This window comes from Lampetra planeri, chromosome 8, assembly GCF_965212315.1.
Source record: "Lampetra planeri chromosome 8, kcLamPlan1.2.h2, whole genome shotgun sequence".
Classification (NCBI taxonomy): domain Eukaryota; kingdom Metazoa; phylum Chordata; class Hyperoartia; order Petromyzontiformes; family Petromyzontidae; genus Lampetra; species Lampetra planeri.
The window spans coordinates 13,079,533-13,300,049 of record NC_136114.1 but is presented as its reverse complement, the minus strand read 5'-3'; the positions used below and the strand labels follow the sequence as shown (position 1 = coordinate 13,300,049).

General features: G+C 43.4%; 3 protein-coding genes across 14 annotated transcripts; 1 reads left to right on the top strand and 2 right to left on the bottom strand.

Annotated features, from left to right (window-relative positions):
* Positions 1-25,902: 25,902 nt before the first annotated feature.
* Positions 25,903-129,301, bottom strand: AMBRA1 (autophagy and beclin 1 regulator 1). Of its 5 annotated transcripts, none has more exons than XM_078597100.1 (21): positions 128,938-129,301; positions 123,094-123,538; positions 120,438-120,496; positions 118,998-119,181; positions 117,908-118,080; positions 116,544-116,610; positions 109,702-111,538; positions 108,917-109,217; positions 104,838-104,960; positions 96,391-96,555; positions 89,762-89,845; positions 83,754-83,854; positions 58,940-59,050; positions 56,816-57,004; positions 53,029-53,183; positions 46,685-46,824; positions 43,481-43,585; positions 41,639-41,802; positions 34,357-34,665; positions 31,188-31,465; positions 30,711-30,859 (listed from the first exon to the last, which is right to left on the bottom strand). In XM_078597100.1, exons 2-21 carry the CDS (start codon positions 123,226-123,228, stop codon positions 30,845-30,847), a joined length of 4,695 nt encoding a protein of 1,564 aa, XP_078453226.1. In that variant the 5' UTR covers positions 123,229-123,538; positions 128,938-129,301; the 3' UTR covers positions 30,711-30,844. The 5 variants fall into 5 exon arrangements, with proteins under 5 accessions (XP_078453223.1, XP_078453224.1, XP_078453225.1 ...); XM_078597101.1 differs by having other exon boundaries at positions 31,269-31,465; XM_078597097.1 differs by having other exon boundaries at positions 25,903-31,465; positions 128,938-129,300.
* Positions 129,302-137,158: 7,857 nt separating this feature from the next.
* On the top strand, positions 137,159-175,889 carry ARHGAP8 (Rho GTPase activating protein 8). Of its 3 annotated transcripts, none has more exons than XM_078597095.1 (13): positions 137,159-137,531; positions 145,615-145,875; positions 149,895-150,008; positions 151,441-151,528; positions 152,941-153,072; positions 154,102-154,188; positions 154,458-154,556; positions 156,677-156,802; positions 159,962-160,035; positions 160,146-160,223; positions 160,929-161,063; positions 163,504-163,607; positions 165,404-175,889. In XM_078597095.1, the coding sequence occupies exons 2-13, from the start codon at positions 145,764-145,766 to the stop codon at positions 165,659-165,661; spliced, it is 1,407 nt and encodes a 468-aa protein (XP_078453221.1). In that variant the 5' UTR covers positions 137,159-137,531; positions 145,615-145,763; the 3' UTR covers positions 165,662-175,889. The 3 variants fall into 3 exon arrangements, with proteins under 3 accessions (XP_078453221.1, XP_078453220.1, XP_078453222.1); XM_078597094.1 differs by having other exon boundaries at positions 145,574-145,875; XM_078597096.1 differs by having other exon boundaries at positions 137,162-137,531; positions 145,574-145,875; positions 165,431-175,889.
* Positions 171,686-219,248, bottom strand: LOC144720368 (PHD finger protein 21A-like). 6 transcript variants are annotated; one of them, XM_078597087.1, is made up of 16 exons: positions 218,978-219,248; positions 218,618-218,679; positions 216,850-216,882; positions 216,326-216,391; positions 193,301-193,363; positions 190,686-190,940; positions 186,882-186,974; positions 186,238-186,645; positions 185,661-185,738; positions 184,673-184,724; positions 181,513-181,592; positions 180,654-180,714; positions 179,064-179,242; positions 177,628-177,859; positions 177,108-177,211; positions 171,686-176,807 (listed from the first exon to the last, which is right to left on the bottom strand). In XM_078597087.1, exons 2-16 carry the CDS (start codon positions 218,669-218,671, stop codon positions 176,448-176,450), a joined length of 2,118 nt encoding a protein of 705 aa, XP_078453213.1. In that variant the 5' UTR covers positions 218,672-218,679; positions 218,978-219,248; the 3' UTR covers positions 171,686-176,447. The 6 variants fall into 6 exon arrangements, with proteins under 6 accessions (XP_078453213.1, XP_078453217.1, XP_078453214.1 ...); XM_078597091.1 differs by lacking the exon at positions 218,618-218,679 and having other exon boundaries at positions 218,978-219,246; XM_078597088.1 differs by lacking the exon at positions 218,978-219,248 and having other exon boundaries at positions 186,882-186,971; positions 218,618-218,964.
* Between the last annotated feature and the right edge of the window lie 1,269 nt (positions 219,249-220,517).

Below are 220,517 nucleotides of genomic sequence, written 5' to 3'. Positions count from 1 at the left end.
AGTTTGGCCTATTATGCTGGATATGACGTTAAAGGTTACAGATTTTTACTGTTTTTGGCTAAACAAAGTTGACATACTAACCCATGTAATTTTTTGCAACGAAAAAAATCCCAATATTATATATTTATTTGCAATGAAAAGTGATTTCTTGCATTGCATTGGCCTATTATGCTATATATGATGTAACATTTCCACAATGTTTTTAGCTAAAAAAAACATACTAACCCATGTAATTTTTCGCTAAAAATTTTTATAGTCTTATTTTCAATGATAAGTAAATTCCTGCATTGCATTTTGGCCTATTATGCTGTATATAACATAAAAAGTGTGACTTCACATTTTTTTCACGTAGAAAAATCGTTATCGACATTTTTGGCATTAAATGGCCAATTTTTCATAGCTTTCTTTTTCAATTCAAGTGTAATTCCTGAATTTCATTTTAGCCTATAATGTTTTATATGACGTAAAAAGTGTGAGTTTGAAAACAACAAATTACGTGCAAAAATCGACATACCTATGTAATTTTTCGCAAAAAGTACTATTTTTATAGCTTTATTTTTCAATGAAAAGTGGATTCCTGCATTGCATTTTGGTCTATTATGCTGTATATAACATGAAAAGTGTGAGTTTAAAAAAAGTGTTCACGTGGAAAAATCGACATACTAACCTATGTCATTTTTTGCTGAAAATGGCCCCTTTTTTATAGCTTTATATTTCAATGAAATGTGAATTCCTGCATTGGGTTTTCGCTTATTATGCTGTATATGACGTAAAAACTGTAAAAATAAAATAAAAATGCTCATGTGGAAAAAAGGACAGACTAACCCACGTAAGTTTTTTGCAAAAAATATACCAATTTTATGGCTTTATCTTTCAATTAAAAGTGGATTCCTCCGTTGCATTTTGGCCTATTATGCTGTATTTGACCTAAAGTGTTCCTATTTTTTATCATGGAAAATTCCACATACTAACCTATGTTTTGGCTGAAAATTACAATTCTTTCGCTGAAAATCGCCATTTCTTTGCTTTATTTTTCCATTAAAGGTGAATTCCTGCATTGGTTTGTCGCTTATTATGCTGTACATGACATGAAAAGTGTGTAACTTCGCAATTTTTTTCCATGGCATAATCGACATACTAACCCTTGTAATTTTTCGCTAAAATGTTTTACATTTTTATAGTCTTATTTTCAATGAAAAGTAAATTCCTATATTGCATTTTGGCCAATTATGCTGTATATAACATAAAAAGTGTGACTTTTCACAATTTTTTCACGTAGAAAAATCGTTATTGGCATTAAATGGCCAATTTTTCATAGCTTTATTTTTCAATTCAAGTGTAATTCCTGCATTACATTTTAGCCTATAATGTTTTATATGACGTAAAAAGTGTGAGTTTGAAAGCAAAAAATAATGTGCAAAAATCGACATACATACCTATGTAATTTTTCGCAAAAAGTACTATTTTTTATAGCTTTATTTTTCAATGAAAAGTGGATTCCTGCATTGCATTTTGGTCTATTATGCTGTATATAACATAAAAAGTGTGAGTTTAAAAAAAGTGTTCACGTAGAAAAATCGACATACTAACCTATGTCATTTTTTGCTGAAAATGGCCCCTTTTTTATAGCTTCATTTTTCAATTAAGTGTAATTCCTGCATTACATTTTAGCCTATAATGTTTCATTTGACGTAAAAAGTGTGAGTTTGAAAAAAAATGAACGTGCAAAAATCGACATACTTATGTAATTTTTCGCAAAAAATAACATTTTTTATAGCTTTATTTATCAATGAAAAGTGGATTCCTGCATTGCATTTTGGCCTATTATGCTGTATATAACATAAAATGTGTGAGTTAAAAAAAAATGTTCACGTGGAAAAATCGACATACTAACCTATGTCATTTTTTGCAGAAAATGGCCCATTTTTTATAGCTTCATTTTTCAATGAAATGTGAATTCCTGCATTGGGTTTTCGCTTATTATGCTGTATATGACGTAAAAACTGTAAAAAATAAATAAAAATGTTCACGTGGAAAAATGGACAGACTAACCCATGTAAGTTTTTTGCAAAAAAATACCAATTTCATGGCTTTATTTTTCAATAAAGAGTGGATTCCTCCGTTGCATTTTGGCCTATTGTGCTGTATTGGACCTAAAGTGTGAAATGTCCCTATTTGTTATCATAGAAAATTCCACATACTAACCTATGTTTTCGCTGAAAATTACAATTCTTGCGCTGAACATCGCCATTTCTTTGCTTTATTTTTCTATTAAAGGTGAATTCCTGCATTGGTTTGTCGCTTATTATGCTGTACATGACATGAAAAGTGTGAAACTTCGCAATTTTTTCCATGGAATAATCGACATACTAACCCTTGTAATTTTTCCCTAAAAAATTACATTTTTATAGTCTTATTTTCAATGAAAAGTAAATTCCTGCATTGCATTTTGGCCTATTATGCTGCATATAACATAAAAAGTGTGACTTTCCCCAATTCTTTTATGTAGAAAAATCGACATTGACATTTTTGGCATTAAATGGGCAATTTTTTATAGCTTTATTTTTCAATTAAAGTGTAATTCCTGCATTACATTTTAGCCTATAATGTTGTATATGATGTAAAAAGTGTGAGTTTGAAAAAAAAATGAACGTGGAAAAATTGACATACCCCTGTAATTTTTCGCAAAAATTACTATTTTTAAATCCTTTATATTAAGTTCGCTTGCTTGCTTGCGTGCTTGCTTGCTTGCTTACGACCGTGCAAATCTTTCGGTCGTTTTTTAACCCACTTCCCGTGATCCAATCGAGCTGACATTTTCCACACAGACTCGTTGTGCGAGACAATTACTGTTCGTGAAAAAAAAATTCCCAAAATTGTACACTTTTTAGGCAAAATTTTTTTATTTCACATATATTCAAATATAACTCATTCACAGTATAAGAGCCCAGAGCGTAACCGCTCCACAGGCAGTGGCGGAGTAGCGCAGTTGGTAGCGCCCTCGCTTCCCATGCCAAAGGTCGCGGGATCGATCCCCGCGTCCTCCACAGGTGAATATATTTTTAAATCCTTTATATTAAGTTCACTTGCTTGCTTAGGACCGTGCAAATCTTTCGCTCGTTTTTTAACCCACTTCCCGTGATCCAATCGAGCTGACATTTTCCACACAGACTCGTTGTGTGTGACAATTAATTTTCGTGAAAAAAATTCCCAAAATTTTACACTATTTAGGGAAAACAAATTAAATATTTAATTACCAATTGCTTAATACTGGCAGACAATCATCTGACCCATAGGTGGTAGCCATCTCAAGCCAGAGGACGAGAAGACTCTAGCCGCCACGCATATAAAGGATTTATAGTGAAAAACTTAGTTTTTACGGGTTTACTTGTTATAGCTTTATTTTCAATGAAAAGTGGATTCCTGCATTGCATTTTGGCCTATTATGCTGTATATAACATAAAAAGTGTGAGTAAAAAAAAATGTTCACGTCGAAAAATCGACATACTAACCTATGTCATTTTTTGCTGAAAATGGCCCATTTTTTATAGCTTCATTTTTCAATGAAATGTGAATTCCTGCATTGGGTTTTCGCTTATTATGCTGTATATGACGTAAAAACTGTAAAAATTAAATAAAAATGTTCACGTGGAAAAATGGACAGACTAACTCATGTAAGTTTTTTGCAAAAAAATACCAATTTTATGGATTTAATTTTTCAATAAAGAGTGGATTCCTCCGTTGCATTTTGGCCTATTGTGCTGTATTGGACCTAAAGTGTGAAATGTCCCTATTTGTTATCATAGAAAATTCCACATACTAACCTATGTTTTCGCTGAAAATTACAATTCTTTCGCTGAAAATCGCCATTTCTTTGCTTTATTTTTCCATTAAAGGTGAATTCCTGCATTGGTTTGTCGCTTATTATGCTGTACATGACATGAAAAGTGTGAAACTTCGCAATTTTTTCCATGGAATAATCGACATACTAACCCTTGTAATTTTTCCCAAAAAAATTACATTTTTATTGTCTTATTTTCAATGAAAAGTAAATTCCTGCATTGCATTTTGGCCTATTATGCTGTATATAACATAAAAAGTGTGACTTTTCACAATTTTTTCACGTAGAAAAATCGGCATTGACATTTTTGGCATTAAATGGCCAATTTTTTATAGCTTTATTTTTAAATTAAAGTGTAATTCCTGCATTACATTTTAGCCTATAATGTTTTATATGACGTAAAAAATTGTGAGTTTGAAAAAAAATGAACGTGGAAAAATTGACATACCTATGTAATTTTTCGAAAAAATAAAAAAATTATAGCTTTATTTTTCAATGAAAAGTGGATTCCTGCATTGCATTTTGGTCTATTATGCTGTATATAACATAAAAAGTGTGAGTTAAAAAAAAATGTTCACGTGGAAAAATCGACATACTAACCTGTCATTTTTTGCTGAAAATGGCCCATTTTTTATAGCTTTATTTTTCAATGAAACGTGAATTTCTGCATTGGGTTTTCGCTTATTATGCTGTACATGACGGTAAAACTGTAAAAATAAAATAAAAATGCTCATGTGGAAAAAAGGACAGACTAACCCACGTAAGTTTTTTGCAAAAAATATACCAATTTTATGGCTTTATCTTTCAATTAAAAGTGGATTCCTCCGTTGCATTTTGGCCTATTATGCTGTATTTGACCTAAAGTGTTCCTATTTTTTATCATGGAAAATTCCACATACTAACCTATGTTTTCGCTGAAAATTACAATTCTTGCGCTGAACATCGCCATTTCTTTGCTTTATTTTTCTATTAAAGGTGAATTCCTGCATTGGTTTGTCGCTTATTATGCTGTACATGATATGAAAAGTGTGAAACTTCGCAATTTTTTTCAATGGAATAATCGACATACTAACCCTTGTAATTTTTCCCTAAAAAATTACATTTTTATAGTCTTATTTTCAATGAAAAGTAAATTCCTGCATTGCATTTTGGCCTATTATGCTGCATATAACATAAAAAGTGTGACTTTTCCCAATTCTTTTATGTAGAAAAATCGGCATTGACATTTTTGGCATTAAATGGCCAATTTTTTATAGCTTTATTTTTCAATTAAAGTGTAATTCCTGCATTACATTTTAGCGTATAATGTTGTATATGATGTAAAAAGTGTGAGTTTGAAAAAAAAATGAACGTGGAAAAATTGACATACCCCTGTAATTTTTCGCAAAAATTACTATTTTTAAATCCTTTATATTAAGTTCGCTTGCTTGCTTGCGTGCTTGCTTGCTTGCTTACGACCGTGCAAATCTTTCGGTCGTTTTTTAACCCACTTCCCGTGATCCAATCGAGCTGACATTTTCCACACAGACTCGTTGTGCGAGACAATTACTGTTCGTGAAAAAAAAATTCCCAAAATTTTACACTTTTTAGGCAAAATTTTTTTATTTCACATATATTCAAATATAACTCATTCACAGTATAAGAGCCCAGAGCGTAACCGCTCCACAGGCAGTGGCGGGGTAGCGCAGTTCGTAGCGCCCTCGCTTCCCATGCCAAAGGTCGCGGGATCGATCCCCGCGTCCTCCACAGGTGAATATATTTTTAAATCCTTTATATTAAGTTCACTTGCTTGCTTAGGACCGTGCAAATCTTTCGCTCGTTTTTTAACCCACTTCCCGTGATCCAATCGAGCTGACATTTTCCACACAGACTCGTTGTGTGTGACAATTAATTTTCGTGAAAAAAATTCCCAAAATTTTACACTATTTAGGGAAAACAAATTAAATATTTAATTACCAATTGCTTAATACTGGCAGACAATCATCTGACCCATAGGTGGCAGCCATCTCAAGCCAGAGGACGAGAAGACTCTAGCCGCCACGCATATAAAGGATTTATAGTGAAAAACTTAGTTTTTACAGGTTTACTTGTTATAGCTTTATTTTCAATGAAAAGTGGATTCCTGCATTGCATTTTGGCCTATTATGCTGTATATAACATAAAAAGTGTGAGTAAAAAAAAATGTTCACGTCGAAAAATCGACATACTAACCTATGTCATTTTTTGCTGAAAATGGCCCATTTTTTATAGCTTTATTTTTCAATGAAATGTGAATTCCTGCATTGGGTTTTCGCTTATTATGCTGTATATGACGTAAAAACTGTAAAAATTAAATAAAAATGTTCACGTGGAAAAATGGACAGACTAACCCATGTAAGTTTTTTGCAAAAAAATACCAATTTTATGGATTTAATTTTTCAATAAAGAGTGGATTCCTCCGTTGCATTTTGGCCTATTGTGCTGTATTTGACCTAAAGTGTGAAATGTCCCTATTTTTTATCATGGAAAATTCCACATACTATGTTTTGGCTGAAAATTACAATTCTTTCGCTGAAAATCGCCATTTCTTTGCTTTATTTTTCCATTAAAGGTGAATTCCTGCATTGGTTTGTCGCTTATTATGCTGTACATGACATGAAAAGTGTGTAACTTCGCAAATTTTTTCCATGGCATAATCGACATACTAACCCTTGTAATTTTTCGCTAAAATGTTTTACATTTTTATAGTCTTATTTTCAATGAAAAGTAAATTCCTATATTGCATTTTGGCCAATTGTGCTGTATATAACATAAAAAGTGTGACTTTTCACAATTTTTTCACGTAGAAAAATCGTTATTGGCATTAAATGGCCAATTTTTCATAGCTTTATTTTTCAATTCAAGTGTAATTCCTGCATTACATTTTAGCCTATAATGTTTTATATGACGTAAAAAGTGTGAGTTTGAAAGCAAAAAATAATGTGCAAAAATCGACATACCTATGTAATTTTTCGCAAAAAGTACTATTTTTTATAGCTTTATTTTTCAATGAAAAGTGGATTCCTGCATTGCATTTTGGTCTATTATGCTGTATATAACATAAAAAGTGTGAGTTTAAAAAAAGTGTTCACGTAGAAAAATCGACATACTAACCTATGTCATTTTTTGCTGAAAATGGCCCCTTTTTTATAGCTTCATTTTTCAATTAAGTGTAATTCCTGCATTACATTTTAGCCTATAATGTTTCATTTGACGTAAAAAGTGTGAGTTTGAAAAAAAAATGAACGTGCAAAAATCGACATACTTATGTAATTTTTCGCAAAAATTAACATTTTTTATAGCTTTATTTATCAATGAAAAGTGGATTCCTGCATTGCATTTTGGCCTATTATGCTGTATATAACATAAAATGTGTGAGTTAAAAAAAAATGTTCACGTGGAAAAATCGACATACTAACCTATGTCATTTTTTGCTGAAAATGGCCCATTTTTTATAGCTTTATTTTTCAATGAAACGTGAATTTCTGCATTGGGTTTTCGCTTATTATGCTGTATATGACGTAAAAACTGTAAAAAATAAATAAAAATGTTCACGTGGAAAAATGGACAGACTAACCCATGTACGTTTTTTGCAAAAAAATACCAATTTCATGGCTTTATTTTTCAATAAAGAGTGGATTCCTCCGTTGCATTTTGGCCTATTGTGCTGTATTGGACCTAAAGTGTGAAATGTCCCTATTTGTTATCATAGAAAATTCCACATACTAACCTATGTTTTCGCTGAAAATTACAATTCTTTCGCTGAAAATCGCCATTTCTTTGCTTTATTTTTCCATTAAAGGTGAATTCCTGCATTGGTTTGTCGCTTATTATGCTGTACATGACATGAAAAGTGTGTAACTTCGCAAATTTTTTCCATGGCATAATCGACATACTAACCCTTGTAATTTTTCGCTAAAATGTTTTACATTTTTATAGTCTTATTTTCAATGAAAAGTAAATTCCTATATTGCATTTTGGCCAATTATGCTGTATATAACATAAAAAGTGTGACTTTTCACAATTTTTTCACGTAGAAAAATCGTTATTGACATTATTGGCATTAAATGGCCAATTTTTCATAGCTTTATTTTTCAATTCAAGTGTAATTCCTGCATTACATTTTAGCCTATAATGTTTTATATGACGTAAAAAGTGTGAGTTTGAAAGCAAAAATTTACGTGCAAAAATCGACATACCTATGTAATTTTTCGCTAAAAGTACTATTTTTTATAGCTTTATTTTTCAATGAAAAGTGGATTCCTGCATTGCATTTTGGTCTATTATGCTGTATATAACATAAAAAGTGTGAGTTTAAAAAAAGTGTTCACGTAGAAAAATCGACATACTAACCTATGTCATTTTTTGCTGAAAATGGCCCCTTTTTTATTGCTTCATTTTTCAATTAAGTGTAATTCCTGCATTACATTTTAGCCTATAATGTTTCATTTGACGTAAAAAGTGTGAGTTTGAAAAAAAAATGAACGTGCAAAAATCGACATACTTATGTAATTTTTCGCAAAAATTAACATTTTTTATAGCTTTATTTATCAATGAAAAGTGGATTCCTGCATTGCATTTTGGCCTATTATGCTGTATATAACATAAAATGTGTGAGTTAAAAAAAAATGTTCACGTGGAAAAATCGACATACTAACCTGTCATTTTTTGCTGAAAATAGCCCATTTTTTATAGCTTCATTTTTCAATGAAATGTGAATTCCTGCATTGGGTTTTCGCTTATTATGCTGTATATGACGTAAAAACTGTAAAAATAAAATAAAAATGTTCACGTGGAAAAAAGGACAGACTAACCCACGTAAGTTTTTTGCAAAAAATATACCAATTTTATTGCTTTATTTTTCAATAAAAAGTGGATTGCCTCCGTTGCATTTTGACCTTTTATGCTGTATTTGACCTAAAGTGTTCCTATTTTTTATCATGGAAAATTCCACATACTAACCTATGTTTTCGCTGAAAATTACAATTCTTGCACTGAACATCGCCATTTCTTTGCTTTATTTTTCTATTAAAGGTGAATTCCTGCATTGGTTTGTCGCTTATTATGCTGTACATGACATGAAAAGTGTGAAACTTCGCAATTTTTTTCAATGGAATAATCGACATACTAACCCTTGTAATTTTTCCCTAAAAATTTACATTTTTATAGTCTTATTTTCAATGAAAAGTAAATTCCTGCATTGCATTTTGGCCTATTATGCTGCATATAACATAAAAAGTGTGACTTTTCCCAATTCTTTTATCTAGAAAAATCGGCATTGACATTTTTGGCATTAAATGGCCAATTTTTTATAGCTTTATTTTTCAATTAAAGTGTAATTCCTGCATTACATTTTAGCCTATAATGTTGTATATGATGTAAAAAGTGTGAGTTTGAAAAAAAAATGAACGTGGAAAAATTGACATACCTCTGTAATTTTTCGCAAAAATTACTATTTTTAAATCGTTTATATTAAGTTCGCTTGCTTGCTTGCGTGCTTGCTTGCGTGCTTGCTTGCTTGCTTACGACCGTGCAAATCTTTCGGTCGTTTTTAAAACCCACTTCCCGTGATCCAATCGAGCTGACATTTTCCACACAGACTCGTTGTGCGAGACAATTACTGTTCGTGAAAAAAAAATTCCCAAAATGTTACACTTTTAGGCAAAAAATTTTTATTTTACATATATTCAAATAGAACTCATTCACAGTATAAGAGCCCAGAGCGTAACCCCTCCACAGGCCGTGGCGGAGTAGCGCAGTTGGTAGCGCCCTCGCTTCCCATGCCAAAGGTCGCGGGATCGATCCCTGCGTCCTCCACAGGCGAATATATTTTTAAATCTTTTATATTAAGTTCACTTGCTTGCTTAGGACCGTGCAAATCTTTCGCTCGTTTTTTAACCCACTTCCCGTGATCCAATCGAGCTGACATTTTCCACACAGACTCGTTGTGTGTGACAATTAATTTTCGTGAAAAAAATTCCCAAAATTTTACACTATTTAGGGAAAACAAATTAAATATTTAATTACCAATTGCTTAATACTGGTAGACAATCATCTGACCCATAGGTGGCAGCCATCTCAAGCCAGAGGACGAGAAGACTCTAGCCGCCACGCATATAAAGGATTTATAGTGAAAAACTTAGTTTTTACGGGTTTACTTGTCATAGCTTTATTTTCAATGAAAAGTGGATTCCTGCATTGCATTTTGGCCTATTATGCTGTATATAACATAAAAAGTGTGAGTAAAAAAAAATGTTCACGTCGAAAAATCGACATACTAACCTATGTCATTTTTTGCTGAAAATGGCCCATTTTTTATAGCTTTATTTTTCAATGAAATGTGAATTCCTGCATTGGGTTTTCGCTTATTATGCTGTATATGACGTAAAAACTGTAAAAATTAAGTAAAAATGTTTACGTGGAAAAATGGACAGACTAACCCATGTAAGTTTTTTGCAAAAAAATACCAATTTTATGGATTTAATTTTTCAATAAAGAGTGGATTCCTCCGTTGCATTTTGGCCTATTGTGCTGTATTTGACCTAAAGTGTGAAATGTCCTTATTTTTTATCATGGAAAATTCCACATACTAATCTATGTTTTGGCTGAAAATTACAATTCTTTCGCTGAAAATCGCCATTTCTTTGCTTTATTTTTCCATTAAAGGTGAATTCCTGCATTGGTTTGTCGCTTATTATGCTGTACATGACATGAAAAGTGTGTAACTTCCCAAATTTTTTCCACGGCATAATCGACATACTAACCCTTGTAATTTTTCGCTAAAATGTTTTACATTTTTATAGTCTTATTTTCAATGAAAAGTAAATTCCTATATTGCATTTTGGCCAATTATGCTGTATATAACATAAAAAGTGTGACTTTTCACAATTTTTTCACGTAGAAAAATCGTTATTGACATTATTGGCATTAAATGGCCAATTTTTCATAGCTTTATTTTTCAATTCAAGTGTAATTCCTGCATTACATTTTAGCCTATAATGTTTTATATGACGTAAAAAGTGTGAGTTTGAAAGCAAAAAATTATGTGCAATAATCGACATACCTATGTAATTTTTCGCAAAAAGTACTATTTTTTATAGCTTTATTTTTCAATGAAAAGTGGATTCCTGCATTGCATTTTGGTCTATTATGCTGTATATAACATAAAAAGTGTGAGTTTAAAAAAAGTGTTCACGTAGAAAAATCGACATACTAACCTATGTCATTTTTTTGCTGAAAATGGCCCCTTTTTATAGCTTCATTTTTCAATTAAGTGTAATTCCTGCATTACATTTTAGCCTATAATGTTTCATTTGACGTAAAAAGTGTGAGCTTGAAAAAAAAGTGAACGTGCAAAAATCGACATACTTATGTAATTTTTCGCAAAAATTAACATTTTTTATAGCTTTATTTATCAATGAAAAGTGGATTCCTGCATTGCATTTTGGCCTATTATGCTGTATATAACATAAAAAGTGTGAGAAAAAAAAAATGTTCACGTCGAAAAATCGACATACTAACCTATGTCATTTTTTGCTGAAAATGGCCCATTTTTTATAGCTTTATTTTTCAATGAAATGTGAATTCCTGCATTGGGTTTTCGCTTATTATGCTGTATATGACGTAAAAACTGTAAAAAATAACTAAAAATGTTCACGTGGAAAAATGGACAGACTAACCCATGTAAGTTTTTTGCAAAAAAATACCAATTTCATGGCTTTATTTTTCAATAAAGAGTGGATTCCTCCGTTGCATTTTGGCCTATTGTGCTGTATTGGACCTAAAGTGTGAAATGTCCCTATTTGTTATCATAGAAAATTCCACATACTAACCTATGTTTTCGCTGAAAATTACAATTCTTTCGCTGAAAATCGCCATTTCTTTGCTTTATTTTTCCATTAAAGGTGAATTCCTGCATTGGTTTGTCGCTTATTATGCTGTACATGACATGAAAAGTGTGTAACTTCGCAAATTTTTTCCATGGCATAATCGACATACTAACCCTTGTAATTTTTCGCTAAAATGTTTTACATTTTTATAGTCTTATTTTCAATGAAAAGTAAATTCCTATATTGCATTTTGGCCAATTATGCTGTATATAACATAAAAAGTGTGACTTTTCACAATTTTTTCACGTAGAAAAATCGTTATTGACATTATTGGCATTAAATGGCCAATTTTTCATAGCTTTATTTTTCAATTCAAGTGTAATTCCTGCATTACATTTTAGCCTATAATGTTTTATATGACGTAAAAAGTGTGAGTTTGAAAGCAAAAAATTAAGTGCAAAAATCGACATACCTATGTAATTTTTCGCATAAAGTACTATTTTTTATAGCTTTATTTTTCAATGAAAAGTGGATTCCTGCATTGCATTTTGGTCTATAATGCTGTATATAACATAAAAAGTGTGAATTTAAAAAAAGTGTTCACGTAGAAAAATCGACATACTAACCTATGTCATTTTTTGCTGAAAATGGCCCCTTTTTTATAGCTTCATTTTTCAATTAAGTGTAATTCCTGCATTACATTTTAGCCTATAATGTTTCATTTGACGTAAAAAGTGTGAGTTTGAAAAAAAAATGAACGTGCAAAAATCGACATACTTATGTAATTTTTCGCAAAAATTAACATTTTTTATAGCTTTATTTATCAATGAAAAGTGGATTCCTGCATTGCATTTTGGCCTATTATGCTGTATATAACATAAAATGTGTGAGTTAAAAAAAAATGTTCACGTGGAAAAATCGACATACTAACCTATGTCATTTTTTGCTGAAAATGGCCCATTTTTTATAGCTTCATTTTTCAATGAAATGTGAATTCCTGCATTGGGTTTTCGCTTATTATGCTGTATATGACGTAAAAACTGTAAAAAATAAATAAAAATGTTCACGTGGAAAAATGGGCAGACTAACCCATGTACGTTTTTTGCAAAAAAATACCAATTTCATGGCTTTATTTTTCAATAAAGAGTGGATTCCTCCGTTGCATTTTGGCCTATTGTGCTGTATTGGACCTAAAGTGTGAAATGTCCCTATTTGTTATCATAGAAAATTCCACATACTAACCTATGTTTTCGCTGAAAATTACAATTCTTTCGCTGAAAATCGCCATTTCTTTGCTTTATTTTTCCATTAAAGGTGAATTCCTGCATTGGTTTGTCGCTTATTATGCTGTACATGACATGAAAAGTGTGTAACTTCGCAAATTTTTTCCATGGCATAATCGACATACTAACCCTTGTAATTTTTCGCTAAAATGTTTTACATTTTTATAGTCTTATTTTCAATGAAAAGTAAATTCCTATATTGCATTTTGGCCAATTATGCTGTATATAACATAAAAAGTGTGACTTTTCACAATTTTTTCACGTAGAAAAATCGTTATTGACATTATTGGCATTAAATGGCCAATTTTTCATAGCTTTATTTTTCAATTCAAGTGTAATTCCTGCATTACATTTTAGCCTATAATGTTTTATATGACGTAAAAAGTGTGAGTTTGAAAGCAAAAAATTACGTGCAAAAATCGACATACCTATGTAATTTTTCGCAAAAAGTACTATTTTTTATAGCTTTATTTTTCAATGAAAAGTGGATTCATGCATTGCATTTTGGTCTATTATGCTGTATATAACATAAAAAGTGTGAGTTTAAAAAAAGTGTTCACGTAGAAAAATCGACATACTAACCTATGTCATTTTTTGCTGAAAATGGCCCCTTTTTTATTGCTTCATTTTTCAATTAAGTGTAATTCCTGCATTACATTTTAGCCTATGTTTCATTTGACGTAAAAAGTGTGAGTTTGAAAAAAAAAATGAACGTGCAAAAATCGACATACTTATGTAATTTTTCGCAAAAATTAACATTTTTTATAGCTTTATTTATCAATGAAAAGTGGATTCCTGCATTGCATTTTGGCCTATTATGCTGTATATAACATAAAATGTGTGAGTTAAAAAAAAATGTTCACGTGGAAAAATCGACATACTAACCTATGTCATTTTTTGCTGAAAATAGCCCATTTTTTATAGCTTCATTTTTCAATGAAATGTGAATTCCTGCATTGGGTTTTCGCTTATTATGCTGTATATGACGTAAAAACTGTAAAAATAAAATAAAAATGTTCACGTGGAAAAAAGGACAGACTAACCCACGTAAGTTTTTTGCAAAAAATATACCAATTTTATTGCTTTATTTTTCAATAAAAAGTGGATTCCTCCGTTGCATTTTGACCTATTATGCTGTATTTGACCTAAAGTGTTCCTATTTTTTATCATGGAAAATTCCACATACTAACCTATGTTTTCGCTGAAAATTACAATTCTTGCACTGAACATCGCCATTTCTTTGCTTTATTTTGCTATTAAAGGTGAATTCCTGCATTGGTTTGTCGCTTATTATGCTGTACATGACATGAAAAGTGTGAAACTTCGCAATTTTTTTCAATGGAATAATCGACATACTAACCCTTGTAATTTTTCCCTAAGAAATTACATTTTTATAGTCTTATTTTCAATGAAAAGTAAATTCCTGCATTGCATTTTGGCCTATTATGCTGCATATAACATAAAAAGTGTGACTTTTCCCAATTCTTTTATCTAGAAAAATCGGCATTGACATTTTTGGCATTAAATGGCCAATTTTTTATAGCTTTATTTTTCAATTAAAGTGTAATTCCTGCATTACATTTTAGCCTATAATGTTGTATATGATGTAAAAAGTGTGAGTTTGAAAAAAAAATGAACGTGGAAAAATTGACATACCTCTGTAATTTTTCGCAAAAATTACTATTTTTAAATCGTTTATATTAAGTTCGCTTGCTTGCTTGCTTGCGTGCTTGCTTGCGTGCTTGCTTGCTTGCTTACGACCGTGCAAATCTTTCGGTCGTTTTTAAAACCCACTTCCCGTGATCCAATCGAGCTGACATTTTCCACACAGACTCGTTGTGCGAGACAATTACTGTTCGTGAAAAAAAAATTCCAAAAATGTTACACTTTTAGGCAAATTTTTTTTATTTTACATATATTCAAATAGAACTCATTCACAGTATAAGAGCCCAGAGCGTAACCCCTCCACAGGCCGTGGCGGAGTAGCGCAGTTGGTAGCGCCCTCGCTTCCCATGCCAAAGGTCGCGGGATCGATCCCTGCGTCCTCCACAGGCGAATATATTTTTAAATCCTTTATATTAAGTTCACTTGCTTGCTTAGGACCGTGCAAATCTTTCGCTCGTTTTTTAACCCACTTCCCGTGATTCAATCGAGCTGACATTTTCCACACAGACTCGTTGTGTGTGACAATTAATTTTCGTGAAAAAAATTCCCAAAATTTTACACTATTTAGGGAAAACAAATTAAATATTTAATTACCAATTGCTTAATACTGGTAGACAATCATCTGACCCATAGGTGGCAGCCATCTCAAGCCAGAGGACGAGAAGACTCTAGCCGCCACGCATATAAAGGATTTATAGTGAAAAACTTAGTTTTTACGGGTTTACTTGTTATAGCTTTATTTTCAATGAAAAGTGGATTCCTGCATTGCATTTTGGCCTATTATGCTGTATATAACATAAAAAGTGTGAGTAAAAAAAAATGTTCACGTCGAAAAATCGACATACTAACCTATGTCATTTTTTGCTGAAAATGGCCCATTTTTTATAGCTTTATTTTTCAATGAAATGTGAATTCCTGCATTGGGTTTTCGCTTATTATGCTGTATATGACGTAAAAACTGTAAAAATTAAATAAAAATGTTTACGTGGAAAAATGGACAGACTAACCCATGTAAGTTTTTTGCAAAAAAATACCAATTTTATGGATTAAATTTTTCAATAAAGAGTGGATTCCTCCGTTGCATTTTGGCCTATTGTGCTGTATTTGACCTAAAGTGTGAAATGTCCTTATTTTTTATCATGGAAAATTCCACATACTAATCTATGTTTTGGCTGAAAATTACAATTCTTTCGCTGAAAATCGCCATTTCTTTGCTTTATTTTTCCATTAAAGGTGAATTCCTGCATTGGTTTGTCGCTTATTATGCTGTACATGACATGAAAAGTGTGTAACTTCGCAAATTTTTTCCATGGCATAATCGACATACTAACCCTTGTAATTTTTCGCTAAAATGTTTTACATTTTTATAGTCTTATTTTCAATGAAAAGTAAATTCCTGTATTGCATTTTGGCCAATTATGCTGTATATAACATAAAAAGTGTGACTTTTCACAATTTTTTCACGTAGAAAAATCGTTATTGACATTATTGGCATTAAATGGACAATTTTTCATAGCTTTATTTTTCAATTCAAGTGTAATTCCTGCATTACATTTTAGCCTATAATGTTTTATATGACGTAGAAAGTGTGAGTTTGAAAGCAAAAAATTACGTGCAAAAATCGACATACCTATGTAATTTTTCGCAAAAATTACTATTTTTTATAGCTTTATTTTTCAATCAAAAGTGGATTCCTGCATTGCATCTTTGCCTATTATGCTGTATATAACATAAAAAAGTGTGAGTTTAAAAAAAATGTTCACGTAGAAAAATCGACATACTAACCTATGTCATTTTTTGCTGAAAATGGCCCCTTTTTTATAGCTTCATTTTTCAATTAAAGTGTAATTCCTTCATTACATTTTAGCCTATAATGTTTCATTTGACGTAAAAAGTGTAAGTTTGAAAAAAAAATGAACGTGCAAAAATCGACATACTTACGTAATTTTTCGCAAAAATTAACATTTTTTATAGCTTTATTTACCAATGAAAAGTGGATTCCTGCATTGCATTTTGGCCTATTATGCTGTATATAACATAAAATGTGTGAGTTAAAAAAAATGTTCACGTGGAAAAATCGACATACTAACCTATGTCGTTTTTTGCTGAAAATGGCCCATTTTTTATAGCTTCATTTTTCAATGAAATGTGAATTCCTGCATTGGGTTTTCGCTTATTATGCTGTATATGACGTAAAAACTGTAAAAATAAAATTAAAATGTTCACGTGGAAAAATGGACAGACTAACCCATGTAAGTTTTTTGCAAAAAAATACCAATTTCATGGCTTTATTTTTCAATAAAGAGTGGATTCCTCCGTTGCATTTTGGCCTATTGTGCTGTATTTGACCTAAAGTGTGAAATGTCCCTATTTGTTATCATAGAAAATTCCACATACTAACCTATGTTTTCGCTGAAAATTACAATTCTTTCGCTGAAAATCGCAATTTCTTTGCTTTATTTTTCCATTAAAGGTGAATTCCTGCATTGGTTTGTCGCTTATTATGCTGTACATGACATGAAAAGTGTGAAACTTCGCAATTTTTTCAATGGAATAATCGACATACTAACCCTTGTAATTTTTCCCAAAAAAATTACATTCTTATAGTCTTATTTTCAATGAAAAGTAAATTCCTGCATTGCATTTGGGCCTATTATGCTGTATATAACATAAAAAGTGTGACTTTTCACACTTTTTTCACGTAGAAAAATCGTTATTGACATTTTTGGCATTAAATGGCCAATTTTTTTGAGCTTCATTTTTCAATTAAAGTACAATTCCTGCATTACATTTTAGCCTATAATGTTTCATTTGACGTAAAAAGTGTGAGTTTGAAAAAAAATGAACGTGCAAAAATCGACATACCTATGTAATTTTTCGCAAAAATTAACATTTTTTATAGCTTTATTTTTCAATCAAAAGTGGATTCCTGCATTGCATTTTGGCCTATTATGCTGTATATAACATAAAAAGTGTGAGTTAAAAAAAAATGTTCACGTGGAAAAATCGACATACTAACCTATGTAATTTTTTGCTGAAAATGGCCCATTTTTTATAGCTTCATTTTTCAATGAAATGTGAATTCCTGCATTGGGTTTTCGCTTATTATGCTGTATATGACGTAAAAACTGTAAAAATAAAATAAAAATGTTCACGTGGAAAAATGGACAGACTAACCCACGTAAGTTTTTTGCAAAAAAATACCAATTTTTATGGCTTCATTTTTCAATAAAGAGTGGATTCCTCCGTTGCATTTTGGCCTATTATGCTGTATTTGACCTAAAGTGTGAAATGTCCCTTTTTATCATGGAAAATTCCACATACTAACCTATGTCTTCGCTGAAAATTACAATTCTTTCGCTGAAAGTCGCCATTTCTTTGCTTTCTTTTTCCATTAAAGGTGAATTCCTGCATTGGTTTGTCGCTTATTATGCTGTACCACCAGTGACGATTGTTTGAACCGGTCCTTGGCCTCCCATAGGTCGACTCAGCCTCAAACTAGTAACTGTTGTGGTGTGAACATCCGCCACTGGGGAGACAAAGGCGGCCGGGTGTGGTTAATCCAAGTCCCGGGTAATACCGACAAAAAACCTAAGAATATGAATCATTGCAGTCACGAAAGCTTCAAATCTAGAATTAATAGCTAGTGCTGTATATAACATAAAAAGTGTGACCTAATTTTTTTTTATTTTTCGCGAAAAAATGCCCATTTTTATAGCTTCATTTTCAATGAAAAGTTAATTCCTGCATGGCATTTTGGCCTATTATGCTGTACATGAAGTAAAAATGTAAAATTTTCACTATGCTTTCACCTGAAAAAATCCACATACTAATCTAAGTAATTTTTCGCTGGAAATGGCCTTTTTTTTTGCTTTCTTTTTCCATTAAAAGTTAATTCCTGCATTGATTTTTCGCTTATTATGCTTCTTCTGACATGAAAAGTGGGAATTTTCATGATTTTCTTTGACCTGAGAAAATCAACGGAATTTTTGCTACAAATGGACATTTTTTTAATAGCTTCATTCTTCAATAAAAAGTGACTTCCAGCATTGCCTTTTGGCTTATTATGCTTTACAGTACACGATTACTACAATTATTCTGACCAGCGGAGTGGCCTTGTGCTGTCAAATAAAATCTAATCTTAGATATCCTCAATATATGCTCATTGGCGATGGGTCATAGGAATCCATGGGCTATGGGTGAATTTTCGAAAAGGTTTCCTCTTTAAAGTGACAGATGGGAATTCAGAGACGATTGGAACCAAGCAAAAATAACATCATACTTTGTTGTAATTCCCCCCCTGCCCACCCCACATTTTACCACGTTTGTGCCATTGGCGTCATGTTGTCACGAGACGAAGACCGATTTCGGATCTCTGAAAGAGCAGTACAGCCCCTTTCTTATTGGAGAACGGCCCGTGGAGACGGATATTGCTGAACTGCGTCTGAGATCTGATCCAATCATACAGGAGAGGGCAGCACCTCGCACTCACTGCATATGAAGGTAGCTTCACCGCATGAGAGTCAAAGTCGGAATTTCAGCTCGTCAACCCAAATTAAGTGTAGAACCAAATGTTGCGTGATGAGGTTTATTTTGCAATGGTGGCCGGGCTGAGACTATAAATGCATTCCACTTGAGAAACTAGATTCGAACCCAGGATCTCAACAGTGCCAGCTCAGCCGCTCTGACCATTGAACCACCAGCTGGCCCACCTCGAGATATTTTCTTATTGACATGTACAGAAGACAATGCACCGCTGCCTAATCATTGTAATTTTTTTACGCATTTATTCACAGACAAATTGGCACTTTCCGAAACTCCCAACGTACATTTATATGGCACGCATGCCACCACAAATCCTGCAACATATATTTATATGGCACACATGCCATGACTAAGCCTATTACGACTATGAAGGACGCAGGTAATTATGAGGCCCACAGCAAACAACACATCATCAATGACTCAATGGTCGTGAGCAGGAAACCGCTGTGAGCTTGTGATCAATAATTACCCGGGGGGGGGGGGGGGGTTATTCATCTTTTCTTGTTTACGGCTTCGAAATAATGTCTCTTGCACCAATTAAGTCTCCAAAGCACACGTGTTGGTGGTGGCAGGTGACTGTCATACAAAGCAAGCACGGCAAGCACATGTACAGTAGTGTATAGTGCACGGCAATCACATGTCCTTGTATAGTCGTGTATATTAGTGTATAGTGCACAGTAAGCACATGTCCTTGTAGTGAAGGGTTAGGTAGGAGGGATCATAGGGTCGTAGGATGTATGTGTTGGACTTCTTTTGCACCGTACGTAGCCAGCCGTGCTAATCCGAGGACTGAGTGGTTGTGACGGCTGTCCCTCTGAATTTGGTCTCCTGAGTTCAATTCCCGGCCAGAGTTAAGTAACATCGGTGGCAGATGATATTTGCATGCGTAGTGAACCGCCCCCTTAAACTAACCTGGACTGACCAGCGTGGTGAAGATGGTCCATAAAACCCCCATGACCGATATGGCGTTGGGAGCCCTTCATACAGCAGTGGATTGACAAAGGTGGTGTGCATTATAATTGTAAATTACAGACAAGGCCTAAATTACAGGCGGTAAGTGGCAACCGCAGTGGTGGGTGTCCAGTCGACTTTGGTCACTGCGAAATATCCAAACGGTCAGCAATTAAAAAATCAAAGTAACCATGATCTCGTCTGAGTCCATCGCACCAGACATGCTGATGAGACACTGGATGTCGAAACCGGTCCAAGAGCAGGCTCGTATTTTAATTAATGCTATTGAAATGATGCACTCCTAGAACGTCGTGAGACTGGTTTTGTTTTGTATGCGGAGAGACAGATGTGCGAAGGAGAGATATTGTCTGCTCAAATACTTTGTTCGTAAGAAAACAAGAAAGGTGACTGTAGCAGTTATGCATCCAAAGTTGCAAATATCGTAACGCGGGGCACTGCTCTGTAACGCTATGCCGCCTCACACTTGCATGACGCATGCACGGCAGAGCTCTTGCGGTCCGTGTTCACATTTTTCTAAACATTCCTTAAAATAGGCACTGCTGGTAGGGGGCACTCGGGTTAGATATCTTCACAACTTTTGGACAGGGGGAAGCAATTCATATGCTCTGCCCCCGCAATTAATCCCCCCCCGCCCACTCGGCCCACTTGACATGACCGCCCATGGCTTTAATTGCCTCCCAACCTCGAAATTGTCCCCCTGGTGCCTGGTAGAGACGGGGGGGGTTAGGATGGGCGATGACGTTTTAGGGCCCACGCGGGCGCCGGTAGCGCGGCCGGATTTGCGTGTCGGTCCGCGTTCTGCCGCGATCGAGGAGCGTGGACCCCGAGCGCCGTTTGCCGAATGACTGAGCGAGCGGCAGTGGCTCAAACGCCTGCTGCGATGAGTCCGGCGTGGACAACGTGGCCGGCCGCACACCTTGAGTGCGATTGCGAAGGCGTTAAAGACGAGCGGTGCGGTTGGCCCAACTTCAGGTCGATTTCGCCGTCTCGCTGAAAACTGTCACCGAGCGAGCCCCTTTGCGCGCACACGCAGCGCTGTCATTACCCCGACGTCAATATTACTCCACAATGTGGATAATTAAGTCGAGGGGCCGTCAATGGAGAATGTATTTTATTTTTTATTATTAATGCCTGCCACTTAGCCCGTCGCGCTAAATGCCTCTCTGCGTGCGGGGCACGTTGCGTATACTTGACGCTGGTCACCGTAACACAATTGAGGTTAGGTACAAAAGGGGTGTTTCATTATTCTGTTCCCAATCATCGTCGCGAACAATTGATGCGTATGCGATAGGAGGGCTAATGGGTCTGGACTTCTTCAAGTCAGCTTTGTCTACATTTTTCAATCGGAGAATGATATCGGCGTCGGTTCACGATTGAGGTATTGGATTTCTGTGTAAAAAAAATAATAAACGGTTCCGTGAGTTGTGTTACAACGGCTGCACCCGGGTCTCCGATGATTCCCACGATGGTTGGTCATGTTGGGAAGGGTAAGGTGATACGTTGTTTACAAAAGATATTCGCACGAGGTTAAATACATTTCAGCACGAAACCGTTAATGGGGAAAAAATAGTGGCAGCCATGCACACATTCTTAAAGCACAAGCCACTGTGTAAATGTAAAAACAAAAAAAGGTCACTTGAATGATTGTGCAGGAACAGTGATGTGAAAAATAGTTTGTGCAGGAGGCTGATGGGTTGTGTAAGATATACTTTATGTTTCTATTATGTGGAGAGACAGACACATGCAGACGTTTTTTGTCCCCTTCATGTTTTTATTTTATTTATATTGTTACCGTACTTTTGGGCAATATTAACTTTAATGTTGAAGAGGTTACTCAATAACAAATGACATTCGTTGGACTAACAATACATTTTAAAACGAGAAACAAATGAACTTGGTGACATCTTAACCACTTTCATTTTGGTGAATGATTTTTTCCCTTTCAAGCTATTATTTTCGAAAGTAATTCATACGCAACTAGTCTATGCAGTGCGTATTCTTATACAACAACAACAAGCGCCATTCGCCACAAAGTGGCGGTGACATCACCACGACGCTTTTGCCAGGCTATGTGCACGTTGAGGCCACGTGAAGTGTCGAACGCGCGCTGGTACGAGGACACGGGGCAGACCCAGGTGTCACGGGTCGACTGACTGAGATGACTGGCTGATGCACCACCTGTGCCCCCTACTGTGCCAACTTGCTGTGCTTTAGCCACCCGGCGCTCCGTTCGTTGTTGTAAGCGTCGCTCCTCCGCCCTCCGCTATTGTTGGAGGGCGACTGCCTCCAACTGCCCAGCAGCGTCCTTCACGAGCCTCCTCCACAGAGGCCGATCTTGACACCGCTGGTACCAGTCATCGGCACATCCACTCAGCTCCACGTCCTCCTGTACCACATCACTCCATCTCTTCTCTAGCCCGTGACGTGCCCGTTTAGCCCCTTCGATCCGGCCAAACAAAAGCTGTTTATGCATGCGGTGGCTGGGTATGCGGGCTACATGACCCAGCCAACGCAGCCTTGCCTGCCAGAGGAGCTCACCGATGGGACTTTGTCCAGATCTTTCAAGGATTTGTGAGTCTGAGATTGGATCACTGTTCTTTCCCCTAATGATGGCAATAGGTGTGGCGCTGCAGGTACATTTTTTCATGGAGTTAGAGCGATTTGGGATTGCGGGCCATTGAGCCAGACCATCTCCTCAGCAACCCGCGACCACCACCCATCCTTGCAGCGCCTCACGGCTCTCCGAACCTCTTATACACACACACGCACACACACCTATTTTGCACAGCGCGCGCGATAAGATAAACACTTGGCACCGGGCATTGTTTAAGAAAATGTGGCCCGCGAAACTTTGTTCAGCCGGGCAAATTTGACAGCGAGACTATTCTCATGTAAATCAAGGATCGAGGAAGCAACTCTGCCTTCTCGGGAGCCGGAGTCTGTTTGCGGACTCTCCATGTCCCGGTGGCGCAAACGTCATCACAACTCCCGCGGAGGAACCCCTGCCTCGGGCAGGAGCGGGCCAAACTCATCTTCGGCGCGGCCGCCTTTGTCTTCCTTTCCGTCTTTGGGCCACCTCCACACGTGCTGCCCCCCCACCCCCCCCCCCCCCCTCCCGGCGCTTATAGATGCTTTTTCACCGAAAGACATCACGGCGATAACACTTCGCTCGCTACTCCTGACGCGGTTATCTGGCTTGACCACTTGAATGTGAAATTGTAGTTCTTCCTCTGCATCTACATCAGCAGCCGCATGAAAGAAGAAGACTGTTTACGCAGCTGAACGTGGAATTATTCACCCGCCCCTTCCCTTGTGACTGCTGATTGTCGCAATTCAGGATCAAGATTTGAAGGTGCAATTTTTTTTAAAATCATTGTTATAACCTGTATATATTTTCTTTCCTTTATAAATTGTGTTCTTAAATATATGGCATTGTCGTTATTGCGACGAGTGAAGAAATATCGACGCGTGTGCGCTCCGGTTGCCTGGGTGAAAAGTGGCCCATGCCCTTGCCCAATCCCAGTCAGCTGGCTCCAAAACGCAATAAACGAATCGTGATTCAAGCTTTAAATCTTAGTGGGGTTTTTTTTTACAATGCGGTGAATTTAGTGGCCTCTAGTGGCTAGGGCGGTCACGTGAAACCCAATATCTGGCCAGCAATGGAAGAGGCCAAAACACCCTCCCTAGGGTCGCTCTCCAGAGCTCCTTTCTTGTGAAGAACGCTTCCATCAAGCAGTGATGTCATCAAGCAATTGCCTCGGCTGCACATTTAGCTTTGTATACGAATAAAAAAGCATGCACGCTTTCTATATACGCATCTCGAGTGGGGAAAAAAGCAATTTTCTTAATCGATAAACGGACGCATCGTTAAACCCGGAGTTGCCACACAAACTGCTGTTGCATAACATTCGCAAAAGCATTGACTGGGTCACACGTCGAGTTGCAGCAGTCGGTGGGAGCCCGTGCCTGGGTCGTGGTATTATGAAATGTCATGGCATACAGCTCTTTTTATAATATAAATTTGTTGTCATGGTAAACAATAATAAAGCAAGGTGGCAATGCAGGCGTGTGGAAGGTGCATTAAATCTGAGCTCTGCTGGCGAGAGGAAGTCGCTGTGGTAATTGAAACGGGTATTTCAAACGCCTTGCCCTGGTGTTGTGGCCTTCTATTCTGTCCTTCCCGATGGCAATATGTTCAGGAGCTCAATACCAATGTCGAGATCTGCTTGCCACGAATAGGGCTTCAGGAGAGAGTCCGTAGAGTTTATTTCTTCTATTTCTCCATCGAAAGGGCACAAGAATACAGTGGGTTTAGACGTGGATTCATAGTTTTTGAGTTGCATTGCCACACAATCGCACTGATGAAGGGGAGACGTTTGCGCATCGGGCCTGTTGATGTTCTAATGCAATTGATGGTTGCACCAGCGTCCTTGAGGAATGTCAAAGCCAGGAGGTGCGTTCTTTGGATGCCCGCGTTCCTCCACTCTTGTGATATAATGAATAGGTTAACCCCTAAATGCCACCAAAATACACCCACATGAAATACCGTATTGCCCGGATTATAATGACGCTTTTGAAGTATAAAAAAAATACGCACAACAAAGTTGTGCTCGGTGAAAAGTCGCAGAAATATGGTCAAGCACGAACATCTACTAAATTAGGGGACGCTCCTTTAAAATGAGGGGAAAAAAGTGCAACTTTAATGGACGTCTGCTCCATCGCTCCACGCTGACGAAATCACCTCTCGTGCAGGTGGCAGGTTGCATTTTTAAATCCTTTATATTAAGTTCGCTTGCTTGCTTAGGACCGTGCAAATCTTTCGGTCGTTTTTTAACCCACTTCCCGTGATCCAATCGAGCTGACATTTTCCACACAGACTCGTTGTGCGTGACAATTAATGTTCGTGAAAAAATTTTCCTAAATTTTACACTTTTTAGGACAAAAATATTATATTTAATTACCAATTGCTTAATGGTGCAATGCAATCATCTGACCCATAGGTGGCAGCCATCTCAAGCCAGAGGACGAGAGGACTCTAGCCGCCACGCATATAAAGGATTTATAGTGAAAAACTTTGTTTTTACTGGTTATACTTATTACATCGCCGGGCTGGGCTACGAGAGACGGCAAATGGCGTGAGGCCTTCATTTACCAGCGTATTGATCATGCCGAATAATGATATTTCCGTGCCAAAAAAAGACCAACTTTTTTTGCCTTTTAAAAATACAATTTAAGAAAAAACTATCAGTATCCATTTGAGGGAAACTATATTAGATCAATGTAAACATTTCAGTCTGAAATAGTACGCACTGCTGTTTAAGAGGGAAAGTGGCTTACATTTTCCAAGCTTAAAACATTGAAGACGTGTGAATAAATCGAAAAAATGTCTCTACAATGAATCTGAAAGTTGAATTTGTTGACCGCTGAGCTACCATAGGCTCGGCGGTAGCACATTTGCGGCTTGTTGCAGAGGTTCAAGATTCAAATTCGGCGGCCACACCCCGATTAAATACCACGGCTACATTAGCCATACAAAATACTCCGCTGTCCATGACGTTAGAAAATCTCGCGGTGTCATTTGCCAGAGTAGGCTGTGGGTTTGACAGCGTCGTAGGACAAACAATTTAAAATTGCCCGCAAACGACTCGATTGGGATTGGACCCTCCTGAAAAAGACAGGAGCCTCCGATGAGGCTTCCCGGGATAAAGAGGCATTAGAAAACGATCATGAAAGAAAACAATTCCAACACTCTTTTTCGGCCAGTCGTACAGCGCCATTTATTCAAATCATAAAACGATTGGGTTAACGAAACACAGCCATCGTGATATATGTTGCATATACATAATTTGTACACAATGTACATTACAAAACCAGCTCTCAGGTGGTTGTTAGACGTTATGTACATAGCTTAGCACTCACATTTAGGAAAACCAATGTTTTACATTTGCAGGTGAATAAACGAAATCCAGAGCCAAATTTTTTCAGAGAAACAAACATTTTTTTTTACCAGACTTGTGCAAAGCATGCCGGGACACAAATATACATTGCTGAGAGAGAAAAAAGCAGACTTTTTTCCCCAAGTCAGTAATTTCAAGTGTTGAAAAATAACTCTAGTCTCGCCGAGCTGACTACAAGCATAATGTGAACTCCCCCCCCCCCCCTCCATTACGAGCGTGGCAGTCTTTATTAAGGGACAATTTTAAACACGTCCACTTGTCAAGCCTCCCTTATTGTCCTATCGAAGATTGTGTTCCTCTTGTGAGACAACAGGGCCAGAGGCTCTCACCGCGGGCTGCCTTGGACCCACAAAACAAAGATTTGCCGATCACACGTGATTATGGAAAGAAAATTTCCAGGATTTATGATGCAGTTGAGCTACGGTGGCCCCAAATCAACAACCGGCCTCGAAGAAAGTTGTTTTCCCAACTTCTTTGGCCACAATTAAGCCCGAGTATAACTACATGACCATGTGGGCTTTGTCTGGTAGGATGGTGATAGTTTAGTTGTATTTGCATGTGTTTGCGTAATTTCTTTACCCTTACTTTGCACTATTATGTTTTAGTACTGTTGTTACATTCTTACCCACCCCTACTGGACATGTGAACAAGAGCTTTATAGCTCATCGGATTCCTCCAGTATAAATATTCTGATGTAAAGTACACCAGTGATGCGAAACTAATTTAATTTCTTTTACCCCCTCGTGTAACTGAGCATCGCACAGTTAAACACACTCCTGGCCATGTTCATTGGGGTTCTTATGCACAAAGTAATTTTTTTGTAATTTTTAAGGAGTGTTGCTGATTCTGACAATCTCTAACGAAAAATGGGCTCAGGCAGGAGAAGGGTTGATGGCCGACGGTTATAAATAACAATCAACAATGGAAGGCAGTCAACGAGTGGAAAGCGTCCCGGCAGACACCCACCGAGGAGATGAAATGATGAAATCACCTCGTGGGCAGTAGTCAAGTGGACAACTAACATACTCTTAGTTTTTCGGTAAAGTCACGTAGGTAAAAAAATTTAATTAAAATTACTTTCATTTCATTTACCGAAAAAACTAAGAGTATGAATCCTTGCAGTCACGAAAGCTTCAAATCTAGAATAGACTACTAACATCGCTGGATTGTACGAGATAGTGGTGGCTTGGGGTGGCTTTCATGTGGCAGTGGATCGAACATGGCTGGTGATGATGATGATGCACCTACGTCTCCTTCACCTGAACCTCTGTGTGCCTCAAACAGACGACCGTCTGGTCCACTCCCGATGGCACAAGTAGGCCTGTGTGAGGCACAAGAGAAATGTCATTCTTTCTTGGCTGAATGTCGTTGCTCATCTTAGATGACAGCAATTGCAAAAAAATTACATAGACGTAGGAATAATTGTAACTTTGCAATTTTGTGGAACTTAACGGCTTTTCAATTTGTTTCAGCCCGATTTAAAGACAGGAAGCGTTGCTTTGATACCATCACATAGATCGTGACGCAAGTTTGAAAGTGAACTGCACTCGCTTTCACTGTTATTAGCCTTTGCATTTCACGGTGGAATATTGTTTTTTCTACGCGCGCACAAAATGTGAAATGTATCCTCTCCGTTTTAAAGTCCAGTAGAAATGCACATATAAAAAGAACGGTGAGCAAAAGGCCATAAGTGCTTTCTGTGGAACGTGCCACAGTCTTGAGGGTCCGGTGTTTCATAAAGAAGTCTGCACACGATAAATGCAAGACTCAATGTACAACCTTTCGCGTCAAAAAGCATCGCGTGCAAATCAACTCATTCCGTGAGTGAACCTGTCACGACCACAACAGATTTGCATGACGGTCCGATAAAAAAAAACGCTTCCAACATTCATCGTGAAGACCGCCGCAGTCAAAACGTTGCCATGAACAAAGCGGCAATCGGAAGATGTTATTCACACTTTAAAACATTTGAGTAAGACACTTAAGCCTCGTGTTAACTTTCAGTTAGAAGTCTCTCTTGATTTGTATAATCCTCACGTATCACATGGTAAGTGCATTTATATGATTAATTTTGAGCGAATTCACATTCTTTTTTTACAATTTTAACCAAGGTATTTCAACCAACTTCACCTTGACAACAAGCGTCTGGGTTCTGATAGCTCTACCGATTTGATGGTAAACTTGCCATGTGTCGAAAGCACTGGTCTGAGGTGATCATGCTGTCATGTAGAGGCTTTGGCTTATTTTTCACAGGTAACGTCCCAAAGCCACAGCTTGCTTTAGCCAAGATAAGGCCTGCAATAATTCACTCACTCTCTCCCGAGAGATCCAATGAATTGGCATGTGTCTGGATCGAGATTCGATTCAGGAATTGAAGAATTTGTATGCTTTGTAATCGATAAGAGGTTCACCAATTATTTTGTGGGGTAGTGGTTCATGCTGAACCACCACACTCGCCGCATATGGCCATGCTCTTATACATGCAGCCAACAACATTCAAAGCCGAGCATCGGTCAGCAGTGGTTTTTAATCTGTGATAAAAACAGGAAGATGCCAAGTATAAGATAACTGACGGGCCCCGATTCTATCAAGTTTCACAAAGCCTCAAATGTATTGCTTTTGTGGATCGTGGGAGTGAAGACACACAGACACAGCACACCCGTCAACTCCCGACACCCAGCTATAGGGCCATGCATTCGCATGCCGGTCACGGAAGTTAACGTGAACAAAACTTTTGAGTTTAACGGCGTTTTATTCGTTGCATTTGTGAAACCGCACAAGCCACCACAAATCTACTGAAACGTAATGCTGTAACCACAAAGTACTGTAAACAAGTGCCATTCGAGTTTTGTTTACATCTGAAACCAGGGTCAAACATCCAGCTCGCTTTACTTGATAACCAAACGTATACGACGATTAATTTCCACGAGTAATGCTTACAGAAAGTATCATGTGCAAGAAACATTATTTGTTGCATGTAGGCGGTAATAAAATTAACTTTCAAAAACGATTTGAAAAATTAGTAAACGTGGCGCACTTTTCCACGTTGAAAATTCAGCATCGGCCATAATTTACCCACTGCGGGGATGAAGGCCTCGCTCAACCCTATCATGGACTCAAACACAAGAGCGACGATCCACCCTTTCTGATGAACACAACGAGAGAACGTTGCCACACAACCCGTAAAAAGAATCTCCTCCGGCTTGAATCAACTCACGTTTGTACTTTGATGGGTTAGTGGAAAAGAACAAAAAACACACTCGCAGATATGAAACAGTCGATGCAGTGGAGCAGAGCGGGGGGGCTTGGGAGCGCTCCAAAATTACAAACACGCATTTGACCGTTTGCGCCACTACGCTTGCGCATGTACCTGTTCGGTGGCTGACACGGGCAATATTAAATGCCTCCCTCTCACCCCCTTTAAATATTAACAGCGAAAGACGAAGGCTCTTTGTACATCGCGGGTGCATCGAGCGACAAGGTGGCAGTGAAGTGCAAACGTAACATTCACAGAACTTGCTGCTGCCCTCGCTTCGGTCAATAAATGGAAGAGACTTTGCGCATCATTAAATTATATTTGCACTGTATCGTAATATGGACAATACAATACTGTTTGCTAATGAAACACAGTGAAAGCACAAACTAAAAACAATAAAAATTGTCAGTAAAACAAAACCAGTGTTGGTTGTATTGTGTAAGGAAATCATCCCTACCAGCCTTAGGATATGCCAAGGCGAGAGGCACAACAAACCATCAGTCAGACAGGTCCATAGCGGCGTTTCTGTTTGAAATGAGACCTTAAATGTACTTGTTTTCAGAATGCCCTTTAACCCGCAATTTTTCGAAACTATTGCCGGAATCAAAAAATTCCGCTTTGACGCCACATTCATTTATTCAACCTCAACATCACATCGCTTCACCATTTTTACTTGTGCACGTCTGGGTGGGCGGTGCGCCGTTGGTTAGCCTCGCATTCCTGCCGGAAGAGAAGCTGGCTTTTCAGGCCTCACCATTCCGAATACTGACTGAAGTACATGTCCTCGATGTGTCCGTCTATATCATCCGCGTGCCCATCGTCGTCGTCGTCGTCGTCATCGTCATTGTCGTCATCGCCGCTCTCCGTGCCCGCAGCGTCCACCACGTTTATGGCCGGAGACTCCTGTTCGAGCGAGGAGAGCACGAAGCCCAGGCTCTCCCTGAGCGACGCCTGGCCGCCGCCAGCCTCTGAGCCGGCCGTGTCCGCGTCGCTGAACCCCAGCCACTCGTCCGAGAGAGAGAAGTTGCTCTGCAGATCCGGCGGAAGTCGATCGCGGAAACCTGCTTCGGACGTCGCAGCTGCGGCCGGTGGTGGTTGCGGCGTCAGCGCCAGCAGCACCCTGTTGCTCTGCAACGAGCCGGATCTCTCGCCCGAGTCCGTGCCCACAGCGACGGACGAGCCGGCCGCAGCCTCTTCCCTTTCTTCTTCGTCGTCGTCGTCATCGTCGTCGTCGCTTGTGGACTGGCCGATCACCTGTGGCGATCCGTCTTCGGAAGATGCGATGAGGTAGGGTGGGGGGGAGCTGGGAGGGTTTCCCATCTCCATCCCCAACGCGAGGGCATCGTACAGGCTTCCCGAGCCGACGCTCTCCGCTCTGGACGGCTCCTCGTCTGCTCGCAACGAAAGAATGAGCCGGGCTTCGACCGAGGCACCGTCGGACTGCTGGCTGCTGGACTGTGCAGCGAGGGCGGCCAGGCTCAAGTTGTCCGTCTCTGTCACAGTGATGGGAAAATGAAGCCCCGTGTCATTTTGGGGCAAAGCGATCGAGTGAAAGGCTTCCGCTTCCCTTACAGCATCAGTACGAGTCTCAATCACGCCGGCGGCGCTGGCTGGAAGCGCGGCTAACAAACTGCTTGGGGGATCCGCGTCAAAAACGGCCGCGACGGACGAACCGGAGTCGGTCCGTGCGGCGGCAGCAACGGCAGCGAGGGCGGAACGCAAGTCTGTGGCGTGCGGGGTCGGCATCGCAGCGACGTGGCCCACCGTCTCCCCGTCGGCGCCCGTGCTCGTCTGGGAGCTCGCGTTAATGACGTGGCTCACCACGATCTCGTTACCGAAGCCACCCATGGAAGCCATGGTGGTGACCCGGCCACGTGTCACCACAGCCGTCATGCCGCCCACCGTCAGTCTGTGGCATATCGCAGTGGCGTCCTCTCGGCCGGCACCAAGGCCGGCGTCCGACGGGGGACCGGAGCCGACGGCCACGGAGGGGGGCGCAATCGTCCCGTGATCGGAGTCGGTCTGCGACACGGAATCCGAGAGGCCAGCGGAGCCCAGCGCTTGCCCAGCTGCACGCAGGATGCCCTCGGTGCTCGAACCTAAAAATAAACGGGAGAGAAAAAAATATTGTAAAGCAGCATCCACAAATGTGTAAAATGTTTGGTCCATAATGAGCTCTCAGCTGAATCATTACTTTCATAATTCAATTAATTAATGGCTTAATGGGTTTCCGGCTTGATTTCCACTGTTTTTCTACGTGCACCACCAGGCAGTGTGCGGTATCATTCGAGACTGCTGCTCGGCATCATTAAAAGCACGAACGCAGTTGAGAAAGGTGGGTATGGCGCATTGCAGGTGTCATTTAATACGAGCCGAAGCAATGGTCGACAGCGGCTTGCTAGAGACGAGCACGCAGAGTGCCCCTGTGCTGCGTGATGGCCACGGTGCTAAGCTGCATGCAGTGACCCTTTTTAATGGGACACTGTGGCTTTTCCCGAAATAGCACTAACCTTTTGTAAGCTCCACACTCACAGCCAAGCAAGAAACCACTGCATTCTGTTCGCCGTATTTAATTAAACAAGACAATAAGCATTCACCACTTCATCTCTAGATAGAGAAACAAATAACATTGTCCGTGTCACTTTCAGTTTTATTTATCAAATTTCAGCAACGTATCTCGAGCGGAAATAAAAATTCCGCTAAAACTACGACAAAAAAAACGCTCCACAATATTTCAGAAAACATTACTTACTTCCATATCCGCAGGCTTCTCATAAAAAAAGGACTCGTTTCGTCACACAAGTACACGGACCGCAATTTAAAAGCATGTTCATTCAAACTTGACTGCATTGTAACTGTGTCGGGTTCCCTTTTAATAAGTACCACAAAGAGCAGACACATCAATACACAATGTCAGCGCTCTGGGCTAGCACGCTGGCACAAGCACTGGAGTCTGATGGGAAGCGGGGAATTGGGGGGGGGGCGATGGGGGGAGGTAGAGAGCGACACAGCTCTTGCGAAGTGGGTAATGAAAAGTCACACCTCTCATGTGCCCTAAACTTTTGCGAAGCTGACCGGCTGACCCAAATTGTCAAGCTGCTGTTGGCTACACCCAGGCGCCGTTGCTTTTGTTAAAGTCTGCGCAGTTAATGGAACACAACACAGCAGGAAAAAGCACTTCTACAACCCAAGCCACACAAGGACTGCTATGAAGATTTTTGTTTTACGCGTGAACAAGATTTCCTCTCCCGCTGCAGGCCGAGTTTCTTGTGCAGTTAAGTAAGCTGGGATTAGAGGTGGCTCCGAGGTCATGAAGTCCAACTTAATTAAGAGGCGCATTCTGTGAGCAAGGTCTAAAAACACACAACCGGGTTTCACTCGGCTTGCTGCGTGCACGACGCTGCGCTTGCGTGAAGACACGAGCGGATGCTCAACGCGTGTCAGCGAGCCGTAAATCCCCATTATTGTACCTCGGTGACAGCAGGGCATTAAAGTGAGTTTACTTTAAAACGCCTTTAAATAACAATAAATTCGTATTTTGTATTAAAATTCATGGGGTACGAATAATACGCTGTCATGGAAACCCACACAGGATGCCTTGAAGTACGCGCCTGCATGAATGCAAGAAGAGGCTCCAGTGGTGGTGATTCATGGAGGCTGCTTAAACCGTTATTAATATTGATGGCAAGGACATTGATTTCCTTTTGAGCAGCACAAAAGCAAAACGTCTCGCAAAACCAAAGAAACGGTCTAATCGTTATCGGGAGCATTTTGAAAAACACTTAGTGGAAACACTCACGTTGTGGCTAAAAATACACTCGAGAAGACAGGGATTTAGTCTTGTTTGCATTTCACTGATAACTATGAGCAAAACACAAAATAGATGGGGGTTTTTTCCTCGATCAACATGTCAAACCACGTTTTTCATTGAGAGCACATCTAGACCCTTTTGATACACTAAGACGGTGATATTAATAAGTACGCTGATAGGATTGTCAAAATATTAGGCTAACAAAAAGACAGATTGTATGGCACACAAGTAGAATTGAAAGCTTTAATTGCAAACAAGTACACTGTGGTCAACAAGCATTGCTAATGTTCAATTGTTAAAGGTATTCAATATAGTTTTTCTAATTTCTCCATGGCGCTATCTAAAGTATATTTGAACAATGGTAAAACATGGCAATTTCATTGATAATAGCGTGGTCTTCATCAGGCTAAGCATCAAATCACTTCACAAATCAATGTTTAGTGCCACATTCCAACGGTGCACTATGGGTGTCACAAAAAACGCACTTGGAAAGGCCGAACCATGGTTCAGCGACGGAGCAGAACTGTTGGGCAAACAAGAGCTGCCAATTAAGGTGGCAGTGAACGTGGTGCTTAATTGTACAAAAAGGAACAGTTTCCACTCCTGGGTTCCACAGGTATCACACGATGGCCAAAAGGTCAAGGGGTCCCATGCCACGAGAAGGGGGGGGGGGCGCAGGGGGCTCATGAAAGTACCTAGAGGAAAAACTATTTCAATGATGGTTACGTGGTTGAAAGGAGCGATACGCCAGTCGGCAGTTCAGAACGGTGGTGAAATTATGAACGCACAGTAATTGCCTTCGAAGTTAACACATTGGGCACAGTGGCTTCATTAGATCTGCACATTACAACTGGGTATCTGGCAAATGACCCCAAGTGAAAGTTTCAAGTAGTCTGGGCACAAACGATTTTAAAAGTCGTCAAGGAGGCATTGTTCAGTGGGGGGAGCACAGTTATAGCTGTTTAACACGTCGGCTTTAGCGACCAATATTATCCCAAATTAAGGGTTTTTTTGAGATCGCGTGAGCATAAATGTGTCGTTAAACCCGCCACCGGCAGACACAGCCAATTCGTCAGGTTTGTCACGCAAACAAAACGTGCCAATTAGTTAACGACTTCAGCACACCGGTGTGTTGCAGAGTAAACCCACGACATTCTACCTGCCAGCGGCGTTACAGACCTGCATCACTTGCAGCGGAAGGCTGCGGCGGTGGGGAATCGCTGCCCGTGGCGCGCTCCTGCCGGTACAGCGTGCCGTAGCTGTCGATGACGTCCTGCACGGGTTCGTCCTGCCGGAGTGGAGAGGTCGCCCTCCTCGGCGGGGGCAAAAGCGCCAACGGTGCCAGGGCGCCGCCGACGTCGTCCGGGCCGCCGTCGGTTGGAGCGTTGTCCGCCCGCCGCTCGTGTTCCGCGTGTGCGCTCTCGGCCGGCGCCACGCTGGGACGCGTGGCCCGCACTCCGCTGGGGCCCGGCCTCTCTCCGTCGTCGGCTTCGCGGTCGAAAACACACACGAGAGACACGCGCAGCACAACGGGAACAGTGCTCGTGTGAGCTCATAAGTGTGATTGCGCGTGAAATCGCAAAGGTAGCATTCAAACGCTGGCCAGGATCTCTGCAAATAGTACCAACGTGTGTAATTAGTAAGCATTTTTCTGACATACAGGAACAAAGGCGAGTATAGAGGGATTCAAACTACGTCTTCGTGGACAATATAAATGGATGTGAGCATTATTAAGCGTGAAGCAGACATCAAATAAAGTGCCACGGCTCTTCGCGAGCATAAAACAACGATCAAAAGAGCAATGTCCCAGCATGTCAGACTCCCATGAATAATGGTAGATCTTTATATTGCTCAGCCTAGATATCACAGGTGACTCAAACAATCAGACAGCTATTTTATTTCTGCTTTGAGGCTTGATTACACAGGACATAAAATACATCCCCTGACTATTTAAGCATGCGTAGGGCCCCCAACAAAGCCCAAGTGTCGCAGCTCAGGAGGTGATAGGTAACGTTGTAAACACAACAAGCATGTCCTTTGCTTATAATGAGCGCGAGCTTCGTCACTTTTACCTGCAGATGCTATTTTAAGCTGACAGCGGAACCCACTTGTGACAGCCGCCTAATGAACTAGGTAAGCACACATCGTGCTACCGGAGACAAAAACCACGCATCATGTTCACCATCAGGCGCACGACTGCAGTCGTATACAACGGGGTGAAATTATGCTACGTGACAGCACAATAAAACAAAATTGTCCTCTCAGGGCAGAGACCTGAAAGCCATAATTGCTCCTGGTCACAGAAGCACGCATCCACCATAATTGTTCCTCAAACAATTTGCCGGAGGCTATTTTCCAGGGTTGTTCCTTTGAATTCATGCATGAACAGGTAACGTGTCGGGGTGACAAGCCGAGCACTCTCACGGACCGTCACGCTTGCCTCTACATCTGAATTTCAAAAGGCGACGCAGACTCAAAACAGCGCGTGCCGACTAATTGCCTGCGGACCTCAGAAGACCCCCCCCCACACGACGATCCTCACCTGCAGAACCTCCGTCTACCGCTGTCGCTTCCAAATGTACGACCCGTGATATTTACCCCATGTTGATAGAGCAACCCTTTATCAACCAAGGACTTCCAAACACAACTTACGCGTGTAAAATGGCACAAAAAATGCCAATGGAAGAAAAAAAAATCATTACCCAATGGAACTGCCAAATAAAATATTTCTCAAACCAAGTCCTGCAAACGTTTGAATCTGGCGACAAAAGAGCTGCAAGTTATTTCTGGGCCCCCTAAGTCTGAAGTGACACAATCAATTCCCTGATCTTATATCATGTACCCACATGCGCCATTTAGCCACGTGAATGCCACATGCTCACAGTGCTCCACAGTAACGACGTTCCACATTATCACTTAACAGTGTTAAAAATATAATGGGATTCTTGATAATTAGAGGCCACAAAGGATTTATAATCTGCCAAAGTTGTGAAAATGATGCACGTGCCTTCGGGAAATGAAATATGAGCTTTGGTACGTGAGGTGTATAGCCGAGTTTGAATAATAAATAGAACATATTGCAAGCAGTATTTGATTTGGCTCTGGTACAGGGGAATGGTACTTAGCAATGCATCACGTTGGTGTCTGTTATAAGCAATTACAGGCTCTAACATGAGTCTTGTTAATTCTATCACCATTTCACATTGCATATGAATTCAAATACACCGGATAGTGGGCGACACCCTGTCAGCCATCACCCAATGCATTTAAGTTCAGTGTCACACAGTGCGCACAATGTTATAATAAAATAAATATACAAAGTGCCCAAACTGATTAAATTCCTGTCTGCCATTTCTCTGCCACCACCACTGGCCTCTTGGGAGGTGCATAACTGTTTATAAAACTTAATTACAGACAATCAGGGAATCTATTGCGGTGTTCATATCAGATGCATTTTACCTCAGCTGGATTAAACACGAGTACAAACGGGGCCAAAACCCCTTCAACGTTCAAACTGCCAGCAACAGACAGCAACGTGCCACCATTCCGATCAGCACGGTCGGCTACGTACGGTGCGAAATAAGTTCAACACATATACATTCCCCGCAGCCACTGGTGAATCCCAGAATTACCAAACGGTGGAAGCAGGCAACTTGTGAGCGGGTAAGGGAAGTGCGTGGGGGGGTGGCACTGAGTGTGAGCCATGAGCACTCCAAGGCCTCCCCCCCCCACCATCTGGACAAGTTCCTGGGTCTACATAGCAAGCACAGTCTTCAATTACCCTCCGCCAAGCGTTTAGAAACATTCTGGCTCTGAGCTGACAGGGGGAATACTAATAACATTTCACTTAATTTGTTTACCGTGTAAAACAGAGCTTCATCATTCTCTAATGTTTTAATGTTACTCTTTTTCTCTTCCCTCCCAGGGAATATAGTAACGTATTCCAATTGCTGTGCCAGCATCACGCCGGAGACAAAGACGTTTCTAAATGGAAATCAGCGAGCAGTGGTTGGTTCACCGTGTCCGAATGGTCCCGGAAGATGACGTCACAGAACTATTCATGAAAAGTCACATCAGCAGGCCTAAGTGCCCAGACAAGGACACAACTTTTATATATAGGCTCTGTAAAAAGTTTGCTGCATTTCAATAAAAAAAATCAATGCTCCGAGTTGGAATAAGCCAAACTAGATCTAAACGAAAAACAACGTGATGAACCAAAAGTAATGTGATAATTTTTCATACAGCTAAGGGTGACTGACCTGAGAACATGAAAGTTGCTGCACACATCGAAATCTGGTTGTTTATTTTTGTTCATGTATTATTATCGTTCACATTATTACCTATATCTGAAGAATACGGCGAGCGCTGGAGATGAAAAGTGGCATTACCACAGACTCGGTGCAACCAGGCTCAACTAAATGTGTTTGCGCCGTACGTGCATCCGTTGCAGTAAAATAACGACGCATGGGAGAGCGCCCATTGAACGACCTCACCCAAAAGCAGCCGTGAACTAAACGCCATGTTATGCAAGCTATTTGACTGTCCATCACAAATGACAACGCTTTAAGTATTTTTTTTTTCTCAAATGCCAAAGCTCAGCCAGAACGTGGCATATTTAGGGCACTCCATTTCATCCGCGGCTCAGACCCGCAGTAGTGGTATGATGAATGGATGGTGGCGCCTTTCAAGGGGTATATTATTTAAATATCCCCTCTAAACCAACACGCGTTAATGAAGGTACACAATGTACCTTGTAAAACTATCTAGGAACTGAACGTCGTGTGTATGCATCTGTATTCAACGTGACGAATAAAACACCTCCAGGCTGATGCATGGATGATCACTTTGCGTGATCGTTAATTAATAATTCACACGTAATATCAGCCTGACAATAGCACTGCTGAGATGCCGACTCCTTATAAGGCAATAAGGCTGAGAATTCAACAGTTGCGCCTCACACTAGGAAAGCCATAGCAAGCAGCCTTAATGCGACACATTGAATGCAGTGCAAAATTAAACAAGATACAAACTGTCAGCATGCCCTATATAGCCTAAAAAAAGGCTGTTAGGAGGAAATACCGTTAGTGAGCACCTATAAAGGGCAGAACGGAGCATGAGTTGGTGGTGGCTTTAGCACCATGACCGGTGCCTTTGTGTCCCCAGTGCTGATGTAAAAGCACACTACCAGATACTCGTTCAAGGCCGAGTCGACCTAGAGGAGAGCGCAGAAGTTCAAATATTCGCAAATGTTGTCCATGAGCGGCAATTGAATTCAAACCGCTGGGTTCATAGCACCATGCCGTAACCACTATTCTACCGTAACCACTACACCACCGCTCGCCCCAAGATGTAACGCAAACATACACACTCATCCTATACTAAGCCCTGAGTTAAATCCACCGGGCAACCAAAAACGATTGAATGTGGTTGGGGCTATCGCTGTGCCCGCACCTGCTGCGGCCGTGCTCACGAAACACGCGCCAGTAAAAAATCAATACAGGTCACTGGAATCAACACGGCAGCAGAGTCCGAGGATGTTTGAGCATCCCAACATGCCGAGACGAAGCAAACAGCTGTGTTTTCATCCTGGCAGAATGCCAACAATGCAGTTGCGAGGCCAATGTTCGATGCACTCTTTATATTTTCTTTCCCAACCCAATTTGCGGTAATGCATGACCTGTGCACTGCTCGTCTCAATGCTTGTTATTTCTTCTTAACGGCGCATGGTCCCATGATTCTAAGACGCCGGCTGTGAGGGGTGAAGGGGGGGGGGCGTGCGTTGTTTCCAAGGAAACTTAACAAACTGCAGTGGTTCTTTGCTTCCCGGCAGCCAATGAGAATGGGGCAATGTGTGCGCCTTAGAGTGAAGGGTAAAAAGGAAAAGCAGACACTGCCACATAATGGAAGGCGATGATAATCACGTGAATAATAAGCCAATAAAACCCAGGGGAAAATGTAAATAAAATATCTATGCTAATAATTATTCAATGACTGCCACGCAAATGGACGGTAAGATGTGGCACCAGGCGCTCAGAGGCCCCCTGCTAAAGCTGCAAAATCAAAGGGAGAGGGGCGAGAGATGGGGAGAGAAAGAGATTATGGGAAAGGAGCAAAGGGCAAGCCAATCTCAGCAGGATTAGGGGAAAAAAAATCTAGTGGGATCCCTCTCCATTAACATCACTTACAGTCTCCAGCGCACTACCCACAACCCCAAACCCGCTGCCCCGTCCCCCGCAGCACAGCAACGCATATAAATTGAACCCGTCATTCACCAACACACGACTAGGGGTTTCGTTTAGCTGCACTAACGCTCGTCCACACGTAAACAAGGAAATAAACAATAAAAACAACCCCCCCCCCCCCCCGCATTTGCTCGTACGGGTACACGGCATTAAAACGCACGCACGGGGGGGGGGGGGGCTGTCAAAGTTGGCGAATTCTGAAACTTTGCACGGCGTTGTTTTCGCACAATTCCAAATATTATTCGTTTTGCAAATAATGCTCAGCGGATGCGCAAATAAACAGCATGATCAACAAAGCTTGGTCGTACAAACTCACAAAAGCGAGCTAAATGAAAGAAGCATGCAATTTAAATTGACGGTGGTCACCCTCATAACAATAATGCACTGATGACACGGGGGGGGGGGGGGGGGAGTACAAGTGAAGTCGACTCGGCTCATTACCGCATTTTAATCAGTACGCAATAATAACACAAGCCGCAGACATTTGAAAGGGCTAGACCCCAACTCCTTTCATTTTCAGTTGCTGAAAACAGGCTCATTTATTTTCAACGTAAATTAAAAGAAAGTGCGTTGATTTTTAATTGAAGGAGTGCTACTTCCCCGTACTTTCATCACAACGGCTAGGGTGTTGTGCCAGTGACGGTTTGTTTTTCCATCACATCATTTCTAAGATAATATTTTTGACAGATCTAACTAAAAGGGGCTAACTTGAAAGAGAGGAACTAGGGTATTTCATCACAACTATCAGCAAAGTGGCGTTCTATACCATACGCAGTGCACGTGTATTTGCGTCTGCTCAGTTCACCGTGTCAAATTCACAGAATAATTCAGGAGCTGCGCTCTTGTAATTTACCAATTTGTGTTCCACAATGTCATTTTGTTAATTGGTTTTGTTTACCCTGCATGTAGCCAGCAATACTAATGAGTGTGAAACACCCTATGTACTTCGTATAATGATTTTCAAATAATTCAAGTGGAACATGTTTAATCACCCAAGAATTATATTCTGCCCGGTTATCATAATTGTATTTTCATTAGTATATGCGACTTTCGCAGGTAAGTCAGATCTAATTATTTTATTACCATGATATTCTAACCCTATTATAATTATAGATGCTTCTGCTGTGCATATAAATGAAGTTTTTGTCTCTTGCATGAAGGGCTGCTGAGACAATTGACCAATAGCGGCACAATTAATTGTGTGAAAGTGCACATTGCACGATATTACTTGCCAAATTAAAACAATCATCCACAAAATACTCAATTGAGATCACACATAGCAATCATTGCCTGCTACTGGCAGACAAATGCCCGTTTGGAGGCCAAGCGCCGAGTCACCGTGTGCCTACAAGGACAGCTGCAACTTGGAGGGTGCCCTTTCAAATGTTTGAGAGAAGATGTGATATGAAGTGCTTCGAGACATGTCGCACAATATACGATAGGGTTGACATGAAGGGTCAAACAATGCATCGATGCATGGATTCGCCAATATCCATTGTTATGCTCACGATATTACCCATCAAATATTACGCTTTCAGAATAATTATCCAAGCATATGCTTTACAATACAATCATGTGACTACTGCAGCCACCAGAGGCCACCATGTTAAACACACTAGGACAAAAAATACAGTATTCTAATGGAATCACGACTCCAAATCGTAGCAATTCATAGAATTGTGTGGGTGACAAGAATCGTTACAAGCCTAGTTGATGGCAAGTGTTTTAAGCGTGCCACGTTTTCATAAAACAATTAACCAGCAACCAAAACAGAAAACAAGCAATCTGCATAAAGTACTTAAATTATGCCTACGATGTTTTCTCAAATCAAACCTAAATGAAGATGCCAAGCAGCTTCGCCCGATTAAGTTAAGGTCCTGGTCATCATCATCATCTAGGATGAATCCACTACTGGATGAAGGCCTCCACAAGCCGTCGGCATCTCTCACCATCCTGCCATGTAACAATCCCATTGAGCACCTGCACACGAGCCGATTTTTGGCTCCATCTCTTCAAGAAGAAGTCCTATTTCCTTATGTCCACAAAGTAATTCCTAACGTCGCTTTGCCCTACATCTGACTGTACCGTCCGCCATGGTTCGTGATATTGAGAGTCTCGGTAAAAATATACAACGGCGCCGATTAATGGACAACTCTGCAAGTGCCGAGAGGCGTTGTATCTCGTCGGCACACACGCACATGCGTGCCTGCCTGGCGTACCGTGCTCGGCGTCGGTCTGTGTGCTGGCGCTGAGGAAGTGGCGCTGCGTCTGCGTTCCCTGAGTGGTCACGGACCAAGAGCCTGGTCCGCGTGGCTGCAGCCCGATGGCGCTCATGAGCGCCAACTCGCGGTCGGGCCTGAACGCATCTGACCTCGGCGCAGACCTGTGGCGCACACACACACACAACATACACACGGCACCGAATCAGACGTGGCAACCGCTACGCGACGGCTCGCTCAATAGCTCACCGAGACTCGTTGAAGCTTATAGGAAATGGATAAACGTTACATGCCGATGTGTGAAAATCGACGTGTCAGTATTTAAAAAAAGCTGCATGTGATGTAGAGAGCGCTTCTTAATCGGCGCGGTTCACACCAAATATCTGGACCGTGGTCTCTCAAACTTCCAGGCCTCGCGATCCACCATGGTCTGCCATTCAAATACAGATTAACTCCATAATTGATTTGATTATTGGTTAGGCCACGTAATGATCTGGCCAAATTTAAGTCGTTAAGACCCTCCGCCACCCAACATAACAACACATTATTGTTTCAACACACGCACCCCAAAGCATCCAACAAAAAATATTCTCACAACAAAATTAGTCAAATAGACACAAGACGTTTTGTTTTGAACTACTTCAACCATCTTCAGGACAAGATCCAGGAAGGCAGAATAACTACATCACCTGACCCTGGCTTCCGCAATAGTTGTCCTGACGTCAAGGAACAAAAGATAATTACATGGCCCAACCCAAAAATGTCATTAGAAATCGTAATATTGGCTTCTAAAAAACTAAATGTTAAGTTCATAGGTTAAGCCCTTACACACCGCACGCCTCATTATTGATAAACAACGCCATGCCAAGTAGAGGGCACTTTTTAATTAGTGTGCTCTCTAAGTCACCTGAGAAGCGCACACACAATCTCAATACAATTTGAACGAGCTCTGCACGTCACCTGTAACGCACATGCACGTGCAAGATCTCAATCTTAATTTGATCGAGCTTTCCTGAAGCTCCCCCATTCCACGCACGCGACCCCTCAATCTTGATTTAAAGCAGCGCTCGTATTCGTTTCCGCAAAATGTGTTTCGCGATTAAATACTCAACCAAAAACCAATTCACTCATATACTAGATATTTAACTTTGGATGTATGTCTTCGGGTGTCCTATACAGGCATTATGAAGCTTTGTTCACACAAAAATAAGACTTTAAGATTAGATCAATCACGTCTTACATTACTGTGAACGCTGCACATCAAAAAAATCCTGACACCATCGGATGGATTACCAAAATGGAGACAGTTGTAATGTTTTGTCAGTTGCTTTTCAAATGCCACACAAAAGGAGAAATGTGAAGTCAATACCATAGAGTATAAAAAAGTGACTGTAGTAACGTCACTAGAGTACACTATAATGGCACACATGATCACGATTTTAATGTTAGATTTCTTGTTTCAGGCCGTCCATGATACATAGCCTCCATAAAGCTAAGTGTTAGTTTGGCCAGCATATTTCTTTATTGCAGCCTCTACATATTCTATGCTGCCATAACTTTCTGTAGGCCGGTTTTCATCCCTTATTCATTTTAAAATAAACCTCACAAAGTGATGTTATTTATTCCGCTTGATATAACAAGCGCCCAGAAAGCTCCGACTGAATGCAAAAAAATGAGTTTTCTTTTAAGCCATCAATCTTGCAAATCGAGGCGTTCATGTTATCCTCGGCCGTTGTGCTGAGGAGCGAGTAATGTCGGACGTGAGATGCGTTCAGTGCCAAAGAGCCAACGGGATGGTAACATGTCGCGGCGATCATAACGACGACGGTGATGGGTGCTCACCCAGGGCGCACAGGCTCTCGACGGCTCTGCAACGAGTCCACGGCCTCTGACAGCGTGTAAAGATTGTCCCAGCCCACGTCGCTAGTCAGGCTTGGGTCCACTCCACTGGGGTGGGGCGGGGGAGGTAGGGACAACCGGCAACGCACAATTGCAAACGAAGGCACACGGCACAGTCACAAAGTGCAGATTCGCATCATATACAACCTGCAGTGCAACACGGGATACGCCACACACGCTCCACGCACAACCACAAGACAAAACAAATAATGATGTGTGGCCAGGAGAAGTGTAAATCATATGCGGCACGTTACCGTTCATACATAAAACACTACGTTGATGTTATGCTCGCAACAGGCAGCGCGTAACACACAGCAGACAGCCACACAAATCACCATGTGCCGCGCAGCACTTACAACCAAATAAATTACCCTTCGGCGTAGCCCAAACTTTCCTTTAAAAATGACAGAGAAAATTATTTAAATGTCTGCAACAGGTAATTAATTGAATAAGGGTTACTTTTTTTTCCTTTTTGGATTGCAAACAAAAGCTAAAAGCATTCTCCCCATACAAAGTTCAGAGGTCAAACCACCGCATGCCCCTAATGGAGTTGAAGTATGTCAGGCTCGTGCTGGACGCTAAACAAAAACGCAAACAAAGAACGCACATTTCACTTGGCCAATTACAAGCCTTCTAACTAAATGCACACATTAGAGGCAATCAAAACACTCGACAGAATTTTTTTGCCGGTAACACACCGCCACGCGCCAAACCGCTGTGAAATTTGTTGTTCACCGTTTTACCCACTGCAATTAGCTGCTCTGTATTGTTTCATACCTATGAACATTATTGCCTTTATAAAAACAGTGAAACTCCTGTTATACATGTTGGTGGGATGGAGCGTGGGAGAACCAATGGGACCGCATTTATTCGCTGAAATTATTCCGATTATCCACATGGTTGTCCGTATTTCATACAATTTAATCTCTCTCGTGTCCAAATGCAACTTATCTCAAGTCAGTGGACTGTGTTCATTACGGCAAACAAAGAAGCATATGTAGTATATATAAAAATTAGAAAACAAAACTGTCATATGTAGAGAAGAAGATAATGGTATTGGGATGGTCTGGAGCATGGACTTGAGGCCAACGAGTCAAGAGCACATAGTTTATGGCCTTGACTACAGTTGCCAATGTTCAAAAAGACCCATCAGGTTAAAATTAGGTTTTGCACTTAATGTGGCTAAACTTTCATCTCTTGAGAATTTTAACAATGGTTTGTTGTGCAATAAACAATCACGTTCTCTCGCTGGGTGGAATGGAAAGTTCTTCTCGCTGGTGTTGAGAACAGGGCACTTGAACAGAGAAACTTAACTTTTTGACATCTTCCCCCAAACAAATCATGTTCACAATGACAATTTGTGAAAAATCTAAACTTAGAAAAACCCATCTAGGAGAGTGTATACTGCGTGAACCATTCGACTCTTCTAGAGCATACATTCATCTTTTACTTGGAGAATGGTAAAAGTTGTGCATCCTAGGCGTTTAAATATGCAGCGTGCGACAATCTGCTCGTGCGTTCTCCATAACGACCAACGTAACACAAATCAGGTCTTGCAGGGAGAGTATCTGCAGACGACAAAGAATATATTTTAACTTTCAATTTAAAGCTTTTGTGACTGCAGTGATTCATCTTCTTGGTTCTTTCGGTAAAGTCACGTAGAAGGGAAATAATAAAATAATACAAATAAAATAAAACATAATAAAACAATTCTCACGACGTTTCGGCCACAACGCAAGCAGCCGTCCTCAGGTGAAGAACAGGTCTGTCGGAAAGACAGAAACGTCGTGAGAATTATTTTATTATGTTTTATTTTTATTATTTTATTATTTTCCTTCTACGTGACTTTACCGAATGAATCAAGAAGATCTTCTTGGTTCCAAGAAGAAGATCTTCTTGGTTCTTCTTGGTTCCAAGAAGATCTTCTTGGTTCTTTCGGTAAAGTCACGTAGAAGGGAAGTAATAAAATAATAAAAATAAAACATAATAAAATAATTCTCACGACGTTTCGGCTACAACGCAAGCAGCCGTCTTCAGGTGAAGACGGCTGCTTGCGTTGTAGCCGAAAGGTGAAGACGGCTGCTTGCGTTGTAGCCGAAAGGTGAAGACGGCTGCTTGCGTTGTAGCCGAAACGTCGTGAGAATTATTTTATTATGTTTTATTTTTATTATTTTATTACTTCCCTTCTACGTGACTTTACCGAAAGAACCAAGAAGATGAATCCCTGCAGTCACGAAAGCTTTAAATCGAAACCAAGAAGATATTTTAACTTTGTTCACCTTACGTATCCACCCCTTCCAACATTTGAAACATTTTCACGATCCAGGGTCACAATTTGATTTCAGAATTGATTCTCTTTTGTAAGCAATGCGGTGAAGAATTTAGTGCCTCTATTAGCTGTAGGAACCACGAGAATCAATTACATACAACATAGACGGATCAAAAATCATCGACTCTCACACGCATGATTTGATGCATGTATTGTGAGCATAAGAATCAATTTTCATTGACAAATCAATGCACAGTTACATGCCTACTCAGGAACCTATTTTTGCTGCTTGATGTATCTGCGTTGCTGTTTGTGCATTTTTTTTTTACTTGGGTCACCCTTGGAAGAGACTTCTTGTCTCAATGGGCTCTTAACTGGTGCAAAGGTAATCAATCAAAATGGAGTGTAGCAGACCAATGCATCTTACAAACACGAACAGCTCGATGTCCGCTTGCCTCCTGATGCCATGCGGGTTACTAGGTTTATTAGACTGTACTTTACATCGGTCCAGTGCAGGTTGGCAAAGGTGGAGAGCATACACATACAGTACAATAATAAATTCTGCTGCTCTGCCATCTGCTGTGCCAGAAGATAGCATTACAAAAGCGGGGCCACGTTCAACATATTTCCCCAAAAATGGTTTAATGATTCGGTATAAACCCTGACATATTTGGTACAGGTAAACCGACTTTCTTTCCACATGTTGACAATCGAAAATGAGCCCAAGGGACAGCAGGAGTGAGAGAGAGAGTTTGGTGGAAGGAGGAGTATTCAAGAGAGCACACTGTGAACAGGGCGAGTTGATGGGTGGGCGTACGACTGCATCGCGTTGGTGGGGTGCTATGGGTTTGGAAAGCGGCGGTGGGGGAGGGGCTTACATGGGTCGGCAAATGATGAGGTCTCCCCGGTTGGTGCCATAAGCCAGGCCCAGCCCCACATCCGGAAGCCAGCGTGCCGAGTTGATGCTCACGTAACGCCTCTGGTCGGGCGGCATCGGGTACACCACGTTGAACACCCGCTGTTGAGCAGAGAGGTGGCAGGGATTAATGATAGCGGCAGATACAAAACGACTTAAGTGCTATCGCAAGTGCAAGCCACTGTCATTTGGTATGCAAAATCTTACGTGTGATGCGACACCATTCTCAGCAAAGGCGAGATAATTAAATCACTATTCACAAGTGTCTCACACCAATGATTTAAAAACCCGCAATAATGGAGATAAACAACTGGACACTCTATGATCCATTAAACGTTTATTGTTTTTGTTATTCTGCGCCTTGTCAAGAAAATGAGCAGGAAATGACAAAGACAATTTAGCAAGGGTTCATCAAAATACTTTAACAATAAACAAGAGTGGAAGATAAAAACAATGCTGAAACACGATTATACGAAATACTACGTGTGAAGTTATCATTGTCAACAATGATGACTGCATACCAAGGAAATGGGACAAGTTGTGAATGACGTGCCAAATTTAGAACCACAAGTAAAGAGAGGCATCCACACATTACATCAACAGCTTTGAACCCACACTGCAATTCTGCACACGACAAATACAATCTTCCACACTCCTCACTATTATGCCCGATCACTTTCGATGCCTGCAACGTTTTAAACACTCCTGAGACGCACGCGGTCGACTCGTTTTTGTCGGTGGATGTGCTGAAAAGTGTCCGCGCAAGTTGATTGCTTGGCTACTTTTTCCATTTCTGCAGAGATGAAAAGGCTCCCTCTGCAAAGGGACACAGCCGGGGAAAGAGCTATCCAAGTTGCTTTAAAAATGGGGGCAGTGTGAGCTGCAATCTCGCAGGAAATGCAGCCTTAAAAGGCATCGGTCTTGTTCCTGTGAGCCAAGCATTATGGTGCCGCGTGCAGCCAGGGGTAGGATGGTAGCCAGGGGCGGTTACTTTGCAGTGTCTAAAATATTGAATGCTTCGCTTCTCCGCGCGAGTCTCTGTCGCAGGATGCGACACCCATTCATTTTGGCGTCTCTCTGTACAGTTTTTGGGTGAACGCTACATTGCCTGTACCCTTAGCCATTACTCCTCGGATCAAATATTTCTTGTTCGTTTCACAATGGAAGAGAAAGAGCATCATTTAAGCAGCCCAATTTTAAAACTAATCTGCATGAACGATGAAAATATGGAGTGTGCTATGGATACCTGTAACACTGAAGTTTTGTTTGATCTAGGTAAGATAGCTGTGTGTGGTGGCAAAAGGCCGTAGACATTAAAATGCACACTATATCATATCTCCAGATACAGCACACAAGGACACACTTGGAAATTCCCACAGGAACGTTCTCCGCATTCAGATCATAAATGATACGTGTCTATATAAGTAACCCCCCCCCCACATTCCCTGGATACCTGTTGACTTATTGAACGTATGTGGCAGGCGAAGTGAGCAGTCCCTTAGCCTATTATCCCTTTAGGAAATCAGCTCAAAATTGCATAATTACAGCAGCATGTATCCACAGCAGACACGACCGCCAGCCTCTGCGGTCCACCACGAGATGGGCATTTTATTCCCAGCACTAGAGAAAACCTACATGATGCGCGCATGTCCAGAGGGAAGTGTTGGGTGGCTGGTGGTGGGGGGTGGTTTGGCGGTATTTGTGGTGGGGGGCGGGGGTGTGGGCCTAGCCCTGCATGCCTGTCACGGCATTTAATATAATTAGAAATGAAGAGGAGCACTTCTCGCCCACACCGAAGAGTCGGCCGTCATTAGCGCCTACCATGCTGCTGCCACGCGGTAAATTTCGACGCGCGAGCACAAGCCCTCGTCCCGTGCCAAACAAGAATGGCCAACGTCTCCCCGATGTAAGCAGAACCCCTGGGCCACTTGAACTGCCGAGGCCGTAATGCCTGTTCGCTGCACATCCATCTTACAAACACCGAGCCTGCTCCAGTCAACACTTCCAAGTACAGGAAGACGGGGTCGTATTATCGCTCATAGTGTCAGCCACAAGAGGCGATAGCTTTTCTAGCAACACCAATGTCGCTAATGGCAACAATTTGTGAAATGTGTGCGGACTGGTCTCCCAACACCACCAGTGAAAATAAATTAGCAGGTTTGTTCCAAGTGACAACTTTCTTTAATTAGCTGCGCCGTGTGGAGGGTTTAGGCCACACTTTTTTGCTTGCACAACCCGACCAAAAAATGCATTATGAACTGTGACAACAATTTGGGGCCAACCGGTCTGCATCTCAATAAATGAGACGCTTTCATCACAGTAAAGGGAGACCCCCCGTTGGTGTTCATCGGTCACGGAAGACAATGATCACTGCGCCATGCGCCTCAGAAGATGACATTCTCCTCCCACTGGTGTAGAAGAAGCGGCCCTTGTATTATTGAAGCATAGGCTGTTGTGGGACAACTTTTTTACAAGAGTGTAAATATTACCAGCAGCCTCACTTGAGAATAAATATTTGTCCAGAGCGAAGAATGATTGTTTTTACTAAATTTTAAGTAAACCATGTAAAAGTATTATTATTATGCTTATTCAATCCGGGAAAGGTCTCAAAACTATTTTTCAGGAGGATCCTGCCAAGTTTGCAGGTAATTTTCCAGCAGCGGGATTTTTGGCCAATACCAGTTATACACTGTTTTTACAATGGGAGGAAACTGGAAAACCCATGCAGAACAGGGGGAGAACGTGCAAGCTCATCACAAGAAGGCGCTTGACTAGAGAATCAAACCCAGGTGCTGCTTGCTCTGAGGGACGAGTGTTATCACTGTGCGACCTTGCTGCTCTAGTGCCCTGTAATGTCTTAATGTTTTTTTTACTGGAAATTGTGTTCTCTTTATTTCTCCATATGCAACACAGTGGATTATAATTTCTTGAACACATTCCTGTGGAGGGAGCTGGTAGGAACGTTGGGTTGCTCGGTCAATGGCCAGGGTCAACGGCGGCGTGGTGTATTCCGCAAATATGGCCGACTGTGAGGGTGGGCACAAGCCGGCGTGAGTAGGTTAAACATTGAGTTTTATAAGGGCACCACGGGGTGACCAGCCCCTCCCCACTCAGCCCCACCCCTCCCACAAAGCCCCACCCTACCCACCCAGCCCCTCCTAATCCTCCCCACCCTCCCCTCCCCACCCAGCCCCACCCTCCCCACCCAGCCACCTCCCCACCCTCCCCACCCAGCCCCTCCCTCCCCACCCAGCCCCTCCCTGCATGAAGGACGGACACAATAATCCCGTGGGCTGGTGTAACCAGGAAGTTCCTACCAGTATAAGCAATTCAATTAGGCAGCGGCAACAAAAAAAGAAGCTTGTAATCAAATTTTTGCCCAAAGGGGATGAGAATTTTTGCACAAATACATTTCAAGTATCAACTAAAAAAACATTTTTATGGCAGCCAATTAGCTTTAATCACAACTTAATTTTTAATGTGGAAATTGTTTAATTTGCAAGATGATCCTGGCAAATGCATCATGCCATAAGCCATTAACATGGCAATAACCATATGAAATATACAAAGAAATAAACACATCCTTTGGCCTTAAAAGGAAAATATATAAAAGGTGACATTTGGGCCAATTGTCCCTCTCCATATAACATTTTATAACCCTTCATTATTACACTTCTTCATGAAACTTCATCTCTTATATAATTTCCTGAAAGGTAAATAATTGTGTTATTGATGAATGTGTTGAGTTTTTTCATTACGTGTGCACCACTGCCAACGCAGCATCACCAACATCGTGACATGAGATATAGCTTGGGAAAAACAACCCACTTATAAACATGCGATGAATAGAAACATTTGAAGGTCTTTCATGGTGCAGTATTACTACATTCAAGAGCGCCTAGTCTCACCCAGGAGATTTGAGGACAGCAATTACTACTAAATGCAGGAGCACAATAATTTGCGGTGCTAATGTTATTCCATCAACCTTCAGTGATAGCCAAATCAGTGTTTTCCAAAGGATATGCGAGCACATGGCAGGTGGTAATAGCCACAGAGGCATGAAGTGTGGTATTGTGAGCATGTGCTGCAGATGTTTCAGAAAGTAGTCTGGCCAGATGGTTAGATATCACACGCCCTCCCCGATAGTTGTCGACAAGTGTAGTAAAGTGATATTAACAAATCTCTTGTAGTGCATCACTTGTGAGTGTTGTTGTCACATTTTATGTGTTCGCCCTCCTGCTACACTATTGCGAGTCACAGCAGGTTTGCGGGCTGTGGAGTACATTTGGGAATAGATGCCACTCGGCACTCAAGCTGTTACAACACTGAAAAAAATTCTCGGTGTTCAATTTTCACATTCCGTACACCAACAGTAAAAAGTTGCCAATTAAGCAGCGCAAATGGCTGAGTGAAGAGGACAGCCAACCGAATTGTTCTCATCTCCAACATTATTGTGAACTTGAAGGCAAAATGAGGACATATTCCCAGCGGCAACTTCAAGAAATACCTATGAACGATAGAACCCAGTGGGCTATCCCCGTTCCACCCCCATGCGAGCTAGTTAGTCTGGCAAGTCAGGCTGCCTCAAACACGCTGCTGCTTACCTCTCTCCCACTATAACCTCCTTCTCCCTGGAGCCACCTTCCCAACAAAACAGCACCACCAACACAGCAACATGGACTCCAAAATCAGAGCTAAAATACATAAATGGAAAGAGAGGAGAGGGTAGTCTTTGTTCGGTCCGGATAATGGAAACGTGCAACTCCTCAAGTGGGCAGATATTATCCGCGCAGGCATCACGCTTCGAGCGAGTGCAAGGCGCTAATGTGATCGGCGGCGAGGGTTGCCCATGCAATTTTTCTCGCCACCTCTTTGAATGCAACGGCCGCATTTTTCCCCCAAACAATGCCATCCTCTTCAACGGCATTTACACGACGCGTGCCTGCATGCACAATCAATATTTTTTTGTTTTTTATTGCCATCGTCTCTGCAGGCCCTTCCCTCGCGCTGCATTCTCCAAGAAGCCTCGCTCTTTGCTCATTCCCATACCATGCAGGTGGCTTTCATTGAGCACATCCAAGCCCCTTAAAGCGGGTGAGATTTCCGCGGAGCGAGCACACCTGCCAATTTGGGCCCGTTTGCCGGGCGGTTTTTACAAAAAGCTGTTCAAACAATGCGAAAAGAGCATGCTTCAGCAAGGCCAATGTTATCAAAATTACGTTTTCGTGTAAAGATCATGGGGTCATGGTCGTGCCAAAACTTCAGGGACATGCACTTTAATTTTAAAATGAATGCCGCCAGGAATTCACAGACGAGAACATTTGGTACATTAAAAAAAATGAATTTTGTGACTTGCCCTTAAGTGTATACGTGCCGGTTTGCAAGCGCTGCCAGCGATAACGGTGCAATGCAGGAATTTTGTGCACATTATGTGCACGTGTTGCTTGTACATTGGAGGGCGCGTGTGCACGTGTGTGACGGAGATTTTATTGGGTGTCCGGCAGTGCGCCACAATTGTACGCAAACGTGTCGATGAAGCAAACTTTCCAATCGATGTGTGCAAACAGCGTGCGGGCACTAAAGTTTGCATAAACAAGCAGGCACCAACTGGGCTATTCACACACAGCCATACATGATCAGCCATGATCAATCCACTGCTGTACGAAGGCCTACCCAAGCAGTCACCATCTCGCGTTCCTGCAACGTAATATTGCACTTAGCACCTGCACACCAATTGCTTTAATCACTCCAATATCCCATATCAACGGTCAGATGCCGTCTCTCCTTTGGCTGTCACTCCGTCGTTAGTCTCGACCCTCTGGCGATGATCCCCCCTTGCGACATGTCCTGCCGAAGCCCATGTATACATTTAGTTTGTTGTCCTTCTCCCGCACCTTCCACAGGGTATGTTAGCATATGTTGCACTTCTTACGCACCCATTAGTATGGTGCGAAAGAAGTTCAACATACATGTAATTTTCACAACAGTCGAAACGCTGTCGTTTATCTGTAAACGCTCTCCAATGTATGCATTACTGTTTCTGTCAAAGTGCAATTCCAAGACAAAGATCCCCCGTGTAGCCTCTAACAGACTGTTGGGGCAAGTACTGTTAGCGATAACCTATGAAGGCCGGCACGGCACATGAGGGGCTGGGTGGCCAGCACCACGCCTGGACGCCTTTGTCTCCCCAGTGGCAATGTTTACACACCGCACCAGGTACTCATTTGAGGCCGAGTGCAATTCCAAGGTGGCATACACACACACAAACGGGCGCGTGTGTGCGCGTGCATATCACGTGGCACCTACCCGCATGGACACTTCTCCAGCGTGCGGCTGCTGCAGGCGGAACACTTGGGCGACCATGTGCTTGGTGGAGGGCTGCAGGAGCACCCTGCGCGAGGCGAGTCCCACCATTATGTATCGCCCCATGGGGGACAGGCTCACGGATATGGCATTGGGGCCTGGCAGGCAAACACGGGGGGTAGGAGAAACAGAAATAATTCTCAACGCATTTTGATCGCGCCGGGCTTCCCAATGGGACGACGGGACATATTACGCATTCATCAGGCTCCGCCGGGCAAACAAAACCGTCAGGAGATATGACGGGGAAACCTTTAAAAAAAAACTGAAATCCGCAACAGGCTGCCAAAATATTTAAGCGCGCGCAGTGGAAATAAGAACCAGGTAGCATACGCAGACAAAAACCATTAACGGGAGAGTCTGAGGCTGCGATACAATGACGACACCGGGGGCTAAGACCCTGGGGATTGCAACGTACGTTTACAAGGAGGAAAAATGGAAAAGAAATAGAATTTAATCACCTGGCTGTCAGTTGGTAGACAACCAGCCTTCGCAAACACTCACGTGGAGAAATAATGATTCATGTTTTACCCAGTCTAGCGACTTCTACTCATGACGGTGACGCATGCCTAAAAATAACAATGGGAAATAAACACGTATAAAGGATATAATGATCATGTATAAATTACACATTAACTTTTCAATGGTATTGTTTTTTATTTTTACCGTCTCGCACAGTGTCATGGCAATTATTTTCCTAGTGGGCAAAAGGTATGCCATATGATCTGGAGAAGGTTAAACATTATAACATTTATCCCAGAAATGTACGAAAGAATGTATATACATAATCTTGGTTCTTTCGGTAAAGTCACGTTGAAGGGAAATAATAAAATAAAAAATATAAAACAATAACATTCTCACGACGTTTCGATTGCAACACAAGCAACCATCATCAGGTGGGAAAATCTTCTTGCTGTGGTTTTCACACCTGATGATTGCTTGTGTTGCAATCGAAAAGTCCTGAGAATTTAATTGTTTTCTTTTTCTTTTTTTATTATTTCCCTTCTACGTGAAGTTACCGAAAGAACCAAGAATATGAATCGCTGCAGTCACAAAAGCTTTAAATCGAAATGTATATACACCTGCAAGCAATAAATATTTGAAGCGACCATGAATTAATAACGTCTAAAGATAAAATAATAAATTAAATTATTTAATTTATTATTTTATCTTTAGACGTGACTTAACCGAAAGAAACAAATAATAATTCCTGCAGTCACGAAAGTTCTAAAATTAAGAATGAATTAATAATTATCTTAAATAATTACTGGTAATAAAAATGTGTATGTACACGCAGTCGACCACAAGTATACTCATTGCTAACTTGGCCAAAAAGCTTGTGGTGATGACGATGGGCTGGGATGCCCGGCACATTTAGGTAGAATGCCTTTTATTTTGCTTAATTGCGCAACCTCCAAATTACGTGCCTCAACAACTCCGATTATCCTTAACCGAGGTTCGTCCCAATGACTTGCACGACCAACTTACGTAAGAACCCTCTCGTGCCGTTGTTAGCGCACCCAGGTGCGCTTACGCGATACGCATCCGTGCCAACGGAGAGCACAAGCGTAACAATAAGACACGTGCCGTATACTCCCATTTACACGCGCACAATTAACCGCACAGCGTCGCGCGCACCAGCAAAGGTGAGAGTGTTGTGTGGGGGAAAAAAAGGTTCACATGAGGTAAAAGGTAGGAGACCATTAGTGGCACCAATGTGCTATGCTGAACAGTTGCCACGGTAACACATCACACCCACATCTGCTCCCCGGATTGCAAGTGAAAATTCTGCACGCTTTAAAGTAGACTTATCACCTGTGTTTTTGTTTTAAATGTAACTTTTTTTCATTTCATCTCCAGTTAGAAGTCAGCACACGCACATAACTCATTTTACGTAATTATGCCCAAGCAAGCAACCCTGTGTTTTTTAGCTTGCGATTTTTTTTTACCCCCCTGCCTCACCCTCTATCTCTTTCACAGGAAAATTTTAATTACGCCGGAGCGATGTGGGAATGAGGGCAGGAGGGACGGAAGCAGCACCACACGCTGGCCCGAGCTTTGTTCACCGACATAATTCACCCAAGATGTCAAAAGATCCCAGCCTATAATCTGCTTCCTTAGAAATCTGCCAAATTTAGACATTTATTAAGGGGAATTTTGTTTAATTTGGATTTCTAAAAAGCACATTGCAAGGCACACCTCTGCAATTTCGCTGTCCACATTTTTGCCCGCACCATGAAATTTAACGCATTTGTCACAGGAAATTATTACTTTCGTACCTTCATATTGACCCCGCAAATGACTCAGAATTAAATGTATCCCTTAAAAGTTGACGTAACCTCGTGCATATTTTTGCCACAATCTCTAAGTATATATATAAAAAAAACGCTGCACATTCATAATATTGTGGCCTTAAAAGTGAGAATATATAGTAGGTGGCATATCAAGCAATAGGCCTTCTTGATCGCATATAAAGAAGAGACATAGCCCTGAAATGTCACCTATTATATATTTTTCTTTTCAAGGCCACGGAGTGAAATTGACGAGTGTTGAATTTTTTTGTTATATGTATCCGTGCACCACTGCCAAACGCAGCATCACCAAATAATGTCACGTAAAATATACTTTGTTTCGTATGTCGATAAAGCGCTAACTAAGAAAACGTACTTGTCCCTTGCTGGAAGAGAAGATACCCGCAACCGTCCACTTGAGGCCGAATAAGATTAGTGAATTCTGCTTCACTTTTATAAAAGCTACAAGAGGTTTGCACGGCAATCTAACATGAAATAAACGTAACAAATACCCACCCCTTCCATGCATCACAGCGTGGCCATGTCAGCACCCAAAGCTACACTGAATAGCAGCCTGGCCACAGAGAAGTGGTAGCCGCCTCTTGGCTGAAACGAATTTGTTCGCTAAAGAAAGCAAGCACACTCAGGCAATTCTAATTATTTTATAAGGATGACCACGATCTGGGGGTACAAAAATCAAAGTCGGGCATCACGCCACATCGGCAAAGTTTTTCTCTCAGGCGATTACCAACAAATTACCACGCAACGTTTATCTGATTTATTAATTCCACATTTATATTCTTGTGATTTATGATATGCCTCAAAATCCCTGAAATGTCTCAAGAGTAAATGCACATGTTTAAATTGTTATTTTATTGTTATTAAGTTCCTTGCAGATGATATAATTATATTCCTTCTCTCTTATTTAAAAACAAAAGTATTCCTTTGCCAGAGTTTTTAATGTTTAATTAGATTTGTTCCTTGGTCACTCTGAATGGAAGCTCTTTTGAAATGTACCCTATGCAGTTAAAATAGCTAGAATGCATCTTATTGTAAGGTGTTATATTTTCAATGTCTACATTATTAACCTCAATCAATCCACTGCTGGATGAAAATCTCCCCAGGCTGTCAACATCGCTTGTGTTCCTGATCTCAACGCTCCATCTCCACGGCGAACATCCCCCCTCCCTCCTTTGGCTGTCACACTATTTAATTGCAGATTCATCCATGTTGCACTTTGTTACGAGTTTTGTTATAGTATTTCAACTGTTTAGTTTACATGTGAAATGCATGACTTTGTGACCCAGCGCCACATTGAAAGCAAGACTATCAGTCTCAATGGCGACCTCGCATCGCTTCAATGAAGATGATGAACAGACGGACACATTACGCACGCCGTTTCGTCGCCTAAAAGCTGGATTGGCCAACCGGCAAATCCTCACCGAAGCGGCGCTGGTAAAGCACCTCCCCGAGGTTGTGTGGCGCCAGCGAGTAAACGTTGAGGACGCCCTCATCCGGGAAACCCCGGTGGCTGCCCGGCACGAAGGCGGCCAGGTGACGACCGTCGCCCGAGATGTCACAGCTCGCGTCGTTGTAGATCTTGCACTTGGTGACCAGAACGTTGATTTTGGCTGCCGCAGAGACAACGTTCGAGTCAGATAGAGGGAGTTCACCACAGAGTGTTGACTGACGAGGCATTTTACTTTCGCGCACATGAAACACACTTTTCATCGATGCGTGTTTCTTTTCTAGTGCCGTGATATGGCCGAGGGGGAGCAAGTTTTCCACTTTGTTGCAGAGGCTTTACGCATCGAGCCCGGTGCTCGTCCTGATTAATACTGCCAGATGAAGTGACCATATGTAAATAGACTGTCAGTTAAACTATGGAATGTTAAAGATAATAAATTTGGCATCACAGACCAAATTTCAAAAATGTGAAAATCATCTGCATATTACTTAACTGGGTAAAATCACTCACTCGTTGCCCCCTAATGGTAGACTATATGATTGGTGGAACTTAATACATTTTTGTGATAGCCTTCGACCATAAGAATTGCACAAATAACACATTTACTAAATGTTCATTATTTATCATCTACATGCTTCAAATGGCAACTGCAGTGTTCAATTATGGAACAAAAACATACAGGAGGGATATTTAAGGCACAACGTAATACCGAGGGCCATTTTCAGAAAAAATCTCATTGAAGCAATGATATTGCTATTTCTTCTACAAAGCAGTTCTCTTTATAAATTCAGAAAACATAAAACAAATATATAGGACAATGATAATTATTATAGCGGCTGTTCTGCATAAACAACTTTACTCAAAAATGCTAAAATAGAGCAAGCACTCAAGTTCCACATTTCGTCTATCAAAAGGAAAATGTGTCCAATTTTCACACGGTTGAATCAATGCATAAAAACCAAGAACTCAGCATTCATTAAACGTAAAAACATCTGAACGGTGAAGAAAAATAGCTTTAATGGCCCAGTGTTTTTCTGCCATGACAACTGTGCAATCGTTCGTCGCAAGTTGCATTTCAGCCCATTAGCGCATATCATCACGCCACTCATTACGCGAAACAGATTTGCTCTCACGGCCATCGATCTCGCCAATGTGTTGCGGCTACTCGGCCAATGAGGTATAAGCACCCAAATGGGACTGGTGCAGCATTGTGACCTGTTGACAAATGAGCCGCTGGATGACAACAGTGAGAGTATAATCTAAGAGACATCGCAACGCTCGTTTTGTATTTTTATGGCACGGGACATACAGCCGCATTGCAGTCGTAACGAACATGCTGCCGTAAGGCCAAGCGAAGCTGTACGCATGTAAGACTTCAATAAGTACTTATTGTGATCATTATACTTAAAGAGAGTTAAAAACACGTGAAGAATAGACAATGTTATCCATGTATTATGCCCAGCAGCACAATCATCAAAAACAGAATTTTGACCAATAAAATCTCTTGAATGGACATACACCCACTACTTTGTTAACTCTTACAACAAATCAAGTGTGCTCTCCAAAAAATAGGATCTCTCAGCAGATTTTCATGTACTAAATACATTTTCATAAATTTTGCTTTGATAAAACTTAAAAGGCAAACCTGTGATTACGTGCGAGGTATTTGGTACATCCACAATCTTGATCTAAACTAATTGTAAAAATTTGGAATTCTGAGCATAATATTGAATTGTGTATCTACATGTGCATGCCTAAGTGGATCCACTGCGGGCTAAGAACCCTCCACCAGTGTGGTGTAGGCAGTGGGGGTTATGATGAACCAAACTTCAGCACAATGGTCCGTTGCGGATTCGAGAATGCAGGTGGGAAAATATACTTCACGGCAAAGCAGTAAAGTACTATCATGTATTGTGCTACGCTGCCCGCCACGTAGCCTCACAGCAGACTACAACAACCTGCTGTGCACTGTGGTCACCCATCCAAGCACTATCCAGGCACAATGCTGCTTATTAAGCTCACGCGAACTGACGAGATCAGGGTGCATCCTCCTGGGTGAATGCGGTCGTTGTTGTGTCTGCTGTGAATTGGTGCTTACAATTGCTAATTTCAGGCAGGTTGTAGCTGGCAAAGTCCCACCACTGCAGGCGGTACGTGATGTCGGCAATGTTGTTAGCCACCGCTGACTGACCATCTCCCACCACAGCCCCTGCAGCAACAAAAAACAAGAAAGCATGGTAAATTTTGACAGATTCGAAATGCATCATCATCATCATAAATGCACATTCACCTTAAGTGACTGCCCGGAAAAGTGTAATTGCACATGCGTGCATTAGTATGGTAGAGAATAGACCATGAGCAATGATGAATGAGTGGCGACACCAGCAGCAAATAAGACACCCACATAGCAGAGAATTACTAGTGGAGGGAATGTGGTGTGATCCAAGAGGGAGGATCAGCAAACAACATAATTACTCTCAGAGTCATGTAAAACAAAATCAAAGAGCTGATTAGTCATACAAAAAAAAAGTTTGTCTCATGTCACATTAAGATTCATACTGTTCGACACTTCATTGATGCAGCATTGAAAACAGTCCACTTTATTGGCTTAACATCTAAATCTGCTCATCATAAAGATAAATAATATTTTAAGGTAACCACAGCAGCTCTGCATCCTAACCGATTCAGAGATGGGCAGAGGAAAATGACCACAAAGAGGACATGTTTGGCCAACATCGGGACGCGTTGATTTCAACGCACATGAGAGGGCTACCTCAGGGATTTCACTCAAGATAATGCTTACTGTACATCAACACAAACCTTTTGACCTTTCCAACGGAGGAAAGTTAAGCAAATTCAAGTGGATGTAAAAGGTCGTGTGACGGGATGAACGATTACGGCAAAAGTACAAGTATGGCCTGGAGACTGGATCTAGTGCACGGCCGGTTATGTGCACTGGTCTTATGGGGACTGGCTCGAGAGTGGAATTCCAGAAATGGGGCAGTTTCGCCCTCCCGAAAGTTGGTTGGGAATGATTGCCCTCCCACGAGATATTTTGCATATGCATCCGAGTGTAGAATTCTACCCCCCCCCCCCTCTAACAAAGGCTCTCTTGAGAACCATTTTCTCCCCACGCACCTATGCCTCGGCTCCCTCACTCTCACTAAGGATGCCTCTGTGCCACGGCATTTGTAACCGCCAGATTCTGCCAGAAGAGATAGATTAATGAGGCCCTTTTCATCACGCACGTCTCTCAACAAAGTCTCGATGCAGAGGCACTATGGTTCCATAAAATAAGATATTTTTTAATAAGAAGCCTCATTGCAGCGGACTCAAAACGCTGAATCTCGGTTAAGGATGCAATGTGCCGAGTACTGCCATCGGGACCAAATTATATAACAAAACTTTTATCAGAATTTAAGCAGCCTACGGGGCTCGACATGAAATCCTATAGTAGCCCTGTGCTATACACAGCAGTGCCCTCCTTCTCTATTCGGGTGCAAGACCAGTGCTATTGGTACTTTGGCGAATATGGAAGTGGACCTGGCACTGTAGACAACAGCCTGGGGACTGAACTCGGAGATTCCTTCACGACAATGCAAATGCAAAAAAAAACTCCCACTCAGCCATCCTTAGTCCTTACAACACAACAGTTATAATGTATCGTCGTTTCTCGATAAAACAAAGGTAAAAATCTATTAAGCAAATAATCAAGCTCATAGAACATTTCAGTGATAAATGTAAACTCCAAAATAACCAGAGGATGTGGATGCATGTTGAGACAAACTTATTCTTTATATGAAAGGGAAGGCATATCCAGAAAATGAAATTGGAATTTCTGTTGCATGCCAAATAAGCGATCATGAAATCCATATCGGTTTGATGCATCCGAGGTAATTGCACTTTTATGCGCATGACTCAAGACTTTAATGTGTATCCTTCTGAAAAGGAATTAAAATCCCATCAACAATTCAGATTATTTACAAACAGCCCGGCCATAATTCATTTTGACATTTTTAAGAGCCAATTCTAAGCTGTAATAATAAATTAAACAGATAGGCAAGGTAATTTTACAATGTTTTTTCGGTAGCAGCAGCTTTATTTGATGCAATGTTTACTATCAGCACTTACAAAAAGCAAAGGATTGCTTTACATAAGTATGCAAGCCTTCCTTTAAATACAATATACCACAACAATAAAACTAATTTCCTATATTGCTGGCCTATAATGCCTTTAATGTCAAATTTCCCCAACAAAAAAAACAATCTAAGGCGTAATAGCTCTCCCCTTGAGGAAGCGTATAGTATTCAATTTACCCCGGGGCTTTCGGATAAGGTGGTGGTATGAAGGGGGCCTGATCGTTTGTGAAGAGTCTAAGAGATGATGTTGGCTTGTGATGCCATACAGAGTAAAATATTCAGCCTTACAAAGGCAATTGGACAGGGTGGGACCCTATGGTTTATTGATGGTTATGACTGGTATAAATAGCATGCATTATATATTTTTAAAAACCCAAATACTTGCGATGGTTTTGTCCAAAACAGAAATAACAAACAATAAGCGAGAGGCACCTCTCTGCCCTTTCAATGCACTGTGAAAGATCACTTCCCGAAACGTCACTTATCATTAAATACTTTTCCTTGTAAGTGTTAATTATGAAAGTAAATATTTTTTTGCGTGCTTGTGTACCACTGCTCATGCAGGATTACCGAAAGGTTTTAAAAATAACGACAAGATGTTTTTATTGTTGCAAGAAAGCCAAATAGGTACCTAGTTTTAGAATTGATCCTTATGGCGGTACCCCAGGGTACCAAATAATACAAAATGGCCGAGGCAATTAAATAATTATATCTGGGACACTATTTTTTCGAGGGGTGTACTTCAACTCCACGACTCGGGTACCAATCAATCCGAAATCAGTGCTACTCCGCGATGTCCAAACGCAGCGAGGACGATTGCGCTGAAACCCTGAACGCTCGTATGCACCAGGTGCTCGCGTGGGATCTTGGCGATTGGGAATCCAGGCCATTATCTGCCTTTCTCAGCGCTCTCGATGAGATCGAGGACTTCAAAAGACTTTCTAATCCAACTTCATCGCGACTGGCTGGGAGAAGCACATCCTCGCGTTCATGTCGAGCGCGTCAGCATCAGCGGCGGGAGCTGCATCCTCTGCGGCAGGTGCCTCTTCGTCGGTGGCAGGCTCGTCATCTTCGGCGGCAGAAGCGGCGACATTCGTGACGGGCACATCATCGGCTTCCGGGATGGTGTCCTCACAATTGTCCAAGTCATCCAGCATCGAAAGCATTCGTCAGATGGGCAGTGTCGGTGGTTCGCAGCAGACCGTGCCTCGTCGCATTGTTCGTGAACGGTGCACTCGCAAGATGACGGCGTTGTAGCGTGTGACCGCCAAGCTGGGTCAAGAAGCAATTAACAAGATTCAGAATGATTGGGCGTCGATGGAGACCATCCAAAATGGATCGGAATGGCAGCAGTCTGAGGGGATCATTATTAACATGATCCAGTCAGGGCCATCGGAAAATGAGATTCGTTCGATCATCCCTGTCGGCGGTTCCAAAGTCAAGATGGAGGCCCAGGACTGTTGTGTCGTGTACTTTACAAGATGAATTCAGTCCATCCACATGTACTATCCCGGTCTTAGCTTGACGCACACAGCCCGAAGACATTTGCGACTGCTGCGTTCGAATCGACATCCAGCTCGAACGCAAGGATCTTCCGGATGACGAACGTCAACGCCTACTGCTGGAGAAGAACATGCATCTCGACGCCGCCATCTGCCAGCGCCGAGCGGTGGCCAAATTTGTCAAAAAGTACGTCAAACAACACGCTCCTGATCAGATTGTCCCCGACACCGTCATTCCGAAACACTACGACGACGACGACGACGCAGCCGGCGTCGACCCGAGCGGACTGCCGTCAGTGCAGGAACTGAACGGTCTTCCCACTATCCAGATTGAGGATTTTGGTGGTAGCTTCGCCATGCCGCACTACGGTCACATTCGCCCATCCGCGGATTACTTCCATTCCAACCTGATGGTCGAGAACTTCGTCCTAGCGGACAACACGAGCAGTGCCAACAACGTCATTTTCTACGACGAGTGCGCACAAGGAAAAGATGCAGACGCACTGTGCAGACGCACTGTACCACATGAAGCTGCTCACCATGAAGACGGCCCGCATGATGCCAAGCACTTTGCTCGTTATTCTCGACAACTGTGTCGGCCAAAACAAGTCGCAGCTGGTGATGATGTTTCTTTGCGATGCTCTCACTATTGTTCTACAGCAAAGTCGTTCTGCTATACTTCATACCAGGCCGATCGGGTCGTCACATCGTGTCGCAATGCGATGAATGGTAAGAACTTTTACACCCCGATGGCCATCGTGCAGGCCGTCAACGACGCGTCAACAGTATTAAGGCGATATTGGTTAATCATCGCGATTCCAAATGCCCATTCTATACGCGATTTTGAAGAAGCACTTCAAGCAGATGCCAACCCGCTACACGTTTAACTACTTTTTGAGATCGATTTAGGGCTCGTTAAGATGAGACACCTCAGCTCGACGCCCGACAGCGAGGTCGTCCACGTCCGGCTGATCAAGCAGGAGAATGTCGAACTCGTCCGTCGATCGATTCTACATGATCTGTTCGGCGACAACGTAGACACGAACGAGCAGAGGACGTTGCAATCAAACCGTTTGCCGACGACTCCTGTCGGCAGCCTGACGATGAAGAAATTGCTCTGTCTCCCAAAGAAGTACTTTTCTATTCCTCCGGAATAGCCGCTATATTACTCAGAAATCGCGAGCGAGATCAGCTCGCAGATCAACGACCCGATTCAGCAAGCAGTCCCCACCCGCTCGAACAAACGCCAGCTTGTTTCAAATGACGCGATGGTGGATTCGAACACCGCTGCGGCACCGAAGGCGAAAACCTTGGCGTCCCAAGAAGAAAACGGGCGTGGCTCCGGGGCAGAAATCGATCCTGTTCTTCTTTGCCAAACATTAGCATATAAAAATCCGTTATCGAAAAATTCAACTTTGAATAGTGCAATGTGTACAGCTCGTCGAGATGAGTCGATTGCCGCATTGCCGACCATCAAAAGACTAAAAATGACTGCATCACGGACATTATGCGAGAGCCGGGGTACTATGGGACCCTGGGGTACCCCCATTAAGTTTAATTGTTGATTGGCAATAAAGTTCTGCAGTACATTCAAAGCATACGTTTATACATAACCTTCTGAAAACATGGCACCTTTGAACAAGCACAATGTGTTCAGCAATAACAACAGCCGTGTAACTTGGTGTGATGCACCTAACTCAAGGCATTTACAGCCGATAAGCTTGCAAATTTGCCATCGGGTGTCCCAAAATTTCAATCTCCATCGCAAATGGAATTGCATTTTTATCCTTGTTTCACTCCTGGGTTTTTTGGCGTTTTCTCTCTTGGATAATGAACTCGTCAGCACAGCATGCCTGCCCTCACTTCCCTGGCTGCGGGCAAGTCTGCATCTTCGCTTCATCTAACGAAGCTTATCTGCAGGTATGTGCCACGCGACACGGCATGGGAACAAGTCTCCCGGTGTGGCATGTTCACATAAAAAAGTGACATCATCCAGGAACAGGCGAGTGACCTCAAAAGCGATGGGGGTCTGAGATTGGCTTCCAAAGACGAACTTAAGATAAATGTTCCATTATTTCACTTACGATTAGCACGGTTGGCGACGTATGGTGCGAAAGAAGTTAAAGTTATCTATCTATATAAAAGTAAAGGAAATTTGAAACCGCTTTACTGGGCTACCGTAAGGTGGTCTTTTCCTTGCCAATTCGTGTTTGATACGAATGCCAATATAAGGTATGGAATTTCAAATGTTACTTAAGATCTAATCAAAGGTAAGTATGACATTTGTTTAGCACCTATGGAGAAGAAAATGCATGTTTAATTAAGAATGCGGTTTTAGGCTGATACAATTCATAACGCAGCAGATGACTGTTTCATTTGCAGTATTAATAAAAAAATAAAATGGAACGCTAAATATATTTGGTGGCAAAAAATATGCTACAACAAATATTTACAGCGTACTTTGTTATATACATTACCTAGCTTTCAATTATTTCTGAAAAGGATCATCTAAATCTTGACTTACAAATTGAAGTGAAGGCATCATCTAATACAACCTCATCCTCATGAGCCAGGACTAATGCACTGCTGGATGAAGGCTCCCTTATGCGAGAATCTCTAAAAGAACTGCGAAATTCACGATCCATCCACGTGCTAACTGTATCGATCCTTCACCCCCCAAGATACCTGTCCGTCACAGATATGTTGACTGCCAGTCCGTTGTTAATCTTGACCACTGACCATCATCCCTTCGAGTGGAGTTATCTTCTCCAATCCCATTTATTTCATATGAACAGCATACGCTTCCAGTAGCTGGGTCTTTCAGCAGAAGCAAGACACAGCAACAGACTTTCGTATATAACAAAGCAACCAGTACATTAGATTGCTTGCCATTGCTATATGACATGACTGAAGGCAATTGTGAATGCTGCTTTGGAGAAAATGTCTAAAAGGCAAAGTCGGTGTGGGAATAGGAATACAACGTATTCACAAAAACAAACATACAATTTGCAAACTGCAATAATGCGGGACAACCATTTGTTATTGGCTAAATCACCCGAGACGCAATCACATTTCTGAATCAGTCCCGTTCCACTTATGTGCTCCTCGCGTACAAACGAAAATGACACCAGCAGCGGCATGCCAGCCTAACCGTGTCCTGAACATAACACGTTAAAGGGTTGTGCAGACCCCGACTGTTTGTTCTGCCTGCACCCAAAGTTGTCTGCAGTTGTCTATCTGTCCCGCTGCTGCCCATCAGTCGGTCACATTTACGAACATTTTGATGGCGATTTAAAACAAGAGGACCACAATGCAGTTCTACAGACGCTATTGATGGTTTTGCATAAAGCGCAAAGGCCGGGTGCTTTTTGTAGACGTTTCTGCGTGTTGTTTGAAACTCATGGCTTTCCAGCCTGAACTATCTTTTTGTGACAATGAGTCACTTTGTCACTTACAGATTTGATACAAAGTTGTGCCGTTAAAGGTGTGGCTATATTACACCAGGAGCAAGACACTGTTAAGCTGGATAGACAGGAATATTGAAATGCACGTTAATGAATAGATTGGTAGGTACGAGATAACAAATTGGAATTAAAACAGCTACACTGACATTGCACGAAGTGTATCTTAGGAGCATTAGACAAGGAGGCACACTTTCAAAGTTATTCACATCGACATTTCTAAGATTAGTTTTTAAAGTTTAACACGTAGGCTTTTTTATTGGATTGGAGAAACAAGGGCATAAATATATTTCAAAAAAAAGTATTAATCGTCTCAAATTTGCTGATGACAGTGATTATAAGCAATATAAATGTAATATAGGAAATGATGAAAACGATTAAATAAAGGAGAGAGATGAGAGCAGGTTGGAGTGCTTTTGGAAAAGTAATCTTAATAATGAAAACATTTTTTTGGTTCTTTCGGTAAAGTCACGTAGAAGGGAAGTAATGAAATAATATAAATATAAAACAATATTATTTTTTATTGTTTTATATTTATATTATTTTATTATTTCCCTTTTGCGTGACTTTACCGAAAGAACCAAGAATATGAATCCCTGCAGTCACGAAAGCTTTAAATAAAAAAAATAAAACCATTCTTTTATTATTATAATTTTACTTGTTTAACCCAGGACAGCCTCACCAAGTCTCATGACTTTTTTTGAGGACGGTCCTGCCAAGTTTTCAGTCAGGGGCAATGTTGCAATGCGAAATCCCAAATGTGTCATTTGTAGGTAGTTTTGCAGAATTGCGATATTTCGCCATTTCTAGTTACTTTGGAGTTTTTTTCCTACGTGGAAGTAATTGGAGAAATTGGGGGAAACACATGCAGAATAGTGGGACGACATAAAAACTACACGTAGAAAGACGCCCGAGTCAGAAACCGATCCTAGGGCCTTCTAGCGGTCAGGCCCAAGTGTTATCACTGCGCCACCCTGCCGCCTCAACGTGTCTAAACGTACCGTTGTGCCTAAAAAAAGGAACGTTTGTATTCAGCGTACAGACATAACTTGCTTGAATAGTATTAATCAGAAGCATGGTCAATCACATAGAACAATGACCAAAAACTAAAAAGTGTGCAAAGCGTGGAAAAGTGCACGCTTGGAATTACACTTTTAGAAAGAAAGAGGATCACACGGGTCAGAGAACATACATATAGATATAACAGGACGCGTAGCTAGAAGCAACGATGGCCGGCGGTTGAGCTTAGTGAGGGAGTGGCAGCCCAATGAGGGAACGCGCCCGAGACTGCATCCACCGTCGAGGTGGAACAATTAAAATCAGCAGGCTCAAGGTGGATTACGCGCATCGCAGATCCACAGACTCCACGATGGATGGCGATGGCTTGGGAAAGCCTTGATCCAGCAGCGGATTGATCATGGCTGATGCCTGATGATGATGATAATGCTGTGGTAGACACAGAAGATGTGTCTAAAAAAATACTTATGTAAACTTTGCGTCCTTTGGAATTCTACGATTCTCCTCCACGGGCCAAACGAACTGCTGGGACCTCATTTAAGTTTTGCAAATGTTCAAACTTTGTTGGAGCTCTCCATTAAATTTGAACAGGGGGGAATTTATCCAAATGTATCGACCTGAGGTGACCTTGTAAAACAAACGAGAGAGAGAGAGCAGAAAAGAGCGCTGTAACATTTGCAAAAGCAGGGCTTTTAATAGGATGACAGAAAAAAATGAAATACCAACATGAGCAAAGGGGGTTATGTAATTATAATTGTAATAGCAACATTATGAATAAAAATGAAAAAATAGCAAAGAATGAACACCGCTCCAGTTATTACAATTCATGACCAGGAAATTGTTAGACCATCACCTGCCGTGAGAGCGCACACCTGCACTATCCCTGCAGAGAAAAAAAAATCTGTAAAAAAAAGTTAATGTCCTATTCACCAATGCGGGCACGGAATTCTCTCCAGCGTTTAATAGTAATTGGACATCATCTTCATGGAAATGTATCGTAAAGGAACATATTTCTCAGAAATATAATCCTCATTTCTATTTTTCATATAAATTGAAGTCAAATTTTTTTTTTCACGAATGCAAACCCTAAATGCGGGACTCAGAACGCATTATATACGGGTAAAGTGCCCCAGAGCTGCGTATGTGCTAATGCGCTGATAAAAAGCAGATACGATGCGAATTCCAACATGCCTTTCATAAGAGGCAGGAATTAATCCATGTTGGTGCTTATCTAGAAACACACATTTGTCAAAGGTTAGCTCCATATCCTTCACACCCTCTTCTCTCTCAGTCCATCCTATTGCTTCAGGTCTCCAGCCCTTGGATTATAACGCCAACAAAACACCCACAGAACGGAACGAGGAAAATGAAAACTGCCTGAAAGTCAAAGTTGAAAACAGACAAAGGAAGATGCGAACTGCATTTACAGATCCTAAACCATCTCACACGACCGGTCTAACAACGAGCTCCTTGAACCACCAAAAGTTGGTAGCTGTGGTCGTAATCTCCCTCGACCTTGTCCAGTCCCCCCTTCAACATCGTGGGGATCAGCTGGCCGTGGTTTACGCCCGTCCAGTCTGTGATGTTCCGAATCCTGGTTTTTCCTTGGGCACCCTCTTACTGGTCCCCATCAATGCTGCCTTGCAGGGATGGTTATGGGGAGTTTGCTGGATCTATTGACGTGCCCAATGAACTCCAGTTTCTCTCTGTTTAATGACACATAGGTATTTGTAGAGTATTACCTCCGCATTTAAAGACCCCCCCCCTCTTTGGCTGTAATTCTGGTACTGCGTGGTCTAAGGTCTACTAGTGTTCTTATAAATTCCTGTCCAATCCCATGCTAAGGATGACTGTGCTGTTGATGCCTCGGCCAAAGAGGTTTGGTCATTCTGTTTGAGCACGGAGTTTTTTTTATTAGTTCTCAAATGCCATACACTTTGCAAACGGACAGAATGACGCATGGGTCTTTGACGCCAACTGCAACACGAGACATATTTTAGACGTTATATATACAATGCATTCAAATGTCATTATGCATTGATATGAGTTGTTCCAGGAAGAGTACATCCCATAATCACTCACGAGCCTGTGATTTCCAGACGCAATATCCTTGGAAAACATATTGAGTTGATAATAAAATAGGCACCGAGGCATATGACATTTGTGTCCTGCTAGGTCCATAAATATTGATAGACGACAGGAAATGGTTAGGAAATATGGAAGCAGCAGCTGCTCTTGGGATTGGCGGCATCTGTACATTAAGCAAACCCACACACGTACACCCACACGCATACAATCATACAAGTGTGCGCGCACGCAAAAAACAGACCGAAGTGCACGCGCGCACACACAGACCCATGTGCGCATGATTCACACAAACTTACAATCTGCCTGTGGCGTGAAAACGTCTATTACCCCTGACAGCAGCGCAAAATGCAGTGCCAACATTTTAAGCACAGTGCATATATAAATTCAGATGTAAAATAAGGTCATGTCAAGTATTTGTACATTCTACAGGATATTTATGATGGTTCACACGAATGAGAAAAGATAATTGATAAATATTATTTCACGTGAAGTATGATAAATATGATACATATTCCTATAAAAACGAAGCACACGTTTGACATGGCTTTCCCATGACCCGCACGGCAGTGTGGGAAGTGGTGGATTGACAAAAGAACTGTACGTAATCTTTACATTCGATATACACGGCCTAAAAATCTATCTCTTCAAACAGTGCGGGATAGGCAAATAAGGTGTTAAAAAGGACAACATTTAAAGGACCCTAAAAGCATGTTGGTCAGCCATTGATTCGATATTCAAGTTTAGCTTTTAACGCATAATCTAGTCATGCGGCAGCAACAGAAGAAAAAGAGACAGCCGGTGCTTGAAATACAAGAGCTCTGACGATTGGTATTCATCCAAAAACATAACACGTGGCCACGTATGAGATTTATTAGGATTTGGGCTACTTGTGTCAAAAGCTGAAGGCAATTTAAGCTCAGTGTCATTGCAGTAAGATAAAGTTTGCGTGCGTGTTGTTTTGTTTAAGAGATAAAGAATAATGGTCAGTCACAGCTCAGACGAAAATCTAAATAAAGAAACTAACCAGGGACTATTCAATCTGATTAAAAAATGATGAAATGGTACTTGTGTCTTTATAGAGCCAACTTGTAAAGCAATATCACGAAAGGACGTTTGCCGCACATGCTCCAAAAGGACTTTCATATAACAATCACCATCACAATAAAGAATGCAATGGTAGGCATAAGAAAACAAACATTCATGTTACTTTTGGCGGTGCCCTGTTTGCTGAGCCAAAACAAACGCAACTTAAACATCTAGGATCAACAGGTTCCTTTTGGCAGGAAAAAAAACCCGAATCGATTCATTGTTACCAGGCAGCACTCTCCCGCGTTATTTTTTGACAAAAGAAAGAATACAGCTACAACGAGCTGGTGCCTGCGGCAAGAACTGCGGTGCAAACGAGACACGTGGCACTTGAGAAACTTCAACCAGTCTACACAACAAAGGCTCATTCCTAACAGCGTGCTTCAGCCGCACCGAACCTCAATAATAATATCCAGGGCTTACCTTGGCTCCTCCCACCCTCAACCAGTATATATACAAGGACTGTTTTCTTGGAATTTCTCTTACTTGATACAGCTATCGTGCTGTGACGGTTCCACCTGAAGACGGAGGCTTGTGTTGCCTCCGAAACGTCGTGATTTTTATTTTTTTATTTTTAATTAATTTTACTTTTTTTTACCTACGTGACTTTACCGAAAAAAAACCTAAGAATATTTGAGAAACTGTCCGTTGATCAAGCGCTGTCAGCTAAAAAGAAAAGTTTTCTTTAGTTTAAAGCAATCAATAGCATATTTAATGTGGCTCTACACAAGGTCAGCTTGCTTGTCAATAATAATATTAAAAAGCTAAACACCTATAACATGCACCAACAATCAAGAAGATTAACAAGCTGGTATTGATACATAGCGCCTGTATTATTGATAGCGTTTACATAGCACACTTGGCAAATTTACCGTGCTTCACATTCCTCGGTATTTCAACCGTGATCCACCATCATCAGAGCCACATCCATCAGTATTGTTTCTTGTTTAAGCTTTTTTGTTTGCTCCATTAGCTTAAATGTAACATCGGTACATCGTGATAATCGGCCACTGTGTCAAACCGCTGGATAAAAGCCTCTGTATGCTGTCACCATCCCTCACCCAGCTCACTTGCCGCACATGCTCCATCACCACAGCGACCGTCCCTCTGGTGAATTGCCTCCTTTGGTCTGTTGCTCCATTAGCGGTCTTGACCATCGACCATCATCCCCTTCCGGCAATGCATCTCACCCAAGTCCACTTATTTGTCTTTAACTTAAAAGAAAATATTGAACATTTTACATAGCATCTGCATACAAGGTAAAACACGTTCCTTCGGAGTGGGCAGGTAGGAACTTGGTTGGACAGCGCATTCGTGCACGACAGACAAATATGCACGACAGACAAATAATCCCTGGTGGGGAGTGTGGAACCTGTTGTTCCTACCTGTATAAAAGATAACTTGACTTGAGGTAGCCAGCCCCTTTAACTATCAGCCCCTCCCCCTTGCTTAGGCCCCTCCCCTGACCCCCCCCCCTTCCCTTAGGCCCCTCCCCTGATCCTCCTCCCTTAGGCACCTCCCCTCTCCGTACCCGGCAGTAGGTCTCCACCAATCAGAGAGCTGTTTATATTATATATGTTTATGCACGACAGACAGACAAATAATCCCTGGTGGGCAGTGTGGAACATATTGTTCCTACCTGTATAATAAGATTCCTATGCACACGATTAAAAGTATTAAGTAACCTGGAGCTTTTTGTGGTATACATTTCACTGTCGGGTGCTCTGAAGCCCTTGATTGGGTCTGCTGCACCTCATAAAAATGCAAATTTAAACATGTAACTAAGCACATTTACACGTAAGCACAAAACATGTTTTGACAAATTCAATGCATCTGTAGAGACACACAAAGTGTTCTCTACGCTGTTGCGCCAGCCACGCTGAGTGCCGGGCATCTCCATTGGAGGACTGGCGGACACGTGACCGGGGATCCAGGAGGGGGCGTGGCCGAAGGCGGCTGCCAGGGGATAAAAGGGCAGCGCCGAGGGGACTCTGGGCTCGTTTTGGGGATCAACTGAAGAGGACTCCGCTCTTCGCCGCCGCTCTTCGTCGTCGTGCAGATTTAGCTGGGAATCGTTTTGCATCTTTGCCGACCAGATGAAGTAATATCGTGCCAGCAAGCATGAAGACTTAAAAAAAGGGAAACAAGTCAAATAAGCTGGCGTTGCAGAGCCTAATTCACCACATATGCGAACAAGTGTACAGGAGTACACAAAGCTGTCTCGCAACAACACCGGCCCATAAGCAAAGATCACAAACAGCGTGTTAACACAGGACCGACTAGACGGACGACGGAACCTAACATATACCGGCAAAACGGCCAATAACGCGAATCAGTCACTGCGTCGATGAATATCAAATACATGCACGGCAGCATCTGCTGTCTGCAAACGCTACCGAGGGGGATGCACATTCGATGCACGCATGTGTGCTACAGACCCGTTCGATAGCTAACTCACACACACAGTGAACAGTCTAGAACAGCATAGCCACACTTAACAATAGAATCCAGTGATCAGCGAGTTGTTTTATTAAACGCGTCACCTCTACAAATAGTGTTGTGTGTGCCTCAGTAATTGCACACACTACACATCTTTAGATGGCAACTTGTGTCAGTCATTCTACTCTGAGCCAATGCAGGAGGGAACGTTGTTTTTTTAGCTTCATAATTTTTTTAAGACACCGTCTCTCCAAGCAAATTTGGCGCACAATGTAACCAAATAGACAAATAATTTCAAGAGGCAGAGACATCCCCCGTGCATTTTGTCCTTCACAACCATGGCAATGAGATGTAGGCTACAACATCAAGCCAGCTGAACTGGCCTGGCCCCACACCAATTGGGTACAGATGGCGAAAAAGAAGTCAGGAGGAAATCGATGTCTAACAGACATTATTTGGCAGTGTTTAGGGCGCTTATTCTGTCAGCTAGACCAGACGCAAAGCTAGGCAATTCTCTTAGGATCAAGAGCAGACTTGCAAGTTGCGTGTAAGCATACAATATCATATTTTGCACTGCCTTCTGATAATGTGGGAACGTATTCAATAATTACAAAGACTCCAATGTATCCCACACAATATGTTTGGGAAAGTGCTGAGCAAGTACACAGCACAAGAGGGAGTGGGTTCCTAGCACAGTGCCCCTACCCACTATACTACCGCTTTGAACACATTCAATTCTCAGCACATATATGCGCATTTAAAGGCGTGAATATTTGTAACAGACCCAATGATATATGAGAGTGGGTCAAGCAGTTTTCAAGTTCTGAAAACAGAATGTGCAAAGCAAAAAAAACTCACACTTGTAAATGTATATTTTAATGCAGCGTATTCATTACATAGTAATATTCACGCAATGAGATATGTTGATACTAATCAGTGTGATTCCTCTTTTAGTGCTGTACACTCTGTTCTCACATCTTTTCACCAATTCAAAAGCCAACGGATATTTTTTTTACATTTAAAGCAGATATCTTGTACATTTTACTTAAGGCCTTGCTTGTTTGTGCCTTGGTTTCCATTGTAGTTCGAATTTTTTTGTCTGTCAATTTGCCTTTTTACGAGCTGTGATGCTCTTTGAAGAAATAACAATATTAGTGACCGACACAAATTACCCGACTTCAAAGGGCATAATGACATGTTTTTTGCATCTTTGCCGACCAGATGAAGTAATATCGTGCCTGCAAGCATTAAGACTTAAAAAAAGGGAAACAAGTCAAATAAGCTGGCGTTGCAGAGCCTTATTCACCACATATGCGAACAAGTGTACAGGAGTACACAAAGCTGTCTCGCAACAACACCGGCCCATAAGCAAAGATCACAAACAGCGTGTTAAGACTGGACCGAAAAGACGGACGACGGAACCTAACATATACCTGCAAAACGGCCAATAACGCGAATCAGTTACTGCGTCGATGAATATCAAATACATGCACGGCAGCATCTGCTATCTGCAAACGCTACCGAGGGGGATGCACATTCGATGCACTCAAAGGAAGGCATAGAAAAACACTTAAGGTTCACTCACAGTATTGCCTGGATGGTTGAAAACTACAGGGTCAGACACCCCACTAAAATAAAACAGAAAAATTGGAGAACGAAAAACATGTTATTGTTTAAAAAAATCCTCTAGACATGTCCCACCAAGCTCGACATTCATTACACGTTCTAACACTCCCTCTGTAAGCTACGGAGCCATCACATTCACAAAATTCAATCACCTGCTGAGAAGAGGGGTCCAGTGGAAATCAGTGGGGTATCTACAAATGATAAAATTATTTGGCAATGATGCGCTGCCAGTGCTGAAAAAGCTCAATTAACAAACACCCATCAAAAACACTGTCGTAAAATAAATAAATAGAAAAAATTCGCCATTTCAGGCAATGGCACCTTCTTCATTTGATGTGCTATGAAGAAGAGCCACGAACCGAAATGTTGACAAGTGTTTTGGGCATCGACTCATGGAGCACCCCTGTATATTCACACTCTACATGGCACTACACTTGAACCCCGAGCGTTCCGGCATGAGTGACTGTTATTGAGCAGTACAGCGCAGGTAAATTCTCGACAGGCTATTTCTTCAAAAGATATGTGGTCAAGCAAATACCGTACGCAGTGTACAAAACGCACAAAAAAAACAACGCCCAGCTGGGGCAAAATACAGGTAGTAGAAGCAGGCCGGGGAAAGGTGTTTGTAACTCGTATGTCAATTGCATGTTTGACACCACGCAGAGTATCTCTTTGTTACATGCGATGGAAATGCGTGCAAGTTTTGAAGGCGCATTGCGGATGATGAAACGAGACATTTTTGTGCTAAAAATAAAACACGTTCTCTGCTTCCAGGGAGCACCGGTCAACGCGCCTCTTGCAAAAATGTCTTTGCATGTTTTTCCAGCCGGACTTTTGCTTTGGAACACTCTCTCCTAAATTACTTCAGAAAACCTAATTTGCAGCAAACCTAATTTTAGACATCTGCTTCATTTTGCGGTTAATTTACTTATGATAAACTTGACAGCTTTCATTTGCACAAACCTCAGATAAGAAACAAACTCCATGTCGACCAGAAAAAAAAGACTTTTAAAAACATCCGAGAACACCACGTTTTTTTTACATGGCCAATGAAGGTTCACAAAAGTGCAGCTGGAATTCCTCCAGACAGATTAATGTGGGCATATATGTGGGCATGCATGGGGAATAGTAGCGTATTGGGTTTCGCATTGCTGCGACAAACCCGGCGTCCCAAGTTCGATTCCTGCCAACAGCTGACGTTTGTGGTGAAAATCTGAAATAGTTCTGGGCCTCCTGAAGGTCGATTCAATTGTAAGCAAGTACCTGGTTTGTCATGTATATAGCAATACTAGCGCAATAAAGGCAGCACGGTGCGATGCTGGCAAATACCAACCTCTAGCATACCATTTCACGGTTCATGCGTGGCTCGCTAACAGCGCTTGCCACAACAGCAAGACGGGAGGGAGGTATTTGTGCGCGTGTGTGGGGGTGCATGTGTGTGTGTGTCGGGTGAGCACAGGTGCCTATGCGCGTGCAAGGGGGTGTTGCGCACATGCCGGAGTTGACGCTCGCACTCCTGCGCAGAAATCTGACAGCTCTGCCGGTAATGAGACGGCAGAGCAGAAGGAATTGCAATGGGAAGGTCCGCAGGTCAAATCCTTGCCTGCCTAAATGAAGGTAGACTATTACAGTGACTGCCCAAATTATTTGAGCAGTAATGGTGGTTTGGTACAATATAGGCCAAGCACTCTCCCCTTATTTGGCTAAATATATTTCCGTGAACGCCAATTACTAAAAGACAATTGGTAAGCGAACGCAGCAGACTGAAAGTAAACACGTTACATTTAGAAAGCGCCCATAGCTTTCACCCCTGGGTTCCTGAACGTTGAGATTAATAAACAATTAGAGACAAAAACAATACAGTCAATTAGGCATCTTAAAACCACCCAATCACACACTTTAAACTATAGCAACAAAACAAGACGGCCTCAGATTTCATGTATGATCAATAATTCTCTTTCAGCAAATGGAATTGCTGCAGACTTTTTGGAAAGCCCCCTACAAAATTCTGTTTGACTGAAAGATATAAGGGAAATGAAGCCAGCGTACGATTTTAAACAGTGCTCATTTCTTCAGCACATTGCAAGCGATGTGTCCGATTCTCAAGCTCTAATGAGCTCTCGTGGCACTGATATCGGAACCACCACACGGCCCTCCCCTTGACAGCCATCAGTGGGCGTTCCGCTTCACGGAGAGTGATATTTCTCTGCCCTAATGACAAGTGTGGCATGCAGACTTGGCCAATGAACCGGCTTCTCAAATCAATAAACCTTTGTTAATCCCCACATGGCCCAAACAGCCTTCATTTATCAATGGCAACAAATATGTTAAAGGTATGAAGCCCCCCCCCCCATCTCTCTCCTCAACCCTGGCTGAGTGCACAAGACAAACAACCCTGGAGGAGCCTTGGATTTTCACCAAGAGATGGTTATGGGGGGGAGAAGTTTCAAAATGCAAATTTAGCATCAGCAGCAATGGCAGAAGACATTATTGATAAGATCATCATCTATCTTGGGAAATGTAAAATTGGTGTTTTCAGATTCAGTTACAACATTATATATTTGTGGATAAAAAGAAAGACAAAGCAGTCTCCACAGAAACGGTGTCCTTGGGGACAAATTCATGTTCTGGTAAATAAATGGAATTCCACGTAAAAATAAGAACATAGAGGTCAGGGTATCCGTCTTTTACAGAAACAAATTGCAGCCAAACTTGGCTGTTAAATGGAATTTAAATGTCAGCCTCGGCAAACCGCCCATGCGCGCCGCACCCCACTGCGCGCGCGCGCACACGCTCGCACGCCGACTCGCCACAACAAAACAAAATGAACGTCCCATATTCACGACATTACCCATTCTAACCGGCGAGTCGATGTTCCTCAATGCCATTAAACGTGCGGCTACGCGACATTCCCGAGGCGCGTGTGACACGCGAGAGGCACGCGAAAGCAGGAGCAAGGTCCGGCCCCGACAAACCCCAGGATTGGGACACGTCGCCGGGCTTGCAAAGGGCACCCCCACCCCTCCCCCGCAACCGCGCAGCCCAAGCACAGCGAGCGCCATCGATTACGGCTCGCCCTTTTACGGCTATTGATCCGCTGTTACTGGTCTTCATGAGCACGTGGAGCATCCCCACCTTACTTTCCAATTTCCCCCTTAATGCGAGTCAGCAGGCGGCATTCGGGTCACTGCTGGGCGCTCGGCACGGCGGGATAAATGGGCAAGCGAAGAGTGACTGGTGCACACGCGCACGTGCAGAGCCGCACGCGCAATCTTTGTAAAAACAAACTGAGCGCAAGCAGGTGGTTAACTTGGCAGCACTGTCTGGTTTGCACTTTAAAGGTGAAGAGTTCAATTTCAGCTTGCTCAAACACATACGGCATGACGTTTACAAAGAGATTAAGGCCACATTAGCCATGTCCAGGGTCAAGCACGCATTGAAAAGTATTCTGGCAATTGCAAAAGCTTAACCAGGTTTTGGCAATTCACAAGGGGCAAATGAATCGAAACCAAGATGTGCACTTTATTAGCATTTGGTGAGAAAAAATAAGTTGGCAAAAATGACTCATTCTTCTGGTCCTCAAAGGTCTTTGGGGCTTTGTCTTCACTGCTGACCTTAAGGGGCCAAGTGGGGTGGGCTGCTTGAACAGGCTGGGGCAAAGGGTACTCCAGAGATACAAAAATTCCCTTCGAAACAGGCGACCAGTCACATAATTTATCCACCCATCTCACAGTTCTCAAGGGAACTCATTTATTAAATGCATGTCAACCATGGCGGTATTTGTGAAAAAAACAAAGATCCCCTCACCGTTAATGATTTCACCCTCCACCAAAGTATAGCGGAAGAACAATTTCAAGATTGCGTTTGCATTACCCTATGCTGCTGGGTTCAGTGGTCTGGGAAGGGAAGCCATGGCTATGTAACCGATGTAAAATAGGTTGTGGAAGAGAGGAGCATTTTATGTCGTGCACTAATTTATAGTTTATAAGACTTGTAAATGTGGACAAGGCAAATTCAATTGGAACTGATTTAGGTTTAACATTAAATAAGCATTTTCATGTAATGCATTTTAAATTTAACAACGAGAACCACTTACATGCTGGTATCTTTTTTTCCTTCATTCCAGGATACTCGTATAAAATATGAAAACGCTTTTAAATATAAAAATTTCTGCAAATCTCTTGAGCGGCGAGAGGACATGAAAACTTTCCTCTGTAAAACGACAAATAATTTCCCGAAGCCTTACCTGCGCTAACACCAGCCACCTGCCTTGAACGGAAAAAAAAGTAAAATCTTTCATAATTAAACTCGGGTAATTCAGTGCCAGACAGTAATAGATACCCCACCCCCCCAGAACATCACGCTCCATCTTCACTATGCCCCACCACTGACGACCGCTGCAGCAGTTTGCCAAGCGGGACACTGACCCAAGCAGACACCCAAAGGACAAAGCAGATGGATGTGCCCCACACGCCACACACAGCTCTCCCACACGGCGGCAGTAAACGCAACCAACCGTACCCCACGTGCACACATTGGTTCATAATTCTTAATTGCCGTGCCAAATCCAGTGTGCACCCACAGAAAACTGTGCCGGGCGTTGGTAGAAAACACCACCCTGGCACGGCTCTCGGTAACTCCGCAGAAAAGACAGGGTTTTGAGTCTCTGTGTGTGTGTGTTTTGTGTGTGCGCAGTTGGAAGAGTAATATAAAATCTCAATAAACAAAAAATATGCGGATTGCCATGACTCAACCGCAGTAAAAAGTTGGGGAGACCCTTGACACACGGGAATTTATTTGAAAGCACATTGGAACGTTTGCTTTATAACCCACACACCTGGCTAACCCCCCTCTCTCACCTTGGGAAATGAAAGTGAATCCAACACAAGTGGCTCCGGCTCCCCAGTATGCTGATAATTATCTCTTGAGTAGAAGGCTACCCAACAAAAGACCTCGGCCTAACAAGAGCTCAAGAGTGAAGACTGTTAAAAAACAATCTACATGCATTGTTAAGAAGGCTCGAGCAATCACACACAGGTTGATAAGTTGAATAAAATATTTTAATGCTATTTTAATTTTACCAGGTAAGGCCCACTGAGCTATGTAGCTCTTTTCAGAAGTGACCTGGCTGCAATGACAGCTCAATTAATGGTTTGTTACGTGAACATTTAAAGCAGCCCAATACTCTAAAAAACATGTTTCTAAATGTGGAGGGAAGAATCCATGTGAGCAGGGGGGAGAACATCCAAACTCCAAATATACACAATTTGAGTAAACACAGAAATCATCGCCCCCATCTAGAAAATATTTGCAGAAACCTCCTAAAAAAAGTAAAGAAACTCAATGAAACTTTTCTTGGTAAAGAAGATTAGAAAAAATAATAAAGCTAACAGAATATTTATTTTAAAAATCTCTCTTCAAGAACGCAAGGAAAACTGCTTGCACAATTTATAACCCGATCCTATTGCCATATAGGCAACACAAATCAATCCAAAAATAATCTGGATGAGTTAACGGCCTCGGCGTGGTGTCTGCGAGCCAGGACTGATACAACGCAAGGACATGTGGAGTATGCCCAAACCATTTTCAATGCTGTTCAGCATTGAATGTGCTGGGGTCACCGAATGCACCGGCCCTCCGTGCTGCGATTGTCACGGTGTGACCGCCCACCATTGCCCAATGCCATCAAGTGCAAGCCTCCTCTTAAGAGGTCTGTGCAGACCCATGCCAGCACTTTTAGGTTGCCACAGCAATGGGGTCCAGGATTTCGCTGCACCACATTAGTCCCGTCGCCTCTCGCATCGCCAGCACTTTCATCCTGCCCAAAGAGGATTCTAGAGTGTACAGTGGCTGGAAAAGGGAGCCACTTAACCCAGAGATATACAGAAACACACATGTATTTTCACATAAAAAGACAAAGATTCTCCCCCGCCCCCCCCCCCCAACCTTTTTCGCAAGCAAGACTGAGGGCAAGTACTTTGAGGAAAGCACAGTCCATGGAGTGGGTAGTGGGGCCACCACAACACCCTGCCACCTTTGTCTCCAAGTGTTTACACATCGCTGCAGATATTTTAAGGCTGCGTCGACCTAGGGGAGGCCCAGGAATATTTCAGATAATCGCCACAGTTTAATGGTCGTATGCAGGAGTTGAACCCAGGTCGCTGGGTTCGTACCGCAGTGCACTAACCACGACACCACCGCTCCCCCCACTTTCACATACTCGGGCACGCAACGTGGTATTTGTGAAGCTGACTATTCTCGTGAATGCTACATCTGATTGAAAACATTATGAATTGGACGCTTCATAGCGTAGCTAAATTCCACACAGAACCATCAATGCTTGCACGCGAAACTTTCACGCTTGCTTGAGAATAGCATTAAGATCTTCAAGACGTTGCTGGAAAAGACTTCTATTATTGGCACGGTAACCATGGTTTTTAAAATAATGTTGCTTGCAAACGATCATTGCTCTTCATGGTGAATGTTATTGCAGACAAAAAAAATAACACCTGCCAGAATTTACAGCTCTTCATGTACAGTGGATGTGTATATATATATTTCATAAGTTACTGCCAATGATAATCCATGAATAAAATGCAAATTAGTAAATTATTTTCTTGTTAGCCTATTTTAGCATCTTCACTATTACGTGCTGCCCTCTTGTGTTGGTATTAACAGACAGCCCAATTTCTTGGTAATGTTTAGACTTGAACACACTGACCAAAGCTAAATTGAGAAAATATGCTCCCAAGAGAAAAAAGTCCCTATTGACAATTGCAACGATATTATTGCCACTTTTTATCTTCTTTCACTCACTCATTGGCATCTGTGATATCTTGTACATTTTGAGAGCCTATCTCAAGGGATAAAAGATTGCCAGAATGACCGTGGAAAATCTCGTCACGATGACTTTTCGGAAATAAAAACGAATTGATGGCACTTAGAACACCGACTGATACTTGGCAAATGTAAACTAATAATCCAAGGTTTCCAAAACAAAAAACACAATCTATTATTAATGAAGAACCTTTGAGGTTTCGTCGCAATAACTGAGAATTTGTCTCAAGAACTACATGAAATCCAACTTAGGTGGGGGGGGGGGGGGGGTTAGGCACAACTTCAAACAAATTTCACGCCAGTGTCATAACACGTCATCATAATATATCATCTCCATCAAAGTTTAACACACTCTTCCCAATACTTCAATGACTTTTCCAGAGAGCACAATGTCAACATTCGCCATCTTTTAAGCTGAAAAATCAAGGGGTGCGCAGTTGTGTGTCGTGCACCCTATGATCTCCATGTTGGACTACATTGGTAGGTAGCCAGCCAGAGACATATGAACAAAAAAACTGTAATTGCATAGTGACAAATGCATTTAAAGAAAAGTTGATGAAATACATTTTCCTTCAAAAGCAAAAAATATAAACCAATGCCAACCATCCAAAGCAGTGAAAAGTTGTTGTTCTATAAATGTAAAATCTTGCAAAGAAGTACATAATTATATAACACTAAACTACACACATAAATAATATTGGTGCGTACATACACGTTGTATGCAGTCGAGGATGTACATTAAAATTACAAACACTCGTGTGGAAACCACCCGAGATGGCAGCCGTAATTGATTTGTGGTCAAGCACCCATGGGGACCTGTGAAAATCATTTTTTTGAGGCCATCACACGAGATCCTGCTTGCCTCAATATCGCTGCAGCCAGAGCAATATAAACACGGTTTATTGCAAGTGCTGCAAGCCTGAACTCCCACAGAGGGCAAAAACAAACAAAAGCACCCAGCAAATGCTGAAAGATTACAATCTTTCATTTAGATACTTAAAATGCCAATAATGTCACACAGAATGCACCTGATCTCGCAACCTAAGCAGGCCTGAGCCTGGATAGTGCTTAAGATGGGCGATCACCCAGCAGCAAGCCAGGCTGCAATTGGTGGCACGGAGCTGTGCTATGTGGCAGTCAGCAGAGAGCAGTGCATTCAAATCCATTGCTATACTGTACTTCTATGCTCCTGCGGCTCAGCTCACTACCCACGCTCCAGATACATGACTATCCTTAGCAGAAGAATTCCAAATTAGAGGAAGGAAAAATATTGGTCGGTCATGACAGAGACGTTTAGTAAAGAATCTATAAGGCAGCAACTCAAAGGCAGGAAAGTGCATGAATTGTAAGTATTGATGCTCGTGTGAACGGGAGCAAACATTTCCATCTGGGCACATACGTAGAAGTATGGAGTGGAGTGTATATGTATGGGGCTCAATTACCACCAAATTAGAACAGAAATAACTTATAGCTGCCAGGAAGATGAACAAACCCACAGTTATTTGGGCACATTAAAAGATCCAACAAACCAAACCCATCCGCAACAAGGCAATATCGAAGGTACTAGAAACAGAGGGAGTGCCAAAGGAAAACTGAGTACAAAATACATTCTAGTCTGTTTACATTACAGCACAATAGTTACCTTCTATCTGTTTAATGCTTCTGTAACTTAATTTTCTAACTGTATTATGATCAGTCTAAAAATAATCTGCCCACGGCCGACTTGTGCAAGAGGAAAGGGGCCATCCATTTAATATGTACGCATGGAGGGGGGAGTTAACCCAAATGCGTCCGCTTGCGTATGGGGGGGTCTACTGACAATGTACGTAAGCATAGGAAACGGGGGGGGGGGGGGGTGAAGCCTCGATAATAATGTGTCTACATTGGCCTTCAAATGATGAGTTAGGTAGTCCGGCGGTGGACTGTTTGCTTAAACACGTTAATATTATTAATCTTTGATCATTTCTGCGTGGATTAAATACAAGCCGTTCTATAGGATTTGGGGGTGGGGGGGGTGCGTCAAGCGTACGTACGCAGGTGGGGGGGGGGGGTGTAAAAAGTACGTGTGCGTACAAGGAGGGGGGAGAGGGGTAAAATTTTGACATATTTTTGCATACGTACTAAATGGATGGCCCCAAATGTATTATTTAATAGTGATTTATGTTCGTGCGACATTTCCAATTTCCAGAGGTGTGGACTCGAGTCATGTGACTTGGACTCGAGTCAGACTCGAGTCATGAATTTGATGACTTGCGACTCGACTTGGACTTGCATAACAATGACTTTGTCCCACCTCTGCCAATTTCTCACGTGACAGTTGCGTTTGTTCCAATTTCTCATTCCTTCACTGGTGTACTTTATTTGCTTTGTATTTGTTATGTTGGTGACCAAGATCACTAAACCATATCAATACAATCCTTGGTCTTCTGAGTTCTCACCTGATTAAATAACCACCCCCCCCGACCCCCCCAGTAACTTGAAACTCGACTTGGATTCAGATCCTTGGCACTGCAGTCGGCTGCTGATCGGCAAGGCCGAGGACCGTTGGGGGGGGGGGGGGGCAAGGTGGAAGGGGAGATCGCGACCAGAGCTGCCGCCCAACACGCACAGTGGCCCCCCCCAATGACCTCGTCGTTTAAACCGGGCATGGGAGATGGATAAACGCAAGCAACATCGGGATTCTGCTGAATCTCGCTCCTGCGTAGCGGCGTCTTTACCTGCGAGCACGCGGTTGACGGAAGCGTGGGTTGCGAGGCCCGGCTGCCCCCGCTCGTGAAAGATGCCCGCGTAAGGTAAGTAGTCCGGCAACAGGAACCGCCTGCACAGCACAACACAGCAGAGACGAAACAAAGTTTTTATAGCACCTGCATTTAAAAACTCAATCCAACTCCAGGGAGAAGAGAATGGTGGGTAAAGATCATCCTGTCACAGTGGATCACATGAACTCACAGCGTCTCACCAAAAGATGTATAGCCTTTAACAGACTTTTGCGTCGAGTGATAGGTAGCGAGCACCTATGAATGCCGGCATGACACACAAAAGGGGGTGGGTGGCCAGCACCACGCTCAGCCACATTTGTCTCCCAAGTGGCGATAATAACACATCGCACAAGGTGCTCAGTTTAGGCTGAGTCGACCTAGGGGAGGCCCAGGACCAGTTTAGATATTTGTTAGTGGTGTTGGCTGTGAGCGGGAATTGAACTCGGGTCGCCAGGTTTGCAGCGCAGCACGCTAGCCACTGCGCCACCGCTCCCCATACCACACTCTATATATACATACACACACACACGATGTTTCTGTGATACTGCATTGGTCGTGGAACACAAGCAAAAATAACAAAAACATTAGTCAATAATACTACCCTAAGAGAGTGACCTCTCTGCTTTGGAGGGCCATTTCTTGAAAATGTCACCTTTTGTATTTTTGTTCCTTTTAGGACAGGGTTATTGGTGAATATGTTCGAGCTTTTTGATATTTATCATAATATGCATGCGCTACACAACCAACCGTGTCCTCTATTAATCTATAGCATATATCCATACACACACATGAAGCAGATGCCTGACGGATGCATGTTTATTCTGGGATAGTGTGCAAAGGCTTTATAAATGCCCAGAGCAAAACATTTTTAATTACGTGCAAGATTCGGCTGTTCGTGCGCCTGAAACAGGTGTTCACATTCAGAATTTGGTGAGGCCGAAAGTAACACAGCTACAGGCTCAAACCAAGCAGTTCCCTGGATTTAGTCATTGACCGAAATAATTTGCTCTAACAGATGGAACTGACTGTCCCAAGCCAGCATCACGCAATGCAGTTGCAGAAACGCTAACAGCCTCGGTGGGATACACGTAGGTGTTGATGGAGTGTTTGTCTCGACTATTAAAACGAATGTGTCATGTCTTAAGCCCGTGGTGAGGAACAAACGAGTATCCCTCTGACTCTCATGAATTACCCACACTTTGGACCGACAAACAGCCCACTAATAATCCCACTATAAAACAGGGCTTTAAATACGACGGCTAATAAAATGAACATATATATACGGACAATGAACTTTACAAGGTGACAAATAAAACAGACAACGGTTCCAATTGAACGACAAGGTTAACCTATGAAACAGTGGAAACATTTTTAAAGAGGCCGGTATGTTTGGTAAAGAGACTTAACTGTCAATAAGACAATACACTGAGGCGCTGCAAGAAGTCGATAAACCCAATGAAAGCTCGCGGCAAACCCGGCCAATCTGTAGTCGTGGAGGCCAAGTGGTTATGCACTTTCAGAGCCAACGCAGGGACGCATCAGCCCCTGCGCCTTATCGGATGTCGAGGTGTATTTACAGTCACGACACCAAGCTCAGGGGACACAGGGACTGTGAGTCAGTGCCTCCATCTCAGTTAATTTTCCCCACTCGCTGCGTAGACCTCCCGGTGCCTACTCCATCGGGGTTCACGTGCTGCTGGCACAGTGGCTGGAAGCTCACCTCCGGCAACACAAATGCACCGGTTGGAGTCCCACGCACGACGCTTCCATAGCATCTCCCGATGTGCAATAAATGTTCTTCTTGGTTCTTTCGGTAAAGTCACGTAGAATGGAAATAATAAAATAATAAAACATAATAAAATAATTCTCACGACGTTTATTATGTTTTTTTTTATTCTTTTATTTCCATTCTACGTGACTTTACCGAAAGAACCAAGAAGATGAATCCCTGCAGTCACGAAAGCTTTAAATCGAAAAGTGCAATAAATGCTTAGTCTACAGCCAAATCCCCCCACAAAATGGAAATTATACATGCTCGCTGGTGTAAATGCTAAGCACCCCGCTCTTAAAAACTGTAAGCCACTGCTGTGTTAATGCAAAGAAGTCTTTGTCTTCAGTGTCTAAATATCCCACAAGAGGGCAATGCGGTGATTATAGTTTAAAAGACGTTCAACTAAACACTCTTTATGAAAGCACTCATCACCACATAGCCTTAATAACAAAACAACGTTCCCTGGCGTTGGTGCGGTATTTGCAGTTGAACACACAAATACACACATTTCGGCTATGGGAGCGGCATCGGAAAGGTCTACCATCAACTTTGGCGACTGAAACATTGCGGACATATAAAGCAACGTTTGGCTCCTTAAAATAGTTGCGTAAAGATACGTGATGCAGCAGTTATTTTGTTATGTAAGCTTGCCAAAGAAGTTAATCAGCAGGTCTCGACATCATTGTGGGGCACTGTCCCCAGTCAAAGAGCGTGACTGAATTTTACGGCTTTCCATAAAGCATCGTGACGGTGGTGGGGGCCTGGTGATGATACGCTGGCGATTGCGGCGGGCTCCACCTCGGGCCGTTTTAACAAATGACCTGTCGGAGGTAACGTCATGCGCGGAGGCTCGCCTGTATAAATGGCAGGGCTTAATCTCTAAGGTAATCTGACAAATGCACTTCCGCCAGCTGGTCCCCTCACCTTTCTCAACAAACCCATACAACCTCCACACTGCAGTGGCACGTATAGGTGAGCGCAAAAAAAAAAACACGATCATTCAGAGCACCTTTCTCAATCCACTGCTGGATTAAGGTCTCCCCCATGCCGGGTTTTGGCAATTACGATACTTCACCACGCTCGTCAGTGTGGGTTGGTCGAGTGGGGAGCAGGGTAACAACCCACCACCGCTTCAAATATCACTTGCCACTGATATTAGCCATTGTCTGGAATCAAACTCAGGTCACAGGCTTCATAGCGTAGTGCACTAACCACCGTGCCACCACTCGCTCACTAAAAACTAAATTGTGTCTGCCTCAATGGAACTACACAAGGAACGGGAGGTGAAACGAATCACCTACCTGGCACTTCTATGAATTTCCATGACACAATTAGATTTTGTTTTTACATTGTGGCGACTGTAGTGGCCTCTAGTGGCTGGAGGGGGCACATGATCCGATTGCATACATTTATGAATCTAAAAAACATTGATTCTTCGACGTGTGGTTTAATGTTATTGTTGGCTTACGAATCGATATTAATTGATGAATTGATGCAATGTTACTTACAACCCTACTAGGAACCCACCTGGGGCTTTACAGCAGAACATCAATTGACCAATCAAAGTGCTGCCCAAATGCCAATTCCTGTTCTTGAACTGAAGCACACGCTCGTGTTTTCTTTTTGTACGCAAAGATTGCAATGGCAAAATATGATTACAGGGCCAATTCAACCCACACAATGGAGAAACCTTGCACTCACATCACACTGCAACAATTTAGCATCTCATAATAACGGCAGATTTCACAGGACACGATGCTCTCGTGATTATAGCAAAGGCACAACCACCGATCATTACCGCTCGGAACATTGAGAAATTATACAGTTGCCGACATCACACACAAAAACGGCTTTCCTCGATTTACCATATTCAGTAGTGCCTTTATCGCATCGCGGCGGCGATTAAGAATTCTCCGCACCGTTGTTTATTTATTAATATTCTAATTATCTGGCTGCATATTGAAATGTAATTAGTTTTACCACGCACGTTTTTGGGAACAATAGTCTTCCTCGGGAAGCGTTTATTTATCGTCTCACAAAATCCAATGGTCGTCTTTCACGGGGAACTAATCAGCAGCAGCATCATTGAGCATGTTACCCTTTGGCAGGACAGTGGATGTGTGTTTATTCTGGAGAAATGTGTAAAATGCTTCTCGTAAGATACACCCATGGAGAACTCCTAAACAGAAATTTGACACATCACACCTCTCCGCTCACCCCGCTGGGGAAGGGTAGTCTTAATCTTTCTTACCCCATCTCTCCCAGAGGCTAAAGCCATTTCGGCACCGTAATTAAATTAAAGCAAGAACATTTTTACTTGGTTATTGCAAAGTATGGCTCCAAAATCTCTAGCACCTGCTGTTTTTGGATCTTCTACCAAAAACAGGACGGAGGAAAAAGGCTACGCAGATCTGTTACTGTGATAGCCAACACAATGAGGAATGTTTCCTCTACAAAGGTCTGAGATTTTGGGTCTTCACAACACGCAGTTATTTATTAATTCGGTGTTTAACACAATTGTACAAGAGCTGGCTACCACAGTTTTTAAATGTACATGTTGTAGATAACTTGGAACAGCAATCTTTGTGTACCAAAACCACCAAGCCAAACATGGTTCTCAACAATATGTTGACAAAAACACATTAAAACTGGTCCCTCTTTTTTTGGCCTTTAACAGAATATTAATAGCTCCTATTATTTCTAGATTTGAAGCTTTCGTGACTGCAAGGATTCATATTCTTAGGTTTTTTCGGTAAAGTCACGTAGGTAAAACATCAAAATTAATAAAAAATAAAATAAAACAAAAATCACGACGTTTCGGAGGCAACACAAGTCTCCGGCTGTGACGGTCCCACCTGATGACGGAGACTTGTGTTGCCTCCGAAACGTCGTGATTTTTGTTTTATTTTTATTAATTTTGATGTTTTACCCACGTGACTTTACCGAAAAAACCTAAGAATATAAGCTCCTATTATGGCCAGACTAAATTATCGATTAACGATTCACCTGGAATGCACCTGAACCTGTCAGATGTCGGAAGGTAAGCAAGGTTTGAGTCTGGATATTGCAAGGATGGGCGGCCACCGTGCATAGCAGGAATGATATGCTGTCGGGCTACGTGGTGGTCAGACAGTGCAGAGAAATCCATTGTTGTACTGTACTTCTATTCCCCCTCATCTACGTTTCCCCGCATTTACCAAGCAGCATGGACCAGCGTGGCGAGTTTTGGTCAAATAACCCCCACAATCTGCATGGCTGAGAGGAGGACCTCATCCAGTAGTGGATGACACGGGGGCGTTACATGGACACATGTTTATATTTATACTCTTTGGTTCTGCCGGTAAGTCACGTAGGTAGAAATCAAACAAAATAAATCACTACACTATAATACCCTATTAACACTACTTCGGCTACCTTTGTTTTCAAAAACTTAAATAAACTCTTGCTGGTAACAGCTTCTCTTCACAAGGCAGCAGACATCTCGGCTGTCGCGATTTTCACCTGAAGACGATGGCTTGTGTTGCTATCGAAACGTCGTGATTTATTGTTTTATTTCTACCTACGTGACTTATCGAAAGAACCAAAGAGTATGGATTCCTGCAGTCACGAAAGCTTCAAATCTAGATTGTTCATATTTAGCCAATAGTTTCAATGGAGCCAGGCTCAGGACCGTTCGACTCCCATGTGCTGATGCTGATGCAGTTTTGATGGGCACTTGCGTTAGGAGCCCACATACAGGTGACGGTGATTAAAAGCACACCCCCTAAGCAGTAAATCCAGCTGTGCTTATATCCAAAGTGTGCTTGTATCATAAGTTGCCTTTCACCTTCCCTGCCCCAAACCCCATTAGTAAAATGGAATATCATAATGTGCCTATATCCAGCTTCTACTGCACATGAAATTTCACCAATGATAATGTGAACTTAGCAGTAGGAGACAGGGTGGTGGGGGAGGAGGGGTTGCACACCTTTACTTTATTATCTTTATTCAATCGTAAAATACCTTGCTCAGTAATGACATGAATGCGGGACCATCAATGTCCGTGAAGTGACCCGACTTAAAATTCCGAAAATCAAACATCAAACCTGTGAAACAAACAAGATTCAGAGCATCCTTTTCGCAGTAAACGATGGAGGGGGGCCATCGCAGGGCAATGGACGGAGCGTGACCTGGCGCGGAGGAGTTTTCGTCTCACCTGGGGGTGAAACGGCCGAGGGATGGCACAGGCAGGCGCGATCGGGGAGCAACACGCGGCCGTGATCGCTCGTTCCCGCCATCGCTAGAAGTGGGCCACACACACGGGGGAGAGGAATGGAGAGAGAGAGACGGAGGAGAACAAGGGAGATGGGTGGGGGCACACAAGGGAGAAGGGGTTGGACGATTGGGAGATGGATCGAATGGATGATGGAATTGGGGTGAAGATGGTGGGAGAACGAGGTAGGGGGGGGAGAGGGGAACCGGGTGACTGGAGAAAAACGATCCAACACGTGTGTGTGTGTGAGCGTACAGCTATCTCGACCCACAGGGGTCAGCAGAGACAAAAATTATGTCTGCAGCCAAGCTGTAAGGCCACGAGATAAAGGCCAGCCGGCACACCGCATGTAGGACGAGACTAAATTGAACATAATTAAATAACAGCAAAATAACAAATCATACCCTGACATGTGCTTGTAGTCACGAATATTTTTGCTTTACCTAAACTTTAATGGCGTTAAATAACGCCCGTGGGGTTTTTCGTCTAACGCGTGCGCTTTTCCAAAAAAAAACCAGCAGCGCACGAAACAAAACCAACGAGTGCCGTTTACAATATTACTGTGTTTTATGAAACAGGATGACAAAGAAAACAAGTGGCAGGACTGTTCACACAAACCCACCGCACCGCCTTCTGAACTGATTAGCGAGCGCACAGGCACCACCAAACAGCGCCAGAGTTGTGCCGGCTCCCACGGGGAGGACAAGGGACTACGGGGCGACCCTCCGGCACTGCCGAAACCCACCGCGCGTACCCGCTACGCTGGGATAAATCAGGGCTGTTCACTATCATCCTCCGGGGAGGCGCTGTTCTCTCAAGCACCTTATTTTTTTTTTAAACCTTCTATTTCCTAGCCACCGGCCCCAGCCTGCCTGCTGCACCCATTACTTACTACGACAGCTTCATTCTCCGAATGCGGCTCTGCCACATCAATCACGGGGGGCCTCAGCGCACAAGGCAGGAGTGCTCAACCACTCTCCATCGAGCCTCTGGCTTGGCTCCTGAAACTTAAAGAGAACCCCCAAAATGACACTGGCATATCTCTTAATGGTCGGTCACCGTACACGCCCCAAACCTGTCAATGTGGTTGGCCCAATGAAGTGCCTCCAAAACTCTACACCAAAACCATCCACTTCTCGTATGTTTGCCCTCCATTGAAAAACTAAAACTCAAGAGAAGACTCAAATTTCTCACAATCCACGAGCACTATTTAAAGATGACGGCAAGCACATCGCTAATGTGGAATGTTGTGCATAACCATCAATTCTGCTGGAAGCTATCACAAAGGACATACAATATGATTGAGTACATTTCAAAATAAGTTCTGAATGAAAACTACATTACAAAAGCAGAAGCCACAACTCAACAAAATACAGCTGAATAAACTCCATAAGCCTTCGGCTTCTGTCATTATAGGCTACGTTAAGCTGCATCAACTGCCGAGTTTCATTATACATGCTGTCTCTTGCATTCTCATAGCGCAATAAGACTTTCAATATTATAACAAAAATGCATTCAAAATTCTGCTACATTAAACACTACCTCTCCTCGTCTCGCTATTCTTGTCCACGCTATTTCTATCAAATGTCCTTCCCCTCGAATGCTAAGAAATGCATCCCAGCATACGTCAAGTTTTTTAAGGAGCCTAAAACAACATTCAAAACACCGTCAAGCCTGGCAAAGTAAAAATACAATACATAGTAGCTGTACAAGTGCACACAAAGATAGCACCGTTGGATACAAATTTATATAACATGTAGCATTAAAAAGTAGTGGTTACTTTCAGAGAGAAAGCCACGTAAAGTGACTGATGAAACAATCAAGTTCAGCCACCATCTGCCAGGTAATTACTTTCATCTATTTTGTTTTATCCATGAACAGTAGTATTAGCACTTGCCCAATACAAAATTAATGACAAGATTAAAAGATCAGCATATATTTTAATAAAGGGCCTTAAAATTCACCTGCATACATGATGGCCTGTGCGGATTTGTCAACATACGGATCATGCCACTGTTCTTGTGTACATAGCCAAGTAAATTAGATATAATTATGCATAGCAGCTTAAAAATACATGTAAAACATTTACATAGAATTACACATAAAACATGCAAAACCTATCACCAATTATAACACCTCCGTTGGCCTCAATAACGAATACAGTAGAGCATTATGCACAAAACAAACTGGTGATTCCTGCAATATTTATTCATACAAACATAAGACGCTTATGTTTTATTAAAGCAGTGCTACCCTCGATGTAATTGCAAAACTGCCCACAAACCGTCACAGCGAATGACGTCACTTGGGCCTGCTTAGCATGTAAAGCTTTGCAGGTTGACCTAAAAACAAAATGCGGCAACAAGCAAACATTGCATTTATTGACATGCATTTTACATGCATATTGGATTACCCGGCTTTGGATAATTTAAATAAGCAACAGCCCTTCACAAAAGATTTGCACAGGCATAGCCCCTTTGTCGCACAGAAGTCACAACGGCGACTCCATGAGCGATCACATCCAGTCACTGCCACCAATTTCAAAGCTGCCAAGGAGCGCAACATTTATTCGAACGTTACCACTTGGTCCGCGGAATATCAACGCGTTTATTTTTCCATTTGACGCAATCACACCGGTAGCATATGGTGGCAAGTGCACCCGGTTGGATTGGGTGACATTTAGACGCCGCCACACATTCTGTGGGATCTGGGGGCCTTGTAAATAGAAATGCAGTACACGGCGCACAGCTGCAAGCACCGTGGGGGGTCCCTATTATAGCTAATGAGTTTCCACGCAACAGGTGTGCACACGGTATAAATGGCGCACTTATTTTACGATGCCAAAAAAACTAATATAATAATAACGGCTTCTAATAATGGCTTCGCAAGATACAGAGTCCACTTGCGTACGGCAAACGGCAACTTGCTAATGGAGTAAGCAATTAATTTTCTTAAACGGGGGAATGTTTGTTGCAGTATTCCTCGCGCAAACTGTAGGGGGAAAGAAATGGATAACCGAGTCAACTATAAACAGCTTGGGCGTGAGAAACAGTGTCGACAAGAAGCCAAGACAGATGGGCACGGGGTAAGGGCGGGCGCCAGGGTGGGATAACAACGCAGAAAGATGACACGGGGACTTAAGTGAATTAAATTTTTATCGAGCTTGATGACACTTAGATAGACATGACATCGAAACTTGTCCCAAATCATATTTTTGTTAACTTGTTATCTAATTTCATAATCAACAAATACATAACCAGCCACATACATTAATATATAATGGGGGCTTTGCAAGTTAAGCTTTGGGGACACTGAGCAATGTGGCAGGAAATAGGGAGCACCTGGTACGCTAGGCCTCGCGTGAATCACTTGAGTCAATGTAAACGACCTCATGTCCCAAGGGCACTGATTGCCAGGCATTACAGTTGATTGACTATTTAGGAGCTGGGAATGATAAACTACTTTTAAAAAGTCCGTGTTTCAAGATGATATACACTTTGTTTTTGCTATGGCAGAAGTCCAAGTCGAAATAATATAGTGAACGGTCAAATAAATGTTTTTCAATGGAGACCATTTCGAGACGATTACATACTAAAGCTCCAACACAGTTTGAGGACACGATATGCTCATACTGATGGAACACACACTATATCCTCTGCACTTAAATGCTTTTCGTGCTCAGGACTTCTTCTCGTCAATTTTCAATACAAAGCAAGTCGCCTTGCCGATTGAAACGCATTAATTTAAATGTCACGTTGAATGTTTAATGCTCGCCACGAACAGGCCGGATTAATGTCACGACATCTGCACAACGGATTATAAATTAGAACAATGTGGTGCAATACCATTATTGGCATGCTGCTTTCAAAAAGCATCGCGGAAGGCAACGCGCTGTTGCTAATTGCCGGCGCAATGCCTAGATGTGAGCTGTGCCTTAGGCAGGCCAATTCATATTTTGTGCATCCTCGCGACTCCCTTGTGGCCCTTCAGGAGCTCCGTCTGCATAACCCTTCTCTACCCAAGCCGCCCGAAGGAGTGAGAGGTGATTTACTTTGAAAGACAGCAGTTTGTAATGAAGCATATGCCGGCCAAACGCATGTCCCTGTGGGCCAAACACGTTACTTTGAACAATCAATGTGCTTTTGTAACGCTACAAATTCTAACGAGGACAACTACAACAAAAGAGGAAGAACGGGGTGGGGTGGAGGGGAAAGAGTGGCATACGGGAGACAGTGTCATTTATTCACACATTATCCCTTGATTGGCATGCTCCTTAACCGCCACGGGCCTTTTGTGACTCTTACTCAAGATAAAATAGGCTGACCGGTGATATGAAAATTGCAAGCTGGTCCCTAAAGTAGATTTACAAGCAAAACAGAGGGGCTCAACGTGGCCACAGCAGATGAAGGCCTTGCAGAGCCATATTCTCTTTTTGGCTGGGATAATGGGGGTCACGCTGAGCTGTATTCAAAGTGACAGGCGAGCAAGCGAGGCTCCGTGCACCAATACAGCGCCACCAACACCTTGTTATGACTCGAGATTGTGCGCGCCGGAATAAGGCACCCAACACTGTTTGGAAAGAGAAATCCTGCACGTGCTTCTAAAGGTAAACAAAACGAGAGAGAAGCTCTCCGTTGCACACTCAGGTTTGTGTCTCGCGTTGTTCGCTCGGCGCGTCCGACGTTTCGCTCTAAGTCTCTGGAAGCTGGTTTGGGAACTGAAGCAGCTCCCGGGCTTGCCGTACAACGCATGCGGCACAACCCAAAAAACCACGTCAGAGAAGTATACAGCACGACCGTAAAAAGCTACGCACGCTGTTTAAAAATTAGGGTTGAGTTTTCTTTGTGGATGGCATCAAGAAGCCTGTTTGCATATTTAGACTAAAGGCAGGCTTACAGATTTAAGATGTAAATGTGCGAGAATGGAACCCAGCAAGAACTGGGACAATGTAAAAAAAGTAAAAATGTACAAAAGTTGTCACGAAATTTAAAAGTGCACGTCAAAACAATTTCACAAAAAGGAACCCGTTAAAATATTTTAAAATGGATATTACATAAAAGGAAACGGTGACGCAAGAAACAAAACAACAAATAACTACATCCAAAAATATACAAAAAGGAAAATAAATGTTTGAAATGAAAATCTTCAAAGAGGGACTTCAATACATCAAACGCATAACTCTTCTGCGTTCGTTTTGGAGTTATTGCACTCAGGTGGGAATGTGCTGCATTTTTCAAGAAATCAAAATGTGTATCACTTGATACAAAACTAAACGGCAATTTGAACCTATCTGCATAGGTTCATCCGTCTTGAGAAAAAAAAACGACGAAAAAAGGGATGAGTATCAGAAAACAAATTAACCTTTTTCACAGCTGCATGGGATACACATTCTGGCAATTTCGGTTTGCTTTTGTTAACTTAATTGGGTGACAAAACAGCTCCACTCCTGTTAAGATACAATTAAATAACAATTTTCAATTTGTCTTATTTATCTACCTAAGGGCATGCGGAGATTAAAAATAACACTCATTTGCAAAGATAAATCAAGGAGGATTATACAAAGGCGTACACATATTGTATTAACATTTAAATGTAGGAATTGATCATAATGCCTTTGACCAATCCCATCCTTGGAAGTTAAGCAGGACTGAACCTGGATAGTGCTTGGATAGGCAGCCACCAGGCAAAACAGATCGTTATAGGCCGTGGGACTACGTGCTGGGTGGCAGACAGCTAAAAAATTAACCCGTAAAAACAAAGTTTTTCACTATAAATCCTTTATATGCGTGGCGGCTAGAGTCCTCTCGTCCTCTGGCTTGAGATGGCTGCCACCTATGGGTCAGATGATTGTCTGCCACCATTAAGCAATTGGTAATTAAATATTTAATTTTTTTTCCCTAAACAGTGTAATATTTAGGAAAAAAAATTTCACGAAAATTAATTGTCACGCACAACGAGTCTGTGTGCAAAATGTCAGCTCGATTGGATCACGGGAAGTGGGTTAAAAAACGACCGAAAGATTTGCACGGTCGTAAGCAAGCAAGCAAGCACACAAGCAAGTGAACTTAATATAAAGGATTTAAAAAAGACATTGTTGTACTGCACACCAATATTCCTCGCCTTCACTCACCCCCACACTGGCCAGCGTGTACACCAAAAACACCCCCAGCGACATGCAGTGTTGGGGAGGCCCTCATCTAGCAGTGGATTGACAAAAATGACTGTACCGCACATGCGGAAGAGATGCAAGATGAAATTGGAGAGTTTGGAGGTCAATAAATAAATAGACAAGAAAATGGGAAAGGCCTTTGGCCAAGCAGTGGGGAGTGAAATGCTGCCAACAACAACAGCAACGGTCTATCCAGCATCGTCTTTTGCACGTTGCATTCGGCCTGAAATCACTCCCTTACCGAGTGACTCCTGATTATCTCAAATTCCCCCTTTTGTTCTGGCGTCGTGAGATGCGCTCCGAGGCACAGTATGAGCAATAAACTATGATGATGGTGGTTGCTGTCAGAGAGGAAGGGTGAAGAGAGGTGGGGGAGGGGGCGGCAAAATGTGGCGGCACTCACTCGGGTTCATCGTCGTCGTTGAGCCCCGTATGGGACACGGCTGGGGGTGCGGCGCCCCCCTCCCCGTGCCGCACGTGCTGGTAGCGCAGCACGCGCTGCCGGATGCTGTCCCTGCGCGTCAGGTGCTGGATGAGCCGCTGGGCGTAGTAGGCAGCGGGAGACAGCCTACCCATGGCAGTACCACCACCACCACCACCGTCGATGACGATCGATTAATAACACCAACAACAGTTTCAAACACGCCGAGTTGTCTTGGGAGAAATGCAACTTCACTGGATTCTATCAGAATGTCGAATTGATGGCTGACTTACATCTTCCTCCTTTGTCAATCAACTGCTTGGATTGGTTCTTTTTTAGTTACGTTCATTTTGTTGAAACCAGGTGAGAAATAAAGATGCCAGGATGGTCTCATTTTCAAGGGTGGTCTGGGTCATCAAAACAACAACAGTAAAGCCTTGGATTAAGGTTTTCCCACACCGTCACGGAGGCTGTTTGACCATACTTCGCCAAGCTGATCAGTGCACACTCGTGAAGTGAAGGGAGGGGGGGACTGGAACCAGTTAAAATCACTCGCCCCGGATATTAGCAGTGGCCAGGATACAAACTCAGGTCACCAGTTGTACAGCTCAATGCACTAACCACTGAGCCACTGATGAATTTTATAACGCCAATATAAATTTCCACTACATTCTGGATTTTTTTAAAATGCAGAGCCCAAACCACAACTTAAAATAATTGAGCATATACCATACAGCATAATGAAATCTGTTGTATCCCATATAACAATCATGTTGAGAAAATGTCAACAAATTTTGTAATACAATACTCTACTGATAGTCATACTTCAACACATGCATTATTCAGAACAACAAAGAAGCTGTAATATCAAATTAAGTGTTCCAAAAAAACTATATCCTATTCTCACTCACCTCTATTTCCTCAATTTGACACCAATACAGCTTCAATAATCATCATGGGTATACATAAGCCACTGTTTTTCCCAGTTTAATCCCCCCAAAAAAATTTATTTTACGAGCTTGTTGCATGCAATTTCTATTTTGGTAATATTTACCGAGACCCAATTTTGCAGCCCACTTTCTGGGCCGTTTCAATCACTTCCTGCGGTTCCATTTGGACATCGGTGAAAAAGAGCTTCATAGCCGAGCGAATTCATCCAGTCTAAATAAAGATTCTGATTCTGTAAATCCAAGGCAATTAATACTTTGTCCAGGCATTTTCATCCCTTTATTTCTGGAATCTGTTTTTTCTGAAAATATCTTTAAAAGTTGCTTGTGAATTGCCACAGTGAGAGCGTGCGTATCTCCTTGCTTCACTCCTCTTGTCATTTTTTTCTTCGCTAGTCTCATCACGCAACGGCAGTGTAGCTAATTCTATCTTTAGAAATGGTCTTCATAACTTCCCAATACTCTTTTTGTGATGGCCTTGGACCTGTGAGAGTTTGGTTGACTAACCAGTTTCCACTGAATAAGAGGTCTTTTTATAGACTAGAAAAGGATGATGCACAATGGTATTTGAAAATGTGTCCTTTTACCGACAACCAATTTGAGAATGAAAAGAAAAATACCACTGTGCCTCAAGAAGAAATTCTTCAATCGGCGCACATTACCCAGTATGACATGGACCAGAAAGAGACAAGGACAAAGAATTTGGAACAAATTTAAACAATGAATAGCCAAAAAGAGAAACACATGTATTAGGGAAACAAACACAAGTTATGCATTTCAAATTGACCGTTAAGAAAACAACAAGGGCTTTGGGGGGAAAAGGCAATATTGCTAGGACTGATGGACGATGAATGACACCAAAAGGTATAACTGCTGACAAAGCAGCAAACACGGCTAAGAGAATGACTGCCGTGGAGATGGAGCGACGAGATCTGCTCGTTTGCAAGAGTGACACAGACCGTGTCATAACGGGAACGCGTGGGATGACGAAGGCGTGGAGAGGCCTTCGTGCACCAATGGACAGAACTTGGGCGGATAATAAAAGAAGCTGTATCGTGTTCAGAATTTTCAAGGCGACTTATTTAGCTCTAAGGCTGTTGCGGTTATGTAACACCTGTGACACATTTGGACAGACAGACAAATATATGCAGTGAACTATGACATAATGTGGAGGGCTAAAAGCAAGAGATTCATAAATGAAAATTAAGAATTATTACATGCGTCACTGGGCATCTGCCACAATCGTCAGTCATACCCATCATCACGAGGCTCCTGGATCAAGGCCATAAGTGACGCAGGCAAAGGCATTACTTTCATCTTCACTTCTGGTTGTTGTGAATAGTGGATTGTTGTCTTAAATTGAACGCTGTTTTCTCAATTAATGTCACACACAGCTATCTTGAAATAACAAAATGAAGTCAAAATCGCTTCAAATGAAATTCAAATTTTCTCCGCTGCAATACGGAATGCAACATTGTCCCTGTTCTTTGGTTCTTTCGGTTAAGTCACGTATAAAGATAAAATAATAAATTAAATAAGAGGCCGGAAATTTTTGTACCCAAGGACAATATCTCAATTTTGGAGCTTTCGTGACTGCAGGAATTATTCTTTGGTTCTTTCGGTTAAGTCACGTATAAAGATAAAATAATAAATTAAATATTTAATTTATTACTATTTTATCTTTATACGTGACTTAACCGAAAGAACCAAAGAATAATTCCTGCAGTCACGAAAGCTCCAAAATTGAGATATTGTCCTTGGGTACAAAAATTTCCGGCCTCTTATAAAGAATATTTAGAAACAATGCTCGATTCAAAATTGCTCCTTCGGTGACAGCAAAATGGTCTCAATTGCATGCTACTGCAGTTACCAATATTTACCCGGGGTCATTTTCATATTCATGCCAAACTTTATTCGAAATAATAATTCAGTTAAATGTGGATTACTGGGATGGCTTGAATAAAATCCCCCTTGAGAAGTGGCACATTGCCCGCATGACAAAATCCAATGAACAATTACCCAACAATTTCCTTTGTGCAGTGGGTGGTTTGGGCACGAGCTCACCAGGCTTGCAGTTACGGAGATCGAACGTTGAACAGAAACATGCACTTCAAAAGTTAAACTTCGTATTTTTTTTTTATTCACCAACATTTATTATTTTCAGAATGTATGCATGTATGTTGAACTTATTTTGCACCGTACATAGCCAACCGTGCTAATTGGAAGTATGTGTTTTTGATATATATCTATTTATTTATAAGGTAAAAAATTTAAATGGAAACCAAGATTTTAGTTCAATGCAAAATGCTATTTTGAGTTGATTAGTCTTTTTGTAGATGCCCTCCTGGTTCCTTGGATGGACTTTACATGTGCCCTCTGTCCCAAAGCAGATTATATAAATTATACTATTTGCTGATGCTGCATTGGCAGTGGTGCACAAGCACAATTACCTACAACAACCGCCATACGCCACTAAGTGGTGGTGACGTCACCACGGTGCTTGTGCCAGGCTATGTGCACGTTAAAGCCACGTGAAGTGTCAAACGCCCGCTAGCAGGAGGTCACGGGACAGACCCAGGTGCAATGGGTTGACTGACTGGGATGACTGGGCGATGCACCACCTGATTCCCCTACTGTGCCAACTAGCTGTGTTTTAGCCACCCGGCGCTCTGCTTGTTGGATCTTCACAGAACATGTATGTTGAACTTCTTTCACACCGTACTTAGCCAACAGTGCTAAGTGGAGGTGCGGGGGAAGGACAACAAACTAAACACAAAAGGCAGTTCTAAAGAAATGAGTTTTCAATTTAAAATACATTCATGGACTGCAACGCACCATATACATGGCTTGTCCTAAATTTGCAAGATAATTATATTTGGAGGTGTGTTATATGTACAATGTCAAACGTGCATTGTTTTCCAGTGTTAATTCTCAAACAAATGCACGCTTGTGATAAAAGTATTTCATTAAGAAACAAAACTTGTTGTAAATCAATGCGTTCCGTCATGTTGGAGGTGACTGCGGCAAAAACTATAAATTTCCACTAAAACTACCGATTAGGTAGACCCTAAAGATGATCTAAGGGGCATGACAAAAGAGATAAAGTCACAAGCTCACTAAAGTCACATTAAGGTACATTTTATAGTTACAGTGGCATTATAACAGGGAGGAAAAAACTTGAACGCATAAAGCCAATTTTTAAGTTGAAGAACAGATAATCTCACTCGAAAAGACGTAGCCACAAAGGCAATTTGACACTTTCATATGCATGACTGCAAGCATGCTTATTTCCGCACACACATAAATGCTAAGATGGCCTCTCTAGACTTGAGCGCATATATTATTATTAAACATGTGGCATTTGAGAGTATTATCTCGCACTCATTTTTTCTTTCCCTCCCGCACCCCCCAAGTGTTCCACGGTGCAATGAATATAATCCAATTTTCCAGCCACAGGCGGCAGGGAACGTGGCAGAGAATGCAGATCTTTTTTATCGCAAACCATTAATCCCGACATCAAAGCCTGCCTAAAGAGGTCGCAGATGTTCCTATGAAAGGTTACAAGCCACAGCTTCAAAAGTGTGTCACCGAAGAAAAATTGCGCGTTATTTCGGCCCCAAAAGGGATGAAACAACTCCCTCCTTGAAGGAATATTGGAAGGGTTTACTCCTGAGAACTGTTTTACACAATAAGACAACCGCACGGCCCTGCATCATACCTCTAATTACATAAGGACATCCCCGTCCGCCCATTATTGTTTTAATAATATATAAAAACAATACTATAATTCAAAGCGTTATTTACATTTCAACAGGCCGCGTCTTTACTGTGGATATCCTGGAAAACCTCGCTGAATGCGGGGGGGGTTGCGTTCCTAGAAGACGCCGAGGTTGGGCAAAACAGTCTTCGACAAATAACAGATAAGGTTACATTCTTGAGTCTGGAATTATCACCCCCTCCCTCTTTACTGAACTAATTCTACATGATGTTCCCACACTTTGTCTCAAGTAAAAAATAAAAACAAGAAACAGAATAAATGTAAATAGCATAACATTAAATACAATCAGACATAAAATGTAAGAAAAATAAGTGAAAGAGGTTTTTCTTTACTTACGATGAATGATGACGGTGAAGATATAACTTGACACGCTCACGCGCGACACAAATGTTCACACACACTGCCCCGTGCATCTAGCCATCCCCTTGTTGAAAGATTCGGTTAAGGGGGCAAGCGTCGGGCTGGCAAGTCGGTGTGAGGGGTGAGCGTTGGGCGCCAGTGCGTTTGGTAGGAAAAGTGATGGAGTCGGAGATTGTGTCGAGGTAAAATTGGAAGAAAAAAAAAAGAGCGTACACAAACAATGAATGGGAAGAGACTCAGCGTCCTTCATTACAAAGATGATGATATTGGTGGGGGGGTGTTGTAGGGGGTTCAGGTTTTAGGGGTCAGTTGGGAGAACCCTGAGACCATTCAGGAGAGTGCCAAGACAGCAGATGAAAGGGTGAGGTGGCTGGAGACCTGCCGTGTGCGCGCGAGGCCGAGGGTTGCGACGATGCTGATGGCGGTGGGGCTGAGGTAGCGTGCTGGTGGTGGGACAATACCTTAGAAAAACATTTGACCATTGACCTTTGTCCGCAAAATATAGAGCACCCATAATATAGGGTTTTTGTTTAAGGGGTTAGATTGCGTAAATATAAATGTGTTGTTAAACCCGCCACCACCCAACAGCCAATTAGTAAGGTTTGTCACGTAAACAGAACATGCCAATGTGTTACAAGTATGGCACACCGCTGTGTTGGAGAGAAAAGCCACAACCTTTACAATCCGAGTACGACGTTTCGCCAAAATTTACAACTAGCATCATCAGGCGACAGACAGATTTGTGGAGACATCCTCGTTTCGTTCCTTAGAGCGATAGATGTGATGACGTCACTTGTGAGCCCTTCACGTGTGAAAGGGGGATATTAATTAAGGCAAAAAAATTTCAATGGGTATACATTGCCAGTTGGGCTATTCATATGGTCATCAACGCACATTATGCATGCAAATTGTTCTTTTACCTCCTGTCATTTGCGTGCAATAAAAAAACAGTAACTGTTATTGTCTCCGTACAGGTAATCCCCATTCATGTACAGATATGTATTTAAACAATGTATTATATGATGATTCGCTTCCAAGCAGCACTAAGACTGTAGCTATCCGAAAGGTTAACATTATTTTAAAATCTCTCAATTTCGATATTCTCGAATTAGTCTTGGCCAGTAGTAATTAGTTTTGCACAGAGCTTCAACATTATGAAAATAAATTGAATGTCCTTCTTGGCGCGTGTGTTCTGCCACTGCCGACGGTTGTATTTGGAAGTATTTAATGTTCCTTTGGTGTTCTTTTGGTCTCGTGCTGATCATTCGTCATGTCTGCCTAACGAACATATACAGTAATGTAGAGTACAAGCGGACCGCACAGCATATACGGCACAATACCAGCGGACTGCGCACAATTATTCGACGCGGAGATAAGAACTTGAGCAGCGTCAAACCGCGCAGAGCTGAAATATCACCCCTGTGTGTGTTCTAAAAAAGAGACCCTGTTAAGCAACCCGTAGATAGTCGGAAAACGCGTTCGACAAAGCCGCGTGTTCAGGGAGATTTCCCTGTACCATGTCCTTTTAATGCGAACTGTGTTTTGGACTGAAGCAGATGAGTGAGTGATGTCCGTGTACTTTAGTACCAAGGGCACGACCATTATATATTTCCTTCTCTGACATCAACAGTGCTCTAAAATAAATAATGACCAAAAAATTACAGGCTCGTTTGTTCAAATGCTTTTTTTAAACTTCTGTAATTACGAAGCTGTTCAGACCCCAAACGGTAACAAATCGAATCGTAAAGTGGTACATTATGAGAACCTACTTCACTTGCAAGCAAAACAAAGATTACGTTTCATGCCAGTGGCAAAGTTTGCTATTTTATATTAAAAATCATAAATTTAGATTTAACAATTTCCTACAAGAAACCCCCTTTAAAAAGTATTCGTGCAGAAACAAGTGAGGGCCATTAAACCACAGACTTTCATAGCTGCAGCAACTGCACTTATATTTTAACTAACACCCAACCTTTGAAATATTTTGGCGAAAAGCAACAGTTCCTTTCTAGACAATTCTGCTTGTAGACGTCAATGTGTCACTTGCGTTTCAAACGCAAATTTGGCTGATAAAGCCGCCCATCTGCAGAGAAGCTCATGTGGCATATTCTCACGAGGGTAGGACAGACCTGGCACAGAACCTGGCCACTAAGAAAAAAAAACATGTCGCACCTCTTTGCTCAGAGCAATGTTGGCAACAAAACGATTTCGTAATCGTGACTACTATTTTGGCATCTTAGGTCAGCAATTGAGTGGCAAGGTTACCTTCGTTAAAGTAGGGTGCAAGTTCATCTCAATATACATAAAATCCTTATTACAAACAGCTATGTAAATCAAATACTGATGTGCTATACAATTTGGGGCTTAAACTAAGGACGTGCAATTTGCTACTAAAATGTCCTCTAGATTTCAAGTTGCAAGTATAACAACGACCTGAACTGAAACACGGAGTGCTCTGACGGTTTGAAAATGTCATTGTGAAGGTTTAATAAAAGCCATTCTTTTCTACTCACAAAATTCAGTGGATGCAACTCTAAATGTATAAGCAATGCTGCCAGCTTGTAAGGCCAGCCCAGTAATTATTTTGTCCTTTAAAGGAGAAAATAACGCTTTTGTAAAAGACAGTTCTGAACAACAGTCATAGCCACGAAATACAAACGACAGACGTGATCATCACTTCCAATACCGGAGACAGCGCTGGGCACAAAACAAAACGAGGCTCAACGAGGAGAAGATGCGTCACTGCTCGCATTTTTTTTAGGCAGGTTTCGGTTGTGATGTGAACAACGGAGGACCCCAAGTGACAGTTTCCAAGCAAGCGGCAGTGGGGATTCATGGAGTGCAAAAAGACACGTGGGATTGAGTGGTGGTAGAGTGCATAGCACATGACACTACGAACCTGGCGACCTGAGATCGATTCCCTATCATGGCTAACATCAGTGACACAGACAAACTGAACATAGGTCCCTAAATGGTGACAATAAATCAAATAATCATGAAAGGGGGTGATACACCACAAGTTTAAGTTCTGCCATACTATCATCAGTCTATGAAAACTTCACAGAATGAGCCCAATCTTGTCAAATTTTGCAAGCTAAGCAGGCTTGATCCTGGATAATGCTTGGATGGGCAACCACTGCGCATAATACATGTGCCATAGGCTAATGCGGAACTACAATGTCATAACCACGCATTCCACTTACGGCAACGCATAAAGACCAGTATGCAGCGCCCTGACCGGCAAGCCATGGGAAAGCCCTCATCCAGCAATGGACAGATAAAAGGGTGGTGCCTGTGGAGGCAGACAATACTCTCAGGCACAGGGCAGAACAGCTGGCGCCCACCTGGCTGGGTCGGGGTACAGAGGGTGTTCCCTGGCCCCAACGCCATCGAAGCTGGTGATGGCACGGGCGAGCGCGGCCGTGGACGGGCTGACAGTTTCACGTTCCGTAGCCTGCAAGAGCCTCCTGTAATGGCAGCAACATCACGGGGCGTAACGCCACACGGCCAAAGATAAGTGACCGCATCGCACTGGTAAATCAGCACAGGAAATGAAATTCCACAGAATATAATTGCAAGTTTTGTAACCGGTAGGCAAATAGGCATCTCTTTGGCAAATTAACCATCACACTTATTGATGCATGCTGGAAACACTGTGTGTACTTGCACCATGAAGCGATTTAGTTTCAATTTGCGGAAGGCTAGAGAAGCCTTATTACGGTCCACGCTGACCGCAAATTCTCTGTATGATCTTGAACGTGACGATAATCAAGGGCGACTCCTCGGCACCGTGCTTATTTTTAACACTTCAGTTAACCGTCAGCAACTGATGACATGCCACCATATATGACGCCGGAAAAATACATGAAGCCAGGTTTATTTAACGAGCTGCATATTATATATGGGAGTTGGGTTTTTTTTAGCTGTGGGCTATGTCTTCTATTTTGATTTTTTTTATTATGACACTTGCATGCTAAAATAAGACCAAACATTTAGAGACCCTGATGTAGACCCAAAAAGAGATTGGATATAACGAGACGAAAAATGTAGGGCTTGGGAGAAAAGCTCATTAGCCACTTAATAAAAGACTTCCTCAGAGGTCAATTTAAACCAGACAATTGTTAGCAGTTTTCACTTCACAAATGCAAAAGCAATTAGGTGACAGCGTAATTCACCTTCTCAATTATTCACCTTAAATTGACCTCATTTAAAATGCTTTTACAATTCATTTTGGCACAATTCATGTTCAGGAAACAATTCACCAAGCGGGTTCAATAAATGAGCTTCAACATGCGGGGTTCAGAACCACTGTGGTCCTCAAACAAAGGCGGTGGCAACACGTTCATTAGTTGCGCAACATTTAATAAGCGGACAATTAACACACGGAGATAAATACGGATGCAAACATTCAAAAAAATATGCAACATAGTTTATAAATTATTACATTTCACTAAGGTTATGATTTAGAGACCGCGCAAAATAGCTTTTGGTAACATAACAAGCGTGTCCCTTATTAGTCACTACGGGTCTATGTTTAATTACTTGCACCAGTGCAGGGTTTGCCAATACATTTAATATCGGGGAGGCCAACAAAACAGGCTCCTTGGAAGCGTCTGTTTGCCGAACCTCCCTACAGCGGCCTCACCAATCAATCATTATCAAATTAATGCAGGCCACCACTGCCACCACGAACAAAAGAACAGCTGTGGCCAAAGAAGGCAATTCTCCCAGCACTGTGAGACACACTGGATTTAATTATAATGGGACCTTTATGCCAGTACCAAAGTATGAAAAAATAAGAATAAGGTTTTACCATTTCTAGCATTAAAACGTGTGGTTAATGCAGACTTGATTCCTTGCAAAAGGGTATCTATTTGGTGTTTGAACATCTTAACACCTATATTCTTGGTTCTTTCAGTAAAGTCACGTAGAAGGGAAACAATACAATAATAAAAATATAAAACAATAAAATTGTATATATGTTTATTATTTTATTGTTTCCCTTCTACGTGACTTTACCGAAATAACCAAGAATATGAATCCCTGCAGTCACGAAAGCTTTAAATCAAAATCTTAACACCTGTTTTATTGCCAGAAATGGGTAAAACATATTCTTATTTTTCATACTGGATTTAATTGTTCGTGGTCAACATTCATGGGTGCTTAATCTAGGCCTTGCCATTGTTGCCAACAAGTTATAAATCATCGCCACTGGGAATGTAACAATCCAATTGGTGTTATTTTTTTTATTGTAATAGTTGACAAAAACACATTATCATCACACCCAACTAGTCATTTAAACCTTAAAATAGCACACTTCCAAAAGAAGGCCAGCTGCGCTGGGCCAAGTGAGTGCAAGCAATTTGCAAAAAAGGTCAGCATTGTGCGACATACAGGCAATGTCGGTAAGCCCATCTGCAACACTCATTCTGGGAGGACAAGCCATGGTCGTGGCAGCTCATCAAAAGACCTGCTATTTATGTCCACTGACCACGCGCACTGTATGTTTGCAATCAACATTTGCGAATAATCTTAATGCCCACCGGGGCAGGGGCTGAGAATTGCAGACGTATGGAATCTAATCAGGGGTTTCCCAACATTCTTCAGTGACAAATTGGTTCAATGCAACAGGACATGATATGGTTGACATAAAATTGACCAAGTGTAACAAAACTATTTTGCTCAAGCTCGGGAAAAATTCAATAAAGACAGGGCAACATTAACGTATATTATAATGGACTGGAACATCTGAAGGACATAACAACACGATAAGCACCCGCTACAATAAGCAGCTGTCACATGCCTTTCCGCAGCTCATTCATCACACACAGCACACAGGAAGACCGGGAATAATATCTTGGACATGGTTTATAATCCTCCTACTCGTATCACACAGGACAGGCCCAGGCATTTGGCCAATAAATCAAAAACGGGTTAGACTTACCACAACTTATAACAAAAGCAATATTAACTGAAATCGAAATCCAATTTCGAACAGGTTAAGTCCAGGGACGTGCAGAATCTTCCAAGATGTATTACACCTACAGAGTACATGCTGCATTCTCATCCATCCCATGTAATTCAAAACACCTCTGTGGGAAATGTGCTGTGTGCATCTGCTGCACATTGCTGCCCTCTGCTGACTGGCTACGGTACAAGTGCAGCAAAAACACACTCAAGTTGTACGATTGTTTATATTCCACGAGGCAAGCTGAATAACCGATTAGCCGTCAAATGCTGACGACACGTTAAACAGTCCGTGCTTATTAGTTCTCCTTTCTTTCAAACGGCGCTGCTTAGTTGAAGAGCGGTTGCGTCAAGATGTTGATGTCGGGGTCAATCTCGCATTGGTGATTATGCCAAGCTGCCAAACTAAACTATACGGCAGCTTATTGCCTGAAAGCCCCTCATTTTAATGCAAAGATCAAAGAGATATTGAAGACAAAGGCTTTACTTTGATTCAAAGCAAAACCTAAATATAATGAAAGTAGCTAAGGCATTGATCTCGGAAAGTTTAGTTTTATGACAATATGGTCATAATTCCAAAAGGGTTTTTTTAAAGTTTATTTTAAAATCAGATGTATCATTTAAAAAAAATTTGCTTAAACGGTGCCAAGGGTGATTTGATGGCATGAGCAGGTGCCCGTTTATGGATGTGAAAAACACTGGCAAGTGCTAATTCATAATCGAAGCCACCTTACTAATGGCAGGGTGAAGCCAAATGAATGTCAACATGCAGGAAATAAAAAAAAGTACAACTCCAACCAAACTGACAATATGATTACGATGGACTAGAATCCCTGTAGATAATTGAAGCCATTACGAAGGACAGAGATGTCTTGGCAATAATTTTCAACCCACGCTCCTTATCCATTTGTCAGCTGCAATAAACACTTCACCCCCCCACCATCCCCCCCAAATTTTCTGCATTTAGAATTTCCAAACATCTGCGTTTGAATCCCACTGCGACATACGGTGTTCGATCGACATCGTGATTTCGCAGTGTCAAAAATATATTTCATCAAGGTCTAAAAGTAGATGCGGCTTTTAGATTTGAAATACACACGGGTAAAGCATGCAATGGGACAAGGACAACCACGTGAACTATATTAAAAACAGCCCCATTCCAGATATTTGAAGTACATAGCTCCAAGCAACAATTACATTTTATGACAGAGGGATGTTTGGTATTACCAAGCATAACAAGCTATTGCAAGGGTTTGTTATCTGCCCCCAAGTCGACGTCAGCCAAGCCCCAAATTGCCCTAAGGGGCAGCACTTACTGACAAAATTAAGTTAAGGTAGTGCAGCCGGGGGAGACGCAATTAAACCAAGGTAGGATAACCTCAAAAAACCTCGCGAGGAGGAGTGGAAAGGGAAGCGCGCCTTCCATCGTGTCCGATGGCGGCTACGGAATTCACACCTGTGCAGAGGATCGTCGCGCTCCGCGTCGTGGTCGTCCGTCTCCTCCCTCGCTCCCCTGCCGCCGCCGCCGCCACCACCCGCCTGCGTTCGTTCCATGGTCCGCGTGTACGCCCGTTCCCTGGTCCTTCCGTCGCGGACGCTCACCGGCCCCCCGCCGCCCGCTCCCAGGCCGGTTACGGCACCGGATCCGGCACCCGGGCCGCCAGAGCCTGAGAGGCGATCGCTGAATTGCCGAGAACCGTAGAGCAGGCCCAGGCGGTTTCCATAGCGCGATGGGACCTCCATTCCGGAACCGAGGCCTGTGCATTCGACGGGAATCCACACAGAAATTAATGGCTGCTCCACTGCTAAGTCAAATGTGTGCTGTTATACAGATGTGTTTCTAGTAGACATGCAGTAATAATGCCATAATTAATTTCTCAGAAGGCATTCTTGTGCTCATAATACATGCATCGAATAGTGTGTGTGTGCAGGAAAATAAATAATTTAACATGTATGCACACTGTATGGTAATGTTATATTCGGGCTAATTCAGTCAGCAGAACTGCAAAAACTAGAATAAAAGAGCACTTCAAATGAAACGGTAAAAATTAGACAAAAAGTCGATTCAGTCGAATTGTGACCATGAATGTTAACAGTTAAAATAGCTTAAGAGGGGGTAACTGAATAGTTACGTACCAAGTTACCAAAGTGTGCACAAAGGGAATAGGAATGACTTTAGGGCTCTTTTTGATGGTGGGTACTACGAGCAACCTGAAAAATGACCCCACTTGCGTGTCTCACCAGCAGGTGTAGCGTAGCGTCCCACGGCCCCACGTGGAGGCAGGAAAGGTGCGCTTCCTCCCAGGCCAGGGGCATCATACGAGGAGGAGCTCACGTGCGCCATGCCCCCTACGCCCGCACCAACGCCTTCGTCACTGTTGTCCGGTCCAGGGTAAAAAGGAGACAAGTGCGGCGGTGGCGGAGGTGGCGGCGGCGGCGTTGGCGCCGGCAGCTGCTGCTGCTGCCCGTGAGAGAAGCGCTCCCAACGACGAGCGTCCGAGTTGAACGTCAAGAGGTTGTGGCAGGCGCGACAGCGGTGAAAGTGAACGGAGCCTGAAGAAGAGCCCATGGCTGCCGACTCATCCTCGTCACGATGCTGCTGCTGCTGAGGTAGGTCATAAAAGTCAGGAGACTGAACGGGAACGTCCAAAAATGACTGCGACGGTTGGAGTCTGCCCGAAAAATCTAATTCCGCTCCGTTGTTGTTGTTAAGATTGTCGTCCACGGTGGAGTCTCCGGAGAGACTGGGGTATGCGGGAGTTGGGTTTTCTAAATGCGTCGTTCCTAGGTACATATCGATGGTGCTCTGCACGTCGGCGTGGTCTTCCCTTACCCCTGCACGGTCACTGTCGCGGCTGGCGCCAGTGGTCCAGCTCGTGCCCGAAGCCGCGCCGACGCCGTCTGGTGCCGCGTCTCGCAACAAAAAGCCAGGCTGCTGCACTGCGGTCTCCGAAACTGGAGGGAGCGTGACAGCAGGATCGGCGGTCAGTGCCGACAGCAGGCGGGGGGCGGTGACCGTGAAGTCGGGCCGGGAAGACTGAGCGCCGTAGGCAGCCTCCTCGTCGTCTGCGCCTTCCGCTTCGGCCGCGACGCTGCCAGTGGCCCCGAGCACAGTGCGCGTCCAGCCGGTGCTAGATATGACGCGGTTCGCCTGGCTGGCGCTTGATTGACGAGCGCTGCCTGCCACCGCGAGGTTCCTTGGCAGACCCGAGCCCTCGGACCTGTGGGGCCGAGGCGGCGTGGGTGGAGAATCCAGCCCAGAGCGACTGGTGCTGGGAATCGCCTGATCGGCCTCGTAGGTGGCTGGCGCAGAGTCGCGACTCGCACGGGGCATTGAGATGCGGGGCTGCGGCACCGTGGAGTACGGCAGCCCCACAGAAGCGGCCGACGTTGCTGGGTATGCCGCGAAGTTCGGTGCGCCGCTGCCGCCGCCGCTACCACCGCTTTGCTGCGATGAACTTTGAGGCTGCGCACTGAACTCGGAAGGAAGCGAGCGCTGCTGCGAAGCCGACAGGCTCCTCGAGCGGAGCAGCGGAATGGAGGGAGCGGTGGTGAAGTGACCCTGGCTGGTCGGCATGGTGGACGAGGAAGATGTGGTGAGATAGCCGAAGCGATCGCGAAGCACCGTGTAGACCGATGTACGACTCGTCTCCCGAGGTGACTGGAACGAACCTACGAAGTAAGGGGACGTCCTGCTCGCCCCTTCCATTGGCGAAAACGAAGCGGACTGACTTAACGAGTTGTAGCCGAAGGGCAGGCTGCTACTGCTGCTGCTGCTGCCGCCGCCGCCGCCGCCGCCACCGCCACCACCGACATCGCCCGTCGGAGCGAACATGCTGGAGGAGTAAGGAGGGGTTCTGTTCCCCGCATCACCGTGCAATGAGGAGCCTCGGTCAGGAGCGCCCGCATGGCTGGATGCGCCATCTGCCCCCACACCCGAACCCGCCCCACCAGGTGGCCGGAACGGAGGCATGTGCAAGTAGTTGTGCAGCATGGGCGCTCGGCGGATCAGCTGAGCGTGCAGCATCAGCCGCTGCCGGATTGAGACGTCGGGTGAGATCTCGGTGTCCTCCTCGGGCTGTTAAAACACACCACACACGCGCACACACACAGGCTGACAGTGTTAAACTTGTATTTCCACATCTGCTATTTTACATGCAGTCACATTTTCGATTATAAGGGATAATCAGGGGGTGGGGGGGAGAAGAAATGGCCTGGATAAAGTAAAAACCCATCATGCAAAATACAGTGTTAAAGTTGCATTTCCACATCTGCTATTTTACATGTAGTAAAATTTTCGATTATACGGGATAATCAGGGGGTGGTGGGGGGGGAGAAGAAATGGCCTGGATAAAGTAAAAACCCATCATGCAAAATATATGCAAATTAGGCTATTGAAACATTTTTTTTTCCTGTGTAGAATGGGGGTGAAGAAGATATATAATGTGTCGTCTGTCTGTAGTGCTTCTTCAAGTAATCGGTTTACTTTGCTGCTGACGTGTTTGCAGTCACCTCCGCAGCAAGCCACTGACCTCCAGCGAGGAGCGGATCATAATTAACAAAGTGAGCATAAAGTAATTTACGTAATTATTCGCAGGTACAGTTAATCCATAATCGGGATATTCTACGTATAGATAATAAAACGCCAACAAAAGGTTGATCGATAAAAAAGTTAAACTTTGTTGCCTGCTTATTACTACACCGGCTTTTGTGCTCGTTTCACCAGGTACGATTTCAAGACACCAGGATGAGCCTCATTTGCAAGAGTAACACGGGGCATTATTTTGCCAGTGGGGGGAGGGGGAATGATTACTATGTATGGCACAGATTGAGTAATTTGCGCGTCATTTTAAAATTTGGAAAATTTGGAAAATGACGCAGGCACACATTTGGCCTACTTTTGCGAATGACGTCGGGAGGGGAACTTTGACGTCGACTGTGGAAGCATACTATGGTGCACATTTGTACGGTCTATACACACGCAGTAATCACCAGGGTAGCCGTTGGATTCGAGCCGTGAACCTCTGCTCCAAGCGGTCAACGCACTACTTCTCGGCCACATCACTACCCATAATAATGCAAAATCAAGGCAATGCATAATCAAGTCATCATGCAAACATTAATATCGCCGGCATTATAATAACCAGTTACTAATCAGTATACTAAAGGACATTTCGATTTAAAGCTTTCGTGACTGCAGGGATTCATCTTCTTGGTTTTATTTTATTATTTCCCTTCTACGTGACTTTACCTAAAGGACATTCTTAAGAGATTATTCTTGACCGTGTTGCTTCAGGCAAACAAGTAAAACATTTTTAACTTCTATCGATGATCACGTACACGTAATACTTTCAACAAAACCTACATAGAAAAATAATAACCAAGATAGAGGATCAAAACCTATTTAAAAGGACATTCTCTGTTTAGTTTTTCATCTTGCTTCTTTAGTCTTTCTCTCCCTGGTTACCTCTCAATTATTTTCCTCTTTTACACGCATGGCACTCCAAGATGTTTTAGGGCACCTTAATAATCAAAATTATGATCAGACGAATGGATCTAAAGACAGACCTGGTTGTAATTCAACGCAAACGAGAAAGACACAAGAGCGCACAGGTAAAGTTGATTTTTCCAACTTTTGCAAATGTCTCCATATAAACCTACTGTCCACATCCCTCCACTTTCCTGACAGCACAATTTAGATGAATTAAAAAAATGTGTACCGCACTCAAAAAAAACATTAACATTTTAATATTCATCAAAAGATGCATCAATTCATGGGCGTGCAGACAGCACACGTTTTCGAAAATTGCAGCAGTGAAATCTGTGAATTGACTATAACAGATAAAACCCTTCTGTAGATGCTTTACTCCAATGACTATCCATCAATGAATAACTCCAATGTGAGCACTCTCCGGAACACATATTTACCTTTGTAGTTTTCTACTCAATTTAGCATATTAATTTCCTAAAATGAATTTATTTTACAGCAGATAAGTGTACTCACACGAAAGAAAAAACCTGCCAAGTATTTTGCATCATCTATCACCGACAAATTGCAAAAGCAAGATAAAAAAATAATGCGTTGTGCAAAACTGCCGTGCACAGTCCTTATCTACGTACATAAATCAATGCCTTATTTCCTTCAGTTTTCATCACAAGATAATTAAAACTTTTAAAATTCAACTGGAATAACACGAACAAAAAAGCCAACAAACTGAATGCGGCGCTGTACAGACTCGCAATTCAAACGACTATGCAACATTGCATAGAGTAGTATTACGCATCATGCAAGAGATGCAGTTACAAGGATGCAGAGAGGACACGAGACAGCCCGGCAAGTAAGGGTAAAAACTGCCAGTAGATACAAGTCTCTCTTGAGGTGGTGCGAGAGGCGGGAGAGTATTTTTACACAGCATTTATGCACTATGAAATCATTTTCGAAGCAAGTCAACCTGCAGAATGCCCCCGCCAGATACAAGGGCCAAATGAAATTTTTGCAACTTTTGACCTTGAGAGACTGGATCAAACATGGGTCACTGAGATGGGAGGACAATTCCCTTGCCACGCAAGTCTATTTTCAGCCCACGGCTCAAGATAAGCATGTGTAGATGCGTGCGCGTGTGTGTCTGGTTCCATTTCCGCTCGCGACCTTTGATTTTTTTACAAGTAAATTCAAGTATTGGCTGTAACAATCTAATTTCTTAAGACCGAGATCAGAGGCCGTGCAGGGGCAAAGCTCATTTTATTGAAAAATGAACATGAATAATTAAACACCATTGCAAAAAAGACAAGGCAGTTATTACCTTCTACACATCAAAATCTATTTTACAAAGGGCACTCTCCACCCATTTGAATACGCATGCCTGACACCATCTACATCCTTGCTCATATTTTTGCAAAGCTAATCAAATAAAGTAGACACACTGCCTTTATTAGATTTTTGTGTAATTTATCCTACTTGAGCGAATGTCATTAAGTTACAATTTGGCAAGAATAATATATTTAAATTTACGAAGCATGCTTAAGCTGCACAAACCTTCACTTTATTCAACAGTGGCTATGTTGGAACAAGTGGCTCGCAATCTGACAGATGCGAGTTCAAATCAAGGTGGAGGCTCAACTCGGCCCCATCATCCCTCAGGGGCTGATTAAGACTAAGGTACCACTTTGTGGAGATGTTAACGCTATGCTGTCCAAAGGGGACAAACAACAAAGATCCCCTATATAGCCTCAACAGACATTTGGGGCAAGTGCTGTTAGAGAGCACCTACGAAGGTCAGCACGGCGCACGAGCAGTGGATGGCCAGCACCACTTCTGGCAACCTTCGTCTCCCGAGAGGTGATGTTTATACACCGCACCAGGTAGCCATTTGAGGCTGTGTCGACCTAGGGGACGCCCAGGAGCAGTTCAGAAATCGTCATTGGTGTTGGCAGCTACACTACCGCCTCCCCATGGCCCCCGCCAAAGGAATGAGGAAATTCCACCACGGGCTCAAAGCTGTATACAGGAGATGCCCACTGCTTCAATGTTAATTTGAACAGGAAATCACTAAAGTTGACTTTTTTTTAGTAAAGAGCCTCGTCAATCTGATCTAGCAACTTCCCATCACGCCACGGTTCAAAAAGCCGCTCTAAACAATTGTGAGGACATGGCAGTGCAACTGTGTCAATGCCGCAGGGCAGCTTATGGTGGGTTACATAAGCACATTTGTGCAGCTAAGACAACACGTGAATACGCATGGGCACATAGCCCACCCCAATATACACCCCATAAATAATTATTTTAATTACCAAATTATAATCTGTGGCATTTAAAATTTAAATAACGGGAGCTCATCTGTTGCAAAGTGGCAAGCAACAGCACTACGTGATTATTTTAACAAACATTTTCAAAGGAAAATTTGCCAACCTTTCGCAACGCTAAAACACGACCTCGGCAACAGCAACTCGTGCACTTTAACGACAGACAATACTGCCCTCTATGGTTACAATACGAAGCTCTTGTTAAGCACAACAGCCCGTTAGAAATTCTATAAAGTGGCATAAGTCCATCCCAGCACTTCGCCGTTATCCATTACGGTTCTTGAGAGCTCGTAATAACTGCGTGTGTAAACACCCGTCGAGGCAAGAAATACATTAGAGTTGTCTGCTGTCGCCCGGCTTACCAGTCGCTTTGCTGTACCTATAAACAAAAACGCCAAATGCTTGGCATGTGCCACGAATGCATATGCCAAGTGCTGTATATGCAAATACACACAGGGAGGAAAAAAAACGGCATTATCTAAAATAAACAAAGGAGCACGGCACCACATGCTAACCACATGCTAACCACATGCTTGGGCTTTGCCAATGAGAGAAGGGCCTTGAATGAAGAGTGGTCGTAAATTTGTTTGGCAGCTGCTATGTGGGTTTCTAAACGGTGCCAGAAGGGGACTAAATTATCTATGTTTTGCCATTACAATCACTATCACTTAAAGTGAAATTGAGCTGCAAAGGACTCGTTTATTCATTGCTTGTTCGAACGTACACATTTGTCTCCTCTGACAAAATACCAGATTAAAATAGGCAAGTGCTGTACTTGTATCCAACTCGCAGGTTTGTGGATCGTCCAGCAATTATAGGTGAAAAGTTTCGAACACTGTTCCTACTATACCAATAGAAAGTTTGAATTAAGCATATAGAAGAGGCGACCCTTTCCCCGCATTCAGAATAACGCCCAGTGAAATCCTATCCCCGGAGTGTTCGAAACACACACACACTCGCCACCTAATTATGACACGGCCCTTTCCTTTACGGGAAAAAAACACAACTCTACCAAGTTTGATTCTGCGGCCCCATTCTGTCAACGTTACAAGAAACACATCACATTCCCCCAATGCTAATAAACGGATGTTCCAACTTCAAAGTTGAAGCAAAGAAGTGAATCTGTCATATGGCAGGCTTGGCTGAAGAAAAGCACGACAGGGTCTTCCCAAACAACATCCTTCTCTGGTGTTGCAAGAGAAATTGGAAGGTGAGCAACAGCTTCAAAGTGAGGCATCAAAAGAGCACGAATGCCAAGGCCAGGAACTTCTGCACCTCACCTGCTGATTGGAAGGGTTAACGATGGCCGTCAGCAGGTTCTGGCCGAGAGGGTCGAAACGCACCAATCTGCAAAGACGACGAGCAAAAAAAAAAAAGGTCAGCCATCGTCGCCGCAACCTCAGTCAAGACGAATATTCAATTCACACCGCTGGTATTTTTAGCTTCCGATACCATCAAAGAGCACTGCATCTTTGCCGACAGCAAAAAGTACTACTGCACACCCTCTTAAAGGCATTGTATATTATTGCGCTCGTCCAGCGCTGATCAAGGTCAAGACAAAAATGTGAAATGTCCTGCCTACAGCGAGATATCAGCCGCACTCTATTAACTTGTGCAAACAAGAAACCCACTGTTTTAGGCCCTTGAATATCAGTTTACGGGTATAACAAAAAAAATACATTATCGTTTCAGGACTGTTTAGTGTCCTGCCTGAAACCTTATAACACTTTCTAACTTTCATCTCCCTTTCCACGTCGCGGTTCGATACACAATTCATTTGCATTAGCCGCGTACACACTGTACTGTAATGTACTCGGGAAGGACTCCATGACATTCACATTTTGACCAGAGGCAAGAAGACCTTCTCGGGTTGCACATGCCCTCCCAATCAAATTGAATTTATGCTTAAAATCAGGCTTCATAACCTACAAAACCATTTAGGTTCAGAAATGTATTTCTCGGTTGGAAAGCCCAAGAGAACTCATCGGATTCCAATACATATGTTCCAATACGTATATTTTTTAAGTCAATATACAGCCTGTCATTTAAATAGACCACGTTTAACAATAGTTTTTCCTTCTTTAAATCATGAAAGTTCACCTGCAGCCTTAGAGAAAACAATGTCCTTCACACCACCGATATGGGTGCAAGAACACACAACAGATATTCTTATACAGCAGTTCTCATTTACCTCTATAATAAAAGTTTTACGGGCAATCCATCAATGCACAGCCCTCCTTTATCAATCCACTGTTGGATGTTGTGAATGGTCAGTGTTATATGACCATCCTTCACCACATTGGACAGTGAGGACTGGTAAAGGCAGGAAGCACAGACACGGGGGGCATAATGCATTTTTCTGCACTGCCTTCTGCTGGCCATAACGCAACCCCACAGCCTACAACACCTGTTATGCATGATACTCGACTAATTAGCAACTACCCTTGCTCGATCCTGCTTAGCTTCCAAATTTTGACGAAATCGGGCACATTCTGTGTGATATGATAGTAAGCAGTCCATCAGATCAAAATTACATGCCAAATATGTATCTCACTCATGCACTCTACTCAAGATTTTTTGGGTGTGGTTGTAGGTTATCGACAATCCGAGATATTTAAATGTGTTTATCGTGGCAAAGGCACACCGGACTCGCTCCATCTCATTGGCCGTCTTCACGACGGCGAAGGGCTCGGGGCGGCTCCAGTCCCAGAAGTGAATCTCATTGGCCGTGGCCACCACAAGCAGCTGCACCGTCGGGTGGAAGGCCAGCGACGCGATCGCCATGTTGTTCTCCGTGTACCAGCTCTCACTCCCGCCCTGTTTCCATTTCACGCAAAAGGAAACATTTTTCTTCTGAGAATTGAGAATTTTATTTTATTATGTATAATTTTCATTATTTTATTATTTCCCTTCTACGTGACTTCACCAAAAAAAACAAGAAGATGAATCTCTGCAGTAACCAAAGCTTTAAATCAAAAGGAAACATTTTATTTGGTGGGTTTTCGCAGCCACTCGTAATCCGACTGGTGAGGAGAGGCCTACTTTAAAAGTAAACAAAGGACAGAGAAAAAAAAATCGCCATATCAGCCTGAGGCTGCAGTGTTAACCGGCCACCCTCAGCTCTTGCAGCTAACAATATATTTTGCAGTTATCCCCATGGGACTCAGCATACTTGGGCAACCAGGAAGGCCAGGCAGTCATGTGCGGTCCTTCACAATTGTTCCCATTTCCCTGACTCAAGCAGATTGACGTATACGGCAACCGCTTTGGCGAAAGAAAACACTTAAAAGTACATATTCTGTGGGCATCCGGAGCTGAGAGGTCAGCACAAGGTTACATTGAGTTAATTTATACGTGAATAGGATTAGCGGTTCAGCCGCTGCAGCCACTCAGGAGTATAATAGGGAATCCACCCTTGTTCAAGGACAACACAAACATGTTTTACATCATTAACTGAACTAATAGTGGCAGCAGTGGACTTTTATTTTACCAGGTGTAAAACCCATTGAGAATGAAACTCTCTTTCCAAAGAGTGACTTGGATCAACAAATAACACCCAAAAAACACACATTGTAGGAGGGCACCATAACATCCCAAAACTAACAACAAAAAGATAACAAAAGAAAAAAACGTCAAGCAGATGATAATTTAAAGAGACTGGCCGAAGAAAAACCCAGAGGCACCAACCGCACGCCAACCCAGGAGCGGTAAATTTCTAGGAGACGGCAACTCACGTGCAGGTCCCAGATGCGGACCTCTCCGTCCAGGCATCCGGACGCGAGCAGCCCCTTGATAGACGGGTGGAAGGTGACGCACCACGGCGTGCGGCGGTGGCCCACCAGCGAGTGCGTGCACTGGCCCGTGTACACCTCTGTGATGTAGATGTTGTGATTCACGTGTGTCGATGCCATAAGACTCCTAGAACGACACAAGTGAATAGATATAGTTGAAAAGTTGGCATGAAATTGTACATTGGACAACAGAAACACTGACATTTTTTTCCTAAAACACAACGAAATCCAGAATTCCAACCTAGCGTGATACAACAAAATAGTTTCAACCATCATATCGTTCATTGCTGGACGAATGCCTCAGCGTCCTTCATCGTTCTGCGATGCAACAATCCACCCAGCACTGGCACACAAGCCGTTGCCATCGCTCTATTTCCTTGGTAGACATCCTTCTCAAAGGCGCGTTCCACGCCTTGGCTGCCACCGTCACTATTTTTTACCATCGGCCATCATCCCCATCCAGTGACAATGTCCTGCCCAGACGCACTTGAGTCTCTTAAGCCGAATTATGCTTATGACCTGCATTACATTCTCCACCTTCTGTATCTTATGTAAATAGCTTCGACCAGTGGAAAAAAATGGAGGGGTGGGGGTATGGGGAGGGGGAGGAAGGGGAACCTGAGGACATCATTTGGTCGCACAATCTCAGCCTGATCCAGCCAGTTTCTAAAGGGACTCGGCATCTAATTCCCAACCTAAGGAAGAACAAAAAGATACGGGGATCATATCTATTGAAAAATTACATCCCTACCAAAGTCAGAATTTAGTTTTAATATTGATAAAATATTACACACTTTTCTGAGAAAAAAATGTGTCTAAAAGCATTGTTGATTCTGGATTACCATGCCATCACATGGCTCTGTGTCACTTGAAGGGCAAGGCAGTTTAACAACCGCCGTAATGTGATTCTGAACATTTCAGATCCTGACGTGCAACACTGGACAAATATTGATAAATGTGAGTTTGTAGCATACATACGGTGAAGGATGTTCGTAATTGGAAACACTGCAACCATGGTAATTGGATGCGAATTGCATGGCTAGTTTGTCGTGCAAGCCAACTCCTGAGTGACATTTATGGTATCTGGTAACACGTGGCTTCTGCATGCTATCGGACAACAATAATTTATTACAGGATCACTTCCAGATTCAAAATATGCACTGTACCATCATTCTTGTCAACTCTTTGTTTGCATCGGTTAGGTTTTTTTATTTACCTTTATTGTGCTCCAAAACAAATTAAGACGTTGAAAGTTTGAAATTGGCTAGCATTAAACTATTACTCAGAAATAGATCGTGGCCAATATGCTCCCCGTCTACAAACCGCTGGCGTTACAATTAATTGTAACGACGGAGGGTAACGAAATTGAAAGTGTCAGCTCACCTGTCCGGGCTGAAGGCGAGCAGAAATGTCGATCGCGGACTGTCAGGCAGTTCCACTTTCTGCAAATAAATAACTTTTTTTATTAAATCTGTTAAGGAACAACACAATATTTGCATCATCATCGTCATCGTCGGTCATGATCAATCCACCGCTGTACGAAGGCCTCACACTCAAAGCCATCGCCATGATCCTGTGATGTAACAATCCACAGAGTAACTGCACATGTGCCTATTTTTATTTTGCATGCTAAACAGAATCCCAAAGAAGCATTTTTAAATACAAAGCTTGCATTTGAATTCCATACATCAACTTTTTATAAGGATTTATTTAATTTACACGAATTAAAAAAAATACAAGAATATTGGGTATGACAGTATTAATGGTGGTGTGAAATTAAAAATTACTTAAATAAGCATAGAGAAAACAAGCCGAAAGTACATTGCGGTGAGAATTCAAATATTTTGCAGATTTACTAGGGTAGTACAAATAAACTTGTGACTACATAGGCAGGAACCTCCAAAGCCAGCCAATGAGCAATACTGAGGTGTACCAAATAATTTTTTCTTTGAAAATTTTCCATCAGTCTCTACAAGACCCTAACAAAGCTTGTGCTTATAAATTGTAAATATATAACATACAACCAAGCAGCACAAGATGAAAGGTTATTTTTAGTTACAAAATAGTTAGAAATTTAAAAAACACCTGTTCTTCAAACTCTAGTCAATGGCCACAAATTATATATTCTTCAATGTGCACACACCACTGCCAAAAGCCAACATAAATCAAACACAGGTGGTGGTCAGCCAAGGTTACACATCTGGTATTTTGGTAGTTGGTTTATTGCTCTTACGCGGCAAATCTATTTGGAAGCACTGCTCATCTAAGTGGAAACAGTCTTCCCTATAGGGACTTAACAAGGGCATTTTAGCACCATAAATCCACCCTGCGCATTCCTGCAGTGACTACCATATAAAAGCACCAGCATGACAAAGGGTAAGCCCACAAAATGGCAAAACGCTGACCAATTAAGAACACGGAGTCATATCGGGCAATTATCCGAACAGCGAGCACAGCTTGTGCCGTTCAAACGGCATCGAAAAAAGCCGCGGCGATCGGCGAATAATCAAAAGCCCCCGCTCGCGATCCATCACGGACCGGCCGGCCGTGATGGATGTGCGTCACATGCAACGAGCTTTCCCGCAGAGCTACTCGGCATGCGGCGCACGCCCCTGCGCTGCCCTGGCCGCATGAGCGGCGTCGTTAACAATCAGCCCAGCGCAGCGGGACCCGCCGCCAGCCCCACGCTGTCCTCGCGCGCCCTCTCTGCACTCCGCAGCCAAGACGCAAAGCCCCCCCCCGCTCGACGGCTCAGATTTCCAAGCGATAAAAGTGTGGCCAATCACAATCCACTCAACCACCCTTTTTCTTATCAAAACAGTCAAACGTGGTGTGCCCAGAATTTGTTACTGAGAAACAAACATTCTACCGTTTGAGTGAGCGGGCTTTGTCCTGTTAAGTTGGAGATTGCAGTATTCCAGCTTCCAACTTAAGCACGCTTATTGCATTTACAAAGACAACACATGATCAACTCTGTACAATGCTGTAATAAAATACTGTATTATTATTTTTTCAGCTGGTATATGGTTAGGACTTTCAACACTGTTCAGTTTTTTTTCTTTAAACCAACAAAAAAAGCCTTAAATCACTCTTTGCCTAAAGCTATGCAGCTGGCACCAGATGGGACTTAAAACCCCATCCTATGACAAATAACCTACTACAGTGCCAACAGTTCAGCTGAGGTCAGGTCTTTACCCCGGACTGTATGTGTCAATTCATTTCCACTCACAAACACACTCTGGCACCTTTTCTCCCATGTGAGTCAGGCGGCTAACATTTGTTCGTGTAAATATTAACGATAATAAAGGGCATGAAGCAATTCGTCTAGGTTTTTATTAAATTCAGTACCGAATCATATTTAATATATAATACAAGATTAGCACACCCTGCATGTGCTCCCATGCAGTTAAGGTTACCCCATTCCTAAACGCATTGCACACTGAATTAATGTGGAAACTCCATGTTTATGAAAAGGGTCAAAGCAAGTCATGCTTTCTATATCAGTGAGCTGCAAACAGTGATATGCCCGTCTGGTCACGCAAGTCTGTGTCCGCACTTAACCTGCTGTAGTCTGACCTGGCTTGCCCAAAAAGAAAAACATAAGATCAGCAATGTGTTTGAGCTGAGACAAAATAGCTGAAAAAATTTACAATTTACATATCTTCCAAGTTGCTGTAAGAGACGAATTTACCAATTCCTAATTCCATTCAGGACAACAATAACACAAAACCGTTATCATTAACATCGTGTGTTTTTTACATTTAGTGCTATTTAGTTGAACAAAACTGTAATAAATAAGACTTCCCAGCCAGGAAAATCTCACAGCAGAAGTTTCATTTTATAATAAAACTGTCATTATCCAGTGAGAAGTAGCCTATGCAAGAGACATAATAAAAAAGTATATGTTGGGAATAATGGGAAAGCCAAAAAAAGTCTCACTTACAAACAATGCTCACAGACCATAGGGGGAGGGATACAGATGTTGGGTGGAACACAGGTGTTGGGGCGGAGGCGGGCATAGTGTGCTAGGAATTAGTACCTGGCTCTCCCACTGCATCTGGCAGGCCTTGTCCTCCGCCAGTTCCTCCAGGCCGCTGCGTGCCCCCATCCAACTGGCGCCCAGCTCACGCCCACTTAGGATTTGGACCGCATTTCTCCGCCGGCTGGGCCCCATCCTTGCCCGTCTGCTTGGCTGGCTGCCGCTGTGGCCACCTCTCCCGATGAAAATGAAGTTGGAAAATAAAAAATAAAAACCCAACACCTCTCCCTTACGGCCCCGTGTTCATGGAGAAGGCAAGCGGGTGTGTGGGACAGCCGTGAGTCAAATTAAATTGGTGCTCGAGCATGCCGGCATTGTCTCCGGAAGCGAAGGCGCAGCAGGAATTAGCGAGCGCCGCCACGAAGTCAGTGAAAATGGTCGGGGCAGCCACACTTGGACCGTTGGGCCGATGTCCCTCTCGCATGCTCCGCGCAGAGAACAGCACCTGAGCAAGGGGACGAAAATTAAAACACGCACAAAATGCATATAATATGAATGTGCACTCATGCCACAACTGCAGCAGACAGTGAAAAAGTAGCAGCTATGAGTTCCTCTAACTTTTATTCGAAATTCTTGATTTGAAGCTTTCGTGACTGCAGGAATCCATACTCTGGTTCTTTCGGCAAAGTCACGTAGATAGAAAACATAATAAATAACAATTGTATTCGAACGTTTTATATTGAATTTAAGCATAGACTCTAGCTTTACAATTATTAAAATCCTAAACCAAGGAATAATGGTTACTAAGATGCATTGGTACTTTATTATTGCGTCAAAATAAGAAGCCTTCACAGCACACAAAAATGGTGATACGATTCTCACAAGACTCAGCAAAATATCATAACAAAGCACTTCAGTAAAGCAGACTTCTTGTGTTCTGACCAGATAGAGAGGTAAAGAATTATTATGATGGAAGAGAGAACATTAACTAGCACTAAGGTTTGCTGTTTCAAAGCCTTATCCACACCAAATTATGAGCTATTGGTTCCAAAAAGCATGCGTCCCTTGGAGGGACATATATGGAATGATATATGTAGCATATTTTCAATGTGCTTACGTTAGATTTTTTTTTTAAATCCACTATGTTATTATATGCAGTGCTGCAAAGTTGTTTGCCATGTAAACCGTGTGTGCAATGAAAACAGAAAAAGGGAAAGCGAGACCCAATCAAATGTGTTGTATAAAGAATTATCCTTTACTGTGCCAATTCACTGTTTCTCTAACCCGTGCCACAAAATACGTGGAGCGACTCCATGAAAATGTGGATTTTTGCACAAGGTGTGTTGGGTGTTAAACTGTAGCGAGAAACAAACAATAATTCCACCGTGCATCAAACGTTACCTGAAGAGCACGTTGTCCTAAAGAAAACGCAGGCACCGTGTATAAACAAAAAAATAAGACTACAATCTCGAACGAGATGTAACCTTTGGTAAAATAAAATAAATCACCTTTAAGAATTACAATGGAACAGAAGATAAATGGCAGGGTGCATGTGAAAATAGTGTTTGCATGTTGTAATTTAATACATCCATGTACTACTCCCCGTTGACTTGGAAGAAACTAGGGCACTCTAATTTAGCGTGGACGAATGGTGCTCTGCATATGCAGTCACATGTACACAACAATCTTCTGCGCTTGACATAAGTGGTAAATGTAAAAAATTATGAACGCAAAAACATGTAAAGTAATATGACTTAAATACACGCATTAAGTTTAATGATATTATGACATTGTATTTTTAAGGATCAGAGGGAACAGTCTAATCACATTTATAAGTTACCATCATATAAAGTACATGGCAAGTACAAACAAATCACTATCCTGAAACACACCATTTGACGATACCAATATTGACTGAGAAATCAATACAAAAACCCGGAGCCAAAGCTATATATCAAGTGTTTAAAAGTGAAGACAAACACGTCTGCCTCCTTTACCAGCGATTTTGCATCTTGACTTCACCGGTAACAATGTTAAAAGTTAAATAAGTGGATCTCGTGCCATTTACGCAAGTGACTAGGAATACAGGAATGTGATGTGGCCTTAAAGCAATTTGTGGCGTGTTGGTCATGAGGTTTAACAAGCAGCTGCAGGTTGAGTAGCACACAACGATATGACCTGAGAAGCCCCCCAAAGACAGTTCCAATTACCTCAGGCAAGGTGCCTACAATGCAGGATGGGTTTCAGATACTGTATTGTGTATACACGGGGCACATGCCTCGCCGCAATGTCAAAGGCTACACCCCTCTGCCGGAGGTTGTCATATCTATTCTTAAAAAGTAGTGTCGAACAACACACCAAGGCACTCCGTGGCTTTCATTAGGTAATTTCAGGGCATGAAAAAAAACAATTGGGCTTTAGATGCAACTGCGGCTCATGGCAATATTATCGTTGCAACTTTTGAACTTTTCCTGAAAGCTTAACACTGAATTGATTTTATGACATCTATTCAACATCAGATAGGATAACGAGTAAATTCCGGTGTAACAACTATTTTCCAACATCTCACCCAACTACCAACTTTATTTTTGGATTAAACTCTTGATCTATTACATACTTAAATATAAATTTTAAAAGTGATTACTGCCCCCATCGATGTGGGGAAGGAAAACATTTTAACGTCCCCCCGAAAATTCTTATGCAGGAACCATAAATGTACCCATTTATAATAATAATGATACAAATGTTCAATTATAATGCACACAGCATTTGCTCACTCTCGAAAAGAGATGACTGAAGAGGTGTGAGGAAGCACAGACAAGCGGGAAGGCAGCCAGTCCTTGAGTCGGCACCAACCATAACCCAAGCTTTGCAGACAAAACCCACGCATATGAAGGGGGCAATGCTTTCCCATGCCATGAAACGGATGGAATCCACATTTTCTGTATCACCTTCTCCTGGCAAACCAGGGTATGGCACATCCATGCCCATGGGAAGGATGTTTTATGACATTTGTGTGATCCACCAAATCGGAGCCAGATTTTTTCCCATTCCTAGTTCCCAATTCAGTTGAAACACAAAGTGCTATGCAATCATAAACACGTGTTACATATTAATGTTGTAAATGCCACTAACTTTCTGTTCCATGTGTGATTTCCTTTTAACAATCCCACTCTTTCACACTTAAAGCTATGAGTTATTGCTGTGTAGGTTTTCGTGGCTGTGCTGTACAGTATATATGTTCCAAGCACATGGGGTAGAATATCAGACATTCTATCAAACAACACAAAGTATCACTGAATGAATGACCATTATTCACAAACCAGAAAGCTGTTTTCTTGGTACTTGAAATTTTTAGTACATTTCTTATCTTATTTAAATACAGATAATCAAGTTGGCTAACAAGTTTATACAGTAAATCAAACTGGCTTTAAAAAACCCACGAGCAATAACTTATTCTGGAAAAAGGCCTCCATATAGTCTAGCAATGAAACAATCAATATAGCTTCTGCACACAAGCTAAGATCTCTTATAACACAAACAACTGAAAACAGTGCTTAAATATTTTAACATGGCCCACTCTTACATACATAATTTAAAATAAAAAAATTATGAAAACAAAACATAAGTTGTAACTTTTGAAGGTTTAAATCTATATTTACTTATCTGTAAAAAAACATGTCTTTTTAGGCCAAGTAAACACAATTTAAATTGCAATAATACTGTAGGGGACATTTACCGAAAAAAAATATGTTTTTATTAGCTTAGATGATAAATAACACTAACAAAGATTTATGTTCCTGGGTAGTAAGTGTTATTTCCTAATTGCTTATGCCTCAAAAGTACAGAAAATGTCTATTATTCCCCACAAACTTTGCTTTTGTGATCAGGACACAAAAGCAAAGTTAATAATCCACTCCATTAATCACACTGTGTAACAAAAACATATTTTTGCTCCTGGGTAGTAAGTGTTATTTCCTATTATTTGGTTCTTTGGGTAAAGTCACGTAGATAGAATAAAAAAAAAGTGAATGAAAATAAAAAATAATAAAATACTAATGTATTTCGTAATTGCTTATGCCTCAAAAGTACAGAAAATGTATATTATTCCCCACAAACTTTGCTTTTGTGACCAGGACAGTGATATTTTAAATTTACCTATTTTCAATGAGAAAACGTGTGCATGTGTATTTCGTTCACATAAAGTCCTGATAACAAAAGCAAAGTTTGTGGGGATTAGGCATTACCAATTAAAAAAAAATAACACTTAGTACCCAGGAACAAAAATTGTGTTACATAGTGTAATCAAATACCTTATTCCATTATCAAAATGTGTACAATCAGTTCGAGAACAACACACCGTGTTTCAAATGAAACAAGTCTTTTCTTTACCAAACGAAATACATACTTTTGATTTAAAGCTTTCGTGACTGCAGGGATTCATATTCTTGGTTACACATTTTATTTTAGAATCTATCTGCCGGGGCAGTCGTGCCTGAAGACTACTTTTCTTACCGCACATCTGCAGAAACAAGCAGTCGTGGCCTTTTATAAATGGCTATGTTCAACAGGCTAATACAGCATCGTTGAACATATGACACCATAACAAATATACGTACGACTTATAAACGTCTACTGTCCGTTTAATGTTGTTACAGCACCAAGGGCAATAAATTACCACACATTAATACCAATAACGCGTTAACAAAACTTAATCAAACACACACATATGCAAACAAACTTACATTAAAGTACATGAACATAAATAAAAACTAATTAATGCAAAATATTCACAATCCATTACTGAATGCATCTGGACTAGATGTTTAAAGTAATATAAGAAGGCTGCTTATTTCCACCCCCCCACCAACACGCCGCTCTAAATAAAGAGCGGGTTGAAGTAGTAGACATAAAGGTAGAATAACAAGAAACGACAACAACGTTGCGAGTGCAGTTAAAGCTCTCGAATAAAGTTTGTCACGAGATGCTGCTAAGCCTAACAACATGTGTTACAGGGGGTCCACGTGAGATGCATTGCAGTATTTCATAATCATCAACCATGATCAGTCCACTGCTGGATGATCTCCCCAAGCCGACATTCCCGTGATGTAATCCCACACTTAGGCCCTCTATACAAGGCAATTACATCGCTCCGTCTCTCTGGTGGACGAGTTCCATTCCTTGGCTGCCACTCCCCATCGTTACTAATAACCACAGGCAATCGTCCCTTCCAGTATGATCTCTTTTGTAAGGCTCAGTTAAAACAACCCCACGAGGCAACAGCGGTGGCTAACATTGTCGAAGTTGATTCCGTGTACAGTGCCGTACTTTATTTCCCCGTTGGGTTATGGCCACCACGGACCATTTAACGTCCCCTCTACAACAGACGGGCCAGATATATTTGATGACATACACGTTACCGTACCTTCATCAGCAGCAATAATGAGGAATCATGGCGATTACAAGGACAACAACCGGTCGACTCAGAAACTATCTGCGATTGCTCAGCAGTGATCTGCGAAGGAACCCAACCCATCATGACCATTATCGCCCAGCAACCATCGCGCTGATAGCACAAGTATATTCACAGGCGCTCTGTGTGTTAACGGTACTTTAAGCAAAATCATATGACGACGCTGGTGACTATTGTAATAATTATATCAACGCGTAATGATCAAGACAGCAAGAGACGGACCCTAACGCCATAGACGCCGCGTCTGCGGCCTAAGGCCGCAGGCTTCTCCCTCCCACCACCACCACCACCCCCCGTAACAAACCCCAAAACCCAAGCAAGCTTCTACCGCTCCCCTCCTCGGTCTCCACACACACACACACACAGAACAACAAATACCTCACAAACGAAAGAAACTCGCGGTAGAATAAAAAAATAAAACTCTCTCGTACCTGTATCCAGCGTCTCCAAGGGCCCAACTCCCTGGGCCCGCGGCGCAGCGCCGCTCGCTTGGATCACCGCCACCGTCGTCTAACGCGGCCGACGCAACGAGCCGTGGTCGTCGCCTCCGTCTCTCGCCGCTCGTGAGAAAAAATGTCTCGCGGGTTTCTCTTTTATCTTGTTCGTCTCCGAGCTCCGCGTCTCTAGCCCCGAGTCTCGCTGTTTCGTCTCTCGCGATGGGCGGACGCGGCGCTAGGCGAGGAGCGGCCCCGCTCGCCGCTCTGCCCCCGTGTCGGCCCGGCCAGACGACCCAGACCAGAGCAGTGGACAGAGTCGATCGAGAGTCAAAATTCTCCCCCCAACTGCTGCTGCTGCCGATGATGCCGCCTGGCTGCAGTCAGAGCGACGATCGATTGGTCGAGTCTGGTTCCGTGCGTGAACGGCATAATCGATTAATGTACGCGCGTGGCCATCGATTATTTCGTCAGTGAACTTAACACGATTTTTTTGGGGTCTTTCAGTTAAAGCCATGTCGATAGAATAGAAATAAATAATGAAAATAATTATATCACGACGTTTCGATCGCAACACAAGTAATCGTCATCAGGTGAACAATATAGCGGGAGAGCTGCTGGGAATATCTGTCAATATTTAAACTTAACAGCATTCATCAATAACATCGGACGCGGTGATTGACCTTCATCGGAATAAAACACTTTTTTTAAGGCGATATTTCGGACAATGACCCATCTTCATAACAAAAAAAATCATAGCATTTGTTTGGTGTGTCATAGTGTTAGTATTTGCTTCGAATGACCATTGTCCGAAACGTCGCCTATTATATATTTAGAAGTGTTATTGATGAATGTGTTGAAGTGTTTTAATGTACATACTGCATATAATTGTCCTTGTGCATCACGACCAACGCGGTACCACTCGATTGTCAGTGTCTTCGATTTACGGTGACAATTCATGCACAGCATGTGTCGGGATGGATTATCGCGCGCACGATTACGGAGTCGCGTTACGATTCTGCGCCTTCTGCGCTGCCATTCCAATCGATCAATTGTCTCAATTCCGTTACGATTCCATTGCCAATCGATTAGTTCAACACTGCTCCACGCGTGTCCGCCAGGCGTACCGCGCGCGGATGGGATCACGCATTTCACAAACACAGGGCACGTGTCTTCTTGGTTCTTTCGGTAAAGTCACGTAGAAGGGAAGTAATAAAATAATAAAAATAAAACATAATAAAACAATTATCACGACGTTTCGGCCACAACGCAAGCAGCCGTCCTCAGGTGAAAACCAGGTATGTCGAGGCGACGCTGTCGCCTGAGGACGGCTGCTTGCGTTGTGGCCGAAACGTCGTGAGAATTGTTTTATTATGTTTAATTTTTATTATTTCCCTTCTACGTGACTTTACCGAAAGAACCAAGAAGATGAATCCCTGCAGTCACGAAAGCTTTAAATCGAAACAGGGCACGTGTTTATCGCTGGCAAAGCAAACGCCTCCACGACGATGATCAATGATGCTGCTGGTTGCAAGCATCAGCGAAACATCGACGGAGTAAATCGTAAATTGTGTGGACTTGCACTCTCACACGCCGGCGTGCTTGAAGTGCTCTAGTCATAAGTTGGCACTTTCTGTACGCGTTGACAAAGCTTATACGAATTGGCCTCGTCGGGTGGAGGTGGGTGTACGACACATTTAACTTTAAATATTGACTTAAAGCTGCAGGAATTTATATTCTTTGGGTTTTTATTTTTATTATTTTTTCTATCTACGTGGCTTTACCGAAATAATTCTAGATTATTAATATTAATTTAGTTTTCACAATTTAATTATTATTTTCACCTACGTGACTTTACCAAAAGAACCAAAGAGTATTTACCGAAATAACCAAAGAATACGAATATATATTTACCTTTATGGGATCTAACCCCAGCCTTCTCCCACGAAAAAACGACTTTACCATAAAGTACATTCCTTTAACTAATTTAACTCCGTGCCAAATAAGAGACATTTTTCACTGGTGCCAGTGCCCCACTGTGCAGGTACAGAAGTTATTACAGTGGTCAGCCGGACAGATCCATGGAACACATAACAAATCAATGCCCAATTCGCAGTTACAATGGAGGAGGCATCACAGCAATGTACCACTCCGCTCGCGACTCCTGATGCAAAGTTCTGGTTCAAGCACCTCAATGTAAAACTATAGTAATTGCTCGTCAGCAGTGTTCTTTATTCATTCAGACGTGGTTGGGGAGGCACTTTCGTCGTTAAGACATCATCAGTGTGTGGGCCGCCACACATTTGTAACCACTGAGGGTTTGACAGTAGAACTATGATGATGGGGGGGGGGGGGTGTTTTCACATTTGTGTATTGTGGGGGGCCGCACCAAAGGCCACCAGGAGGCCGCCAGTGGCCCACGGGCCTTGCAATGAAGAACCCTTCTCGTGAGCCGTACGAAGAGGAAGTTGATGAAGTCTCACAGTCTTGTCACCCGCTGATATGTCCACCTCTTCGATGTGCAAATTCGTGATAAGCAGATTTTTTCCAATTATGTACAATTTTTTCAGTGATTAGATCTCCACACGGACTCTTAATCTCAAGGTTGCAGAATGGCCACCCTGCAACTATTTGAGGTTTCCACACTTGGCGTCCAGAGATGGAGCGATGAGAATCGCTGATGATCGGTTCTTGTGCAGGTGCTGGGTGTATCGTTGCATTGCACGGGTTATAAAGGGATGTTAGCGGTTTGGGGAGGCAATCTTCCAGCAGTGGATTGACCACGGCTGGTATTGATGATAACCATGACCAGTCTTTACGTCCATGCAATAGGCCACGGCTGAATCTGCACAAACGGACGAGATTGATTAACGTGAAAAGACTTCTCGCGGTTAGATAAAAACAATGTCAACCTCAATTAAAATAGTATTGCATTATTTACGTAACAAAAATCCATCCCAAAATTTAACTCGGTAGGTGAAACATTTTATTTCATATGAATAAAATGCGAATTGTCACATTTATGTTAATGTTTGACCACATATGCCCCCAAACAACCCAATACCAATAAAGGTGCACAGCCGACTGCTGTAGGCGGAAGGCGACGTGGGGGAATACAATATAACTTGTGGCCTACCCTCGTGTTTTATTTATTGTTGCCTGAGCCTGGCGTGGCCGTAATTGAGTTCAGATTTAAAATTGAAAGGGAGAAAAAAAATATGGCTGTTTTTTCGTGAAAACACTCAAGTGTTGGGCTTACTTAATCACACTCGCGGCATCCAGGCAACCCTTGCAGCGGAACCTTCATTAAAGGGGAGAGTGGGGAGTGCGTAAACCCCCAGAGTGGTGCACGACACAGTCAATATTAAAGCAAACTTTAAACAAACGTTACACTCTAAACAGAACGAGCAGTGGTACGATCTACTTGTGTCTATCATGCATTTTGCTACAGCTCTCGCCGCATGTGTATATGATGACCTCCATCACTCAATTGATTGAATGTCAACAATATTCATGGAATTAATCAGCATCACGAGTCATTGTCGCCAACCCGCGTGGCCTCTGATGACAAATTCCATCTTGCTACTGCACATTACCTGATCTCCTTGTTCTATGTCCATCATGGTCATCGCTCTCAGACTTGTTTTCTCCTTCGGCAAGAATTCCATCATAAATCCCAGTCCAACCGCGACCATCCCTTTGAGCCATGTATGTATGTATGAAAAACATTTGAATAGGTTTTTACCCTTTCTGGCAATAAACAGGTGTTAAGATTTTTTTTTTGATTTAAAGCTTTCGTGACTGCAGTGATTCATATTCCTGGTTACACATTTTATTTTAGAACTTTTCCCAAAAAAATTCGTAGCCAGCGTTGAGAACAAAAGAACCCGTACTTGAGGCTTTAAATTATGAAAAGAAATAAGATGAGGGTTTTACCCTTTCGGCGAATAATACAGGAGGTGTTAAGATGTTCAAACACCAAATAGAAACCTTTTGCAAGGAATCAAGTACTGCATTAACCACATACACAGTAATTGTGGTGAACATACAAACAAAACATGGCATTGTCGTTGAAACTGAGTGGCCTACACCAGAGACAGACCAGTGTCAGACCAGAGAACGCCAAAAGCGAATAGTGGTGAGACTAGGCCATAAAGAAGGCTGTCTCTGATGAAGGTCAATCAGTTTACAAGGCAATGCATCATATATTATCAGAGCATGTTTATTTGCATGTTCACCACAAGTACGTGTCGTTAATGCAGACTTGTTGTTTGAACATCTTAACACCTGTTTTATTGCAAGAAAGGGTAAAAGCAAATTTCATATTTTTCATACTTTAATACTGGAAAAAAAGGTCCCGTGATATGTATGTTGAACTTATTTCGCGCCGTACGTAGCCAACCGTGCTAATCGGTGCCACGATGTGCCCTGCCCAAGCCTATTTAAATCTTCCCGGAAAATCAGTTATGACGTGTCTGATTAGAATGTTTTTTATTCCCTGATCCGCATGATTTTAACAGTACTGTATATATAAAAAAACATTTGTTACAAAAGGACAACCTAAGTTGAGCCATACAAAAAAAAATCCAAGAGGACCCTGCATTGGCACGTTTGTCCAATTCCTCTTTCGGTGGTTGTTTGTGCAACGAATGCGGCGGGCGGCTGCTGTTAGCATGGTGGCAATGTGCCAGTGTAAAGTTGACGCGGGGTCGCTTGGCTCACTAAGAGCGCGGTGGCCCTGCCTTTAACGGAGCAGTGCCGTTCAGACAGTAGTAGCCAGCCCTCCCAGCGTAATCCCCATCGCATGAGCAGCAAGCAGCAGCAGCCTGTTGTGCACAGCGGCGTGCAGAATTTAAAACAGGTGTCAGTGCAGCCCAAGGATCAAACGCACCCTTGCGCGCACACACGCGCTTGCTTTAAATTAGTTCCGGTCAATGCAGCTTCTTTTCCCGCGTCGTTTGGACTGAGTTCGAACACATGTTTAGCACCCAGCAGCAACATGGAACATCAGGTTTATATAAGCCGTAGAGTAAGTTGTTTGCATTGAAAATGTATGCACTGTTGCGTGCACACGTCGCATTGCCGTGTGCACAACTGTGATGCCAATTTGAATTCACGCCACACGCCGAGTAGAATAAGGCCCACGGGGAGATGGTGAGAATCCAAAACTAATCAAGCACAGTGTCAGCGATCGGCCTTGTCGGCGTGATTGGCTTTGGAATTCCTCCATCCCATGTGAGTCTTGTGCATTTTGCGCGTGGCGTAAATTTTTTCATCGCATCTTCTAGCATTCGCGTTTGGCGACGCCTGAACGGAGTGGCAAAGTTCACGCTCCTCTGACTTTTTTCACATCGACTCTCTTGAGTATCTTCGGCTCAGGTCTTGCCTGTAACAACCAGGCGATGAAGTAGCATTTTGTTCCACGGGCCACACACCCTACTGATGAGACGCAGAAAGTGTTTGCCTGCTTAAACAAAATGCTGATGGAAACATTGGTATAGAAATTCTCAGAATTAGAATTTGTATTTAGGCTGTAGGGCTCCGATGAGCTATGAAGCATTTTTTCCACAAATGTCCAGTATGGGCGGATCAGAAAGTTACATTCTACCAGCGAAAATTTATCTTGAATTTGTGCCTTTTAAAAGCGTATTTGGCCGAGAATATTCCACGACACCACATTTTATTTTGCACAATTATATTATAATTTATTATAATTTATAGAGAACGACATTCCCATGCAAAATTCAGTTAGCAGTCCATCACTGGGTCAGAGGATGACACCCATAAGTTAACATCGTAGAACTGCTTATGTCTCACTCCAATTGGCCTCTTTATTCAAACTAGAGGCACAACCTTTATATGCCCTACAAAGGGTGTTCATTACATGTCAATCAAATGCAAATTTTACCAGCATTCGAATTGTCCGAGTTAATTGAAATACGAAAATTAATGTGATCATTAAATGGGGGTTTTAATTGTGGGGGGGGGGGGGGGTTGCAGTTATTGTTGACGAGCTGCACTTGAGAACCCAGTTCAAACACGAGCAGCTGATTTCAACCTGGAGTCCAATCCAGGCTGTCTCATCGGTGGCAGTTCAGTGTACTCTGATCCTGGGCCACCCACCCAGTCACCTCGCATAAATACATTTTGAACAACGTTACACGCTGGTATTATTCCTCCTGTTTCTCTAATCTTTGCACACAAACCCAACACTAATCAAGGGCCCTTGAATTTAGATGCCCCGTGCAGACACCACATTAAGCCTCGACGAGAACGTGAACGTGAGAGACTTTACAATGCCCTCCCGTTGTCGTCATCAGTATGACGACTGCCCTGTGCATAGAATAGCCGAGCTCTGTTATTACGACCAATTGCCATTGATGACCACGAAGGCACAACGAAAGCCACAACCGTTTGACTGCTCGATATTAACAACGATAGTTTCCCCCCCCCCAACCATTTGTTCCGTTTTGTTGTTCAGCCTCAAAGGCAAATCGTTAAAAACCAATCTCGCCCCTTGACTTGTCTCGCTTATGAGTCCTGTCTGTGACCGCCCTCTGCTGACCACTAAATTGATGGGGTGGGGGGGGGGTGTTGGTGGTGGTGGTAAGAAGTGATCCGAGCTTTGGCAGTGGTTGCACGTGCCTCAAATAACACTGTCCTGAAAAGTAAATATTTAATAGGTGACGTTTCGGTCAATGGCCCTTCTTCGTGTGCATCTGTATTCATCACACATGTATTCAAATAAGTGCACAACACAGTTCTGTATATACGTTAATACACATACGGTGTACGTATAAGCAATCCGCAGTCGGGCTCAGGTCGATATGGCTTTGACGCAAAACTAAACAGTATAATTTATAACACGAAATAAGAATTTGCCTAGTTGTTGTGGAGAATATAATTAACAAAGTAGATCACCAGACAATACACATTAACATATCGGAAGAGAATACGGTAAATTAAACGAAACCTGTCAAGAGTTTGCTTGTATTAAACAATATTTCTGAAATTGTAGGATGTGTCGAAAATACACTGTTCACGTGATGGGACAGGTAATTGAAGGAAGTGCATTGCGTATTTATTGTGTCACGATGCTAATTAATGTTTTATAATATACACATTTATACAGTACACATACATACAATACCCCCACCTTTACAAACCCGCATTACCCCGCAAGGTGAAGTATGGTCAAACAACCTCCACGACCCGGCAGGAGTTCGAAGACTCTCATCTATTTATTATTTACTATATTTTTTATTTTACCAGGTAATGCCCCACTTAGCTATATAACTCTAGGAATGGTTTTACCCACACTTCACTCTCGCAATTGACGTAACAAACTCAACTCGTTCATCAATAACACTGCCTTACAAGGGAAACAATCTATAATAAGCAACGTTTCAGACAATGACCCTTCTGCACAGCACATGTGGTTTAGGGTAATGCAGCACATGTGCTGTGAGGAGGGGCATTGCCCGAATATGCGCCGATAACATATTTTTCTTTAAAGTTATTGGCGTTTGTATGTGCGTTGAACTTCTTTCGCACCGTACGTAGCCAACCGTGCTAATCGAACTAAACACAACAGGCAATTCCAAAGAAATTAGTTTTCAGTTGACGAACGTGTTGAGGTTGCCTTTGTCACTTGCGATTCTGCGCCACTGCCAAAGCAGCGTCAATAATCGTGGTCTCTTTGAGTCCTCACTCAGCTGGTTTATCAAATGAACTTGACAATGTCAGCACGTGCGTACATAGGGGGCGTCGTGGGTAACGCTGAATGATAATTCAAACTCTACACCACTCTCTGGCCTCTGTGACTGCACTGTGACGAAGGGACATTGCCCGAAACTGCGGACTATGCAGTAAACCACTGGCGTCTGCTTTCTTTCAGAGGGACAGCAAAACACACGAAATCTCTCCTGAACCCCTCTCGTAGCGAGCAAACCTCGACAACCCTGACTAGTTGGTGGCGGGGTTTTAACGACACACATATTTACACGATCTAACCTAAAAAAAAACTCTATTACGGATAATCCCTTCGGTGGCGACGCAATAAAGTACGCACTCGTTGATGTCGTGTTGTGTTCGAGTGTGATTGGCGACTGGCCAGGTAGGCAGGTCACAGGTGAACGCATGGGGGGCGGAGCGCGCAGATGTGACCGACCACTCACCTGGGCGGGCAGGTGGGGTGGGGGTGGGCAGGTAAGGTAAGCAACACGACAGACAGCCACGTAAAGGTGGGTTTGGCAGGCCAGTGCGGAACAGCGAACAGCAGCAGTTGAATTTGCTCACTGCTGCCCGTCACCCCGTAACCATTTCACGTTATTGCACACTGGCATTATTGGCGAACTTGTGGACGCTGAGATAATAATTTTAATTCATAGTCGTTGTGTGCAAGTCCACGTGTAGTGCACGTAAGCGAGAGGGCAGGTAGATTGGCGACGCGATTGCGAGCGTGGCGTTTGAGCTTGCAAGTTGAATTGTCCTGCCTGGAATTGGTGGTGCGCTTTGGGTGCCCGCTCCGGTGTTGGAGTTTTGTTTTGGCTTCCGTGGGAGGCTTCATTGCATACCGCGTGGGCAACAAGGTATGTCGGTGCTTACGTGCGTGCGTATGTGTGTATGATGGGGAGCGCTAGTTGGTAGTAGTTAGCTGGCAACCCGAGTTCGATTCAAGCTCACGGCCAATACCGGTGATGATTATCTGAACCGGTCCCAGAGGCCTCCCCAAGGTCTACTCAGCCTCAGCCAGCTATGGCTACATGGTTTGGTGGTGGTACATGTTGTTTATGTCGTTTATTATGAAAATTCCGTCACAGTTCCTATGATCACTGTTTCATTGCTTTCATGGCTTTATTTTGGTTTGACCATGTTTGTTTGCTGTAGTAGGGAGTAAGACTGATGGCCTTAATCTAAGTTGTCTTGTGGTTGTTGTTGTTTGACTTGCATCCCACTGGGATTTTTGCACACAGCGTTGGTGTAAGGTGTTTTTTCTGCAATATTTTGCTGTCTTTTCTTGGATTTTATGTTTGCACTTCGTCACATATTAACTTTAAGATGTTTTCTTGTTCATGTTTTTGTTATTTGTTTGTTGCGGTTGCATCCGATTCAAGAGCCGAATGGCTCACAGGGCTATACCTAATAAATGAAATTGAACTTGAAATGAGTACCTGGTGCGATGTGTAAAAACATTGCCACTGGGGGAGACAAAGGCGGTCTAGCGTGTTGTTGGCCACCCACTCCCTCGTGTGCTGTTACGGCCTTCATAGGTGCTCGCTAACAGCACTTGCCCCTACAGTCTGTTACAGGCTACACGGGGGATCTTTACCTACGGTTCTGTTTCCTCTGAAAGCCCACAGGCTGATGGACCGACCACAATATACAATTTTAATGCGGAGAGGTCTATTCATTTATTTATTACAGTGCCCCAAAATAACTTACAATGAATGCTAATGTGTAGGTTTATTTTACATTCGTAAATGGGACTGCTCCTGCCAATAGCATCTGCAAACTCGGCATGCTATTTGTTTAACGAGTCAAATTAACGATTACACGCTGATGTCGATTTTAATTTACCCCAAATTCTGGAGCCACATTCATGAGGGTCCTGCGTTCAGGTGTTTGGCCAGCACCGTTGCTAAAACCATTCAACGTCCTAATCGGATCGATAGTTTGTCTTCAACAAAATCTCCACACGCGGCCATGAACTATCCACTGCTGGACGAAGACATCCCCAACCCGCATAAAATATCTCACGATTCTGTGAAGTAACAATCATCCAATGTAGCTCCTACAGACACGGTTATCTCAGAGTTCCCATCTCCGAGGGGAACATTGTCTCGGGCACGTTCAAGTACAAGCACCTCTATAGAGTACTGCTAAATAATTATTTGGTCTGGAAATCCCATAGGCTGATGGACTAAGGCCGTATAGGTTTTCCTCGCTTCGTGTGGACTCGGTTTATGCGATTTCGCGTATTTGCAGCTAACCTGTTTCTAGCCCCACATTCTCGATATGCGGTCTGAATTCATTCACACGCGGCTTTGCGATCAGAGGTTGGACAACATTATGTGTATCCTGTATGTGTGTACTGTGTGTGTTTATTGTGTGTGTACTTTGTGTGTATTTACAGTGTGTGTGTATATTGTGTAATATGTATGTGCTGTGTGTACTGTGTGTGCATATACTGTGTGTACTGTGTGTGTCCTGTATGTGTGTACTGTGTGTGTGTACTGTATGTGTCCTGTATGTGTGTACTGTGTGTGTGTACTGTATGTGTGTATATACTGTGTGTACTGAGTGTGTGTATACTGTGTGTACTGTGTGTGTGTATACTGTGTGTACTGTGTGTGCATACTGTGTGTGTATATATATATTGTGTGTACTGTGTGTGTGTATATATATATTGTGTGTACTGTGTGTGTGTATATATACTGTGTGTACTGTGTGTTTACTGTGTGTGTATATATACTGTGTGTACTGTGTGTGTGGATATATATACTGTGTGTACTGTGTGTGTATATACTGTGTGTGTACTGTGTGTGTGTATACTACCATTCTTGGATATTCTGTTTGAGAGGAGGCCTGACGGATCCTTGGGACATTCTGTCTACAGGAAAGCCACCCACACAGATTCCTACTTGAAACCGGATTCCCACCACCACCCATCTCAAAAGAATTCTCTCATCAAAACGCTATACCACAGAGCCCATGGCATTTCTGACAAACACCACCTGACCGGTGAATTAAGACATGTACATCGGGCCCTCAGGATGAACGGATACTCTGACCGTACTATCCGCCAAGCTGTCTCTCCCACCACACAGAAACTCCGACCAAAACCATCACGTTACCATACATAGCAGGCGTGACCAAAAAGATCTCCAAAATTCTAAACAAACATAAGATCCAAGTCCGATTCAGTACAGTGCATAAAATCCGTGATCTGATTCCATCTGTGAAGGATGTCGTTCCTGACTTACAGTATCCTGGAGTCTACAAATTGAGTTGCATTTGTGGTGATTGCTACATTGGAGAAACGAAACGTCATGTTTCTGATCGTGTCCGCGAGCACAAGTCAGATCTGAAACACGGCAGAACTGATTCTTCTGCCGTTGCCGATCATTGCTACAACTTGGTGGGCTCTCATGAAATTGTCTTTTCCGAGACCAAGGTTCTCTGCAAACCTCCCGGCTACCATCAAAGGTTTGTACACGAAGCCATACAAATATACAAACACAGACATAATTTCAACCGTGATGATGGGTACAAACTTAGTAATCATTGGAAAGATGTTATCAACCACGCAAAAAAGACTTAATTACACTTTTTTGGACCATCTTATCTGACAGGCACTATTTTACTTTACTTTACCGAGTGTTAACATCCCCAGTTATTTTTTAACAGTACTCTCTTCATTGTTCAGCCAGCATTGGTATAAACATGGGCATTTTCGTTATTTTGTCTATCATGTGTATCAGGCCTCCCCTCCCCCTCAACGTCCAATGTGTTGGCGTGTGCAGCAGCAACCGCGTCCAAGCCGTCGTCCATTTTTGGCCCCGCCCCCCTCCCCCTCCCGATGCGTTGCACTTAGCACTCCGTGCTGTCTTTGAGCCCCGCCCCCCTCCCTCCCGATACGTTCCATTCATTGGCTACCACATTCTGATGATCTCCTCCCCCCTTCAACTTGCTTATAAGGGATTACATCTTGAATCATTGCCTCACTTGATGCAGCTAATTCGGCTGTGACGGTCCCACCTGATGACGGAGACTTGTGTTGCCTCCGAAACGTCGTGATTTTTGTTTTATTTTATTTTCATTAATTTTGATTTTTTTACCTACGTGACTTTACCGAAAAAACCTAAGAATATGAATATACTGTGTGTACTGTGTGTGTATATATACTGTGTGTACTGTATGTGTGTATATACTGTGTGTACTGAGTGTGTGTATACTGTGTGTACTGAGTGTGTGTATACTGTGTGTACTGTGTGTGTGTATATATACTGTGTGTACTGAGTGTGTGTATACTGTGTGTACTGTGTGTGTGCATACTGTGTGTATATATACTGTGTGTACTGTGTGTGCGTATACTGTGTGTACTGTGTGTGCGTATACTGTGTGTACTGTGTGTGCGTATACTGTGTGTACTGTGTGTGTGGATACTGTGTGTACTGTGTGTGTATATATACTGTGTGTACTGTGTGTGTATACTGTGTGTACTGTGTGTGTATATATACTGTGTGTACTGTGTGTGTGTATACTGTGTGTATATACTGTGTGTGTGTGTATATACTGTGTGTGTGTATACTATGTGTACTGTGTGTGTGTATATATAGTGTGTACTGAGTGTGTGTATACTGTGTGTACTGTGTGTGTGCATACTGTCTGTGTGCGTATTCTGTGTGTACTGTGTGTACTGTGTGTGCGTATACTGTGTGTACTGTGTGTGTGTATATACTGTGTGTACTGTGTGTGTGTATATACTGTGTGTACTGTGTGTGTGTATACTGTGTGTACTGTGTGTGTATATATACTGTGTGTACTGTGTGTGTGTATATATACTGTGTGTACTGTGTATACTGTGTGTGTACTGTGTGTGTGTGTATATACTGTGCGTATTGTGTGTGTATATACTGTGCGTGCTGTGTGTGTATACTGTATGTAGTGTGTGTGTACTGTGTGTGTATACTGTGTGTACTGTGTGTATGTATACTGTGTGTGCTGTGTGTATATACTGTGTGTGCTGTGTGTATACTGTATGTACTGTGTATATACTGTATGTACTGTGTATATACTGTGTACTGTGTGTGTATATACTGTGTACTGTGTGTGTATATACTGTGTGTACTGTGTGTGTATATACTGTGTGTGTATATACTGTGTGTATACTGTATGTACTGTGTGTATACTGTATGTACTGTGTATATACTGTATGTACTGTGTATATACTGTGTACTGTGTGTGTATATACTGTGTACTGTGTGTGTATACTGTGTACCGTGTGTGTATATACTGTGTGTACCGTGTGTGTATATACTGTGTGTACTGTGTGTGTATATACTGTGTGTGTGTGTATATATATATTGTGTGTGTATATTGTGTGCTGTGTGTGTATATACTGTGTGCTGTGTGTGTATACTGTGTGCTGTGTGTATACTGTATGTACTGTGTATATACTGTGTGTGCTGTGTGTATACTGTGTGTGCTGTGTATATACTGTGTGTGCTGTGTGTGTATACTGTGTGTGCTGTGTGTGTATACTGTGTTTGCTGTGTGTGTGTATACTGTATGTACTGTGTGTGTGTGTATACTGTATGTACTGTGTGTGTGTATACTGTATGTACTGTGTGTGTATACTGTGTGTACTGTGTGTGTGTATACTGTGTGTGCTGTGTGTGTGTACTGTGTGTGCTGTGTGTGTGTACTGTGTGTGCTGTGTGTGTACTGTGTGTACTGTGTGTGAGTATACTGTGTGTATACTGTGTGTACTGTGTGTACTGTGTGTGTGTACTGTGTGTGCGTATACTGTGTGTACTGTGTGTGCGTATACTGTGTGTACTGTGTGTGTACTGTGTGTGTGTACTGTGTGTGTGTACTGTGTGTGTGTACTGTGTGTACTGTGTGTGTGTATACTGTGTATGTACTGTGTGTACTGTGTGTGTACCATGCGTGTGTACAGTGCACGCTACTCGGCAGGCAGCTGTCTCCTCGTGCGGTTTCGCTTTGTGCGCCCTTTTTTTTGGAACAAAGTGAGGAAATAAACCTGTAGTCTGTGCGTGTTGTCTCAGAAACGACGGCATCCTCACTAAAGCAATGGGTGGCTGACCGTGCCGAGTCTCGAAAGATCACACAAATGCGTGGTATAACTCATCCAGCAGACGATAGCTCACGGCTGATGATGACATGTAGGATCCCATCGTGAACTTGAATCAGTCTTTCCCCCCCCCCCAATAAACCACTAAGTATACGCCTTTTCAACGGAGGAGGAAAAGCCAAACTACATCAACTCTATCATCATGGGACCTCCTTTGCCAGTACCAAAATATGAGAATAGGTTTTCCACTTTTTTCTGGCATTAGCTCTAGAACATATTTGCCTGCCGTTGCGCACGAATAGAATACCGTAGTGGTGTAAGGGGTTAGCACAAGCGGAACTCTATCTCTCTGGGTCTAATGTGGACAGGTAGAAGCGATGTGGTGGGGGGGTTACTGGCCACCCCGTGACTTGACTGTCAGCACAGCCATGCAAATTAGAAGTTGGTCATTAAATTCAGAGCCAATTATTCACGCCCAGCTTTAGAGAAACGCACTGCCCTGGGTAATTGCCCGGGTTCATCCGTGGACCATTAAACCGGCTTGCTTGTGTTGTAGTTCTCCACTCACTCAGCCTCATCAAGACTTGTGGGGTCACTGGGGTGGGTGGGTGGGTGGCAACTGCGGTTTCAAGTTCCTCTGCGTGGTCGAATGATCTCTTCTCATGGTGATGCCCGCACTCTGGCTCCTATCTGGACTGCCAGTGGAGATGGGAATTTGTCCCAGTTCTCTTTTGAGCCAGGGACACTTTGGCTTGGTGTATTTTTGGGAAGCATTGTGTTTATGATGGTGGTATTGGTGGTGGTCGTGATGATGGTGGTGGTGATCGTGGTGGTGATGGGGAGCGGTAGTGTCGTGGGTTAGCGCGCTGCGCTCCGAACCCGTCGACCCGAGGGCGATTTCTTCTTGCGGCCATCACCATTGACGATTTAATTATTTGAACCGGTCCTGGGCCTCCCCTAGGTCAACTCGGTCTCAAATTAGTACCCTGTGCGGTATGTAAACATCGCCACTGGGGGAGACAAAGGCGACCGGGCGTGGTGCTGGCCACCCACCCCCTCGTATGCCGTGCCAGCCTTCATAGATGCTACTCGCTAACAGCACTTGCTCCAACAGTCTGTTAAGGCTATACAGGGGACCTTTGTCTTATGGTAACGGTGGTGATGATGATTGCAGAACTTGTTGAAGCAGCAGTGGTGGTGATGATGACGACGATTGTGAAGGTTATTGTGGTGGGGATTATGATGGTGGGGGTAGTGGTAGAATGGGTTCTTGCCAAAGTAATGTGGAATGTCTGTTCTCTGGCTCTGTTCTGACAACCAAGATGATGGCATTTGTCGAATGCTGTTTGAGCAGGGACACTTTCACCTGGCATAGATTGTGTGTGTGGAACTTCTTTCGCACCGTACATAGCAAACGCAGGTGCGGTGGAAGGACAACAAACTAAACACAAACAGTAATTCTAAAAAAACGAGTTTTCAACTTAGATTAAAAAAAACATTTTGATTCAGTTTAGATGTTGTAGGAATAGTGATGATTACGGTAGTGGAGACAGCTGTGGTGGTGTTCATAATGGCGGTGATGATGATGATAATGGTGGTGATGCGGTTGTGGTGTTGATGATGGTCATAATGGTGGTTATGGTGATAAAGGTGGTGATGAGGTTGTTATGATGGTGATGATAAAGGTGGTGATGAGGTTGTGGTGGCGATGATGATCGTGATGATGGTGGTGAGGTTGTGGTGACGATGATTATGGGAGAGACCACCACCACCATACATGGTGACGTTGCAACATCTTGGGTAGAAAACCTATTTTGAGACAAATATTTAAAAAAACAACTCAGACAAACCTGTTTGCTATATTTCAGTGTCGTATTTAAATGTTCTGTCTCTGACCATATCACTTGGAATGCACCCTATCTCATCCTTCTCAGAACTTCACCAAGGGTTGGGTCTGGATAGTGCCTGGATGTGCAACCACCAATCAAAAAACAGGTGTTTAGGCTGCTGAAGGGTTATGATGTCATCTGCTGCCCACAACAAAGCAACAAATACTATTGTTGTACTGTACGTCTGTGCTCGCATGTGTCGGTTTCCTGCTTCCGTCAACCCGCACAGGCCAGCGTAGTGAAGTATGGTGAAATTGTCCCCCACTCCCGACGCCTTCATCCAAGCGGTGAATTGACAAAGGGCTGTACATGTACACACACGTTCCTCGTTATTGATCATCCATGCAATCAAACAAGTGACAGTGGTTTTAATTCGACCTCAGATCGATTTCAGACACGGCTTGCATCGGTGGCGAGTGGCATCTGAGCCGATCCTGGGCACCCTCCACTCCTTCACCAGCCTGGTGAAAGTATGGTCAAATAACCTTCCATCATCAGCAAAAGTGGGTGGGGGAGGGCTTCCATTCAGCAGTTGATTGAGGAAGGTCTGCAAATGATCAATACAATTATTGTACCGAATTTAAAAAAAAATCTGTCGACATAACATATACGTGAACCAGCATTAGCTTTCAATAGTACAGTAATTGGTTGGCCAAGTCTAAAAATAAAAACTGGGATGTCCCCCCCACCACCCCCCGTTCACTTCTCAGAGTACTCTGACCTGTGTTTTTGCCCCCTCCCATTACAATGGAGCGGCAGGAGACGTACACACACTGCGGTTTGGCTTCGTCGTTTTGCGTTTCCCGTATGCCGAACTTCTTTCGCGCCGTACGTAGCCAACCTTGCTCATCGGAGACGCGCGGGGACAAGGAAAACAAAGCATCCCCCCCCCCCACCGTCCGCTTTCTGTTTCACATTCTTATAGAGTTACGTGGCAAGGAACCTGACAACAGCGCGCGTTTTCAGCCGGCCAGGAAGTCGTGGAGCGCACAGGGCACGGGATAACAACAGCAGCAGCCACCTCCTGGATTCGTCCTCCTCGCAAGCGGACCGGCGGACGCACGGACGCACGCACGGTTCCGTAGCCACGGCGAACGAGGCGGCGGCCACCAGGGATGGGAGAGCCGGGAGTGGAGGCTGCGGGTGCGCTCGAGTATCTGGGGGAGGAAGCGCCGCTGCCCACGATGGGGCTCCTGCGTCTGGCCGAGGAGGGGCCCATCAAAGCCGGTAGGGCGCTCGGAGTTAACTCGATAAACATTTTCTTGGTTCTTTCGGTAAAGTCACGTAGAATGGAAATAATAAAATAATAAAAATAAAACATTTTAAAATAATTCTCACGACGTTTCGGCCACAACGCAAGCAGCCGTCCTCAGGTGGAGAACAGGTCAGTCGAGAAGACAGAGTCGGCTGCTTGCGTTGTGGCCGAAACGTCGTGAGAATTATTTTATAATGTTTTATTTTTATTATTTTATTATTTCCATTCTACGTGACTTTACCGAAAGAACCAAGAAGATGAATCCCTGCAGTCACGAAAGCTTTAAATCGAAATTCGATAAACATTTTGTGCCGTTTTGGCATTTCGGCCAGATTTGTTCAGAGACGGAAAGGGAGGGAGGAGGGGGGACGCTTTTATCCAGGGGGCGCTCGCTCAAAAAGGGGGGTGCCCGCAACAGACCTGGGTTTTTGTTGTTGCTGTTCTTAATTAATAGGGGGGGGGGTGACCCCCACGTTCTACTCTGCCCCAGGCCTCCATCCAGCTCTGGGACTCCAGACACCTCGAAGTGCCCTCTGGCTTTGGCACCAACTTTGTACAACAGCTGAGCCAGAAATGTTATTAAAATGTATCCACAATTAATGCATTTCAGACTGCATTAGAGACATGTTGGGTTTTCGCCCGAAGCTGTGTGTAATTACCAGCGAAACGTCGTATTGAAATGATAAATGTTGTGGATTTACTCTCCAACACACCGGTGGGCTGAAGTAGTAAACTAATTGGCGCGTTGTTTACATGACACTTGACAAACCTTACTGGCTGTGTCGGTTGGTAGAGAGTTTATACTTACGCGATCTAACCAAAAAACCCTGTTTTATGAGCTCGATGGATCGTTGTATCACAGGACAGTGAGAGATACTATTCATTTATCCTGGAGGACAGCTTCGGGAAGGCCTTCATCCATCCAGTGGTGGTTAGACCATGGGTGCTTTTGCTGCTGCTGCTGATGACGATGATGATCAATTAATCCACGTGTTTACACCGACTAAGAGCGTCAATGTATTGATGTTTTTGCTCCGCACTACGCTGGAGTCTGGAGGGAGTTTGCCCCCCCAACCTCCCCCGTTTCTCAGCTGCTGATCATAATTCATCGGAGGGCGAGGGAAGAAGAAGAACAATCCATTCCTGTCCATATTTCAGGCATACGTGTTTAATTAAGATCCGGGCACATTCGATAAACAACATTGCATCGTCGTAAACGCCGCGCGTGTACCATAGGTATTGTGTCGGCTCTTGCACAACAACAAAAACGAAACGCATTCGCCGATAATAACGCCGAGCCTTGAAAGGACCAATATACAATTGGTGACGTTATATCTCTCTATAAATGTGTATAAAACGTACGTATATCACAATCTCGATTGTAAAAAATGGAGTTTGCAGTGGGAAGGGGGGGGGAATGCTGGCCAGCTGGGAATCCCCACGGCAAACAGTTTTTACACGAGGAAATAAAAATAGCAATGAATAACTTTACGAGCGCGCGAAGATTAACGGGGACTAGTACAACAATCTCGATTTTCTGAAATGGGATGGCCACAGTTAGTTGATCCGTGACTTCCAGCCAGCATGGAAGAGTAGAAAAAAGAAATTCGATTTAAAGCTTTCGTAACTACAGGGATTCATCTTCTTGGTTCTTTCGGTAAAGTCACGTAGAAGGGAAATAATAAAAATAAAACATAATTTATTTTATTATGTTAAATTTTTATTATTTTATTATTTCCCTTCTAAGTGACTTTACCGAAAGAACCAAGAAGATGGAAGAGTAGGCCAAAATGCTCTCTAGAGGAACCCTCTAGAGCTCCCTCTCCTATGACAAAGATACCCCTATAGCCTTAACAGAGTTACAGACTTTTGATACGAGTGGCTAAGTTTACACACCGCACCAGGTACTCTTTTTGAGGAGAGACTCAGGACCAGTTCAAATGATTGCGACTGGTGTTCGGGGCCGTCCATAAATGACGTCACGCACCTAGGGGGGGGGGGTCAGACATTTGTGATGATGTGTGACGATGGGGGGGGGTGGTTGAGAAATGTGACGTCACATCAAAATGCGTAACTTCAAATAAATATAAACAACACGTTCTACTTAATTAAATATACTTTTAATTAATGTTTTCTCCTACAACATCAGAGTGCAGCGCCACATTAAATACGCACTACAATGACAATAGTTTAAAGCGATTTGAAGCATGTTTTATATTTTGGGGGGGGGGGGGGGGGCAGAGCTTTGTGACGTCATATTTGAGTGGGGGGGGGGTCTGACTTTTTGTGATGCCGTGTGACGAAGGGGGAGGGGGGGTAAAAAATCGTCGAAAATCGCGTGACGTCATTTATGGACGGCCCCTTAGCCGTGAGCGGGAATCGTGTCACCGGGTTCGTAGCGCGGCACAGCACTAACCACTGCACCGCCGCTCCCCGCTAGTATTTATATCTTTTTTTTTACCAGGTAAGGCCCACTGAAATATGTAGCTCTTTTTCAGTAGCGACCTGGCCACAAAAGATGGCTCAACGAAGTCGTGTGGAAATGTGTAGCAGTCAAATACTTCTCACACGTGTTTCTAAACGTGGAGGGGAAAATCGGAGGACCCGGATAGAAAACTCACACGGGGAGAGAGACACCGCAAACTCCAAATATAAAGGCGTCAGGGTCGGGATCGAACTCACGACCTCCTGTATATCAGGCGAGGTAGGTAACATCTCCTAGCCACCGTGCTGCCCCTAGTATAGAACTTGCGCCAGCAGTGGCATGAGTGAGCAATTTCTTAGTTGCATCTTTGCCTATAATAACAATCGGCAGACACACTCACACTCTCATTCCCCCGTTTGGTGGTGGTTGATGTTTAATGTCAGTGGTGAATATGTTGGCAAATGATTGGGAGGTGGAGTTTGACGACCTCCATAACTGCTCGCTCATGCTTGACAAGTTGGCAAATTTGTTTTTTTTGTTCCCAACTGCTTGGCAAAGGCAGCCGGAGTGTCTGGTGATGAAATCAGAGTGAAAGAAAAACAATATTGGAACTTCCAGAGTTAGTCAGACGTAAACTGTTTGGCCAGCAAGCGGACAAGAATGCGGGGTCCGATTGAGAATGCTTGCCTTGTTTATCCTAGTGTGTCATCTTACACAGCCAACCTTATCTGTCCATATCGTCCCAATCTACAGCCTCTCTTGTTTAGCTTTAAAATCAGTTCTAATGCCATGGCCCCCCCTTAAAGCCGATTTGTTATGGCAATAAATTGCAACCGTTAACATTGTTTTGAGCATCATCAACAGCCGTGATCCATCCATTGCCTGATGAAGGCTTCCTCAAGTCACCAACTCTCATGCTCTCCGCTTGCAACAAATCCATCTCCACAATGGAAGGTTTTTGTTTGATCGCATGAATATAAATGTGTCGTTAAATGCGCAACCACCAGAAACAGCCAATTAGTAAGGTTTGTCAAGGAAACGAAACGTGTAAATTGGTTACGAGTATAGCACACCGGTGTGTTCGAGACACAAAATTCTGGCTATCACCTGATTAAGCTAGTTGTATCACCAGTGAAACGTCGTACTCGAATTGTACATCCATCTCGTTCGTACCACAACAGCTGATTTCATTGTTCCATTTCCACGGTGGTTCTCTGCCAAGTGTCATCCCGTGTTTGGCTTCCCAATCCGCCCTTAGTCTCGACTGCCAGGCATCCTCGCTTCCAGCTCCACCTTACCTTTCCCTGGCATCCAAGATGACGTCTCTGACTCTACTCCGTGCATTCCTCATCATATTTCTCAGCGTAACATTCCAAGCAAGCGTTTAGCTCGCTCTCTTTCTCCGTGCTAATTTGCACACATTTCAGCTGCTGTTTCATCAGCTGGGTCAAAGTCTGTCTTTTTGAAGATGAAATATTTTTCGCTTTCGTCGTGGAGATATTTGGGGTGGGGTGGTGGGGGGGTGGTACAAATCCACGACACTCAACCCGAGCGCCACCTTCCTAGACGAGACCTCCCCCGGGGCGGCGGAGAACGGCAGCAGCAGCAGCAGGAAGTCGCACGTGGACATCAACGACCCCTACTACGACGTGGCTCGTCACGGCATCCTGGAGGTGGCGGGTACGCGCGCTCTCCGGCGTCCACGCACATTCACAATCGCGCTCCGCACTCGCGACGGTGTCCCTCTCTCGTCGTGTGGGCCGCACCGATTGACGTGTTTTTACGTTGCACCGAAACTCACCTATCTACACCATTGGTACCTCATTTGCCAGTAAAAAATATGATAATTGTTTTTTACCCTTTTATCTGGCAACAAAATTGACACCTTTTTTACGAGGAGTCATGTTTGCATAGACCACAATACCTGCAGTCATAATGCAAAAAAAACATAACTCTGATAAGGACAGTGCATACATTATCAGAGTTATGTTTTTTGTTTGCATTATGACTGCAGGTATTGTGGTCTATGCAAACATGACTCCTCGTAAAAAAGGTGTCAGTTTTGTTGCCAGATAAAAGGGTAAAAAACAATTATCACTCACCTATCTGTTAGAGTTTTTAACAGACAACGTGACAAGAAGTCACAGCTTATCGCCTGATGACGGATGCTTGTGTTGCTTCCGAAACGTCGTGATTTAATTTAGTTGTTTTATTTTATTTTGTTTTCACCTACGTGACTTTACCGAAAAAACCAAAGAGTATGGATCCTTGCAGTCACGACAACTTCAAATCTAGAATTATGGCATACCGTCGTTTGGGCTGAGCGACAAAAGCGACTAAAGTGCCGCTTCTACGGAGCAAAATTACTCACCTGTAAAAAAAAAATTCTTCCCTTTTTCTCTTTTCTCTCCCCGAGTGAGGCTCACTGAGCTATGTGGATCTTTTTTCGAAGCGACCTGGCCACAAATGGTAGCTCAGCGAAGTGGCTTATCATCATGTGGACATTTAGAGCAGCCAACTGCTCTAAACGACACGAACCCGCTCCCGAGGTCCTCTCGTCGTGGCTAGCAGACCTCGACATTGCCATTTAACTCCTGAACATTGCAATAATTTGATCGCCCTTCCTATTATCCGTACCCCCAGTTGATACACAGAAACTCCTGTTATATGCTAAACGAGTGTTTTTTCCTGCTATCCAGGTACTGGGCCTCCTCCCCTTTGCAAACCTACGCTAACCAGTGAGATGAAGTTATGGTCCAACAAATCTCCCACAAGTGGCACAACATGAAGGGAGGAGGCCTTCCATGAATGTATTGGCAAAGGGCTGTAAATCATTAAAATTATATCGCCACACTGGATTCAGGAGCTACGATCTGTGGATGATCGTATCCACCAGTTGCACCCGCCCCTCCACAAATCACCAGAGTTAAGAGGAGCATGGCTCTACATTCACCTGCGGCCCTCCGTGATGGACAAGCAAGCTGTGAGCATGGGCCGTGAGAGCTGTGAGTGTGGGCTGTGCGTGCTGTGGAAGAGCAGGGGGTGGCGTTGTTAATCGGTGCTGACTGCGAGGGGGGGGGGGCCCTTTTCCCTCTCGTGTCGCCGTGATCAGGTGACGACAGCTACGGCCGGCGCGTTGTCGTGTTCAGCTGCTGTCGCATGCCGCCCTGTCACCAGCTCAACCACCACAAGCTGCTGCAGTGAGTTCCAGCGCGGGGCGCAACGTGGGGCCCTTTCTTTCGCACGTTGGACGACGATCCGGCATCGCCCCGGCTCCGTAGCGGAAGTCACACGGCAAGCTGCCGGGCAGTCGTGCATTCACGACGGCGCTATGTAAAACCGAACGTGATTATTATTATTATTCTTGTTCAACAAATCACGCGGTCCCCGTCGCCCCTTGCTCGCGCGCCCTCCACAGAACGGAGTGCGCCGCGTTAAAGCTTCGCCAGAATGTGGAGCGCGCGTGACAAATTCAACCGCCGCGCGTCCTAAAGTGCCGTTCGACCCAAGAGGCACTCGCATCTGCGCACGACCTCGGCACGGAATGGAGAGACGTAGAATAAATTTACCCCTCGACCGCGGCTGCCGGACAGAAATGCAAAGCAGTCTGCGGGAGGGCTGCAGCTCTTTTAGCAGCAGAGCCCAGTGGCTTCGTTTTGACTGTGCGTCCCGCATTATATCCTGTTATATATACGATTCTTGCATTTAATGGCAACTCTCACCTCCGATTGGCACAGTTGGCTACGTATGGTGCGGAAGAAGTTATAAATACATACAAATGCCAATGTCGAGATGGCTATTCTTCCTCCTCCGTTGAAAGAGTGCAGACAACAGTTGTTTGCTATACAGTCCATAAACAACTTTAAACAGGCTCTAGGATAGCTGCACATGTATACAGAGCATAACAATGAGGCGTTTGCATATTCACTGTGGATGCCTGCAAAACAGCCACCCGAGTGGAAAGTTCAGATTTAATGTGTTCACTTAGTGTGTGTGTGTACGCCTATGTCAAAATCACCCACAATGCACCCGATCTCATCAGATCTCAGAAGTTAAGCTGAGTTGAGCCTGGATAATGCTTGGAAGGGCAACCACCACGCACAGTGCACCACTCCAGGCTGCTGCGGGGCTACGTTGTGGGCCAAAAGTCGGCATTGCAAAAACCACACTGGCCAGTGTGGTGAAGTATAGTCAATATTCACTGAGGACGCGTCACAACAAAGCTGTCTGAAATTAAGAGGTTAAGATCTCGTGTGTTCCCACTATGTGTGTGTGTTTATCTTCGAGGTGAGCGGTGGTGCGGCGGTTAGCGCACTGCGCTACAAACCCGATGAAGCGAGTTTGATTCCCGCCCATGGCCGATAGCAGAGGCGAATATTTTAATCAGTCCTTGGCCTCACCTAGGTCGACTCGGCCTACCTTGTGTGGCGTCTAAACATCAGCACTGGAGAGACAAAGTTGGCCAGGAGCGGTGTTGGCCACGCGTGCCCTCGTGTGACGTTCCGGGCCTTCGTAGACGCTGCACTTGCCCCAATATTCTCGCCAAAGATTATCGAAGGGGATGTTTGATCGTGGTCTCTTGTTGTGTGCGGCTGATTTATTCCATGTCCAGGTACCTGAAGCACACTCTCGAACACCACGTGGAGAGCGACTACACACTCGTGTACTTCCACTACGGCCTCACGAGCCAGAACAAACCCTCGCTCTCGTGGCTGCGCGACGCCTACAAGCAGTTTGACCGCAAGTAGGGCTGCTCTCCTCGTGTGTGACGCCGTGCGTGCGCTTGAATGTGGGGAGCGGTGGTGCAGTGGTTGTCATGCTGCGCGGCGAACCCGGCGACCGGAGTTCGATTACCGCTCAGGGCCAACATCGATTGGCGATTATCTCAACCGGTCATGGGCTTCTTCTACATCGACTCAGCCTGTAAATGAGTACGCCCGGTGCGATGTGCAAAACATCAGCACCGGGGAGACCGATGCGGCCAGGTCTTCATAGGTGGCCGCTAACAGCACTTGCCAGATGGGGGGGCGGGGGGATCTTTGTCTACACCACCGCTCCTCGTCAACAACAACCGCCCACAACTAACCGCCCCCAACGGCAGTTGTTGTGGCCGTTACTTGTAAGTGTGTGTGCATCTTCGAGCGGTGTGCTACGACGACTAACGCCGCCACTTTCCCAGTGGTATGTGAACATGTCCCGTGATTCCTGGGATTCCCCCTAGTTCCACCTAGCCTCAAGTAACTACCTGGTATGGAATGCAAACCTCAGCCAGGCAGTGGAGCCAGCCACAATATCCCCTCTTGAGCACTGCGCCGGCCTTAAGTAGCTCCTCTGTTCGCTCGCAGCAATTAGTCCACGTTGCGTGTGCGTTCGTGTGGTGCTGCACTGGTGGAGGGCTGGGGGTGTGTGAGAGGGGCAGTAGGGAGGGGGGGGGGCTTTACCCAGGCTCCTAAAGCAGCAAGCAGTCTAAACAAGTCCCCTGTGGGATGGTAAATGTTTAATGAAGCATTACAGCTGTGCCTGTAATTGTTATCTATTGAGACTTTTTTTTATTTAGACCTGTCCCATTCTGTTAAAAAAACAATCAACGATTGACCAGCCAGCTTTTCCAGACGTTCCTTTCGTTATTGCCAGTGTTGTTTAGGGAGAGTTTCCCCCCCCACCAATCAATAGGGTTATTAGAATTGTGGCTTGGCCTTTCCTTGACGGCTTCATTCTGCAAGGCATCGTTGTTTCAGTTCCTCTCATTGTGTCCGTTCTGTTCTCTCGCCAGGTACAAGAAGAATCTCAAGGTCTTGTACATTGTTCACCCGTCAAGCTTCATTAAGACCGTGTGGAATTTTTTCGGGCCCTTGATAAGGTTCGTGGCTCTCTCGCGTCGCCCTGGGCAACGACGTCGCGTCGTCGTCGCCCGCTTGTTCCCGGCAGACTCGGCGTTTCTGGGAAGGGGCCCCTCTGCGCGGCGTTGGTGCTACTTGCCCCGTCCCCCCACCGCACCTCAGATTAGCGCGGTTGGCTACGAACGGTGCGAAAGAAGTTCAACGTACGTTACTCGGCCGTGCGTCGGTGTTACGTGGCCGTGCGCGCGAGCTCGCTACGTCTCCCCTGCTCAACTCCCTGTGCCCACAGCCGCAAGTTCGTGCGGAAGGTCGTGTACATCAGCTGCCTCGCCGAGCTGCAGCAGCACATCAGGGGCAGCCGAGTTGCCATCCCGGACGAGGTGATTAGGTGAGAAAGAGGTGTTGAGGAGGAGGAGATGGCGGTGGTCGTGTAGAGGTTAGCGCGCTCCGGCAAACCGAGTTGGGGGTTGACTATCGCTCCTGGTGACTGACACGACCACAAATCTGTCCCCGAGGGCACGGATAGTAAAATTGGGGCACATTACCCAGGACGGCGTGGACTGACAGCTGTGATGGCGTCATACCGACCCTAGACGGCGAGTCACACCGCGGGGAATCGCAAAAATCCCTCGGTCACCTCACGAGCAACAACACAGTTCTGAGATTTGATTCTCCGGAGCAATCTGCACGATCAGCATCCTGATACAGGACAGGTCGGGGTGGGGGGAGGGGGTGGGGGTTGGGGGTGGGGGTTGGGGGTGGGGGTTGGGGTGGGGGGAGAGGGTGAAGGTTGGGGGTGGGGGTTTGGGGTGGGGGTTTGGGGTGGGGGGAGGGGGGAAGGGGTGGGGGTTGGGGGTGGGGGTTTGGAGTGGGGGTTTGGGGTGGGGGGAGGGGGTGGGGGTTGGGGGTGGGGGTTTGCGGTGGGGGGAGGGGGGAGGGGGTTTGGGGTGGGGGTTTGGGGTGGGGGGAGGGGGTGGGGGTTGGGGGTGGGGGTTTGGGGTGGGGGTGGGGGTTTGGGGTGGTGGGAGAAAATGAAGGTTGGGGGTGGGGGTTTGGGGTGGGGGTTGGGGTGGGGGAGTTCCGGTTCTTTGGTCGAAGCAACCAACGCAGGTCAATATGATTTTGAGGGTCCCCCGAATGTCCCCCGATGCACGTTCTAGTTCGTGTCCCCCCAATAATCCGATCAAAATCGGATCATTTAGCCAGAGTATTATTACGGGCCAGGGACTTTATGAGATGACAGGACAATAGTCCGAGTCCATAATTGGCAATAAGTAACGGCAAAGCGGTTATAAGTGACTCAGAATTGTGCGCAGTTGCGTATACAGTACACACGACTTCCCTGAAGGCATCAACACCTTCAGCGAGTGCGATGCCGATCACACAACGCGGTTCGAATTCGACCCTCGATCGATGGCTGCGCCACCGCCGCACACGCGTCGAATGAAAAGCAAGGGACAAGTCCTTACTTGCTTACAACTCCTTTCATTTTTCATTGCTGGAGGGGTTGCCCCCCCTACCTGAAAATCTTGGTTAAGACCATACTGCGCAAACCACTGTGTAACACAGCTCCATCCAATGTGTGATGATAACAAACTCAGTCTGTCTGCGTTAGCGACCCAGTAAAATATTGTTTTCACATGCTGCACACCACATCAGTCTACCTTTCGCTTTCGCTGCGGCTACGAGTCACGTGACAGCCTCCGCCAGCGACCTGGAAAATATTCGGTGAGATATAAATCCCTGACCACAATCTGCGGTGATTGTTGTACTCTTTGGTTTTTTGAGTAAAGTCACGTAGGTAAACAATTAAAATAAATTAAATCACGACGTTTCGGGCGCAACACAAGCTGCGGCTACCCTTGAAGAAGGACGCTTGTGTTGCGCCCGAAACGTCGTGATTTGGTTTATTTAAATTTTTTACCTCCGTGACTTTACCGAAAAAAACAAAGAGCATGAATCCTTGCAGTCACAAAAACTTCAAATCTAGAATGAGGTGATTGTTGTGTTTTCCTCCATTTTAAACGATAAACAACTTTTTTTTGTTACGCAAGAGGCCCACCGAGCGAAATAGCGACCTGGCCATAAATGATTACTCAACGAGGTGGCTTATCGTCACGTGGAAATGTTACAGCAGCCAAGTAAGCTAAACGCATGTTCATTCTAAATGTAGAGGGGAAAACTGCGGGACCCGGAGAAATACGCATGTGACCACCGGGAGAGAGAACAAGCAAACTTTAAATATACGGGCGTCAGGATCGGGATCGAACTCACGACCTCCTGCATACCGGGCGTATTCATGGAGTTCTGTAATCGGAGATTAATCTGCCACTGAGAGTGTTTTCCCTGTTGCCGCTCGACCGAAGCTGGTGACACGTGACTTGTGCCTCACAGCCTACCCGGAGAAGGCGCGGCTGAAATGAATCCCTAGCTGTGGTGATTATTATAAACGCTGCTCTCGCGAAAGAAATCTCGGCGCGGTGAAGTATGGCAAAGTGGTACCGCCAGGCACGACGCGGAGCTGAGAGCGGCGCAGGCGGGCGGCACCGCGGCGGCGGCGGCGGCGCCGGTGAAGCGGAAACCACCACCTCGGCCTCCCCTGCCCACCCAGCAGTTTGGGATCTCGCTGGCTGTGTGAGCTCGCATGCGCACACACGCACATGCACACACATACACGTGCGCGCTGCGATTTTCGAGTTAACATCGAGTCTTAAGATCGCAAGACCACCGGTAAAATCGCACGAGCTAGACCAGGGGTCGGCAACCGGCGGCTCTATGCGGTCTGCTTAGTGACGTTATTTATTGATGTATTCACATGCATTGCAGCTCTTGAAATATTGAGTTACGAACTGAATTCGAGAAAATATGCCTCTTGTTGTTTTGGTTGCCGACCCCTGCGCTCGATGGAATCCATGTTTTTGTGCGTGTTGTCTTTTTTTAAACATGGTGACGGCATTTGCGGGGGAGAGCCCCTTCATCCAGAAGTGGAAAGATCGTGGTTGACGTTGACGCGTTGCGTTTCATGGATTCACGTGATGCCTACAGACACGAGTGGTTGCTGTGTTCACGACAGTGTTACAAAAAAACGTTCTTTAAATGAATCGCGGCCCCGAATTGAGGCAGTTCTTCGATTCGCGTAAATCGTTGTATCTCTGCCACTGCTGGATGAAAACCGCCCCACACCATGAGATAATATCACAGCGCTTCCCACTAAAATGATCTTCAATCGACCTTTGTTTCACACAGTAGCGGGCAAGCACGTTCCCACCCGCTCTGCCACATGAGAGTAATGTTTGTCATATGACGGTCAAAGCTGATGCGTTTTTTTTATTCTCACAGCTGAAATTTAGGTAAAACGGGCCAAAACAAATTTCACGCGGTGGAATGTTTGAATGTTTAAACCGCAGTCGTCGGTGACTGAGGCTTAGACCATCAACTCCCGCTCCACTTGAGAATCCAGGTTAATCACAGGCGGCAGCTGAACACCAAGATTGGAAGCCAGGATCTCCAGTCGCGCCTGCTCTGACCTGATTAGCCACCCCGCCACGCTCAGTCATGGGAATGTTCTCTGTTTGCTCTTTGAGTCATTGTGTGTGCTCGTCTGCAACGTTATTGTGTACGAAACTTAATGCCCTGAATGTCAATATTTGGCTGCTAAGAGGATCTGATGCACGTGATTAACGTAAAGGCTCAGCCCTGAAAGTGTTTCGCTCACGCCACTGCTGCAAGAAGGTGCCTCCACTGGAGGGAGCTCTTAGAGATCCCCCTCCGGAGGGCAATTTGGCCTACTCTTCCCAAAGTTGGGCAGATTTCTTGGAATAGGTGGGAGTAACCCACACTTTATCTGACCGCCACGTGACTTGCTGGTCAACTTCTCGCTGTGGTCTACCCATGTATCTACTGCTGGATGGATGGGGATTTAAGAAACTTGCTCCGTTGTTTAAGCCGCCGCACCGGATGACCGAACTGGCGGCACTGGTGATGGTGTCTGTGTGTTTACTGGATCACTGGGGGGGGGGGATGGGGGGGATGTGACCTGGACACCACACACTGCAGCCCGAGCAGCACGTGACTACATTCTTTAGGCAAGAGCTCACGGGTGGGGGGGGGCACGTGGATCAAAACAAATAGCCCACACACACCCCGTGGGCTGCGTTGTTCCAGTCGTAAAACGTGACAGGGCAGTTCAAGGTGCAGCCCAACCTTGGGTCTTCCGCTGGCAGTGCTGATGGAACGGAGGAGATTGGCAGCTCGCCACCCGGCGTGTCCCAGTTGAGCCTCTCAGAAATGTTGGTCGCTTCAGCAAGGAGAGAACTGAGAGAAGACACCACCAACTGTTAACTAAACAATTTTTTTTATTTTAGCAGGTAAGGCCTACTGAGCTATATGGCTCTTTTTCAGAAGCGACCTGGCCACAAATGATAGCTCAACGAAGTGACGGGATGGAATCCACGACCTCCTGCATACCAAACGAAGGAGTAAAATAATATTCTTAGGTTTTTTCGGTAAAGTCACGTAGATAAAAAATTTTAATTAATAAAAGTAAAATAATTTTATTTTTTATTTTACTTTTATTATTTTTTAAAATTAATTTTACCTACGTGACTTTACCGAAAAAACCTAAGAATATGAATCCTTGCAGTCACGAAAGCTTCAAATCTAGAAGTAAAATAATAGTTTAATGGCAGCCGTGGCGTCCGTTAAGTGGTGCGGTGTGCAGTGCCCCAACACACCGGTCGGGGTAGAGCCCAGTGGACCGTGGGGAGTGGGTCCCGGCAGAGATGACCCCTGGCCGTGAGGGAGTGAGCTGTGCTCTATTTGACAAGTCGCCGTCTTAAAAGGGGGCCACATCGCAGCGTGGAGCCAACACCCCCCCCCGCCCCACCCCGCTATGTTCGTGCGGAGCGCATCAGTGGCATCCTTCCAGCGATTCTCGCTTGGGGCGGCAAAACTCGTTGGCGTTAGTCGCGTCCCGCACGCTGGCGGCTGATTTACTTTGTTACAAACTGTACGAACGAATGCTCCACTGCGACTTATGATCGTGGCTTTGTATGCTGTATTCTATTTTTTTTATTTCGAGTAGGGCTCTGTAGTGTATTTATTTGGAGTGCTCCTGCCAATAACATCCGGTAACCCATCAGCATTTGTTTCATAAGCCTGGCTCTGCTGATGAGACCCAGACGGTCACAATCCGGTCCTGAGTTTGCTCGCTTAACCAAATGCTGCTAGATAATGTCGGTCCGGAAAGCCGGGAGGCCAATGGACAATCCGTGGCGACACAGCGTGGAGTTCTGTTTATATTTGCTGTTAAACTAAATACGAATTGCCCTACGAATAGGTGGGCAAGTGATTCGGGGCTCAGAGCAGAGAGCCGGCACCGCTGAGACTTTGGTTCTAATGTTGGGATTTCAGCCACCCATGAGAAACTGGGTTCTCAGGTGCAGCGAGTTGACGGTGTTCACTCGTTCACCAATTTATTCACAAAAAACACCCATAACACTAAATTCGATGTTCTTTCCACGTAATTTTTTGTGAAGATTTATATGAACGTCAACATTACTCCCAGTGGTTTGTTGCCATGCAGGGAACTTCTTCTTGAACGTTGAACAGGGCGTGTGGGAAAGTGGGGTGCGCGGATGAAGGGATCTGGGAACGAGTTCCGTGTCGTCCTCCTGCCACAGGGCAGTCGATATCTTTAAAACGGAGTGGTGCCTTGCTCGACGAGTGTTCCAAATGGATCGTCTGCGTGGTGAGGTGACGCCGATGATGTAAATGTCACCGTCTCGCTTGCAGGCTCAAAGAGAAGAGCAGCGGTGAGGACATTCCCCTTGTCATGAGAGAGACGGTGGGCTACCTGAAAGAAAATGGTGACAACGCTTTGTATTTTTTTTTCTCTCTCCAATCATCCGAATAAATTAAACAGTTTTAAAGGCAAAGCATTTAATCCACACCCTAATCCTCTCCTCCGTCCCTCCAGGCTTGAAGACGGAGGGTTTGTTCCAACGCTCCGTGAACGTTCAGCTCATTAAAGAAGTTCAGCAGAAGTACAACCTCAGTGAGACGCTCAACACTTGACTCCCCGATCAACTCTTCTGTCTTTGTTCAATTTCGATCATTTGTAGGAAGGACGATGTAACCCAAAATCAGCTCTTTACGATGTAGATACATCACCCAAAAGTGTGGGAGAGTAGGCCAAAACACCCTCTAGGAGGGGCTGCCCAGAGCTCACTCGAATGGGGAGAACCTTCCTCCAGCAGTGGTGTGAGCGAGCAGCCGCAGGGTTGCGCCTTTACCCTTAAATACCAAATGTTTTGTTGTTGGAAACTGTGATTCCATGTTCACACGCAGCTACCTACATTTGTCCTTCTTAATTGTGTCGGCGCCACGGGACTTGGTTTGTGCTTGCGCATGGGTGCGACATATCTGGCAAGAATGATTAAATATAAAAAACGTAAAGCTCGGTCAAAAGTGTGGTAGTTTTCAAAATACACCGGTGAAACCACGATGGCTTCTCACGGCGGCGTTTCGGCCTGCGATTTTAAATACTTAATTTTTTTTATCGTACGCACGTATGTTGAAACTTCTTTCGCACAGCACGTAGCCAACCCTGCTAATTGGAAGTGCGCTTCAAACTCATGTCGGACAGCTGGCCACATCCGCGGCCGGTCTACGCGCGGACGCGATATAAGAAGCCGTCCGTTGTTAATCGTCTCAGGCGTCCCGTCGACGCTCCACTCGCGCGCCCCCCCCCCCCTCGCAGGAAAACCCGTGCGCTTCGAGGAATACAACAAGGAGGACGTTCGCGTGGCCGCCGTCACCCTCAAGACGTTCCTGCGCGAGCTGCCCGAGCCGCTGCTCACCCTACAGCTCTACCACAAGATCCTCGCGCTGCACCGTGAGGAGTCCCTCATTCACACTGCCCCCCCCCCCTTCTCTTTCTGTCGCATCCAACGCACGCTCGGAGGGAAGGGGCGGGAGGTTGCAGCGGGGGGAGCGGGGAGGGGCAGCTTTGATGCCGGCACTTTGAGAGGAGGCCCCAGGCAGCGACTTACTCTTGTGCTGCGACACGTGACGACAAACGTTACGTGCCGGAGATGAGCGACGCTAATTAATTGTACCACGGTTTTGTGTGAATTCATTGAGTTAATGGACTAACCACAATTATTTGTCATAGTCGTATTGGAATGATGAGCTTTTTTTTTTTAAGGATTCATACTCTTAGGTTGTTTCGGTAAAGTCACGTAGGTAAAAAATAATAATAATTGAAAATAACTAAATTAAATCACGACGTTTCGGAAGCAACACAAACCTCCGTCATCAGGTGTAACTGCTCCAGTAAAATTACGCTACAAATTACGCTACAGTAATTTTACTGGAGCAGTTACACCTGATGACGGAGGCTTGCGTTGCTTCCAAAACGTCCTGATTTAATTTAGTTATTTTCATTTATTATTATTTTATTATTATAAATTTTTTACCTACGTGACTTTACCGAAAAAACCTAAGAGTATGAATCCTTGCAGTCACGAAAGCTCCAAATCTAGAATTAAATAAGGATCTCAATTCGAGACAACGTTCATTAAATTAGTACCTCTTGAGCTACTTGGACCCCTAAGTGTTTGTTTGTTTATGCCTCGCGCTGTCACAACCATGGGGGATGAGATTGGTGTCGTTGTCAACTCGGCAATCTTGACGCGAGATTACGGCGACTTTTTTGGGGGTTTCCCGTGCAACAAATTTTTGCTTGCAACAAATCCAGCGACTTTCACAGCCGAGGGTAACTTGCAGCTTTCGGAGAAATTCCAGGTGTGTGTGTGTTAAGGATCCCGTATCAGTTTACTCTGCGTAACACCTCAGCACATTGTAACATCGATGATGACCTTCGCAGGTCTTGTCTAGCGAACGTTTGCCGACTCGGCTTCGTCTGCCGACTTTTCCCGCTTTTAAGGAGTTGGCAGCAACTGGCCAGAAAGGCAAAATCCTCTGCCCCTCCTCCGAACAGCGCCGCTCGTTCCGCCACACTGAACGCTCGCGGGCGTCCAACCCGAGGTCGCGTGTGTCATCAAACAGCTGCTGCGTCGCTTCGCTTGGGCGTTAGAATGCGTAATCAATTCACGGTGACGCAAAAACTCACAGTGCATGCACAGTGAGCGCGGAACCGAGTTGCGTCAGACTTCCCCTACGCGTGGGACGCACCACTGGGTAAGCGATGGATGGCCGGCCAGCCGAGTGGCTCGGACAAACTCGGGCCTCTTTGTGAGTGGAAGTCTGAGTGATTCTAGATTTGAAGTTTTCGTGACTGCAAGGATTCATACACTTTTTTTTTCGGTAAAGTCACGTAGGTAAAACATTTAAATAAATTAACTCACGACGTTTCGGAAGCAACACAAGTCTCCGTCATCAGGTGTAACTGCTCCAGTAAAATTGCTGTAGCGTATGAAGAGTGATTGGCCGTGCAAGGGGCACGCCACATTTTTTAAAATCGAAACACTTGCACACGACAACAAGCAGGGACGTAGCAACGATGCATCGATTCATCGGTTAATATCGATACTGAAGCTCGCGATACTTGCGCCGAATCACATTTGAAGAGTCGATGAGTTTGGATTCTTACGTACAGCGATAATACATGTGGCATTGTACGTCTGAAATAAAGGAGCTGTCCATAAGCCGTTTTTATTTATAGAACTGGAAAAACAGCCAGAGGATCTAAATTCACAACAAAAATTTAAGTGTGGTCAAACATCCCGTGTGACCAACATTGAATGGGCAGGCCTTCGTCTAGCAGTGGATTGACACCATCGTCATCGTGGCGAGATGTTAACTCTCTGACCTGGTATACAGGAGGTTGTGGGTTCGATCCCGATCCTTAACGCCTGCTGTAAATTTAGAGTCCGTATGTTCTGCCTGTGGTCGCGTGGATTTGTCTCCCGGGTCCTCCGATTTTCTCCTCTACAAATAGAAACGTGCGTTCATGAGTATTTGGCTGCTGTAAATGTCCACATGATAGTAAGCCACTTCGTTGAGCTATCAATTGTGGCCAGGTGGCTTCTGAAGAAGAGCTCTGTAGCTCAGTGGGCCTTGTAGTTTTAATCATCATCAGCATCATGAGCCTCCCCACGATGACACTACTCTGAGTCCTCTCGTATCTGAGTTACTCTGTGTCGTTCCTCCTCTCGTCTCCATCTAGTGAAATGTATGCCTCTGCACCCATACCAAATTTCTGGTCTCAGAAAACCTGCTCAGCGTGGGGCGGCCGTCATCCAGTCGTAGATTGACAGAGAGGGGGGTGTACACATTCACGGGTGTTAACAATTAATTTTTCTCATTGCCAGGGGTGGAGACGAGTCTGCGCATCACCAGGATAAAGGAGATGCTGCAGACGATCCCTGCGCTGAACTACAACGTCCTGAAATTCCTCATGTGCTTCCTCAACACGGTAAGGGACCCTCCTTCCACCACAGCTTCGAGGCCTCTCCTGCGCCTTCTTGAACTCTGAACATTTATTGGTAATAATACAATGCACAAATTCGGCCAAAGCTGGAAATCCTTCTGCTGTCATATCTGGGTTGGAGCACCCTACCACGATCTACTTGATCTCATTCAACGTGAAGCAGTCGGGGTTTATTAACCCTTTCTCGTTCCGAGACGTCTGCAAGTTGCAGGGTGGCTATCCCGTTCACCGCTGAACCTCGGAACACGCAAGCGCATAGCGTGAAATTTTTTTCGAGAGGCGTAGGACCGTTGTTTTTAAAGAAATTGTACTCACCGCAGAGAACCGTAGCGACACGACCGCACTCTACGATAGCTGGCGCCAAACTGTACAACACGCCCTCCGGCATGGCCATGTGGAAGCCTCGGTCCGTCTTCCGACCTGAAGACATCCCGATAAGGATATTAAAAATTTTCTTCGATTCCATTCCGATGACGTACGTCTAAACGGAATCTGAAGAAAAACTAAGGACGTACACATACGTCATCGGAATGGGAAAGGGTTAATGATCTAGCGCTCACCGATTCACTCCGGCCTCTCGCTCGCTCACCGGCCGTCGGTCATCTCCTTACTTTCGCCGTGGCCGGGAATCTTAACTAGTGTCACCGAATTCACGGTGCAGTGTGCGAAGCAGCGTGCCACCGGCCCAGCGACAAATCTGGCGCCGGCGAAACCTGGCTCGGTTTTTTGGGGTATTCTGTTGCATCGCTTGGCAGGCCTGGTCTCTGAGGCGAGTCTTCGTACCGTACACGCCAAGGCTCTTCACACGGTTTGATTGCGCGATCAACACCACCAGGAATAAACACAACAAAGGGGCCCCCTCACCGTCTCTCCGAGCCAGTCTGCATTACAAAACGCAGGGCTCAAAATAGCAACCGCCACCGTCGTCGTTAACGGTGCCCACATTATAATTAAAAAAGTATTTATTGTTTGCTCTTAAGAAGCTCAATAAATCCTGCCAATGTCTCTCTCTTGCTTTGATCGAGCATCGAGGAAGTGCGCCGTTTATTTGCGTATCAAAGCGAAGTTTACGGGGAAAAAGTCAGAGTTTGTTTCCAAGGTGGCTGTCGAGTGTGCGGGCGGTGCAACTGCCGTACGAATGCCCACGGACCAGAGGGCCCCAGGCACCGGGCTACTCGGAGGGAAAGGGGGGGGGGAATTAGGACGGGGGGGGGGGGCGTTTCATTCTTGACACCGGGACCCAGGACAATCGCGCTACGCCGCTGTGTTAGGCCCAGTGCTCAAAACATTTTTACATCCCCAATCCCGTTGGTAGAAATTCCCACATTTCTTCAGCGGTATACATGTACAGTTTAACACGTAGGCTGAGCTTCTTGTAAATGTTGTGGTTTCACGATTCAACACAACGGTGGGATAAAGTAGTGAACTATTTGTCTTTTGTCAACGTGACACTTTTTTTGCTGATTGGCCGTGTCGGGTAGTGGAGGGTTACGACACATTTATAAATAACGCGATCTAACCCAAAAACGTTGATTATGAAGGTATACATGTACGTTGAACTTCTTCCGCCGCCACTGTACGTGGCCAACCGTGCTAATCAGCGGTGCGGGGGAAGGACAACAAACTGAACCACAAAAAAGCAGTTCTAAAGAAAGAAAGAAATGACTGGGAGCAAATTCATCCACATTCACACCATCATTAACGTTCCACAATGCGGTACTCATTTGGTCCACCGTGGCGAGGCAAATGGCCGAGTCGGTTCGCTGCGTTTCCGGCCGAAGGGTAAGAAGCCGACGTCTCTACGGCAGGTGCTGGACGAGAGCATCCACAACAAGACGAGCGCACGGAACCTGGGCTTCGTGTTCGGCCCCAACCTCGTGTGGCCGCGCGACGGGGGCCACTCGCTGGACCGAGCGCTGCCGATCATCGCCTTCGCCGAGCTCCTGTTCGAGTTCCACGGGTGCATCTTCTCGCCGCCGCCGGCAGAGAAGAAGCAGGAGGAGGGAGAGCTGCCTTCGGGCAGCCTCGGCAATTCCTGACGCGGCGTTGCGAGCTGCTGCGCGCAGGCCCTGAACCAAACTGTGACATTTAAAACGCATGCACGTACGGGGGGGCATAGTTACAACACAATATTGGGGTGCGAGATCGGCGTCGTCATCGTTGTCGTCGCCATCACCGTCGGCCACGCGAGACCCACTGCGGCATGAAGTCCTCCCCAAGTCGCCACCGTCCATCACGGTCCCGTCAAGCATCAATCCACGATGCATCAATACGCCCCAACACCGACATCTCCATGGTGGATGTCCTCTTGGGTGCTTTCCCCTCCTTTGGCCGCCACTCCGTAGCTATTGTCGTCCACTTGCCATCCTCATGCGATGCCCAAGCCCACCGTCGACACTGCACAGAAACGGAGCGCTCGTTTATCGTGGACGCACACCAGGCAGCGTGGCTGGAACTGTTTTCAACATTCGTCACAATTCTACGAGTTGTCGTAACTCGGGGTCACGATTTTTATTGTTCATTTTATTTTATTTCGGGGAGCGGACGTGCCTCATTGTGGCGGCAGTGGCCACGTGATCCCTGTTACAATACGTACCGCGTACAAGGGTCAAAAAATATCGTTAAATTTTTTTTCCCCCAAACTCGCGCATGTTTACCTTGTTTCCTCTAGAACAGTGGGGTCCCTAAACCTTTTCGACTTGAGATCATCCCCTTTTTTTTTTAGTTTGACCACAAATTGCTGGGGGCGATGGGAGGCATGGGGGGAGGCGGTCACGGGCAGTATTATCATAGTGTTCACTCGCCATGGTCAAGCAATCCATCGCAATAATTATATCGGCTGCTTTATTTCATTATTTTAAAAAACACGTGCCTTGCTGTTTTGAGTGGCAACCTCCCTCGAAATGGCAACGGGAGGGGACTGCCCTGGGGTGATGCGGCGTGGTGGTGGTGGGGGTCGCAACCCACAGTTGAAGAAATGCCGCTGCGTAAATTGTTTGCTACGCCCTCCAGCTCCAGGTAAGTCCCCCCCCGCCTTCCTACTATTCGACCTTTTGACCTCAACCATGTTACCAGCTCACACGACCGATGATGCCCTTCCGGCTTGAGGCTCGCTAGGCCGAGCACGGGATGGACCAGTGTGGAGTGCTGGCATCGTCGCGCTGTGGGAAAATGCGGCATCTTAAAATGCCGTTGTACACGCAAGGGCGGAACACGCGTTGATAAAGAAGCCAATGCATTACCACCGTGTGAGGGTTTTTTTTTCTCAGCGGTGATGCTTTGGCCGTGCGACGCTCGCGATGGGTTCACGGGATGCGCCGCGTGTTCTTCTGCACAGTGTGTCCGACATTTCGCGCCGCGTACTGCGAGCTTCAGGAACGGAGAATTGCATGGTGCAACCCGAAAACACGACAGTTCTGCACTACAGATACTTTTTTGTTAAGCGCAGTGGCAATTTTAAACGCGTGAACTTGCTTTACTGCGAAGTCGACATTTTTTCTTCGTCCATGCCGGCGTCCACTGGCCACCAAGCTATTGACGGCGTGGACTAGAAAAACGAGTTTTTAACCCAAGTACAAAACCTTATTTTCTTAATTTTTCCGTTTTGTATTGCTCGTATTATTGCATAGTTTCAGTGCTGGCCATGCTGATGACAATGATGTGAGAATGCGCACTTGAGTGATTTTTTTTTTTTACACGCTGAATTTTTTTAAATATTTAACTTTCACAAAGAGCCGAACATTTCTTGTTTGACACGTTGTACAATTTGTGCACGCCGCGACGTTTAAGGCCGTTCTCTGCAGACGTGACACGCCATCAGATGGTCGAGCGGCGTCATCCGCTGCAGAGTGGTGGTGGTGGTGGTGGGGCAAATTCACTGCACGCCAAGAACCAGACTGGGACATCACTACGCTTGCCACAACAACATGATTTGTTTCACTTTTGTTCCGTGCGCGGTGATGGACAGTGCGGGTTTTTTTTGGTTGCTTCCAATTTACGAAAACAAATTCAGGCCCTCCTGCCCCCAGGGCCGCTTGCGATTGGCATCGCGATTGCAAAAATCACTGAATAGTGGAGTGGCAGTGGCTCTGCCGCCGTTCGGCATGCGCGGTCGAGTATTGCCGCCGTCACCGCCTGCGAGACGGATTGCGCTTTGCTTTGCCCGAGCCGTGGGTGCCGTGTGGATGCACGGCAACCATCAATAAACGTGCAATTACTGAAGGGGGGGAGGGGGGTCGGTGATGGAAACACACCCAATAATTTTCTCAATTCATATTCGGGTATGTTTAGTGAATGTTTCGTGAAACGTGACAAGGTAACAGGGTGCAAGAAAATACATAGAAGATTGAAATTAAATAGTTGCCCACCCCCCTCCCTCCACCACTGCATTTGCAAACATGCCAGGGACTGTTTTTGTTGAGAGGGATTGGAAGAGCCACTTTAAATTAGTGATCGCCTCTGCTGCTGCTCTGCGTTCGTGTAAACATGCACGCGTCCAATAAAAAATAAATGCATACACGTGAACGTCAACAATTCCTTGCTTTTGCAATTTAAAATGTCATGCCACGAATACGGTAACTTAAATTGTACGCCCCCTCCCCCGCCAGATATCATTCGGCATACGGCTTTTAAAATTGCAATAATTTATGGACACTTTGTCAGTACACTTCCGTACAGGTGCGTGAACAATTGTGCCACCGCTCCCCCCAAAAGTTTCCGACCACGAAATAATAATTGGAGCGTTGAATTCCATCCATTCTCGATCCACTGCTGGATGAACGGCCTCTGCACATCGTGTTGGTCAAGGGGGTGGGGGTGGGTTTGGTAATTGATTTTACCACTGGTCAGTGTACATTGTACTCTGCCTGTATTTCCCGCTACGTACATACACTGCAAATTCTACGTGAAATCAATTATTGCTTTGATATAATAAGTTATCGTTTAAATTTACCTTAGAAGCAATGCATCATTGCATAAATACAATAATCACACTCACAATGAGCATGCATCATCTTACACAGACTTAACGGTTGTGAGGGCATCAAGAGAATAACTACTTTACCACGCTTTAAAGCAAAACAACTTAATTTTTTACCAGGTAAGGCCCACTGAGCTGGACAACTCTTTCAGAAGGGACTAGGCCACAAATGATAGCTCAACGAAGTGGCTTATCACGTGGAAATTTATAGCAGCCGAATACTCTAAACGCCTGACGTTGATTGTAAACGAGGGAAAAACTGGAGGACCCGGAGAAAAATCTCCGCGACCACGGGGAGAGAGACATGCGAACTCCAAATATCCATGCCTCGGGGTCGGGATCGAACCCACGACCTCCTGTATACCAGGCATTGTGCATACGACAAACTTAATGGTTATGAGGGCATCATTAGAGTCAATATTTTACCATGCTTAAAAGACCTTCCTGACGATCCACAAGATGCATGTTTTTTGGGGGGTTAGATCACGTAAATAGGTCGTCAAACCCACCACCAACTGACGTCAAATTAGTAGGGTTTGTCAAGTAAACGAACCATGCCAATTCGTTACGTCACGTCGAAATGTTTAGTTTACGTGACAAGCGTTACGAATTAGGTTGTTGGGTGGTGGCGGGTTTCACAAAACATTTATATCGACGCGATCTAACCCAAAAAAAAAGAAACCCCTTATGGATAATATTAACAGACTTATGAGGGCATCACGAGAGTAAATATATATTTTTTATTTTTCGATTTAAAGCTTTCGTGACTGCAAGGATTCATCTTCTTGGTTCTTTCGGAAGTCACGTAGAATGGAAATAATAAAAATAAAACAATAAAATAATTCTCACGACGTTTCGGCTGCTTGAGGACGGCTGCTTGCGTTGCAGCCGAAACGTGAGAATTATTTGATGTTTTATTTTTATTATTTTATTATTTCCATTCTACGTGACTTTACCGAAAGAACCAAGAAGATATATATTTTTTACCACGCTTTTAAAACACCTTCCCAACGACCGGTTCACAACACAAGGCAGTTGCTGCTTGCCGATTTCGGGGCTTGGCAAGCGCCTCGCTGACAAGCCCTGCCAGTCGTAAATCTCCTGCCCAGGGCTCTCTCTCTCTCTGAGCACTGCAGTCTTTTGTCGCAGTGAACTTCAGGGAGGGAGGGAGGGAGCCCACCGCTGCAAGTAAAACATTTTGGAACCAAACCCAAGCACCAATGAGATGCCAAGCGCATTTGGCTGCTCCGCTTGACCGCTGTGTACCCCCCTCAACGTCGAGCTCCTGCAAACGTCAATACGCGTCAACGCCGCTTGTGACTTCCTCGAATCCAGTACCGTGGGTAATGCAATTCAAGTGGTCTGTGTCCTAAAAAAGGTATTTTTATTTATTGTTATTTATGACATTAACCCCCCCCTCACTCCCTCTGGTGTTCGCCCCTGATTGCCTCACATAACGACATCACATTTACCCCCTCTAAGACCGAAACAGGAGGATTTATCCACAATTATGGCTGTTGCCTGATGCAGGTTGTAGTTACGAGAAAAAAAAGTCACAGGACTCGAATTGTAAATGTGGGTTTACTCTCCAACACAACCAGTGTGTACCGAACTAGTAACTAATTGGCATGTTTTGTTTACAAGACACATCTGACTAATTGGCTGTTTTGGGTAATGGGGGCTTTGACACATTTTTATTTATGCGATCTAACCCCAAAAAAAAACCTGGATTATGGATATTGGTCGCGAAAGTCCACGTGTAAAACTGACATTTACGTGATCTAACCCAACGCACACAGAAAAAAAAACTTCGTGGACATTCATGGATTTTTTTTGTGTCGTCACTTTGCTTGAAGTCAACCGTTGCGCTCGCAATGGATGCGTCCGATGATAATACTGCTGGTGTTGTAAAAAAAATTCCATTACTTTAACGGGGATGCAAATGATCAATCGAATGCTGTCGTGGTAGGGCGATTGGGTCAAACGCGTACTGCGAAGCATTGGTGTCACAGCAGAACCAGAGTGTCTATAGATAGGTAAATGAACACCTCGCATTCCTCTTCAGGGCAATTGCCTGAAACATCACCTTTTATGTATTTTTTACATTTAAGGAAATGTTATTGTGTCGAGTTAAGTACCTGGGCTTTCACATCACCTGTCAATGCAGCATCACCAAAGTCTGCATGGTTCACCTTCCATTGCTACCATGATATCACAGCATACGAACCCCGGGGCTCTTTCATGTGAAGTGATTTTTTCTCCAGTTTGAACAATATTTTTTAGTAGTTTACCGATTTTTCTGTTGCCATTAGTGGACTCACTATTCAATTGTACGACGCAACACCAAACGGTTTTTGTTAATGAAATGCCATTATTTAAATTACAGATGTAATTTCTCACTACTTCAGGCCTCCCCCCAGTCAGTTGAGGGTGTTGTTTGACCATACTTCACACTTGTTAGTGTGGGTTTGAGACAGATATCACACTTGCCGCAGATGTTCGCCGTGGCTGGGAATTGAACTCGGGTTGCCAGGTTTGTCGTGCAGTATGCTACCCACCGCGCCATTGCTCCACTAAATACGACTTCCTTACATGGTACATTTGTACGCGTAAATGTTATCCACGTTGACACTTATGGGTCTGTGTTGGTACCAAAAGGCGACACGCGTAAAAAAATTAAAGGCTCATTTGTCGTGCAAGATATTACGGTACTCAAGACGACGAAGGTTCAGAGCAGGTCACGTGTTGGCTTGTGCACACAGTCGTAGTCTCCTCCATGGCATCCTCTTCATGGCTTCTCAAGAGCACAGAGCCTTCTCCTGTTTGTAGCCACTTCTGCGCAACAAATATCCATTACATGACCTGGTTCTGAAAAACTACAAACGGTACTGTAAGTCTGGAGCTCTGAAAATGCCGAAACAGATTTTTGGAAGAAAGAATATGTACGACGACAAAACGGGGAATAAATTAGTTTTGCTTGTAGCCAGTAAACAATTTTCTGTTGTCCTTTACATTCCGAATGAGTCTCCGGTTTAGAGGCCGTAACACCGACATTGTAAAAATAATGACACAAGGCAAACTCAGGAACTCTGCGTAAAAGGACCGCAAATGTTATTATTTTGTGATCAAATTTATTAAAGAACAGTGATCTGAATAAATAACATTCTGAATGCAATTTGATCAAAAGGCTCTAGGGATGCGAAGCTAATCAACACCAAGCCTTCCAACTACAGCTGCACATTCACAAAAACATCATGGCTAAAACGCAGCAAAACAAACACATTTTGGCCAGCACTACTCACACTAAACTAAACAAGGCCCGCGTGATGGCTCCAGCACTGGGTCAGCACCGCAACTGGTAACAAAGCATTCTTTAAAGAAAAAACCCCCCCCAAAAACGTAGCAAATTAATAGTAAACAAAGTGACTCAAGGCAAGCAATTACAAATATACAAATAAAGACAAAAAAGGATTCTCCAACAGTATTTCACCAAACAGCTTTTCAAACGTAACGCTACTTTCACGAGATAAAAGGCTTGTTTTTGTTTTATAATATAAATACATCTCATTGGAACTTGGTTGGAATGAGTACAAATTTAATTACATTTAAAGACTGCGACGCAGTATTTTCTTCCTTATTAACAAAAGAAAAACCAATATATATTTTTAATTATAAGATAAATTCCATTGTCGGAAGCCAGCTAATCCACTGATATGTCTTGTGCATGAAAAAAATGTGGCAGATTTTATTGAAAAAATGGTAGAGAGAAAAAAACGTTGAGGCTCTAAGCATTATCTCAATCTAAGAAACACAACACTAAAATAACATCATACGATCCAACATAGACAAGTCTGCGTATTCACTACATCCAAACCGTGGCACCATTCCTTCTGCCAAGCAAAGAAGCAAGACTTTTTAAAATTTTCAAAACAATTCGTTCATTTGTCACATGGTTCATCATCATTGTTGTTATTATTACATTTTATAAATGGCAAAGATTCTCAAAATACACAAAACGTTCCGTTGGGTACATCGGCAATTTCAAGTGAACATTAAACAGGGGACGTCACCACCGCACGGATTATTAAGAGACTCGTCTTGTTCGAGGAGAGCATCATGTACAAAGGATTATTTTTGTACTTTCTACTGACCAACATACCAAACTACCTTTTCTCACGTAGGGTTAAAACTTCCTTGGTTTTGTTTACAAAGATGTGGGGTTTATTTTCGTTGTTTCATTTGTAATTTAACTCCAAAAAAACAAATGACATGCAAAAAAGATGTTGGCTTCTTGTTAAAGATAAAAACCACTATTTCAAAATGTACATCATCCCTTGTCAATATTTAGTTTCGCTCATAAAGACAACACCCCAGCAAATATGGGTAACTGTACTGTTTCTTGTTGCTCGTGTTTCTTTGTGTGAGGTAGAGAAGCTTAGCTTTCAGTCGGAAAGGCACTCGCCTGCTTACATTACCCTCACTGTGTACTGGTACCCAAACACAGTAACAACCCATTACTGTACCGGAAAGTCTATTTAACCAATTGGTTTTGTTAACGTCGCATATTCCTGCATGCATACAAGTCTTGAGCCCGCACACTTGCCACCGTCTCTTCAAAAAAACTGTTCTGCTGATCGCCAAATCAAGAAGCCGCCTTTGTGAGCAGCGCTCATCCGATGATGGGGGGCATGTTGTCCAATTGGTTTCTTCGCTTGTGGTCGGTACCGCTCACATTTTATAAATACCGCTTTCCCAAAATGAAAAAAATGCCAAGTATCTACCAAAGAACCAAATATTTTTTGTTACTATGTCATTCCTCTTTTAAGCTAGTTAATTAGCGAGACAATATATTATATGTATAATTTCAGCCTACACACAATCTGGTGAAGAACAACCAAGCAGTTGGGCTGTCCAATGTTGGGCCATATTATCCAAGCCCATATATCCCCATGTGTCCATCCTACAATCGCTCACTCTCGCTCTATCACACACACACCCGCATACAACGGTTCCAGACAGAAGGGCACAAAGGATCCCCCAAACGATTTTGGGTCAAATGCCACAGAAATTATAACATGACCTTTCAAACCAAGGCAGATACTCTAAATCACAAGGCCATAATTTGGCCTCGCCAAACTTCAGGCCACCGAAATGTTCTTTAAAAGGAAAGTAGTAACCTGCAATAATGGACAAATATTCCACGTTCAAGTATAGTTTAAAGAGATGTGTAACGATTGTTTCCCACCCACCACCCACCAATTTTAGAAATAAATACAATTTAAGCTAGCAAGATATTACTATTGTTATAATGTCATGAGTAACCAACTAGTAAAGCAATAGGAAAATATCGTTAAAAGCCTGAAAATTATAACTGCCTCCCCTTTTATTCATTTAACCTCTCCCAAGTCCACCAATATAAAACTTTACCAATCTTTCTAACAACAAAAATCTCCAGTGCCATGCTAAAAGATCAGATATGCAATAAACACAATATGTACTTGTACCTGCATGCTTCGTATATAATTATATACAAAAAAGCTTGTCTTTTTTTGCTGGTTTTTTAAAATATTTTTTAATATTTTACTAAAACTACTTTACAAAACGGCTATGAAGAGACTAACGGTAAGGCTATATACAGTTCGCGTCAAGCACTTCATTAGGGGAACAGGACCCCGGACCAGTTTGGAACTGCCTTTTGAGAGTTCAAATCAACTTGCATAGGGTTGTATTGGGCACGAGCACAAGACCACAGTGTTGATTTTCACAAGCCTAAGCCAGCCATCCCCCTGGCCAAGGGCACAACATTTTAAGCCATGGGATTCTCAGGACACACACGGGGCAAGTAGAAAAACAAAAGTGAAAACAGGCAAATTTACTCGACTTTAGATGGTCGCATTTATTTAAAACTAAATAAATATATGTCACACAAAATAAATTACTAAAAAATGTAAACGATATGCTTGCATTCTTTAGCGTGTGATTTTATATTTTTCATTTCTAAGATTAAATTTAGTCCGAAAGAAGCGTAACCACGTCTCCCACATTGCCTCCAATCCTGGAGCCTACAATGCGCGTACGTATTGCGACATACAATATTTACCTGGAATAACCATTTGCTTGGTGACGAATAAGCACGCTCATTTTTATCACGCTCGTTTATCCAGGAAAGCCTGACCAAATGAGTCTCGTGACTCATTTTCAGGAGGGTAACAGCCTATCAATGGGAGCACGGACTCGTGTTGACATAAGCAACCAAAACACAATCAAGACCATATGATAGCACGGGTGGTCCCGAGAATCCACATTCTAGTTTTGTGATGCTCCAACGGCCCTGGCATAATGTGTAGTGACCCTTCCAGTGGCGACTGCTTCTTTAAACTAAGAGCACCCCGGAATCTTACACCCCCGACGCATTCCGTTGTAAAATATATTTTGCGAGGACCTCGCTTATCCGACCAATTCATAGATCACTCTCGCAACATTGTCTGGCAGAAGTTGTCCAAGTTTTCACGCAAAAGAGACTGACACAGCTGCATTATTTAGTTCCAGCACTGCCTGACACAAAATGTGTATATCAAAAAAACTGAAAATAAAAAGACATTATAAACATAAAAAATGTACATTCATTTTTTTTTTTTGTTTTTGTTACCAGCATTATCTGAGAAACGAGTCGCGAAAAAATAAAACCGGCAGAGATGCAGGTAATACCCTCCAAGTTACTTAAACGTTTAACTTATGGCATTCTCTCCACTCCACTTACTCCAAATACAACACAAAAGTCATTTCACTGTTTGCCCTTTACTTTAACTAGTAATACATTTTCCTACTTTATGCATTTGCTATTAAAAAATTACTCTATACTTGTTTAGTTTGGCAACTGCTAGGTTTTTTTTGTTTGTTTGTATTTTTTGGTACCATGTATTAAAAAAGGTGAGCATGAATGCTCTTGTTCTTCTGCGACAGAAGGTTCAACGTGGTTCCTTTAAAGCCTTGAGGCTGCACAAGAGAAGCAGGAAGACGAAGGTAGCATGTTCGTCTGCCCTTGGCCTAACGCAGTTGCAGGACCCATTGAGAAAGGGTTTGATCCTACATTGTGATATCTGCAGCAGTGAAAACGGAAGATAGAAAATATTTACGATCCACTCTGGTTTAATTTACATTGTCAACAAGACAGTTGCCGCTGATAGTTCTTACGTCTAAACTGTTAAATACAGACCTAGAAGCATTCACCAACAACAGTTAACCTTATTTGCCACAAAGAATACAGATGTGTATGAAAAATCTAACAGTTAGAAAAAAGGATTCACACTCAAATGATACTGTTTAATATGCATACAATGTTCCTAATCATTTACTTTATAATCTATTCATGTGTACCTTAATATACCAATATAGAGCATAACTGCATACTACTGTATATAAAAAAAATCATACTTGGCAACTTAAAAGGTTTTAGTCAGAAAAGGAGAAACCAGCAAATGCCTGCATTGTTTTTGTATCATTTGCAAAAAAGTTCAGTTTGTGATGCAAAATACCCTTTTCCATACTAAAGCTCAAAGGCGTTACTTGCACAACATTTTAAGAGAACGTTGCGCTCTTGATACTCGAGGAGACGCCGACCTTTACATACTTAGCTCTCAACGTAGCTTCCTTTGAGACTTAACGGAGGGAGATTATGTTTATTCCTCACGAGTCGATGCACGCAGCATGCGAGACCGTGTGCGCTTTTACGTACATTGTGCACACGGTCTCCCATTTTGTTCCTTGATCATTGCTTCTCTCGTCGTCGCATTTCCAGCAACATCGTCTCAAAGCGGCGGGCAGAGAAAGAGAGAGGAGCCCAGCGTTCAGTGCTTGGCGTGCGGCTGGTGGGGCAACTGGCCCGCAGGCGCCATCGGCGGGTGGATCTGCGCCAGGATCCCGGTGGAGGTCGAAACGGCGACGGAAGTGGCTCGAGCGACGGGAACTCCCATGGCCGTAAGGTCAGGGGTCAGCGTGGTGATGATGAGAAGAGGGGTGGCAGCGGTTGCGACGACGGGAGATGACGTCGATGCCACGACCTGCAAGGCTTGGGCGGCAGCAGCGGGTGGCTTGGACGGCTTGGCTGGCACGCCGTTAATCAGCTGCACCAGCTTCCGATATCTCTCCATTCCCACCTGCACTTCCTTTTGCTTGGACAGCAGGCTATTGCGTACCTCCATGCACTTCTGCAAGAATAAAAACCCAAAATGCGGGGAAAAATAAGCACCGTGCCGTTTTACCCCCCACAAATTGCTGGCAATCATCGTGCCTTAAATGGAGATGGGTTGGTACAACAGCTGAACATGTTGTGCTGTGCTCAGAATGTTAAATTATTTCAGGTGCGGGATCGGTTCATGTCTACTTGTGCGAACAAATGTAGTAGTTATGAATGCGCTTTTCAGGAGAAAGGCAACTTACGCGCGATAAAAGCACACACCGTGACACTATGAGACTGCGTATGGTCTATCAGCAGACAGAGACGTTACCAGAATGGCAGTGCTTAGCATCTTCGCTTTCTGCTCCAGCTGGTCTCTTTCCTGACGCAGCTCATTGCTCCTTTTCTGAAGCTTCCTCTTCTCTTCTTCCTTAGCTGTTTGCAAAACAAAAGTTGCAATCGTTCAACTCGGCTTAACCGAAGGACAGTCAAGCGACCTCCATGACCGACACGGCGTGACGGAGGTAATTCTTCCAGCCGTGTAATTTACAGAGGCACCAAAGACATTTGTACAAATAAGGCAGACACACCTGCGGTAATAAAATAGTGTACAAGTGGTGTTGCGAAACAAAGTCAACACTGCTAATTATGGAGTTTGTGAATCTACAACAAACGGACCTTTCGGTTCCACTAAATGACGGCTGCAGGTGGATGGGCAAGCCGGACAGTAAAAAAAAAAATATTTTGCAAAAAAAACACAGGAAAATGAAATGCAGTCCAAACAACAACAACACCGTGACTAACGAAACAGCACGGCGTATCGAATCTCGACAGCGACAGCGGCAAATCACCTGCTTTGTGCGCAATGTACGAGTGGACAATGGCCAGGGTTCCCGGCCAGGGCAGCGCGTCCTCCTTCCTCAGCACCTGCTCCTGACACTTGGGGCAGATCCACATGCCCTTGGGGATGGCCTTGAGTGGTGGCTCTAGGCACTCGAGGTGGTAGACGCGCGAGCACGTGTCGCACATGAGCAGCTGACCGCTCCGCTTGCACACGGAGCAGAAGTCCTCGTGGATGTCCCCCTATGGCGGCACAGATGGGGTGGGGTGGAGAAGGGGGGGGGGCTTTTCAGCGACGGGGTGAATCGGGCATTGTACCACGTGCCAAAGTGTGCAAGTACGTACGGGTGCCGCGGTGGCGAGATGTTAACTGCCTCGCCCGGTATACAGGAGGTCGTGGGTTCCATCCTGACCCTGACGCCTGTATAGTTGGAGTGTGCATGCTTCTCCCCGTGGTCACGTGGATTTTTCTCCGGGTCCTCCGGGTTTCCCTCCATATTTAGAAACATGCATTTAGAGTGTTTTGCAACTATAAATTTCCACACTGATAAGCCACTTTGGTGAGCTTTCATTTGAGCTTCATAGCTCAGTGGGCCTTACCTGGTTCAATAAAAACAGTTCAAAGTTAAGTAGTTTGTATGTATGTTGAACTTCTCTGGCATCGTACGTGGCCAACAGTGCTAATCGGAGGTGCAGGGGTGGGACAACAAACTAAACACAACAAGCAGTTCTAAAGAAATGAGTACTCAACTGTAGCCCTTCCTTCTGTGGGTATTCCGGAGAGTGATAAAAAGATGTGCTTGAGAATTACTTTATTATAATTTATGTGAATTACGCATATGGAATGCTTTTGTAACATTTACGGCTAATAATGGAGCAAACAGAACTGTAGAATCGAAACAGAATGAGAAAAACAAATGATTCCAAGAGCAATAATTCATCTGCACATTTTGTGGACAAATTCAAGTAAAAATCTGTTGTTTATCATGACCTACATGAGAACTTGAATTAAAATTAGGCCACTTTTTCACCTTATTCAAATTCAAAATTTGACACAACGGTAATAAAAGGATGGATAATAACAAGTATTAAAGGCGAAGATGTTTCGTGTTATTAAGACACGCCTGCAGATATTATTCATAATTTACGAGTCTTAACCCAGCAAAATTAACCGTACATTCACAACGGCAGCCACGCTTACAAACTGTACTCGTGAAACGAAAGACAGGGAGAAACGTATTCGCATGGTGACACCAGGGACTCCGGGCCCTCCATTAAAACACATCCGAGGGGGGGTGGGGGGGGGCGGTGCAGCGCAGCGGGGAACGTCACGATCTAGAGGCCAGAGAAAGAGGAAAAAGTGGCGGTGCCTTCCCTCGGCCAGGCCAACCCCCCCCCTCTTGTCTCGTTTCCCTGCGGCGCCGTGCAACCAACGAGCGAAACTCACGTCGGAGACCGTGGCTGGGCTAGCGGCCGGCCCGTCTGACGGGCTGCACGGAGGGGGGGCACCACCCCCCTCCGCCTTGTCCTGCTCCAACGGCGCGGCCGGTTGACTCAGCGACGGCAGGGCCTGCACGGGTGGCCCCACCAACCCGGCCAATACGCTAGCGTACTTTGGAGGCCGACCTTTCCACGTGGCAGGGGTGGTTGACCAGGGTTGGTGGGGGAGGCAGGGCGGGCGGGGCAGGGATGGGGGGGCAACAGCATAATATTTGTGGGGGGGTTTGTTTGCTTGCATTTTGAACACACCAACAAACATACCTTCCACAAGAATTCCTCATCTGGGCAAGCGTGTAAATGAGAGCGAGAAAAGCTTGAGGTTAGAATGTGCTTGAGTGGATGAAGCAGGAAAAAGCCAGTTAGCAGGAACAAATGTTAGTGCATTAGTCAGATTCACGTCAAGAAAGGCTGTTAATGTGAGTGCTACCTCTCAGCGCGATGCTGCTAAATACTCTCCGCAGAGGGTTTAGATATCAGAATGCTTGCTCAGAATTTGCAATGGATTTCCAACATTGCTGTTAAGGTTATTAAGACAAATTCCTCTAAATGTAAGAGGCACTTGGGTTTGAATAAGAGTGAATATAATTTTAAATAGCCTTTCTTGGGTAATCTAATTAAAGCATTTCTTTGAAGTTTAAAGAAAAGATACTGCAGAGGAAAGATAATATAGTAAAATCTAATTATTCAAAATGCAATAAATTTGCGAAAAAACTAGAACAGAATCAGTCAACACTTAAAGATTTTGAACAAATGCCAAAGATCGCACAACACTTATGACAATGTATTAACATCGCCTTTGGAACTAAATTTAATGTTAACATTTTAAAATCTCCTTTTGTTCGCATGTAATCAAATATAAATGAATATATATGAAAGCCACTTATTACCGTGAATGCAACATCCACTTTGTGGCTCTTCTTTTAAAATGTTACTAAATCCTCACTTTTTTTAATGCATAACGAATCTATTTAAGGGTTTGGCTGCACATCGCAATCCTTGATAATATTGGACGCAATATAAAATCTAGAATGCAACTGTCACTGGACTTAAAATGACTAAAATACAAAAAGAGAAATTACAAAAAAGTGGAAGAAGAGTGTTAAACACAACACGAGCAGCGATACCACTTAGTGTAGAAGTCGCCAAGTGCAGCAGTGTAGCATTCTGGGTAATAAAATAACTTAACTTGTGTAACTCTACACATTAATATAAAATGGGTTGTTATCGGTCTACTGGCCTTCCACACGAATTAACCAGCCGCATTTACAGAAGCAAAAACAAGTGAATAACATAAATTACGTGTTTAAGCAAAAATATACATTTATAAAAGTATACATTTACATCTTAACATTTGTCATATTTACATTCTCTGATTACAGTAAACATTTGAAAACTAAAACGCACATATTAAAGGCTGTGTCAAAGTGAAAGAAGCTTGGTAATAACAACAACACTTTTTAATCACAGTTTTAATAACGTTAATTAAGTAATGTAGGTTGGAATGTAAGACATTTATACAAATGTGATCAAGGAATACCTCTTTTTCTCGTGCCGGTTTGCACAGGATTATTCAGGTAGGTCACCGCACTGCGTTTTCTCTGTAATTAGGACCAAATGCAAAAGGCGCAGACATGAACCACCTCTCAAAATAAATACCTCTTTAATGCTATCAAAATAGCATGTGAACATTTTCATTAATTTAATATGCATCGATGCACATTAAACATTTAAGTAACAGTATGTATACATCTTAATTTATTAATAAAATCAATGTGACATAAATACATATACACGCTCAATCGCGCACTAAATATTCAAACGTGCAACTCTAAAAGGACGCACATAATTTGTGCACTCTTCAAACTGTGTATACCAATGGCAATGTACCGCACAGTAAAACATGTTGCTTCTTGCATATACACGTGTTCATAAGATAGGAACATAATAAGCTGAAAGGTTCCATGGTTCACAACATTATTTTTACAGACAAAACAAAACAGGACTCTCTGCTTTGAAGAAGCCTCCACATCACTGCAGTGAGTGCTGTTAGCAATCACATATTACAAGCCAGCACAGCACATAATGTGAGTGGTGGGGCAACAGCAACATCCAGAGTTGTGCAGTTTTGCTGAAGGGAGGGGGGGACAGGTGACTTTCAGGTAACAAGTGACACCGATCTCTGCACAGCGAGGACTTAAAACCACGGGAGGTATATGGGATCATAATTCAGCACCGCTAACCAGCACCGCATACTACGATGCTCGCTCGCTCGCAAACTCGTGCACGCACACACACAAATAACAAAAGGAAAATAAAAAGGAAACAAGACAATTCCACCCCCCTCCTCCCACCCCTCTCGGGAGCTGTTTCTCCCCCTGTGAAAGCGGCCGTCGTACCTCTGGCTCGTACATCGCCCCGCTGTAAACGGGGTTCGCCGTCGTGCGCCGTTTCCTCTCCTGGCGTCTGCTCTGGATCTCTGCACAAAACACACACCGCGCGTTACATTTTTACCACTTATGGGAAGAAAAACCAAAAAAAAACATAAAAACCGGAACGAAAAAAATTGCCGCTGTAAAAAAAAACGCGCCGATGGCTAAAGTGTAAATTCAAATTAATTCCTGCAACTCGCCGTTCCCTGGTGTCTCGTATAAGCACCTAATTTAAACTGTGAGTGAAAAAAAAAATCCATAACCAGGCTTTTATCGTTACCTGCTACATGTGCAGTGAATAACATGACAGAATATTCTTTTTTTTTCTCCATCCATACCCGTGACAGTTGCTCCATGTTTACACAAATGTAATGTCGTGGAGGTGAGATGTGGCTTTGGAGTGAAGGGGGCTGGGGACCTATTTACATTGGCTGCTCCCTTCTGGTGCAAGTTTTAATTACATCTGTTCCCGTGTTTCGCAGATAAATAATTTGCCAACGACACGCAGTCCGCGACACCCCACTCTCCGTTTTTAAAGACCCGAGGTTTATCCCCATTTTATTATTGCACGGCATTACAGAGAAGCCCGCTTTTGCGCTGGTGTCCATCAATTCCTCCACTCCACAAGTGCGCACGATACAACACTCACACATACTGTACAGGAATTAATGCGTGGTCCGATTCACATGCCTTCCAACTACCAGCACCAGCACAATATTCTCCCTACACTGCATTGCCAAAATATATTTTCTTTCCATTTCCTTTTGAATTCAATTTGAAGCCAAGAGTCATATATTACTGAGGCGAGATATACACAAATATATAAATATGTGCAACTGTACAAAGACGCTATATTACACATGTTTTATAAAATGCTTCTCAATCCACTGCTAGATGAAGCCCCCCGCCCCCCCCCCCCCGCATATTGAGCAGGTCATACTTCACCACACTGGTCAATGCGGGTTGGTGAAAGAATGAGAGATGTGGAAGCAAGTAAGTATAGTATCATCATGGATTTTCCTGCACTTTATTACACACCTATAATTAAATTATTTATGTTGAACATTTACTACTATAATGAGCCAAGTATGTCTGTGGGTCCCACGCATGACGTCATTTCACATCGGCCAGCCCCCCTCATTAATACTCATGAACAGGTGACGTCCTCCACATGTAGCACCCCCCCCCCCCTCATTAATAATCATGAGCAGGTTGTAAGAGCCATAAGACAGAAAGTTAATGTATTATTTTTGTGTATACATTAGATGTACATCTGTTATACATTTGTTGACAGACTGGGCATACTCGACTTGAAATATTCCAATAGTATAAACGGGAAGGCAGGAGAAGAGTCAGGCGGGAGAGAGTGGACACAGTCTCCGACCATGTGACAACGTGATACAGTACGTATACAGGCGAAGAAATAACTTTTGAAATCGCTCGTTTTTGTTCAACAAAAAAATAGAAAAACAGTTTTGATTTAAGACACCTCAAACACGAGTCAGACTTATTGCTCCCACAGGTTAAGACGTAGCTTATTTTTTGGTACATGAAAGCTGCGCCTACACAGGTGACGTCACTCCACATCGAACAGCCCCACACATTAAAAACCATGAAGAGGTGATGTTTTCCAAATGGACACCCCCCCCACCATTAATATTAATTAGCGGGTGACGTCACTCCACATGGGGGAGCGAGGCGCCTCCTCCCCCCTCCTTAGCGTCAACTTACAACCCTCACTACAAAGGCAGAACCCTCACGTCACGCGATCTCCGTAACGCTATTGAGACATAGAAGTAAAAAGGACGATGTGATGAACAAGGGATTATAACCTTTAAATGAAATGTCTGTGTCACCGCGGCCTTACAAATTGCACACGAATTGATGCAATGAATATCACGTAGCGGTCTGCTTTTCGCTTGCTAGTTTCAGATTTAATGAAATACACCCGTCCTTGCACGGGTAAAAGGCTAGTTAGCTATAATGATCACACAAAGGTCTGAAAGATATGAGGTCTTTAAAAACCACTCTACAGCAGACAGTGTATTTTGGCAATATCATGTCATGTCTGTGGTAGGAATCAAACGATTGTCCCAAAGCAGACTGGCTCAGTGGTGATAGCACTGATCACGAGGCCATCCAACAACCCCTTGGCTAAATTTTGACTTAAAACTTTCATGACTGCAGGAATTCATATTCTTGGTTCTTTCGGTAAAGTTGCGTAAATAGAAAACAAAAAATCTGAATGAAAAATAAATAAAATAATTTGTTTTAATAATAAAAATAATCAATTGAAAATAATAAAAGCTAAAAACCCACAATTAAAATAGTAAAATAAAATAAAAAATTTGAAAATAATAAAAGAAAAACCCACGACGTTTCGATCGCAACACAAGCGGTCATCATCAGGCTGACTCGAGTCTCAGGCAGACCACCCCCATGAGGGCCACAGTTGGGAGCTCGGTAGTAAATGCCATGGCAGATGTATGAAGTTCAATCGATATTCACTCTGTAGCTCTGATAGGCTGATGCTCTAAAAGGAGAGGAGCTCATTCTCAGAGCCAGCAAACTATGGCAACACATCTACTCACAGCCGACAAGCACACAATAAACATCACCTGAAAATTTGAGCAATACTAGATGGTAGCAACAAAACGCAGCTTGATCCATTTTGTGTGTATTCCAAACGCTGGATGGAGCTATTTGGTAAAAAATAAATAAATAGCAAGATAGCAGAAGAAACTTCTGTGTTCAGAGAGATGTTGGATACTTTTCCTGAAATGGACTCGTGTATGCTTTTAATTCCTTAAAAAAAACCTTTACAATTTACTTCGTCGAAAATCTAAACATATAAAATGGACGACATGAGCACTATTTTCCCACGTGAAAATTACTAACAACATTGAAGGAAATAGCTAATACCTTATTGACATGTGGCAATTGCCGTTTCACTCAACAGAATGACCCTAATAACCTCCCGGCGGCATACCACGGGTTTTTTTGTTGAATATCGGCAAACATAATTTCACAGCAGTTTTTATAGGCCACTCACGACCTTCAACAGGGTTAAGGAACAACCCCAGACACGTGGGGAACCAGCAAGAACTATCGGCGAGAAATTACATACCTTCCATGTGCTCATGAGTCACAAGGCCCAAGGATCCAAGGAATGCAACCTTCTGTAAAGGCAAATGGATACGTCCGCGTGGGGTCCAAACAAGCGGGAATAATGAGCACTTATAACCACTTATAGCTGGTAGCAGCATATGCGAGTAGAGCTGGTATGAAAGCCTGCTTTCGTTAATTGTGCAGTTGTTTGTATTAAAACCGGATCTGTGATGTTTTAATAACAAGGCGACACAAATTATGCATTTATGCACATTTGGTTGGTAGATTATTTATAAGATTAAAAAAAACAGGCACTGAGAAGGCTGCTTTTGGACCTATTTCACAATGATTAGTCATTTTGTAGAACACAATGTAACGAAGGTTTCACAGAATAATAGGTGAATTAATTCCCAATTCATAATAAAAGAAGTACAGTGTTGGCTCAGGCTATTTTAATATTTCATTTTTAAATGAAAAGTACAGTTTGAATTAAACATGCACGCACATAAAAAATAAAATGCCAGCCCTCGCTCATATCCTGATGTCTATTTATAAGTGTTAAGGCTTCATATGCACACAAAAATATTTACACATGCAAATTAATATTTTAAAAATTCCGTAATCGTAAATGACGTTTACATATTTCTATGAATGATTAACCAACTGGGGCATGACATATAATCTTCTCTAAGGATCACTGAATTGTCATGATTTGGGATGACATTTTTTTGGCACTGTGGGCCAATCATACTTCACACTGGCTGCAGGGAGGGGCTTCCACAGCCCAATCACATACAACCTTCATAAATCGGAAATAATCGATTCAATACATGCAGAAATCAATGCATGAAGTATAAGAATACATTTTAATCCCATTAATCATGATATCCGTTAATCTGGGGCATACACGCTGACCAAACATTAATTCCTCCGAGCCCAAACACAAGTTTCGCATCTACTTTGATGTGTGAGCCCCGTGTGCTTTTATACGACTCAAGCTCACTCACCTGTGGGTTTGCCTCCACCTGGGGCCTGGGCGAAAGTATCCGTGTTGACAGGTTTGCTCGGTACACAGTTTGTGAAGTCTGCACGACAGGACCACGCGATAAACGGTTAATATGCCAGTTGTGAGAAATAATTATACCATGAACAAAATGAAAACAATAAAAAAACTCTCTCTCGATGCGCAGAAATTATCTCCGGTATCAAAACAACAGTTAAATAAATAAAAAACTTTTCGCAAGCTCTAAATGCCAACTGCATCGTGGATCAACGTAACATTCATGCTGTCATTAAACTTTAGCTCTAAAAAGGTAAGGGTTTATTAAAATGTTACGACAACATTCAACAACAGAAAACACAACCCCGCCCATTTGCTAGGCACTGACAAGGCCCGCCTGCTAAAAAAAACACCTGACGTCTCTCCCAATGGCCTAATTCTACGCCAATTCCACCAAAAAGGGCCACGGTGCAAACGGCGTCCGCGTCCACACAGGAATCGATTTGCGTCCGGTTAATCGTCGCACCTCCTCTTCCCGCGTACGACCCTTGCACGCTCGCCACCATTTGTTCCTCCGAGCCCACCTGTCTGGCGGTGCCATCCTTGCTGGGCTGCGTGCCCGAAGCCACCACGGTGACGCCGCCCACGGGAGACGAGGACGACGCTGCCGACGCCGCCGCGGCGGCCGACGCCGAGGACACGGCCGCAGAGGACGACGGGGGCAGAGCCGCCGACGACGGGGGGGCGGCGGTGACGGAGGCGGAGGGTGCGGCAGCGAGCGCGGTGGAGGCGGCGAGCGACGCGTGCTGCGTGGGAGGTGGCGAGCGCGGCTTGTACTGCTGCCCGTTGACGATGCGCACGTGCTGCACCCCGCCCGCACCCCGCACCGCCAGCAACGCGTGCGCCTTGTGCAGCGGAACCAGCGATGCCTGGGGGCCGCCGCCGCCGCCCTGCACCGGCGACACGGCCGCCGAGTTCGGCTTCGGGCGCACCTGTGTGCAGGAAGGAACAGTCGTTCAGGAGTGCTGTTCTCATTGTTGTTGTTTTTTATTATTCGTGGGGGAGAAAAAAAAACCCCAACTCCGTGAGCAGAGCGACGAGTCTTATGCAGTAGTCGTGAGCACGAGCGAAGTTTTCCCGCGTAAATAAATTGCACTGTTATTACTGCATAACCTAGTATGTGTTCTAAATTAGGCTGCAGTGGAGAATGTGGCCACGTGGTGTCTACCTGTGTTAAGGTGGCTGGATTACGTCCAGTCAGTCTGTGGACCGAGGACAGCTGGGGCACCTTGATAGGAGAGGACGCCACAGATAGAGCCTGCTGTAAAAGACACACAACAGTGAAAAGATCAAGGCATACCACCAACGCCAATATGGATTTCATTCTAGACCATGAATTAATATCAGTCAGTTAATTTTAACTACTTCAAAGATATGACATAACACATAATTTTCATTGTCTACTTGAAGATCCATTGCTTCAAACTAATTTTATAACGAGACCTCAAGATTGTTTAAGGCTACCCAGAATCAATTTACAACTTCTATAATTGTGGGACAACTTTCACAGAATAAGTTGAGTCTTACCATGAAAATCACATTAAAATATTGTAAATCATCGAAACATTTTTTAAAAATTAAACTTCATTATTTAGGTTGAAGTTTTAGTAACTGAAAGTTCTTTACGATAAATGGGGAAAAAAGAAAACTGTTAGAGAAGGTGTGGGAGTTCCTACTTCTTGCTTGCACTACGCCAAAAATAATTCAGCGTTTAGCCGACGCGAAACCAATTACAGCTTCAGAGTTTCTGGATATGGCTTTGGGGCCTTTGCAGCTCTGCCTTACACTCTAAGCAGTAGCCTATGTCCAGAGAGCCTCTTAAAATTCATGTGCCACACAAATGTTATTTCTCGTTGTGACAGAAACCGTGAGATTGGCACAAAACTAGCAGGGAAAAATTACTTTGGTTTGCCGTTGTTCCCTCCTGCATTTCCCGATTGCCCACTGGTTTATACTGCCTAGAGTTACGATGATGATTTGAAATGTGCTCACTCCATTCTTACACACGTCCAGAGTAACGAGTCAAAGTGGGAGCCCATGCTCCCTCGAGCTTTGAGTGGTGTACACCACCAATGGTGGGCCCTGTATCAGTTGTGGCAAAGCCACATTCCTGTGGCAGAGATGACCAGGCCTTCCAAAGTGCAAACACTCTGAGCTTCAGAGTAAGCAGCGCTAACTAGGTTGCACTCATTTTTTACTGACTCCCAAAGGGATTATTGCCCGTAAACTCTGACTGGAATTTGAACTCGCGAGTTTGCAACCATGAAATCCGTACATTACACAGGAAGATAAGCCATTAAAATTCAACTAGCCTTCCACCCCACAAAAAAAGTCACTGTAGCCAAAAATACTGTTTTAGTAACGAGGTAAGCAGGAGACTAGATAATCATTGGCTATAAACCTTAGCTTACCTTAATATTTAAGCGTATCTTAGTGTGTCCTTACAAATGCATAATCCTCAGAATTTCAAGTTGATTTATCCAGGACTGCTAGAAGGTTTAACTGGTAAACAAAGACCCCCCCCCCATATGGCCTTGAACAGATTGTTAGAGCAAGTGCTGTTCGGGACAGCACACAAGAGCACAAACACCACTCCAGGCCGTCTTTGTCTCCCCAGTGGAGATATTTACACACCACACCAGGTACTCAGTTGAGGCCGAGTCAACCTAGGGGAGGCTCAGGACCAGTTCAGTTAATTATTATCACTGGTGTTGGCCGTTAGCGGGAATCGAACTCAGGTCGCTTTGCTCGTAGCCCAAAGTGCTAACCGCTATACCGGTAAACGCACACACGCATAAACTCAACAGCATGTGTAATAGTGAGCAAATTTATATGCTCATTTTCACTCCCACCCACCCTCGTTTTTATTTGCTAAGACATTCATTACCGCTGTTTGTAAGGTATGACCTTTTGTGTGCCAGTTTTGTTCTCCGAAATACCACTGCCTATTTTATCCCAATACAGTTTTATGTAAAAATAATAAAATAACCCGTACTGTAAAAAAAGATTCCCCAAGCAGCAAAACATGAGGCACATTTTAAACATACTCCAAGCATCTTGTTATACAGTGAAGCCGCAAAACAGGGATGTGCCCTTCCACAGGCGTGTCACCAGGTGCGTCCCCATGTATTTGAAATATATATTTATTATCTTTCACCTCATTTTATGCATATTGTGCGATCAGTGTCATGTTACGAGGCGAAGATTCCATTCAGATCTGTCGCAGAGCAGTGCAACCCATCTTGTTATACAATGGCTCACGAAAGTGGATATCAAAGAGCCCATTATTTGATGCGACCACTGGTCCCACACAGTAGGGGAGAGAAGACTTTCCCACCCACCCGAATACAGGGTGTAAAGTTCATCACTGTCTATCAAACATTTTCATGGAAAGGATTTAAATTTCGATTTAAAGCTTTCGTGACTGCAGGGATTCATCTTCTTGGTTCTTTCGGTAAAGTCACGTAGAATGGAAATAATAAAATAATAAAAATAAAACATAATAAAATAATTCTCACGACGTTTCGGCCACAACGCAAGCAGCCATCCTCAGACTCTGTCTTCTCGACAGACCTGTTCTCCACCTGAAGACGGCTGCTTGCGTTGTGGCCGAAACGTCGTGAGAATTATTTTATTATGTTTTATTTTTATTATTTCCATTCTATGTGACTTTACCGAAAGAACCAAGAAGAGGAAAGGATTTAGTCAAATTAAGTGCGGAGACAAATGTAATGTATGCAATACCCCGGCGTCTACAAACTAAGCTGTGTCTGCGGCAGTAGTTACATTGGGGAAATTAAGCGACATGTCTCGGACCGTGTTCGTGAACATAAGGCAGATCTGAAACACGGTAGGACCAATACCTCAGCCGTGGCTGATCATTGTTTTAACGCTGTGGGCACACAAGAAATTTATTTTTCCAAGACGAAAGTACTCTGCAAACCCACTGGATATCAGCAAAAATTCGTTCATGAATCCATCCAGAAAAATAAACACGGACACAATTTCAACCGAGATGATGGGTACAAACTGAGCAATCATTGGAAGGACGTTATTAACCAGGTTAAGTCATCACTGGCTGTGATGTTGAGTAGTTATTTTCGACTCTCTGGTGTTAAATTAACAGGTCAAATATCTTTACATTAACAGGTTAAATGTTTCACTAACACAGCCACCGTTGCTCGTTTTCCTTGATGTGGCGGTAGCTCTACGATCTTACATTGACATGCAAATTTCATCACTAGCCCCGCCCACTTCGCTTATGACCCTTGGGCTACACCCATCTCAAACCTTGATAACATCCTGCCTCAGCAGCTCTCTCGCTATTTTTTCACCCGATGACGATTGCTTGCGTTGCGATCGAAACGTCGTGATATTTCTATTCTTTTTTTCTATCTACGTGGCTTTACCGAAAGACCCAAAGAAAATGAATATAAATGTAATGTAGTTTTTTTTGTGTGTTCGGTCATTAAAGTTTTGTTCGACTGTATTTAGGCGGAGGTCACAATAGCTCTTAAGATGATCCAATATACACAAAACCTGAGCATAAAGTTATGTTTCTATTTGGCACTTGCCCTATAAGCCCAAAACTTGACGATCAAATCCAGCGCTTACAAAATAAACGTTGCCGACCAAGGCAAAGATGTCACAGAGCATGTGCTCGCCACCGCTCCCGATGACGTCACAATGCGCGACATCACGCGTCGGTGTGAAATCATCATCCCGTGCTGCTCTCAAATGGTAGCCCCCCTTTTACTATTACCAATATCACCATCACCAATTAATGTTTCACGTTGGAAAATGTTACAGAATCCACAGATTTGTAGGATTTTTATCTTCCTTTTTTGTTTACATAGCCACGTCCATCTCCGGGCCAAGCACGACTGGACATCTGAGAAAAAGAGCTTCACAAGCTCATCGGAATTCCTCCAGTACGAATAAACATGCCGATTCCCAAGTCGGTGTCACTCGCCTGCGGTTGCGAGGCCTTGGGAGGGATCCTCGCCACATTCTCCTGCAGCAATTTGCTCGCCGTCGTCTGCAGGTTGATGGGGTTGGCCGTCGGCAGGTCGGAGGACGTCAGCGCCAGCTTCTGCCCGTTACTCAACGACGTCACCATGGCGACGGCGGCTTTTTGCGTCACCACGGCGAGCGGCGCGGCCTGAATGGTCGACTTGACCAGCGATATCGGTTTGGCGGCAAGCACGGGCGGCGTCGAAGCACTTTTCTGCAAGGACAGGTAGTGCGGTTTCTTAGCTGAAAGAAGAACACTCGAAAATAAATTCAAATACGTAATCATGCTTAGTGCCAACTCTTCATTTCTTGGGGTAAAGACGCGGCCCACGTAAAAACAGAAACAAATGAAATACAAAACGTATTAGAGTGGAAAAGCCATATATTTACCTATATGGAACAGAGGTGGCAATGTAGAGGCGTTTGCAGTCACGTGAAAACCGAGTCACTGACCCTCGGCAAGTGAGGAGCAGCTTGTAATTAAATGAGCTTGCTGAAAGACTTATCTTTCAAGCACAGTTAATCCACACAGAGTCGAGAATTAACCGTACAACCTACCGTGGCGCATGATAAGAAGCAACATTTCTATGAGAAACATAATTTAGATTAAAAAGTGTCGTGCAAAATTAAATGCTAGTCCGCCCCAATAAGCTTCAATACATTAATTATTTACTCAGAGAATTACTTATTGCCCAACAGTTCTCTCCAGTAAATTGTGTGTGTCTACGTGTGTGTGACTGGAACTATGATAAGATCAACGAAGCTGACAAGTTACTATTTCCTCTACATGCACACACGGCCAGGGTTTAGCACTTGGCTTTGAGCGGCTGCATAGGAACACCCACGCCTGCCTAGTATCACGCCCCCCCCCCAACACCGTTGCAGCGCCCCCACCAGAAGCAGCCGAGTGCTCGGCTGTGCACTCTGCAGTCCGGCACACCAACGTACAAGTGAGCGAGAGGACAGCCAACTGGACCCCGCTACGCCCTGAATGCAGTGTCTTGAGCAGCAGGAACAGTGCGTCTCTCGGCAGAGCCCTCGATTAAGGATGCGTGCACAAAGGCACAATGTGCTATGAGCTAAATGTCAGCAAGACCTGCTGCCAATCAGTAAAAGGCAGCAATGGCCGTTTCGCATGAGGCGAGGAAAAATAATTATCAAAAGGGCTCTGCATAGACGTTTACGGCCACCAGAGAGCAGCCTTCTGAATGCTTGCACTCCTTTCCGTTATTCTTTCCCTCAGGAACAACGCAAATGAAACTTCTTTCAGGATGCTTAACTGCCAGCTTGGCATGAAAAGAACCGAGCTTCCAAAAGAAACGCACAAGCCGTAAATATCAAATATCTCTAGAGTGCGTTATAATGAAATGATTACAGTACCGCAATGCCATTCAGAGAATTAAAAGTGTGCCTGATACATTTGTACGTACACTAGCTTATGGGTCCGCCACGGGTACACAAAGACTTAAAATAAAGCCTCGCATTTTTTTGCTACGTTCTTTTAATGACATTCACTCTGCATGCAAATAACCATTGCCCCCTCTCCCCCTCTCTAGGCTATTCAAACCGGCCTTTGTCACACATCTTATCCTATGTAACTTCACAGCTTTTCTCGTCTACCAAAAAAACACACTGGCACGATTCAGCAAAACATACAAAAATCGGGCTCTGTTGAGGAGCGTCGGGGGTTGCTCTGAAGCAGTGTGCACATGTCCCGAGATCAAGGTGGGTTCGAGCACCGCCCATGATGGCGCATCATTCAGCGGAACCGTGAAACGCAACAATTTCCTTCTGCTTGACATTGGGCTCCGTGTAAACAAGGCGTGTGCAGCAGCATTTCAGATGAATGTGCTGACATTGCCATTCGCAAGGCGTGCACTGTTTATATCTGTTGCTAATTTTACTGCATACCGAGTTAACTCAAATGTCCTTGGCTTCAAATTTGTATTTTATTTTATAATTTTCGAAATCGTGTCAATAGCCATATGGTATAAAATTTATAATTGGTTTCTTATTTAAGCCTTCTCGACTTGGCTCTCCACTTGAGGCACGGTTCAATATGTGCCCTGAATTAAGCACCATACCTGCGCATAGCAACCACCGACATTGTTCCACCGAAATAGCCTTTCATGTGAAAATTATAAAAGTAAAATATATAGGACGCAGGATTTTCAAGGACTGCAGTGTACATACTAATGAAGTGCTGGCTACATCAACAAATGCAAGTCCGGTATAATATTTTTTTTATTTCTAAGTGTTTTATTCTCACAGCCAATTTGAGAGAGCAACAGCTTGCCTGAAGAACGGGAACATGTTTAAAAAAAAAAAATCTCCACAGAATCACTGCTCATCACGATCACAAGCTCACACCAACGTTCCGCACGCAGCTATCGATGTTAATGCCAACAAAACATTTCATGCTTTGTTTGCAAATTGGAAAGATGAAGCAGGCAAATGTGAAGAAAAAAAAACGCGCACAAAAACACTCACATAAGTTAAAATGCAATGATTCGTTTTAAGCCTTTAAATGTGTAATGCTGCAAATGGATATGAAGCATAGACTGTGAAGCTCACCTGGGTACTTGCAGACTGCTGCTTGATAAGCAAGTCTTTTCTCAGCTGCTCCACAACCTTTTTCTGCTCAAATACAAAAAAACACACACAAAAAGGGGAATGAAAAAAACAGTGGAGGCAAGGGTTAATGTCACACACACCTATAAGTCAGTGTAATATTTCAGCAGTAAATGTACAAATAATTGAGTAACAGAGGACACATATTGCCAGTCTGCACCTGCTGCTGAGGAGTGGATTGGCAGCCCGAAATCCAATTTGTCGATAACGAACTCGGCTCAGCAGGCTGCTACTAAGTGCAACTTCATAAAGAGAGGCGCAAACGAAGTGCACGCGAGATAAAAGGGGGCCAGTCCGGGATAATACAAATCAAGACGAGGCATCAAGGCGATGGCTGGGAGAGCGACACGACAATGCACGACTGATTAAAAAAAAAGGACCCTCCCCCATGTTAAACGTGACGCGAAACTCCCATGTATTCTCAAAGCATATGGTCTTCACAGCAAGAAGAACTTATGGGACTTGATTGGAGTTCAGAACGCATGACCTTTGGGCTAATTAAGCACTTTACGCCCCACGAGGAAATATTTTGGGTGGGTTTTTTTTAATTAAATGATAACGGTTTCTCATGATGTAGGTTGAAGTGGACAATGATGCAATGCGACATTAGTGAGAACCAACCCCCTTACTGTTAAAAGCTTTTGAAGTGACCAAAAACATTAACCGATTGCTTCGTTATCTGCATTCGAAACCAACTAAACTCGCCGATGGTTCTTTAAATGTATTGAGCGGCCACCATTAACCCAAAGACGTTATAAGCCGCCCTGACATTTACAGAAGGAACGAGAAAAAAAACAACCGACAGTCGAGCAGCTTCAGGCTTCAATAAACTGTCGCAATCACATCACAGCAGCAACATAATTTTCGGAGTTTACAATTTAAAGCGAAGGAGGGAGGTTATTATTAAAAGCACATCTTTCGTACCATTTGCAGTGCACAATATATTGCCAGAGTTTAAAAGTAAAAATAGAGTAAACACAAAATTTATTTGGAAGGTATCGGGATGAGATGTACAGTTGCCATGACAACTTAAGAATGGCTCAAAGTCCTGCATTATCTCTGTGCTGCAGTGTAGAAACTGGCATAAAACCTGACACTGGCGTGCTTACGAATCCTACATTTATCAGCGGGATGGCAGAGCATCACCGTGTTTCTGCTGGAAATTACCAATCTCCTACTCACGACGAAGAGATTCCTGCTCCAGGCTATAACCGACAGAGGGAAGGGAAGACACAGAGGAGAAGTTTTTTTGTAGTGAGCACACTGAGAAACGCCGTTTGCGAACGTTACAAGGCCTCGGCAGATGGTCGATTGTTGCAGGGGATTTAGACGTGATTAGTTTCCTAATTTGTAAGGACAGGCCCTCCTCCCCTGCCCCCATTCTTCCATATCACAATTTCTATGTCATCATGTTCCTTTTTGGTCCTCAAAAAAAAAACATGCACATGTCATTTTCAAAATATGGCCAACTATATTTTTTTCACTTACACAGCCGTTTTTTTAAAATTGGAGCTAAAAAATAATCGGACAAACTTGCGCATAACACAAAGTATCATTTTCTCGTTTTTCAGCCGTGTTAGTTTCTGCGGAAACTACGCGATTGCAAAAGTTTCCTTTTGGAAGGCTAAGAGCGCGGTGCACTTTTTTCGAGAACACGCAGCACCATCCAATAACGCAACGTTTTCTTTTTTTAAATAGCATGCTCTTGGTTACGAGCTACTGCCCCAGATAAATCAATGGAATCAATAAAATACATAATTAACCACACGGAAGGACTTTCTACGTGTGGGATTTATTTTTATGCAAATTTCTTAGTATATTGCAGTTTAATGATTCAATCTTTGTTATATTTAAAGGTTCCCTCCATTTGTTATTTATAAGGAAAGGTCATCAGTCAGAGATCAGATCAATGAGCAGGATGCTGCTGGGCGGGCAGGGGTCACGTGAGCTGGCTCCCAGCTGCCTGGGCTAGTCCATTCATTTGAATGCGAGAATGGTGACTCAGCCCGAAAACATGGACTGAACCATTATGCAAACTCGATCCCCACCCACCCACCAGCCTTTCTCTTCTTCCCTACCACCCCCTTTTTGCCATGAGTCAACAGTACAATGGTTACAAAATTAAATGAAGAAAAGATGCAAGCCTTATAGGAAATTGGAGAAGTGTACGCCTAAACAAATTGCCAATTAAGTAATTGTTATTTCCAATTTGTTTGGCAAAAGCTCCATCGAAACCTTTAATATTTTCAGAGCTTGCCAGAACAACACAATCGAGGAATGCAAGGAATTCTGGGTATAAGACGAAACCATTTTAAAATAAAACGGAGCCCGCAGCAAAATCCCATCCTCTGCTTCGTATATAAATATATGCAAGACATTGTCAAATCATATTTTTCACGCGCAGCTTTAAACTTTTAAACGTATTAACAATTTTCATTTCAATATAATTTTAGTATGTGCACACTACTGACGGCAACAGCAAAATCGTACATTAAGCACTTAGAGATACTATGAGAATCCATTTATATTTTGTTATGCGCAGCGTTTTAAGAAAAAAAAATGTAATTTACTTTACCTTGTAAGTCTTTAATACATTTAATTATTTGCATTTCAATGTTAAACAGAACATTCCCCTTTTATTGCTTTGTTCTGATAATCAAACAAAAGACGAGAATGAAAAAAATCACTATTTGATTAAGTATAAAACGTGCGGTCTAAAGGTTTCATGTACACATCAAAGCAGCTTCGTCTCAGCCTGGACTTTTGCTGAGAGCTGATAAAAAAAAAATCTTCATTCAACACCAACCCACCCCTTTACTCCCCCCCCCCCACTTCTGCACCAGCCACCACTCTGTACAATCCCAGCAACCTCCCCCATCCCACCACCACCACCACCACCGCCTACACACACTTTGTCTCTTAGCAGGGGGAAGTGTATCCACCAATCAACCCGCACAAACAAGTTACCTTGGCAACGACTCCTGGAAGAGAGCGATACGAGCAGAGAACATTTTTAAAAAAATCCCTTTTCTCCGCGAGCTTATTACTGGAATCAGCAAGTCGAGCCCCTCCGAGCTGAATCCGTAATAAGCCCAAGCGCTGAAACAATTCGGAACGTGCGCACTAAATGTAATGTTTTTTTTTTGCCACTTTCACACTCCAGTGGCGGTACCGTCTCATCACTTGCACATTTTTAATTGCGTTCAAGTCCAGCTTGGTAACGTTGAGGTCATTATGCAAAGTCTCTTTTCACCTTTGCTTAAATGACAACAACGCAGGTTGTGGGTAATGCCAACTATCATTAATTTTCTGGACTCTGTACGTATATTAAAAGAAGGGAAAATAATGTGTTTTTCTGTTGACGAAGGAAAATCCAACAACTGTCATCGGTATGCAAGTGTAGCCAATCACACCCCACGCGCGCCACGGGTTTTTGCACTTGGCACTTATAAAAATAGATTTTAATTTTTCATCCGACAGCTCCCAAAAGGCAAGAGTAAACCGTACTGTCCTACCTGTAGATCAAAGTTGTAAGACTGCTCTTCCAACCCATTTTTTCTTTCATATTTCATGTAGCGGAGCTTTCTAGTTTGCCGTCACTGACGGGAACCACTGCGTTTCCCTTGGGTTCTCATACACACAAACACACAGGTACCGAATATTCAGTGACACACACAACACACTTAATTGGCTACCATTTGCCATATTAACACGACGCAGAAGAACACACTTTTGGACCAGTCACGGTGTAAAGCGTTCTCCCAAACACACATTACATTCATACAGTGCAATGCATTAGCATGGAAGCGTTTGTCACCTAACGGACGCGAGGGTTTGATGTAGCACGTGACTTGGAAATTCATCAACGCCGCGACATGCCACGTTTCATTGCTGACGGTGTTGAAGTTCAGGCTGTGAACGCCTCCAAAAGCTGTTGTGCACAATTTGGGGTTCAAAGCTTAAGCAGGAAGGGAAAAAAATTACTTGGCTCACGCAGGGACTTGCTTTTTTTTCTTTATTGCAGTCGACAGGGATTAAACAGCGTGTGACTCAAATCTCACTCGGCCGATGACCACTCTTATCTTCCACATTTTTTTTATGGCGCCATTAATTAATTACAAAGCATAGAGGGGAAAAACAAAACTGGATGTTCCAGTAGCAAATGCCAGACAAGTCACGCCCAAAAGGAATGACAACATTTTATTAATGTGGTACACTATGCCCAGTCACATCCAGGTGCTTGTTTATAATTCATCCACTCGTATGCAAAAGGTTTTGATATACTGCATCCAGGGGTTTGTTAATTTTAATTGAGTCATCGATGATCTCGTGCAAAAAGCGGTCAAATAAATTAGATCATCGGTTAACCAACCTTCACCAATCCACACTGACCAGCGTGGTGAATTATATACAAACAATAGCCCATGACTTGACACAGCATGGTTGAAGACCAACAGTGGAATGGCAAAGGCCTGAAAGTTGTTGTGCATTTATGTTTTACGTAACCGGTTGTCAAATGACTAAGCAGAACGCTCCACATTGTTTGAGTATTCGCGTGCGAATCGGCTCGATGGCAACTAAAATTGTGCTGGATTTGATTATCAAGTCCATGAATTTTGAAATCGATAATAATCGATTGTGGAAACAATTCTATAAAAATATAAACAAATCTATTCACCCGAATAGGCTCTTGCATTACTTTTTAAAAATAGTTCTACCTTTGTTATTTTCAATTGAACTGTGCACAAAATATTCCAAGTGTAGTACATTTCTATGAACAGATTACTTTAACAGTGAAGAGCCCTACAATATCTTATCCTGAAAAATGTGATTAAAGCCATTTTCAACAAATGAATCGCTTTCTATAATGGCAAAGTTAAGTTTGTTACGGCTGGAGTAGTACCAGAGCTGAACGTTCTGTGCATTCTGCCCAGAGTTAAATATATTAATACAAATCCTCGAGTCATTCTTTACAATGCATAAGACACCATATTGTATACCACCACTAAGCCACCACTCCCTGCATCAAAGCCAAGATCCAAGTAAAAAAAAACAACAGGCAGCAGTGGCTGTGATTTTTCTGTATTGTTTTGAAAGCAATAATCTTTACATGCATAATCAAAATGTCCCATCACGAGCAAGCCCCAATGTCACGCACACCACGCTTCACAACATGCATTCATATCATGAAATTTAAATTACCGTATTCCGAGTAAGAAAAATACAAGTTGATGAGCATTGCAGCCATTAGACCTTCATCACCGGGACAAAATTACATATTTTGCTATCTCAGAGTTATGTCCCTTCCTTCGCCTCTAAACAATGCCGATGTGCAAGCAAATTAAAAACATGCAGTATTATACACGGCAGGACAAAGGCTTGGCGAGTGCTTTTCAAGCGTAAAAGGTGCGAGTCTGATGCTTGCCTTGCGAAATGCCGGCAGTGTCCATGTGTTGTGTGCAGGGCTAAACCGATGCTAAACTGCTCCATTGAAATATAACGGCTATTTTGTGATTGCTTTGCACCGCAATGTGCTACAAATAATATAACTCAATTTGCATGTGTAACGTGCAAGTATCTTGTAAGGTACAATTGTGTACAGTTTGCCCGTTAAACTGAGGTCATGGCCAATGTGAATGGTTGAATCAAGGTCAGTGTATATTAAATCCATTTCTACATACACCTATACCATGTCACACTACCGATGATTTTGTGCTGCAAGATAAGAAAAGAAGAAGTCACACTTATAACAAATAAAACAAAATTTAAACGTTGAAACAGATCCTCGAGAAAAAAAAAGCCACTACCTAAATACCGGCTACGTTTTCTCCACAAACTCCGCATCGGCTTACGGCGCAGGAAAGTTACTGCGGGAGGAAGCAGCATACAAAACAGCATCCCGTGTGGATGGCTGAATGGACGACAGCAGGATGCCAGCCAAAAAAAACCAGCAGGACGCTTACATGAAAAGGGCGAGGGAGCTTTGCCCTACAACCATCTCTCCGTTTAAGGTCCGCACATTACCAAAATCGCAAACCCCGCCACCCACCGCCGCGCCCGATGGACAATTTCTGACGCTACTTAGTACGTGCCACGTGCCGGCGTGCCAAGAGTGGAAGCGATTACATTTAAAAAAAAAAATCGGATATACTAAAATGATATTCGGAATTTTATTTAGTGCCCGTACTATTACAGTTGCCGCTATAAATATTTGAGTATCCACCCACCCCCCCCAGCCCACCCGCACCCCCTCCTCAATAGAGCACAGCGTGAAACATTTATTTGTCAAATTATGTTTATCAAAATTACTTTTGCAGTAAGTGGCACAGAGAGAGGGCGGGGGGGGGGACAACATATAAATTTGACTACGATGTCCAACAATCAATGTATTTAGGCCAGACCTTGAAATGACTATACTTATCACGAAAAAAAGAAAGCCCTCTCTCATCGTGCTTAGAAACATTCTAAATAAATGGTTCAATATGTGCAATAGATTTCAACAATGGATTCCAAAGAAACCTTTTTCAGCATGGTCGCGACCTTCACGTTCATTTGACGAAATCATGGTTACCATGGAAACTTTAGAAAAAAGGCACCAACGTGGGATTCCATGTGTGTTCTCGTATTGTTACACACAAAGCTACATGCGTGGTTAATAGTAAACACGGATCAATTAAGAATCCTCGCATGCGCCAGGACAGGCAGGCTATGAATACAATGAACGCAATTTGTTTTTGTGTTTTTCGGAGCGGCGTTCGGAATAGACAAAAAAAACTGCGCAGAAAATGCGATTGCCTAAAAATGTACAGTACCGGGTGGTCTACATTAATTATTATTGTGCAAGTGGAGAGAAAGTGACAATGAGGGGGCTATCTTGTTCAAAAATGCATTAAAAAAAGTGTAATTACAACAGAAAATGAATACTGCAAAAAACCACACACACACACGATACTTGCGCGTGCAGAGACAATACGCACGGACATAATAACGAATCCACGATCTCACATGAAAAGACATTTGATCTGCTTAGTTTAGGCAGTGTTTTAATAATTTACAAAGCTGCCGTTGTATTTACATGCATTTGAAAATCAATCACATTCAAGAGATGAAAATGATTAGAGCCTTTCTGTGTATTCCAGTAAACAGCTTCTAGTGTTTTACAGTGTACTTGGGGGAGCTTGTCAGTGCATCACTACCAGACCCCTCCATCTTCCAGTGCCAATGTGCCCCCCCCCCCTTTGTGAAATCTGTTCGACAGTCAATGAAACTAAAAAGGGGAACAAAAATAAGACACACTCTTAGGTTTTTCGATAAAGTCACGTAGGTAAAAAAGAAATACATATATATAATAAAATAATAATAAATGAAAATAACTCAATTTATTATTCTTTTTTTAGCTACGTGACTTTACCGAAAAAACCAAAGAGTTATGAATCCTTGCAGTCACGAAAGCTTCAAATCTAGAAAAAAGACATTTGGCTTGTGGGACTCCTCTAATAGTAATAAAAATAATCTCTTACACTATTTAAACATTAACAGTATCTGGGTCTCTCTTTCACTCCGGCTACATCTGTGTGTGGGTTCATATTGGTCTCCATAACGCAAACTTACAACTGGATCGCGCATACAAACAAAAAAAAATATATGGCAAATGGTACACGTTAAGCCACTTTATTGCACGGCTTAAGATGGTACATTCCAATTTATTCTGAATTTGCACCCCATTCCCCCCTTTTTAAGTTAATTTGGTCTCTTCCAACTTCAAGGCAATTATCATCTGCCAGGGAAGACTGGCTTTGTTACAAGCATTCCCCCATATGGCTATAACGTTATATATAAAAAGGTGTCCTTACTAAATGTTCTGTTGCAAACAATGGTTTTTATCAGGGTCGATTTTGAATACAAAAAGAGAAATCCTTATTAAGTGTAGGCCAATGTATGTTTAACTGCAAATGGTATTTTTATGTAGTTGAACGCTAGCGCGGTTGTGTAATTTATCATCAATTCTTCGCTAAAGGCTGAGAATAAAGCCCCCATTGCTCCGTCACTGGGGAAATAACTGCTTTGTTATTATCAGCACCACGCAGGAGACTTCAAACGCTGTATCTTTTCATGCGCTCGGGGTCCGAACACTCGTCATCGTCAATCAAAAGTAATGTTGCCACTGGACTGAGTTAATGCCATTTTCTTGCTTTATATGAAAATAATAATAATCAACTAAGCAATGGATATTGGACGTGAAACAACGCGTTTGCACGCAAGAATATATGCAGCGTGATGCCACAAAATCCTTCCTAAACCTTGTATACTGTACCCGCTGTGTGTCTATATATTTGTGGGGAGCGGTGGTGTAGTGGTTAACCTGGCGACCCTGGTTCGATTCCAGCTGTCGGCCAGCACCAGTGGCAATTACCTGAAACCGGTCCTGGGTCTCCCCTAGGTCGACTCAGCCACAAATGAGTACCTGGTGCGGTGTGTAAAGATCGCCACGAGGGAGACGAAGACGGCCAGGCGTGGTGTTGGCCACCCACCCTCTTGTGTGCCGTGCCGGCCTTCATAGGTGCTCGCTAACAGCACTTGCCCCAACAGTCTGTCACAGGCTATACGGGGCATCTTTGTCTTTATATATTTGGAGAGTACTGTACACTTGACACCTTTATATTTCATAATTTTATAACTCTGCAATGCAGCGCGAGGTCGATGTTTGTTGACGTCATCGCCCAAATCAAAATTTGAAAATGACCCCACAACTAAATTGTACAAAAAAATCGATAACGGTTCCCCACCGTAAGGGTAAACTAGGTTGCCCTTGCAACAAAAATAACAAAAAATAAATATCCAATGTCTGTTATCTTGATAAATGAAGCAACATTAAACCGAAGCTCACGTACTTGTGTATAGTAAACAGTTTTTTTGGTCATTAGTTTGTTTTTTAAACAAACACTACACAACAGATACAATTTAAAATAATCTCTCAGCAGAGTGTGTTGGGGGGGGGGGGGAACAGTGTGCTTTGCTTATCTGGGATTCTTTACATCAATCCCAAAACCTAAATGGCCCCGGCGCGAAAGGACGCAGAAAGATGGCAAGCACGTTTGTTAGAGCAAGCTCAGTATTAATGAAGCTAAGGGGCCTTTAAAAAAATCCTTTTAAGCAGATCAACAAATGAAGGGTGGGAGGGGGCACGTTGGGAAGGGGGAGTTTGAGGGGGGGGGTTCACAGCTGCAAGCTCATCAATTACTTAAAAGGGAAAAAATAGCTGTGAAGTCAAAGCCAGTTAATGGTGGTCATATACATTTTGGTTTTCACTAACCCCCCTTGCCCATCCCCCCTCCATCTATTCATTGGACCGAAAAAGTAAATTTTACAATTAAACCCATTTTCAGTTTATTAAAAGCATGCGTTCTCCCCCCTCTCCTCCGTTTGCACGTAAATAAAATGCACGTATATGCGCACCGCGCAAACAAAACCACACGCGCGCACGGATTAAAGATCTGTATCCGTGCAATTGCGGCAGCGTATACGGACGGAGCGGTGCATACATTTTGTATCAAAACATCCTGCAGTGTTGGCCAGCGGCAATAAACACAAAAGCCAGCCAGCCACCAAGCCAAGACGTAAGTCAGGGCACGGTGGCAACACAAATAGTGTCAGATGCGACTTGGGCTCTAGGGACTCCCAACAGCCAATAGAAAACGATCTCGAGTCTCCATCTAAGGGTTTAAGTTACAAACTTTGCGACGGTGACGGCGATGACACTGTTGCTGGCATATGCCCAGGAGGATTCAGGCGTTTCCACCAGTAGAACTTTGCCTTTCTTTTTTGGCTCCAACGAGAATGCTAATGTCCCTTCACGCACAATTCATCCGTAATATTACCAATGGTTTTCGGCACCCATACATATTTAAAGAAATCTTTGCGTACACCGAATACACCACTGGCTTGGAGAAAATTGCGTGGGGGGGGGGGGAAAAGATTGTGAACTATCAGATAAGTACTTATTGATTTCAGGCAAATCATGTCCATGATTGGATTTTGAATCAGCCTCTTTTCTCATTATACGTTTGCATTCCCTTTCAAACGCTAAAGTTGCGTGAGCTCACGCAGAAATGAACCCCGTTTAATGGCACACTGCAGCACGGTGGTTGGGCAAAAGGCATGAATAAACAACAGCACAACAAATAACAGGCTTGTGGATTAACCCACGGCTATGGGCGTAAATGGCTCAGAATAACAACACATTGCAATTATAATTCCCGTGTAGAGCATGTTTAATACAGAGTCCATGCAAAGCAAAGGCTCTTTTATTCGGTAATATGGTTTGTGGTTTGGTCGAACAAACATGACTACAACGTTCACATAAATAAGCAGTAACTACCGTGAACCAGTTAAGTTGCAAACGCTCACCACAAACATGCCCGAGATGCCTTCAGCACGAGAACAAATCTCAGCCTCCAGGTCCACCCCCCCCCCCCCGGCACGCAATTAGGCACAGGAGCAATAGTTGTTTATGCAGGCTGCGCTAACAACGTCATGGGCACCTGCCAATTGCCCCCCCCTTTAAAAAAAATTGACGTCTCTCAAAATGCCCCCCCCCCACACACACACACTTGCATGCAAATGACACGCGGTCACACGGATTTAAAAACGGTGGCCAGTTCAAGATCGTGGGGGGGGGGGGGGTTTAGGACATCCGATGCAACCTTCACCAGCAAAACCCACTGACATTTATTATGCACAGGGCTGAAAATGTAGCGAGCGATCCAACGTTTCCGAAAGGACTTTCGGAACAGGAACTCGTTGTTCTAATTAAAAAGCCACTCGGTACAATCAGCATGCAATCAAGCAAAATTCTCAGTAGAAAAAAAGTTTTATGACTTAACATTTAAAAATAAAACTCCCACTTTTTTTCAAAAGGCAAACTTGCATCACTAAGCACAAAGCAAATGCAGAACAATTCCATAAACATACCCTTCAAAACACAATCCGATAGAGGTCCTGCCAATTCACTTGCAAGAGATTGTGCCTATTCATATTTTAAGACATCCCTTAGAAAAGTATTTTTATATATACTGTAGCAATCAGCTGCAGTGGGAAATTCAATGTAAATGGTTTCACTCGGGCACAATTAAAATTCACGGCGTAGCATGCTAAGCTCCCCACCCCCACCCCCATCCGAGTAAAGTATTGGCCCTTTTTGGGGAGAATAAGTAAAACAAATGTACGGCCCTTACCTTGGCTTGATGTTTGGGTACCCCATAAATTTAATAACAGCAATTATTTTCTCCTAAACCACTGCATGCACGTTGTGTAGGAAGAAACGGCACAAGCGCAACCAAATCAAGGCGAGCGTATTCGGAATACACACTACTGTATGCACGCCTCCATGTTGGTGATAGAACGGTGATGAAGCAGATGCCTCTTAAGCTTCAAGTATTACACGGTAAATAAGTAGCCACAAAAGGGGGCATTAAAAAAAAATCCGCGGACCAACCACACGGAGAATATTTATGCGCTTACAGCCAATGCTTATTTATTAAACCAGTTGTAACTAACGAGCTGGCAAATATTTCGACAGGTCACAAAAGGCCTTCAGCTCTGGCAAAACTAAGATGCACTGTACATCTCATGATTTGTTTTTTTATGTATTTTGTGTTTATCCAGGGAAATAGCCATTTTAATATTTCAGACACGTACCAAAGATTTGTCAAACTAAAAAAAAATATGCTATGCACTTCTTTACAATTCCCTCATTTTAATCAGTACAGCCTTGGGAAGATACTCTAAATAAAACACATTCGAATGATTCGTCAGAACACAACAAATCAAAACACTTACAACGTGCGAGCAACATGGCTAGCAACGATCTGTGCTACCATGCCATCTGACGTGACCAGGTTATTACGACAAACGCCTTGAGACGTGGGCTTTTTACTACGAGAATTGTACAATGGTTACCAGCAAACCCACCTCAACCACCCACAGAGCAATATTGTTCAAGGCAATGTGCAAATAAACATAGTTCAATCGTAGCGCTGAGTCTCGCCACGGACAATAGACCAATAATTAACCTTAAAGCAACATTCAAACCCATGGAAAGGGGCACGATCTCAAAGTTTGCCACAAATGTGTGTTTGATGCGTTATATAGACCTCAAAACTCTTCCTCTGCAGAGTGTATTGAAATCAATACATTTCCTTTTTAAATCAATCGCTATTCACGTGCGAGCATGTTGACCAAACTTATCTTTTCGTATATTGGATACCTGCACAACTTTAATATGAAAGGTCCATCAATTTTTTTTTTTACATATAGTTGCTAACATTTTCGAGGGGAATTTTGGGATACTTGCATACAAAGGTCCCCTCTCGCAAATTATGTCAGAGGGGTTTTGACGTCCATTTTGCAGCAGATGGTGCATTTGTTAAGTGAAACTACTGGGAGGGAGGGGGGGCGAATTTAGAATCAAAGCATCAAGGATCAAAACTGTACAAACTGTGTCAGTACTGACCACTAGACTGGTTATATGTATACATTAGAGCTGTTATAATTAGTCAATTAATTATTTAAACATTGCAATCAAACTACATTTGTTGTGGCTGATTACTCGGGCACCTTTAAGAAATGGCACCACCACCTCTACGTCAGACTGATGTGGCTAATGGCATTGGTGACATCATCAAGCCCTGCCCAACATCTCCCTTCCAGCGGCACACGCTAAAACAGATGCGAGACTTATTTTTTCTCAAACGTATATTTGCGTCTTCCCGACTAGCTGAGAAATAGAACCGATAACCAGCAACATATTGCTTTAATATTGAGATAGACCCAGCCGTATTGTAAATATATGTTTTGTGTACTTAATGGATGAAAATGACAATGCAGAAGGCCCGTGGAGAGGTTTCCGTTGAACATTCCGAACCAGAATTTCAAAAGCACAGTTGACACGGAACGTAAAAGACGTCTTGCAATCGAATGCAAAATCTGGGTGCTATTCGCCGATTACACAACCCTCCCCCGCAGAGCGCATATACAGTAATACTGCTACAGAAGCAGCTATCCATTTAGTTCCTACGTTCATTCTCAAACCACCTCAGCCATCAACTTGCCAGGAAGCAAAATTCAATCAGGGCTCCCCAAATGAGGATCCTGAAGTCTTCCACACTATGCTCTGACCACTCAATGACCTATTTATATGTAAACTATATACACGCCTATGGATTAGCGTGTGTGTATCATACAAGAAGTAGTCAAGTAAGCATATGTCGTCCATACGGTGTTAATAAGATGCTGCTTTTTAGACACTGAGATTTCACACTAATCTTTTTCCCTGCTAAGATATATTAATATCCCACTCCATAACAAAGCAGTACATGTAAAGGAGTAGGAATTAATGTGTTATCGTCATCTCAAACAGTGTCGGTGGCTGGGTATTGGACAAGATCTTCCTTCGTACATTTTCGGGAGCAGGGGGAAAAAAGAATGAAAAATATTCTGGCACACGTAGGATTACTAAAATGACTCCATACATTCCCATCTCTACCCACACCCCAGTGCCTCCACCTTCCAACTCCAACACCCCACCCTGAAATCCCTACACCCACCCCATTCCGCCTTAACACGCAGCATCCCTCCCATCACTGTTAAAGACACCGCCCCACCTCTTGCAAAATGTCAGCACTGGAAGGGTCTGGTTTTTCCAAGGAGGGCCCTGTGGGCTGCCCCAACAAGGTGTGATGGAGCACACTACAATTACTGGACATATCAGTGTGCCAAATTGAGCGTGGCCTATATGGCTGGGTTGAAATGTTACATTTTTATTGTCAATTTAGTAGAATCAAAGGGTCCAAGTTCAGTAATTAAGAAGCTGTTTTTATTCATACTTACCTTGCTTAAAACTATGAGGATCACTACAACTTTTCCCCCCTACTCTTTCAAAGCAGTTAACCGATTCCACAACATGATAAGTCCTCTGGACATGCCTGCCAAAATACAGTGTTAAATTTTACATCACATTTGAAAGAGAGAGTCTGGGTGGGTTTGTAGGCGACATTTAGTCACGCTGGGCCCCAAATGATGTGTGAGCAATTGGCAGGAACGCTAGGATTTGCCGCTGCCAGATGGAGAAAATACGGCAATTTCACCTTCACATTTCAAAGCAGTACGGGCTTTAAATCAAACAAAATACGACTTAAATTCCCCAAAAAATTCCAGCGCAGACAATTGCAAGGGAATACTGGTACGATACAGTACTGAGAAATTATTGAATAAAACAAAATCAATGTCTCAGACATTAACCGATAGATTTTCCCAAGTCTCTTGCAAACCACAAAAATATTTGGGATTTTTTTTTCAAACATTTTAAAATAACTATCCATGGCACACAAGTTTTACAGTAAAAAATAAAAAAAACCCAAAAGGGTATATATGTGCATGGTCCGTTAGTCTGGAGACCATTTCAACAAGTTTGCTGCTCCAGAAGGGATTTAACGATTTATCCGTAAGCCTGTTAGGCTCATCGCCACTTGCTGTAAACACTTTCCATTTTACCAAGTCACCCCTACTGTGATGGTACACGTGTGCAATATATAAATATATATCCGTGTATATGAAGCTACCAGCAAACCGGGAGATAGATGGCATTTCCCCCCCCCCCCCCCCATTTAAAAAAACACATGGTTCAAATATATAAACGTACGACAATTTAGATTACGGCGAGCGTGAAAAATGATATGAAACCGCCGCATCAGGAACACTGTAAAGTCCACTAACCTCGGCAGCTATCAACTTACACCTAATTCCCAGCTCTATATTCATCAACTTGCATTTCCACTGGCTATCAACCTACGCAACCAGAAGTACAGTAATATTTAGCGGGTTTACATTAAACTGGCATTGTTTTACCTCTTGTTTTTGATAAATAATAATTATGTTGTGGGGCTTACTACTTTGGAGCTTGTGATGTATACTACCGCGGAGGTTTTCATGGGTTGTGCAATGTAGTTGTTTTCAGATTTCAGATTGGGGGTTTGAGCTACAACGCGTGTTGTTGGGGATGATGTCTGACAACTGGCTACACACGCTGGAAGCTTCTTCAGCAACTTAAAATGTATAATTCTAATTGTTCAGGAACTGAATATTGAGAATACTCAGTTCGTTAACATTCAGTTTCTGCAGAACCTCCGAGGACATGTAGCAAAAGATAGTACAATAGGTACGTGTATATATAGAAATAAACTTAAATGTGGGGCACACAACCTGCACAGGATGACACACTTCCATAAAAACGGCTAACTGGAATCGTGTTGAAAATATTTTCAAATAAGTCTGTGGTCTTGTGAGTGGTGACTTAGGACGAGGCGACCTGGACTTCGACAGTTTGGCTAGGTAAAGTGAAACGGGACAAATATGTGAAACTTTCCACAAGGAGTCAGTCCCAGGGACAGTGAATTTAAAACCAACATTAGCAGCCCAGCAAAAGGTCGTTAAAAACAATAAAAAATATATACACCAATTACATAATGTTTACATCACCAGCCAATTATAGTAAACATAACATAAGCTTTGTGAAACAAATGTAACATTTAAAGTCGCCACTTTGGCTGTCAGAACTGTGAGATTTCCGATGGAAATTAAAAGTTACCACTTAGGCTTGAAGCATGGTGATGTTTCCGATGGCAATTTCGTTTTCACCCCCTTTAAACCAAGAGGGGGAATTGGGGAGCAGAGGGTGAGGCTTCCATAGAGCATCAACATCACTAATTAAAGTCGAGGGGAATGGACCGTAACTTGACAGCCCCGAGCCAGGATTTTGACGTTTCCTCATTCAATTGATTCTTCCCAATTAAAACAATGAGATAATACGACTTACGAACTTGCCCACGTTACACTTCGAACGTGCGTTATGGCCTGCAAAAACCTTGAAATTCCCTTTCTCAACTCACCTCTCCGAGCAGTGATAATTTGGGAAATGAAAACGAACATCTGAGAGTTGCCAAATTATGACGGACCTGTAGTGTACTCTCACAGGATCGTACTGGGAAAACACAAGTCGGTGTCGTGTATTTTAAATCTGTCCTATTTTGTATGTGAGCCATCCATAAAAGGTAATGCAATAACTGTGCGCAAAACCAATTTATTAAGCTTTATCTTTAATACTGGAGCACAAATTGAAAGGGATAATCTTTACCCTGGATAAAAAATTGCTTTAAACATGTCACGTTCACATCCACGAAAACCTCGTGGTACACTTAATATAATTTTACCGACCTTTTACAGTCAGGTTTGATTGTAAAAATATGTACGTACAAGAACATGCAAGGTGCAATTAAAAAAAATAGGCCAAGCAATTTTGCCAATAAATGAAAACCAAAGGCTGACTCATTCCCCGTGCACGGGCAAAGTATTATTACAATTAAAACGTGATTAATATCTTCTTACCACGCATTTGCTCAGCCCCTGTTGCGTTGGGGCAATGCCTTCAGAATGACAATGATTAACACGGAAAGGACCCTCAAAGAATGCACTGTAGCGTTAACAAACCAACTCTATAAATTTTGGTCGGCACTCCCCGTGTCTCGGCTACAGCTGTGCACCCAAATGCAATCTCAAGTCAGGCGGGGCGAGAATTAATCTGTAGAGTTCATTATGGAACCAAACAGCACACTGGGGAAATAGGCACTGGTGCTGGGGTTTTTTTTTTGAGGGGGGGGGGGGTTACTTATTGGGGGTTGTTTGCTGTTGAAATTTTACCAAAAAGTTACGCAAATATACATATGCGGCTTAGGCACAATACACATCAATATAGAGTAGAAAATTACAAAACTGCGTGCCTCCATTTCACAAAGTAGCCTGTTCTTTACCCTGCTATTCTGCTGAGATGTACCACAATAATTGCTTCCAAGATGTGTAGAGCTCTTCATGGAAATACACTGCCGAGGCACTTGTATAATGCTGTCATACCGGTTTCCAATGCTCAACAAAGGATGATGTGTAATGGGCCGGTCACAAATGCAAAGAATCAGTGAAGGACAAAAAATAATCCTCAAAATAAAAAAATATTAACTTCGTGTGCAATTCAAAATGTCAATCAAGTTAACAAGAAAAACTGACGTACACAAACATGTGCTCAAGCATGTGCCATTAGCAATGCAGCGAGGACTTTAGCTCTAGACTGGATTTAAAAGGAGCCATCCTATAAACAGTGTCTATAAGGGTTACTGGACTGCAATTGTTTCTGTACTGCACTAGTCTGTAAATATCCCACCTGAGAACCCGTATCAGCAGTACAGTACGAACGTTATGACCTTACTGCATAAACACTGCACGACAAAATAAAAAAAACTCCCAATAGTGGTTAAATAACAGATAATAATTAACAATGGCGCAAAATGTTAAAATATGCACGCAGGCAATGTGGAATTAGAAACACAGCACAGTAATTAATGTTCCACGTTATATTGTTTTGGTATTGCAAAAAAAAACATCGAATAAACTATTTAATGCCACGAAGGGTGTAAATGCATTTTTATAAAGTGCAAAATTCTGACAGCTGCCAGTTCTGAACGCAGGACTCCTCCATCAGAGTAGCTTCTCTCTCTCTCTCTGCTCACCCCCCTCCCCTCCCTCCACTCCCGCTTCTGTCTTGCACATTTGATGTTGCCGTCACTGGAATTCATTTATCACTGGCAGTCGCCGAAATGGAGGCTTGAACACAAACAATGGAAAGGATTTGAGTTTAAGACTGCCGAGAGTATCAAAAAAGGGGAAAGAGGAACCCTATTTCTCAAAAAACCCCACAGAATCCACCACCCCCACTCGTGGGGATTTTGCCAATGCAACCTATATTCATTACTGGCGTTGTACACTCATGAAATAAAAAGTACCAACCGTGTAACACTAAATGAGAATATTATATCCATACCAATGGTTATTTTTTCTAAGTCCATTGATTCAAATATGAAGGGGAATCCTATATACACATCAATAACTTTAGCAGCATTTGGAGACTCTGAAAAGGATAGGTAATTTTCTACAAAGGTTAAAAAGCCTGAAGCAATAATAGCATAAGTGGAAAATGCAAATGCTTGATGATTTGACTAGAGTGGTGGGGGGGGGGTTATATTTGGGGTCACGTGGCTCGCAATGGAAATCGCCATCTGATCGCTGTGCGGCTTGCAGGCCGACAAAAGCCACCCACCCCCTTAATGGCAACTGCCACTAACTCCCTACACCACCCCCAGCCCTAACCCCCCCCTACGATATCCACCCCCCAAACCCCACTGCAACCTCACACCCATCCACCCCAAGCACCACCACCACCGTCCCCCCCCCACCAACCCTACCCTACCACCCTACCCAACAAAGGCCCTTCTCGACTGTCATGCTCCATGTGTTATGGGGATGCGCCAATGGTTTGATCGCCAGGCCTCTTCCCAAATGAGTGCTCTACTTTCCATACAACATCTGTGACATTCGGCAAGAAAAATAAAAGATACCCCGCGTAGACCTTGCCACGTTCCGAATGTAAATAACCCGCTGATGAGTCAGCAGTTCGTGTTGGGACGCAGCGGTCCGAGGTAATTCGTGTGGTACGGGTAAGAGGAAGATGGTTGGGAGAAACACAACAAAAGCAAGGATGTTCTTCTAACAGACGAAACGTCTGGTGTACAAGTTTCGTTGAGAAATCCCGGTAAAGAAGGAAAAACGGATGTAGAAAATGCGGGAATTATGGGCATCGAGTAGCCACCACGGGTTCATGATCATAAACAACGTCTATCCACAAAATGTTAATGTTATAAATTATTCACGAAGACCTCCTCTCCCCCCCCCCCCATCAGTCGCATCGTTTTCACATACACAAGAACTTAATCGTCAGCCGAGACTGACCACCAACTACAATTGACCAGAAAGTATGGCGTTTATATTTTTTTTTGTTTCCCCTTACCAAAAAAAATAAGGGCACACAACTAATCCCAAGTGCACAAAGCCACCAACCCACCCAACCCAACCCACTGCTCGTCCTCCCCCTACCATCAAAATCCTGCAAAGGAAGCCGATGTGGCCTACAGAACTGTAAAGTTCAAATTTATGCACCGTGTGTGTACGTGTGTGTGTTACGTGTGTGTGTGTGCTACGTGCGTACGTGTGCTTGTGTGCTACGTGCGTTACGTGTGCGCATACTCTGTGTGGTGGTGTAATACAGTAAACCCGACGAAGAGGCACGTTTGGAGGAGAGAGTGCGTGGGCTTCTGCTACTACTGCCACGCAGTTGCCCCCCTCTCTCTCTGCCCCCGTTTATACGTTCTGAAAGCCAATCGCTATCGATTAATTCCGAGCCAGCGCAGCCACCACCAACGGCGGACACGGTGGTTGCAACGCGAAACAGCAGCAGCAGCTGAAAATTCTTCCACAAGACGATGTACAACAACAACAAAAGGAGGCTGTGGCAACACTTTTCTTGATAACGCGGGGGGCACACACGTGGTGAATGTGGACAGAGATGAAAAGGAGGGCATCATTAAGAGCTAAAAAAATATGTATACCATAAACTCACACCGCTTGCAATGCAAGTGGATTTTCCAATTAAAGGAGAAAAAAATGTCACGGCTCTCTCCTTAATTCACTGGACTCGAGGAATGCCATCCCTTTGATCCAAGTGAAGTGTGAAAATAAACACAAAAAATACAGCACTACGCTGTGAAAGGTTTGCTCGCCCGTACACTACAAGAAAATATTGCACAACCAAGTCCGCAAAAGTAAGCACACGAAGCCGATCAGTGTAACCATCCAAAATAAATGTCGCTCATCAAAAGCAGCAACTAATAAAAAAGTTTTAAATGCCACTGGGTGTGTGTTTTTTTGTCAAGCCTTCAAAAAAGCCCATCACTAATAGATGGCGGTCAGCCATTTTGCGTAGTCTTCTCAACCACCATTGTCAAGAAGTGTTTTATCCAAAAAAAAATGAATTGACGGCGAGGCACCTGTAGTATTGCACTATAAAACGCAACAAATATTTTTTAGTAAAAAAAAAAGCTGAGAAATAAACAGTAACGAAACAAATAACACCAAGGCGGAATCGAGAGAGATTTTATCTCTCTCTCTACGTTCACGACACCCACCCCCCCTCTAAAATGCTGCATAAATCATCTCACATCAGTACAGTGCACGAGAGACTTTGAAACCAAAGTCACTTTTTATCTGCGACGGTCTTGCACCTCGGGCTTGCGCTGCGCAAAAAAAAAACTACTGCAAAGCACGACGGGGAATTTGTTTTGGGTGGAAGTGAAAAAAAAACACGAGGCCCTGTTAAAGAGCCGCATGGAAATAAAAAAAATGCAACCCCCCTCCTCCTCCTCCACTCGCCATCCAATTGCTCAGTGGGAGGGAACCCCCTGACCATTGCAGAGGGATGCATAAACCTTCATCGCGCTACTGAAAATGCACACCGAGCTGCATCGATGCACTGTAATTCAAGCCTAGCCTACTTGCCTTTTTTATACAGTGGTGGCGAGATACGCATGTCCAGGCAAAACACTTTGTTCTCAAATATGTGCTGCGACAGAGTAGCTTAAGCGTGTACCCATCGCATTCACACTGCGTTCTCTTTTTGTCGGCTATACATAAGCTACTTGAACCAACCGTACCTATGGATAAGAATGATTTTTTTTACGGGGGGAAAAAAATGGAGCTGTACATTTTCAAACTTTTTTTTATATGTGAAGACATTGTAGAATTAAGCTGTTTGAAAAAACATTTCTTGTATCAGGCAACGTACTTAAATAATCAATTTCTGCTGGAACAACAACAAAAAAATCAGTGTGGCCACGAATATCACAAAGCATAAATTCCATTGTGGAACATCTTTGTTACCACTCAAGGAGAAAATATGCCTGGACATATCTAAAATAACCCAAAACGTGTAATTCCGCCAGAACAGCAAACAACCCGTTATAATTTAATACCGCAACAATTTATACTTGCGGTGTTTAAAGAGAAATTGGCTCAATCCATGACAGCAGCTCCTGTTTAAGCATGTATGGCACTGTATTACGTTTAAAATATTCTATCAGTCACCTGCTTTAAAAGGAGCGTGCCTGTTATTCAATGTGAAATTCAACATTTAGACCCATTTTGTTTAACTCAAGTGTTAGGTTGGTGTCTCATCTGGAAACATCATTCTGTCTAAATTTGCAGAAGCTGGCACGTTTAACTGTATTAAAAAACATTAACAACATTACAAAAATCTGATGTTTTTTCAGTTTTAGACCCATAACATTTTTTTTTAAAGATAGTTCATGCAGTACTGGCGGCAAACCATTCAAAGGATCCGAATATTACTTCCCCAATACACGGATAACATTCGAAACAAAGTGCGAACAAATCTGATAATTTTGCGTGTTATATTTGTAAATGTTTTGCTATGCACACCAAAATAACGGAGTGAATGCAGTGCACTCAATTACGAAATCGGAGATGCGCCTGACAACCATAAGTCACGCATGCAGAAGAGGATGTGGACAATCACAGCCAGCATTTTGCCCAGGCCCATACCCTCAACGTTGCTTCGTGACAATCAGGTAACAACGGGCACCGTACCAACGCAATGTTGCAATAAACGCAGAGTGGTATAGTTCTAAAAACCCCAACAACTTGAGGTACCGTCTCAAAAATAAAAAGGCTGTCAAATTTAAATGTTAAAAGTGCAGTTCTGACCCGTTTTGCCCTGATCTACATACAGCTTATCCAGAAGTGCAGTGCACTTATGCATTTTTAAACATGTGTGATCTACTCTTGTTTCAACTTTAGATTTAATAGATTTTTTTTGCTACGAATACCATTTTCTTAATTTCTGTAAGCTTACAACAGCAATGGGCATGTGTCAAAGAGCGTTGTGTTGTCTCGTGCAAGTGGGCATGTTCTTGTACAGTATTCAAAAAATACATTATAGTTTACTTCAACTGGCCTGTTTTTTTTTCTCCAATAAAGTTCCTATTAAAATAACTTAAATATCAAAATATTAACAATTCACGCAAAATCCCATCAAGTAAAGAGTATTTGTGTTTGCTCAGCTGGTCAGCTTTAGTTCCAGCGAATGCACAGCTCCCATAAAGTTGCCATTTTCTCTCCATTACCATCCATGATCTTTCTCAGTTCATCCTTACCTTTCGCTCCGTGACAAAATTCACAACAATGCCCGCTTTATACAACGTACGATTGTTTACACAAATATTGTTTTCAATGCGAACTAATGTGTTGACGTCATGTTTTGTAATCATCACCGAATATCAAAAAAGGTAATAGATTTCTTTGACTAAAACAACACGCAACATTCGTGTGTCTATCATGTAAAAATGAGGTTTGATGTCACGATTAAAGTGACACAATATCAAACAAAAGTTAACTTTGATAACACGTATGGCAGGCAGAATACAGCCGCTTTAGCGGACACTAAAATAATCATTCTTTACAATGTTAAGACGGAAGATCACAACACACAGCTTAACAATAAACTCCCAGACTTAACAACAAAAATAGACCCCCACAGAAGAGCAAACATCTAAGAATCAAAAGTTCCGGTTCCAGATTTACCATGAAAGGTGCTTAAGGCACCATTTTGATTTTTTCCAGGATTGGCATTTCATCTCATGGGCTGCATGCAATCTGTAAGTAGCAGGTGCAGCATTCCGAGTCCATTATCTTTGCCTATTTCTTTTTATAAAAACAACTCCAAATCTAACAAAGGGCACCTGCAAATAAATGTACAGACCCCCCCCCCCCCGCTCTCTTTTGGAGCTGCTCATATTAATTGCTTTGCATTTTTAAAAAAATGCTTTACAGGCCCGTTATCCGAACGAGGATTATTTCTTTTTTAATATTCACAAAAAGTTGTAATTTTAAGAACCCACAAAAAAACACTGGTATGAATGCAAGCCTCTGTAGAGATAGTGGACACTCGCAGTTACTCACTTGCTTTTCACTGAGCGAAGTTATTTTAGCCTGGCATTCATGGAGCTGCTTCTTCAATTCTGCATTCTGAAAAGTAAAAAAAACACTGTTAAAAAGAGAGAAAAAAACATCACCTCCGTTTTATAAACATTACTGCCACGACACAAATTATATTTCTAATGCTGTACAGGCCAAGCGCATGGGCAACCCATTTAGTCAAAAAAAGTGCACTTGCTATAAATACACAAAGCGTGATGCTGGGGGGGAGGGAGGGGGACACGTGGTCATTGGGTGAGAAAAAAGTGATACCCGGGCAAAGGCTCTGAGGATAGAGCCTAAAAACAGAGGCTTGGGGCGGGGGGCAGGTGGAATGGCACCACCACTGGCCACAAGGAGAGTCCAGGAACAATCTGTATTAGCTGAGCCACACCTACGGCTGGGGAGAGAGCATGGTTTTTTTTCCTTCTTGTTCTTTAAAGACCCGCCCTTCTCGCATGTGGACACGTGGGCGCACGCAAGTATGGGAAATGGTTTGGTCATCGTACCTGGGGGTCTTGCTTCATCTGCACAACAAGTTTCTGAAAGACACACACACATGGTATGGAGTGTATATATGGTGGCCTGTAACCGCTGTACTTCTTAACACAGCAGTGCGCGAGAGAGGGAAACACTGCAAAGCAACCAAATCACTTGCCCCTACCCTAAATATAAAATACAAGCCTCTCCCCCCCCCCCCGTCTTCCTTCCTCCATCAAAGTAGCAGAAATGAAATTAAGTGTGAACAAGGTAAGAGAATGGGCTACCCTGCTTTGAGAAGCATGTTTAACAACAAGGAAGCCTCGGGCGCCTGGGGCCTACAGTATGGATTATTCAACGACGCTCGCTACTGTGGTGCAACAAGCATTACAAAACAAGAGACACACAAACGCGATCTCACGAAAGGGGAGGGAAGATATTGCATATCGACACAACACCCAAAACCATTAACCATTGCTATTCACATAAGCGCCCGTGGTCTCAACTAACGTCAAGTTTATCAAACAAAAAGAGTAACACGCAAAGGCCAATCACCGAGGTACGATCACAACCACAATTCGCAACAATTCACAACCACAATTCACAACAATTCACAACCAAAATTCACAATAACCATCGTAAATGATCGCTACACAATGCAGCACCACATATATTAATGTTGCAACCCAACAGCAGCAACAACAACCACCACCATCAAATTAATCAAACTACAAGCCAGACGTGCCAACATTATTGTAATACAATACCCCCCAAAAAATATGAAAATTAACAATTTGTATCGTCAAAAAGGGAACAGAAACACCAAGCTATCACCGCCGCCCATCAACTAAATCGAAAACTAACATGTATTTCCCACCTCGCGTATAATAATCGTGGTTTATAATGTTGTACGAGTATCAACTATAGTATATTCTATCTCGATTTGCTGCCTGCCACATTGTGCAAGTTTAACACTTCCTGGGCCAAGGCCGAGCCATGCGTCCCCCCCACCAACCCTGGCGCCTTTTGCCCGGGCCTCGCTCGCCCTGCTCGGCCAAATAAAAAGTGGTGGTAGTGTTGGTGTTGGCAAGAGAAAGAGAGAAGAAGAGGGGGATAACAGCAACAACTTTGTAGGGGAAAATGACAACAACGATGATGATGATGGAAGAGAGAGGGGGTTGCAATGCCGTGATAGTCGTGGTGACCACTATCGTTATCTTAACCCTCTAACCCAATAACCTAACATTCTCCCCTTCCCCATCCTCTAACCCCGTGATGAGAGGGGAAATGCTGGCCTACGTGAGGTTAAGAGGAGAAAATATCCAGAGTTGTACTGTGGGGGTGGTGGGGGGGGCATAGGGTCACCGCGAAGCTGTTATCATTTAAATAGTTTCACAAATTACGTATTCAGTCTTCGTACTATTTTGAGAAATCCGACTAGTTAACAATATACGTCGTGAATGTGCACTATTATTTCATCCAAATTAATTTAAATTATTTTAAGTAGTCATCTAATCATCTAATCATGGTTGTGTGTTCAAAACACATCTACACTATAATATTGTTCGCAGCGACAGTACGAGCCCAACCAAACCATCCAAAACCGAAACCATTTCGGAGGAGGGGGGGAGGAGGGTGTGAAAAGGACGTAAAAAAAATAAGAAATAAAATAAAACAAAAATAAATAACAATAAAAAAATACCCCCCCACCACCACCAACCACCAACAACAACCACCAAAAACCCACACCACCTCCTTTACCCCCCTCCATCCACCTCCAAGAAGTCCCACCCCTACCTGATGGCACTGGATTTCCTTCTTGAGCGCCTCCTGAAGAGCCGACAGCTCCATGCCGGCGACTTTGTAGGGGGGATCCGCCCAGAGCACGAAGGAGGCCAAGAAGAAGCAGCAGCAGCAGAAGAGAAGAGAGAAAAGTACATTAAAAGTGCAGGGCCCCCACTAGAGTGGAGTGAACAATCGCTAAGTTATCTTCACTCGCTCAGCCACAGCTGCTGCTGCTGCCCGCTTGCTTTGCTCGGGACTCATCACACACTTTACGGCGCGGACCGACAAAACACAACACACAGAGAGGAAAAAAAACTTAGAAAAGCAAAGCTCCCCCCTTCAACCACGCTTCCCAAAACAAGCGCTGCTTACCAAAAAAAATATCCTCTTCACCCCCCCCCTCTTCTCCTCCTCCTTCTCCAACACACGTAAAACAGACGGCTTGCCGGACTAGCGATCCACGCGATTAAAAAAAAGAAACAAATGTTCACAAGTAAAAAAAATGTGAGTGGGGAGTAAAGGGGTGGTGGGACGGACTACGTTTTCTCCATTGACGGCGAATTTATTTCACTTTGTCTAAGGAATAGGTGTGGTGCGGCCGGCATTGCCTAAGGAAAGTACCCGGATGTAGGGCCTGCTCGCGACTCCTCCCCCTCCGCCCCCCCCCTCCATCACCCCTCACCCCCTCCACCCGCGCACTACTTTACTACGCGCTCGCCAAAAAGTACCCGCTTTAAAATGGCAAACTCGGCGCCCCCTTCGCCTCGCGAGAGCCACGAGAACGCGAGGCAAAGACTTGGTCGCCTTCTTTCTCGCCGCAGAGACAGCGAGCGCGGCGGGGAATGGGGGGGGGGTAGAGTGATGTGGGTGGGGGGGTGAAGTATGAGGAGGAGGGGGGGTCCACACGTGTGGCCCGGGTGGGCTGGGCCCCTCACCCCCCCCCCTCTCCCTCCGCGTTGTTGCGGGGGGGGGCGTGAGGAAAGAGGCCCCCACATAGTGCAGGGTCTCTTGTCACCCCCCCCCCCCCCATTGACTCTGGGCACAACTTAACTATTGCCACCCGTTCTGCGGTATTGATAATAATAAAACAATTACGTAACAAGTGCTCGGTTTTGAGCCAAAGACATTTCGGCAAACGCCTTTTAGGTGCCCCTCACACAAACTTAAAACACGTGTAGTTGTAACTGCCTGCGTTGTTGGTTTTAACGCGTTTTAAATGGCTGCGTTGTGTTTTTATTTATTTTGAAGTATAATTTTTTTTTACATTTAAATTGCAAATGCTACTCCGTGTGACGTCACGTCGGTGTGACGTCGTGAAGTGACGTCATCGTGGATACAAAGCCGCGTCGTTTTTTAGGCGACTCTTGTGTAATGACGTCATAACACCCCGGGGTGGGGGGGGGTTGCTGAGCTTGACCCATTGGCTTCAGCTTACAGAGTTGCTTCTGTCTGATGGCTGTGCACTTACAGGTCACAGTGATGTAGCAGACAGAAGCTTGTGTTTTCTCTTCCACCACCACCAATGGAGTTTCGGTCCAAAGTTTATACAGTACTGTTAAACCAAGTACTGTACTGTTGTGAGCAATGACGCCACTTAGACGTCAATGTCCAGTTGTGCATTTAATACATCATTTAGTGGTGTGTTGCGTGTGTCTATGTCTTGAGTCATGTTTTTGCTGACTAACTACACCGATGTAAATGTCATAAACATATCAGGCTCAAGTACAGTGCTGTATTTGCAATACAATCTATTAGCTGCCAGGGTTGTTGCTCAATTAAAGAGGGTTAATAATGCGCAGCAAATGGTTATTTTTGTATAATATCGCCGAGGAAAACAACTGTAGGTGTTTAGGCAGATTGCCATTGGGCTATTACTGTATAAGTGTTTACACATTTAATCCGCTCATAGCCT

Excerpts from the sequence above, each read along its gene's own strand:
- AMBRA1 (XM_078597097.1), bottom strand. The coding sequence starts at position 123,228 with ATGGGGCCCAGCCGGCGGAGAAATGCGGTCCAAATCCTAAGTGGGCGT. Across the intron at positions 109,218-109,701 it reads ACGCTACGCTACACCTGCTG|GCCTCGGTTCCGGAATGGAG; the intron begins GTGAGACACGCA and ends TCGAATGCACAG. Across the intron at positions 83,855-89,761 it reads CTCGGCCGTTTCACCCCCAG|GCGGTTCCTGTTGCCGGACT; the intron begins GTGAGACGAAAA and ends TGTGCTGTGCAG.
- ARHGAP8 (XM_078597095.1), top strand. The coding sequence starts at position 145,764 with ATGGGAGAGCCGGGAGTGGAGGCTGCGGGTGCGCTCGAGTATCTGGGG. Across the intron at positions 145,876-149,894 it reads GGAGGGGCCCATCAAAGCCG|ACGAGACCTCCCCCGGGGCG; the intron begins GTAGGGCGCTCG and ends CCACCTTCCTAG. Across the intron at positions 153,073-154,101 it reads TACAAGCAGTTTGACCGCAA|GTACAAGAAGAATCTCAAGG; the intron begins GTAGGGCTGCTC and ends TTCTCTCGCCAG.
- LOC144720368 (XM_078597087.1), bottom strand. The coding sequence starts at position 218,671 with ATGGAGCTGTCGGCTCTTCAGGAGGCGCTCAAGAAGGAAATCCAGTGC. Across the intron at positions 186,975-190,685 it reads CCAAGGCCTCGCAACCGCAG|CAGGCTCTATCTGTGGCGTC; the intron begins GCGAGTGACACC and ends TGTCTTTTACAG. Across the intron at positions 177,860-179,063 it reads GCCCAGCCACGGTCTCCGAC|GGGGACATCCACGAGGACTT; the intron begins GTGAGTTTCGCT and ends GTGCCGCCATAG.